Source organism: Lichenostomus cassidix, chromosome 5, assembly GCF_008360975.1.
Source record: "Lichenostomus cassidix isolate B80296 chromosome 5, HeHo_3.0, whole genome shotgun sequence".
In the NCBI taxonomy this organism is placed as follows: Eukaryota; Metazoa; Chordata; class Aves; order Passeriformes; family Meliphagidae; genus Lichenostomus; species Lichenostomus cassidix.
Genome location: NC_139486.1, coordinates 11,775,882 through 11,989,039, shown reverse-complemented (window position 1 = coordinate 11,989,039; position 213,158 = coordinate 11,775,882). Strand labels below are relative to the sequence as shown.

Genomic DNA, 213,158 nt, shown 5'->3' with positions numbered 1-213,158 from the left:
GAAAATAAACTCATAATAAATGTGTAACACATATGGTCTTCTGACAGGATGTTCCAAGCCATGCAGTGATTTTATAGTCCATATGCACTGTACAGTAGTTCTTTGGTCTCAGAGTAGGAGACAGAAATATTATGTCATCATGAACTCTATTCTTTGTCTTTGAGAGGCAGTCAGTGCGTTAATATTAAAATATAAAATACACTTTGGCAAGCTGTGTTTAACAGCAAAATAGCACCATCTGCATGGGAGTAGATCTTACTAGCTGAAAACATCACACATGATATGGCTATGAGATGTGTTGTATGTGGAGTAACTATTTTCCTGGGGTGTGCTATGAGGAACATTCCTTTAAGGTAAGGAAATTGTCATCAGCAATTTTATTTTATTTGGGCAAGGGAGTACCATTCTGAATGGGAGGAGTATCTTCACAGAGAAGACTGTGACCTGGGCTGCCTAGGGCCACACGGTGTAAAGCCTACACCAGAGCTCTCCTTTCCAGCCTCAAAGATGAATCTAATCAGTCTCATCCCGGCATGAGATTGACCAAGGATGCAGAAACACTGCTGTATTGAAGTTAGGTTTTCTTGTTATTGAGTATGTCCATCAGCCACATAAACTCCGAGTGCTGTATTCTGTCGTGTTTGGGTCATACAAAAGCCACAGCCTCAGAACCGAGCCCAGCAGCCATCACTCGAGGAGCCGGTGGAAGGAATTATCTCCCCGTTCGATCCATTCCGGTGCTGTACGCTCCGCTCTGGCGCTGTGCGACGCCCTGTGCCGGCCGTCCAGCCAAGCACCTGCCCGGCTGCAGGCGGACTCAAACAAACTCGCCAGTCCAAAGGCACCACCGAGCCACGCGTGCGGCCAGCGGCGCCGCGACCCCGAGTGCTCCGTGCCGTGCCGTGCCGTGCCGTGCCGTGCCGTGCCGTGCCGTGCCGTGCCGTGCCGTGCCGTGCCGTGCCGTGCCGTGCCGTGCCGTGCCGTGCCGCCCGTCCGGGCGCTGCCAGCCCTCGGGCGGCCTCTCCCCGCGCTCCCGGGCGGCGGGCGGAGCGGAGCCCGGCGGGGCAGCGCCCACCCCGCCGCGGTGCCCCGAGCGGAGCCATGCGGGACCCCCGGGCTGCCCTGGCGCTGCTGCTGGCGGCGGCTCTCGCCCCTGGGCCGGCGCGGCCGCACCCGCAGTGCCTGGACTTCAAGCCGCCGTTCCGGCCGCCGCGGGGCCTCGCCTTCTGCCGCCGCTACGCCGACTTCGGCTGCTGCGACCCGCGCCGCGACCGCGCCCTGCTGCAGCGCTTCTACCGCCTCAGCGCCGGCCTCGACGAGCGCACCTACGCCGCCTGCGCCGGGCACCTGCAGGACCTGCTCTGCCAGGTGAGACCCCCGGAGCTCCTGCCGCACAGCGCGGACCCCGCCGCGCAGGGCTCAGCCGCGCAGGGCGCTTCCAACGCGCGGGGCGCATCAGCGGCCGCCCAGGGGTACTCCGCCCCGGCACGGAGCTCCGGCGTAGGCAGGGATGCTTCTGCCCCATCACAGCGCTTTGGCACAGGGGTGTGCATCTACTCGTGCAGGGCTGCATCAAGCCCAGGTATGGATGCTTGCTTTGGCCCAGACGTGGGTGCGTTGATCCTATGCACTGCTCCAGGCACAGGTACTTTGGACAGTCCAGGGGAGTGTAAGACATGACATTAATTCCCAAGCCCAGACTGGAGTACCAACCCACAGGTGCATCAACCATGGCATTAGTGCCTGGGCACAGGCAGGGGTACATCACCCCACATATGGGTGTATCAGAGATAGCACAGCAGCCTAGGCATGTGTTCCCAGGCACTGGCAGGAGTGACCATCCATCATCAAGTATCCCAGTGGACTTTTTGTCCTTTGGCAGTTGCCTAAAAGAGGAACAGGGATGTTGCTCTTCTTTAATTTAGGGAGAGCAGTGCTCTGAGATAGGTATGTGGGCAGTTACAGTTTGCAGACTTCCTTCACTCTCCCGGGGTTAGGATGCCAGACCTGGTAGAGACACCTAGAGGGGACCTGCCTGCACAAGTCATGCTCCTTGTTATGCCCAATTGATGGGGTCAGGTGGCTTTTTTTGTGTTGGATTATAGCACCTTGAGATGCTTTTAGCGTGTGCCAGGTGCTAACAGCCCTGGTGATGGGTGCAGAGTAATGCCTGCGGGTGTAGCCAGGAAACCTCTGTGGTGGTCATCCTTCACAGTGGGGAATTTCCACTCAGGGTTGATGTTCTGTGGGCAGATTTGATAATGGGATGATCACAGCCTGCACAGAGAAAAGTGTCTGACCCTGTCATCAGTGGAGGCCTCGAGTGTATGAAAATGCCCCTGAGACAGAGCAGTGCAGGCTCAACACTGTTCAAGTGTAAACCCTAAATTAATTCAGACAGTGGAGTCTTGCTTGTTGTGCTCAGATGGGATCAAAGTGGCTTTTCAGAAATCCTGCTCTTAGCATTTTGCCTGTACCTCTTGAGTTCTTTAAACCATGAAGAGAAAGACCCTTTTCCATACCAGGTTCTAGAGAATTGACTTCTATTTCCTCTCACATTGTACTGGAAGCAAAACCCATTTGAATGTATTTCTGAAACAAGCAGTGTCTAAAAGTCCATTTGCAGATAGGAGACCCAGTAGCAGTGTGTGCTAAGCACTCTTGCTTCTGGAAGTGATAACTAAGTCTCCTGTGTTTGTCAGAAACCCAACAACTGAAAATTTCTTCAGAAAGAGAGAAATATTTCAGTGTGGGAGCAATGATTCACTGAAATGTTCTGATGAGCTCAGTGCATCACCAGCCCAGATGTGGCTACAAACCACTGCCTCTGCTTGTATAAGCACATAAAGGAAATTCAGGCATTGCAAACACTCTAGAACATTCTGCTTCCATTCATTCATTATATATACAGTTTATATCCTAGACCTGAATTAATGTGTGTTTCTGTGACTTATTCAGCATGCTTCTGTCTCTTTCTACTCATAATTCAAGATTTCTCTAAAATGTGATCAAATTATTTTGACAACTGTCTCAACTTGTACTTGTGGATTCCTGCCTTTTCTTGAATTCATAGAATAATAGAATTGTTTGAGTTGGAAGGAATCTAGTCCAGCCTCCCCCTGCAATCAGCAGGGACAGCTTCAACTAGCTAAGGTTGCTCAGAACCCTGTCCAGCTTATCCTTGAATGTTGCCAGGGATAGGGCATCTATCACCTCTCTTGGCAACCTGTTACACGATTTCACCACCTCCATTATAAGCAACTTCTTTCATATATCTAATCTACAGTGACCGTTTTTCAGTTTATAGCCATTGCCTCTTGTCCTATCACTACAGTGCCTTGTAAAAAGTCCCTCTCCAGTTCTCTTGTGCTCCTTTAGTTACTGGAAGGTGCCATAAGGTTATATTGGAGCCTTCTCCACCAAAGTGCAAGACAGCAGATGCCTCACTCTGCTTCTCAGGGAACAGCTTGCTTAAAGGCTTAAATTTCCAGATGGAGGTGGACAAGGAATGTCAGGGATAATGTGGAAGCTAAATGCTTTTCTGAAGAGTCCTGTTGCTTCCTCCAGGCTGATAGCAGCAGTAAATAAGACATTGTTTGATGTGGGTGTTCCTTCAGATCAGACTGTTGTAATTCCTCAGATAAGTAGCTGCCACTGAATTCTTGGAACAGATAGGATGCATTTGGCTAGCCTGTCTTAATGTGATTTGTTTTGTTTCCTGATGAGTTATGTTCATAGTACAAACTTGTTCCAGCCCTACTGCAGTAACTGATCATCTGCCCATTAGTTTCCTTGGTCTTTGGACAACAACATAGTATAAAATTAATGAACAGGCAGCATTATTAGGAAATGAGAATTTAGATCTAATATTGATCCTTGGCTCTGACTGAGGGTACAGCTTCTTGGTATTTTGAGTTAAGTGAACATGACAGGATGATGTGAAGACTAAAGGGCCACAACATTTGCTTCAGAAGCAGAGAGAGATTCAGTATAAGGTATCAGGGTCCATCTCTCATGGAATAAAGGATGGAAAATATTTCACATGTGTCTTGAAAATACCCTGGGTGCATGCTTGGGTACTTTGTGGCTAGTGATAGATCTTTGAATATCACTGCCAGTGTAATGCTGCTCTAATTAGCTACATGCCACCAGGAATGTGGCAAGGAGGGAAGAAGTTGCTCACTACTGCTATTCAGACACACCTGATGCGGGTGTGAACATCCAGCAACAGGAAAAGGACAGGGAAACCGTATCTCTGGGCTATTTTTAATTCTGGTGCTGAAGCCAGGGCATTGCTTTATAATGCATAAGATCACTGCTAGCTTTGAGAGAGGCTTTCAGAGAATGAGGTACACCCGAGTATTCAAGTGAGGGGTTTTCTCTCTCTGAATGGGAAACCTCCATAGGCAACAACAGACTGAGCTCCCACTCAGCCCTCCCATCGAATTTCCCTTCTGTCTCATTTCAATTCGTTTTCCAAGGCCAATTTTTCAGTCATTACAAGTGAATGGACAAATGCTCTGTCTCTTTCTGTCCCTGGCACACCTCGTGTAACCAAGCCGAGTGTGTTACCCAATCTGCCTGTGTAATTTCAGTGTTTTGTGTCACAAGCAATCTTCTTTTTACCACATTAATTGCTGCTCATTTGAGGGCATAATAACCTTCATTTTGCCATGAATAGCTTGACATTCCAGGAGGAAAGCTTATTGTGCACTAATGATCTGTTATATGGCCTCTCAGTTTATTATGGTATGTAATGGAAAATAAAATAAAAATTAAATATTGTGTGTGCTTACCAGCTAATTCAAACAGTTTGATATCTCAGATGTTATATCTTTTCAGCTATTGAATAATGTTGTAATCTGCATTAAGAAGTAGCTCCCTATATATTTAGAAACAGCTTTTTTTGTTTTTTTACCAGGCTGGTTTTGCTTACTCAAAAAAGAAGAAATATCATCTAGGAATTAAAAAATACAGAATTTATTTAAGTAGTAGTTTCTCTTCTGGCCTTTCTTGCCTCAGTTATTTATTGAAGTATAACTTTGAAAATAACTGAGCCTCCACAGAGTCATGTTGCATTATTTGAAGAGCACTTTTAAGGTGCTTATTGGAAAGATGCATTACAACTGGTAAATATTATGTTTGTTACAGGAAAAACCCTGGCAAACCAGAACTGAGTCACTTTGGTCAGTTTGTAACTTACAGAGAGTTTTACAGGGCTGCAGCTTTTTTGTAAGGAAAATGTGAAAGGAGCTCTCATCATGGAGATTACAATGAACTGTGTAAACTTGATCCAGTCTTTAAGCAGATTCCCAAGGCTGCACCTTCCATAATCAAGGGTTGAGCTGCAGCTGCTGTGAGTGGACCTTGCCTGGATTGTGGCTATTTGGTGCTGTCTAAAATCCTGTGACCTCACCATCCCTCGCAGGACTTGGTGACCCATGTCATGTTCATGAGATACCTTTCACCACTCCTGGCTGAGGATATAAACTCTCTGTAGGCAAAGATCCTCCAGCAAAGGCAGCTGTACCCAACCTAGGGTGGTGTCCTCCCCTCCTCCGCCACTTTCTCATCCCGCTCTTCCAAGCTGTAAATCACACCTGTGTTTGAGGTGCATGTCTGGATTATCAGATGATGAGGTGTGAATGTCCCAGACTTTGATGCTGATGACCTTTCCCATTTCCTCATCAGTGTGGAGATGCAGGGCCTGAATCTTCTCAGCTAACTTTGGTTTCGCTTCTGTTCTGTGATGAATCTTCTAATTATTTCATAGATAAAGTCAGAGCATCCAAGAAAGAAAAGTCTCTTTTTCCCCAGTACAGACTGCTAGGGTTATGTAGCAAGATAGCTACTATTGCAGGTTTTTTTGAAAAGTGCTGTGGTTGGAATAAATGAGTAACAGCTTGAGGAAGTCAGCTTTCACCAGGAATATTGAAGATAAGTTCCATGAGTGCTGAGACAAACCCCATTTCTAAGATCTTTCCCTCTGTTAATATATCCTCAGAATAAAACACAACATACCTCGTAATTAAGATGAAGTATCTCCAATTAGCATCACCGCTCAGCTGTTTCAAATCCGGTCCAAGAAATGACTCGAGGCGTTTTCTCTCTCTGTCTAGGAATGCTCTCCATATGCAGCTCACTTGTACGATGCTGAAGATCCCTCCACCCCCGTGAGGACCATACCAGGTCTCTGCCAGGACTATTGCATGCAGGTGTGGCGAAGCTGCCGCTCCATTTTTCGCTCTCTCTCCGCAGACCCAGAGTTAATCGCCCTGGAAAACAACATGGTAAAGTTCTGCCGCTACGTGTCCTTGGAGGACACTGACTACTGCTTCCCACACCTGCTGACCAACCAGAACCTCAACCAGAACCTGGGGCTGGTCACGGCTGACGCCGAGGGCTGTCTCCAGCTCTGCCTGGTGGAGGTGGCCAATGGGCTGCGCAATCCCGTAGCCATGGTGCACGCCAATGACGGCACCCACAGGTTCTTCATCGCTGAGCAGGTTGGGCTGGTGTGGACCTACCTGCCTGATGGATCCAGGCTTGAAAAGCCATTTCTGAATGTCAGCGAAGCCGTGCTTACCTCGCCTTGGGAAGGAGATGAGAGAGGGTTTCTGGGTATTGTCTTCCATCCTAAATTCAAATTCAATGGTAAAGTGTATGTCTACTATTCAGTTGAAGTTCATTATGAAGAGAGAATCCGAATCAGTGAGTTCAGAATTTCTCCTGCTGACATGAATGCCTTGGACCATGGTTCTGAAAGGTATTGTACACGTTTCTCTCTTAAGATATGACCTGTGCATTTTTAAAGACCATTAATGAATGAGATTTATTTAGTTTAATATTGTTTTTGCATTCCAGAGTACTAGCGTGTTAGTTCAAGTCCGTGTCTAGTGTACTGAGATACAGAATGTGTGTGTCCTGCAAATGTTCAGGGATAAAAATGTACAATTCTCAGTTCTGGAATGTGAGAGGATTTAACTGAACATGGATTAAGCATTATTTATAGTTAGTATTTGGGGTTTTTTTGTTGGGTGGGGCTTGGAGGTTTGTTTGTTTGTTTTGTACTTCTGTGATTACTCTTTAAAATAGACTTCTGCAAAGCATGAGTGAAATTAATTCCAAAGCCAAAGGTTTCCAAAATTAGTATAAACAAAGTGATACCAGACCAAAGATGGATTTGGTCCCATATTTCTCTATCTCGACAACAACTCAACCCTGTGATATAACAAATTTATTATCAAATTAAATAAAATGCAAATCTCTATGTTATTACTGAGTGCATTTTGATTGGAAATGTCATTTGTTTGAGTCTGGTCTTACAGTTGTTCCACACTAATATGTCCAGATGAGAAGAGACTTGTTTGTGGAGTCAGCATATAAATTTATAAACTGTTGCAGAACTATGTGATAGAACCACTGTTTTAAGAGACCCTAGAATATTAATAATGCTAAGATTTTTGCTTTGTTATTTGGATTTTATTAGGGGTTTTCCAAATACTCAGCTGTGGATGATTCTAGCTCAAAAATGCACATAGCCTAATGATAGAGAGGGGATAGTGGTTTATAAAGCAATTACAGCAATCCAGTGTAAGGAGCACTGTAGATGACAGGTAAGGGAATTACAACATGACACTCGGGAAAGCAAATCAGAAACCTGCAGATATTGACAGCCCATGAGTCTTGCTTTAAATCCTCAGGCTCTGTGTTTGTAACATTTTCTTTGCTTACTTAGCTTATGGTTAGTACGGCAAAAGCTTAAGAAAACAAAATTGTGGTCCTATTGTGCTTGTATAGGCACAGGTCCCACTGACTTCATCCTGAGCTGCTGCCCAAGAAGGAGCTCAGGCTGACATGTGGTGTGCATTGTCTCAGCACAGAGGTGTGTGTCTGTTTACCCTCAGCTATTTGCTCAATGTGTTTTGGTTTTTTCCATCTTCTTTGGGAGGCTGAGGAAGATTCACCTTTGTGTCCAAACAGGATCCTCCCTCACCCCTTCTGCCTGCTGGAGCTGTGCACTCTTGTGCAGTTACCTTATCACAGACACGCTGACATTTAACAGGAGGTGGCAATAACTCCATAGTTGGGTTCCTTCCCACAACTCACAATAACGATCAACATTTCAGAAGGGAAAAAACCTCTAAAAATGGGAGACTAAAAATGAGGTGGTGTAAGTAAATATTATAGTTTGATTTCTTAGCTATTAAGATGCACTGCCAGCATGAAATCTGGACTTCCTTAGAAGCTGGAGTAAAATAAACTTCAGTTGTTTTACCTGGGAACCTCCACTGCATGTATTTGTGGCTTTATCATTCTATAAAATGATACTTTAGATGTATCACCCTTTCTTGCTATGGAAAGGATACCAGGTGCATAAAATAAACAAATAAAATAGAGAGTTTGGGGTTAAAATTAAAGTAAATCTTGTTGGTACTGCTTTGAATAACCTTTGTCAAAACATCAGTTTGTTGGTGGTGCTGCTTTTAACTGCTCTTTAAACCTACAAGGTCCTGAGTGTGCAATTATCATTTAAGGATTCTTCTCTCTTTAAGAATTTAACTATTCCTTAATGTTTGAAAAGTTTTATGTTCACCTTGAAAGCGCCTGTCAGGTTTGTTACAAAAGCTGTGCAGATGCACAGAGGGACTGGAGTCCTTTCTCTTTCAGTTTCCAATTGGATATAAGCTCAGATGCCTTTTCTTTAATAAAGTATAAAGAAACATTAAAAAGAAGTTTAACAAGGAGGAAGAAAGAATCAGAGGAAAAGTTCAAGTAATTAAAAGTATATTTTGCCATGTGATTTCCCAGACTTTCCATATTACACAATTTGGTGTTTCTGTAATCCGGAAAATATGTTGAAACTATTTAAGGTTAGAAAAGCAGCTATGCCCAAGAAAAATTCAGTAATATGGATATGGAGGAATTTGTGTCAAAACCAATCTGTAGCTGCTTCCATCTGTCAAGAACAACATTGGCATGACCTTGCTTTGCTCTTTGCTTATTGCTTGTACAGTAGGTAATTGCTTTCTCCCTTTTTTCACTTAGGATAATCCTGGAAATAGAAGAACCTGCTTCCAATCATAATGGAGGAGAGCTGCTCTTTGGAGATGATGAATATCTCTATATCTTTACTGGAGATGGAGGCATGGCTGGGGATCCTTTTGGCACCTTTGGAAATGCCCAGAACAAGTAAGAGTTGATCCATCCCTGTGGCAGCTCCAGGCTCCCAATATGTGTCTGCAGGGCAGCACAGTGTGGGAAGTGTATTAGTTTGAAAACAAACCAGTGGGAGATTGTAAGTCAAGATTAAAATTTAATAGGAATTTTTTTTTTTTAAAGTGCAATAATACAAGGAAAAGTAATGATAAAATCAGATACAACCTGACACCCTGTTAGGGTGGTAGTAGCAGTCCAAGTGAAGCAGCTAGGTTGAAGCAGTGATCCTGTGGAAGATCTGGTCTCCACCTGAAAGTCCAGTGGTAGCTCTTATCCTCTGGGAATCCAGTAGACAGCTGACTTGGGCAGTTCCAAGGCCAGGTTATATCCAGGTGGGAATGCTTGGCTCCTCCCTCCTGGGTGGAGCATCTCACAGTAGGATAATTCCATGAGTCATGTGATTGGTTCTTGATGGCCCATTGTCTGTTATCAGGGATGAGTGATAGCAGGTGATAACAGCTAATGCCCCACAGCTGGTGGTAATAGAATACTAAACACATCTATATTGTAACCTAGGACAGAAGTTAATGCCAGCCACCTGAAGGCTGTTCAGAGGCAATAGAAATTATCTTGAAATGTTTCTTTTTTCAGATATATTCAAGGACTTGTCTTTTCCAAAACAGAAAGAATGAAACCCTAGACTTTCCAAACCCCCCATCTCCGATTTCTTACCAAGGTCTAGTCTTATTTCTTGATCTTTTTTCTCTTTCCTTTCTCCTCCCCATACAGATCAGCCCTGCTGGGCAAAGTGCTGCGGATCGATGTGAACAACAATGACCGTGGGCCTCTGTACCGAATCCCTCCTGACAACCCTTTTGTCAGAGACCCCACAGCTCGCCCCGAGGTCTATGCATACGGAGTGAGAAACATGTGGCGCTGCTCCTTTGATCGGGGAGACCCTCAGACCAAGGAGGGGAGAGGGCGGCTCTTCTGTGGAGATGTGGGGCAGAATAAATACGAAGAAATCGACATCGTGGAGAAGGGGAAGAACTACGGCTGGAGGGCGAGGGAAGGGTTCAGCTGTTATGATAAGAAACTTTGCACCAATTCTTCATTGGGTAAATAGATGTGCTCTCATTTTTAATGCCTTCGAAGCCTGGCTGCTTGGTGGTAAACACACCTTTTTGAGATGTGAATCTCTGCTGTCTCAGTCTAGAAGGGAACTGGCTTGGGCATAAATACTGAAAGTCCAAATGTTACCATTTCTGAGTCAGGAGGAAAGTGAAACATGCTAGCTGTTGTTTTTCTAGGTGTTGTAATGAGATTACTTGGTGATTCTGTGGTTTAGGGGGACAATTTTATCTTTGCCACATCAAATAAGCTTTTGTGCGGGAACAAGAAAAATTTAGAGGAATTGTATTTTTCTCCATAACTCACAAGTGGTGTCCTTATTTAAAAAAAAAAAAGAGAGAAAAACATAAACTCATCAACCCTTATGCATGCTGCGTGCCTTGCAGGTAACTGAATGCATGGTGTATTTTTGTTTCTTTTAGCTATGTCAAAAAGGAAAAGCTCATTTTATTTTCATTTCTTTAAACTGGTCAAAACTGGATTGAGGGTATTTGCTAGCTGGCTAAATTCCAGTGCACATGTGAAGTCAGAACATATAAAATTGCAAGGCCTGATGTGGACCATGTCTTGTATTGGAATCTCTTCCCAGAGATCCAGGGGGGCAGTGGAGTGGGCTGGCACTGATTTGCATTAGCTGAGATTCTGATTATTTTCTCTTCTGTGTGCTGTGTGTTGCTGTTTAATTTTCTTCCTATTATTAACTCAGTTTAAATTCCTTCCTTTTATTGATTTAGTTATGAGTACAATGAGAGTGATTAAGTATTTTTTTATAAAAATGGCGAGAGCAAGGAGCATATTTTTTGCACTCCCTTTGCTGAAGCAGTTGTTCAGAGAGCTCATTTAGTGCTCTCCTGTGTGACAGAACCCATATCAGCATTCAATGCAGACACTTTACTGAGGTCTCGAGGGACTCAAAGCAATTTTTGATGACTTTAGAGACCCTTTCATTAGAACAGTGAAATGTCACAGCCCCTTTAGAATTAAAAGTACAGCTGAAGTGTAGAAAACACCTGCTTTAGATGAAATTCCCCTGGCGCAAATTCATCTCCGGCAGAGCTGCTGGATTTGCTACTTGCTACAGGGGCAGGGAGAAAGGCTGTGAGGATGAGGAGGAGAGGGTACCATGAGGTACCTGTGAGCCAGGAGTTTCAAAAGAAAAAGGAAGAAGCACCTAATGGAAACCTTCAAAATCAGGACAGCTCTCTCCGATTTACATTTGTCTTATGTTTTAACTTATATTTTACAATTAATATGCCAGTACTACATCATTCATCCCTGTGCCATCCCATAAATATTTGATGGTCCTTTCAAGTTCCTTCTCCATCTCAGAGGAACAGAACCTATTTGTGCTGACATCTGACATATCTTTTCATCAGTGCCAGCAGTCGGGAGTTACCCATCTCTTTTTTGCCTTTTACCACCTAAACAAAGCTTCACTGGGCAAACATTTCCTGCATGGGTGCAGTGTCCCTAGGAGTGACCTGTGAATTCCTAGCTAAACCAGACAGGCTCTATAGAAATGTGCTAGAAGTGGCACCTACAGAGATGGATTGTAATGGGAGGAGAAGGGCTCAGGAGAGTGCTGAAGTGTCTTGGTGAGGGGCAGGGCTATCAAATGTGGTTCTGAAAAGGTGAAAATTAATCCAAATACAACTCCATTGGCACTTCATTTAAATAGAAGATGCTCCAGTGAACCTGATTGTACTCTGCCATTCTCAGAACAATCTAGATAAAGAGCTATTCTGCAGCATGTGCAAAACAAGTCACAGATCTTTTCTGCCCTGCAGATGATGTGCTTCCAATTTATGCATATCCACACAAAATGGGGAAATCTGTCACAGGAGGCTATGTCTATCGAGGGTGCGAGTATCCAAACCTGAATGGCCTCTACATATTTGGTGATTTTATGAGCGGGTAAGTAAATGCTTAGGACACTCAGTAAGTTGTACCTCCAGCCAAAATCCCCCACAAATAGCCTGACAGTCCTTCAACCCTCCTCTCTTGTGTTTTTCATACACTTGTGCTGCCCTTGAAAGACAAGAGGTTGCAGGGTGTGTAATACATTTGGGCTAATATTAACAATCCACTTTTCAGAGAAGCTGCAGTTCCGTTGCTAGTGTGGGTAGGAAGCATTGAATATCCTTTCAAGTGTCCATGTTAATATTCATAAATCATCTAGGTCAGGTTGTGGAAGTGTTCTTTTGCCTTGCAGACGCCTGATGTCTTTGAAGGAGGATCGTGCTACTGGAGAGTGGCAGTACAGTGAAATCTGCATGGGGACAGGACAAACGTGCATGTTCCCTGGGCTTATCAATAACTATTACCAATACATCATCTCCTTCGCTGAAGATGAAGCAGGTAGTTGTTTAGCTTTATGTCACACTAACTGGCATGTTTGGGGTTTCTCTTCAAACTAAAAAACGAGAGAAGGGATCAGAGAGGGCTCCTGGGAGGCAGCTAGTAGGGGCGAGGCAGAGGATGGGTCTGTCAGTCTTTAAAATGCCAGTGGGTGAGATTCCCAGCATCTCCCAAATATCAAACCAAAGTTAAAATGCTAATTTTGAGGTCTGCGTGCCACAGAGTGTCTGCAGTGGGAATTGGAGAGTCAGTTCCCTTGGGACTGAGTCTGGGTGCCCTGGACATGCTGCTGCCCTCACACCTTCCCTCTGGAGAACAGGGAGCAAGTAGAATAAAACAAAGCTTGGAAAAGAAACCTCATTCTTCACAGTGCCATGCCGTGGGGAATGCAGGCCCTGGGGGCCTGAGGAGCTGATACATGAGGGACAGCAAGTCAATGTTTTTGTCTAGTCAAGAAGGCTGTGGGCATTATTAATGGATACAGGGAGGCAGATGTCATGAACAGCGATTATGTATCTGCTCACCCTGGGCTGGGGCATTTGTACCTCTCAAGGTGAAGCAGAACAGAAGCCTGTGTTATGTCTTGAGTGAGGTGTCAGCAAAAGGCTGCTGAAGTTCATATTTTATTAGTGCCAGCCAGGATTTTGCCCTGCATAGGACTGAAGGATACAGTCTCAGTGGAGCTTTGCTATGTTTTCATGAGTGGACACATTTTGCTTTCTAGAAGGGAGCTGCTGTGATCTGAAGAGGAGGAAATAAAGAGTTCTGGGGTGAAAGCTGGTGGTGTCTCCTATGCAGCACCTGGCTGAGGGTGGGGAGAGGATGAGCCCCATGATTCAGCACCATTGCTAAGGAGCTTCATGTGTGACCCAGCAATGCAGGAGCTGTGCTCTGCCCTCTTCCAGGGAGGTCCTGGCTTGTGGTCACAAGCACCTGCTTGCAGAATGCCCCACCTTTTAAACATCTGTTTTTTCCTGCAGATTATGTCAACTTTGGATGTTGCACAAATCATAAAAATGCAAATTTTATCATGTAAATGCAAATCCTCCAAGTTAAGTATTATTTTGAAAGTTTGACCTTTTTTTTGGAGTTAAATTCAATTTTCTTTATGGTTAATATTCATGGAATTTAGAGCTATTTCACAGGGCTGTAGTGAGGAGGATATCTTACCCTAAAATCAAATAACTTAGTTCAAATCTGCTTTATGCCAAGTGCAATATCAAGCTGTTGATTGCAGCCCTTGCTCATGCACATGATGAGGATCTCCTTCATCCTGTGCTTGTCAACAGTCTGGAAAAAGGAAGGGGTGACACACTGCCACCTTTTTCCCCTGTGCTGAGCTTTGCATAAATATGATAGAGCTGAGTGGAGATTTGGGCTGGAGTCTCTTCTCAGAGGTAGTTAATTGCCTTGTGTTTGCTTTATAGCAATGGAAAGAAATCTGTTGATAACAGTGTAGTGAGACTGCTTTATCAGCAGTGAACAGTCTTCTCTTGCACCTTTTTTGTGTTCTGGGAATCTCACTTTTTTACCAGTTTGCCATGCACTTTATTTTAACAAGGTCTTCATCACAGAAGTATTTAAGTTTTGTGGTTGTTGCTCTGATGAATGTTAATTTAACTGGTGCAGTGGATGGGTTTATGTTGTGAGGAGAGCTCTATTTTTGGCTCATTGCACAGTCACTGTAAAGCCATCAGCCCCATCCCTGGCCAGTGGAACATGTCAGGGACACACCAGGCACTGTGTGGTGTCTGTGGGTCACATGTGTGCAGCCTGTGTGCTTCATGGCCTGAGCATCCATCCTCCTGCCTGATAACTTCCAGGAAAGAGGGGCAGGATGTAAACACACATCACCACAAAACTCAGTGCCAGGTGTTTCCCATCCCTGTTTGGACCAAGGCTGCCTCCGGCCTGTCATTAATGAAGATCAGCAGAAAAAGGATATCAGCAGCTAGGGATAGCCAAAGGTTTCTGCCCTGGGATTATCTAAGTGAGCTCAGCCCAGGGCAGCACAGGAGGGCAGGTAGGAGAGCACAGCCACAGCTGCCACTAACTGCCCATACACTCCTTTGCTCTGACCTCTCTGTTCCTTCCCCTCTTCCCCTTGGGGTACCCATAGGACACCCAAAAATAGCTGCCTTACTCGCTAAGCAAGTCTGTATTGCCTCTTTTTCTATTTTTTTTAATATTGCAAATGTATTATTTCTCTCTGATCCTTTTTGTTTTGATTCTCAAGCACTTGAGCTGTCAAAAGAGAAGAGTGCCAGAAGGACTGTTTATCACAGTCTCCCCTGCACAACAGGAGAAGGATAGAAATGCAGTTAAGAGAAATAAGTCAAATAAATGGTGATGGACATTGTTTGGCTGAAGGTCGAGCCCTGTCCATGTGACCTGACAGAGCTGTGATGAATCAAATGCCTTTTGTGTGAGATATGTCCCACTCTGTGAGTGTGCTAGAGAAAGTGAAAGCAAAATCTTGTTCTCCTGTAATTCATCCCAAAGGAGTGCTTCATCCAAATGAGCAGAAGACAGTGAACTTCCTTAATTTCCTTTCATTTCATTTCAACAGAGGTGATTCAGGGTTTGACTGACTTGCATTAGAGAAGTCAAAGGACACAGATCATAATGAGATTACAAGGAAAATCTGGGCAGGTGAACCTGCAGTAAAAATTTATCCAAATAGCATTCCATGACAATTTGGAAAAGCTCCCACTTACTGAGAGTATTTTATGCCAGTGGCCTGCAGATGAACTCTCACTACAACCCCAAAATTAAACCTACCTTATTTCCTCCAATAATCAGATGCCCATGCTGGTCTGCATTTCCTGATGCTCTCTGACCTGTGATGCAGAGTTAACACCTTTATGATGTACAGGACAGAACCTCCATGGACAGTTTTCATGGCTGTGGCTGTTTTTTTTCCCCAGGGGAATTGTACTTCCTGTCTACTGGTGTGCCAAGTGCCACAGCTCCCAATGGAGTGGTGTACAAAGTGGTGGACACCTCCAGGTATGAGATGTTCTTGTTGCAAAGCCTGGTGATGGTGCAGTGAGTGCTGATGTGGATGTGATGAGTGATGCTGGCTGACTAATTAACTCTTCTCCCATGCTGGGCCCTTCTGGGGAGGTTGATCAAGGCACATCTGGAGCAGCCCACTGTGGGTCTGCTTTGCTCCTGCTGTCGTGGGAATCTACAATAACTGGTGCCAACTTGTTATGGGGTCTGTTGGTTTTAGGTGGGTTAGGAGATTTCCTGAATGCTAAAGGAGTATTTTATGGATGGCTTATCTTTTTTTCGGTAAGGTTTCTCTAGATTCCCACCCAAAAGGAGGCACTTTTTCTCAGGATGTTTATTCCCAGTTCCTCTCCATCCCATTTTTCATCTTCCACAAGAGCGCTGTGCCCCCAGGCCACTGCAGCCAAAGCTGGACCAGCATGTGCTGCAGAGCTTTCTTGGGCAAACCAGAAATGAATGTCAAAAAATACATTCTTCTTAGTGTTTCAAAAATATATATGGATTGGACTAGAAAATAGGACCATCCTTACACCTCCTGGTTTCCATGTGCCTGTATCTGAGACTGGGCAAGGCAGGGAATAGCTGTGTTTTACGGGAAGACTTACAGCTGTTCTTTCCATCTTCCTGTTTTTTTATGTGTTACTATTATTGGCTAAACACCAAGGTATTTCAGCCAGAAATGGACAGTGAGGTTTTTGTAGCAGGTTTTTGGGTTTTTTTATGGATTAAATTTACAGCTTTAGCTATCTGAGCATTTTGAACCTAACCACTTGTCTAGTTTTATGCTGAAACCAGTCCCCAAAGTTAAAGACATCCCAGATCTGTCATGTGTTTCCTCCAAGTCTCCTCTCTCAGGACCATTTTCCATTATCTAATGTAACAGAAGAGTTCCTGTAAACTATGTATTAAGAAGCTGGTATTACGTAACCTTTGCAAAAAAAAAAAGCAGAAGTCAAACACAAGTAGTAAGTTTAAGTTGAAAAAGAAGTTTTGTTCGTGTTCAGAGTACAGAAGAAAGTAGCTGGAAAATTCATAAAAATAGGGAACATCCTTGTGTAGACAGTTGAGGGAGAAGTTCTCTGCCTTCCACAGAAATGCAAACAATCCTAATTGCACAGGAGTTATACCCTCCAAATGCAAACATCATGCATTTTTGAACCAATTTGAAAACCTCTGAAGAAGTCCAAGGATTAACAGGACAGCAGTCATAGGAAAAAGTGGTGATCAAATGGATGTAACTTTTTAGAAGTGAGGTATACCTCTATGCAAATAAATTTGTGTCAAAATAATGCACCATACTAAGAGAGAGCCTGTGGAGGAGAAACTTAGAGTTCTTTTCTGAAACAAATACATTTTTGGCACTACATTTTTTTGGTCTTTATGAATAGTAGTGTGTTATTTTGCTTCTGTGAAAACAGTCTGAAATATTGCGTACTCATGACCTTTGTGTCAGATGTTCAACATATACTGTCTAGTTTTGTAATTTTATTTTCATTTTGGTAAATCTCTTTCTGTAGTGCTTGAACCTGCCAATGTTTTATTTCCTTCATGGCTTCAATAGTGGCGACTGAAAACACAGCCAGAGGACTCCACTGCCTTGAGAATATTTGGACTTTCATCAATGGAAATCTGTGATTGTTTAGTTATGTTTTCTACCGTAAGAGATTACTTACATCATTTAAACAGACATCTATTTTTTTCCAATTAGCATTATATTCTTAGAAAAACAATGGGAAGCAAAGGGTTGCTATGCCAGAGGAAAGGAATTAATTGTGCAGTGTATGTGTCCCTTTTTTTCAAGGAGAGCACCACCAGGAAAATGCCGAGTTGAGCCTTCGCCAGTGAGAGTCAGAAGCAAGCGCATCCCGTTTGTGCCAAAGGAGAGTGAGTGTAACTCTTGCTGTCTATTGTTGGTCCATGTTAGCTGGCAGTAGATACAAACTCCAGATTTGCACTATCTCTCCACATGTGTGGAGACCACCCAGAACTTCACTCTTCAGAGTATCCTCAAAATTAAATCTTTCCAGCTGTTCTGGATCTGAAGAGTTCGTTCAAATAAGTCATAAAATATTTCCCCTTTCCTGGCCATGTGAAATTTGCTTTGTAGTTTCTGAGCCTGTACATTTTCCCTTTTTCATGCTACATCGTACACATTTCATAACCACCAACTTGGTTTCCCTGTAACTGCTCCTGTACAGAGACCCTGTGCTCAATGGTGCTTTTCACTGACAAGTGATTTTTTGCAGTAGCTTCAGGTATTGGGGAAGATATGATGGGTAAAGGGTTGGGAAGTAGCTCCTTGAGCAAGATGAGGGCTGAGTCATTGTTAGCTGAAAGTGAGAAAATATGGGATGAGAAAGTGCTCCCAAAAGAATCAGTGATCTGGCAGAGGTGAACTTTTGGCTTACCCAAACCCTCCAGGGCTTTTTGATTGCTTCACTCTGCATGAAGTATTGTACTGCTAAAGCTGGAGTAGTCAGTGATGGAGCTGAATCTGCAGCAAGCCAAGCACTATTTGTGTGAGGTGCAAAAACCTAAATACAATATTAGGATCTCAAAAATAGATTAGGCAGTATCACTGTTCTTTTCCCCTGTGCATTTAATTTGCACATGTAAGTACCTAGGCAGCTCTCTAACAACTTCCCTTCCAACTCAGCACAGACTATGAACTTTGTCATAAAGTCAATGGTACTGTAGGAACTCCAAAGTCAGGATATTTTCTTTAATTTTTAATTACATTAATCACGTTTCATTGCATTTGAGTCACTAACAGTTCCTACAGCTTTGGCTTCCGGGAATAATGAGGGCATTTAGCACCTTGCAGTGCTGAGTCTTAAGGGTGGAAAAAACTCTGAAGCTAATTATTGACTGCTGACATGCCTAAGCACTCAGCATATCTTCAGAGATGTTCTCTTTTCAAACTGTGCAAGCAGTTTCCAACCATTAGTAACTTGGCTCACTCTAAGCCATTTTTGTCTCTGTTTCTGCTTATGAATTATTTTCTATGCAAGTCCAAAGTTCATATTTTTAGACCATACATATAACTAAATCTTTAGAACTTGTTTACAAGGTAGTTGTCATCACGAATTAAAACTTAGAAATGGTGGGAGAGATTCTACCATGTGTTTCAAGAACTACACTCACATTTTGGTGAAAAACAAACACAACCATTTTGATTCAGAAGCATGCAAACAAGGATGTGTAGCTGTAAATATTTATTGTTTTGGTTAGTATTTAGTCTGAATGTAACAGAATCACCAAGGCATGTGCCTCATACTAGCTATGAGTGCATTTTTTTGAAGAGTATTTAATAGTTTAACAAAGAGTGTCATATAATGACAATTGGATCCAGTGAGGTGAAAAGCACTCCCAGGTGACCATTAGCTTTCATACAGTCCTACACAGCATTCTATGACTCCCAGGGTTTTAAACTGCTTTACCAGATCAGGCTCCAGCAAATGAGCTGTGCACAGGTAAGGCCTTTGAATATGTTTCTTGCCTTTAGAACCTCAGCTTCCAAAGAAAGGAAATATTTTCATGTCATGAATACAATTCCTTTTCAAAGAGTGTTGTTTGAAAAAAAGCATGGACGACTGCAAGGGTTTGTCTTTTGGGGGCAATAGATATTCAGCACAAATAAGACAGTGGTATTTTTCCTCCTCTCTGCACTACAAAGCAAATGATGAATGAGAATGGATAAATCTGGGATATAATTCAAAAAGTCATGATGTCTTTGCAAATGTCTGTGACACTCTCACAGCTCTGTTGAATGTTATTCCATGAAATTCTGAATTGCTTCCTTCTGGCAAACTAAAACTTATTTTTAAGCTAAAAATAAAGCACATGTGAATAAGCAAGTCCGGTAATGCCTGGAAACTGTGACAGCAAAGAATTTTCATCTCGTGAGAGTTCAAGGCTCTTTTATTTTTTTTTATTTTTTTTTAATAAGAACAAACCCAACCCCAAATCCTGTTTTATGTGTTGTCCTGGCAACTTTGTTCCTCTTGCACATTCCAGTTGCCAGAGAGAATTGATTTTGAATGTTCCTGATTTCAGCTCCTCTGAATAAAGCATCTGGCCCAGTGGGGAGGCCACGCTCTCCTCTGGTAATGATCCAATCCTTAGTAATGAAGAGAAGAGCAGAAATAGTGCCTGTCTGTAAAATGCTTTCAACAGGAGAGAAGGATATGGTGAAGAGCTCCTCTTCTGCCTGTGAAACTCCAGGAGCTACCCTTTAAGGGCCAGGCTGACATTTGCCTATAAACCGCTTGGAGCTTCTTTTTTGGGAGAGGCTCAGGAGCTGGCATTCACCCCTGCAGTCCTCTCTGCTAACCAACAGCAGCCGACATTTTCACTGAGGAAATACTGGGTCACTGGGAGCATTGGTGCTCCTCTACAGGATCAAGCAGGCAAAATCCAAGAAATCAGTTAAATAAGTCAAAAATCAGCACCAGTTTCGTATTGCCCAGAGGGCGACAGACTAATGGTTTTCTGACTTTTCCCCCGACAGAGTTTATCATGAGAACACCAACACCACATCCCCTGCTGAAGACCACGACCGAGGCCCCGTGGGGAGGCACCCCAGCGCCCAGAACCCCCCGCCCGCCGGCAGTGGATGGGGTGGGCAGAGCCCCACGGCCGCCAGGCAGCCGAACCGGGGCTGCCACCACCCCAGCGCCCAGCGGCTCGGCCCCCAAGCCCGGCAAGGCGGGAGAGAAGGGCGGGCAGCGCAGGAAGAAGCGGCCCGGCAATGGCACCGTGCGGCTGATGCGGCAGGGCCGGCGGGGCCGGGGCAGGGGCAGGGTGGAGGTTTTCATCGACGGCGAGTGGGGCACGGTGTGCGACGATGGCTGGAGCTTGCCCGCCGCCGCCGTGGTGTGCCGCCAGCTCGGCTTCCCCTACGTGGTGCGGGCCACCAAGAAGGCGGAATTCGGGGAAGGGACCTCCCTCCGCATCCTTCTGGATGATGTGCAGTGCTCCGGGCAGGAGAGGACGCTGCTGGAGTGCTCCCATGCCGCTGTCGGCACGCACGACTGCACCCACGAGGAGGATGCCGGTGTGGTGTGCAGCCGGGAGGAGGTGACACACCGGTGACAGAAGAGATGGGGAAGGCAGCTGAGGGACTTGGAGCACATCCCTTTCTTGTCCAACCCTCAATACCAGCTGCAGTACTGAGGAGGATGCGCCCTGCCTTGAGGATGCTGCGTCTGTTCAAAGTAATCTTATGTTTTCTTCGTGTTTGTCCCCTTGCATCTGCCTCAGAGGGAAAAAAAAAAAAGTGAAATGAAGCAGTGAATTGAGCATTGTGGGCAGGGACTGCATTTCTATGGGTTTTTTGTAGGAAAAAACCCCAAACATCAGCCTTTATAGATTAGAAAAGAGAGGCATCCTGTTGCCCTTTCCCATTTCAAAATACAGCATTCCTCAGCTGTGCTTCACACTGTTTTGCCAAAAAATAAATTCCCAAATGACCATGTTTCACTCTTAAGGAAGCATTTGCATTGTTTGCCTTGCTTTGCCACCTGCAGCTCTGAGCTGAGGTTTCTAAGGATGTGTCTTTCTAAATCTGTGCCTTTTTTTTGCAAATTACAAAATGGTTGGGGTTTTTTTAACTTTCCACTCACTAGTTCAAAGGAAAATTATTTTTCTGTAATGCTTTTTATTGGTATAAAACTATTGGTCATCACGGATAAGCAAAATCAGATAATTTAGAAGAAATCATAGCATACTCCATGAAAAATATTTCTGCAGTTTACATTAGCCTAACTGAAAAGAAAATCTGACCCCTTTTACATGAACAGGATTGAAAATCTGTATCTTTTTACATGAACAGAATCATTATCCAGTTTAACTATGAAGATACTTTGTACATGTTTCTCCACTTCCCCAAACTTTATGAAGGCACATGTTTTTTCATTCAGTTTCACAGGTGGGAATGACTAGACATGAAGTATTGCAGCGGGGCAAAATCCTGTAATATTTATCCCTTTTTAGAGGATATTAAAAAAAGCAAACAAAAGCAACCTTATTTTGTCTGAAATGTGTTTTTCACCTGAGTGGTGATTGGAGACACATGTTCTCTTATGAAAGCATTTTGCCTGGTTATTTGTTTTCCCTGGTATAATCAGGATAGGTTTTGTCTTGCTACTCACACAATAACATAAGAAAGACAAAAAACCCCCAAAAAACCCCTCAAATGTAAAACAACTAGTGTGTCCTGAAAAGATCACAAGCAAAACCTTCATCTAAAGCTCTTTCTGTGGATATTTATTTTAATTCCCCAATTTCAAATTGACAGTGTCTTCTTAAGCCTAAAACATATATAAGGTAAATTGTTTTAAATATTTTCCCTGAACTTTCTGATAAACTCATTACATTCTTTTTTATATTAAAGAACACCTTCAATACACAAAACCAGATGATCCAAAAAAAGTATTTCCCCCCTACTTCTTATGAAGTAGAAAGGGGGAACAGATGTATCAAGTGCCTTTTGAGAAATATTACTCCCATTTCGTTAAAAACCTACAAATGCCATCAGGCACCAGGCTGTCCGTAGGCCTTTACCATTGCAGTGAAGCTGCAAACTCATTTGTTTCAAATGCAGAAATTCACTTCTGGCACATCAAAATGTTCAGGGAACTGGAGAGTCCTTTGTAAATTCTTCTATTAAAAAAGTTGGACGTATTGAGCTAATGGGACTAGAGGGCTGGAAGAAAATGGAAGGTGGAGATACAATCTTTCTTTTTCTAAATTCCTCTTCCGCTTCTTTTGGCTCCTTAGCCAAATTTCAGCTAGCTCTGTCTGGGAGATTTTAAGGAGAATCTTGATCATAGTTATACTTCAAAAATTCTGGGTAGAAAAAAAAGAGCTGCACAATAAAATTTACCCTAAAGGAATTGAGATGATTCCAGAATGTGTGCCATAGATGAATTAGGCAGGAATTTCACCATCATTTTCTAAGTATTAAATATTCTTTTTCTAATTTAACTCTTAGTTACCCTGGGAAAGTATTTCTGTCTGTTGTGGTCCCTTCCAAGCTTAAACTATATCAGTTCTAAATGCTGGTATCTGTCAGTCTAGTTCACTGGTATTTAAATTATGAGCCTGTACTGTTCAAAGCACACAAGTACAAATGCATTTAAATACCTGCTATCTCATCTGTTGTTTAATAGCATTCTTATTTATATCATTTTTCTTCATGTTAAAATGCACTTATATAGCAGGATGTCACACAAGTTAAGCATTAGATAAACCAGTAAGCCCTGATGCTACACTTGAACATGACAGTATACTTCCTGGATGCTAATTCAGGATAAATCTCAAAATAGCCCACAATGCAATCAGTCTTCTGCATGTACTATGTGGCAGTCCCAAACTTTTGTCTAGTAGCAATATTGTTTATTGCATTCTCTCCTGTTTCAATTCTGTGAGTGAGATTGGAGCACCTCCATTTTTCATTGCACATCTTCCCTTTCCTTAAATTAGCACAGCTGCATCACATAGAAGACCCAGTATATCTGTAAGAGAACAGTGTAGACTCAACCTTTCTATACCTTTTTTCTACCTCCAAGGCAGAGTAGGTCTGCCCAGAGCTCAGGATTTTTCACTTACATTGCTTGTGGTGCCCAGCAGCCAGGCTGAGTACTGCCACACTGTGTTGCATTCTGCAGTATGGACATTATCTTAATTTGAACTTAACATGGTCTTTCCCAGAAATCCAACACAAAAATCTTCCCAACATATCTAGGAAAAGTCTTTAGGGCTTGCTGCCCAAGCAGTGGAGGGCTAGAGAAATAAGTAGGGTGTTTATCAGGGGCTCTCACTCCAGTGCTGGCAAAACCCTCCTGGGTGCTGAGCCCTGGATGGAGCACACCATGAGGATATCCTCCCTGTCAGGGGAATTTGGGCTCGGCTCAGCCTCTCTGTCAGCCTGCAGGGTATGAACAGCGTGAGGCATATGTATCACATCAATAAGCACAGCAGTCTGTAATTAAATTTTCCTGAACACATAAGTTCAGAGAGCTCAGCGGTGGCACTGTGACACTGGCATTGGGTGCAAAGATGAGCATGGGGATCCAGCTTCACCGTCGTTCTTCTCTTGCCTTTATCTCTCCTATCACCCTCTCCCCCAGCTCTCACCAGTTAGACCTTTGTGCTGGGCTTTGTGATGGCCAAAGGGAGAACAGCAGCTCATGTACTCCTGCCCTGCCTCACACCCCAAAGCCAGCAAAACACTCCCGGGGACGTGCCCAGCTCAGCCTCCCTCTTCTTTCACGTGTTAGCATTGATATGTCTGTGGGTTGGACAGTCTCCAGCACAAATCCGTCCCTCTGCAGGAGAACTCAGCCTGTCGCTGTTTGGGTGTGGTCAACGTAGAAATGCAGAGGTGCAGCGGAGAAAAACAGTCACAATGTATCAATATCCAAGCCTGCTTTTCCTCTCGGAAACATGACAGTAGTCCTCTCTGAAAGGTCAGCTTGGCGTGTGAAATGCATTGCCCCCCTTACTTTCAGACATAAACACACATTTTTCTATATGAAAAGAGATGTAAGCATCTTTTGGTAACTACTAACTGCATTCCACATTTAAGCTTTAAGAAATCATTTTTTTTCCTCTGTAAACAAACAAGACATCAAACCCATTTGATGAGTGTTCATACCTTGCTGCCTTGTACATGACTTTCCCAAGGTTTGCATGTCTGGGGCACAGGTGTAGATACAGAGCTGCCTTGAGCAATGTTTCAACGTTGTCAGAAAAGCAGCTATGATGGAAACAGCGATTCTTTTACAAAAAATGTGGTCAATGTTATTTTTAACAACAACAACAAAAAAAGGCTGTAGTGTTCAGTCAGTTCTACAAGTATTACATTAAGCAGTTTGCTCCTCAGGGGCATTAGCTGTTGGCAATCACTAAAATCCTTAGACTGTTTTTGTTATTATTAACGTCTTGCCAATTATTTGTCCACTCCGTGCTGGAAAATTTTACTGACTGAGAATGATCAGGACCTCACTATATATGGGCTGGGGGACAACCAACTCAGGGTGAAAACCACTGCAAAAATCTGTATTTGGCAATGTTGGATAAGTAACATCTAACTCACTGAAGACTTTGTTTTGCAAAGTTTGACTCCTGTATCCAGCATAATCTGTGGCAAAGGATCCGGTTTTAGATGAGCTCTTTTATTATTATTAACTTTTTATGAGAGTTTTCCTGTCCCCATCTGCCATGGTAAATTCTGTGTGACCAAGATGCTCAACCTTCTGGCTATTCGTGTGCTGCTGAAGGCATTTACCAGCACAAGAGCTACCTATGTTGTGCCTTCTCCTTGCTGTCTTCACTTACTGTTTAAAAAATGCTGCACCTTCAGAGATAGACCAAAATATGTTTTCAAAACTAAATAGTCATGAAAAGCCAAGCAAAAGAGAGCAGGGTTTCGGATCAACCCTATGTCTCACCCACTTTTCAAACCCACCTTGGAACTTCACCAGTTCCCAGTTCTCTGCTCTTCTGTTCGGCTCCCAAATCTCTCTTGCTCCTCGTGTTTGCGGGAATGTGCAGGCTGGCAAAGTGTCCACGCGGTGGCAGTTCAGTCCCCGCAGCAAGGGGACACACGAGGAAGCTCAGCCCAGCCTTGCTCCTTCCTCCCAGCGCAGCACGTGGCTCCCGGGCAGATCGTAAACACAGGAGTGTCTTGGGATCATCAGCCTTCGCTCAAGGGTATAGAAACACGTTAGAACACAAACAAAACGTTGTATTAAAGTTTGTTGGAACACAAACAAAAGTTTTTTCAAAGTTCATCTTTAAAGCATGAAAAATCAAATAATTTCTGCAGTGTAGCCAGGCTGAACACTTAGCGGAGTTATCAGCTGTTAATTATATTTGCCTGAGAAGCTTAATTTTGAGAGCTTACCTGATTTACTGAGGGATTAGAACTGTACCACATGACCTCTCCCATCAAAATGTATAAAATACCAAATATTTTATCACCTCCTGGTGAGCTGCTCACAAACAGGGTACATGCAGGAATTTTTCACAGGAATTATTTTGAGACTGGTTCCAGATGAAAGAATACCTTACAGACAGTAACAATCTATTCTTGAAGTATGCTGAAAAAACATTGATGAAACTCACAAAATCAATGTTTCATCAGAAAGTTCATTGAATGTCTTTAAAGACATGGTTTCATCAGCTAGCTTTAGTTTTTAAGCACTTTGGGTGATGCTATTCTTGCTATCAGCTATATCTTTCCTAGTGATGGGTATTCATACCATGATATCATTATATGTACTGCCTAACTAGTGGGAAGGAATGGTAGCTTTTTTTTCTGAAAACAAATTGTTTTAAAACCACAGCAAGGGGGCGGAGGAAGTAGTTTCAAATTAAGATAAACAAAAATAATTGTTAGATAATAACCATGGCCTTTGAGAATATGTACTCAAAACAGAGAGGAAAATAATTCAGGGCTGTTAGGCAAGGCTTGGTCCCTTGTGTCCTGCAATCCTCATGCAATTCATGTCAGTGAGCTTTAGATTGCCTGCTTTAAATATCATCTCTCACTCCTGTGTCTGGATGAGGAATGAGTATGTTGTATAACATGGTGCCCAAAGCAGACTGCTCTAAAAAGGTATTCATTCCTACAGGCATCAACGGTATATTCCCTTATCTCTTCTAATTTAAACAGTTAAAAATCAACAAAAAAGCCTCCACCTTCCTTGTTCTGGGATGCTTGGTTTGTCTAGGAGCCCTCAGAGTCAAGCCTTGTTTAAAACATTTTTGTAAACAAAGGTAGGAAGGTGCAGCATCCTTCTGACCTCCTCATGCACTTGTGCAAGGCATCATCTCCACCCAGGAAAGCATATATTCATACATATACACACACACATACACACACACACACACACACACACACACACATGTATATATGATAGAATCATTGAATGGTTTGGGTTGGAAGGGACCAGGATGCTCAAAGCCCCATTCAACCTGGTCTTGAACACTTCTAGGGATGGGGCAGCCACAGCTTCTCTGGGCAACCTGTGCCTCACTATTCTCACCGTAAAGGACTTATTCCTAATATCTAATCTAGATCTACGCTCTTTAAATTCAAAGCCATTCACCCTTGTCATATCACCACATGCCCTTGTAAAAAGTCCCTCTGCAGCTCTCTTATAGCCTCTGCAATAAGGTCTCCCCGGAGCCTCCTATTCTCCGGGCTGAACAGCCCCGACTGTCCCAGCCTGGCTTCACAGGAGAGGAGCTCCAGCCGTCTGAGCATCTCCGCGGCCTCCTCTGGCCCGTATCCATGCACACACAGCTCGGCACAGGCCGTGCGGGTGTACCGGGCCCGCCCCGGGCTCTTTAAGCGGACCGGCCCCGCCCGCAGCCGGGGCTTCTCCGGCCCGCCCCGGCCGCCCTTTGCCCGCGGCGGGGGGAGGCGCTGCCAGCCGGCGGGATGGAGGCGCTGTGGGCGGCGGGATTGCTCCTGCCGGCCCTCTCCCTGCTGGCCTTCGTGCTGTACTGCTGCTACGTGAAGTACATCCACGTCAAGTACGACCACATCCCCGGCGCCCCGCGGGAGAGGTAAGGGGCAGGCCGGGCCGGCGGGGCGGCGCTCCGGGCCTGTGTCTGCCGAGCGCTGCTGCCAGGCTGGAGCTATGAGCGTCAGAGCAGGCAATAAATAAACCCTCCAGCTGCTGTCCTCGGGCCGGGCCTGGCAAGGGCAGCGGCGGGCGGTCCCTGAGGCTGGGCACGGCGCTATGTGTGCCCGCTTGCCGGGGAGCGCTGGCACCGCCCGGCGTCGCTGAGGTGCCGCCAGCCTGCCCGGCAGCACGGCCTGGCCGGGACTGCGTGTCCTGACCTACGTGTCCCGGCTGGCCACAGCGGCATGAAGGGGCGCTTTAGAGGCGCCCATCTGAGCTGTGTGTTTGCCCATGACCCTAAAGAGGGAGGTGACAGCAGCACCAGCCGGGCAGGAGGGACCAGCACTGCCAGCCGGCCCACGCTGCTCCAGGAGGCACATTGACACTAACTCCACCGGGCACCTTCCGTGCTCTCCTTCATAAGCCAGGTGTTTGGTTTCTGCCAAAAATAAATAAAAATGTCATAAGTGATAAGGGGCGGCGAGAAAGCTGCCAGCAAGGCGGTGGCAGCTCTGTCACAAGGAGTCACGGTTGTTGCAGGAGTGTGTGGGCTTCCCGTTTAACCTCACCTGCGGGTGCACATGCCCTCCCTGACATGCCACAGGAAGAGACACCAGCACTCGTACACAGCCTCGCAGGGACACCATGCTCTCCTGCCCACCTCCAGGCTTCAGCCCACTTGTGTAATCAGGGTCGGATACCAAGACTAGAGAGAGGATGATCTTGTCATACCTGAAACTGCTTGTCCTTAGGTTCATTTTGAGGTGTGAAGTAACATCGTAGAGTGATGGCAGCTTGAGGAGCTCTGTGGCTGCTTTTCTGTCTCTTCTTCAGGGCTTGAGGCTTGATACTAGTTACCAGCATAGGATCTGTCCCAGGAAGGTTTCTAGTACTGGTTTGTCTAGGTGGAAGCTTGTATGTCATGTGAGCCCTCAACACCTGGTAGCTTTTCAAATGCATAAATTGCCAGGGACAGTCCAAAACTCCCACTTCAGTTCCTGTTGCACAAACACTTGCACTCCTAAATGTCCAAGGTAAGAAAAATCAAATATTTCCACCTATGAAAAGTCATTCATAACAAAAAGGCAAAGCTGGGTGCTGCGTGCAGTGTTGGTGGTGGTCTCCCCAGTACACTGACAAACTGGGGCCAGTCCCGTGGAGGGCAGCTGGGATGCCCAGGATTCTGAGCTGGGCTGACTTTGGGTGGAGAAGCAGCTGCTGAGGGGCAGAGGGATCCAATGGCTCTTCTCAGGGCAGTGGCACAAGTTGTCTTAAGGCAAATTACATTTAAGTGTAAGGCAAAACACCTTCATCATGGGGGTACTCAAACACTGGCGCACATGGCTGGGTGAAACACTGAGCCATGGACCATAGCTCTGATGTTGACTGGCAGGTGACGGGACTGGTGGCCTCCAGATGTCCTTGCTATCCAGAATCCTCTGAAATGGGATTAATTCAAATCTAAACACTTGTCTTCTAATACTGTATCTGGTAAACTGGAGAAGAGCAGCACCAGAAGCAAAGGCTGGCTTCAGTCCGCCTTGCTGCCCACCAGATGCGCTCCCCAGCCAGCCAGTCCACAGCCTGGATCCTTTCAAGGTTTTATTCTGTCCCAGGTACATGACTTTCCCCTTGCCCTTGGCTCTTTTCCTTTGATAAAACCTTTAAAATGCCTTACTTTAGGTTGAAGTGCAGCTGGATCTTATAAGAGCCTCATCTAAAGTATTGTGGCTGCCTAATGACAAGATTACATTAACGCCCTTGATTTTCTAGGCTCATTTCTTTTATGAGAACTAGCAAAGCACATCTCTCAAGGAGACTCGTGCAGAACAGACTGGAAAAGTGAGTCCTAGTGGCTTGGTTTTGTTTTTACTGGATGAATGGCTCACCTGTGGAGGGGAGGTTGTCTCTTCAAAGGTTGGCTCCATATTAAAGATTGAATGACAAGAAATGAGAAAGAGGAATTTCTTTGCAAATACATGGCTTTGGTTGGTTGTGTCTCATAGTTATGTATCCCAAACCAAGACCATGCTTGTTTTTTTATAATGTGCAGTAAGCAATTGGGACTTCTTACTAGCGGTTTCCAGAGCTAACAAAGGACTTGTATTGTATTTGGGGCTTTCACATCTTTTTGGAGTCCAGTTACAATGGAGGAGTCAAACAAGTGGAGGATTAAAAGTTTCTGTAGATGTTGGGTAACTTTGTTCAGCACTTGTTATTTTAAGTGCCTCCTGGTTCCAACAGTAATAAAATAAGATCCTGTTTTTCCCCTACAGCTTATTTATACTGAAAAGGATGATAGCATGACTCTCTGTCTCTCAAATGGAAAACAGATCATGAGTGGAGTTTGCTTCATTTAGTGAGGACTAAATGAAGGAAGGAGGAGGAGCTTGGCCAAATCTTCCCTCAGATTTATGCAAAGGTGTTGGGACTTCACCATTTACAGTCAAAGGAAGGAACTGATCTCTAACTTTTTAATACAGCTATTGTATTTGAAGAGTTAACATTTTTATTAATTTCTTCAATTTCTATGTTAACCAGTGATTATCCTCTTCAGTATTTGAAATGACATGGCTTAGGACAGGAGATGATTCCTAATTTCCCTTGACAGAATTCCGTTGACAGAAATGAAGTTACCCTTACCAGGGATGAGTATGTATTAAAGAGTATTTAATGCAAATGTCTGTTTCGTGTACAGCAGCATAATGCTACCGTTGAGATTCAGTCAGCCAGGCAAAGAGCAAAGCCATTTGTGGGGGGTTCCCACCCAGACCCAAACATCTCCTATAATACAGCATTAAAAACAACCTCATCCTTCACCTCTGTACTGGTTTTCCTGGCTGCCCACAAGCGCCAGCCTGTCTTTGGTCCCCAGTTTGCCAGCTTGGTGAGAGCTGGGCATTGGCACAGCTCAGAGTTATTTTCATCTTCCCTTATGAGGAAAACATGAGCAACACTCACTGAGCAACAAGGATTGCAATTCATACAAAACCCTATGTTGGCATCCTCGTGACACTCTTAACCTTCATATTCTGCAGCTTTTTATTTGGACACCTGCCAATCCTATGGAGAATGCTGAAGAAAAAGGAGTTTACGCCAGATCTCTTCCTGCAGTGGTAAGTTGAGGCACATCAATAACATTGAGTTGGATATTCCTGTAGCACAAATGGAGCAATCAAGACACAGAGGCCCTAAATTACATAATTAGTGTAATTCAGACAGTTGGTAGAGGAACTGTTGAGATAGCATTGATCTTTCAGATTGGATTAGATACTAGAAAAAATTTTTTCACTGAAAGAATGGTTAGCCACTGGAATAAGCTGCCCAGGATGGTGGTGGAGTAACCATTCATGGAAATGTTTAAGAGGCATCTGGATGTGGCACTTGGGGTTATAGTTTAGGGGTCATTATGGTGGTGATGGCTTGACAGTTGGACCAGATGATCTTGAAAGTCTCTTCCAACCTTGATGATTCTGTCCTTCTGTGACTCTCTTGATGGCTTTATTTGCTAGGGACTGCAGTATTTCCCATTGCAGTGTACACTGGTCTTGCAAGGTTTTTAGGGTTGAACTGTTACATGTTGGTAGTTTGTACCATAATTCTCTTTTTAAAAATCTTCTCTTCTTACAGGGCAGAGAAATATGGACCTGTTGTACGATTTAATGCCTTTCACAGAGTCTCACTATTCGTTACGAGTCCTGAAGGAGTGAAGGTACTCAAAAGTAAAGCCAAATCAACAGTGGGATTGGCCCATCCCTCCACATAGAGAGAGCTGGTGCCTGATGATTAGAGCAGCACAGAGCAGCCAGTCTGTGCTTGGCTCTGGCTGGGTTAGGAGGATGGGGTGCTTTGCTCTCTGGGCTGTCCTGATTTATTTTTTAACTTGATCAGTTAATTTACTGTGTTACATTTATTTAAACAGCACATACACCAAACATTTACCATTTGTGAAAAGCAAGCTCTCTGCAAGAGCTTAATATCTCAAATAAATGCAGTACGAGAGACCAAATTTCTTCCTCTAAATCTTTGCAGTTACAAGAGAGTGAGATTTCAGGTCATTGGGCAAAAAAGTGCTAGAGGCATGCTAAGCAAGCTAGCAGCACAGGAACTGGGGAATCAGGGCACACCAAATAATTCATCTACTCTTCAGACTATTGCTGTAGAAGGAAGAGATTAAATGTGTATGAGTGAAATTTTGTGTTTTGTCTGGGAAACAGACTGTACTCAGTATTCACTGACCTGAGGTTTGATTTTAGGAGTTCTTGATGTCACCACAGCACCCAAAGGATCCGTTTGTGTATGGTACTCTCTTCAGGCTATTTGGTGAGAGGTAGGCAAAACCCATCTGAAGCCACTGTGATCTGAAAATAAGTGCAAGAATAATAATGTTGCAGGCATGACACTTATTTTGACTGAGACCGTTTACCTTAGTGTGCGGATCAATGTCTAATTCCAGACATATGTAAGCAGCATGTACCTGTTTATATATGTGTCAAGTCAAATGTCTTCCTAGTCAGGGAGGAAGATATGTTGGATTTTGTTTTACTTGGATCATGTTTCTTTTTTCCCCATCTGGGGATGTTCAATTAGTCTCAGAGCAGTCTGCTCAAGACCATCATTAAACTTTTCAGATTTTAGAGCACTCCATAATGCATGGCAGTTTGCAGCTTCCAAATTCAATTCCCAAAAAAGGAAAATTTTTCTTTATCAGTCTGAGGCTTTAAAAAATATAATAATCCAGTTATTTTATTAATTATTTGCATAACAGCTGTAACAGACCAGCATCTTATTGGACTCAGCAGTCCACACCTACCTGGCAAAAAATATCTGTGGTCAGTTGTTGGCCACAGTGATGCAATGCTTGCATACTCAAGGGCGCTCCCTACTCATGGGGAAAATAAAAGAAAGTAGATGTCAAAGACTTGCATTTGTGACTGCATGGGGTTCAGCTGGCTCCCTTGCATAAAACTGTTCCTTTCCTTGTTTTCCTGTGTGCTAGGTTTCTAGGGAATGGCTTGGTAACTGTTTGCAACCATGAGCATTGGCGCAAACAGCGGAGGATAATGGATCCAGCTTTCAGCCGAAGGTAAGACAAATATTGCTGGGATGATCTAACTGTTATTTCTACTGTATTTTCATGATTGTCCCTGTCATTATTTGATATTTAGAAGAAGGAAAAACCCGTTTAGTGCCGAAATCATGTTTAGATTAGAGTCCAGCACACCATTTCCATGCCAAGTATAATTTGACCAGACTTCCCATGGAACAGTGACAACCCTATGAGCTAAGCAATAGCAGAAAGGTCCCAAGGTGGTGTATTCCAGAGCATGGTTATGGCTGCCTTATCCTGTTGGAAAAGATAAGGCAGAGGGTTGGACTGGTTTCCTTGTGTGCCTTGATGAGTTGTATGTAGGGTCCAAAGTTAAAGTCCTTGTGCCTTGACGGGCATGGGGCACAGCCCTTTGGTTTGACAGACATTTATAATAAGGTAGGGCAGAGCAGGGCTTCTGTGAAGAAGAATGTAGCTCATTTTATCTGTTTGCTTTTTAATGTATTAAGGCAAATTAATTATAATTTTTTAAAAACTTTACGATTTTCTATGGAAAATAACAAAAGTTATTTTGCCTGAGTAAAGATGTCCTCTCCAGGGCCCCCATTACTCATCTTTCTTGATTGTTCAGCTACCTGATTGGTCTGATGGAAACTTTTAATGAAAAAGCAGAGGAGCTGATGGAGAAGCTAGAGGAAAAGGCAGATGGAAAAACAGAGTTTAGCATGCTGTCGATGATGGGCCGGGTGACTATGGATATCATTGGAAAGGTACCAGCTGTCCCTTTCTTGTTCCCTCTGCAACTGGCAGGAAGGAATGGAAGTAATGCCTACCAGCAGCAGCATGGGAGCAGGAGCTGGAGGCAGGGAAAAAGATCTCCACCCAGCACTGCCAGCAGACCTGGAGGACTAATTGTGCCACTTCCATTCAGGCTGAGCCATGGGAACGGGCAGTTAGGGAAGGGTCTGCATAGTCTAGGTGTGGCCTGCAGGATGGGGACCCTTTGCAAAAGTCCTTTCAGCCTCATGCTTCCCACCCCTCTGTGCCAAAAGGGGCACACCAGGGCTCTTTCATGGGTGGAGGTTGTATTATTGCCATTACATGCCAGCATGAAGTCTGCCTTATGCTGCCTTGTCCCTTTCTATGCAAACCAGTTGGGGATGAATGGAGAGTAGTAGTAAATTATTAATCCACCCAAATAAGGAGAAAACATAATGTAGATATTGCCCTCCCCTCACAGCCTCCTGCAAGGTAGGCTCTAGCCTGAGATATTTTTAGGGGAAAAGGTGGCAGTGTGAGGCTATCCTGCTCTTTCACCCCCACCCCAGCAAGTTGTCTTTTTCTCTGCTGCTCCTCAGGTAGCCTTTGGCTTGGAATTAAATGCACTGAGTGATGACCAGACACCTTTACCAAATGCTGTGACTAAGATTATGGAGGGACTGAACGCAGCACGCATCCCCCTCATACGGGTCTGTACTCTCCTCACTTCAGTCCCTTCTCCTCATATCCAGCTGCTCCTGCTTGAGTTCGTGGGCTGGAGCTGTGCAAGGTCCTTATATATTGGGGAAACAGTCATGTTTACAGGAAAAGCTGTAGATCTTTTCCTCCAATGTGCATCAAGATAAAATTCATTAGTGCTTAAAAACACTCACAAAATTAACATTAATATTTAATGCTTCTTTTTTGTCTTTTCTTCCTCCCTGCATGTGTCTCCTTCTGATATGGTTTTGCACTCTTATACCCATTAAAAACTGAGATTTTTGCCATTTGTCCAAGGACAGGAGCCTTCACTTAGGGTGGAAAAAATTTGAACATTCTTGCCATAAAAAAATTACATTTTCAACCTAAATTTATCTACAGGAAATAATGGATGTAATATGAAGAATTTAAGTAAAAAATCATTCCAGTGTCTCATGAAAGCTGTGGTTCAGGCTTTTAGAGCTCCTGTTTTCCTTTTGGAGACCACGGCTGAGATTCTGCATTACATACTGCAGTTTATTTCCATGGAGAGGTGAGGAATTTTGCTCACAGTGCCCAAAACATCAGCTCTGATGAGACAGGACGTCAGCATGCACAGATTGAAATATTTCTTACTTCAGCCCAAACCCTTCATCCTGCGGGCATTCAGTTTGTTCCATGGAGAGCAAATGTTTTTGTGACAAGTGTCATTTAGCAGAAAACAAGGTGCTCACTTGTAAAATAACACTGACATTATTTTTTACCAGAAAAAATAATAAAATTACTCAAGAAATTCTGTATTCAGTACATGCCAGGGAAACGGAAGCTGGTAAAGGATGCCAGGGAGAGCGTGAGGCTGTTGCGGCGTGTGGGGAAGGAGTGCATTGAGCGGAGGAGAGAAGCCATCCAGAATGGGAAAGAAGCCACACTGGACATTCTTACACAGATACTGAAAGGAGATGGTAAGGGACACGCTGGTTGGTGACTTTCTCTGTGGCATGTTTTGCCATGAAACTCAGGGAGGATTGTTTTGGGGATCTGAACTTGGAACATCTTTTAGTATTGTTTTCACACTGAAGATGGTGAGAGTTGCTTTTAAAATTCCCTGTTTCTTTGTGTTGGATCAAATACTGGTCACAAGTCACCACTGGAATGTGCACTCAGCATCCTCTCTTGATGCCACCTCAGCCAATATGTGCCAAACAAGGCAGAGCATTCTGTCTGGTCCAGCTGGGACATGAGGGCATTTTCTAATCCCATTTGTTTTTCTATCTTGACAGCTCTGGAGGAAACTAGAGATGATGAAAACATTCTGGATAACTTTATCACTTTCTTTGTGGCAGGTTGGTAGCTATTTTAATGCTTGAATGTCATGTGGGAAGGTGTACTCATTCTTGAGCTGTCTACAGGGTCATGATTAGCATCCTTGTTAATCATAATTAACATCATGATTAACATCATCACTCCATGTGACGCTGCTCTAACCAGGAGTCTCTTGGTTGGAAGACAGCAGTATTACACTGGCATAGGACCAGCTGGGTGAGGTCTGAAGAGAACTCTTAATTTTCTCATAGGCAAATGATATATTGTCCTCTTTCAGTGATACCAACACAGCAAATAATGCCAGGCCGATGTTTTCCAGCCACTGGCTTCCCACTCTGATTTCCAGCCTCTGTCTTTCCACTGCCCATGAGGCTACTCCTTATGGGATTTGGGGCCTTCCTTCCAGATCCCACTAAACCTCACCAAAAGCATCTCTTACATATTCCATGTGTCTTTTTGTCACCTCACCTAAATAATTACATGCCATTCTTGCCTGAAGAGCATTAGTCAACATTTGGTAGGAGAAGGCACTTTCAAGCCAATCAGAAAGGGTATAGGCTGAGTAATTACGTGAGATAAACGACATTTTGCAGATCAACAGTATTTAGGTTCATAAGAAGGTGAGGTCAAAATGCTGTTCTTTGGCTAGAAAGATATTATTGCAGCAGACATCCTTGCAGAAGTCTGTTTTCTGTAATGCTTTAAAATAGTACATATGCCTATCTATGAAGAAAAAAGATAAATGTTCACTTCACAGAGTCACAAAATGAGTAAGGTCAGAAAGGTCTTCTGGTCCAACCTCCCTGCTCAAGCAGGGTCATTTCAAAGAAAGAATGTAACAAGCTCTGTTTTCTCTCAAAACAAGTAAACCCTTCCGTTTTGGCAGAATTGTGTGTCCCATAATATGATAAATACTAGACCTCACTGGCCCTCCTGTTAGGGAGCTCATAACCAGTAGGTGCTGCATGCACCAGCTCATAACCAGTAGGTATTTGGGCAAGATGGGTCATCTCTTTACCAGCTATGGCCTTTTCTTGTCATTTTTGAAAAGCTCCTTATGTAGACTTAGCATCCCTTTTATTATTTCTTTTAACTTGTAGCATACTTGAAACAAAACATTGTTTAAGGTTTCCTATTCACAGTCACCCTAGCAGGACATCTTTGTGTCTTGTTATTATTTCGTACTACCCTTTAAACTGATTTTTGTTATCATTAGGTCATGAAACCAGTGCCAATCAGATGACATTTACAGTAATGGCACTGGGTCAGCATCCTGAAATTCTGGAAAGGTATGTGCACGCCAATTTGCAAACCCAGCTCAGTGTTAATTTCAGGGTGAACTTAATTATAAGGATTATTAAAAAGATAGGATCAGTTCCCAATAAATTCTAGCCTCCCTTCCAAAATAAACAGTTTCACAGTAGCAATGTATGCAAAATATATTTTTAAAAAAGGCTTAAGAGGGATTATTTCAGTTTTACCTAGGTGATTTTTTTCAAAGACTTTATACATACTGGTCCCAAATCCCACCTGGTTCAGCTGCCCTGTATGCACATTGCCTCACCCTGATATGAGGTACAAGTTCAGGAAGCCTGGTTGGGAGTTGGTAGGCATTTTGCCTGAGGATGGGTGTGTAAGTCCAACTCAGTGTCTGGAAAGTAAAATAATGTAATTTGTCAACTTGCCTAGCAAGCAACAGGCATCTGCAGCTAACATGTTTTAATTGAACTGCAGGGCTCAGGCTGAAGTGGATGAGGTTCTTGGTGCCAAGAGAGACGTAGACTATGAGGATCTTGGCAAACTCACCTACTTATCGCAGGTACTGTAGGAGTGAGGTAAGATACCAGGCAGAACTGTTTGGTAGCACCCCTGACATGTCATGGAGGAGCCCCACACTTTCAAAATTTTAAAAACAATGTCAGTATTTTATCCTGATAGTGTTTGTCCCCAGAGAGTCAGCAAGCAGGTAGCCTGAGACATTTGCAGCAGCCCAGCCTTATTGGGAGAGATTCTTCTCAAATTTACAGGATTCCTTCATTGCTTTCCTTAATTATTACCAATCTGAGAGCTAGAATGGAGTTGCATAATCCCTCCCTGTCTAAGGTGAAAAAATAGCTGTAATTTTAAGAAGGGTGTGCAACTTTGAGCCCAACGTGTGTGTGAATCCCACACTTTCCTAATTCACAGCTCTATTTTTGTTTGATTATTGTTAAAGCATTTCCAGCTATGATCTCACCAGATGCCATAAAGTGGGATTTCAGGATAGCCAAAAATAATGGCTGGGTTTTCTAAGGTCAGTTTTTCATTATTCAGTCTTGAAACCTTCTTCAGTCACTTGAGGGGGTGGCAGGGGAAAGAGTTTGGTACTAAAAGAGGTCTTGTGTATAGAAGTGCTGGTTGGTAATGAACTGCAAAGCCAGGGTTGGCTATTAGCCAGTGTTTGTGTTGCATTTCCTTTTTCACAAGATGGGGGACATCAGTAGCTCTCAGGAGAGGCTGAATCACAGTCCTGGCAGCTGTTCTGCCTAAATTGCCCTGTGATTTTCGTAGTCTGCCATGATCTTTTTTCTTTTAAACTGCCCTGCTGAGGTGAGCAACAGTGTTTTACCATTTGGCATATCCCATTCCACAAATTTCTGTGCTTTGATAGCAGACAGATTTCATAGGTCTATTTCTCATAAGGAAAAGGCAACTCTTTGTGATTACAGAAATCAGCAGGCTTCTTTAGGCTTCTCCAAACACCTCACAATTATACCACTCCAATTAGGATGAGGTATCTAAGCCTTTGAGTTTTAAGGCACGTCACATGAGAGCTTCTCAAAGCAGACCATTTATTTAACAGCACAAGTTTGCATCTGTACAACCAAAATCAGTCACCCTTGGTCAGAGCCAGTCCATCACTGGGGTATCAGAGACTATGGGACTCCTCTCCTGTTGTACAGGCCATTCTGAATCCTTTTGTCCAGGTTTCTTTTTCATTAGTCCACTCGTGCATGCATGTTGTTAATTGCATTTTCAGTGCGATGCTCATGTGCACTGTTAATTAGGTTTCACTTTGATGAAATAAGCCTTTCTTACAGCTCACTGACACCAAAAGAAATAGTCTCGTTCCATTTTTTTCTTAACATTCCCTATTCATTTTCCTTTACCAGGTTGTTTTTTGTCATTTTGGGGCTCTGACCTGGCTCAGCTCCTCAAGCACTGGAAGCAGGACAAAGGCAGGAGCTGGGAGTGGGAAGGAGGTGGGAGCAGTCACCCACCCTGATGGCAGCCAGTGCCCAGAACAGCTCATCAGGGGCAGGAGACTTCACTCTTAGATATTCCCTTTGAGTTTGCTTCCTAATACTTTTTTGCTTAGTTGTTGATCTGACTTGAGGTGTTAGATCTGTTCCGGGATCTCTTCTGGGTTTTGTGTCTTTTTCTCTGTATTTTACAAGCTGTATTTAGGCCTGAAGGAGCTGACTTAGCCATATATTTTGCCCACAGGAGTCCAAGGCAGATACACCAGCATCTGTTTCAAAAGTCAAAATCTCCCATTTAGCTAAAGTGAAAGGCCATAGGGAGGTAATTAATTTTATTTCTGCTTCCTACACTGTATGAACTGACTGACCTCTCATGCTTTTTGCTGACACAGGTTTTGAAGGAGTCGCTGCGGCTGTACCCGCCTGTCTCGGGGACACTCCGCAGGCTGGAGAAGGAGCACACCATCAGTGGCATCAGAATTCCTGCAGACACCACAATCTTTGTGAGTCCCATCCACCAGCAGCAGCTTTTAGCTGCCCCAGTTCATCCAAATGTAATGGACCTGTGGATGAGTGAGCCAAAGTCTTCCCTGAGCATATTTGTACTGGCCTCTCTAAAATTTTGACCAAAACTGGGGTATGAATTAAGACTCTGAGTTGAGCCTGGGGAGTGGAATGCATTTTATGGTTTTATACCTCTGACAGCAAAGAGGCATTTCCAGTGTGTTGCTCCCAACTAACAACAATAAACTCTTTCTTACCAGCTCAGCACTTATATAATGGGAAGGATGGAAAAGTTTTTCAAGGATCCACTTACTTTTGATCCAGATCGATTCAGCAAAGATGCACCTAAGTGAGCTTCTTTTTATTCCCATGTTATTAATTATGTATTAAGAAACCATTACAGGAAGAGATTTCAGGGGAAAGAAAAGTAGAATAAAACTATTTTTCCATTCCAGTATGAGTAACACTAAATCATCCAAATGTAAATAGAGAGCAATAATGCACAGCTTTTGTTCAAAAATTCTTTAGACCACGTTACCTTAAAAAGAAAGACCAATATTATTGTTATTTAATGTCTATATTGAGGTCAAAGCTTTGGGCCTAAACCAGGTTGAATATTTGCCTTAGTATGATACAAGCATTTAATGTGTGACAGCCCTGGTTCCAGGGTGCTTGAAATGTCTCCATATTACAGAGGGGAAAAGGGGCTGAGGGAGAGAAGATGCTTTTCAGCCATGTGGGCAGGCAGCCTAAGTCTAGTCAGTGGTCAGGAGTGCAACAGAAGGGATCAGTGACTAAAGAGATGCACAGTTCAGCACCAACTACTTCATGAGTCAGGAGTTTTCCTTCAGCCTGGAGTTAGTCTGGTCTCCTGAACCAAACGCCCCTTCACTCACATGGTTCAGAGCTGCCCAAAGGAGCAATAATTGGGTGGATTGTGACATCCTCATGACAGGCTGGAGAGCGTTTAGAGTGTGCTTGACATTCAGCTTTGAAATAAGGCTGGCAGGCATCAAAACATCTCCAGCAGCTGAACCATCAGTAAGCAGAGATGATGAGGAAATGTGCTGTGGAGCTGTATTGCTGCTCTGAAGAAAAAAAAGTAGTTGATTTGGAGACTGCTTTAACAAGTTAGATAGGCAAGGGGATATTTAGACCATTTCCTTGCTGCTGTAATGAAATATTTGCTTGTTTCTTTATAACCAAGTTGTCAGAATGACAATTTTGAATATTTTTCTTTGCAGGCCATATTATTGCTATTTTCCATTCTCTCTGGGACCCCGATCCTGCATTGGGCAGGTGTTTGCACAGGTGAGTAGAGGCCTGGAACAACACTTTGTTAGCAAGCACTGGGCCAGCTCAGGGTGTGCTGACCATGGCAGGTAGTGGGGACCAGAGGCCACACCAACACCCTGTGCACTGAGCCTCTTCTCTTCAGAGGGAAGATCTCCCCCCATGCCCATGGTGTGCATGTCTCTCAAATGCTATCACATGAGCAGACATCCATGCATCCCAGGTGTCTGCAGGGAGAGCAGCAGGCTGCACTCCCTCTGAACTGTACTGGGTCTGCCTACTTGAATCCAGGCCTCTTAATGGCAATCACAGTCAACATCCCTTTGCCAGCCACAGTCTGGATGTGCAGGGTATGTGCAGGGGGTCTTGGGGATTATCCCGTGGCTGCCACTGGCAGAATCAAGGTAGGGAGTACATCAGCTGGAGAAGGACAGAAACCAGAACTGGCACAGAGAAGGTGAGAAGGGGGCTGCATGGACAGAAGGAACAATTTAATGTGTATGAGCATGGCAGAGGGCGTTTCAGGACAGCTGAAGCCACTGCTTTTTGTCTGTGCTGTGAGCTCACCTAAGCACCAGTGCTCAAAGTCTTCTGTGCTTTAGTTTTGCAGTCTCATTTCCAAAATGGGGTTAATGCATTTTGGAAACATTTAATGCACACAAGGACTTAGTGCCTGTCAGTTGTCTTCAAATCCAGGAAGTCCCAGGTTTCCTGCCCAAACTCAACTGGCTGCATTTACAGTGTAACATTTCACTTTTAAATCTCTGTATTGACAAAGCACTGTAAGATAGTAGACCGACTTTAAGCAGCTGCTTAATGCTGCAGTCCAAGCTGTGTTTGCTGTCACTGACAATGAGTTTGCTTTTCTTCTTAACAGATGGAGGTAAAAGTGGTGATGGCAAAGCTGCTGCAGAGGTTTGAATTCCAGCTGGTACCAGGACAGAGTTTTAAACTCGTGGAGGCTGGAACCTTCAGGCCACTAGATGGAGTAATATGTAAATTAAAGCCAAGGAGCTCTGGAAGAGGCTGCCAGGCCTGACTGCTCAGGGAGGGGAACATGACATGCTACTGGTAGCATTTCTTCTCATTTTGAAGATCTTGATACTAATCAAAGGTTAGATATTTCAGACCCATTTAGAGGATTACTAGACTGAAGTTATTTCTAACCTTCTTCATAATTTACTGAAGAAAACCTTAGGAGACTCACTCTACTGAGCATCTTCAGTCTGGAAGCATACCTGGGATTGCCAAGGTTGTTATTTTCCTGGAGAACCATTTGATTCTGACCAGGTTTGGGACAGAACATCCTTTCACTGGAGTATCCCTGGTGCTCCTCACAAGCCTACACTCCAATCCCAGCTCATAGTTTCCACTAAGCTTACTTACAACATGGTCTAAGTAAGCCCTTGTTTGGGAGTTTCCTACTTACACAATGAAATCAGAAAGGAGTACAGCATAGATTTGGGCTGAATTTAGGAAGAGATATTTGGAGATAGAAAAATTGCTTTGACCAAGAGACTATCCCTGCTCCAAATGTGCAGAACAGTTGATCGGAACAATCTGAAAAAAATAATCAGTCTGAGGCCATTATTTCTCCTGTTGCTACTGCCTGATTTTTATTCAGTTTCTTCTGCTTTTCTTCTGATACTATTCAAAGCGTAGATTCCAAGTCCCCACTTGTAGAAAGGGACTCTCCTGCTTCCTCCTACCCTTCCACACAGCCTGTGCTCATTCTTCTGAGACTTTGTGGGGAAAGCCTTGTTGCATCTATTTTAACCTGGATTGTTTTCCCCATCTTGATTACCACAAAGCTACAGTAACGCTTGGGACAGATGGTCTAGTAGATACAGGAGGGCTGGAAATAAGTGCCTGGACTAAATGCTCTTTAAAATGGTGTTGCCACTGAAGAAACGTGTCTGCAGGTTGAGCCAGAGATGAGAGAAGGAAAGTCCTGCACCCCCTTCTTCTGCAGATGTGCCCGAATTGATCACTGTGTGTAGGCTTGCAGCCAGGTTCTGCTAGGGAAAAAACTATCATTTGAAAATGCTGCCATCCAGAAATATGTGGATACCTAATAGGAGTTTGGGCTGCCTCTGTCATGAACTACAGAGAATTAAAGATATTTGATGCTGCCACGTTTGTTTCTTATCTTTCTGAATTAAAAGAAGAGCACAGTCTGTACACTGTCAGGTTCCTGTGGTGGTTTCCACACCAGGAGGGTAACATCCCAGAGCTTTCCCTGACTCTGCTCCTATTGTGCACCATCATTCAGTGCAGCAGTGGAATAGCAGGCCCAGAAGGTTGATGCTGCTTTTGATAACACAATCAGCATCTTACAGTGTTGTAATATGACTGACACCCAGGGGTACCAATACCTGTATTGCAGGGAAGGTTTAGTCCATCTAGCACTAGACCAGCTCTTTGAGACATTGTGCTGGAAATCGTCCCAGACGTTAATAAAATCTCATTGGGAAGACTGAGGACTCTTCAGCTGGACATGTGTTCCCAGGAGCTGATGCAATAGGGAGTGGGATTTCCATGCCAGTCAGGCTGGATGTGCTGGTGGCATAACAAATGACTGAATCCTGAGAATATGTCAAAGGCAGGGCAGTATCTTGGTGCTGTGCGGAGTGCTGGGCGAAGCTGTGATGGGAGTGGCATATGCTGTGAACAGCACACAGCTTGATAGACACTGGCAAATTGTGCTGTGGAAATGTGAGATGCCACCATACCAGGGCTCTGCTCAGTGCTACCAATGCATGAGATTCATTAGTTACACAAACACCTTCTGCCTTCTGCTACCTCTGCAATGAGGTCAGGCACCTCCAAGGAGGGCTCAAGGGGGATGTTAGCATGGTAAAATCCTGCAGTGGAAAGTTCTGTCAGCCCTCATGTGCCCAAGACTGGAGCTTTCTGACTGCTTTGTGCTTACCCTCCTCAGAGGATACTCTTCCTGCTCTCTCTGCAAGCCCAAATGCCATCCAGCTCTTCAGGGACTGCTGTCACAGGCCTTTCTCCTTTTCCTAAAGCCAAGAGTGTCTCATGTCAGGCTGATTGCCTCCCAGCAGATGGCAAACGCTCATTGCTGATGCACCCAACAGCAGCAGCACTCCTCAACCTTGACAGCTCCTTCTCTTAAGAGACAGGCTGCCCTCATACTGCAGGAGGAGGTAGTGGCCTGTGGGGCCAAGCAAATGCCCTGCAGTGTTCTCATGGTTTCATCCTGCACCTCTAGCCAGGAGACAGCTGTGCCTGCAATGGTCTATAAGAACACCTGGGAGCTGCAGTTGTCTTGGACACCACAGAAAAAGACAGTTTTTCTTCATACTGGGGAAGACACACACATTATTTCAGTTCTAGGGCAATCATTATTGCACCAAGCCCTTGGCTAGGGTTCCTGGCTGGTTATGCAGAAAAGCAGAGCCAGGTCTGTCTCCCTAATCCACTTCCTTGTAGGAGGGTATCATTGCTGTAGCTAACTTTCTGCTTATCCTTTTCCTGGCTCTTGGGCAATACAAAGAGAAATCTGGAAATGGCTGGTGAGGTGATTTTTCCCTGGGTGTCACCCAGGCATGGCCCCACACAGGCCAGTGTTGTGTGCCTGGAGGTTGGATGCAAGAAGGTTTCTCAGTTGCCATGGAAGTGCAAAGCCAGGCTGCTCAGGACAGCTCCTGCCCCTGCACTCTGCAGGTAAATGCCTGCCCTCCAGCAGCTCCTCTGGCTTTCACCCTGCCCCAGATGTGCACACTTGCAGCTGGACAGGAACTATCTGGAAACAGCCAGAAGCTCAGCTGGCAGGAGTCAAAGTAACTGCTGCCCGCAAAGGCAAGGGCACCAGTGATGACAAGCATTCCCAAGAGTCTTTATTAGAGATGTCTAAGTCTTCCTCCTGTTCTGAAGTGGCTGCTGCAGGTTTCTTTGATCCCTCTCCCAGACCTATAAACTCCTGGCCTCCCTCTTCTGGACTGATGCCCAGGACTTTCATGTATGTGCTCGGAGTGAAAACTTTCCCCGCAGGATTTCTCCCCAGGTTTTTTATGCTAACCCAAGAGCTTGATCTTATCCCTTTTAGATCAGTGTCATAGACAAGACATAGGGAAATGCTGCTGCCTAGACCTCTTGGGATAGGAGGGAACCAGCTAGGAAAATTGCACCCAGAGGTGTCTGTCTTTCAGAAGGCAAACACTTCTAGTGCTCACATGGGAAAATGGGATACTTTCTCACCCCATCTAGTCTGGAGCACAGGAGACTCCCAGTTTTTCATCTACACTTCATGTACAGACTCATACATTTCGAGAGAGGAGCCCAGCTGGCATTAGTGCCAGAACTTCTTTTCATGAGAGGAATCTCATTCCAGCCCTTGCAGGAAGCCAGGAGAAGCTCGGAAGCATGGGATTCAATCACACTTGTTGAAATTATAGCACAGCCTGATATTTTCTGAACAGTGGACAGCCTTCTACTCCATCTACAGCCTATAAAGGAATGAATGTAGATAAGAAAGTGTAAGATACTGGTGGGCCTAGTGCAAGCACACAGGTTAACCATACATGCATTTGCACTTGGTGTGGTTGTATGAGGAGAGCTCACCAGGAGGCCTTCCCTGGATTTAAGCAGCCTCTGCTGTTGACACCATACAATCACAAAGCAGATATCTATAACATGTACCCATCTGCTCCACACCATGCTCACTTGCCATCAAAGGCAATAAAGGCAGGCAGAAACTTCCTTCTGCTGCACTGCAAGAAAGGGATGGGAAGGGAGGAGAGATGATGCACTCAATCAGGCAGTACTCTTACACCTCCTCTAAATTTTCCCACAAATTGCAACATTTTGTGTTCTGTGGGACTCAGGACAAAAGAAGCACTTGTAGAGGAAGAATGACAGTATCTCACTGAGGCAGTGGGAAATGCTCCTGCAGTTACAGCAGGGACAAGGGAGACACCAGTGGGGTGAGGGAACTACCCACATTTGCCACATCCTGACAGCCTCTCAGTAGGGTCATTGTAAGGTTTCTCTGTCTTGCTGCCCATGCCAGTGCATTGGTCTACTCTGCAGAACACATGACATTATTTGTAATTAATCTCTGCTTGTCTGCCTTGTGGTAAGATTTGGAGGCTGTACCTAGGTGACACTGAAGCTGAAGAGGGGGGGCCCTTTACTCTGTTTTACTCTCTGTGAGCCCAGCTTCTTGCTGTAGACTCACAGTCCCTGAGGTGCAGGTATTGTGAGTCAGGAAGGCTCAGGAAATGGAAAATAAAATGACATAAAGAGGTCAAAGCTAGCAAGCTCAGAAAACTTTCTAACAATGCATTCCCTTCTCTACGTGAAATGGTTGGTGGCAAGCCCTGCCCTGCTCATCATACCCACGTGTGCCCATGCAGGGGTCCTTGAGAGGTACCAAGTATTTTTTATCTGTCTCTGAATTGTCAGTGATGGGGATTGAACAAAATGAGAACTACCAACTTGGGTATTTGCCCTTCAGGCCCTGAAGCATCTCATGGCCTTGTCCTGCTCTGCTGTCTCAGCAGGCTCTGGGGTGGACAAAGTCAAAGCTGTCTGCCTTCCACTGCAGTGAAGCAGCTAGATTCCTCCCTCACAGGAGTTTGCTTTCTCTACATTCAGCACTTCTTTGCTCCCTCCCAGGGCCTGCAACATGCAAGAGCTCTGCTCTGTACTTCTCCAATGGTTTTGCACCCTCAGAACACAGCATCATCTGATCCTCCTTCTGGCTGACCCAGCAAAGATCCCCAGAACTCCTGGGAGTCAGACAGTGTTCAGGAGCATGACTTTCACCTCTTCTCAAGGACTGGTGAAGAGAGAGTTTCCCATTCTCTCTTCAAAGTACTTAGATGATATCTGTATTAACAAAAAAATCCCCATGGATCTTTCTCTAGCAATGAGGTCCAGCTGAGGGTTTTGGACTCTACCTCACTGGGCTGGTGTAGGAGCTGTTCCTCCAGCACAGACCCATTGCAAAAATACTGAAGAATTTCTTCATTCTTTTCCAAAGGACTTTATTTAATTAGGTCTTGCTCTCACCCCCTTTCCTCAGAAGATCACTGCTCTGTAAGCTACAAGGAGACACTGAAGCATCTCCAGTGCCTAAGGCACCAGCAGCATCCAGCAGGAGATTGTGCTGGATCCACCCTGAGATTCCAGCAGGGGATACTGGTATCAAGCACCAGGGAAGACTCTAGTTCTGTGGATTTTTTTCATCTCTTCTGTAAGGATTTTCTCACTGGGGCCTTCCATCTCTTCCCTCATTTCCTCCTCTCCCCTCTTTTGTCTGCACAAACCCTCCAAGGAACTAAAGAACTCTGACCAAATACTCCACTGCTACATCCTTTCTGCAGCACTTTGCTGTGTTTCCCATTTCAGGTGTCAGCTATGTCAGGCAAGGCCACCTCTTGTGCCATAGTCTGCAAAAAGCCTTGCACAGCAGAGCCATGATCTTGGCAGGAATCCTTAAGGGCTACTATAAAGCAAGTAAATAATCATTCATTGTTATTTTTATGTATCTGTGAGTCTTCTCTAATAGGTCTTGATACTATTACAGTGCTGAGGACAGGCTGAAATTAGATAATAGTACACACAGCTGGCATCTATTCCCTTGGAAACACAGGTGAAAATACATTTAATACCTCTCCAGTGACAATGAATATTCATTAATATGACACAGATGTATACTTGATTTGAAAATAAGAACAGTAATTAAAGAGCTATTAAGGTTAAAAAGCAACAAAGAAAATTCAGCTACTGAAAGAGCTGTTCTGGGATCAGCTTCTAACCTGTCTGTGCATGGGTAAGCACAGTCGATCTGAGATTTTCCACTTGATTATTTTACATATAGGCAGACCGTGGGTTTTGCCTCCCCTCCCCAAATTCTGCCATCTAAAAATGACCTGAATTCAGAGTTCATTTCTCCTGCTCCCTTACCAAGCAACTGTGCTCCACTGAGGTGCTTTACTCCATCTCATTGGCTGCTCCAGTGGTATTGAACCAACAAGAAGTGAAAGGGAAACTTTCTGCAGGCTTTTGGGAAGGAAGCTATTTAAAAGTGATCATTTGCATTATTTTTATTAAAATAGCCTTGAAGATCACCGGTCATGATAGCTGCCTTCCTGTAATCTCTGAAAATCTCCATCCCACTGGCTGTGACATAGAAGTTGAAATTTTTAGGGATGTTTCACAAAGGTTCCTTTGCAGGGGTGACTTGCGACCGTGACCCGAGCAGTGCTCGCACAGAGTGTGTTCTGAGTGAGTCAGGAGAGAGGTATTGGCACTGCTGTGCATGGAGGGGGGAAGATGGAGCAGATGTGTCCAAGGGCAGCGGCAGCACGGCAGGACCGAGCCGTCCCACTGCTTGATCGCAGCCAGGGCAAACCCTGTGCAATGTCACCCACTGTGTGCTGGTGGGTGACCTGCCAGTGTCCTCCTGGTGCCGGCAAAAGCTGCAGGCTCTCAGCAGAGCTGTGTCTCTCAGGAGGAGGGCAGCAGTTGGGAAATAGCAGCCACTCCAGCTAACAGCAGAAATGTGAGATGGGCATCCTCCAACCAACTGTGCCCTGCATAACCTGCTCCCTTTCTGGGGAGAGTCTAGTGGTTCGTTATGCCACTGAAAACATTTGGGCAGAAAATTAAGCAGACCAGGTGGAGAGGCAAACCATTATTTTAATTTCTGATCCAGTAGCATAAACATAAATAAAAAAGTGAATCAACCCATTTGGCTGGTGTTCCAGGCTGGAGAGTGAGGAGAGTTAACTGCATATTGCCTAACGTAGAAGCAGCCAAACTGCATCTGCCTTTGCCCTAAGCTAACCGGACCGACTTTCTGCTCAGCAGAGCCCTGTGCAGACACGTGTCTAAAACCAATGACAGAGCCGCGGCAGGCACCTGTCCTGCTTCTCGCAGCCGCGCCGGCTTTCTTCTCCTGGCAGGTACACATGTGCCCTGAGCTGTGTCACCACGCCGATCGATCTGATCTCCTCATAAACAAACGATAAATGTGTGTTTTCTGCCTGCATTGGCTGGTTTTTCTGGAGAACGGGTTTGGTTTGGTTTTTTCTCCCCTGGAAAAAAGTCCAATTCCGTGCTTAGGCAGTGTATTGCTGATTCAACCTAATAGGGTTTATCCCTCTAGTAAGAGAAGCCGACAGTGTTTGCTCTTCTTAGGAACTTAACCTGAGAGTTCTAAGCGGCAGAGAAACGTGATATCCCAGTTCTCACTGATTTTAACCTATTGTACCTCCCTCGGCTGTACTCTGCGGTACACTCCAGCAGGGCTGGCGAAATCCACGCCCGTGAAATCGGCGTGTTCTGCAGCAAACAGCCGCCGTTGGAGGGTGGGCGGGTGTCTGCGGGGATGTGCCGCTCGCACCCAGCAGCTCCGCTTGCTACCCCGGGCCACCTCCTCCAGAACCGCTTGGGCTGAGCTGCCACCGCCTCCCCTCCCTGGGCGGTCCGTGCCGCCGCTGTCCCGTGCGCCCGCGGGGCCGGGCCGGGCCGGGCCGGCGGGGTGGGGGCCCGGGAGCCCGACACGCCCCCTCGTAGGCGCTCGGCTTCCCCGGCGCGGCGGAGCGCGGGCGGCAGAGCGGCGGGACCCGGGCGGCGCAGCCCCGCTCCCCATGGCGGCGGCGGCGGGGCGGGCGCGGCGCGGAGCTCGGCTGAGCGCGGCCGCGCTGCTGGCGCTGCCGGCCCTGGCGCTGCTGGCGCTGCCGGCGCTGCCGCCCGGCCGCGGCGCTGGAGGCGAGGGGCAGCCGGGCTCCTCGCCGCCGCTCCTGCTGCCGCCGGGCTTGCGGGAGGAGCTGCGGCAGAGGCGGCGCGACCTGCGGCGGCTGGAGGCGGCGGCGGGCGGCGGGCAGGCGGCGGCGGGCGGGCTGGGCTGCGGCGACCTGAGCCGGGCGACGGCCGTCAGCGTGCTGGGCTGGGGCTTCACCAAGGTGGTGGCGCGGGCGGCGCTGGCGGGCGGAGGCGCCGTGGCGCTCAAGTCGGTGCACGGGGCGGGCCGGGAGGTGCGGCGCTGCGTGCAGCGGTACGGAGCGCCGGCCGGCTGCCGCCGCCTGGCCGCCTACAAGCTGCTCAAAGAGGTGACGCTGCTGCAGCGCCTGCAGCACCCCGGCATCGTCAAGGTACGGCGGAGGGTGCGAGAGGCGCTGCCTCGGCACGGCGGGGCAGGGGGGTATTGCCGCGGCTGAGCCGCTCCGCCCGTGGTGCCCACGCTGTCCCCGGGCGGCCGCGATCCGCTGGCACTGGCGGTGACATCGCCCCGACCGTGGCTTTTGCTCTCCCGCAGCTGCATGGTCAATGCTATGACAACAGCGGTGATGCCGAGCTACGGGTCACAGCCATGCTGGAGCTGGGATCCCCGCTGGAGATGATTCAGCTCCTGCAGACCCCCTGGGAGGAAAGATTTAAAGTAAGAAAACAAGGCAAAGGCGTTTTATCGGTCGCTTTTAGACCACAAACTGGGTAAACCGGCCAAGAGCCGGTGGTGACCGCTGGGGCAAACGGGATTCTCCTGCTGACACTCTGTTTGATCCCGCAAATTGTCTGTAAATCGTTTCCTTTTCATTCCTTTTAAATCACATTAACACAGCCCTAGCGTGGTGCCTCACAGTTAGTTTCCTTCTCTCTAGGGTATGTTAAAAGAACTTCATCTGGGAGGAGATAAGACACAAAACCGTGCTGAGTGCTGGGGCGGTGGTTAATACCTTGTATTACACTGTAACCTTAGCTTTGCCTTTACCTCTATATTGCATATATATGTATTTATATGCAGAAGGGCTTTAATCGGGAGAACCCCCAGTAACTCGAGTCTGACTTGGGAAAGCCATCTCACCATGCTCCAAGTCTATGGTTACCTGTGCTCGGCAACAAGCTGAGCAAGCTCTCCCTCACCATGTATTTGTATGGTGTTTCTGATCTTGGCCCTTTAGGACTTACTGTAGTGAAAACACTTCTAAACTGCTTTCCCTCTGCTGTAGATGCTAGGATTGCAGCCCTGCTACTGAGATCTGCATTGTCTCCTGGACATCCTGCACAGGGACTCATATGCTCCCCAGGAATATAAATTAATTGAGACATGGCACATTGGTTATAGCTGGTTTTACAGTTTGCCTCAAGGGCTTGGCTGGGGGTTCACTACTACTTCTTTGGGTGCCAGGAGGAAAAAAAGGCATCACACAGAAGCAAGGGTGTCTTAGTGTCAGCAAGAAATGCTTTGGGCAAAATAAAAGCACAACAAAAGTCCTAAAATAAAATCCCTGTCTGCATGTGGTCCTTAATGTCGAAGGGGAGCCTTGCCATCTGATCCAGAGGGGGAGTGTGGCAACTGTGCTCGCTCAGCTGTGGGATGTGAAGCTGGGATTCTTATGATTGCTTCACTAAACAAGTTAAAATAGCATCAGAACTTCCAGAGTAATTTCTCTTGGCCTGTGGGGTTTTACTTTTTACACTTCTGTAGTGGATTCTACATAGCTTTCCTAGCACCTCATCTTCTTCAATGTGCCAAAGTCTCCTGTAGAGCTAGAAACTCATGATGCTGGATTAGCTGGTGTTAAAGTTTGGTATGGTGGCATTAGAGATTTTAATAATCTCTTGACTGCAGAACACACTAATTCAGATTTTACAGTGGCACTGTACTAAAACTGTCTAGTCCTGTTTCCTAATTAGGGTGTCTAAACCTATGGGATTCCCCTGTGATGAGCCACATCAGATACCAGGGATTGTGTGAGCTGTTCCAAGGGAAAAAACCCTCGTGCCTGCACAGATCGCTATCGGCAGCGGCGAGGGGTGACGTGGGGCTGCCTGGCACACCTAGCTGAGGATACACTTTGTCTGATGCCAGGGCTCCTGATACTGAATGAAAACTGCTGCAAACAGCTACTTGAGCAAAGTGCTGGTGCATATAAATGCATTCCTCTAGCTCTAGTTAGGTTAAAAATAATTTACTGAGCTTTCTGCTGGGTCAGGTATTGTTTGGCCTTTCCCTCCTGCCAGAAAGTTGTGTTAAAAGCAAAAAAGCTGGCAATAAATACATTGCAAGCCTTGACTAATTCTTCAGAAGCATGATTCTGTGCCCAAATTCATATTGCTGAGTGATGCAGCAAGGCATGAATCTGGTATTAATGACCATGGAGCCTCAGTCTGTATTGAGCAGCATGGGGGAAGGGAGGGGAATCTATTAATTTTATGCCAGACTGGGAAAAACCCTTCTGATTTCAGCTAGCAAATCAATATAGCTCCTGAAGCATGAAGGCTGCTATTGTTTTCCTCACGGCTTTCTTCTCTAGTTCTTCTAACTGCAAATGTCTCTTTTTGTGTACATACATTTTTAAAAAATGTTGCTAAACTACTTACCAGTCAAATCCTGTGGCAATGTTGATAATAAATTTTGTAGCATACATATAATTACCTTTTAAGTTCCATATGCTTTTTTTCCCTTTTAATTTAATTGAATGCCCTCCCCTTTGTTCTACTTCCAATTTAATAGCTGTTTTTCATCTGGTTTTTTTCTATGCATATTCATCTTCTCTTTCTCAGATTTGCCTGAGCCTTGTGAAACTGTTGTTTTACTTGGCACATTCCCCCCTGGGTTCAATAGTCCTCTTGGATTTCCAGCCAAGGCAGTTTGTTATGGTGGATGGAAACCTAAAAGTGACAGACATGGATGATGCCAGTACCGAGGAGCTGTCTTGTGAGGAAGATAATGACTGCACACTCGACTTCCCTACGAAAAGCTTCCCTCTCAAATGCTCCGTGGGTGGGAAATGCGAAGGAATAAATGAAAAGAAGAATCTGTTCAATGCGTATCGGTATGTCCAGCTACATGGGGGAAGGTCTGGGGTGGTTGAGCTCACTCTCTGCCATGTAGCCTCTAGCACCCTGTGTTTCTTCCACGTGGTGATTCCCCTCACCTCTGTCAAAGGGTAGTTAAGGATCACTTTGAAGCAAGTTATTTTCCTTATAAAGCGGGAAAATAGTGTAGTTGTTGTCTGGTGAGAACGAAGGCATCTTTCTTCTGCTGCTCCCTTTCCCCAACGCCCTCTAAAAACTTGCCCCAGAGCTTGCACCTGTGAATTTGCTGTTTGCCAAACAAGCCCTGGTGCTTGACACCCATGGGCTGTGCTTGCTGAAAGCAGTGGCAGTGCAGGCTTCCTGCAAAAGCCCACCAGCTCTGAGTTCCTGTTGTTGGAAACAGGCTGGCTAAATTTCCCCTTCAACTCTGAATCTCCATATGGGCTCCAGTGGAAGAGCAATGGAGCAGGTAACAGTCAAGGGGCTAAGGCTGCTGTAGCACTTTGTGTAAGCCATCAGCTGAAAACACAGGGACTTTTGCTTACCACTGATGCTTGGCAGGTCAAGTCCTTGAAGGAAGCCTTGGCAGCTGGATATTTACACAGAAGGGCTTAGTAAGGGAGCCTGAATTTCCAGGATTCAGCGCTAAAGGGCAAACCCCTGCACAGATTATTGCAGCCTCACAGTTGCACTTGTCTCTTGTGCACTTGTTCCCTAGAGCAGGAATTTTGTGGAAGGGTCAGGAAGTGAGTCATCCTGACTTTCCAGGGGCAATAAGAATGGCAAACCTTTTCAGGGCAAGAGAAAGATCTTGTGTGAGTCTTCTTTTATACATTGCTTAGTATAAAAAAATGGCCCAGGGGAATGAGGGGAAGCCTTATTGCATGAACCTTTGCAAGGTAAATTTCATGCAGCATGCTGTGCTGCAAGGACCAGGCTTTCAGCCCAACTCAGGAACCATCTGAGGCACCAAGATGTGCTCAAACATAACTTTATAACCAAAGCAGACTTACTAGTTGCATATGGATAATCAAGTCACGGGAAAATGTAGACAACTTAATCACCAGGGAAATGAAGGCACTGTATTCTAATCAGCCTGTGGGATTTTTTGCAGGTATTTTTTCACCTATCTTTTGCCACACTCTGCACCACAAGCTTTGCGGCCCCTTTTGAGTGATATTCTGAATGCAACAGGTACCAGCTAATATTCATAAACTTCTTTATTAGAAGTCTCTAAATGGTATTTCATGGAAGTGCTTATATTTGTCATCTTTTTCCTTAAATGTAGGTGATTTGCGATACGGAATAAATGAAACCCTGAGAGCTTTTGAAAAGGTTTTACATCTGTACAAGTCTGGGCTCTATCTGCAGAAAAGACCTCTTCTTTTAAAAGGTAGTTGATTTTGAATGCTCTAAGTAACTACTGGGGGAGAGAGGCACTTGGTATCTGGTCAAATTCTGATCTCACATACATTCAGGCAGTGTATAGTAACTAGAAAAAGCACCAAAAGTGTCTTTGTTTGAGCAGGCTTTTGTTGTTTTTTTCCCTGGGACCTATACATGATTGTATGGCTTTGCAAAGTAAAAGCAGTGCAGAAAATCTGGCCTACAAATGGACATGTGTTTGCACTGCTTCTAAATACTCTTCTCATAATGAGCATCAGCGTTTCAAGTGAATGTATTTGGGATAGGAAGCTGAGTGTCTCCTGTCTCAGGATATTCTTATCCTGTGGACCAGTAGGTCAGTTTTCTGGGCTGATATTCAAACTTCCCATTTCACTGTGTGGCTGGTGTCTACTGAACACAGGTTATTATGGAAACAGAGAGTGGGGAGATGACAGCACTGAGATGAGTGTGGCTGGGTGACTGGGGCCTTGGTGCTCTCTAAGTTCCTTTTCTCTGAAGATCATTCTATTGGACCTGTGGATGGATAGTGCATTTCTCTGAAAAGTACCCATTCAGTGGTAGAGATGAGGATGATTTAAAAAAAGGCTTCAAAAGTCCAGTGGTTACTGTGACTTCCATTTTCCTGAGTGTTCACATGAGGTGGTGGGTGATGGTGGCTTGCAGAAGGAAATTTCTTTACATGTGAATGAACTAGAACTTGCACCGTTATGAACAAAGATATCTGGTCATTTGCATGGAAGGACCAGCAGCTTTAACAGGAATTACTGGTATTTTCCAACAGCACCTGTCTGTTGGCTTCACACTGTGCCAAAATGATCACCATCCTAGAGGTGTGGTGGGAAGATGGGGAAAGACTCTTAGCAGTCAGTGAACAGTGAACAGTGAACAGCACCTGCTCAGGCTTGTCAGGTCTCCTTGTCAGGAGCAGGATCTGGCCTCCCTTTCCTCCACTGTGGTTCCTCAATCTCCTGTTTCTGTGGGTGGCACCATGATGGGTGGGTCAGTCTGTGCCACATGTAGCTTGGTGCTGGATCTGCAATGAGCTTCTGCTGTTGAGGCTGGGGTGTAGGAGAGGCTGTTGTGAGGTTGGCTTCTCCAGGGAAAAAATGTAGGGCCTGTGGGTTTGCACAGCAGCTTCCTCCTCTTACCCCAGAGGAGGACAGGGGTGCTGTGACAGGCAGCACCCCTGTCCCTTCACCCTTGAGAGCTCTGACCCTTCTCCTGCATCTATGGGGGAATTGCTGTCCTGTGCTCCACAGAACAGAAAGATTTGGGTTTCTTTTAACTTTGCAGCTTTACCCCCACTCCATCTCGGCAGGCCAGTTTAATCTCACCACTGTTGCAATTCTTCCAAGAGTTTCCCTGATTAAGTGTGTAGCATAACATGTCTCTGAAAGTGCACCTGAAGTGTTTCCCTATTCACCCTCTTTCTGTCCCCAGACTACATCTCCCTGAAGGGTTTCCGAACAGTGGAAGGAGAGGACTACAAGTGCTGGCCCTCCTACAGCCACCTGGGCTGCCTGCTGTCCATTCACAGCCCCGAGGAAGCTGCTGCCATTTGTAACTCCCACTCACAGTGTCAGAGCTTCATCATCACCCAGCAGAGGACATGGACAGGTGAGCTTGGGCAAATATTGACAGGGTTCTGCCATGTGTAGTGCTGCTGCCTTCCTCCACGGTGCCTTGAGTCTACAGGAACATATAAAAGCTGCCTTCCTTATTTTCAAGATCAGACAGCCACCACTGTGGGCATCCAGAAATCCCCTGAATGTTTGTAAGGAGAAACAAGAGCAATTATATTCTCTCTCTGCACCTTTTTTCCTCTACAAATTTTGCCCAGGACTGCTAGGTATTGTTAAACACTTACTCATTTCTTGCAGAGGTGGCTTCGCTTTGGTGTTAGCTAAACAATACCTGTGGTGTGTATAGTTTGCAAAGCTGTGGGGTTTTTAGAGATGAAAGAAGCCGTGGAAAAGAAAGTGGTTACTATTGTTATAATTAAAAGAATCACAGCTTACAAGTTGTTATCCCCTTTATCAAAACTAAAGCCCCAAGCCAAGGGATTTCCAGAATGTCCCTGTAATTAGCTCTGATTATAGCCTCTTACAGTTAGCATGTTTTCAGAATTATTTTAAATTATCTCATTTAGCTGACACTTCAAGCGTGGGCTAAATTGTTTCTTGAAGTGAAACACTAAATGAGGTAAATGAGTGTTTTCACTCACAATGGTGCTGAAGAATCGTGTTTTGTCAGCTCACATGGCATTTAAAAAAAAACCCCTAAACTACAAAAAAATACAGCTTTTCTGTGGGCTTGTGTACATTTGGCATGTGGTGAACTAGTGACATAAGAGTGCTTACACGGATGCAACATAAATCTTTTCAAGCCACCAGGTTTCACACCCAGGAATGGATTGTGTGAGTTGTGCCTAACACATCACATCTGGCTTCCTCACGGGGCAGCTGTTAGCTGTGTGTGCAGTGCCTGCCTGGAAGGAATGCTGCTTGAAACCCCAGTGAGGATGCAGGAGAAGCACGTGGGACAAAGACCCTTTGTGCAGTGCCTTGCTTGGGTGCTGATCCCTGACATCCTGCACCATGCCTGAGGTCTTTAATGTTTCTCTTCCTGATATTTTTCTTTCTCACAGTTTCACAGCTCATCTTTGCAGCAAAAGATGCCAAGAGCATGTGGCTGAAATGCCAAGTGCCTTAGTTTGCCAGTTGGATTAATGGGAGCTGTGGGAACGTGCTGGTCTCTCTTAGAGCAGCTTGGTAAAGCAAAGCAAGATGTAAAAGCCTGTGGGGTTGGATGATGCATTCCTAGTGCACACTCTGTGAGCATCTGGAGTTTACTGGGAGTGTAAAACACATCTATGGCAGGGCAGAGTGACCCTCCATTGAGCAAGCAGCGTGTTCCTGTGTCTTTTGCAATAAATAGCATGGGTCAGGGTGAACCTATCTCCTCTGTTAAATTTGTGTTTTTATTTCCTTTCCAGGACGCCCACTCGCCTCATTTCAGAGTAGCTGGACTGATTTGATACCAGATACTAATGCTGTCGTCTATATTAAACGTTCAGCTTCCTCAGGGGAAAGACTTTAAAGACAATGAGATCACATAAAATGATCCTGGGAGGAACAAACCGCTGGGGAGAATTTCATCGGCTGGAAAGAATGACATATTTTATTTTGCTTTGGGATGGGATCTCCCTGCCAGCTCAGATAGAGTCAAAAGCTGCTGTCTCCTTGATCAAAGCTCAAATTTCTCCTTGCTGCTCTGCTAGCTTCTTTTCTGTTCCCACATTGCTGTTCCACATAAATGGTCTCAGTTTTAGTCAGATGTTGCTAGACTGTGCAATACTTAGCTTTGCTGCTTTGCCCAGCTTGTCAGCCAAGAAATAGAAATAGCTGCAAGGGAACCAGCTTGGGTAGGCTTAGTTATTTCAGTCACCTCCAAAAACCTACGGATAATGCACTTTGGAGAAGGCAGTGGCTCTTTCTGCAGCTACAAACTGGGTTTTCTTACTACTGCAAATGTAAAGGACTGTATTTCAGTGATGAGGCCGAGGTTGCAGGGTTGGGATCCAGAACCAGAGGTTGATGATGGGGGTGGTCCTCCAAGGAGGGTCCTGATTCAGTTCCTTCCAGTGCAGGAGAGGGAAGTGGTGAATAGGTCAGCCCTGGATCCAAATATCTGTGTTTGGATGCAGGATTTGGGTTTGATCCTATGTGATTTCTAATACCAGCTCCCACGTATCAACCTTGAAGGTTTTTCTCTGTTACTTTCCATGAAAGAGCGAGACATTCAAATTATTTATATGTAAGGTGTGACTTTTTATGATAAAGAATGACTGTTTATTCTAAGCATGCTGTGCAAAGTTGTTTTTTTTTCTTTAATTGCCTAAGTGTTTACTGTAGCCAAATTAGGAAATGCCAGTGTTTCCCACCTTCAGCTGACCTGGCATCATTAGCCACTCCTGAGGCCAACCTGTGAGTGCTCCAAGCAGTTCCTGAGCCCCTTGGACACTTAGGTCTTGAAGGACACTCTGTGGCTGTGCTTGCAGACTCCTACAGTCTGGTCCCAAGAGCCTCCTGCAAGTGCCCTTCACTAAAATTGTAGATGTGGCCTCTGAAAACGAGCTGGGGTTAGTATAATTTCAGACTGTAAGAGGTGACAGAGTAATGTGCCACTCCTGGGAGTACCTGCAGGCAGTGACCATACAGTGCCTCTTCTGCAGCACAGTCGAGAAAGCCCAAATCTCCACTGAGCTCACTCCTCCTAGAAGTCCTTGCCTTTGTGCAGGAGAGCCACATTTCAGCCTGAGTGTGATGCCACACTGTTTTCTCTTAGCCCACAGGAAATGACAGCTTTTGGGACACGGTGTGGCCATTTCCATGTGAGACCTTGCAGCAGCTGGGGCACCCTGGACTGAAGAGGCTTGGGCTCTTGCCTGGGGTCGTGCTGTGTTTTTGATGGTCTCTCCGTGTGTTTCCTGGTGCAGGGCCACACTTTTCAGCTCGTTAGTACTCAATTAACACAGGGCAATGCGATTGCATGGTGTCTTTCTCATGCACTGCAACCCCTGCTGCTTACTCTGGGGCTGGAGGACTCTCATGGGGATATCAATTAGTGAGAATTCCTAGTTAGCACAACAAGAAGGCTCTTAGTGATGGCCACATTGCTGCAGGCTTTGTGAAAGCAAGGCTTTTTAAATGGACAGCCACAGACCTCTCTCTCCATTACAGTGGTTCCCGAGGAAGTTGAAGGAAAGGTCCTGTCAGGGGTCTGCTATTGTTTTACATCGATCCCACTGAGCAGGGCTTCAGACATCTGCTGTGCTCTACATTAGCAAGAGGTAATGGGAGTTTATTCCGTATCTCTCAGCCTCCTGAGATACACATCAGAAGTACTTTCCCCAAAGCAAGGCCTTGCAAGGGCCAACCTGGGGTCATTTCAGAGAGGAAGGAACAGAATGTAAAAGTTGAAGTGGTTCCACTTTGTGTCAGAAAGATCCCATCTTAAAAATTCTCCTGGTGAGAAGAACATTGTGTGTTTTAGTTGTGTGATGCTTCTTTCTCGTGGCAGATTTTTCTGTCAGCTTCTCATTGTAGGGTTGCTGCCAGTTAGGTCCAGCCCCTCAGCAGATGGTGACATTGCAGGGAATGCCAGTGTCACTTGTATAAATGCAGCTTCCAGCATCAGACCTGCAGTTAGACCCTGGGAGCAGAGACCACACGATCCTGTCTTGAAAGTTGTCAGCACACAGTGCTTACCAAAGTAATAATAATAATATAAAAGTAAATAAAAGGGAAGCTAGGCTTCAAAGAATCACAGTTCTCGATCTGTTGTTGCCACAGTAAGTGGCTTTTGTGAGACATTTAGACCACCCTCTGCAACGGTTAAGTAAGCACATTCTTAGAGCCTGAACTCTCGTGAGCACATTCATCCAGCTGGCACAGAGAAGAAGCCAGGGCATGAGCATACTCTTTTGTCCAGTGCTGATCATGTGCTAGAAACTTAGAAGTTGCCACAAATATTCTGGTGTGTTCTCTTCCTACCCCTGTGCAGCTCCCCATGCCACTGGTGGCCACGCCAGCTTCAGTCTGATTTGGGGTGACATCCACTGCAGCCCAATGGTGCCCAGTGAATCCTGGGTGATGGAAAATGTTTTCTCACCCTGCCACTTGTAGAGCTGTAGTTTGACATGCATTTGAGGAAACAGGCACTGAGGAAAGCAGTTCTCACCTTGCTTTTTCCCAGCTTCTTGCTGGTTTTGTCTGCTGAGAAATTTTACCAATGGCTGTGCCAGTTTAAAAGCATGTAGGATGATTTCTCTGCTAGATTGCAGAGAGCAGCATGTGACCCCCCAGGTTTCAGGCAGCTCACAAGTGGCTCAGGTGCTGCTTCTGTGCCAGGTCTGTGTGAAGCACCCAAGCTGTTCTCAACCCTCAGGGGAGGCTACAGGAGGAAACATCTTCTCTACAGCTTTTGGACCCATGTGGTTGTTTTGTAGAGCACTATCTTTATGTCCCATCTCAGTCAGCCTTTATTCGTTCAATCCTTTTACTAAATTATAACTGGCTCAAGCAACTTTTGACTTTCAATGCCCCTGAAAATTTCAGTGCGTGCCTGAAAACTGTATTTCAGTAACTGTGGTACATACAAACTCAGACATAAACATTCGCTGCCCTTAAAACTCCTGGTTGCTGAAGTCAATTTGTCTCTGCTATTGCTGATCACTATTTCAGCCACCATTGTGGAATATGTAACAGAGGAAAGTGCGTGGAAGGAAAAAGCAGAGGATCAATTGCAATGCAAACCATGTGTGCTGGAGGAATAATATTTACCTAAATGTCTCTATCACATCTTCCCAAAGGATGATGCCTTTAGGAGAGAATGGATATGAAAATGTTGTCTCCATAGATAAAAGTCAGGGATATAATTTTTTTTAACACAGACTTTAATATTCTTAATTAATTCCGTATTGTAACAACAGAGATAAAGACACATCCATGAAGGATAATACCATGTACTCCAAAGATATAAACCACAGTTTAATAAATAGCAACAGATGCTGCATTACTCATATTCAGTATGTTTGCACAGACGTTTACATGACTGGTGACTGCATGACAGATTGAAAAGCAGAGTGAGGGAGACAGAGCCCAGTAATGGAAAAGCAACTGCTGGTGCATTAGACAGGGTTCAAGCAACAATTAGTGTCATACCTGTATTTTTACATGGCATATTCTGCAATCTTTGATGCTCTAATCAACACTCAAATAGATGAAATTTCAAATTCGTTTTGGGGAACAAAGGAGGAATTTGTTACAGCCAGCTGTAGGCCCAAATCACACATCAGTATTAACACTGATTTCTGTAAGGGCACCTGTAAATTAGTGTACCAAGCATTGAACTTCATTACTAGAAGTCAGAGCACTTTGGTTCTATTGGGTTGAAAGAGCTGGGTTTGGACTCCAGCTTTAGGAATCAGTGAAGTGTAACTCCAGTATTCAGAATGGCCCCTCATGATGGATTAGCAGGACTCCAGAGTGACCATTCCTGCTAACTGTAGTACTTGGAGCAATCTTTCCACTTGGTTCCATTGTCCCAGTGTACTCATGTGCCACACAAGCAAGTTGGAGATGGGAAAATTCACAGAAGAGAATGTTATGAGAGGTGACTCTGCCTCCTCTGCAGCATGTACTCAGTCCAGGATGGTGGATTTTCCCCAAATTATAGTTCTTGTTAGATCAAACAGGTTAGATCATGTTAGATCAAACAGGTCTGGGTGTACCAAGGATGGTTGATAGCTGGAAGGAGCAGCTGTCAGACTCCTGCTTGGAATTCAGCTCCTGCCTTTGCATGAATGCTCCAGGCAAGGGCTTGTGCTTTAGGGCCTTTGGACCCTCAGCCCACCGTGCTGCCCAGCCCAGGTGGCAAAAGCACTGGGTTTGCTGGTAGAGAAGACTTCTTGGCATAGTTGTGGAGGAGATGGAGATGCTGATAGTATTTTAAGAAATATGTATGGACTTTCTCAGCATGAAGTTACATCCCTTCAGTGCACTCACTGCCACTACTGCCTAATCCTCATCCACTCCCAAGGACCATAACCACCTTTGTCCCCCAGGCTCAAATCTATACCTGCTGCCTCACACTCAGGTCTCTCCCTCCTCTCATTTACCATTTGCCATCCCAGCACTCCTACTTGTTAACCCCTTGTAGACCCACACCCTCAACATCCACACATTGCCCCGCTGCCTCTTACCCTTGCAGTCAACACCTGGAATCACAGAATCAGGGAATCGTTGAAGCTGGAAAAGATCTCTAAGGTCATTGAGTCCAACCATTAACCCAGCACTGCCTGGTCCACCACTGAACCATGTCCCTAAGTGATCCACATGTTTTTTGAACACTTCCAGGGATGGTGATTCCACCACTTCCATGGGGAAGCAGTACCATGTAGGGCTGTGGAGTCCTTATTCCTATACTGTCAGAGGTGAAATAGCCCTGTGTGTAGCAGGAGGCCACATCTGAGAGGTGTAACCACAAGATCAGCCTGCCTTTGATTTGTAACCTCTCTTTTCATTTACCATCGATGCTTTCTAGATTAGCAAGTGTTAAACACAATGCAGTAATAGCTTCCTGAAAAACAACCAAGTTTAAAGCTGTGCATTAAAACCACATTGCCTCAACTACATTGTGTTAGTCACATGGTGCATCACACCTTCCAAATCCAAGTCTAGACAAGGCTTAGGAAAATGCAAATTCCTACATTATGTAACATTTATCAGCATTTATTCTCAAACCTCATAAAAATCAATAGGAGTCTCAAGTGGACTTTTTGGCTAAAATCTGTTGCCCTACTTATAGTACTGGAAATGTAAGATACAGCATCAAAATGAAGTTAAACACCAGCAACCCCCAAAATGACAAAATAAACACCCAAATTTTAAAACTCTTGTATCTGTAAGTTATATCTCCCACATAAGGTCTTTAGCAAATGAACTGTTTTTATTTGCTGGGAAAAACCCTGCTGCAAATTCCCTCACTACTTCAGATGACAGATCAGAGAGTTCAGGTTTAGATTAAAAGCTTGATAATGAGACCTAGGGACACAAGTTTATCATCACATTGGGTAGCCAGAGAGGTGGTTTATGAATGTTTTGGGAACACTGGAGTGCAAAGGAAATTCTCTTGGACCTTCAATGGAAAATGTCAAGAAATATTTTGGCATTGTTTCTGTGTTCTGTCCAGTGCTGCTCCTCATTTGCTTGGGGAGGGAATCATGTACTCCCACTCCTAATTAATCTTACCCTTGTTTGTTTGTTCTGATTCTTTAAATACACAAGAAACAAATCATGGTCCCTCCCAGTGGAGTTAATGCCATGGTTTGCATTTTTCTGGGCTTGACTCTTTCATTTAGTCTAGCAGAACCATTGTTACATAACTATATCAATTAACATTACCTCTGAAATAAAGCAGTGTCACCCTAAATTCACTTGTACCCTAGAGTTGTGTTAACCCCCAAAGTTTTACTAGCCCAGCTAAAAAGTAGTTCAAGGCATAATCTGGAAATTGCCTAATCATTGACATTGGTTTGTTTGCTTGCTTACTACATGAAAACAACAATTAAAGCCTCTATCAAAACCTTCATAAATCAGCAACTTATTCTTTGATTCACCCAGAGAACCTTCAGTGGAAGCTACTTTCAGCACAGAATAATTAACTTCACCTTTAAAAAAAGTAATAGTGTTTAAGAACTGTATCTCATTAGATAGTTTTCAGTTTTAACTGAGTGCTTCATCTTTGAAAGAAATCTGTGAATCAGTGTTATTTTAACAGTGCTTCCTCCATCTTACCAAGACAGCACAGCAGCATAAGGATTAGTCTCTCATCCTCACCTTCTGTTTTCCTGCTGATAGTGGCTGTCATTCCATGCTAATGGAAAAGCCCATGTGCACATGCCAGTGATGCCTCCAGGGAGAGTGAGGATGGTCTGCAAAGCCTCACTCTGAAGGACCCTGCAGGATGTCACCGAGGATGTCAAGGGAGCTGTCATCCATGGGCAGAGGAGATGGACACAGCATCCCCCTTGTCACAGAACCTCACAGCATTGCTCCACCGAGAGATAAGGCAGTGGCTGCAGCCTGTGCTCAAGCACTGCTGGGATGCATCTGTCCATGGGAGGAGGGTGGAGGCACCTCATGTCAGGAGATTGCACACCCATTGCTGTCTCTGGCAGCTCCTGCACCCCCAGGGCCAGACCAGGATCAGCTCCCCATGTTTTGACATCTTTTCAGCCCATGGTCTGCAGGATCACTGTCCTGGGGCTGAATCTGATGGTGCTAAGAAATGCAACAGCCAACGTGCACTGTAGCTCCTGTTTGAAATACAGATATCAGGAACTCTTTGTTTGGAGCCATTGTTTAGCAAAGGAGCTTCATTCCTGCCAGTCTGTAGATGAGCTATCTTGGGAAAGGGGAATTGTTCCCACGCCAGGAACCAAATCAAAGTTCTACCTTCATCCTTAGAAGTGCAGCTTTACCTTGCCTGACCCTCCCATCCTCCGGAGGACCCCACGCTGGAGAGGATAGGCTTTGCACGTTCATGCACAGGAAAAGAATAGGGAGAACAAACAAAGCACCCCACCCTCTTCCACTTATGTAAGATCAGAAAGAGAGTGTAGGCTAAGCCCAGAGGACTAGATTTATGGTTTCAGAAAAACCTAGTTATTAAAATGTTATGAAAGTTTTCCTCTCCTTTAAATGCATAAATATGCAGATGAAAGGAGCCATGTGATCTGGCCACTGGCCATGCTGCTGCAGGCTCAGTCTAATTATCAGCTGCCAGCTCTGCTGCATTTTAAGTGGTGAACATGATTAAAGATACACAGACAATTGAAGAAAGTTAGATCAGTTCTTCAGGCCTGCTTCTATTTTATAACCACATGGCAGCTTGGCCTTGAGACTAAATCTGCCCTTAGAAGCTGAGGGAGAAAAGTTCTGCTGATCAGACGGGTTTTTTCAACCACAAGCTCCACGTGCTCTTGAATTCAGCATTTTCACAGCGAGCTATTTGCCAAGCCAGACTGTTTCCCTTCCCCAGCCTGAGCAAAAAGGGGCTCTGAAGGGGGAAGAATGCAGGTAGGACCAGGTGTTTGTGGGAGTCAGGCACTCCCAAAAGCATGGCTGAAATAGTCAAACTCTCCCAAGCAGAGAGGTGCAAACCTGTTTCAAAACCAGCATTTGCTGGGGCTTCTTCTTTCTCTTGGGACAGGAAATATCATCAAGAAACCCAGATGGTCTCATGGTTTTGGGGGAGAGCCATAGTCCTGTGGGCAGGACAAGGAACTAGGACTTCTCTTCCAGAGCTGCCAAGTTTTTGAACCGAGTGTCATTGCCATTGCAGCGACAGCAAGGCCAAACAGTCTGGCAGCATCTGTCCTTTTGTCATCTGCATTCGCCAGGGGACAGAGCCTGGCTCTGTGAAGTGACAGACCCGTCAAGTCTCACACACTGGGTGTGAATCTCACGCTGTGGGGTTTTGCCTCAATGCTTCCCACAGCTATGGCTGGTCTTGTGCTGTCCCCAAGCCTCACCCCCATCACAGAGCTCAGCACGGTGGGTGCATCTGCTTGGCTCTGCCTGGGAGCTGCTGTCAAGCTGCACCATGCCTGGGGACTCAGAAAGTGTCAGGCTTCTGAGGAACTTGTTTCAGTGCTGTTTCATGGCTTTCCAGAAAGACATGTCTTTTCAAAAGACAAAGATTTGGCTGGTTTTTAGCACCAGCACCCAGTGTGGCACAGCTACCCATGTGGTCCTGGGAGTGAGTTGGTGTCTGCACAGCTGCCATGCCCATCCCAAGAGTGGCTGCAGCCTCTGCCTGCCTGCACATCCCTGGGGTGAGCACAGCAGCCTCGATCTGCTGGGACACTGCACAGCAGATCAGTGCCCATGCATTTGGCACCTCCAGAGCAGGCTGTTTCTTAAGCCAGGTAGCAGTTTGTGCTGGAAGGGTGCACCTTGCTCCAACCTGCTCAAGACATCTCCAGCCTGCTCAAAACAACATTTCATGCATGTTCTACTGTTGCTTCAGCACAGTGCCAGTTTCAGCTGGGATTTCAAGACACCTCAACTATGCACTGACTACCAGTGCAGGTTCCCTGAAGGGACACCCTGCTCCAAGGCACCATGTGCCTCCCAGCTCCCAGGCAGCCCCTGTGGCCTTCCCATGAGCCAGTTTGGCTGGGACAGTTGCCTGGGTGCCACCAAGCTGTGCCCCAGGGAGCACAGCTCTGTGAGGAAGCTGTGGGATTGTGGCAGCATCAAGCTGTGAGTGCTGTGCCCAAACACCTCTGCCACAGCAGGGACATCTCACCAGGGCTTTGTGGGCAGCTACAGCAGAGGCAGCAGGCTCAGGATTCTCTGTAATGAACAGAAGGAAACAGGCCCTTTAGGGGGCAATGCATTTGACCCCTATTAGCTATCTACTCCTGCACAGGGTGAATTACACCCTCAGAGCACCTATTGATCATAGAAGCAGTCCAGGGTGACTAGATCAGACACAGGCTTGTGAAATGAATCCTTCCCCAGGAGCCTGGTGCCAATTCTTGTCTGTATAAGCTAAGAGATATGGCTGGTGCACTCCCTGTGCTGCTGGAAATGTGACTCTACCCTTCTGCTGAGCCAAGGTCTTCATATGTCAGAGGCTGGGGAGAAGGGAGCCAGGCTGTCTCCTTGCCCCCCTGATTTATGAGCTAGATGCTAACAAAGTCACTCCATCCTTTGAAAAGGAGCAGCACACAAATGCATGTAGCTCTATCTTTCCAAGACTGGGGCCTCCTCCAGTTTCTTGCTGATTTAACTGTCACATATCCAGCCAATAAATCAAAGGAAGACAAAGCTGGAAGATAAAACTGATTATTATGTTTCATACCTGGGCAGCCCCAATGGCCCCCTGTCCTATAGCACAAGCTTTGGGTTTTTAGCTTCCTTGTGTTATGTTTGTCAAGGCATAACCCAGTCAACAAAATGAATCTCCTCTGTGCCAAAGCTATGCCTCAGGAAGCCCCACTGCAATTTTGTGTTCCCCTCAAAAGTTTTCTGTTTCACTGGTGGGACTGGAGCACCACTGTTCTCAGATAACCAAGGATCCCCAAAGACACAGTTTGTGATCACAGATTTGCTAAGGTGGAAATTTGCATTTTCCCTATTCTGCTTGCACTGCATTGCTTCCCAGATCACATTCTCTCTTTTAGGAATAAAGTAGTGTTGTGCTCTAACTTCTCTGTAAAGGTTATTTCAAAACATAATCTCTTTCACTGTTTGACAAAATAAACATGCCTCTTCCTGGAGATTATTCCATTGCAAAAGATAAGCAAAATGGACCAGTTATCAGTGCTAACTCTCCTATAAAGGCCATTCCATACTGATCCAATACATACAGTCAGGCCACAGAAGTCTGTTTTTCCTAGCACATCAATAATGCATAAACATGCTACTCTTTCTAGTCTCAGCCAGATGTCTCTGCATTATTAGCCTACTCTCACTAATATATTCTCTGGAAGAAGAAAAGAGGATTGATCACCATACAGAGAATGGCAGGAATATATATATTTTAATAATTCTCTGTTTTCTGTTCTCAGTATTTGTTTGCTTTTAAACATGAGGACAGGGTGGGAAGGGGCTGCCTGTGAGCATGCTGGCTCTTCCCTCTGCTCCTCCAGGGCTGCTCCTGAGCTACAGTACAGCCAGGGCTTCTGAGATCCTCTGCCCTTGGAGTCAAATGTTATCTGTGGATTTGCATCTCAGCCCAGCTATCAACTTACTGTTTATCCACAATCCAGTCATATAATAGCATTCTTTTTGGGCTAGTGAGCTGTTAAATGGGTCGGTTCAGAGGCTGGGGGGAAAAAAGTGAACTACATTTACAAGCCCAGTTCACATTTCACAAACTCCATTTTTATCAGTACAGGAGAGGAAAGAACACAAGTAATTAAACTGGAGAGTGAGAACAAACAGGAGCATCTTACTTTGGTCTGTCAAGCCAAAGCAGCACCTCATCACTGCCAAAAGGGTCTCACAAACTCCTTGTCTGCCCTTGCCTCTGTGCTTCTGCCAGCTACCTTGAGCTCCTGCTCCCTGAAAACCAATTTCACCCACTAAAATGGCAGAAAATTTTCTGAGCAAAGACATTAAAATACGTTCATGAGGTTAGTGAGAAAAAACTGGCTGGATAAATGCCAGTGGAAGGGGGAGGTTGCTGAAGAATTAGAATATATTGGTAAAGAAAGGCTGGAGAATGGTCGGGGGCATGGAAAAGACAGGAGAAAAGGCAGATCTGTGGCAGATTTGGCTGGAGGCACCACGGTACAGGAGCATTGCCCATGTGGTTTCGTGCTCTGCTAAAACAAATATGAATCTGTGTTTCTGGAAAAGCTTTACCACCACTTCCCCTGCACCATCCCCTGCAGCAGGGCTGATTTACAGCCAGAGAGATCAACAGGCATTAGGGAGACAGAAATGAACCTGGAACAGGTATTAGTGTTAAGCCAGGGAGCTCCCTGGTGTGAACATGTGGTTGCATGAGTGTGGTCTGGAGGCCAGGAAGGCAGTGGGAATGTGGATGCAAGAACCAGGGAACGGCAAAAAACCCACTTTTCCATCCATGGTGGGTGCAGACTGAGACTGACTCACCTTAAATAGGAAACTGCCCTCTGGCTCTCCTCCCTGGGCCTGGGCCTTCCACCCTGGCACTCCTGTGCTTACAGCTGCTTCTGAACTGTATTTAATGGGACACAGAATCATCACAGAATGGCTGACGTTGGAAGGGAGCACTGGAGGTTATCCTGTCCAACCTCCCTGCTGCAGCAGGGCCACCTGCAGCCAATTGCACAGGACTGTACCTAGGTGGTTTTTCATTATCTCCAAAGAGAGAGATTCCACAACCTCCCCAGACAGCCTACTTGCAAACACAGTGTGACCAACACAAGTGCACATGTCAGAACTCTTCTACGAGGATTTCAGGGGAGATCTCATATTTGAACATGTGAGACACTGCATTTCATCACCATACCTGGACTCCTGTGTCTAGATTCCCTTTGTGTGATAGGGCAACTGAGTCTGCTCTGCTACATCATTCTAAAATTACTTTGGTCAGTGCTGGCATGGTCCCCCTCTTGCCTAATGGAAATACCTCCCCAAATGGAGATACACCCTGAGAGGCACTCCCATCTCCCAGATACTGCAATGAGCCAGTGCAGGAGCTTACCTAGCAGAAAGCAGTTGTTTTTTTGCCAGGTCAGTTTTCTGCTGGTTTAGTTCCCTGAGCTGACTTCAGAAAAGCATCATGCCAGCAACTGGGTATACAGGAGGGACTGGAACAGCACACCAGGTGAAACACTTGGTTAGGGATGTTTAACTATTGTGCAACTACAGCTTGCATGGTTCATGTGACCAGCAGTAAAGCTCTTGGCCTCAGAATCCCCAAATCTCTAGATACATCACTGCACAAAGGGATTCTGCAGACCCACTAACTTGGATTTTGAAAGCACGGTGGGTAAGGCCAGGATGGCAGAAGTGCTGAGCATTTTACATGACCTATAAGAGGTTGCATGCATCTCCTTTGTATTGACTCTTGGCCTGATTACTGCTGGCTGCAATCTGCTCTCTCACAACAGCAGCAAAGACAGCCATGCCTTTCCTCAGCTTGCCAGCTGTTGGGGCTCTGCCAGGCTGAGATGATGGCTGTTGAAGAAGGGGTTGTCATGCACTTGGTGAAGCCCCAGAGAAGCTCCCATGTGCCCTTGAGTGCTTCATGCACTGATTATTGCACTGCTCCTTGTTGCTGAGAGCTTTCTTCTAAGGCAGGGCTGTGTTCCCCATGAGTCCATGTGCTTGGTGACAGAGCCAGGCATGCAGCTTCCATGATATCATGGAAACCATGATGCCATGGTTTCACCCCAGGCAGCCACTTGCTCAATTCCCCACCAGTGGGACTGGGGAGAGAATCAACAATGGAAAAGGTAAAAGGTAGAGAACTCATCAGTTGAAATAAACACAGTTCAATTGGGGAAGCGAAAGTTGTGCATACAAGCAAAGGGCAACAAGGAATTAATTCACTGCTTCCCATAGGCAGGAATGTGTTCAGCCACCTCCAGGAGAGCAGAGCCCCATCACATGTAATGGTGACTTGGGAAGACAAACACCATCACTCCAAATGTCCCCCCTTCCTCCTTCTTCCCTCTGCTTTATATACTGCACATGATGTCAAATGGTCTGGACATATGACATCATGTGCAGTACATCCCTTTGGTCAGTTTGGGTCACCTGTCCTGGCTGTGTCTCCTGCCAACCTTCCATGCACCTCCAACTTCCCTGCATGGCAGTACAGAAAGAAGAAAAGGCCTTGGCTCTGTGCAAGTCGTGCTCAGCAATAACAAAAACATCTCTATCACCAACCTTGTGTTCAGCACAAATCCAAAATAAAGCCCCATACCAACCACTGGGAAGAAAATTAACTCTACCCCAGCCAAAACTAGCACACATGACCATAAGCCTCTTTTTGGCTTCTTTCACCCCTTAGTCACCCTTGCTGGTGGCAGCTGGTGGGCAGCTTTGTCACTGTGGTGCATCTTCCTACAGCTGCTCCCAAACATGAGGCTCCCCAAGAACTGGCATGCTCAAAGTCACTCTCAGTGGGTTTCATTTCCTCACAAGACATTCATAATTTGGGTCTGTGTGACACACGGTACATTTGAAAGGGATAAAAGCATGATGGGTGTAAATCATTTTGATCACTCAGCCTTCTAACGGAGATGGATTCTTTTCCCCTTGTATGAGTCAGTAGAGGAGAATCCACAGCCATGACTCAAGCCCACAGCTAAAAACTGTGAAGGAAGTATTCAGCAAACAGTCAGAAGTCCAGGCTCCTCACTAATTTCTGAAAAACATAAGGGAAAATAAAAGAGAGGACTTGATCAGCAGGTGGTTCTGGGACAACTGTGGATTAACAGTGGTGTACCAGATAAGAGCTGGCTGGTATGGGAAAAGCACCTCAAAAAGTTGGAAAACTGAAAACAGCACTGTGCACAAATGAAAGTAATGGATGTTGTGATGCATAAATGGCAGAAAAGCCTGAGATTTAGGAGCAACATGCCTTCTGTGCCCTATTTTATAGCCCCCCCTTGCAGCAATGGCACCAGGCTTCCTTTTAATGTATCCTTTTTCTTAACAGAGGACACCTTTCAGAGAAGACTTGCTGGAATTTCCAAGTTCTCCTTCTGGCAGTGCTGGTGGAGGCAATGACCCCAAGCTGCATTGCTGCAGGCTCCCCTCTTTCCCAGCTGGCTCAGCCCCACCACAGCAGAGCTGGATGGAGCTACACTGCTCTGCTGTTTGCACAAGGAAAACAGTGCCTGCTACGAAATTATTTTAAGATGACTTAATTAAACTGATACCAATCTCTCTAATGTAAACACAAAACAAGAAAAAAATGTATTCTTGCTTTAAATCTCATGTAATGTAGCAAATGGATGGTAAACAGATGGTCAAAGGGAGAATGAGCTGGCTTGTGTGTGCAAAAATCTGGAGGCTGCACTTAGTGTTTGATGTAAAGGCAGGTAAGCTGCTGCCCAGCGTTGACAGAAGGTAGGACAGCAAAAAGGCAAATTTGCAACAGTGAAGCCATTCTTATTATTCCTGTTGAAACTGACAAAATTTCAATTGTCCATGGATGTTAGTGTGAAATTAGAAAGTTTCCCAGAAAAGGTGAAAGGAGAAAAGAAGATGGTGCCTGCACTGATTTAACTGCATTTGTCCTCGACCTGAGTAGCACAGGTAAGGCAGCATAGGAGAAAGTCTTTGGAGGAAGAGCTGCTGTGGAGGAAGAGATGGAGTTGAAAGGAGGCAGGAGAGGAAGGGGCAGGGCAGCACTGGCAATGCTTTGGGCAGAGGCTGAGCTGTCTGAGCTTAGGGGATGGCAGATTGCTGGCTGGAAGGATGTGGTGAGAATTGTCGTTGTAGATCCAGCCTTGCAAATGATCACATTCTTGGAAATGCTCACCTTGGTCTCAGGTGCTGGGCTGGGTATTTCAGCTATTCCCTCTCTGCAGCTGCCCTGAGACCTTGGGGACTCCTGTGAAAAATACATATGTAGAACTAGGAAGTAGACACTCACAGGCTTTCTGCTGCACTGTCTGGGATGAGGTATTGTGGGAAGCAACCACATCTTGTTCCTTAAAGACCATCTGCTGTGCTCTCCAGACAGGCACTTCATGCCAAATGTACCATATGGAAGTTTGATTCATCTACCAGGCATGCCAGGGAATGGGAGAACCGCAGGACAGGCTTCCCTGAGACTGAGGGAAGGACAGATTAGATTATGTGGGCTGTGCCACTGGTGTGGAAGTCAGAGGAGCACACAGGATGTGCTGAGAATGTTTGTCAGCAGGTTTCCTTGCCATTCATCCAAAGTGAACCCTCTCACAGTGCTCATTACTTCTCCAGGCACTGCTGCTGTTCTAGTGATGGGGTTGGTAGGTCCTGCATGCCATGTCTGCTGCAGCTCCAGAGGAGGAAGAGGATGTTCCAAGGGGCTACACTGCAGGCTCAAGTGCTCAAAATCTCCTTCCTGCTGACATGGTGACATGGTCCATTTCCTGGATGCATTATTAAGGCTTGAGGTGGAATTACAGTGTGTTATCCCTCTGATTCAGTGGACAATGTGGTGCTTCCTGTTCTCATTTTCAAGCCAGATTTGGCAGATACAGCTGTCACACTGCTATTAGCCCATGACATACCCACATGAAAATCCAGAATCAGAAATGAGCTTCTGCATAGTCTAGCCAATGAGAAACAGGGGTAATTTGGGGCAATTTCTTTATTTGCTCTAGTGAGTGAACTGAAAATTTACTCATTCAGATGATCCTAACTTGTCCATACAGGCAGTCACCTACCATCACCCTATGAGTTTGTAGCAGAGCTAGATATAAAACACTGGATGCCTCGAGGTGTTTTTGCTGGTATTTCCCAGACTGACTATGAAAAGTGTTTATTAACTTCAGCACAGAGCAGTGCTGGTGGTGGCTGCTCAGCTCCTGACTCAGAGCCACCTTGTATCTTTGCACCATGTAGCATGGAGAAAACAGGGCTGTCTACAAAAGATTGGACAGATGTGACAGATTTCTGGTCTTAAACCTTATCTGTGAATTTTAATTTTATCCCCATTGCAGGTGGGGTATTCAAAAGATCCTGATCCTGTTGGTAAACTGACACTTACTATAATAACTGGTTATAATAGAGAAGAATCACACTTTATCCTGCAGTAAAATGTGGAGAGAGCATCCTTCATGGGGAAGTCATATGCTTACTTAAAGTCTACATTGTAGCACATCAGAAGAGTCATACAATTAAATGATTTCACTCTTTCCACCTTCCATTTAGCAATCAATGAAAGTTCTCCCCTCAGGGAAAAACTTGATGGGGGGGAGCTCTCAGCTCATTGTTTTGCCTGGGGTGTCAAAAAGAAATACATCATGATTTATATGTTAATGAGGAATTCTCGTTGGGCAATGCATTCGGCAAGGTGTTGCAATGGGGGACTGGGAGGTTGATCCATCAGAGGAAGCTAATTCATCATCAAAGTGAGACAGGGAGCTCCCTGGTGAGAGCTGTAAATAGGGCACTGGGAGAGTGACAGAGCACTGGGTGGCATGTGTCCTCCCCCCATTAGCACTCCCACTGACAGCCCTGCCACTGCCAACTCCCAGGCTCCAGCTCATGCACATTATTTATAGAGCATTTCACATTCCTGGTTGGTATCCAGTCGATGTTGGTTTCAATTAGAATAAATGCTTATTGATTGAGGGGAGATGGGCCAGCTGATTAGCTCCTTGGGAAGCAGAGCATGCTTGGCTGAGGGCAGGCTGGGCTCCGCGCAGAATCAGGAGTGCATGGGGCTCTGAAAATCTGTCAGGGAGGAGAAGTCTTCTAGATTAAATCAATTCATTGAAGAGTCCATCTAATAAAGATAAACGGCTAACTTCATTAGGGAATTAATGATAGGCCTGATTAAAAACCCCTGTGGGAGCCCTGTTAACTTCAACAAGCTTCGGATCCAGCCCAATATTTGCCTTGAAGCCACAGTTCCCAAACTCTGGTTAAGCTACTGAACTCTGTATGCCCACAGCCAGGCACTGATCAGAGCAGGCACACCATGCCCTGCCTGAGCTACACATCTAGAAATGTCCGCCAAAACCAGACAAACAACCGTATGAACATTAAGGAGGGATTTTTTTTTTTTTTTTTCAGATGCAATGAAGAAGGATCTTAGCTGGTGGATAAAAGCTCCAGAAGCATGAAATCCCAGCACATCATCCCTCCCCCAGTGCGGTGTGCACTGACATGGGCACAGCGAGATCCTGACCCGTGGTTAGAGCATCTGGCACGTTTGGCTGGTAGAGAGCCCCACGCCACGCGTGACACACCCCGCGGGTGTGACTGCACACACTGCTCCCGCTCGGGGCACAGTGTCGGGCTGCCCGCATCTATTACCATCACTGGCACACGGTAAGGCTGGAGCATGGTCACCATCACTCCATCCTCCCTGCAGCGCCCTTCCCCGAGCCCCTGCCGGCGCCCAGCGCGCTGGTTTCCCGTCGGGCGGTACCGGCAGCGCTCCCGGTGCGTGCGGCAGCGCTCCCCTCCTGTGGCCGGCAGCGCTCGCTGCAGCCCGAGCGCGGCTGCGACTGCCCGGACAGCATGGGCATGGGCAGCTCCCAGCAGCTACACAGCACCGAGCGGAGATGGAGAGGGGGAAAAGCTACATTTTAAAACAGTTTACAACTTCACGTTTTCGTTTTTCCCACTTTCATGTGTACTTGTTATTTGAAGAGCGCACATCCCTTTGGGTTCACGGCCAGTCCGTGCTTGGATCAGTGCTAGGATTTGTGAGCTTGGGCGGGGATCCCGAAGTGGCTGAGCTTATGGGCTGCAAAACCCTCTCCTGGTGTGACTTTTCCCATCCTAGGGACAGCATGACCTTGCCAAACACAAAATGCTCAGTGGGATCAAAAGAGAAAGACCTCAACATGAGTCTCTAATACTGACGAATCCGCAGGAGCAGCTATTCTGTAAATGATTAATGAGTCCCTTCATTATTCATGCCTGTGTCAGGTGCTGCCAGGGAAAGTCCCATTGCAATTTGCCATTGCCCGGCTGCTGCTTCACCAGAGCTGCTGCTGCCACAGGTGCAGGTGCTCCAGGGATGCAATTTCTGGGCAGTTTCGCTTTGCGAATGTCACATGAAACATTTGTTTCATGATGCCACTCAGATGCCACTGCCTTTTTATGGGTCTTTTTTTGCCATTAGTGGATAGGTTTCAATGTTTGATAGACAGGATATTCCTCAGCAGCTTCTGTGGTACACCATGCAGCACACAGACTGAAGGACAGTAATGGTGTTTCTAGTGGTTAAAAATCTAACAAAAATCAAATCTAACAAAAATCTCATCTATTATTTTGTCTGCAGCCACAACAATAAGGGAGGAATTTCCCTTGGAGTCCACACACATAGGAGGAGTCAAATCATTTGAGCAGGACTTCCCCTCAGCTGCAGGATTTTCTCCTCTAGCCTAAGCCTTGGGAGGTGAGGCGAGGATGCTCTGCCCAGGAGGGACACTCACAGCTCACCACCGTAGCTCTCCTACTCTGCAGCTAGAGCTCTAATTACCCACATCATTATCTCGGCCTGCCCTGCTGGAAATGTTACCAGGAGTATGGGGATTCACTAGGAACACTCCTTCCAATGTAGGACAATGTAATTATTATTGCCATCAGAGAAGGGAATGACTAATAAGGACCTTCAGAGAGCATTTCGCTCATCCTTCACTCCATGGCTTCAAAGACAACTTTAAAAGGCATAATTAAGCAGCTCAAGTGCTAAAACTGCCTTGGCTCTTTTAGTTAATTTCTTTCCAATATCAAGACATAAAGTGGACAATAATTTCCCAGCAGGCCAACAGCTCCACCCTTAATGAGCTAATGGATCTTACAGCTGCCCACTCTCATGTTTTGCTCTTGCTGTGTATTTTTACCTGGTGTTCACTTTTTTTCCCTGCTGATTCCAGTGATATTGCCCAGAAGAGGTGGCTGGCCATTTTCATCTCACTCCAGCCCCTCTCTGCAGAGTAGCTCCTCACAGCTACAGCAGAATCCTGGGTTTTGATGACTATCTGCTTGAGAGATTAGCTTGATTAGGCAAGAGATTTGAACTAGCTGGTGTGTTTCACTCAGCACAGGTTTATTCAGCTGTTTTGTAGAGCATGGGATGTTCTTCAAGCCTTTCTGAACCTGTGGAGGTAAAAGCTGGACATAGCCTTGGTGACTATGGCTATTTCTCACGTTACCTTTACCAGCCATTCCTGATGTGATGAGCTGACACTGATACACAGTGGTCTTTGTTTAAAACATTCTACTTACAACATTTCCACATAGTGTAGAGTTGGGTTTTTGAGGTTTTTTTGTGTGTTTGTTTCTTTGTTTTTTTCCTGTAAGGATGACTAAACAAACCATGGAGACATCCTATGTGACTCATCCATTAGGCTCTCAGAGGATGACCATGGTGTCCCTTCCCAGCTCACCAAGGCTCACCCCATCAGCTGACACCAAGGAACTCTCCCAGAACAGCTATGATGTTGGTGGTAGCAGGGAAAAGGCTACATCTGCTCTCCCACCCCATGGGTTGCAGCATCCCTGCCTCTATTAATAGGAAAGAACAATTGCAGCTCACCCCTGCTTCTTTCAGTGAATTTGTCCTTGTGGAAGTCCCTGTAGTATCTATGCCAACCTTTAAAAAAACATGCATAAACTTAAGACACAGCCAGACCCCTAATTCTCATTGAATGAAGTGTTTCCTAGTATTAACTTCAAATTATGATGCTCTTTTCTGTTAAAGCAAATATATCTGCTTTAGGTTCTTTCTCCATTAAAATGCCTTAAAATTAATGATTTTAAATTAAAAAAAAAATTGAAGGGTAAAAAAAAAAAAAAAAGGTTTAAATAAACCCACACATGCTTTTCTGACCTTCCTACTTTGAAGTCAGCTTCCAAAAATAGCAAAGCTGATGCCTGGTGTTCCTTTATACCTCTGTGTGTCAAGGGAGGCTGTTAAAATTAATGGAGTAGCACCAACATAAAGGAGGGATAATGAATTTGATTGGTTTTATTGCTTCACCCTGTGCTAGTGAGAGGTGCCAATCTGTTTGCAGAAGATGTTGCAAGACACTTCCAGGTGCCAAAAGACCTCAACCAATGTAATACTAAATATAGGGCAAACCTAATGAGCCTCCTAAATGATTAATTACACATCCTCTTTCCCACGCTGGAGACAAATTAAGCATTTTAATACAGTAGTAAAAACTAGGCCAGATATTATGATGTGAGGTGTAAACCTGCCCTTTCTGCTCCACAGGTTTTTGGATGGGGCTTTGAGAAACCTGGTCTAGTTATAACTATAATGACCTGGTCACCTGCTTGTAAGGAACTCCTTAAAAGTGAATTTAAACAGAAACTACTGCAATCTTTTCCAAACAATAAGCATTTATAAAAACATGAAATTAGCTTTTTAAAAAAAACCCTTGTATTAATTACTTAATTCTTTACAGAGAGATAGATACTATGTATGATTTTGCTGAAACTGCTAAAAATAGATGGCAATTTTAAAAAGCACAATAAATCTGTGTGTATCCTTGATTTCTATTCAGTCATTACTATGATTAATGCAATGTATAGGTGAGAGAGGGAATGTAGCTAAGAGATGGGTGTACTTGCACCAGTTACTAAAATGTTTTTCAGTGAATCTAGTAAGTTGATAGTGTCAGTAGCTGTAAAAAGAGCAAGTGTACTTATGAACTGTTGCATGAAGAGGTAAATCAGTTATAACCATGCTCTTAGAATTGCAGAAAATTCACACATTTATGCCTTTGGTTGATACATATGTATGCCAGTGTATGTTACACATATAGCATATAGTTTATATTTATATGGTATATACATGGAATATATGTGTATGTGTTATATACATGTTCTACATGTGATATAACTAAAATAGCCAAAAATGTAATTTCTATAGGTCTAATGTTCAGTTGGTGAGAAGACTGCAATAGCAACTCCATCATGTTCCAGGAGAGGGCAGTCAGATATGTCCACAGGGTTTACAAGCAATTTGCAAACCTGGAGCATAGGCAGGGTAACCTAACAAATATGAACATTTATTTCTGCTTTCATGGCCTTACTGATTGCAGTTCAGACTAAAACACGGCCCTGAGCTTTCCAAACCACCAGTCTAGGATCCAAAAATACACTCCCTAGTGTAACAGTCAAAGTTTTCACTGACCTGAATGACATCTCTTCAAGCAGCTGACAAACTTTGAAGCATTGTATGAAGTCCAGTTTAAATACCGTGAAGCAGGTGGTCCGTGGGCATTTCTCCTTAGCATGGCTTCTTCAGGAAGTCTTGTGGTTGTGGAAGGACTGTGTTGCACCTTCCCTGCAGCTCAAGCATCCCCACAGCAAGTGGGTAACAGCCTAGAGAGCAACTACATCACTGGGAATCATCTGAAAGGTGCTATTTGTCTCTTCTGTTATGCTAATGAAGGGTGCAAATCAACACAAATATTAATTGCAAACCTGTTCAGTTAAAGTGCTCTGTGCCAAGCAGGCATGGTAATACAGCTGAGAGGCTTTGTGTTTTATATTAATTAACTCAACAAGAAAGGCAACTGAAACCAAATGTTTTCAGTTGTGTTTTCCAGTGCTAATCAGCTGCTCGTTATCTTTAATCACCCCGGCTTTGCTGCTCTTTTCCAGCAGGTGATAGAGGGACAGAGCAGGAGTGTGTGGTGGTGTATGACAAGGGTGGGGTGAGTGCAGCAGGGAGAGGATGAGTGGGAGAGAAACTCCTTGCCCAAGTGGAGAGAGCTGAGCCCTCTCTCCAGATCCACAGGCACCACCATTGGCACCCACCAGACAAGCAGATCCAGCTGATGTCCTGCAATTTCAGCAGCCTGTGCTGCAGCATCGTTGGGTGAATATGCTCCAGGAGGTCACATGGGGCCATGCTGCCACCAGGTATTTGTGTCCCAGCCCTCCCTCTCCCCTGTCATCCTCACAAGGCATTGGTGACTCTGCAGGTGACACTGCACTCACAGAGATGCTCAAATCCTCATGCATGGTTGCAAAATGATGCCTCACCCTCTAGGGGCCAGTCAAGGCAATAGGACCTGGTTTGGCAGGTTCTCCTTTCCAGCTTCCCCAGGCCTGCAGTGTGCAGCTTTCCTCAGGGTATGAGCCCCTCCAGTCCCCTCAGAAGCAGACACAGTGCCTAAATCCCTCCATGGTGCTGAGCCTGAGAAGGCAGTGGCAGTGACAGGGCTCTCTCAAGGCTCTGCCCCAGTCCTAGGGCACTCTCCCTCTGTGCACTGTGCAAGGGAGAACAAATATTGATGTGTCTGTCTCCTTTATGTGCTCTTCATCACTGAGTTAATAACCTGTGTCACCTCACCATGGAGTTTTATTAGTGCCCATGCTTTGAGAGCCATTTTGGAAATATCACATATCTGTATGAGGCTCAAAATTTCAAACTTTTATAGTTTCCCTCATTCTTGTGTGTTTTGTGTCTTGCAACATTTAATACTGACAAAATCAATGATGCTACTCAAAAGAACTATTTCTGGGGCTATAGATATGAGCTTGAAGCAGTATTTTGCAGTATTAAATTATACCGTAAGGGACATGTAGGTAGTGGATAACAAGGTGTGGATAAATTACCCAAAAGAATTAAATCCTTCTTTGGAAGATACAAAAGCCAAATTAAACCCAGATTCAATCTAGAAAGAGAGCCAGATAAAAAGCCAAGTGTTGGCTATGGCTTCATAAAATCTCATCCAATAGTTTGAGCTTGCAGAGGCATCCCATGTCTGAGATTTTATAGAATTATAGAGTGGTTAGAGTTGGAAGAGACCTTAAAGATCATCTGGTTCCAACCCCCCTGCCGTGGGCAAGGACACCTTTCACTAGACCAGATTGCTCAGGGCCCCATCCAACCTGGCAATGTATGCATATATCTGAATCACTGGTGAGAAGAGATAGCAGTGTTAGCTATTGCCAGATGCTAGATGAAATAGCTCAATACAATGCTAATGCAGATGATCAGCAGGATAAACCCCAGAGCCAGAACACCAAACATGAAATTCTACTTTTGGGCATTAAAAATGCTCAGGGGAAAGAACAGGATCTCTAACCAGGCTGTAAGTATTACACACTATTGGATATTGGCCTTGTACCCTGAGAGCTGGTGGCAAATCTCCCACTGAGCTCAGTTCTTCCTTGTCCAGGTGCTGGGTGGCTGCCCAGGCCCTGGCCAAGCAGGACAAGTCTGTGCAGACAGGCTGGGCTGAGCCTGGAAATGGTCCTTGCCATGATGGCACATGTCCCTCAGAGAGCTGCAGGGTAACACTGCAGCACCACACAGCTCCTCAGAGAAACCAGGGCGAGCAGCCTCAGCTTTTACGTGCCACAAAAATGAAGGGAAAAGAGAAACCTAAGTTCTTTCCTGCTCACAGCCTAAGATCCATAAATCAGTGTCTGAAAGCCCTTGGGATGCCATGGCTCATACCACCTCAGTTCTTCCCGTAGTTAATGTCAGTGCATCTCCATCCTGCTGCAGGCTGACTTGCGTTGTGATGGATTCAGTACACATTGTACAAGCATGTGTTACATCAGGCAGATCTTCCAGAAAGGTTACCACTTTTTATTCCCATTTTTTTTCCCCCATTTGAATTGGTTAGGAAAAATACAGCTTGTCCAATATCCGGTAGGTGCACAAACCTAATTGCTAATTTGTTCCTCATATTTTTGGAAAGCCTCTGCAAGGAAAGCCTTTGCAAAGGTAAATGACCACCATTGCTATGAAAAGCATGGGGTAAATGGCCATCAGAAATAGCTGTCAGGGCTGACAGTGCTCAAGAACTGAAAACTTGACATATGCACTGAGGCAGCAGCCACAGCCAGAACACCCCTGTTTGGATGCCTGTGATGTATTTCAGGTTTCTTGGCTGTACTGTTGGAGGCCACGTAACACTGGGGGTCAAGTTCACTCCTGGCTTAAGTTCAGTGAAATCAAATCATCTGCCTTTGGGTTACTGGTGCTGCACCAGGGACTAATTTGGCCCTTGGTGTTTCATTTCGATCGTATTCAGTTTGAATTAGCATTGATCATTTCACACAGCAGGCAGGCTTTACAAACAGGAGTTTTCTCTTCACCTCCTGCTGTGTGCATCCCTATGTGTCTTCTTCCATCTTTGAAAAATTATTCTATTTAGTCCTATTGTATCTGAGGGAAGTATTCATCAATGGAGAGAGAAATGTGGATTAGCCTCACATCTGCTTGCCTCCCTGCTACGGAGAGGGGTGAAGCTGAGGAGTTTTGCCAAGGGAAACAGTAGCAGAGAGCATTGTTGATGTAGATAGAAGTAAAAAGTCTGCCCTGAGGACAGCTTGTCAAATGAAGCCTCCCATGCCATTAATTACAGTTCCAAGGTGCAGATGAAATATGTATGTGATAGAAGAGGTTTGCTTTTTAATGTATTATTTGAGCAATTTTTTAAAGAGACAGCATCAAGCCAAATTCAGCTCGTATACAGAGGTTTTCTTTTCTTGTTGCTCATAGACTCTTGCCATTTCATTCCTACAACACAGAGAGTAGCTCTGGTTACACTTCCAAAGACTGACTTCTTCCTGGGAAACCTCCGGGAAGGGCTCTGAGACTGACTGACTGACTGTGGCCACATCAGCTCTCACATCAACATCCAGAATTGTCAAACTAATCCCAAAGTAATTTTATTTGTTAGAGAATTACAGCTAATTAAAAGGAACTGCATACAAAATAAAAAAAGCATAATGTGAAGAACTATAATTAAGCTCTAGTTACTATTTTTGTATTTCATATCGAAAGTGTAATAAGATGCTTAATGAAAACATACCATGGCTGTACTGATTTCAGACACCCCAAGATGTAATCCCCAGCCAGGGCAGGAGCTCCAGAGACAGGAGCACTTTGAACACATTGTATAAGCCAGCTCCCACCCCAGGCAGGTTATGAGAGGGAATTTTGCTGTCTACAGAGGGAAACTGAGGCAGGGAGAAATCTAATCTTTGATTAGCATTGGAGAGGTGATCCCTGGCAGAGCCAGGAACTAAACTTAGCCTGCTGAGTGCTGGCGGCAGCAGCCCTTTCCCTGGGACAGGCTGCATTCCTCCCCCGAATACCGCAGAGCAATAAATAGCAGCAAGCAGGGAAAATGGAAAGGAGAACAGCGAGAGCTCGGGGCTCTCCTCCGAGATTGGTGATGACCTGGCAAAGCAGTGAAATGGTCACGGAGGAGCATTCACAGCTGGGAAAGCTGTGCCTCCCTCCTCTGAGCAGTGCAGGAAGGGGACAGTGTAGGCAGGAAGGTGAAGATGATAAAGATGACTTCAAGAAACCGAGAGATGTGTTTTCAGCGTCCTCCTGAAAGGGCTGAGCCCTACAGGGCTTGAGGTCGAGCACAGCCCTGTGGGTGCAGGGCATCTGTGGGCAGTGGGCCCTGGCAGGCTGGCCAGGGATGGAACAGACCCTGAACCCCGCAGTGCTGATGAACACTGGCTGGCTTCTCCCTCTGTTTTTCGCTGGGATGATTCCTTTTTTACACCCCAAGTTCTCTCCCCAGCACACCAAGGCAGTCCTGCATGGCCCCTCCAGCCACCCCCACTGCAGTACTGCCTGACACTCCAGCCTCCCATTTGGGATCCCCTCTTCCTCCTGTGTCCGTGTCACCCTGCTGTGCTGCTGGCAGGGATGGGGTGGCACATGCAGGTGGCTCTGGGGCTCTGTGTGTGCTGCATGGCCACCCCAGCCACACACACTGACCATGGGTCACAGTGCCACCTGCCTCTTCCCAGGCACCCTGAACTGGTCCTGCCTCTCCCCTTTAAAGAGTCCCAGATGCTTTCTGGAAGCTGTAGGAATTCTAGCACGTTGTGAACCTCATTGTTGCTCAGAACTAGGCTGTGTGGTGAGGATTTATTACCAAAGGGACTGTGCAAATCTTGTTTCTTGAGGAAACAGCAATGAAAAGGAATATTTGAATGGCAAGAAAGCACTGGGACAAACTCTGCCTCTGGATGGGTGGATGGGAGTCTTGGTAATTTCAGTGCTAAGCACTGTGTGCCTTTCCAAGGGCTTAACTTTTATCTGGCAAAGGTGTGGCTGGCCTGGCTGTGCCACGGGGAGGAGCAGGGAAGGGAGCCATGACCTTTTAAAAATGAGCAGCCAGATTTCTGAATGCATGTGTGCTGAAAGGAAAAGCTCACTTTACTTTCTCTCCCTCCCCTTCCCCCCGCTGAAAAACTCAGCTCAAAGGAAAAAACTTCTCTGCAAATGGAAATACGATTGCCACATTGCCCTTTGCAAGAGAAACAACTTGACATTTGACCATACGTGGAATTTCCTCAGATGTGGGCTCTGCTGCAAGACAAATTTCTCTCAGGCTTCTGCTGCTTTCTAAATTAAAGGAAAAGAATATGAATGGTGTATAATTTTCAGCTCTGCAGCCTTTGGGCTTCTCTCGTCTATTCCATGCAAGTTTAACACCTTGTCATTAACAATGTTTTGGAACTTTTAAGTATAATATTATAATATAATGTATCTAACTATACACTGATACTGTACTTCAAGAAGGCCAGGATCCCTGATTAGTGCACATTAGCTGCTGCAGTGATGGCCTGGGGTTGGCCCTTCAGCACATCTGGATCTGCTCTGCACAACATAATGATGATTTTATGTGCCAGCCCTGTTGATTAGCTGTAAATCACATTTCCAGAGGCAAGCATTCACCTGCTACTTCTGATTCCTGCCATTTCTGTGGGTTAATAAAGTGATTGATGAGGAATGGATCTGGGATAAAGCAGAAATATTGGCTTGGGCTTGTGCTGAAGGGGAGTAAAGGCACAGTGTGGACAAGGCATCACTGAGAACTGCAAGAGGCAGCCCTGGGGAATGTCAAGAGGCAGAAACAACCCTGGCTCTGCCCTGAAATTAGAGTTCTTAGGGGGTGAGGCCAATCCCTGCATGTGAAAATGCTGGGATTGGCCTCACTGCTCCACTCCAGTGAGGAGTGTGCAGGAAAGGCAGAGCGGGAAATTCAGTCCTCACATTCTCCCTGGATGAGAATTGGAGAGGAAGAAGGAAAAAGCACCTCCATGCACCAAATTAGGAAATTGCAAGGAAGTTACAATTTTAAAACATAAAATGTTTGATCTGGACTTCCTGAATGCCTCCAGCACCCAGAGCAGGCTGGAACATTTACTTATATATTGAAAGAAGGACTTGCTGAACTGTTGAGCATCTCAAGAATTGTTGTAAGTTATTTCAGTGGCAGAAGTGATTGCAGCTTCCCAGAGAGCAGCCAGGTGGACACCAAGCAAATCACAAAGCTGCCACAGCTCTGTGGTGTTTCAGCAGCTGCAGCCAGGCTGGCAAGTGTCCAAAGGGCACCCCTGGATCAGCTGCAGCTCTATGGTACACTGAGGCAGAGGTTTTGGCTAAGTGAAAGATGTCATATACTTAAAGCCCCATTTCCAGCAGTCCTGCAGCAGCTGTATCTGTTTAAAAGCCCAAGACATCAGTGCCAGAACAGCCCATCCCACAAAAATAGTTATCCATACATTCAGATTTTAATAAGAAAGAAGAGTAAAGGTTCTTAGACTTTGCATGACCATGGAATGGAAACACAGATGTTTTTCTCTCTCTCTTTTTTTAATAACAATACACAAATTAGCATTATCCAGACTTCTTTCATGTTTGCAGGCAACACTCCAAGTTGACTGATTTAGTGAGTTCTTTCCTTTGCCCCTTGCCTCCTGTGCCCCCTACCATGATGCCACAGATTCACAGGATGACCCCAGGAAAGTCACATAACCAGGATTTTGCCATCTCCATGCTGTCAGGGGGATTCTGATTCCCTTCAGGAGCCTGCATGCCTGTCTCCCTACCCTGCCTGGCTCAGCTCCAAGGAGCTGCAGTCCCTGCTCTGCATCTTACCCCAGGCTTCCCACCCCACACCCAAGAGTCTGACCACACCAAGGCAGTCTTGAATTTCTTCATAAGACAGCTGGAGGTGCTTGTAGTGAAAAACATCAATATCAGAAAACCTAAACTAAATCTAATCCAGTTTTAAGGAGACCTGTCTGAAAAAACTACTTACGTGCCATTTGAGCAGTCACAAGCAAGCTTTCTTTTTACCCCAGCAACACGCCTCACCCACAACGTGACTTACAGAGGTTACTTAAGTGGTAATAATCTGCTTAATTCACTATTCCCAAGGAGTCTTGTCCTCTTTTCAGAGATTGCCAAGAAGGTCACCACTTCCGTTAATTGTGGCTGTGTTTATTATAAGATGGAGGCAGCTCCGAGTGACTAAGGATGGAAACTCCTCCCAGATCATTCCTGCTGTCAAACACTAGTGATGAATGTTTGCAGAAAAGCAAATGAAAGTGAGTTGTAAAGTGCACCATGTTACAAACTTCATAGACAGCCTCATGAATAATTTTCCTTGCTGTTCTCCTCTGATTCCATTATCAATTTCTTAATCAATTCTGTCTCCTAGCATGGCAGACTTTCACTCAGTGTTCTGGGGACAGCAGTTGCTTTGCTAGAGAAAATCAGCTAGATAGATGATCAGCTGGACAATTATCAGATCAGATCCTTCTGGTGCTCTCTTTCTGTTGCTGGTCATTCCCAAAAGCATAGTTTGCTCCTGTTCCAAGTTTGGGATGAAAGCCTGTTCTGTTTTCTACCTGTTGTGGCTAATCTTGGCCAGTGACAATTGTAACATTTTATTTTCAGCTTGGTGAAAGCATCTTGCTATGCTTGACATAGCACTGAGCAGGGAGAAAATCTTGGAGATGAGAATGGAAGTGAGATGTCATTTGTCTGAAGGAAGGACTGGTTTTGGCTGTTGTAAATATTCTGCCTTGGTTATGTGCTGTCTGGGCCTGCTTCTAATAAAGGCAGGTGAAGGTGTGGTCTCTCTCCGACCTGCAGTGGACAGAGGATGCTTTCACTCCCTCAAAAGAAATTTCAGAGTTCCCAGGATGAGCCAATAATTCAGTGTGGCTGACACCTCACCTTCCTGTATCACCAAGCTGATCTCCTTGATCACAGGTGGCTGCAATTAGTCCCCAGAGCACTGAGAGTACATGACAAACACTGTGGCTTTTGCCTTCCTGAAGGATGACACTGTGCCTCTGTAATTGCTCTCCAGATTTCCAGCTCTGAAGCCTTTGTCAGCTAACCTTGGCTATATGAGCTGTCTGGGGAAGTTATTGATTCCTCTTGTCTCCGCCTCCTCCCTGCCCAGTTAGACAGATTTATAGGAATTTTGGTAGGAACCACTAAAATCCTGGCAGGGCTCATTAATCTGTGAATCTTTTAAAGACTTCCCTCCTTGCAGAGACCATCTGTTTGCCTGAGTGCTATTTTTGCAGCTGCCAAATCAGGTTTGCAAGACTCTCACCTTCCCCTCAAACCCACCACATGATACTGTAATATTTACACTCAGGGCTCGACACTTTTTCCTACCAGATCTATGCAGAGCAAATGCAGCTTTGCTCATCTGTGCAAGACTCAAACCCAGTGAAATAAATAGCAATAGTGCCCTTAAAACCAAAAGCAGCAAGATCAGAGTGAATCACATAATTTCTCTTGGCTTTTTATGTTCACTGGGAGACTATTCAGTAACACCTGAAACATATGCAGAGGGAACTGCCAATAACTGTAATTACAGCATGAAAATCTACCATGTATTGATGGGAAAAGAGCTTTGGCCTGTGTCCCCTGTGCTGGGTGACTCCTGCAGAGCCAGGCAGCAAAAAGCCACTCGTGTTTGTCAGCAGATGCCAAAAGCTGGGCTCGTGCTGCTGTGGTCACCTTTTCTCCATCCCTGTGCAGATGCATCTCAAGTGCTATGGCAGGCTCATTTTGGCTCAGTGTGTCACAAGACATTGTCAGCAAAAACTGTAGCAGCTCAGAAGCCAGTTTTGTTTTTCAAATGTAGTTTTTTTGTTTCTTCGCATAATTGCAGTGGCCTCTCCTAACTCCCCCCCAGAAAATACAACCTTTTGTGAATAAGATGGGGTGAAAATGCCACAGAGATTCAGACTATCAATTAATTTCTTCTTCAAGAAAATCCTCTTCTGAATCTTTGATCTTCTTATTTTACTTACTGTATATTTGCACATTTGTATAAAATGTTTTCCCTGTGACCCAGCAATTATCACTGGTAAGGTTCATATTTCTGGAGATAGTTGGAATTTCTCGCCCATTTTCTTTCTGAATGTGCAAAATTATTTTCCCTGCTGCTGGATTGATGTCACCTGACATAGTTAATCTTCTAATCTTCTCTCTGGGGTGACATCAGAGGAGATGATGGAGACATTTCCTTTCTTGAATACAAAGCTCAGATTCATTTTTTTTTTTTACTTGTGAAAATCCTGGTAATAAAAAAAAATAGAGATAAACGCAAAATTATGACATACCTAGTTATTTTGTGGGCCTGCCATTACTTTGGTATTTGTTTCCTCCTAGAGGGCTGTTTTAGCTGTCAGCTGTATCTTGCCTATTTTTACTCACTTTTCCTTCCCTGGATGAACCCACATGAGATCTTGTCAGAACATCAGCTCCTCTTGAAGTTGCATTATTAGGCTCCCCATCCATCAAGTTGAAATGTGAAGAGAATGTGTCAGAAAACAATAATGAAATAAGATTCCAATTATTGGGACTTCCTGGGAGCTCTGCTTCTAGCTGAGCTGGTTGCTTTTCCTTCTGCTGATTGCTGCACAGAGGTTCAAGCCTGTCTGACCAGCAGCTCATTTCTCTGCTGCATATTCTGGTGGCAAATCATCCCACTGGCCCTGGGTTTGGCCTGCTGGTCCCATAGGTACATCTGGGACATCACCAAGGCCCCAGCAGTGACTCAGGAGATGTGGGGCTGACAGTGGGGTGGTAGTGGTCAGGCAGCACTGTCCCCTCTTGTTTCACTACATTTTAAATTAGTGCAGTTCAAAAGCCAGGGATAATTTTACCCGTTACATTGGAGAACAGAAAGGCACGTTTTATCCCCACAGCTGCAGGGCTTTTCAAGGGGGAAAAATATGTCTTAGCTAACAAATTCCTAACCTTTTGGGCTCTTCAGCGCTCTGAGAGAAGGTCATTCACATCCTGATGCCAACCTGCTTCTATCAGCCTGCAGTTTCTCTTCCAGCCCTGTCCTTCCCCTCCCCCCTACCCAGGCTGTGAATCCTCTGTACCCAACAGTCAGAAATCTCTTCACACGGCAGGAAAAGACCTAAGGGAATTTGCATAAATTAGAAGGGAGAAGCGCATTTCAGCCATTCTCTCTTTAAACTGCGTGGAAATCACGCTGATGGGAGATCTAAATGCCTGCCGAAGCGGGCAGTAAGGAGCTTGCCTCAATCTCACGGAAAATTGCAGATTTAATAATCAGATCTGACTTGGTTAGCTAAAGAAATAATTCTCGCTTCTCATCATTTCCCTCTGTCAGGAGGGAGAAAGGCAGAGGGAAGCAGAACAACTCACCCATGCTCCTACAGCAGTGCTGAGCTTAGAGAAGCCCTTCCACCAGTAATTTCAGCAGGCAGCCAGACTCTGGCAGTGTCTGAGAACCCACAGTGGGAAGCACAGCTCCCTGCTTTTCCTAGGAGGTTTGGATGAGGCTGGCTCTGTCCGTGGCTGAGTGAGAGGCAAGTCAGCAACAGCAAAAGCCCTGGTCCAGCTGGGAGCTTTCAGGTGGATCAGGCTCTCTTCATGGTCAGATGGCTGAGTAAGTCAGGTGGTGGGGAAAATCATGACTTCCCCATGGGGTTTAATATCTTAAAGTCCAGATTTTCCAGGGTATTTAAGCACTTAGATCAGGCTCAGATCAGATGTGTAAACATATAGGTTACAAACAAAGGTTACTGCATGTTTTACTCATGTAGCTGACAGGGTCTGGGCACTCAGGGGTCTTGTGCCATGGTAGGTGCCCTGCACCCAGGTTTCCCCAAATATGCCTTTTTTTCCAGGCACATCAGCTCAGGCCCAGGGTTTTTGTATCTCAAAAGCCCTTTGCACTGTTCAGACTGGCCTTGAACATGTCCAGGGATGGGACATATATATATATATATGACATTCCTGGAAATCTCCAGAGAGAGGTATGGACACCATAGCAACTGCTTAAGTATATCAGGAAAATGTAACTTTCTTCCACAGGAGACTAAATGGTCCAGGGAAATCTTCTTTAGGAAATATTCCAGTGAATTCCTTCCATATATTGCCTTTACTACCACACTCATGGTAATTGTCATGGATTTTGTGCAGATGGCTGTCTGTTAGGTAGTAGAATGAAGCAGACAGATTTATAACTGGTTCTCTCTGTGTGTTAAGGGATAAGCATCCTTCAGGTTCCTTGGAAAGCCCAGGTGAGAACAGCTATTGGCAAATACTTAGCCCATTTTGCATATTATTTTAATACCTGCTGAAATAATATGTGCTTTAATTCTCACCTTTTATTGTTTAGTTAAATTTTTGGCTAATGCATTTTTTGCCATGACAGACACCAGGCTTTTTCATAAATTCCCAAAACTTTCTCTGTCAGATTTAAATTTTCCAGGTTTGGCCTTTCTCCAGGAGCAAACATAGCTCTTCTCTTTTCTGGCTCTAAAACAGGAAGTTAAAAGAAATATGTAGTTTTAATCAAAGAAAAAAAAAAAGTCTTATAATTTATCAAAACCCAGCACTATAACTAAAGTATCCAGGGATCAAAGCTAATTTTTTGATTGAAGTATCCGCATCAAAAGAAGGTATTTGTTTGTGAGTATCATTGTAAGAATTAGGTCTGATTTGTTCAACTTTTGACCTGCTTTAGCATTTCCCTGCAGAGCTTTCCCAAGGCTAAATCCTAGCAAGGGCTCTGGCAGACGAGCTCTTGCCAACTTTGCTGTAATAGTTTGAGATGTACTTGTCCTCCCACCCCAATCTTCTGTCCTGGCTTCTCTGCCCATCTTCCAGAAGATGCTGATCACCTGCAGCAGGCTTGGCCATAGACAGCACCATGGGGGTTTCTGAGGCAGAGGTTTCTTATGTAACTCTCAGGACGAGATAGAGCTGAGACACCAGTGTGTGATTTGGCATGCCTTCCCCACCGGCACTTTTCCAGCTCTGCTGGAGGGCTCAAACCATCAGTGGGGGAGCACCAGCACACAGCTGTGAGAGGTAACTTCAAAACCAGCTGCAGCTGTTTGCTCCAAATACGAGGAGGAATGGTGAGCCCTTAATCCTGCAAATACTTATGCATGTGTTTATAACTGTGAGCAGTTCCAGGAACTTCAGCGGGGCTTGAAGTTTAATTGGCACGTAAATGCTTGCAGAACTGGGAGCCTGCGTTTTCACAGGGTCGAGCTAAGAAAGCTTTGATTCTCACACATTGGAGCAATATGTTTCTGCAGCCAGATGACACTGCAAGAAAAGTCCCCCAGTCTGGTTGAGACCTTCTTCCTTTCCCAGATGCATACCAAGACCAAGACCAGACACCTCCCTGACTGCCAGGACAGCAGAATGGTCACTCCTTGGGTCTGTGGGTGGCAGCAGGATGGAGAGGTTAAGCAGGTGCCCTGCACTTCTCCTCTTTGTACAGCTTAGGCAGACAGCACAGCCTGAGGCTGTTTCTCCTCAGAGCTGCCCTCCAGGTGGGCCTTACACCGCTGAATATCTCCATGTGTGCTGCCTGAGCGGAGCGAGGAGAAGGCACTGCCGAGGGTTGCCCTGGCAGAACTGTGCCAGCAGATCCTCATGCTGGCAAACCCCAGTGGCCACTGGACACTTCTGGCCCTGCTTGCCCAACCCTGCGTAGGCAACCCGAGGAATGGTTTTGGGAACATGTCACAATCTACTTTTGCAGCTATTTTAGCTTCTTAGTGGCCTGACATCCTGCATTGAATCCACGGCTAGCTGTGCTGCTGAGTCACCAGCAGAGTATAAAAAGTCTTCTTTTCAGGGAGAACTCAGGCAGAGCCAGCAGTGGCAGCCTTTGGGTGCTTAGAGTGAGGCATCTGAGTAAAAACAGCCCAATTTTTTCAGAGGTGCCGGGCACAGAGAGCTCCTAGTATAAATCATGTAAATTACTCTTTTTCTTCTTCCAGGCATTTTGAAGAAAGGTGTCCCTGATGGCTCATTTCCCCGAGGGGCTGTCTCTGGCCACACGGTCTGAAAGTGCTATATCCCTCCCCCATGGAGCCCCCTTGCCTCCTCCCAGCCCTCGGTCCGGCTCTGGGTCTGGACCCCCGACATTTGGGAAGGGCTGACACTAAAGGTCTGAGTCAGGCAATGCCCAGATTGTTCTGACTGTTCCCAGGAGAAAAAGTGGCAGGAATCTCCCCCCGCCCCGGGTGCTGAGGCTCCCACCAGGTCCTGCACATGTCCCTGCCAAGCCCAGCCTGGCTCTAACGCTGCCAGAGCCTTTGCTTGCACTTCATTAAGGTGCCTAATGAGCACGCCAGTGTGCAGGGGTACTCTCCACTGACTCTGCGAGTCTGGGAATCTCATACCAAGCAAATCCCACATAAACATTTCCAAAGATTAGAAAAACAAGTTGTAGGAGCAGCCACGGAACTGGCATTAAAGTGTTATGTTTTAAGCAAGAAAAGTCATGAAGTTACAGAGAATTCCGCACTCACAATATTATTATAAACCACAAACCAGCCTTTAGCAACAGTGTCACGAAACAATTTCTCAGATATTACAATATAAACAAAGCCCTTTTTTCCCCTTCCCCCTTAAAGAGATACAGCCTGGCTTCTGCCCCCTTTCCAGCAGTGAGTGTTTGTGCTCGGACCCTGCAGAACGAGAAGGCAGAGAGCAAGATGTCAAAGCCTATCCCCCTCTCCCCCCGGGAAGCAGGAGAGCCCTGCGGGGTGTCTCCCAGCGCCCACCGCACCGCACAGCAATTAGCTCTGTTCTCCCGCGCAGATTTGCGGCTCAGCTCTTAAAAGCCGTTTCATAAATATTCGATGGCCTTTCCGACGGGGTAATGTGCCTCTGTGACATTAAAGAGGAAACTCTGCGAAGGGGAGGGATGACAACAAATTTATCCACCAATAGCACACTCTTTTGGCACAAAAGCACATTCTTATCTTTACATCCCATAATGAGAAGGCAGGGACGGGACTGTTGCTACAGCTCTCTGGGTGGGTAGATGTACAGTGCAAGAGAAGGGTGGCTGTAAACTGTCAGATATTTTTCCCCCCTTGCCTTTGCAAAGAGAAGGACCCACGCTTGCGGTCCTGCAGTGGTTTTCCTAAGCCCCCGGTGAGGAGGACTTCTCGCACGATGTCAGACTGCGAGGGACTGCCTGTGGGTAAGCGCCAGATTTATATTTACCCCAGTGTCCTGCCGACTGGTTCACATTCTCAGATTGCAAAGTCACACGCGAAGCCTGCTTGCTTTCGAAGGGAGCCAGAGCCGCAGCGGGGAGAGCAGAAACTCCCCAAACCACTGCAGATCCTGGTGCGCTGCCTTCCGAGTCCGGGCTGGAGGGCTGGTGAGGGTGGCGATGCTGGATTTTCTCTGAAGGCACAGGGGCTGGGCAGGAGGAAGGGTTCTGTAATTGAGACAGATGGTCTGGAGTGTCGGTGTCTGGAGGGATGATGGTGTCGATGTGTGCAGTCCTGAGCTCACCAGGGAGAGTTTCTGGGGATGGGTGCTGCAGGACCAGGCGCTGTGTTTGGGTCCTGTTTGTTGCTTGATAAACCTTCCCACATGGTAACGGACCCAGCAAGGGCAGATAAATGTAATGTAAAGGCTTTATTTGCTGCAAGGAAAGAGAAATGTACCTTATTTTTAAAATAAGTGTGTTACACACTTTGCCTGTATCTGTGATGGAGTCCTTTACTAGCACTGAGGACTGTATCTGTCAAACTTCACTGAGCAGAAGAGCATGTCAGCAAGAAACATGTTTCTCAGCTGGGCTTTTAAAAAACTTTTATAGGAATTATAAACATTCTCTTGGCTGCTTGCATAAAAGGAAACTCTTGTCAAAATGATAGCCAAATTTTCTGCCAAGGCATTTTACTAATAAAGAGATGGACCATCAGAAACATATTTTATTTTTTCTTTTGCAGAGGCATGCATTTATCTTTTCACATAGGTATATATACACACAGGTACTGTGCAGCACTCAGGTTCCCCTGGTCTGTGAAGGCTGTGCATCAAAGATGAGGTTCTGGGATAAAAAGTGTGTCTAGAGAAGGCTGCTGCAGTGTTTTCCTTTCTTCCTTCTTTCTCTGCTTCCATTTTAAAAAGCAAATCCCAAGTCCAAAACTGCGCACTCATAACCAGAGCGGAAAAATATAAATTATGTATATGGCGCAGAGTGAGCAGCACCATGCACAATTCCCTGTGCTGTTGCTATCAGCTAAAGACAGGAGAGATGAAAATGAATATTTCCTGCTTACCTGCTCAAAGGGCTGTTGTGTTAACAAGCAAAGTTTCACTTTTTCAGGCTTTGATTTTAAATGCCTAGCCCCAGTTTGCTTATTAAGCACTCTGAGTTGGGGGTGGGATATTTCAGGGTGACAGTAGCAGTATCAGCTGGCATCTGATATTAATGATGAAACTGATATCGAGAGTGCATGGCATCTTGTGTGCAGAAGTTACTGATATCTCAATTACCTTTGCTGCTGAAAGCACCTAGCAGTTTTCTTCCAGAAAAACATTCGCATATGCATTGAGGGAAGGACACAATTTTCTATGGGCAGGAATGAAAAGTAAAGTGAGGTTTAGATGTGGATCAGAAATGTGCCAGCATACACAGAGGAAAGGTTTATTTCTCTCTGTTCCCACAATAATTCTCCCATGCCTCCCAGGCCTGCTCCCAGCAAGCAGGGCTCACCCTGCTACATCCCAGACAAACCAACCTGTCCCAAGGGACACCTGCTTCACAGACCCTGCACAATGTTCTGGTACCTGTACTTACAGATGTGTGGATGCATATATGCATACAAAAAAGATGCACAAAACCAGCAGTGGAGAGAGAAATGGTGGTACTCCATCAGAGTTATTAAGCAATCTTAGAGAAAGAGTTGTTGACAGCTTGCTTTTAATGTCAAGGAATTTTGAAATTATTCTCTTTGGGGCTATTGCTAACTGGCTAGGTAAAAGTTTAAATCTTTAGCAGTTTAAAACTTAAAATTTCCATTAAAAGAGTTGCAAAAAATCACCATCAAACTTTCTAATACACTGATTAGCATCCACTAGTGCAGAAATGCCCCTTCACTGAATCCAGTGAGCATAGCAAGGCTGGAATTCTACTTCTAAAATCCTCGGTTTTGCATGCAGCCAGATAATACAGCTACAAAAAGTTGGTGCAGTGACAGATATCATTAGCACTGCGATGTGGCTGCAATCCAGAGCCCTGCTTCTAACACAGACCATGCAGCCCTGTGCATGCACCCGTGTATACACATGCACTCAGCTATAAATAAGTTTAGCCAAAGCACAATAATAGTGTCAAGCATATGTATTGCTTCAGTAACCCCATTGCAAAGGGTATGCCTCACGAACAACCTGGAGAGCTGCACTTTGTAGTTACAGGAAATTAATGCCAGAGTTTTTAGACTGCTTTCAGCCTACACAAGAATGTAGCAGGAACAGCTGTGTAATTGTTCCCTCGGAAAAGCAAGTCGGGGGGAATGGCTGAATATAATCTTTGACTTACATAGCTGGATAAGAGCGGGTTGATACACCAATAATTTTTCAAGAGACTTTATTCAGTAAGAGTATCCTACTTCAATGCTGGCAATGGTTAGGCAATTTTTCATGATGAAAACATTGGGTGTTTTTAAATTTCTGGTTTGTGTTCAATTCCAGCATGGCTGCACCCTTTCGCTGTTGTGGAATGGAAAGTTAAACATGTGATGCAAACAAAGTTTTATTTTGTTGCTTGAATGTAGCACAGAAGACATTAAAAGAGTATTTTAAATGCCAGAATGCAGATTACATGTAAACAAGTGTACAGTCATTTTGGATTGAATTCATACAAATAAAAAGGCATTTGAAAGCCTTTTGACATTTGAAAGTGTACAGAATTCCAAAATTTACACTAATAATTTCCCATTGTAACACAGGGAGATAAAGAAGAAAGAAAGATCAGTCACTTCAGGACAAATGCACTGCTATTGCTTCCTCATTAGCAATTATTGACATACTGATGCTATCCATTAGTGCCAGCTACATAGATTTCTTGTCACTCCTACATGCAGATAAAAGAAAAGCACATCAATTATTTAAGTGCTTCCCCTTGTGTGTATTATTTTTCTCTTGTAAGGAGTCGTAGTTCAGTCTCTGAACAACTGAACAGCTTTCCACGCACCCAGCATTTTGATTAGGAATATGTGAGTCATGATGGTTCTGGTTCTTAGCACAAACCTTTTGACTTCAGAAAAATCTCTGAAGTCACGCAAAGGTTCTTAAAGTGCCTCTTTTCTTATTTTGCCCTTTCAGCCACAGACTGAGTTTGAATAGCATGGGTAACTTCTTGTGGATAACATCGCTGTTGAAATAACACAGAGTATTGAGCCATAACAGATGAAGATTATAATGCTGAAGAATACCAGGAGTCTCATATATGCATACTTTCTCTGTTATTTACTGCAACAGGGCTAAGAAGGGAAGTAACAGAATTGATGTAGCTTGTTCTGCAGCAGGTGGCATGTGCATCTAACTGAATTTCCTTAGAATTCCTCTCAAACTTTTATTGGCCTTGTTTCAGTAGAGGAGGAAGCAAGACTTTTCATCTGAAGTATGCTCCTGACTCTTTAGCTAAATACTTCCTTTCAAAGCTAAAATTACACATTTCAAACATGTCTTCAAGACAGACTGGAGCCAGTTGATAAAATTGGTGTTTTTAGAATTAGGATATCCCAGAAACCTATGGCAATTTAGATTTCTTGAAATTCAACCCATATTCTGCACTGTCGTGGGGAGTCCATTTATCTCAGCCAGAGAGGCTGTTAGTGAGTGACCTCCAGCTCCCACACTGGGCTGTCTCTAAAGAGCTACTGGGAATAAAATATGGCCCACATACATTTCTGTAACAAAAAATCATGATTCAGCACATGAATGAGCACTACTCCTGTCAAATAAAATTGCATCACTTTCACATATTCACTATAGGACTATGCTTGAAATTAACATTTCATTAGATCTGGTAAAAAATGTCTATTTTTTGCAGATAACCCTATGTCTCCCTAAGGACTGGAGCACCACTTTTGCACTACAGTTTGCAGGGTGGGACCCTCAGTAAAAGGCAACAGCCTGAAATCACCTTGCAGAGTTGCTGTGCAGACTGCAGTCAGTGCTCTGGGATAAGCAGGGAAGTGGGAAGGTTTTTCCAGCATATCAAGCCAGTTACCTGCTGCAGCTTAGGAATGAAATGGCATGACTTGAGCTCAAGAGAGAGGTCTGCAGGATGAACCATAGCTCCTGACTGCACTAAACCCCCCAGCACTGGCTTGCATGCTCACAGCTTCCCCCAAGAGCATCCTCCTGCCATGGGAAGGTGAGCCCAAGGTGCTGGGGTGATGAGAACCTGGCAAGCATCTGTATTATTTGTCAGGGTTTGTAACTGATAAACACTTCCCAGAAACTCTGATCTTGGTGTATGGGCTCCTTGGCAAGCTCATTTCCTTTTGCATTTGGGAAGTCAGTTTAGGAGATTAATGTTAGCTATTAGAAGCAGTCACACATTTTCTAGGCTAAAAGTTTGCAACCTCTGGAATTAGGAAAATTACAAATTCTGCTGTGAGCCCTGTTTTTCTCCTCCAACATGGGTATCCTGTCCCTGAGGCTCGGTGGTGGTTCTGTGGGAGCTGACTATGTTCCAGGGGTGTTCTGAACATAGACACTGGGTTAGTCTTCATCTCCAGCCTCTGCATTTCAAGTAGCAGGTGAAGTTTCTTTCTGTGGACCAGGCTGACCCTTCAGATGGCAGGCAGGGGCTGTGCCTGTGCTTTTCTGAAGCAGAATGTGAATACATGTGTTATCTGCTACAGGGGCTACAAGTGGGGGTATTTTACCTAGAAGAGATATTAACACCCATTTTCAGAAAAAAAAAAAAGTTTGTTTGTTTGTTTTTCTTTGAGGAGGGGTGCTGAAGGAGGAGAGCTCTTTGAGGCAGTCAATAAAGGCAGTAGAAGTTTGCACAAACATTTGCTGCTTGGATGCTGGTTAAGGATCTACCTGGAAATAGAGAAGATGCTACATGTTTCCCAAGTGCTCCTCCCCTCCTCCCCCTATGGGAGGATTTTCCTTATCTGCCAAAATACTTGGAAGCTGTAGTTTGTCCCAGGGTCTGTGAGCAAGAGCATTTGCACAGTACAGCACATTTCTGAACAGTCTTATTCCATGGTGTTTACAGTAACTTGAGGAATGCTAAAAACGAGTGTGTTTTTTTCTCCTCCTCTCCTCCATCCCTCATAACATCTGCAGTATTTCCAACATATTCTGTGTTAAGCCATCAGTATTTAGAAGCCATAATTGCATTTAACAATATCTGGAACCTTCTATTGCTACAGACCTGTTATACGGGCAGTAATTTAGAGGGTGGGGCTCCCTTCCTTTCTTTTGCCGTTCAGACTACAAACTGAGTGCTCAGTGTGCCCTCCCAAAAACCTGGCAAGTGCCCAGTCTCTCATCATCATATTCAGTTGCTTCTCTGTCCCTGTTATTTCTTTCCTTACAGACTGTGATCAGCTCCCTCACCACACAACTAGTGGTTTCCACGACTAAATTTGCAACATTAGGATTACCTTACATCTCAGACCTCCTCTAAAAGACACATAAAAGACTGGCAAGATCCCCCAAATTCTTTCTTTCTTGTGGCAAAGAAACTCTGGGGCAGAGGAATGGGCTCCTGACAAATGCCAGGTGCTGGGCATGGACATGTTAATAGTGCCCAGGATAGTTCCCCGAAGGAGTCCTGGGTTTCACGGAGCAGCTGAAGTCACCCTTGAGTCAGCAGGGCACACAGGGACTGGTCATAGCTGCTCTTTGGTTCTGCACACGGTCTGTCAATCACACCAATTGCTTTTGGAAGAAAAGCCTGTCTCAGCAAGCCCTTGCTGGGATGGTTCCAAACCGGGCTCGTAAAATGGCTGTGGCCCTTGAGGAACCACAACAAATTCCAAGGAGACTTTGGGAAGTTCAATGCTGTCTCCATCACAAAAAGTAGGGAGCATTTCAGAGAGGTGCCAATGGCTGATTTATCTCAGGCAGCTTTTCCACCCTGCCCAGGCAGGAAACCCCCAGCACCACTGCTCTCAGCACTGTTTGTATGGCTCAAGTTTCCACCACTTCAGTGCTCCTTGGGAGAAAACAGACTCATCCCCACCAGGTATTCTGAGGTCATGAAATTAGGAGTTTGGAAAGATGTTTGAAAGGTTTAGGTCCAAAATCCCCTCATAAATCCATCAGCACTACTTGAAAAGTTGGCATTTCATGTGGTTCTCACCTATCTTGCAGCTAAATATACATGTGCACACTTATCACACTTATCCTTTGTGGAGCTGCAGGATAAGCTCTGACTTTGCCAGTACCCCTCAATCACACAGTGCACCCAGAACACTTCCCCGTGACTAACATAGTTACTGTGAAAATGGTAAAATCCTTGCTGTTGAACCAGAAGGTGAAAACTCCTGTTGCCAGAAAACTTGCCTGAGGAGGTCTGCTGATGCAATAATGAAATAAAAGCACACATGCAAAAAAAAAAAAAAAAAAAAAGACCTGTGTGAAACATCTGAACACCTGAGTAATTTTTCACAGAGACTCTAAAATCTAAAAAGGTTACAGCAAGCTGAGTGTCTCAGGTTGTGCTTGATCATATGATAATGAAGGACTTGACTTCAGGTTAAACTTATAATTAGCACATCTCCCAGTCATGCTTTGGGAGCATGATCCAGACTCTTTGGAGAGTCAAGAGGAGCCTTTCCATTCAGTCCAATGAATTAGGATCACAACTCTCAAAAATCTTAGAACTATGTTTATCACCCTGACACAAATTGTACAAATTTTGGCTGGATCAGTTCAGTTCTACTCCTTAGAGCAGTAACCTGAGCCCTGTGCTGTGTGGCTGGTGGGGTTTGCTGGGTGAGGCCCTGCCAGCAGGAATTTGTGGTGGATGGGAAGCACCAGACATTAGTCATACTGTATCCCAGCACAATTGCTCAGAGAAATGTATTTATATTTGCACTAATTAAAACGTAGTGAACGTTTTGTATTTCCCCTACTGAAACATTGCTAGATATGACTCAGCAATAAGTCACACAAAGAGCCATGTGTGCAGTACTAGTCAGAGTTTATGTGTGAGAGACTGAGGCACATCAAGATTAAGCCCAAACCAGTTCCCAGTGCTGTGGATGTGTGATCGGGGATGCCAAGGAGCTCTTCTTTCAGAGCACCCAGCACACCCCTTTATTTCACATATTCAAACTACACTGGCAGCTGTGAGCACTGGACATGTCCATAAATCAGATCTGTGCTCTCTGGTCCGGTGTGAGGAGATGAGGATCATGTCATTAGTGACCATTTGGGAAAACCTGGGCTCCCACAGTTGCTCCATGGACCAACTCTTCTCGCTTCAAGAGCTGCTCAGCAGCTGAAGCACAGATGTACTCCAGTTCCCAGCAGAACTTTTCAAGCTAAGTTAACCTGAAATTGTCCTTGATCTTCCTGGAATGGTATTCTTTACCATGTTCAATATCTTCAACGGGTGAAGCTGTGATATTATGATAAACAACATATCGGAAACACATATGTCATAAAATACCACATACTCTAACACCTCATAACTAGATCTCCAGCAATAAGTATACTTGTTATAATAATAACAACTTGATACTTCACCAATTGCTTGGAAATGCTCCTCAGTGTCAATAGCTTCACACACAAGCACCTCTGATACAGGCAGCTTGTCCCTGGGACAGAAAGTCTGTCATTTCTTACACCTCTTTATCCCAAATCAGAGGCTCCCAGGCTCATCCTGTTGCTATGACAGTCAGCTGGCCTTCTGACACCCATCTGACTCAGGCATGTGATCACAATCTCTGTGCTGCAGGCATATAGACCACATGTGGAAAGGATTTTGAGAAGGAAACTATTATTTCCTGCATCTATCATAAATTCCAAATGGTATATTCAGGCATAACTATTCAAAACCAGGCAGTGCATTGATGAAATGGAAGCAATTTCTCTGGGAAATCTCATCTAAACTGTTTGATTTTTCTTAGTGCTGCCAACCCTTTGATGTTTATCATGAGCTTCATAAGACTTGTTCTAATTTTTTTTTTCTAAAGCCAGGTTTCCTGGGTCATGAGTTTTTGGTGGCTGTCAAAATGCCTATGCACTGTCCGTTTTCACCCAGTTAGCAACATATGGAGCTTGTTATGCCACTGGAGAATGGAGATATTTTTTCAAAGATCTTTTGGTCAGGTATTTAAACATGTAAGTCTTAGGGAGAAGCATCACGTGGGAAAGTGCAAGAGACTTTGCAGTGTCTGGAACAGATATGGCAGGCTGAGGCATACAGTACTCACACATGTAGGATGGAGAATAATATTTCTCTAACAAAAGCAGTCTTTTTAAACACCAACCACATTTCTGTATGTTTTCATTTTGAGTCATTTAATGAAAAAAATTGGAAAACTCCAGGGAAAGCATTCAATCTGCTCACAGTTTTTCACAGGAGGAGTATTTGTTTTCTCAGCAAACTCCTCTTCAATGATTATTTGGTTTCTCCAGATCTTTGGGGAGCATCCTAGCTCACAAAGGAGCTGAAGAGTCTTTTTGCTGTCCATTACTAATCCCTACCTGCTATGATGTCCTATAAATGGGGAGGAGTAAGAAGACAGTTCTTCACTCTTCTCCCACTGCACTGGGAGGACAAAATTACTGAAAAGTGACCAGATGACACATTTTTGCTGAGGCATGGTGAGTCTCACTCCCTGCTGTAGGAGCTTCCCTGCTCAGGCCAATCAAAACATAACCAACACCGGCAAGGATTCAGCACCATTTTGGGCTTTGGGGATGCAGAGAGATCATCAGACCTGGAGCAAGAGCATCTCCTTGCTTCACTCTGCCATTGGGATTTCAGCAGGACAAAGCCAGTTTCTGGGGCAGCACATGTGCTCCTGTGCCATTCCCAAGGTCAGGTGTCCCTGCAGAGGAGAGGAGGCAGAGGAGCACCCCAAGATGCATGAGAAAACTCACTACTCTCTGGATATGTGACAAAGGCAGCCAGGACCTGAACATCTCCACTTTGTCCAAGGGGATGATACAGGATTGTAAAATACTAAACCAATTTTATTTTCTCCCGCAGAAATGTGCCTCAGAGTTGAGCATGTGCATTTGCTTCCTTTTCCTAATGAAGCTCAGCAGCTGGGTTATCCTAGATAATGGTGCCAAATCTTTAAAGATGTCCTCGTTCCGAGATGATTGCTCAATTGACAATCTGCCTTGTTAATTAAGCTGCCTTGAGGGACAGTGGAGAACTGGAGACAACTGGGTGTTTTAATGAGTCACACAAAGAGTGAGACAAGGCTGGAGCAGGAGTCCATCCCAGCACAGCCCCAAGCCCACCCAAACAGCTGGTCTTTGCCACCCGGAGTGCCTGTGCTCTCGGAACGATCCCGAATGGAGCTGACTGTAGTGAAGAGCCAGCACAGAGAGTGCTGTAGTGAAGAGCCAGGACAGAGAGATCAAATTTATTTTCCTCTGCTTGACACAGAGCCTTGCCACAAGCCAATCTGCTCACAAGTCAGAGTCCTGGAGAATGCTGAGGAGTGAATGCAGTTGGGCAGGCACTGCCCAGTACAGCTTCTGGCCTTGTTCTCCTGTGCAAAATCACTTGTTACTTGCAATGAGTCCCAGACCTGTCCTCTCATAGCATCTCATAGCGGTTCATAGCATCTGATGAGCCCATGTACTCGAATTTCTGTGTTGGTCCAATATCAAATATCTATAAAAGGTGTGAAAAATCAGCAGGAATGCTAATTACTCACTGAGCTCAGACTGTGGTCAGAGATAGCCCTAGGCTCCTGCCCAGAGATGGAGGTTAACTTTAGTTCAGTAAGAGATTATTTGATCCCTGTTTCTCCTTCCATTATTTCACCAAAACCACTCAGCAGAACTGAGTTATCTTCCTTGTCTAAATTCTCTGGCTACTGGTGATGCTCGGCTGCCTTGTCTGTACTTGCAAGGCCTTATGCTAAATTTAGACAAGGAGGAGATGCTTCTCCTCTGGACCTTCATTTTGTGGGTTACTCATTGAATGCTGTGGGCACAATGTGAGCTAGAATCCTTTTATGCTGCACAGCCAGGTGGGTTTGGGCTAGAAAACAGATTTCTTGTTGCTACCTACTGGACCTCCACACGCCCTTCATGTGAAGGGACGCTGCTGTGGGTTTCCAAAGACTCAGAATCAACTCTTTCTTTTTCACATGTTACCTAAGGAAAGCACTTACTAAAAATTGTGTCTGTTCAACTATGCATGAGGATCTCAAGAGATCCTAAATAAGTGATGTCTGTGCCACAGTGCGGTGCTCCCTGGAGATACTTACTCTGACACCTCTCTGGCCTTTCCTCAGTTCTTTGAGTCCTGCCCATCTGCTGCTGACTTCCCTGTTCTGCCCACCAGCAAGTCTTGGGAAAATACCTTGATTTTATCCAGAAAGGAAATATGAAGCATCAAAATACCTGGTGTGAGAATTTATGGAAGTTTTTGCACCTGAATACTCATGAAGTAGAGATGCAAAGTAATTTTCTGTTTGCAGTGAAAATAGTGAGAAAATTCTTTGTAGTTTTTACAGAAAAGCATCTTCTACTCTTGTCACATATTTAATAAAGGTGTTTCTCCAATTCTCGTGTGATAAACTTGGAATTCTACCAAGTATCTGATGATGACACAAACTACAATAGTGAAATATGAGCCACTTGCTCGTGTCACTGAAATCTCAGAAGGGAATTACAGCCTTTAGCAGGGTTCATTTGAGGTATACTACTTAAGGTAATAGGGCTGGACAATCTCATTAAGATTTATTTCCACCCCATTTAAACACGGGTTCAAAAGTACAGCTGGAGCTCTACTGGCTTTATCTGTGGCTTACAGAAGAGATTGGAAAAAGAAGTAAACAGAAAACACACTCAGTTGCTCAATCAGCCAGGAGATTGCAGTATAGAGCAGACACAGGCTTGTGCCCAGGCTTGGAGGCTGAGGAAATCGGAACAAACTTTCATCCTCATTATATTGCATAGGCTTTTTTTCTTCTTTTTTCCCCCACCCGTGGAATTTAGGAGGTATTGCATCATTCCATGAGGGAGAGAAAGGCACAAAACAATTGTCTCTGCTCTTTGTTAATGGTAATTCACGATGTTCACTGGGTTTCTTCCATCCCTGAATTTGTCCGTACTCATTTGGGAAATGTATGGGTTAGGAAAAATACATTTTCAAACATTTCAGCTTGTGTTGCAGATTCCCTAAGTAGTCTGAGATGTTTACAAAGCTCCCAGCACATCAGGCTTTTCCTCCTGCAGACTGTGATATGTGAGGACAGTAATCCTTCTATCACACTCCAAGTGCTTGTTCTTGCTTCTGTTGAAGCCATCCACACTGTGAGTTGTTTGGAAGCATTTATTTTCTCTTCTTCTTCAGTATAAAAGAAGCAGAGGGTATTTCCTCCTGGGAGAGAAGAATTTGCTAGGTAGCAAATACAGAAGCCCACTGTATCTGCTGCACTGTCTTTCTGGTGAGGGTGAATAGATGCACCCAGATGCACCAACCATTCGAGGCTGGCTGCTGCTACCCAAACAGACTCATGGTGATCATGCCCTGAAGGCCAGGAGCTTTTGGATCAGACACCCTGTAATCCACAGGCAAAGCTCAAGCTGCCAGCACAGTCCAGCTTTTCCTACTGCAGGCAGCAGCTTCAGGCTCATCCTGGAGAGAGGCTGCACTGCAGGACTGCAGGGCCAGCACCAAGGGAAGCCTTCAGCAGGCAGATGATGCAAACAGCAGAGGACATGACCTCAAGCATGTCCTTGGTGTTGCTTCCACATGTAACATACCCGAGCCCTTCGGTCTGGGAGTGGATTTTCTTGTTCGGACATTGCACTCTCACTTCTCTCAGATTTGGACCATCCTTTGTGGTTTACCATAATCTACAGTAAATTAGTACATCCAGAGGCCCCTGGAGAATACCAGGGCAGGGAAAGGCATTTGGACCTCTCCAACATTTTCTATGAGAGAGTCAGCTGAGAAGTAAATCCAGCATTGCTATTCTTGAAGTTTGATTTCCTTGGCACTTGTTTGATGCATAGAAATGTACAATCAACACTGCCATGTAGACAGGACTAAAATCTGAATGTTTGGAAGAAAAATAAGGGATTGAATAGAAAGAAAAATGGAGTCGGCAGTTCTAAGAACCCATCACCATAGTATCAAGCCACTATTTACAAAACCTCTTTGTGAAAAAGTTTCCACGTGCTCTTTCTTTCAATTTCAGTTAAACTCAACACAGTCACTGCTTTGGATTTAAACTGTGCCCTGAAAGGCCTGTAATCTAAACATGGAAACATTTAAGTCATGTGCTAAAAGAAGAAAATGAAGCTGTTTCCAGTGCTGTGTGAGGACCCTGGGCTGATCCTGGTGACCTGCAATGGCTCCCTTAACACCCAGGGAAAAACCTCTTGCAAGCCCCAGAGCTGTTATGCTGGGAAGAAAACCCAGACATACCATTGTTCATTGGGGAAACTCTCCTGCAAGCCCCAAATCTGTTGTCCCTAAGTGGAAACCCCCCTGCAAGCCCCGTGGTTGCCATCCTGGGGTGGAAATCCTCCTGCAAGCCCCAGAGCTGCTGTCTTGGGGTGACAGCCCTCATGCAAGCCCCAGAGCTGCTATCTTGGAAGTCCAAGGCTGGGCCAAAGGTAATGAGAGCTGCCCAGGCAGCCTGCTGAGCTGGGACAGACCATGGCCCCTGTGGATCTCTGCAGCTGCATCTCCAACTCTGCCTGGCACATCCCTGCACTGTCCTCTCTTGTGAGATCTAGGTGTGCTCCAGCCTGAGAGCAGCAGAATAAAGCCCCATCTATTTTCAGTGGCTGAGTTGTGTGCAATACAATTCAGACTCTGGCACGAAGAGTGGAAAATTATTTGGGTAGTCAAACTTCATTTTGTTTAATTTGGAATTATTAAGAACATTTATATTTTTAAACACAATGTTTAACCTGACAGTGTCCCATTAAAATGCTTAATATAAACTCATTAGGAGCTTCTGTGCAGTATCGTGTTTATTGTAATTAGCAAATATTAGTGGCTCAGACACACAGCAAGGTATTTTTCTGCCCTGCCCTTATTTTGTTCCTCTATCTCTTGCCTCCCATAACCTAAGCCTAGCCTAGATTAGATCCTTTCACATATCAGCCTTTCTGTCTGACAAGTCTTAAAGAAGGAGAAATTAAAAAAAAAAGGAAAATTAATAGGAAATTAACCATTAGGAGCCTCTGAGAAATCAAATGAGCCTTTTAGATTAAGTCTCTCACTAGTGACAAGGCTAGTATCAGTGCCAGTGACATTAGTGGCACTAAGTTAGTTAATTCCAGTATGATTCAAAATAATTTGTAGCTATGAGCTTATCCAAAGTAAATCCTCATCCTCCCAGGTCTTTTATTTGCCATCTCTTGACAACCTAGGTTACATATAAATGAGATCATAAAACCTGTGAAGGAGGAATATATTTTCAATTGTATTGAAGTTTCATGCACGCAAATTCTACTGCACTAATACTAGTAATGAATAGAATTAGTAGTTAATGAACTCAAGCCTTATTTGGGCTTTGTTTTGGGGCTTTTGTGCCCTTACTCAGATATGAAATATGTGAAATGAAAGGAAGATTTCCCCAAAGAAGGACAGAGGCCAATTTTAAGAGATACTTAGACTTTGCTCCAGTCAGTGGCAAAAGCTGGCCCAGCTGGCCTGTGTTCCAGCCAGGATGGATCTCACAGGATAGCTGGAATTTAGCCTCTGTGGTCTTTCCTGGTTTATGAGCAAATCACAGGCTGCTAAGCCACTTTAAGCCCACAGACTGTTCAGGATTGCAGTGAGGAGCAAAGGTTTGGGTACCTGAGTCTCAAATCCTACTACATGTGTCAGAACTCTGATATAAGTGCTAGTTCAGACCTTTCAGCCCAACCTGACACTTCTGTGTGTACACACTAATGCTGAGTCTCGACACTGATGAGCAGAGAAGCATTGGCTCTTATCCTGCAGCCTCTCTCTCATGAGGGCAGAGGGCATGGTGACTGATTGGGCTGGGCTGCTGTGCACAGTGAGGAGATGCACTTAGGAAGCAGGGGAGAAACCAGTGCAAGACACTCCACCACTGACCTTGACCTTTTCCCTGGCAATGCCGTGTTGCTGTGCTGGGAAGGACTGCTGGTCCCCTGTCAAGCTCCAGCCCTACTTGACTGGTGAACAGCATGAGATGCTAGTGCTCCTTCTGCCCTGTGTGCTGGCCTGCACTCTCTGTGAGTGATGGTAGCTGGAAAAAAGCCCCACTTTTTTTAGGCTGTTAGAAGTTTTTTTACTTTTTCCGGAACAGGAGAAAATAAAGGTGTTCATGAAGCTCACTTACTCACTTAACAGTTAGGTAAAAATGCATCCAATCCTTATCTTCTTGATTTGAATAGAACTAACTGAAAAGTGCCAGATATGTGGAGCAGCAATCAGTAAAATGATTTTTCATTTACTGCAAACATTTAAAAAAATTTAAAAACTCTCTCCTGAGGTTCAGAGATCAGTTTAGAGAGTTCATTTTGTGGGCTTGGGCAGTGAAGGCCCAGGTTTAAAGTTCTATTCTTCAGCTATTAATTATCTAGATTTTAGGACCCAATTCACAGATATATTCTAATTATATTCTTTTCCATTGGAGTTGCTTGGGTCACTGCTTCTACTCCCAGCTGCTGCTGCTGCTGCATTTTCCTCCTAATGCCCTGCAGTGGGACAGCCTGCTACTTCACCACTTGGGAATCAATCCCAGAGTGTCTCTTGCAGGAGATGTGCTCCAAGTGCTCATCACTGGATAAGCATAACCCCCAAAGGCCATTTGGAGTGCTGTGTGTCATTGCTACAAGTAGAAATTATCAGTTGCAAGATGTCTGGAGGTGGTTTGCATTCCCATCTGGAAATATTCATGCTGAGTTTTTCTCATTTCCTCATGTTTTCACTGATTTCAGTGAGGTCAGCTTGGACCTACTGTTTGGGTTGAACTTATGGTCCCAAAATCTCAAGATCTCATGTATTATTTTTCTTGGAAATTTTTTGATCCAAAAGTGGATCAACTGACAAGTGTATCTTTGTCTTGTTGTGTCTCATACAAATGTAATCTCTGCAGCATATACTGGTTGAACTGAAAAATATCCCTGATACCTACATCCATTGCCTTTTCAGGAATTGATTTAGGACACATTCTCAAAATTAATGCCTTGGCTGATGGTGAGGAGCATTAGGAGTGGGACCAAGATAGGGTCAGATTACATAAAAGGAGAAACACTAGCTGCAAAATCCACGACTAGACAGGAGAGCAGAATATCTCATGGATTAATTTATCAATATTTCAAAGCTGCTCTGCTGGAGATGGAGCCAGCTACAGCACTACAAACTAGAGCCTGTATTCCAGTTGTTTACTGTGATCTTGCACTAGTTGGTTTGCAGAAAATTTAAAGAGAAGGACAAATATTTCCTATAAGACCTGTTGCCAAAGAAAATGTAAGATATTATTTTCAGCTGCTTACTCATTAAGAGGGAGCTGCAGCACTTGAGTTTTGCTTTGCTTTTTGGCTGCTGGGAGCCAACAGTTTTCTTCTTTGAGTGTGGAAGTGTGCACACCCAGCTGTTGAAGGAAAACAGGGATAAATCACAAGTTTTCCGAAGTTACTTCGTTAAAATAGTATTATAGTCTAAGCATGTGCAATCATAAACATGCTGTTGGAAGGGAAAATGTTTGGGGAAACTTTTACAAATTGGAAGACAAATATGCTGGTATCTCTAGTTGTGCTCCAGTAAGGACATGTAGTATTATGTGCAGATTGCCTGAAGACATCACTGCCTTCGTCAGTGGTAACAGTGTTTTCTAACAAAGACAGATTGTGCCTACAGGGGAAAATAAAAGAGGTGACTGCCAAATAATATCAGTGAATGTATCAGGAAAATACTATTTAGCTACAAAAAAAACCCAACAAAAACAAAAAAACACCCATAAAAATCTGGTTACATGTGTTGTCTAAACTGAAGAGACTAAATAGTTGGTAAATAATATTCCTTCCAATCCAAACCTATGGTTCTACGAACTAAGTATAACTGCCCAAAGGATTGATCTATTATCCCAGTTATCCTACTGCAGCTTTAACACCTCACAAAATGGTCCTTAGCAGCAACAATTAAAAAGAGCTATATTTTATTAACTACCAGTGAGTGTAGCAACATTAAAAGATACTGTGAAAGAAAGAGAAAAAGAGAGAAAGAGAGAAAGGGAGAAAGGGAGAAAGGGAGAAAGAAGGGAGAAAGGGAGAAAGGGAGAAAGGGAGAAAGGGAGAAAGGGAGGAGAAAGGGAGAAAGGGAGGAGAAAGGGAGAAAGGGAGGAGAAAGGGAGAAAGGGAGAAAGGGAGAAAGGGAGGAGAAAGGGAGAAAAGGAGAAAGGGAGAAAAGGAGAAAGGGAGAAAGGGAGAAAGGGAGAGGAGAGGAGATGAGAGGAGAGGAGACGAGAGGAGAGGAGAGGAGAAAAAGAAAGAAGGGAAAGAAAGGGAAAGAATTCCAGGAAAGGCCTGACCCCACCATGCACAGCTGCAGGGATGCTCTGGAGGCTTTGGCTCCTCTGTGTTTGGGGTTCACATGAGTAACATCAACATTGCCCTGCCCTCTCAGCTAAACACCTCTGATTTACCTGCCCTTCACATTGGAGCAGACATAAAGAAGACCAGTGGGCAAATAAAGAACCATCTTGTTCCATCATTCTTCCTAGGGTTGTTAGTGGTGGGTAGAGTTTGCATACGAAAAATAAAGGATATTTCCAGGAATATAGTGATATTGTAACAGATAATAAAAAATCCAACACAGCCCATTTCAGTTTCAAAATGCCTACCAATGAGCTCAGTTATACATTCATAAATCGTCACTTGAACTACAAGGATGTCACCAAAGAGCCCAATTTAATTTCCTCTCAATCCATGACAATTTACAGGACTGTGATTTAAAACCTGGTCATCACCCTAAGTGTGTGTGTTTGGGGGCTGGGTAGTTAAATCACATGAAGCTCTCTTTTTCACATGAAGCCTTCCTTAGCTGTACTTCTAAAAGTTATTCAATGCAATTAGTAATTACTTGCATAAATCAGAGCAATGCAAAGAGGTCTGCCACTGGAGTTGAGCAGCATATTCCTGTTTCTGTTATTATTCTAACATACCTATCCTAAGAAAGGGATGATTCCTTGGTTTTGTTTGTTGGGGCTTATTTTATTATTATTTTTATTTGGGGGGGAGGGTATTGTTTTCTTTATGATGTTATATGCTCCCAGGGAAATAGTAGGCAGTGATTTATTTATGAAATTCCTACAGCAGGAGGAAGTCATGCTTGAGTCTTGCTGCCATGGAGGGAGATAAATAAACTAACATATTTAGCTAAAGAATATATAACCCATAGGAAAACAGACTGAGCAAGACTGGAGAGACATATACAAGCTGGCACGGAAGATACTGAGACAGAGAACAGAATGTTTAGATAGAGGCACTTATGGGTACTCCCCACTAGCAAACGAATCATCAAGGGTATGACTGGTTATTTTTAGTAACAGTGTCTGTGTTACTTTTGCCTTTTACTTTGAGAAAACTGTGAAGCACTTGATAGGAGATACTAAAAATCCATACAGAGCAAAGCTGGGCTTCCTTGTAGGGATGGGCAGGACTCAGAGTGCCTTTGGCTTGGCTGTGCATTAGACCCTACAGGGATAGATTAGATAGATAGATAGATAGATAGATAGATAGATAGACAGACAGACAGATATGAGGGGAGGTGTCTCCATGGAGTAGTAGTTCACTCTTCCAACATACATCCTTACATGGTGGGTAGAATGGGAGTCCTCAGGAACCCTTAGTGCTGACAGCCTCCACTCCCATGCTTCCTGTCAGGTCCTCTGTGGGGATCAGGGAGATTGCGTCTTCTGATATCCTAATCATTGCTCTGGGCAAAATCCTTTGACTTCAGCTGTAAGGATCATGATTTAATCCAATAATTTAGCCCAATAATGGAAACCAGCTGTTAACACAATATTTGGTTTTGTCACTATATTCACCATTGGGAAGTAACTGGCTGCAAAGCCCCTTTGACTTGTGGCAGGGCATTCCATTAACGCATGGAAAAAAACAGCCAAGATTTCTCCATTGACAGCACTTAACAATTTTCTCTATTACTTTGATGACTATTCACTTTGAATAGAAAGTGCTTTTCCGCACCATTGAAGCACAGCTAGTACATAACCTTGGAGCACTCTGAAGTGCTGAGATGCTACAAGAAGTCACACTTAGGAGGGCACATCCCCTCTTTGTCACGCACCGCCCGGCGCCTGCAGCACGGCTGTGTCACCCGCAAACCAGGACGGAATGTGCCCTGTGGCGTTGAGGGGGAACTGAGCTATTTCATCTGCCTTCCCCTTTCGCATGATTACCAAGTCGATTTTGCCTTCAATTCCTTGTATGCAATTGATGGTAAAATCTATGCAGGTCTAAGCTTGCTCCCCAAGCTTTTATTGGATAGCAGAAACAGTGTGTACTTGTCTGGCGGTGGGGGATATAGAGGCTGTAAGTTGAGAGGCTGATGTTCAAATCCAGCAGATCAGCGTAAAGCCCTCAGGATATTGTTCTTGTTGCAATTACAAGTAACAGCTAAAGAAAGGGTACGAGAATCTCACATAGTGAATAGAAATGTTTTTCTTCAGTTGCTTGGATGAATACTGCGGACAAGGATAAATAGCTGTAACTGTAAAGCTCTCAGTGAAAAATTGATCCCTATTTGTGTCTCTAGCTGCCTCTAGCTTTTCCTTATGGGAGGCAATGGTGGGTCATCAGAGTGGTCCTTTTAAGCTTGGTACAAAATAAATCCTGATTCAAAAGTCTCCTTGTGTGACCTTTGCTTATATGCACAAGCATTTCTCATGCAAAGAGCCCCAGTGATGTTGATGCTAATAGGTAGATGGTAGAGACAATTTCACTGTGACTGTTAGAGACTGGAGATGAGGAACAAAAGCTCCTTTCTGAGAGCTGCCCATCCATCTTGAATGCTCTGACTCACTTCACCTCGTGCGGGACTGACTGCTTAGAAAAACCAACACTGCCATCTTTTTACCACGTGTGCAGGAGCACAGCCTTAGCATACACAAAGCATTACTCATTTCAGCTGATCCCATTAACGCTGAAGACACAGGCTTGCACTTAACTCTGGAGCAGCGGTAGAAAAGGCTTCTGTATGAGAGGATTATGACTACTGTTCAGATGCTCAACATTTCCTAGTTAAAATATTTCACTGTGAAGCAGTAGCATCATTAACAGTTTGCAGTGTATCAGCGTCTGCTTTATTTCTTCTGTTAAAGTCTTCCTAAAGTTTTTGAGTTTTGTAAGGCTGTGATGAAGATAAAAAGTAATTGTTGCTGTTCTTGATTTTTACAAAATTAGTTACTTAAGAAAGAGAGGGGAAAAAAATATCTCTGGCTCAATTGTACAATGTAATCAAACCATCAAAGCAAAATGTCAATGCAATGCCACATCAATGGAAGCATAGAGATGAGCAAATTTCTGGTTGCCCAACGTGCCTCTCTGAGCATGCTTGTATGCCAACACAGACTCAGTCTGGCATAAATTAGATGAACTATGTTATCTTGCATCAAAATATTTTCCCAGTTCTATGTGTTTCCAAATATATCTAATTTATGCATTTCTGAGTGTATAGTGTGTATTGCTCAGAGCTGAAGCAGGTGTAGCAACTCTTCTCCTGTTTAAATGAGAGATGCTGTTGCATATTTCCCTGGATAGAAAAAGTACTTCTCCAGGTGGTGCCAGGTTTGGAAAAAAAAAAATTAAGGAGGTTAACAAATTCACAGAAGGCATCCAACACAAGCCCTCCAAACTACAGTCTTCTACTGCAGGACATGTACTCTCCCTTTCCATGACCTTGCTATCCTAAGCATGTTCTTATGACATCACCTTAATGCTGTGGCTTAAAAACAGCTTAATTAAGTTAGTGTCTATGCATTGCTGTCTGCTGCCATTGTAACATCCACACAAATAAAAAGAAGGGAAGGCACTCAGCTGCCTCTCATGCAGAGCCCTTTGAGTCCAGGACATAACCCACCAGCTGCTCCAGGGGCATCGCTGAGGAACATGAAGTCCATCCCTGAGGAACCAGCCCAGGCTGACCACAGTGGAGCACCAGAGTTCTGTGCAGGTCATTTGTTTCTTCCATTACTTAATTCCACATTGCTGTTGAAATGATGATTGCCTTGTATTTTATAACAGCTGGGGATTTTAACTTAATTTACAAAGTAATTAATTTTCTTTAATTGCGACGGGGGTTTGGTGTTAAGTAGTAAGTAGACAGGGATGGCACAATGATGTTTTCTATGGTCTGGATACATTACTCTAAGATTGTGTCATTTCTGTATAGTCTGATTTTAAATACTGTACTACAGCAAGAAGAATTGTTCTGATCATATTTTCTTTATAAGTATTACCTGTTCATGGTGACTAGTTTAGTCTTAGTTTAGAACAGAAAATAGCTTTTCTTTACCTCCAGTACAGACTGGAAAGTAGACAGGTGGCAGTAAAAAAAAAGGACTACAAATCTAAAGCAAGCTATAATGCCATTAATGGTTTTAAGTTACTTTAATAAGAAAGGATTTGTTGCTTACTAGCTTGACATTATATATAACTACTTTCAGGCAGTAAGGAAAAAAATAACAAGATCAGCTATCAATAAAATTAATTTAAAATATATTTTGTTTTTCTGAGTAGTAGACTTGCAGATCTTTTTATGATATCCATTGACAAAAGTAATCCACATCCTGAAATCTAGCCAAGAAGATCCAAGATTGGAGTTCATGCAGAGACTAATCTATACAGATTACATTCGGCAGCATACCCCCAGACCAGATTTAAAACAGAAGAATGTGTTGTATTTCTAGCTCACCCCAGAAATACCTGTGCTGGTACAAGGACCTGTTGGGAAATGGCAGTGGTGGTCTGCAGGTGTGATCCTGGGAGGTGCTGTCAGCAGCTGCTGTATTCTGCTGGTGCCCTCAGCAGTTCCTCCCTTCCCAGCACTGGATTCCATAAAGCTCCCCGAGCCTGCACTGGGCACCACTGCAGCAAGGGGTGTTATCTGTGTTATGGACCAAAGCTGGACCCTGCACAGTGAGAATAGGTTCAACCTGCCCTTCTGACAGCCCCACTGCTGTACTTCTGCATGTGACTCATTAACTGTGAGCAGCTGAGACAGCCCAGGTAGAAAGATGCTTTTGGAGCAGGCTGATTTGCTCAGAGAGAGCTTCAGAAAAATGCTATGCTTGATCTTGTGGAATAGGCACACTGAGGATGGAGGAGATCCATTGAAGAGCTATTTTATCCTGGTATAACCCAAGCATAGTGCTCTCTCAGACATCCAGGAGCTATTGAAAGACAGAAGTACACTGAGATCTCTGCAGCTATCTGAAGCTATCCAGCTGGGATGTTGAATGCCAGGGTTTGTGGAAGAGCAGATTTTTTTCCTTTTTAACAAAAGTAGTTTATAATAGATGGTGTGACCAACCCATCCTCATGGATTCTTCTGTGCTCAGAATAAAGAGTTATCTGGATGTGGATAAATTATACTACTTTTATCATAGTGCTGGAATTCACATCACCCAGCATGTGTGGGATGGGAATCCTCAGCATGCAGGGGCCCCATGGAAGGTGGGGACAGTGGCTTTTGGAGGTACCACAGAGCTGTGCAGGGAATGGTCATGCTGGGTTGCCTCCTGCACATCTCATGGTGTTGACACTGAGCCATGCGTGCACCCAGGCACTTAGCTGGCTTTTATTGCATACTGATGCTCTCCTCCTGGCCGTGTCATCCTCAAGATGTTTTTCCATCTCCTCTAATCAGATTAACCAGCTGCTCATGCTTTAAGGACACTGTGGGATGTACTTCAGACCGTGGTCTGTCTCATCTTCCTATTTACTCTCTTGACAGCTGTGTGCCTCAAGTGAGGGGATTGTATCTCTCTTGACTTGCTGGGGCACCAAAATTCTGTTTTCTGCTTGCTGAGCACTATGTTCTATCCAAAACAGGGCTCAAGGTGATACCTTCCCCAGGGATGTATCAGGGACAGACCTGTTCTATCTGCTTCAGACTGGTATTATCTTCCAAGATATTTGAAGGGATGATTTCTTACATCCCTCAGGGTGACACTGGGTACTGTGGGATGGTAGCAAGTGATTGAGATGGTACCTCTGAAGGGAACAAGCTGCCACCACAGCTGAAGCTCCAGCTTCTCTGTAAGGACATGGTGAGGAGCTAATTTGCTGTTAATTTGCCGTAAATAGGAAGTAAGATGGGTATGTGAAAATGGCCATGAGGATTTTCCATACTTACATGGGGTCTGTTCTCTTACTCTGATTTTAAGATGACTCTGATTTTTACTCTGGTGATGTAAGCCAATCTTTTCATTCATTTTCACAATCCATAAATATAGCAGTAAATGTCTATGCAAGCTGAGGAATAAATGTTTCCATTGTTGTGCTTACAATCTGAAACAAAGACCCTGGTAATACTCTGAATAGTAACAAATATATCCAAACTAGAACATAGAAGACTTTTTCATAAATATATTCATTTCAGGGTGCCTGTAACTCTGTTCTTAAAACACACCCAGACTTAATTTGCCAGTGAAATCAGCAGTGGCTGTGCCAATCAGATGATCAGCAAAGAACTAACATATTGTTTACAGGACAAAGTCTGGGATCTGCTCTGCTCCACAGTGCTTAGAAGCAGTGGCCATCACTACTTTTTTTCTGCTATTCTCCAAGATCTTCCAGATTTACAACTGGACTTGGGAAGCAGTGGTTATTCTGAATATGCATATATCTTCCCTCATAAATTATTTCTGGAACACATGTTTTAAGTAGGGCAACAAAGATATATGAACTATTCTGTAATTGTTTATGTGCAGTTATTTTTTTATGAAGTAACTTGGGTTTGAATCACAGGTATTTTTACTGTGGTGTTCACTACAGCATTAAAGTATTGATTCTGTTCCCCTGGTCAATAAATACTGGTTTTAATATAAGTTTATTTGCATAGAGCTAACACCTGTGAGGCTGTGTTTGTTGTTATCTTGTTTCTACAACAAACATTAGCTGCAGAAGATAAGGTAGCTGTACCCAGCTCCTATCTCAGCCATACCAGAGCTGAAATCATGACCAGGTTTACATTGACTGCACTTCTTTTGCACAGTTTTACATTTACTGTCTGGCTTTACATGGTCTTGTGCTTATAGTACTGCAGACATATTTGTGCTGTCAGTATATTTGCCCTTTAGAAAGCTTGGATAAATGGTGAGGTGGTCATTACCCATTTGCCCTAATCACTATTGATAAAGCTGTCCTAAAATAAAAGAAAAACTAGCATTAAGCTAGCTAGTCTACTGAAATATAACTGTCTACATACACAATTTTCTTTCTGCCTCGAAATTAAAGTGTTAAATATACCAGCTACTTATGAAAAAAAAAATTATAATTTCTTCTTCTAATAATCACTGAATACAATTGTCAGAAACAAGCAGACAGAAATATTTTCATTTTATATTGTGAAAAGTCTTCTGGAAACGTACGCTTATGTTGAAGCATTTCTCAGAATAGTTCTTTATATCCATCTGTCAGAGGAAGATACTAAAACGGGCATTCTTTATCAGTTTATATATTATGGGCCTAAGTTGACAGCTTTTTCTGAAGCACATTTCCTGTTGTTTTCATTGCCCTTCTGAAACATAGATGATACCACATAGGAACATTCCCTAGTACATTTATTTACTCTTTTTGGCAGATTAAATTATCCACAACATGCTTTCTAAGCTTATGTGCACCAGTATTTAGCAGTACCAACTCCAAAGTGTAATCAGATTATCAGCACTGACTCAGAAACATTATCACCCCTGCCCCATCTTCTGTCCTCAAGTCTCCCTACCAAAATTCAGGATCTTTCATATTCTCATTAGGTGCTTGTACCTTGTCTCTTTTCAGCATTCTCTGTTCACAGATGGATGCAGCAGTGTGTCATTGCATTCCTAAAAAGTGCTCAGCTGGATGGGGTGGGGAAGAAGCTGGAAAGCTCTGCCCCACAAAGCTCTGCTTCTGTACCACTGTGCCAGGGAGCATCATGGTAAAGTCTCTCCAGAATGGAGCTGCACCATCAGCCCAAGCACATCACCTCATTTGAACTCCTGCAGTATATAGAATGACGAAAGAGGTTTTGTTTTATCCAAGAATATCCCCATGAAAGGAGTTTTAAGTCATTTCATTTCATCACCAGTTGTGAAATCTGTGCCATTAAACACTTACTCAGGCAGAACTATGGATGGGAATATCCCTATTACAGCTTGAATATTCTTTCTTGTAATAATAATGAAAAACCTGATACATATTATTACATTTTGAATGAAAGCTTCTATGCAGTGGGGTTTTAATGATCTCACTGTTGCCAAGTTTTGCTTTCAGCTTCCCAGTGGAACATTTTTACCAGGCCTATTAGGTAATGCACACAACTTTCAGGCACAAATTCTCTATCTCCTATTCAATGTCCTCATGCTAGACCTTGCCAATGTCACAGATGTTCTTTTTCCATGAATTCCATCAACCGTGGTCTGGAAGCTGTGGTTTTTGTTGTTCTGTTCATCTCTGCTTTGTGTTCATCTCTGAATTTGTTATAGCTGGTCATTACCCTTTCACAAAAACATTTCTGTCTATCTTCTTTTTAAAATAAAATTTCTGAGGCAAATTATAGGAAGGTCCTACTCTGCTGTGGGCCAAATTTGACCCTTTTGTAAGCATCAGAAATGTCTTCAGATTTTAAGATGAGAAAATGTGCATTGTCACAGACAGTGAACGAGGAGAATTTTTTCCCCCAAATCTCAGAACAAGTCAGTTATACAGATTTTGCATTGGTTGCTTCTTACTGGCTTCTTTCTAATGGGATAGTTCACATTTTGTCAGCTCAAAAGTGGAAGCTTTAAAATTTATGAATCTTTCAAGTGCTACTTTCCACAGGACATTAAACACTTGATATTTTCCAAAGAACTGAGGCTCCCAGGGCCATAGTAAATATATTTGACTCTATATCAGTTGCATGGAAGTCTTGCCCTAAGAAAATACATGAACCTAACCAGTGACTGAAGTCTGGGCTGACTCTCCAATCCTCAAATAAATGATTGCCCCAGAGCATCTCAGCTGAGATGGGAGCCTGAGGGCACATCAAGGCTGCTGTCACTATTTAAGGCTCCTGCTGCGAATCCTCTGCCAAGGAACAACCTATTCATCTATTATAGTGGATCCTTTGGTCATTCCTGTTTTATTGCCTTTCTTTCAGTATTGCTTAAGAAACAGTCCTTTACAAACCAGAAGATTAATGACATCACCTAATTGGTTTTGCTATCCTTAGAGATGATGGGCCAAATTAATCCCTGTTAGAGCTCCATTAATCTTTATGGATTTACACCCAAGATTAATTCATCCCCATGATACTAATCACTTTCTGTGTGGTCTGTGGAAAATCACTTAACTTTGCATGTTAGTTTTCCACCCCAGATGGAAAATGGGGGCAATAATTTTGAGCTCAGTGAAGAGAAATGCTCCAAACACTCCTAGGATTGGTTAAAATGTAGGACAGTTTTTAATAAAATGCACATTTTATTTCTGAATATTAGTTTCACTTCTTAGTGAACTTTGGATACAAACATTTCCCTGTGGGGTTATGGATGTGCCTCATATTTATACCAAGAAAAGTCTTGGTACTGTAGTGCTTGGTGAGAATTTACGTGCTGATTATCCCAGACCCAGAGTGTCACACTTCAGGTTTTACAGAAGTCACACACTCACACCCAGAGGCAGAATTTGGCCTTTCTCATTTCTGCTTCATTGAGGCCAATTTCTACAGCTGTTCCCCAGTGAGAATCTCACTGAAGATAGCAGGAATTTTGCTTAAGTAAGGATTACAGGATTAATCCCTCTATCTCCAGTCATGTTTATTTTGGCAGTCATTTAGCTCAGAGATCTCCAAAGCTCCCTAGCTTAGGTTCTCTCCATTGTGCTCACAGATATGCATCTAACTGCACCTCTCTTGGGTTAAAGAAGCAATTGCATTTACCAGGAGGCTTCTATATTTGCAGAAATGTTCTGGTAATGCCACCAATTAGATAAAATTGGGAGTTCTCACATACAATAGAAAAGAAACTACTGATAAGGGTTGCAGCAATTTATTTTAGCTGGGACCATGCTAGAGGTGAGTAACAAGCAATCCATCAGTCAGATGACAGAAAGTACACTTGAGTTTTACAACCCATTCCCTTTGAATAACCCCAGGCACTATTACTCAACCGGAAAATATCGGTGTTGAAATCTGTTATTCTCTATTTATGCATATTTAATGTGTTCAATTGCCTATATTAGCAAATATAGGCATATTATACCAAATAAATAGTATGATAAAGTAGTTAAAAGGTCAGTTTTTGCAGTCTTTTCTAGAAAGAAAGTATAGAGCAAGATTTAATAGTCTTTGGGAAAAAAAAAGGAGGTACAGTATGTTCAGTAAAGAAATAATTATAGGGTTTGGACATTTATTTGATAAAGCAGCTTTGAGCAATGTACAAATTGCTTTGTAAGTGCAAGTATTTTTCAGCCCTACATTTTATTTCACAGCCAGTATTACTCATTTCCTCTTAATTCTAGATATATGAAATTGTTCTACCACCTTACTGGAATGTGAATGGACATGCTAAACATACAGTGAAATCATTGTCAATTATTTATTTGAGTTGGCAAGGAAAAATATTTTTAAAGTTTAATGAAGCCAGCAGTGATACACAGTTGCATGTTGCTGAGCAACAGTACTGGTGGCCAGCATTTTTAAAGTATGGGAATACAGTATAATTATGTTGATGCCTCAGGACTCCAGTGTCCCTCCCACAGTAAAACTCAGGGGAGCAGGATCAAAGGGTGCCCAGGACTGCATCAGCTCACTGCGTTTCTCATGAAGCAGCAGCAGCTTGCAGGTCAGGAGGGGAAGCTGAGGGATAGTCCCCAGATTCCACGGGTGCAGAAGGAGGAAGCTCTCACCTCCTTCAGGGCAGAAACGATTGAAGGAGTTGAGTTAAATTGAAAGGGAAGCTTAAGAGGGATGTAGGAAAAAATTGAGTGCTACACAGAGAGTAGTTAATCTGGTGCTTCTTGGAATTCAAGGATAAAGAGTCATTAAACTAAGTAAAAGGCAGAACATAAATTTGATTAAAAGGAAGGCTTTTGCACAGTGCATAAGTGACCTGTGGGACTAACTATGTCAGAGTGCTACTGAGGCCAAAAGCATAAAGGATTCAGAGAATGACTAGTGTTAATACAGGCCATGAAATCATCATTAGCTGAGAGAGGTAGAAATTTTTTTAAAGTAAGGAAAAATTATGCATACAAATACATCTGCTTGAGATTGTGTGTATGAATAAATACACATATATGCTTCCTGGGACTAAATAACTAAAGAGGAAAAAAGTTGAGGAAATTCTCCTGAGGACAAGCTACTTTATAAACTCCTGTTGTGTGGCAAGCCAATGCCCATCTGGTACTGCGCCAGTCAGAGCACAGGTCTGGGTTAGCCTGGTAATTCTTGTTCATGCAATGCTCTGTAGGGATGTCTCCCCACAGGATAGCTCTTGCCTTGGGCTAGTATCTTTTTATTTGGGCCAAATCCCAATGTGGTGGGACCTAGGTGAGTGAGAGGAAACTTCACTCAGGGGCTTCCTGTGGCCTCCGTGGTTTCCCACGTGAAAGGAGAAGCCTTCCCACTTGTAAAGGCCATGGCAGTAGCACACTGACTTGACTGAGTCTGTCCAAACTTGTCCCTTACCAATAAATGCAGTTCCAGCCACATGGCAGCCCTGTGCAGAATGGTGCAGAACCCAAAGAAACAGAACAGAGTGCTGCTGTTTCCTTCACCACCAGCTTCTGTTTCCCTCTGATAATAGAGGGGCTGAAAATATGCAGCACTATGACTCCTTATTTATTAATTGCATTCCCCAATAAAAACACCAGTTCTAAGCAGCACCAAATTCTCTTTGATTTGTGTGTATTTTTGAAAAGTGTACTCTGTGCCTACTGGGAGTTATGTTTCTGAATGTTCCTTTTTCTGTACTCTCTGAGTCATATTCCCATCATTCCTATACCTCACAATATTTTCCCATTGCCATAGAGACAGCCTTTGAGGAAAGCACAGCCAAGTAACTTCAGGTTTTTTACTGAACCCAAAGTGCCTGCCAGACTGGACCTCTGCTTCAGTTTGTCTTACATCAAGAAGGTGACATGAAATAAATACTGCTTTTTCTTTTTAAGACGTTCATAGTTCCCTTTCAAAACAGAGGTGATATTGTCACCTGTCTGATCAAAAATCTTCTGAGCAGGTCTGAGGCTGTAAGCAGCAGTGGCTCCACACCTGAATTCTCAGAGAGCAGCTAAACGAATCTAATTGCGAGAGTAAAGCATGTATTGCTCACTTGCATTTGTGCATGTCCTCCTCTCCCCTTCTGTTGAATTCCTTAATCTTAGAAAGAGTTTGGACCCAATCCGTGTTTCTGAACACCTCCCTCTGTTGGACACAAATCTGAATGCCACAGCTTTCTTCAATGTCACACTGTGATACCCAAGCAGAATGGCAAACTCGAGTTTTGTAAGTGTGAAGACATAATTTTAAATGTTGTGGTTTAGGTTCAGAAATATATAAAATATTAGGTTTTTTTTTTTAATTTGTATCTTAGATAATGTAAAAGTTAAATTTCTCTCGTAGAATCTACTTCTGTTAGTACTGTGAAGGGTAAGTACAGGAAATAGATAGCCTAACCTTCGAGGTTAATGATAATTTTCAGTGCCTGTTTAGGAGATTGTGCCACTAAGAGATAAATCATATTAGATCATCACTCTTTATAAGGGAAAGGGAGGACAGAATACCATTATGTGTAGGTGTGTGTGAATGCAGACAAAAGAGAGGCATAAATGCCTTTCATCTCATACAAGGGAATAATATAAACACATCCAACATTCAAGACTGTTTCTAGAAGTACTTTGTGATATGAAGACAAATATATGCTGAACTCACTTTAAAATATTTTCAGATGTGCTGATTACAGATGCTCAGAATCTGTAATCAAATGCCATGACAGCTCTCCTTTCCATAGGTGTACATTTGCCTGCCAAACAGCAAAGAGTCACTTTTAACTGAAAATAAATTCTTCAGGCAGTGTGAATTGCCTTTCCTCTTCATCAGCTTGTCCATATAAGCATTTTAGCAGTGGATCCCAAAAAGGGAAGAGACTAGAAAAATGAAATCCTGGGCATCCCAGTGTACTGTTTGGGAAGCAGACAGGGAGGACACCTCAGTCCTAATGCCTGCTCAGACTTTTGGCATTTCACTCTTACAACTGTGATAGTGATTTTTTGCCAAGTTTTGACTCTGCTTTGTACCCACACCAGAGGGAAAGGTGCATTAGCTCATTTCATAACAAGCAGTAGTGGACTGTGGTTGTTTCATGTTGACCTGACCTGACACACACCAGTGACTGTGAGAAGAAAGGCTGATTCTCCATCACTAGCCCCCAGAATAGTAGGACCATGCATGAGTACTCAGTAAAGTGACTTATTCTTTGGTATATCAACTTTATTTTCTGGTGAGATGTTAACTAAAGCGTTTTCTTCATCACCTGCTTTTGAGGGTGGCAGTAATACATTACTAATTGCTCAAATGGGGAAAAATTTATCTTCTCAGAACATACACACACAAAAGAACAACATTGTAATTTATATTCCAGCTTCGTAGCAACTGAGAGAGATTTTTAAAAGTAAATTACTTGAGGCACACCAGTCAATTACTTGTGAACATCATGTGAGGAGAGCAACAACAAAGTGCCCATGGAAATGGCCCTGGAGCTACTTCTCCCCAGAAAGCTTAATGGTTAGGCAATAACTCTCAGGAAACCTAGGCTGAAAAAGACCTTGAGAGTTCATGTAGTCAATCTGACCCAAAGCAGGGTGAGCTATATCACACCAAACAGGACATACAGCTCTCTAAAATTATTTCATGGGTGCTCTGTTACTTTCCTAGGCAAATTACTCTAATGCTTTATTGCTCTTCCAATTGGAAAAGTTTTTTATTCTAATGTCTAACCTAAATGTGAATCTTTGTTGATACTGTTTCAGCTGAACTTTATGTTCCAGCTGAGGCACTATAAATGCTGAATAGGGTTGCCAGATTTCTTCATACATTTTCAGGATTATTTATCCATTGTGTTATATTGCTTGCCTTTTCCACTCTGCTTAACACAGTTCCATGTTTGGTTTGTGGTCCACCCTCAGTCAAGCTATTTCCTAACCAGCTATTACCCACCTTCCAGCAGATAATTCCTGTCTAAATGTAGTCCCTTGTACTGGTCCTTAGTACATTTTATCTTGCTTTTATAGAAAGTTCCTTCAAGCTGCCAAGATATTTTTAAAAAATTGATCTGCCTATTGACAAGTATACTTGCACAGCTCCCAAGCTGCAACCCCCACATTTACTGAATATGTCTTCTGCTTCCTTTTTCAGTCAATAATGGAAATGTGGACTGTAATGGGACTAAGGCAAAAGATGTGCAGACTCATATTTCATCCTCTTTCCATTTTTTGTCACTGTTTGGGTATGGTTGCCTCAACAGTCTTACACCTGTTTGAACAGGTATAGCAGCACCAGTAAGGCTGCTTTTCCTCATTTGCTCCTAAGAGTGTCATGAGTGTGCAGAAAGCCTTAGGGAAGTTGAGTTACATGACACCAACTCCCTTTCTCCTGTCCACAGCACAACAGAGGCATGGGAAGAACCAAGCTGGTTTGACAGACTTTGTTCATACAATGAAAACTGAATGCTACACACTTCCCTTTTATTATCAAGGCAAATATAATATGTATGTCTAAAAAATCCTAAATTTTGGGGCAGGAATTTAATTTAATCAACTGATCAATAACTTCCCACTCTTTTTTCCCCATCTTAAAGTACAGGCCACATGCTTTCCTGCTTCTGATACTCTGGCACATTAAACATCCAGTCACTCAGAGAGTGAACCAGTCTGCCCTTTTGCATCACAGAATGAAGTTAATATATGCAGCTAACTTGAAATAATACATCCGGTTGCAGTACAGCAAAGAGATGGATCAAACTGCATAACTAATTGATCTTAGTAACTGCCACCTCTTTGCTAGATTAATTTTCAGCTGGAGCAGTTCCCCATCCAGATCTCAGCACGCCCTTACAAATCACTGTGGCAGTGGGATGAAGGAAGGCAGTGAGGAGGTGGGAATGGAGTGAAGCAAGGAGGGTGTAACTACATTTTTCAGCAACAGCAATGTCTTAACACGTTTGTTGAAATACAGCTTTAATGAAGACAGATACAAAAAAGTCACCAATCACTTGTATGTTCCTCATGTCATCTGTCAATATTTGCCTTGCACCCCTGAGTGCTGGACCAGCACTCTCCTGGCCTTTTTCTATGCATTTGTAGCATGATATCTTGCATGATCTGCTGAGATCTTATTTTGTAGGTTTTTCTTGCTCATTTTACATTAATATAATTCTGCCATTCATATATACTTACCCTGAAGAATTCAATGCCTTTCAACAAACTTTCCTCTGGTCAGGTCAGGATGAAGGGCTTGTGATGAAGCCAGGAACTTTATTACTACATTTCCTCTCCTTCCTCTACACTGGCACAGCTTGAGTTTCTGAGTTCCAAGGGAAAACATACAGAGATGGAAAAACCCTGGGTTTCAGTCTTCATGTGCCATATTTCCTAATTTCACATGGAAGGAAATGGTGAATGAATGACAGAGCAAACACTCTTCATCAGACAAATGGAAAAAGTACAAAATGCTAACTCATATCAAGACTCTCCCTGAAATGTACTACTTGAATATGAGGTAACTCCAAGCAGGACATAGCTGATGGAGGACATGAGCAAAAGAGAAAATTACTTTTCTTTCTCCTGCCCTTTAGCAGTTCTGATCTGCTCAGCAGAGCTGAATGTAAACAGATATTTTGCTCTGCTTCTGGCCTCTAATTGCATCATTTTCCACAAATTCACATCTACAACAGCTGAAAATCATGAGTCACATGTATTCTTTTCCAGCATAAAGTATTATTTACTCCTTGCTCTTGGATGGTCCTCAAATGACATTTAATGTCATTTGTGAAGTTGGAAAAATGTCCCTTACCACAGTCTTAAGTGGGTTTTCTTTAAAACATCTTATTTATCTGAAATGAATGCCATCAGCTTCTTTGAAACATCTTTATTTTCTTAATTGGTCATACAACACTAAATTGCATCAATAGTGCAAAACTTTTCTTCCCCTGCTGAAATGACTGCCAAACAAAAAAAAAAAATCTGCTGCTATCTTGAAATAAAAGATGTTATAAATATAAGAATAATAAATAATTCAATAAAAGAATGGGAAGATACTATGGATGTTTAAATCTGACAAATCTGGATCCAGAGTTTTGACTTTGCCAAAAGACTATTTAGTTGAATGGAGTCTCTGATTAGCATTAAGCAGCTAGGGTATTCGTAATTATTTCTGTGTATAGTGCCACAAAGCTATATAACACTTCTTCTAATAAATAAAAAGGAATGAAACCAAGACTTCAGCTGAAGCTGATGGTGCTTTGCAAGGTTGCACATGAAGAGCTGGCCCTTGGCCTCTTCTACCCATGCCTTAGCTTAGGGAAACTCATTCACCTTAATATGGGAATCTTTGTCTGAAGGGATGGTTTGGGCAAAAGATGCAAAATTCTTCAGTGCAAGATGTCTCAGACATCTGTAAAATATACTACAAGATAGTTATGGCCAAAACATTCATTAAACAGTGATTGATATGCAAAAGAACTGTTTAAGAGGAAGAATGCAAAGGAAAAGGCAGCAGGCCCTTGCATAACAGGGCTGCAGGCTGATGTTTAGAGCAAGATCTTAGCTTGGACTGTGTGGTGGTCACAGAGTGTCCCTTGGCAACCCCCAGCCCTTCATCAGCCAGTGCTCACTGCAGGGGTTTTTATGTTCCTAATTCTCTCGCCCATGACTGCATCTGATTGTATAATTTATGGCACACAATACATATTTTTCTTTTGAGATTTATTCTATTCTTTATTCTAGCATTTATTCTCTCAGAAAATGGTGGCACAATGAGGGGTTATCTAGCATCAAAAAGTTGAAAAGAACTTGTCTTGTTGCCCTTTTTTTCTTGAATTATGACTGCTAATGACAAAATCCTTTTAGTTTCTCTTCTTTCACTTATCTGTAACTTTGGTTTTCTCTGGCTTCTTTGAAAGCTTGAGAGAGAAACGTCAGGTGGTGAAATACTTAAGAATTAAAGGACTGCATCAGGAAACGTTTTTAAAATTAGGTAACTTGGTATCTGAAACAAATGTACAATTGTTCTTCATGCTTGGATGGCTGGCAGCCAGGCAGCAGGGCCTCGGCTGTTTCTCAGGGCTTCATTCAGAGACTGTCATTATTGCCCCTATAACATTTTCCTCCGTCCAGGACTCTCTTGAATGCCACCACCAAAGAGAAGAATGCCACGCATGGCTTCCCCTGAGGAGGATTAGTAATCCTACACCTTGCACTGGCTGGCAGAGGTGTTTTAAGAACAACCAGAATTCTTTCCCCAAAAGCCAAATATTTTATTTCTGTATGGATCTGATCCTGCCATGCAAACCCTAATGCCTATTCATGTTTCTGGGCAATTCAGTGAAGGCTTCTTTGGCTCAACCACTTCCTTTCTTGCATTTTATTTCTTATATTTTATATGTTCAAAGGAGTTCAAAAGTGAAATTTATCTGAATTTCTGGATGCACTTGCTATGAACCTGCAAAAAAAACTACTTTGAAAAAACACATTTAACACAATTTTGCTTTGATCACATTGTGGGCCTTGGGTGATTGCACAGACCAGAACGAAAAAAAAGTTTCTTCCAAGGCGAATTCTGCTCCAAAGTAAATAAAAAGTTTAATTCAAAACTATAGTTACCCACAAAAATAAAACCTACAGCCCATGCTGGAAATCAGCATATAGTAATGTTGAAAACTGTAGGAAAGGATTATTTCCTATTGCTTTTTACTCCAGCCAGCCAAGTTTAGATTAGCTGATGATTTAACTGTTTCCTTCCATCCCCAGGTTGTGTCTTGGGATCTTGAACTGGGAAGGCAGAAATAAGCTGAGGCAGCAAAAGCAGTGGAGGGATGAAGGTCTCAATGTAGGTGGTCTTGGGCTCTGTAAGATACCAAAGGAATCTGCAAGTGTAGTGGACTGAAATTCCTGCCTAGCCCTTGTAGGTCATTCTGCAATCCACTCTCCTGTTCCTCCACCCACTCAAGGAAAGCTCATGGAAATTCAATGAGTTTGAACCACTGGAGCTGGTAGTGTCCCCTGCAGAAATAACCCACAGCATACCAATGAAATACTATCTTCTTACTTCCCCTACCTCTTTTGGCCTAATTAATATTGTATTTGGTAGAAGATACAGGGGATGGAAAAGCAAAACTTGAAGTTAAATTAGTTGAGGTGGCAAATGGTCTTATGTGATGACAGGAGTTAAGATTACAGGTAAACTCTCTGCAGCTATTTCCTATGACTAATAGCACAAATTAGTTTTTCCAATAAATCACTCACTAAAAGCAAGCATAACATATGAAACCACTAAAAGAAATACAGTATTTTTTCCAGCTATCTCTCAGAAGCTATTTGCTATCCTTCATTTTCTGTATCTAGGAAAATTTCCATTAATATAACTGCAAATGTGGGAAGTGCCATAAATGAGATTGTGTATTCCCTTCTAACATTAATATATTGAACCAACATGGTGCTTTGTCTTACCCACACGTTTTTATGTGTGCTTTGTTATTTACGTGGCTGACAGTAAATTCTTCTGGCACACATCAATTCCCATGAGATGCCCTCAGTTGTGCTGGATCCCAGAAACAGTGAAACAGTGGCATGGGAAGGTGGGAAATTAGGAATATCAGTTCTGGCAAAGCACAAGTTTAAACTAACATACTACTGACCAGAGAATGTAAAGTATAGTGCAGAGATCCATCCCTCTCATCATAGGCACTGGGGGTATCTGTTTGAGGAAGAGACAGACTTCTTTCTCACAGTGTATCCTGATGTATCCTTTGGACATATATCCTGTTTTGTACTTCTGGGTTTTACGCATTCCTGTGAATTGCTACAGTCCAATTAAAATGCTCATTCTAAAAAGTGAAAAGAATGAGTACTGTAGTACCACTTTATTAAAAAATGGCAATTTTTGTGTACACTTTAAATTATCAACTTGCTATGCTGTTATTTACATGTAATTTAAAAGAAATATATCTACATTATAGCTTACTCTAGGCTCATTTTTCTCTCATATAATTCAAAAGGTGTAGATTTATGTAACTGTGGCTTTGTATAACCGAGATACTAAATTTAAACAAAATATTATTTAAATATATGCATAAAATAGATCACTGGAATATACACTGTTGCAGTAACATCTTCATAGCATAGAAATTAAAACCAAACCAGTGATCTCAGCCATGTGCAGAAGGGTGTCAGTGTGGTGCAAGCCACAGAAAAGCATCACATTTTCATACTTGCTGAAAGCATTTCCTAATACCTATATTTTGGGGGCTCCCTGAGGTTTCAGTGGGTGCAGGAAAGGTCCTTCTGCTGGGAGGGAATTCCCCTTGGGAAGAGACACAGACCTGTAGAGATGATCCTCCTGTGCCCTGAATGGTGAACTGGTGAACTTGTGCCAAAGCTATTGTACCTGAAACCAGAGATGTCCCTCTCACAGGAGGCAGGATTCATGCCCCTGGGCACACAGATCTCAAAGAGGCTTTCAGCCTCTGTTGAGGGCTGAAGCCACCAAAAATAGGGTTGCAGAACTGAGTTAGATTTGAAAACTTCTACGGAGTAATTTTGAAGGGTGGATGGATCATTTTGTGTGATGCCATCCATTACTGCGCCTCTTCACATCAATCTCGCAGATTATTAATATCTCAGAAATGCTGTTCCCATCTGCAGATTGCAATGGAATATGGAACAGGAGTTGCATTCCTGTGTATCTGTAATATATTTTGCTTCTCATGAGCTTCAAATCACAGTGTCACAGCTGCGGATATAGTAAGTCTGCACTTGGCCATTATATACAGTGACATGCATTGAACTTAACGTGTTAAGGAACCTTGCAAAAATAAGAGTGTTTGTACTGCAAGCACTGTGCTTGAAAGAATTTCATAACAAACCATACAAATAGTATCTTCAGTGTTTACAGGCAGGGTATTCTCAGTAGACTCATATTGCAGTTAGTGCAATAACTGGTAGTTATTCTGGTTTGATTCTCTCACAGACTTCCCAGCATGACTTTGGCTGTGTCATGTTTTTCTTCCTATTTTCCAAATAAGTAATATAAAGCCAATATTTAGTTCAAAAAGGTGGTGCAAGTCTGAAGGCATCAGTGTTTGCTGAGCAGCCTCCAGTCTTTGAATAGGAAGAGTCATAGATGTGGAAAGCCTTATTCTTTTAATCTTCAAAGTCTTCTCTTTGTATGTATAAATTAACCAATCTGCAAAACAATATATTTTTCCTGGGCAGTATGATTAAAACTATTCGTATTAATTATAGGGTAACTTCCATAATTCAAATATTTGTAATTCAAAACAACATGATACATGCAGACAGACTGAGACATATTTTCATTTGGATTGTTAAACCTGCATACCTTTGATGGTTTCATCCCACATTTGTTATATTGTATTTTTAATGTGCTCAGACTGCGCTGGTATAATGGTGATCCTCCTCTTATACCACATCTTTCCCACATGCATGAAGTCTGCTTTGTAGTGACATTCATGAAGCTCCCTGCTGTGGCTGAAACACTGGAGTCCTGCTATATAGAATGAATGATTATTCCAGTGGTTGAAGTGTTTTCACAAAGGAGACTGGGCAGCAAGGCACTTCTTCCTTTCCTACACCACACTAGGAGAGGAAATCCTTATTTGAGCCTATGATGGGATCCTGACAGTCAATACCTGACGATAGTCTTAGCAATGAGAAAAAGACACTTCTGAAGAATGGAGACAATTTATTCACTGCCTGAAATTCTCTTAAAAAACGCAAACATTCCTGTTGCTTTCTGAATAGAAAGGGCAAAGAAATAAATTGACAAAAAAATCGGTAAAAATCAGGATTTGATCATATTTTAGGAAGCTAAATCCTAAACTTAACCCCAGAGCCTCTCTCTGCTAAGTGATGATGTCATCCTGCTAGTGCCTGAACCAGGCATTGGCTCTTCCTTCCCCAGGGCTCCTGCTGTGTGCAGCTTGCTCCTGCTGCTCCTGCTGCTGTTGCTGCTGCTGGGCATTGTGCTGCTCAGCTCTGGCCCCCAGCTTCTGTCAAAGCACTGTGTCCTCCAACACTGAGGCAGGGCACTGTGCCTGTGCTAGGATGCCAGTTTTCAGACCATCTAATTCACAGTGCTGGTGATGAACAGCTGGAAAAGATGCCCATTTCTTCTGTTTTGAATGAGATGATTCAAGGAGAAGCCCGTGCGTGGTACCTTGTGTTTTGGATTGCAGTCTGGGGCCAGGCACCTAGTGTTGCAATGCTTCAGCCTTTTAATGGATGAAATTTCTGACTCAGAGAGGGAAAGCAAAACTTGAACAAACACACAATTTAAAAGCTTCCAGGCTCAAGCAGAGACCGACTGCTGCATTAAGTAAGACTGTGAATGGTGAAATGGACTCTTACAATGTTAAATGGAAACACAGTGAGCTACAGAAATGAACTCAGCTCCCTTTAATCACGCTGCAGTTAATGTGACCTATCAAATGATTGCTAAAGAGCTTGAGGGGATCTTCAAAAGTTAGTCATGGTAAAATAGATGCTATAATTATATCCACTGATAAATTTTAGCAAAACCAGCACATTTTCTGATGGTGCTAGATGCTTTGACTGATGAAGATTTCTCTAGTTACAATGTATGCTTAGTGTGAGCAGCATCCAGCCAAGCTTCCCTGATCTGTTCAGCAGACAGACATTGCACTGACCTGAAAGAAGAACCCCCCAGTCTCTGTGGTGAACTGAGCCTTCACCTCCTGTAAACTCTGCAGAGAAGGGCTCACTGCACCTGATGCCATCAGCAGCTCTGCACAGCGGGCTCTGCCACTGACAGCCAAATCCCAGCATCCTTCCCTTACCAAGTGCCATCACCTCACCCCCCCCACAAGCCCGCTGGAAGCAGTGGCATTTCAGCACAGAGCCAGGGGGCACCCATGAAGGGCAGGCTGTCTAAGCTACCACCACATGGTGAAAGCAGCCTGACTCTGTTTTCAGGGATACTTGAAACATAAAAATTATCAGGAGCTGAACACTGATAAACCTAGTAAACCCCTCCCAACTCAGAATATTCTGTGATTCTGTGATATTTGACTACAGCCTGTTAGCAGGGAGTGAAAGCAAGTCTTCTTTGTCCTAACATTGGAGTATATTAACTAGTGAAAATTCAGCTAGGGATGGGTGAAAGCTCCTTTGTTCTCACTTAGCTAATAGTAATTCACATTGCACTACTCAAGACAAGCAAAACTTAAATAATTAGCTATAAAATACAGCTTTCAAAAATGTAACATTGCACAGTTTCTGACTCTGCCAGCAGCCAGTGTGCACAAACGAACAGCAACAAATCCTCTCCAGATATACCAGCCCCACTGTACTGCTCAGGATGCTACATTCCCACCTATATGGTTTTACACTTACCAAAGAAGTAGCTTTGAACTGTACAAATGATGAAGGCTACAGTATACTGAAAAATGGACAATTAAAAGTGTTTTTTTGTTGTTTTACCATACCAGTAGAATTCTCAGAGACACATTAGTGCATCCTTCTAATCCATTGTCCCATTGTTCCCACAGCCAGACAGAATTTCTTTTTCATTTTGTGCCTTGTGGTGCAGTTTAGTATAATGAGATTGTAACAGGTCTCAAAATCATTAAATTGTGAAAGTGTTTCCCTTTTCTAACCCTTGCCCTTAGAGTATAATGGCATCATAACAGCATCTGGAGACTGGAGCTGAGACCATTTTCTGTCACATCTCTGAGCTGATTTGCAGCACTCTGAGCTGAAAGGCTTCACAGACACCTTCTGCACTAATTTCAGTGGATAATCTATTGCAAGGTTTTACATGCTGTATCTCTCTTGAAGAATGGATTAGATTTGAGTTTCTAAGTGACATTTAATTTCTACTCCCTCAAATGGAGCTGCATTGCCTCTTTCTGGCCTTTCTCCTACTTTGGCAAATCTGATAAAAGTTACTGAGCATTTATTTCCCTAATCTTTGTAGAACTCTCACTGACAACACAGTTTTTACTACAAACAGAATACTTTTAGGTAGCATAGATTTCATGTATTTATTTTCCAAATCTTGCACATCTAAAGGAGGTATAGGTTAAAGTAACATCAACATCTTATGGCGAGCACACTTCTTGAGATGGTGGAAAATGAGCATATAAAACACTTCTCAACCTCACAAAAGATAACCTAATGATGGCAATAATGTTTTCAAATGAAGGAAATTCTTAGTTAAAATTTTTACTGAAAATTAGCTTCATTTTTTTATTGTTGCAACTTCTCTGCCAAAAATCCCATATATATCTTTCTGTGTGTACAGTGTTTTAGAATAATGTAGCATCTTCGAAATGTTTCATGAGAAAACCTAAGGGCTCTGTGTTAATTTTAAAGATGAGAAAGAATCATGACTCATTTAAAACACTAAGAAAATATATTTGCTTTTGTATTTTAAAGTAATTTTCCATTCTTTTTTGATCTTTGGGTTTTGGGGTTTTTCATATATAATTAAACTACCACAATTTTCTGTTATTTATAGCCCACAGCTATAAAATGCAGTTGTTTTTGTCCGATACAAGTAAAGCACATCAGGCTGGGTAAGTACTTGTGCTGGAGATGACTTCAACTCTACTGGTATTGGCACTGGCAATTCAGGAGGGAGCACTTTTCACTCCACTTTAACATGGAACTGATATCTCTGCCTAATTTTATAGCATACTTTTGTGTTAGCACTGCCATGGTTTAGTGGTTGGTGAAAAGACTCACATATACCAAACCCACGCCTGTAAATGGATCCACATGATGGAACTGCCCTGCAAAAAGCTCCTGAAAGGACTGAGGCCTGAAGACATGATGTGCTAAGTGCTTCGGCATTTTTCAAGATGAAAGGTGCTATAGATATGCAATGTGCTCTTTCCCTTGTTTGCCTTGAGGAGCTTGAAATAAAAATGTCTTTCAGTCACTGGACACTTCAGCATCCCTTAGCACAGAAATTGAAGCCCAAAATGTATCAAATATTTTTACAATATTATTAGACACCAGTTTTGGACCACCACCTTCATCTCATCATGAATGGACATTATGAACATACCTAGATAAAAATATATTAAACAGTTAAAGCTATTTTAGTGTCCTGTATTGGGAAAGTGAACCACTTTTCCAACTACATACTTTAAACTGTATGAAATGGCATAAGGAATTACAGGGTGTATACTTTTTTGTTGTTATTTTGTAAGAGAGTATCAATAACAATGTTATCGTGACAGCTCCATCCTGTAGCCAGGAGAATCGCCACTGCAATCACTGGAGGGCATAAGGTGCAATTACAGGCAGGCTGTTGCTTCAGTGGAAGAAACGAGAGGAGCCCCGGATAAGGCAGCCGAGTGCCGCTGCAGCAGGGAGGGATGCTGAGGCTGTGAACGCTGAGCTCCCCGGCAGCCACCGCGAACCCCTGCCGGCAATCAGGGCGCTCCGGCCCCAACAGTGTCCGTGGCCGTACTTCGGGTTACCCGGGCTACCAGCGGGCACCTCCCGCCGCCGGGCCGGGCGCTGTCTGTGCTCCACCTCGGCCCGATCGGACACCCGGTCCCGCCGGGCCCCGGGGTCAGGAGGCGGCAGAGCTCCGGGCGCGGCAGGGGAACCGCGGCTCGCCTTTCCCTCAGATGCGGCCCGGAGCCGGCGGCCCGCCGAGGAGAGATGGCCAAAAGCCGCGGCTCCTCGCTCGCCCTCCCGGCCCGGGGTCCCCCCCGCCTCCCGGGCCGCGCTGTGACGGCGGCCGCCCCGCCCCGGCCCGCCCCGGCCCGCCCCGCGGGTCTCCCCCCGCGCCTCGGCGGCGGAGCGGAGCGGAGCGGCCGCCGCCCCAGCCGCGGCGGAGTGAATGGGTTGCCATGGCAACTGAGTGAGGCAGGCAGCGAGGCCGTCGCGGCCCCAGCCGCCTCCGCTCCGCAGCGTGTGGGCGAGCAGGCAGCGGGCGGCCGCCGGGACAGCCGAGGGGACGCCGGGAGCGCAGCGGCAGGATGGAGGACGGCTTCTCCAGCTACAGCAGCCTCTACGATACCTCCTCGCTGCTCCAGTTCTGCAACGGTAAGGGCGGGGGCCGCCCCCGGCGAGCAGCGGGGTCCCGGCGCTCCGGCGGGGCGGAGGCGGAGGCCGGCGCGGGGAAGGCAGCGCCGGGAGCGGGCCTGGTCCAGCCTGCCGGCGGCGTCTCCGCCGCCCAGGGCCGCCCGGCTCCGCGGCGCAACTCGGGGAGAGGAGGAGGAGGAGGGAGGAAACTTCACCCCTTCAGCCTCCCCCGTTATACGGCGGAAAACCTGCCAGCCCTCGGGGCGCCTCTGCGAGCAACTTCTGCACCTCCTTCATGGGAATATGCGGAGATACGTGTGCGTATGTGGATGGTATAGATGTCTGTGTGCATCTTTCCCAGAGGCAGATCTGGTAGCTCAAGCGATCACCCACCGCTGCGTGTCTCCGTTGCGCGTATGCCAATGTGCACACACACATATATATATACATATACATTTAAATTCATATTTATTAATAAATACACATACATATCTGTATAAGACATGTATTTCTATACATGTGCAGGGCCGAGCTGTCGGTGACCCCGGGGGCGCAGTGGGACGCCGCAGAGGGTGCAGGTGTCCTTCAGCCCCCTGCCCGCTCCCGGAGCCCACCGCCGCTCTCTGCGCAGCCAAGGGCGGTGGGGAGGTGTGGGATGCCCGTGAGGAGTTACGGGAGTTGGCCTGCAGTTAGTGATTTTTCCTTCTGCTGTTTTTTAAGGTGCGGGTTATTGGGGTGGTGGCGTCACCTGGGTGGCAGCGCGGCAGGGGAGCTGCCAGGCTGCAGTGACGGGTCGTAAAAAAGGAAGGAGGTGAGGAACTGCAAGTATCCTCACTGGCAGTATTGGAGATTGGTCTGCATAGTTCTTGGGATTATTCAACTAGCTGATGTTTTCCTTGGGGGGAAATAAATCAGCTATTCTAAATGTTACAGAGAGTTCTTAATGGTAACCTATAATCTCAAAATACCTTTTTTGATTCGAGTTATTGCTTTCTAGAAGTAAAATATTGAGCATTCATATTATCGTATTTCATATTTGTGGATCTCTTATTCCTCCACATTTTAGCAGTGGTCTTGCTTTCTACTGCTGTCTGAACAGCTGGATTCAAGTTCATATGAAATTGCATCATGACAGCAACTGCATCAGACATAGCTGCCTCTTCCCTTGGTAGATATGAAGATGATAAATTTCACATTATTTTCTTTGTGGTGTGGTGCAAGAAAGGGACAAGTTTGCAGAAAACTTTAGTATGTGTAGATCTGGAGATTGTGGGAGCAGCTTTTTCAGGACATCAGGAGTTGTGTGTGGGCTGTGCATTGTGCAGTGACGCTGTATTTTTGGAGCTCTTCAGGAGAGAAAACTTTGACTGTGTATGGGGGTTGTACGCTAATAGCAGATGCCTGTTTTGCCTAAACTTAATAAATATTTCATTGTAAGTGTCTTTAATAAGGAAACATACAGCAATGTATTTAAAGTTTATACTCTAATCCATTTATAAGCAAGCTGTCTTCCTACCAAAATCCCTGGGCTTTGCTTTTACAGTGATCATGATAGTAGCCTGCATGTGGGAGCAGAAGGAGTAGCATCACTTTCTGAATAGTTTGAAAAAGTAGAATAGCTTATTCCTGAGCACTGTCCCTCATGTTGATTTGGTAACTCTGAGCACCTAATTTATTCGATGGAAATAAGCCATGTGTATTTTTTACTGTACATAGGTTTTAAAATCTTGGTTAATCCTTAAGTATTGTGTTCTAAAATGTGTTTCTGATGAAATCACTTGCTTAACTGTTGTCTCATTGTAGATAGTGAGCTCAAGGGTTGTTGTAAGTTTGTATTGTTCTGTGCTTACAAAAGAAAGTGGTTGAATTCAGAAGCCCTTCATTTTATAAGCTAGCCTTTAGTGAGACTATTAAATGAGATGAGGAATTAAAGATAATCAGGCCTTTGAGTACAGCCTTGAGGTGACCAGATATTTCACACATGACCCATGAGGAAGAAAATACAAATAGAGGATGCCACTAAGGGTTTTAAGGTTGAAAAGTGGCAAAGAAAATTGCTTTACAGGAAAGTGGAAAGCTCTTGAAAGTATAATGGGCAGTATGAAAAATTATGTGAAGTTGGAGTGGGGCAGACATATAGAAGAAACCAAACGAAGCTAGCAAGTGTAGAGATTTGAAAGACAATATGATTTTAGTATATGGTAAAGTGAAATACAGAAATGGCTGGTAAGCACTCAAAGTGATCATTGTTGTTTGCTGTAAGTGTTTCTGTTCTGAACAGGATTAATTTTAGTTGTACAAGAAAAGACATGATTGAAATTTCCAGTGCTCTCAAACAGAAGAAATGATAAAGAGACTGCATGCATGTATTGTTTCAAAAGATCAGGATACAAAGGCTGTGCTCCTGTAAAGATATCTGTGGATCACCTGTGGGGTAGCAATTAAAGTCTAGCCTGGGCCAAGGATGGCTGCAGCTTCTCCCACTTCTCAATACATTCTCCTGGATTGGAGTGGGTGGGAGCCCAAGAGGGGATTGGGGGCAGGGAGGGAGGAGTAGTGGGCAGGAGGCTGTGATGGGAATGAGGGAGCAAGATACCAGTTGGTGGAGGACCTGGTCAGGCAGAAAAAAAGTTAATATGAGAGCAAACTTGCCCCAAACTTGCCCCTTTCTTTCTAGAAAGGGCTCTGGGTTCAGGAGAATGTGGGTCTTCACTCAGGCAGATTTAGGTTGCATGATTATTTAGTAATGTGTTTTTACGGCTTGCAGTGTGTAAAAAATAAGGTAAATGGAGAAGGAAGGGAGAGAAGAAAGAGGTGAGGAAGATATGTTAGTTTTGAGCTGCTTGTCTAAAATCTAGGGCAGATATTTAGCACAGCTAGTTCAAAGACACCTACTTTCTTCAAACTCGTTCTACAGAACAGTAAAGGTACAGCTAGCATTTGAGAAACATTGTGTTAATGAACACAAGTGTCAGTCTGAGACAACATCAAAGCAAGAAATACAAACTTCCGATGTGATTTTAGGCAAGTTTTCATTCTTGATGCCTTAGTTTCCTTAGTTGTAAACTCAGCAGAAAGTACGTGCCTGGTTTGGAGGAGTTTATCGTATTTATTGATTTGTTTGGTGTCTCCCTATGCAGTTTCAGAGGACAGTTTTCAGATACACAAACTGTTTTGCTAGTTGCTCTGCCTGTTCTGTTTGTTTGTTTGTTGTTAAGAAAGACACTAAAATAACTCCTCTTAATGCCCAAGAACAATTCTCGACTTACATCTCACTTTCTAGGTAATGAAAAACTCTATTGGTTTATTTTGCACGTTGTAAAGTAAAGCTTAGATAACTGTGCCTGGTTATAGATACCTTCCTTGGTATTGAAGTTACTTTTAGATAGAAAGGCAGCATGTTTATCTGCAGTTAATCAGGTTGTTAGTCATGTGTTATTTAAGCTGAAGGTAAAAGTGGAAGGATACTGATAAGGCAAGATAGTGTTGAGGTTTTTAGCATCTGCTTAAAAACTCTTGGAGAGAACCATGCTGGACATGAAGCACTACCAAACAAGACACATACTGGAATCAGAGACAGTGCTCATCTCATCTCCAGCTGATTTACTAAGCTGCAGGTGTGATCAGTAGTGATTATAGACAGGTTGGGAAGACATGTAGGGTATGGGCAGAGTTTTGTGGATCTTCTGACCACAAATCCCTATCTATCTGTTCTCTATTTACTCAGTCTTTGCCACAGTAATTGCTGTGGGCAGGATTATTTCATATGTGAAATGTAAAGGGTGAAATCTGGGATTCCTGCAAAATGCCTCTGTAGACCTAAAGATGGAAGTGAAAATTTATCTATGATTTCTTTGGAGCTTTTAACATGTTCTAAATGTCCTTCATGTGGCTGGTGGGAAAATCATAGCTGTCAAATGGCCATTCCTGCAACCACAGATGCCTTGTTTGACAGAAACTTCAACTTTAGAGTATCTGGGTAAAGCAGTAAAAAAAAGTGTGAAACATTACTTCTTAATGAAATTGATATATTTGGCAAGGGATTCAATAATATTAATTACAGTTCTTTTTAACAGATTACCTGAAGTGTAACTGTTAGTAAAAAAATTTAGAGTTTGAGAAAAATTGAAATTGGTATAAACTATGTTATAATTTATTTTAAAAAAATTAAATCAGAATCACAGAATGTGCAGATCATCCAACTCTTAGCCCTGCACAGGACCATCCCCAAGAGTCACACCATGTGCCAAGAGCATTGTCCAGATGCTTCTTAAACTCTGTCAAGCTTGGGGCTGTGATCACTTCCTGGGGAGCCTGTTCCAGTGCCCAATTCCCCTCTGGGTGAAGAACCTTTTTTCTAATATCCAACCTAAACTTCCCTAGATACAAATTCTGGCTATGCCCTCTGGTCACTGCAGTGGCTGCCCCTCGTCTTCCCCTCACAAGGAAGGTGTAGACTGTGATGAGGTCTCCTCCATTCTCAGCCTGTTCTTCAGGCTGAACAGACTAATAATAATAATAATAATAATAATAAAAAAATCTTAAAAAGTAATGGTTCCTTTTTTTCTCTCCCCCCACAATCACTAAATCATATTATTAAGATTCTTGACAGGTAATAGCTTTGATAACTGTCAGTCACTCAAGTCACGAAAAGTAGATTGTGTGACTCAGTTTTTGTCAGTCTATTTAGTTTGAATCTTCTGCTTGTGAAATTCTCCACAATTTCTCAAAATAAATTGAATATATGTACCTCTTCTCTCCAACTCCTGTATCTACAAGTGGAGCAGTGCCCTATGGGTGAGGAAGTGAACGCCACAAACAGGAAATCTATATGGACAGTATTATTCTGGCAGTTGTCTCTTCTTTCCCATTTGACTCTCGCACTTCCTCTCCTTAACCTTCCTAAACACAGCCAATTACCCTCTTCCTACAGCTGGACCAGAATCACACAATATGGAATGGGTTAGGGAAGGAACAATGGTAAGTTGAGCCTTGTAGCTTTCAGGGCACTAGTTCAAATCTGTCAAGCGCTGGAAGAGACTGTAATTTGTTTCACCGTGATCACTTCCTAGCAGTAATGCAAAAGAAAATTGGATTTAATTTGGTTCTCACTGAGCAGATTCATGCACTGTGTGTCAGAAAAGGTGTTGCAAGCATGTTCAAAAAGATGTTGCAAACATGTTAATAGCATTACTCATGTTGTTTTTCTCAGAAGTCCATAACAACACAGTCAGAGAGACAAATCAGGCTTTGTCATGTTTCATCTCTAGACCTCTTTCCTCCAGAACAGCAGCATGTTTTGAACTCAGGAGTGGAGGACATACCCCACTTGAAGGTCCTACCAGTTTTGTTGGACAGAAGATTTTATTACCTTAGACAGCATTGCTTAGACAGCGTTTTGTTAATTTTTCCTTCAGTGAGATTTGTCTGGCTCTTACAGTCAAACTCTTAAATGAAATGCTGAATTGGACTCTACATGAAGTGTCAGTTTTATGCATTTTGGAGCTATACAGAGTATAAGTTGATTATATTTTTTCACTAATGGAGCAAAGGGGAGGGGTGGCATACAGAAACACTTTTTTTTTGATTGCTATGTGCAGTAATTGAATGCAGAATAAATCAGTATGCTATGAATTAAAAATAACTTGCTGCAATGGACACTTGCACAATACATATTGTTAGCCTATTAGAACTCAAACTATTATTACTAATAAAATACTATATAAGTAAACTGAATTTGTTGCCCTTTAATTAGCTATTTATTTCCAAAACATGAATTATTAACACTTTTTTTAGTCATGAATGGTGTTAATTATAGTTACTGGAATTTAATTTTTTTTCCTTTTTTCCTTTTTTAACTAAGCTTCTAAAAACAAATGAAAATGTAGACCAGTCATGAGAGAATCCTCTAGTGATAATCAAACCTCAACAGAGAATCTGTGTCAGTGTTAGCAATATGGAGAGAAACTACAAGTATCAAGTATTTCATCATGAATAAAACAACATACAGAATCGCAAATTAAAACATTGGGCTCTCAGCAGAAAAACGTGCTTTATCTGATCTTCAAGGAGTTTCTAAAAAATTTAATAGTACTTTACAGAGCTGATAAAGTATATGTTTTAAGTTCTAATTAAGAATAGCAAATCTGAAATTCGGTGCAAACCATTCAAATAAGGATTAAAAGTATATTAAAAGTACTTTATTAAAAAGTGAATATATGTGAGGAGACAGTGAGGGAGTACACGAGTCAGTGACATACATTTTAATAGGTTTTATTCTGACTTCCCTCTTGTTTCTCCTTTCCTTAGAAATTTAAGATGAAGATTTTTAAGTTGATGCTGCAGTTCTTTTGTCAAGAGAAGTTTTGTGAAGCTGTAGTGAAGAATCTGTCTTTTGATCTCTAAAATCTTGGGGATGATGTGAGAGAATAAGTAGGAAGGTTGCATGAACAGTGTAATGACTACATTTTTTGTTGGGTGCTTGCTGTTTGCAAATTACACTAATTGGGCAACCATAAGGAATTTTGAAAGCTTAGAGGGAGTGCAAAAGGAGCTGTGGATGATGCTCTTCTTCCATGAAACACAAGTTAAAATGCTCATCCATTACATAATTAAAATGTGGAAGTAGCTCCCTGAGGTTTTTTAGGGAGATGGGATGGGGATAATGATATGTTAACATGATTTCACTAAATTAATTCTTTGGAAAGTAATTAAGTGAGATTGTCCACACTCCATTACTTCCAAAGGGTAAAATCTGACATGGTCCGTCATATTCTCATCTTGCTTTGAAATGACTGATTATTGAATAAATATATTCATTTGCAAACTAGCATTGGAGATCTCTAGCACTGTTTTTAGGTATTGTGGAATGTAGAAACTAATCGTCTTTTTGGATTTAAAATCTGAAATAAACACTTCATTGTGATAAAAGCAGTTTGCATTTCTTAATAGCGTAGACCCTGTATTTGATTAGAAACTTACATCGGGTTTCTGCAAACAAGAAAGATGAAATGTTTTCTGGTTCAAGTATAACTTCTATAATCTGTTGCAGACCAATACATGAAGCATTGCTACAGTCATCTAGGAATTGAGAGTGAACAGGAGCCTAAGCTGAGCTTTGAAATGTGAGGTTCCTGAGATACAGAATAGATTAACACATTTCAATATGTAAATAGGGAAACAGTCTTTGTTTCAAGCTAGTAAAGGCAAATATTTTCAAATGAAAACTTTGTAAAGAACCTTGTATTTAAGGAAAACTAGATCTTTCTGTTTCTGACAGCTGTATTGAAAAACACAGTAGACTGAAACAGCCTTTGATGTTTCCCAGTGCAGCTCCTGTATACCCAAGTGGGGCTGACTGGGCACTGGTGTCTAGAATTTCCTTGAGGCTGTTGAAGGTTTTTGTACCCTGAAATCAGCAACACTATGAACAGCTCTTATTTTATCCTTTTCCTTTGGTGAAAAAAAATCCCTCTTAAACCTGAGAAAGATCCTGACAGACTCATATTTGTGTTTACTAAAACCAATTACCATTTTGTTGCTTCCTTTTCCCCTTCCCTATCCAGCATTTCACAAGCTGGTTTACACAGACCTGTTGACTGCCTAGAAAGCACCCTTCCATCTCCTACATGGAGATGCTGCTTTAAAGAGCTTGTAGGAGTGGCAGGTGGGTCCTTCTCCTGCCCCTGAAGTAGGTGTGGCAGGGTTCATGCGTTACCCAGCATGGTCCCAGTGTCTGATGAATGGCATGGTGCCGCACGGTGGCTTCTTGGAGGTGACCGAGGTCTGTGGCTACATGGGTGGTCCAGCAAGGCTGGCTGGGCCACAGGGGGCAACGAGGTCTTTATCTAAACTGATAAAAACCTTACAGACATTAGCATATCCTGGGGCTCAGGACAGTCTTTATTCAAACCAGTGTCTGCGTTGCTGCCTTTGTGCTTTTCAACTTCCGAATATAGGCCAAAATTATAGGGCAGTGACAGCCAAGACTATGCTTAAATGATGTGAAAATTCAGGCCATTATTTTTAGGTTCCTAACTGGGAACCTAAACATTGAAATTTGAATTAAATTTTAAAATTGAATTTAGGGAGTTTCTGTCCATGTATTATATGAGGCGCTGTTATAAAGTATATGTATAATACCTCAGTGTAGCACAGTAAATAATTACTGGTGTGATTTGGGGTAAGAAGCAAAATCCAGACACTGTGCAAGTGATAGAAATTTAATTGTGGACTTCAGTAGGACTGCAGTTTGAAACTTTGGAAATGCTCATAGCAAAGTCTAGTTGAATCTAAAAAATTGAAGATACTTAGAAATTTTGGTGCTCTTAGTAAAATGTATATACTATTGTGATTTAGTGAACTCTGTATAATGCCATGCAGGGAAGGAAGTGTGAGGGTAGGTTTTTTCTTTTTCTCCCTTTTATGCTAGACAATGTGAGAAGTCCTTGTGGTAGCTGCATTTCAGTTTGGAAATAAGTGATTTCCTCTGTTTTCAGAAGTCTTAATGGGCTAATTAGGGGTTCTTTTGGGACCAAGTTTTTTATACATACAATTTTTAAGTTAAGCATGTGTATGTTTTGCAAGGCTTGAGGCCTTTCTCTACTGAGAAGTGACAGAAAATCAATTTTTAAATTTTGGTGCTCTGGTGTGTGGTCTGGCTGGGGTCAGCTACTGGTGGTATACAGATAAGCCTTTTCTTTACTGGGGTAGTTCAGGATCTTGCAGCTGAAGGGCTGAATACTTCAGAGAGGTATATATAAGATGCACTAGGTTTGTGATGCTGTACTTTAGTGCTATGTCCACATTAGCAGGAACTGTGGGACAAGTGGAAGAAATCTGGAAAAAGAAATAGTTTATGGTGAGGGCTGGGGTATCCATGTGTCTCTGCATTTACTGTGGGCTAGCTCTAACCTAATGCTGTGTACCAAACACACTTCAGCACTGGAGCACTCCTGGTGTGCTACTGGAGTGCACTTCCAAGACTTGGCCTCTCTGTGAACCAAAGAGGGCTGATGGGTGATGACCACTGCATAAGCATCCTTTGGGTCCAAACTGAAATACTTATAGGGAGCTGTGGTAGCTAAAGCTGGGGCAGCTGTACTGTTGTTATCTTTGAGAGATGTTTTCTCTCAGTCTCTAGTCTTTAACTGTTGTTCATTCTGACTTGGGAAATAACATGGTCAATACACCAACAGAGAAGTTGCTTACTTGATATTCTGCTCTGGTTTCCTTGAGAGGAGTTTCTTAATATCATGAACAAGGGACCACAGGACTTGTGTTGGGCTGGAGCACTTCTGTAGGCCTGAAGATTTTTGTAACAGTTTCTTTATCAGAGAAGTCATTATGAGTGTTGATCATGTTCAGAACAAAAAACTTAAAACTGTGGACTTCTTTCTTTTGAGCGAGTTTTAATGGCTCAGGCAGAAATAAAATCAAGGCTTTACATTTACAACAGTTCTGCTTTACTGAAAGGCCTAAGCCCAGTCATTTTTAAAGCAGAGGGAGGGGAGGGAATATGGGTGTAGCAGTCTACCTGCCCTTTTTATTATTTAATACTATGATGTTTCCACCTCTGTTTTTAAAGCTGAATAAAGAGAATACAACTAGTAAGGGCTTTGGTTATGGGATTCCCTCCCACCACTATTATTGATTATTGTGTGGTGGGTTTTGCTTAGATTGCTTATGCTGCATTGGACAATCTGTTATTTGAAAGCCTTAGGATAAGCATATTATCTGTGCAAGCCTGAAAAAAACTGATTCTGACTATCACAACAGTAGTCTTTCAGAACAAATTTATAGCTGAATTACATCGTTAGTTATTTGAATGGTATTTCAGCTTTCTTTTATGACCTGGATGCTTTGTTTTGGCTTTAGGAAAGAGTTAAGTGACTGAGTCGTGGGATTAAATGTTCAGCTGTGGAGTTGAAAAATGGTTGTTGTTGTTTTAAGTGAATGCTTTATAACTAAAATTCGTGGAAGCTGAAAAACACATTTGTTGGTATGGTCTCCCGAGAGCAATATATTTGTATCTACTCACTGGGAGAGTGAGTAGATATTTTTTATGGAGCGCAGGGTTTTAGGTATTAAGGTGAAACTTTGCAGCAGTGAACAGAGTAGTGTGGTTTATTCCAGCATGGCCTTGTGTAAGTTATTTGAGAGGTTCTGTTCTGTAGCTGTCAGTCCTTGATAAGATACTCTTGCTGTGATCACAGCTTCTTCTGTGAAAGCATACCCCGGGGTGATTGATATGCTTATTTCTAAATTTTGTTTAAATAGGGGGAGTCTATACCAGGCAAACCTACCAGTTCTGACCCTCCCATAGGACCAAGATGAATCAAAAGAACTCTTTCTCCTTTCATCTGCCCTTTCAAAATAAAATTTACCTTGTTTCTGACACATACTGATGTAATACAATCATTTTTCTAACTTTGAAGATGAGCGACTCTATGTGATAATGTTTCAACTGTTTCAATGAAATGAAAGAATACAAAGTAACATAGGTGGGGAGACAAAGGAATGTTAAAGATGACAGGCTCAGTCCTTCAGATGTTATGTGATAAGAGGGTGTATAGGGTTTCTTAGGAGTAAAGGTTAATAAACCTGAGAGCTGTGGGAGCTGGAAGATAGTAGTGTAAAATTCAGAAGACTGAGGTTAAGTGGATTCTGGTCTTGAGGGCAAACCTGATGTCCCTGCCCCACTGTCATTTCCATTTTCAGCGTGGGCTGATAAACCACCCCTCACAGTGCAGCTGCTTGGGAGGAAGGTCTTACTACCCCTTCCTTCACTTACTGTCTGTGGCTTTACCCACTTGACAGACTTAAATTGTCAGGAGTCAGTTTAACATGCTAACCTAGCAGAAAAAAGAATGCAGTATCTGTGTGTGGTATTTTAGTTTTGCTTTTGCTGGGTTAGTTTTCTGCCAAGCTGGAGAATTAAATCAGCTTCCAGAGGCAGCAGAAGATAAATTGTAGGAGAAGCGGGTGCTGCAAGCAGACTGGGGGCTTCTAGAATGGCCATTGTGTCTTGTGGAACTGGACCCTTGCTTTTGTCATTGCAGCTGCTTGTGGCACCATGTGTTACACAGCATCAATAAATTAATCCAAGTTAGAAGGGTTGCCCATCTGTTATGTGTTGTAGCAGGTAGAAGTGATCCCCTTTTTTCTCTCTTGTGCCAGGCATAGTGGTGGTAGGCAAACTTTTAAAACACTGTATAAGGCAGTACAAGGGAGAGACATGCAGCTGCTGGAAGGCTGTAATAAAGAGGGAAACTACTTTTTGACTGCTACAAATGTGATTGAAAATTGAATTAAAGGTTCGTAGAGGTGGAAAATTACCTACGCATCATAAATTTAATTTCCAGTCCACTTACCCATTCTAAACAGAGTGAACTAACATAAGTTTTTTACCATTGAGATTCCTGTCTTTCTTTGGTGAATGTTTAGTTTTTGTGGTTGCTTTTCCTGTGTGTCTGTGTATGTTTTGCTTTTTTTCCTCCCTGGAAACTGTGAATCTCGATCTTTTTTGTAATTCTTTTTATGTGCTTTTCAGAATATGACATCACATTCAATTAAAAAAAAAAATCATAGCCCCAGGCACACAGGTGTACTCAATATTTTTTTAAACAGAAATTTTAATTAGTAATTGAATATCACCTACCTTTTTTTCTTGCACTTTAGAAATTTGTAACAATGTATTTCTTGAAATTTTCCTTTAGACTTTTGAGATATAAGTAAAATTTCTATCAAAAGAACAAAGATGTCTTCTTTCTTACATTACTTTACATAGTGATTTCAAGGGCATGTTGATCAAATTATTTCATAACTTTTCAGGAAAAGACATACCCTAAAACCAGAATTAATAAATAAAAAAGATCATCAATGTGATGCTGCTGCTCTGTTCTCAGAATCAAGTCTGGCTGACTGCAACTGAAGCATTCTTTTGATTACAGTAGACTCATTGCAAGGAGAAGAGGAAGGTCCACAAGATCTCTGTGCATTGAGGAACTTAAACACAAATACACTTGCAGGAGCTAGTAATCATCTTCAGTTGTTCCATATAGGAAGGCCTGGATTAAAAACTTCACTTGAGAGCAGTTGTGTCCTGTTTGTTACTCTTCTTTGCTTCCAAAAAGATTAAATAAGCCTAAAGCAGCTCCAGTGATTCCTGCAGGCTCTGTAGGATGCTGTGAATCCCAGAAACCATTTGGTTGATGCTGGGTTATTAACCTTGGTATTTGTGACTCAGAAGGTTATGAGAGATTTGTGTGCATATTGTTCCAGGAGGGGGTAACTTCAGGGCTTTTCCTCCTTTCTAGTTTTTATATTTGAGTTTTTAATTTAAAAAAATGTTTAGCCTCAGGGAGCCCTCTAAATCTAAGCCTTTTACTGCCTCCTGAATTTGGCAGTTGCTCTTCTTGGTTTAAGTCTCTAGGCATGTGTGATATGAAGCTTTGAAGTAGCTGTTGCCTGGCTGAAACCTCTCTGGAGGCAAGGAGAAGGAAAATAAAGTTTTGACATTTTCTTTCTTTCCATCATGTAGATATTTTAACACAAGTGAAACAGCAGATTTTTAGTAAAAACCCTAAAATTACAGAATTGCTAAGACTCTCTCTTTTGTGGTTTGGTTTTGATTTAGAACAGTTGCTAAAATCAGTGGTGTGGAAAGCCACATACATTTTGTCAGTGTTTTAATATCTGGCATTAGGAACTGGTTAATCCATTTAAGAAGTGGAACAAGAGATTCAAGAGGGGGGTGTTGCAGCCCAGTTTTCTTCAATGTTGCCCAGTGGACCACTGACAAATACCAGAAAAGGCAAAGAAAGCTATTTGGGCGGGGGAAGAAACCCCAGCAAAAGTTTGTGGCTCTTTGTAATTCTGGTTCTACATAGTATCTACCCGTCCCATGCTCAGCAAGCAGACGATTGCCAAGTCCATCCATGGCAGTCTGTATCCCAAACAGCAAGCACCTTAATTCCACCTTTCCAAGCAAGCCTCTGTCTCAGCACTGCTCGTGTACTTCCCCCAAGAACAAAATAGATACAGGCCACCTTTTCTTGGCTATTCCTAACTTTTTCCAGCCTGGCTCCCTTAAAATAAGTGGCTTGTTGTAGTGAATCAGAAGTAGGACAAATAGATCAGGGAGGAAAATAAGATATTTCAAACATCTTGATTATGACATGGTGAAAGTCTTTCTGTTTGGGTGTTTCCAGCTGTGGCATAGAGCATTTCTGACGCTATATTGGTTTGTATTAACTTGGTTTACCAGATTTAGTAATGGCTAAAATACATAAAGTGATTTTAAAACAGTTGGTGTCATGCAGCCATTGCTCAGTTTACCAAGCTGTGTTCTGTGCTGCAGACTGTGCACTGTGGAAGCTTTATCTTTACTGTAAATGTAGTAGTAAGATTTTTTGTAGAAGCTTAATTTATCTTAAAAAGTGTAAATTATCTGGTTTTACATGCAGTTTATTGTAGTAATTTTTGTTCTGCTGCATGGATAAGTAGACCTGCATAAAAATTTAAAGTCACTTTGTGCTGCAAACAGCAGTTCTGTTACTCTGCTGACAAGTCAACAACTTGCACAATCGTGAAATCTTTCCTCTTTTTTCCAGTTATGACTGGGAAGAATTGACATGTTGTTGCTCTTACAAGTCCATGTTACCTGTCCTTTAGCAAGCTGTGGTTGAGCGTTGCATACTAAATGTCAGTTATCATACAGTGCAATCTGTATGAGCAGAATTCCCACTTCCACAGCTGTGGGAATAGAAATGGGAAGCAATCAAATAAGCTCAGTCCCTCAAGGCTTCTCCCAAGGTGACTGGTGCAGAGTGCAGTGAGGTCCAGGGAATTCTTCTGACCTTTTGTAGGCACAAACCTTGGGAAACAAACCAGCATTGTTAAAGTGATGACATCTTTCAGATGATAAAAGTAGGAGCTTAAAAAAAAAAAGCTTTTGACGCTTTTGACAGGCTTGCACATGATAATTAGATAGTAAAAAGAAGGTGTGGGTTGGCAAGGCATTAGATATGAATGATATGCACTTTCGTATCCATTTTTCTTTAAGCAATGTTGCGCTGAAGATGAAGCCCTCTGAACAGTTGTGTAAAGCAGAGGTTTTTAAAGTGAAAATGGACTGTATCCATTTGAAATAATTCAAAAGAAGCTAGTGAAAGCTTCTGGCATTTCTTTTGCATCCTTTGCCTCAGTAAGAAGTTCTTAATACAGCATATTGTGGGTAGAATCTTAGAACTGTGTGCATCAGCTTACCTGGTGTCTTATTTATTCACTTTCAAATTAACTTTCAGGAATAATAAGCTTTTTCTTGCACTGTATGTTCTGAACATTACCCTTCCTGCCTTCACAACTTGTTGAGCATGCAGGAAAACAGCTGAAGGAGAGGATGATTTTTGTAATTTGTTTTGAGATGGAGGAGGAGGAAGAATGGGAAGAGGAAGTGAAGATGAAGCAGGGCCTTGACCTACCTATGAATTTTATCAATAGTCCACAGGAAAATGAATTATGGGGAGATATGCATAAGGTGGAAGACAATACATGGCATTTAGTATTCCTGGGGAATTTGGGGATCTTCAGCTTAATTTGGCAGGTTATCATCAGCAGGCCAAATGTACTGGTGGCAGCAGAATTGGGTTCAGGTAGAGGCAACTGCCCCTTTCCTATTGCCATGTTTCTGGTTGCTTGCATTGGGTTTTGTCCATGTTCTGCGTGTTGTGCCATCTGAGAGCCTGATTCCATACTTTCCACCTGCACACTGGATCCCAGCTCTTTGCCACAACAGAGACCACTCTTACCTGCTGAAGCGCTCCGAGCTTCCAGCCTGGCAGCACTGCCTGCTCTCTCCAGTACCTACTGGTGGCAGTCACTCGCCCTGGGACCACGACTCTGGAATGCAGCTCAGAGGTGAAGGTATCCCTGCATGTACTGACTTGAGATATGGGGCAATCTCTTCCATGAAGTTGGGAGCAGCAACAGCTGCCTGTATTGCAGGGACTTGTCTGTGGGCAGTCGAGAGGCAATTGTGAGGGCCTGGTCTGTGCTGACAGTTTTTAGATATTATTTTCTTTACAAATTTTTTGTACCATTTTGATTTCCTGAGAGAAGGTCAGGCTGAGTTCTGGAGGACCCAGCACTGTTGGGGGGACCCTTTTCACACCACACCACTGCCCTGTCCTGTTTGCCAGGCTCCAAAAGTCTTTCAGAAATCAGATGGGAGCTGCCAAAATAGCAGATGTTTCTGCTGAGTGTGCTGTAATCTCTCGCAGCACTGATGCTGATCAGACTTTGGGTACAGGTCTCAGCAGAATGTCCTCCAGCCTTTGCTGTGCCTGACTGGGTAGTCTTTAGCCTCACAGAACAGCCCTGACTGAGGGCTGCAGGGGTAGGGCTGGGCAGATTTTATTGATGATGGACATAGGGGACACCTTCTACTAAATCAGGTTTCTCAAAGCCCCATTCAACCTGACCTTGAATGTTTCTTAAAATGGGGAATCTGTAGCTTCTCTGGGCACCCTGTTCTGGTGCCTCACCAGACACTGAGCAGGTTGAAAATCAGAAGACTTCAGAACCTGCACCATGACAGGGTCATCTTTGCAGAGTTGGTGGGGAAATGCATTGAAAATTCTTGGGACTTGTCTTTTCTCTGCTGTAAGCAGTTGTGCATGAAATAAAATGTTTTGTTTTTTTTTAAACATCTGGTACAGATCCATAGATGTCAGTGCACTCTCCTTGCTGTCAGTTGTTTTGTGGATGAAGTGGCAAACAGATGGAAAGTTCCAGCACCTCTGGAAAAATGAAAAAAATTATTAAGCTTTCCTTTTTAATCTTTGGGAAGTAAGAAAGTGCTAGAACTAACGGTGCATAATGAAGCTTAAAACAAAACTGTTTTATTCATGTGTTATAAGATTTTTTAATTACTTTATCATTCCCTATAATTTTAATAGGAATTAGGCCTCATTCATTTCAGAAGACAGACTTTTCTGGAGTCAAATAAATCCAATAAATGTATTTAATGTAATTTTGAAATGCAGTAAACATAAAACAAGTGAATTTGATGTCCAGTTCAAAAGCCTCTTTTTCATGCAAGGGGAGGTAGTAGGGCATTGAACTGCTTTGCAATACAGTAGGAAGAAAAGATATTTTTCTTTTTTAATGAAGAAGGAAGCAGGAAATATCACACTCTGTGAATGACCGCTCAAAATGTGGTTTTCTGTTAAATATTTGAGTTTATTCTTATGTGGATTTTTTGAGGAGCAAGTTGTTTGTTTCTTTGCTTTGGTTTTGTTTTGGTTTTTTGTTGTTTGTTTTTTTTACTTGATGGTGTGCCTATGAAGCTGTCTTGTTTCCATCTAAAAGGAAGAAAAGGAGAGGTGTGGATAGATTTGCTTGAGAGTGTAACCCCTTTGTCTTTGTGGCACTCACCACTACAGCAGTTGCTTGTTGGCTTAAGTGTAACAGGATTCCTGATCAGACGGATAATTTTTCCTTTCTTTTCAACTTTTGGCTTTGCAAATACTGAATGCTTGCTTTTGGTGAAGAATCAACATTTGGAAACTGTTACAAATAAGACCATTGAGGGTAAGGAGTTGGGTCACTGGCCCAGGGAAGTTGTAGCTCGGGGGGTCAGATTTCTTTGCAGTGGAAAGAGCCTGACTTCTGGGGAGTTTCCTAAGTGGTCATGTTAAATATTGGCAAGATGACCATCTGATCTTTGTATCCTACCGTAAGCCTTTGTATTAAGTTTGTGGTTTTTATGTAACTAAGTATTTTTTTGATGAAGCTTTACTCTACTAGGTTTTCGTCTTGACTGTCTTCTTCCCAAATGAAAGACGTTTTGAAAAAGGTATCTCCAGCTTGTCATGGCTGACTTAAAAAATTGATGTGCTGTGAGCAGCTACTGTTTTTGAACTATTTCTTCAGTGCAGTTGAGAGAAATGTTTTCCAAAAAGTTTAAACTTCTTTTCTATCTCTTGTAAACCTAGTCATTCTCAAGTTCAGTGTGGTGCCCAGCTTACTGCCCATAGAAATCACTGCTCTGTGCTGTGTTGAGGAAGTTTACTGTTACCTGGATCTTGTTTTGAGCAAATCTTATCACTGCAATAATCTTTACGTACTTGTAGACCACTAATCTGTGTTCAGGACTGCTTTTAAAAATGTTCCTTCTTGAATTGTAAGTAAAGATTGTTCTGTAAACAGTCCCTTTAGAATATTAAATTAACTTAGTTCAAGTGGTTGTACTTGACCTAACTTGTGTCTGTACACCTGCATACAGAAGTCTGACTTACGTGAGGTCCACCCACATCCAGAGCTAAGAGAGCATAAGAGAACTTTTCCCCTGAAGCTGAATGGCTGTATTAGCCTTAAAGGTTTGTCTTTGCTGATAGGCTCCACCTTATCATGAAGGTTGAAGCTCAGATTCCCAGTAATCACAGGGCTACAAGAGCCTTATCAGCCAGGCTTTCTGCAGGGTTTGTTCACACTAGTCCTTCAGCACAGTGCTATTAGGAGATGGCTTTTGGAAAAGGATTTGCTCTGCACAGCCTTCACCCATCTAATCTCTCAAGTGAAAACTCATATGGGAGAAGTACTGACTGCCGCCAGAAGGAAATCAGTCTCACAAAGTCCTTGAAGGAGAGGAATGGTCGTGAGCCAGGCTCTGCTTGGACCTTGGCCTGGGGCTTGTTCCCAGCCAAGGGCAGACGAGACATCTGCTGACTCTGTTGCTTTTTCGGAGGGCTCTCAGTAGCCCTGGGGAGATACAGTATTGCATTCGTTGATCAAAGAGTATCTGTAAACGTTTTTCACCCAACATGAAAGCTATAAAATAGTTTATCTCTGTCTCTTCCTCCATCTCCTCCTCCATAAAAGCCTCAGTTTCTTTTAAAAATAGGCAGCATGCATGTTGTGGCATTGCCAAGTGCTGCGGAGGATGGGGCAAGCCTTGGAGTACAACTCACTTGCTCTCTCAGGGCGGCAGGACCACACTTGCACAGTGTGCTGGGAATGGCATCACAGCTGGGTGAAATTTGTGACAATGCTGTGCACCCTATTGTGGTAAAATCAGAATATGATCTCATGCCAGGGAACCCAATTAAAAATAAAAAGAATGCAAATTGTCTTCAATTAGAACAGTCACATTTTTAACCAAATAATTTTTCAGATTATGTGTGTTTCTCTGTTTCCTGAAATAAACTTGAATTCATGTTTTATTTTAGGATAGGAAATAAAGGGATTTTTTTCTTCCTTCTCCTAAAAACCTTTAAAGTCGTCATCTTCCTGGTTATTACCAGGACATCAAACACTGTATCAAATGTGGTATCTCTGGCTGCCTTTGAGTCCTTGGCAAGGGCAGTTTATTCTTTCTGCATTAATGTCAGCAAAGATTTTTTTGCTGGTGAGTAGGAATATGTGATCGGAAGATTTTACAGTAAGAAATTATATTACTAATAATTATATTGTTATTTGTATTCCATTTGTCAGAATTAAATGAAGGGAAGACTTAACCCTAACTGAAGATGAAGATGGGCAGTGTAGGTAAAAGTCCAGTCCACTATGAGTATTCTGTATGCTTCTTTGCCTCTGCCATACAAGCAAGGCAATCACTAGTTAATTCAAGTACTTCTCATGAGCACTACATGAACTGTCCATAGTGAAAAGAATTGTACATTACTGTGAGAGACAGTACTGAACAAGACAGGTTTGAAAAGAAGACTTAAAATAGTTTTCCAATTTGAAATAATTTTTCTTTTAAATATTTAGATTGTAATTTGTCTTTGTGACAACCTGTAATGAAGTCTAATACTGCATTAATTTCAGAAACTAAAATATTCACGAGGTGCAGAGTTCTAAAGAAGAGTCAGACCACTGCTGGAGGTAAAGCCATTAGCTGAGAGCAAGTACCCAGAGTTTGCAAAAGTGATAAATCTGCTTTAGACATCAATGGCCCCTTCTGCAGGTGCAGGAGGACTGTTCTATTCTCTTTGTATTATTTCTCTTAGTTGGAGTCTACAGAAAACAGTTAATAAAGATGATAAGCCTTTAAGAAATGTAAATGCAGAATGTTTGGGAGTGGTATTTATTTTACAAATAAATGCTGTTGATTAGAGGCTGAGATTTTCCAATTCTTATTTCTCAGAGGATACACTGACAGAACATAAAGTATTTCAAATTGATAACCATGGATTACTTGCTATTTATGTAGTCTCAGTTTGGTAAATTTGTAATTTCTTAAATGGAAAAGTGTTTAATTGCTTAAGTATGTCTGAAGTTTAATAATGTCTTCAATTTGTTTTTTACAAGCTGTATACATAGATGATTATAATTTTCCTTAAAAGGTACATTATAAAAAATGCAGGTAAAAAGCTAGTGGTCCAAGTAAATTTGGGTATCAGTTGCCATTTTAATATTGAATATGGAAATCAGGAAAATGACAAAATGTATGCAGAGCTAAGTAGTTTCTTGAGTCCTTCTATGGTCCTGTCTCTAATGTAACATAAAGGCTGCATTTAACTGCAGATCAGCTACTGGCCCTAATTATCCTACTGGTCCCTTCATTTGCAAGTTCTTGTTAGGCTGTGTCTTCAGCTTCTTAACTCCAGGCAGGTGCCACAGAGTCACTTTTTTCCCAAACTACTATCCTTGCATTAATATTATGCTGTGGAAGGTTGTCTTTACTCTCATGGTTTCTGTTTGCTATGCTGGGGTTTGGGATTTATTTTTCAATGGTAAGGGTTGATCCCAGCATAATGTAGAGGAATGATAACTGGCTAAAACATTTTCTATTGATTTCTGTGTTCAACAGAGCCAGCACAGTAGCTCTGAACTGTAAAGCATTTATGTTGATAGACCTCTTCTGGGTAAAATTCCTGTTATTTATTGATGTGTCAAAAATTTCTTCCATCTTCCTCTTAAGTACTATTGGGGGAGGTAATTTTTAACTGGTTGATTTCAAAGTAGAAGCTCATCTACCATCTGCTTGGGAAAAAATAGTAAGCTGCTGGCTATAGCTCGACAGCTACAGGCAGGTCAAGGGCACATGCTTATAATTTTGCTGCAGTGATTCCTAACTAATTAGCCACGAGGAACTTTCTGAGAATGTTCTGTTAAGATCATTTTATTCTCTCCCATTTTGTTAATGAATGTAGTGCTCCCAGCTGTGAGGCTCTGAGTGATGATTGCTATTATGGATTTATCCTTTCAGATTCTGTCTCTAATTTTAGGAAATTATATTCCCTGTCTTTAAGTTTCTAGTGGTAAAACTGTAAAAGGACAAGTTATTCCTCAGTGAATGTTGGGAAATACAGTAATCAGCTTTTATAAATACTGGATTGCAATAGCTAGCTGTATTAGAGGAGGAAAAATACCGTTCACAAAATAACCATCTGTAGTCCATATTAGTTGATGAAAAAATATTTGTACTACTTTTTTTTTATTAGAATGGTTTAGAAGTGATCTGTTCTCACAAAATTATGCTTTACTTCACTGTTACTGTGGTTCCCAGTACATCCAGAGTAGGGCATTAGGCAGATGTGTAGGATAGAGTTTTCTTCCCATTTCCTCCTACACATACATACCTTGTGAGGACATGGAAAAACTAATCTGGTCTGTTCAGATTACTTAATGTGAGATGTACCTGATTGTACCCAACTAGGGCATCTCCTTGCCTTGCTAATCGCTCTTATCTTAAGAGCATGCATTAGAATACAGAATGAACTGAAAAGTTGTCCTACCTGTTCAAAAATGGTATGTGTGTATACATACATAAGCTTATAGATAGGCATGGCATTGTTCCTGTAGCTATTTGGTTTAAATGTTAGATATGATTTCTTATTCCTTATAATCAAAACTTTCCATCTCAAAAAGTATTTATGATGCTTGTGCCTTTATCCTATTATATATACATTTATAGCAAATACAGTTAGAGGGATTAGACATTCAGCTGGCAACCAGTTTTGATTTCCAAAACTTCAGCTAAAGCAACAGTATTTACAGTTTTACCTGTAGTTAAAAAATTCTGTCTGTTTTTATTCCCTAACCACACAAAGTAACAAGATTAAGTAGGATAACATTATTTTGGGCTTTAAATCCACTTGCTTCTCGCAGTGGAAAGCTCTAATCTGGCAGACGAGTCCAGTGTGTACCAGACTTTATGATAAGCTGTTGCCCATATGTGTTGTCATTGTCCCCAGGAGACAAGCCTGGAGGGCTGCTGCTGTGTTTCAGGTATGGTACAGTGTTTTGCATTAGAAAAGTGAACAGAGGAAAGATATTTAGTCTGTGAAATACTGTGACACTAATCTTTTAAACAAAAGAGCTTGGCATGGAGTTGTCAAAGGAAACGAAATTTGCTGGTTTGTTTTCCCATTGTTCCCTTAGCACAGAGACTCTGGTCTGCAAATGACCGCTGACATTATGCCACAGAAATTTCTACAAGGAGAATACTTGGTACTTTCCAATCTTGCTTCGAAGCCTGGCAACAGTGTTGTGGCTGCATTCCCCTGTTCCTGTGCTACAGTGAATTGCTTGTGTTCATTTTGGGAGAAGTCATGGTTGTCTCTCTTCCCAGTTTTTTTTCCTCTCTGTTGCTGTCAATTCAGACAAACTGTATCTATCAAATAGCTTGTCTGTCTGACTTCTGTGCCTCAGACTCAAAAGTGCATGAAATGAACCAAAAAGGGAGGGCAGGATTTTGAAGATGTAGGAGGTGCCTGCCACAGAGGGATGTTTTTCTGCTCTCTTAGAATTTCAAGGTAAACATGGTATCAAGAGAGGTGAAGCAGAGAGGTCATTTGAAAGTTAGTGGTAGTATTACTCCCAGGATGCTTGAAGGAAATAGTTGAAGTATCTCAGCTACTTGCATGAGATCTCAGTGATGATGTGGGCCTGAGAAAGGGAACTTGCCAAATGTGTGCTGAGTGAAATGTGCCACATCTGACAGTTTTGCAGCTAGTGGAGTCCAAAAACCATGGGCCTTTATGGGTGGAAAGATTTTTCTGTAAGTGTAGTATTTTCAGTGTTCTTAATTGCTTGCTAGTATACTGGGTAAAATTCAGTCTATGGATCTCCCAGTCTGCAGGATTGTGCTTTGTTTGCTTATTTTTTCAGAAATACTATTTTAACTTTCTCTCCTTTGGTGGCATGGCTTTCTCAGCAGCTGCTGTGCTCTGCCACAGAGTTAGCTGCATGGAGAATTCCTTTCTGTCCATGTGCAGTTTCATAAGGCTCTAGTAGTGGCCCTGAAGTTCACAGCTATTTCCAGGGAATGTAAATACTTGTACCAACTGATTTCAGGAGAAGTGCAGAACGTGATACACTTAATGAAATCTCTCAGTGATGGAAAGTATTCCTGCCAGTTGAGCTCAATTCAGGCTTGTTGGCACAATCTGTGTTTTTATGCTCGAAGAAGAGCTCCTCTGTGTGCGGGTGATGCTGCCTTTTCACTGCTATCCCTCGCCATGTTTTCCGTCATGTGGGTTATCTTTAGTTTTTGCCAAAGACCACCACTAGAATTTGCTGTCCTCAGAAGGCTTGCATTTTCTTTCCTGATGTCCTGCAGAGTGTCTAAACACAAGGACAACTCTGCAAAGACTTTGAGATGCTGCTTTTAAAATGTATTATAGAAGTGTCTAGCAACCACTTTGGAAGTACTTCATGTACAGTTTTAATTGATGCTCCAAAGAGGCCATGTAGAATGAATAAACTCAGATTTGTTTGCCAGTCTTTCGCGAATCAGTATTTAATATTTCCACTGTATGGTCAGCTGCTGTGGTCTGAGCTGGACAAGATAGCCTCAAAACTAATGTCTGCATAATGCAAAGGTGGAGTATGTTTAATGAAATAGTTCTTCTGTGGGGCAAATCCCAAGTCTATTTCAGTTATTTCACACACATTAATGTACAGTTAAGATTTAGGTTTTCCAGAAGATAGAAATTAATAGAAAATAGTATGCATCTAATAGGCTTCCTTCTAACTAATGTAAGTGTGTAATTTAGCTTTAGCCTACATGCAATGAAATAGTATTGAAATCACTCTTGTAAACAGCATACACGTCCTGTTGTTGGCTTTGCTTCAGCTGTTTCTTCACATTTGGCTAAGCTCAAGTAATAAATTGCTGTAAAACTGGAATACACTCTGGAAGCAGATTAATCATCTGACTCAGTATTGTCTTTTAGTTTGCCATGAGAAATCTTTCCAATCTATGAGATCATGGATTAGCTGGTTGGACAATTTAGAGAGGCATGTAGTACATTCCCCTTTTTTGCTGCCTTCCCTTTGAAACATGTTGAATCTCAGCAAAGCAAAAATGACAAATGACTCCTTTTTCTAAGTTCTACCACAAATATGTATAGCGATGAAAAATCAGACATCTGAATTGATACCTCCTTGTTTTATCTAATTTTGGACATTGTAGGTGGTATTTATCTCAGGAGATGTAGATTAACTCTCTGCCCATTGCAGGTGGGCAGGAATCTTTAAGGTCCCTTCCAACCCAAACCATTCTGTGATTTACATGTTTGAGACAATGATTTAGACTTGCCTTAAGATCTGTGAAAAGAAATGAACATTGTAGAAAGTGTCTCACTTCAGGTTTCTAAAACATGTTGCATAAATTCCACTGTAAAGTCCTTTTTCTTACCATTGATGAAAAAAGTAATGTTTTATTCTGTTGTGCTATTGATGCTCCCCGTGTAGGTGATACGATGTCTTGTCTGTCCATCCATGGACAAGGGGTGGTAGTGACTGATAAGGAGATCTAACACTTCAAGGCAATTTGTCTGGATGTACAGTCTCCTTCTAATGCCTTTCCAAATTTCATTACAAATGTGTGCTGAAATATTCCTAGCAAATGTCCTTTGCTTTGCGTGGTGAATAAGTGGTGCACTGCAGAGGCAGGTCACAAATTAGGCTAATAATACCATTCTTGCTTGTGTGGGCAGAGTAGGTGACATCTGTTGTGACATTTCTGTTGTTGTATTGTTAGTTTATAGTGTTGGTTTTTTCTCTTCTGATACCGTACCACTTTGCTCATTTGGCTGTGTGGAAGTTGCAACTTTATTGCTCAACATACTGGGATGTAATGATCTCAATGGCAAGAACATTCTATCCTCAACTTGCATAACAAACAGGTTATGCTTATTTTATAATTGAACTTTGCATTCTTAATGAAATGTAGTTTTATTGTATTCTGTGTCTCTTTTCTAGCTTACTTGTACATGCATGCAAAGAGGAGGTAAAGTGAAGTGGTACTGGACTGTAAGCAATCTTGTCTCCAGTTGCAATCTTACTGAAAGCTGTTACAAATTTTACTCTTTTCTGCATCCTTGGAAGGGAACTGCACCCAGTAAGGTAACCACCTTAGAAACTGAACATCCTGTTGGTTACAACAAGGATGAAGGTTATGTTGCTAAAAACCTACAAGAATTATGATAGTGGATGATATGGATGTGTGTGTCCAAGAAAGGGTTTGCTGGTGCCTGTTGGTCAGTGAGGGGAGCAGTCACAGTGGCAGGTTGGGGAAGGGGAAGAAAGGAGAGAGCTGCACATCTTAACAGTTATTAGTGGGAGTGATTTCTTACAGGACTGTACCAGTGCCACTGATTACCACTTGAAGATTAATGTCTGGGCAAAATTACTGTTTCTACACACTTAAAAATTAGTGAAATGGATTCTTCAATGAGGTTGTTTTCTTTTGTAGAAAGCGCTAGATCATTTCAACACCAACTGATTTTCCCCTGGGTTTCCTTTACTGCCCTGGTTTTGGGATTTGGCTATTTCTTGTTGGCTGAATTCAGAGGAAAGCTATTCCTGATCATATTCAGTTTGGCACAATAGCTGAAGTTTGAATTTGGCTTGTATTGGTTAAATCAAGCTTTTGATTTGGTTGCCTATTGTCCAGTATGCTAATCCATGTTATTTCCAGCTGAGTTAAAGTGTAAAGTCATTAGAGCAGTGTGGGGCTTTTGTTAGTAGAGGAAAGGTTAAGTTCTGCAGGCAGCTCATACTGCTGCCAGCATAGCTGCTAATCTGAGTTTGGGGACTAATTACCTGTAATAGCTACAGGACAGAGTCCTGTGTTGAGCAGAAGTCTGATTAGGCCAAAGTTTGGAAAGCTTTGTCATGGGGAAAGTTTTTTAACATTTTTCAGGAACTTGAGTTCTGATTTAGTTCATTCAGAACCAGATACTTACCTTACCACTATATTCAGTCTAATAATATCCTAATGCTGGTATTTTAAATAAAGTCTGAAAACCCTACAACAGAATTAACAAGCATTTTAGCCTGTAGGTATTTAGGGACTGTCAATATTGTTTTATTGTTTCTGAATTGTTTCTAATTCAGCTTTTGGTAACCACAGATAGCTTATTGGGGTGTGAGGGATGAGGAAGCCAAAACTGATCTAATGAACAAATTAAAACCCAATCTGTCCTGGAGTGGTTTGGAGATTATTAGATTTAAAAAAAAAAAAAAATTTAATGCAATTTTCTCCTAGACCCTTATGATTAAAAGTTTTATGCATTAACATTTTTGGATATGCTCTTAGGTGTACTCAGAAACAATTGTTTTCCTTTTTTAAACACTTAACTTTGTTTTAAAATTCAACAGGAGTTATTATTATTATACACAAACCATTTAACTTTTGTTTTATGCCCTTGTACAAAAGAAGTGGAAAGCTCTGGTTTGGAAAGGAGGAGAATTAAGAACAGAAGAAGCAAAAACAAATACCACCTTCTTCGCAAAGAGAGCTCAGCTTTAACAGAAGTGCAGGCTGCAGACTTGCCTTGGGAATGAGGGAGAAGTCAATTATGATTGCAGATAGTGGCATAAACATCCATTTTTGCTATAGTATAACTTATTAAATCCTGAGATGAAAGCTATGATCCTTGACTAACATTACTTAAGATCATCCAGTAAGTTAGTACCTAACTTACTTTTTTAAGTTTCAAAGCCTAGTTAAATAAAACTTTGCAATTATCTTTAAAAACTTCACATTATTTCCCTAGTTGATACTGACTTTGATGTCTTTGGTGTTGCTTTCTTATTTCTCCAAACTTAATATTGTAATAAGTTACTGTGTTTTTATGTGGTAGGAACAAAAGTGCTCATTTAGGAAAAATATTCTTGTTGCTAGTTTTGAGTGGGAAGAACGTGTAGTCCTTGTCATGGATTTGTAGACTTGAAGCTTCTACAGGTTATTTCCAAATAATGGGTGAATTGTATGCAAAGTAATGACCCTTTTAAGAATTTGCAGGCTTAGAGTATAATTACTGAGTAATTCCAAATTTATTTGGGGTTTTATTTCAGTCAGAGGAAGTGTTCTGGAAGCTGCTGGTATAAACTAGGGGTCAGCAGAGGGGGTCAATACCTGTTCTTCAGTCTTTGTGCAGTAGCTTGAAAAAGTGTAATCCTGTTACTTACATATGGATAATTTCTATCACCTATATGAGAAAGAAAAATCTGGAAGGTTGTGTAGCATATCAGAAAATGTAGCTCTCTACCTGAATGCCCAGCAGTATCAGAATGTTGTGTTGAGCAGAACAGTGAAGGGTGATGATTGATCACTGCAGTTCAGACATGTAGATAATCGGTAGTGAAACCCAATTAACAACTGACCCTGAAGCCAACCTCGTCATCACATCTTACTTAAATACTCTTTATTTATTTATTTATTTATTTATTTCTATTTTCACCTCTTCTTTTTGATTGCATAAAAACTTTCTTCCTCAAGAAGTCATCAGGTCTGAGAAAAGCCTTGTTTTTACCTGGAGCCAATTGCATGAGGTATTTCTGGATGGCTATCCGTTATTGATAATGTCTATTTTTTTCTGCTGTTCTGTTTAGATGACAGTGCCTCTGCTGCAAGCAGTATGGAGGTAACAGATCGCATTGCCTCTCTGGAGCAGCGTGTCCAGATGCAGGAAGATGACATCCAGCTGCTCAAATCTGCCCTTGCTGATGTGGTCCGACGCTTGAATATTACGGAGGAGCAGCAGGCCATGCAGAACAAGAAAGGACCTACCAAAGGTTGGCATTTCAGATAGATGTAAAATAGATAGTGCAGTTCAATGTGTTTCATATGTATTAAAATAGGTTATTCATTAGATCTTGAAATACTCAAAATCAACAAATCAAACTCTAGATAAAATACATTTGAAATTCAGCCTGTTAAAAGGAATTAATAAAAATCCATATGGTTAAATCTGTGAGCCTTCTACAGTTTACATGAACCAGCAAAGCATCTGCATGTTCTTAGTGCTTAATCCACAATCTACATTTAACTATTGCTACCACTTCCTTACTTCAGATCAAGATTAGTTTATAAACTCTTTAGGGAAGGCATTGTCTTATTTGAATGGAACTCCTAATAGGTTTGGGGGATTTTTTTATCAAAAAAATGAAGTAAACTGAAGTAAAATGTAATTAAAATTTAATTTAAAATGTCTTAAGTGTCCACGGATGCCACAGACATAAGGCAGAGCTCTAAGCTAGCACAGAGAAGACATGCCTAAGGAGATGGTACAACACCAGCTGCTCAGCCACAGAAGAAAGGTAGAGCTGTGGTTGTTGCCTGACCATGTTCCAGAGCAGTAGATCCAGAGGCAGCAAGGTGCCAGGTGTGACAGATGTTGCTGCTTGGCAGAATTCTGTGCTGTGCCCATGTGCCACAGCATGTTCTCTCATGGCTCCTGCTCTGCGGAAATGGGTTTGTCTGTGCACAGCCCAGAAAAGCTGGACCCTGAACATCCAGCACTTTGCAGTAGTAAAAGCTAATTAGAACCCAAGCAGTGTGATTTATTGTAGTGCATGAGGCTGCAAAGGCCTGGGAGGCTTCCTAGGTGCATCTTAGAGAAACACAAAAGGTATTTTAGGGTAGTTTTAGGAGTAAGAGTGGTGGCAACCTAGATGTGAAGAGAAAGTATGGCTGACTTCACAGGCTCTCTGTTGTCTAACAACTTAAGAAGTTGTTTCTTTAGGGATCCCGATATGTATTAATATTAAAACCTTATTTTCCATCAGAATTATGTTGTGTATTTATGGATTCATAATTTTCTCCTCTTAAAGTTAGGGCTTCCTTTAATCTTGGTTATATATTTGTGACTTTGCAACAGATATTTAGTTCTAGACATTGATTTAACAGACTGACTAGGAATTACTTAATTTGCTGAACTGAGATGTCATGTTTGTTAAAAAGTTATGTGTCAGAAGATGAGGAAAGCTGAAAGGGACAGAATTACAGAGCCAAATTGTGAGTTGGTTGTATCTCATGCTAGCTGTCAAAGAGAATATGCAGTAAATATCTGCAATCTTGTCTTCATGTTCTCTTCCCTTTCTGTTGTAATCTCCTTATTCTGTCTTTGTTTTATTGAAAAAAAATTTAAAATATCAGATAAGTTAAATGTTACTAAAGATAGCCTCCACTGTGATAAAAGGTTCCATTAAATCTGGTTGTACAAGGGATTAAGAGGCTTCGTGTTGCCTGTAAAATAGATATTATCTGATGTGTGGAGGAAATAAAGTCAAGTAATTATTACTGAGTTGTAACCAAATCTGTTCTTCTTGCCTGCTGGCTTTACTTAGCAAAATACAGACCAGATTTTCATGGATTCTGTGAGCAGAGTTGAACTCTAAATCAGGAGAGGTTTTCTTGGTCATGGCAGACTGTTGGAGCCATAGTTCAATGTACATTGAAGAAAAGATGCTGTAAGCCTGTCCCCCTGTCTTCTATGGTTGGTTTTAAGGGTGTTTGTTTGTGGGATTTCTTGTGTGTGTTGGGGTTTTTTGTTTAATGTATATATGACCGGCATGGTTCGTAACGTGTGTGTGAAATTATAGTGTAAGAAGTTTTACTGTAATAATGCAAATGCAAGACTATAAATGTCAATTGCTCTTCTATTGCAAATAACCAGTATGAGCCCTGGTACTTGCCAACAAAACCACCTAATTTCTGGAGAAGATTGCTACTGTGACCATTTATGTAAAGAACTTTCAGTTTGCTGTACATCATCTGTATCATTTAGTGTATGGTCAACCTTATTAAACATGAATGATAAACATGAAAGAGAATCTGAAGTATTCTGATCACTTGTTTCTTTCAGCTGTATGGTCAAATATGATACATTTCACATGATGGCCTATTGTTCCTATAGTAGACACAACAGCTTTATAAGAAATTGTATGCAATCACTTAGCATAAGACTAATTCCAGTATTTTAGTTTGGGATGGCATTACAGAGGCTCCTGTTGCAGACTGTTAGGAGAGGGGCTTGTTTATACATGGGAAGAGCTGGAGTGGTGGCTTCTTATGCTTTACCCCTTGATCTGCATGGACTGAATCAGTTTATTTTCCCTATGTTGTTTAATGACTAATTCCACATTTGGAATTTTAAAAAGTAGAATCTGATCCCACTGAATGTCACAGAAATTGTGTCAATGCAAACTGGGGCTTGAAGCATACTGTATGCTGCTGTTTTCGTTTGATCTATAGATGAAGTAGATCAGGATTAAGTTTGGGTGTTGGGTGTCTGTGCCTTTGGAGAAACAGGATCCTCACTGTACCTTGTAAAGTCTGAAACAATCTTCATGGGACAAATGACTTCATTTTTCTGCATACTTCAGATTTAAAATTAATTTAAAGATTTCAAGTTTCAGACTTTCAAATCTATAATGGAAAAATCTTGAGCTTATTTTCAGCCTTTGTGTGTGTTCTTGTTCTAAACTTGAGCTAAGCAGCTTAAAAGCAGCATACATCATGGAAAGGGAGCGGCTTATCTTGTCCATTTGTGGAGCTCCTTCCCTAATGGTGTTTTGAGTTTTTGTTTAGTTGTTTGGGTTTTTTTCCCTTTCCTTATTTAATTCAGCTACTTGGTGGAATTTCAGTATGGCTTCCTGCCTTTGTTTTACTTGAGTTTGTTGTTCTTTCCTTTTGCAATTATTGGTTTGTTTGTAAACTTAACAGCCCTATTAATCCATAGATCAGAGTATGATTAAAAAAGCTGCTGCTGAGGCTGATAAACATGTCAGTCCTGCTACCACAGGTAAGACCTTGAAGCACCAGAACTTCCAAAATAAACATTACTGACAAAGCAGTAATAGCAGTGTGTTACTGACTTCTAACAGCAATGACATGTTTGGGATTGTGTGACTGTGGTGCCAGATACCACTAGTGTGAACTAGCTGTTGTAAATAAAACTAAATAGCTCCAGAGTAAACAGTGTAGTAATTGAGTAATGCACAGTTTTTCTGTGTGTTGTGTAAGAGTTTCATGGTGTTGCTTTCTACACTAGCTGACCATTTAAATCTCCAGTTCCAGAAGTGTGAGTTGTGGGTTGGTGCTGGATTTGAAGCAAAACTTCTGTTAAAGGTTAAAGGGTTTTTTCCTGGCTGCTGCTAGTTTCGATTTCATAAGGTTAGGAGAGTAAACAGACTCCAGCTACTTTTTAATAGGCATTCTTTTTAAATAACTATAAATAAGGAAAATAATTATGTACTTATTTAACTTTAATTGCTGTTCTAATTTGTCATCTCAAAGCTCATTAAAGTTTTGTGAGCTATGGAAGGCTTGCCAGGAGTCAAGTCCACAATGATTTAACTGTAGCTACGTGTGATTCTGTAGTATGCAACAGAATCAGTTTTATATGTATGGATTAATTACAGCAGTGCATCAGTTAGTCAGGAAACAAGCAACAGAGTTTCCAGCATGAAACGGTAAAAAGAATTTAATATTAAAAAATTAATAAAGTAGAAGTAAATAGAATTAATAAAAAATAGACAGAGACATGAGAAGCCAAGTAAACTTCAGGTGTTTTGTATAAGCTCTAAAGACAGCATTAGTCAGTTAAAACAGATCATGGAAGGCAGGGCTGGAAGGCTTCCTCAAAAGAAAATTTTCTTCTTTTTTCTTCTTCATTGACTTTTTTTTCTGTCATCCTTCACTCTTCTAAGCCAGATAAGCCTAATTCCTTCAGTATTTCCCTTGCAGGTTATTTTCTAAATTTCTCTCCTCTGAACAAATAAATGACAAATACATAGAAGCAAGTATGTATTCTAACAAAGTTTCAAGAGAAAGTTTGTCTTGCAAGTTGCATTCTCTAGCAGACTGTATTTACTGGCTTAATCTTCTGAAGGCACAGTCTTTCACATCTTTTTATTCAATATATGAAAACTTGGGGTGAATAAGTCAATAAATGCTTGCTGTCAGTGCTGCAATAAGATGTTACAACATGACCTATAACTGTATACAATTTGTACTGTTTCAGTTTAGCCTTTTAGATCTTTTATCCTTGACAGTCTTTTTGGAAGAACATTTCATAGATATTCTCTGTGCCATCCTCTCCAAGTTCAATGAAATTTTATTTGATGTTCCTAAAGTGACTTGTGACTGCTGCCTTCTCACAGGTGGTGTTTCTCTGATGCTTTTGGCATCTTTACAATGGCTTGTAATACAAAGTCCTCTCAAATTTCAAGTGATTCAAGCTTTCTTCCCTGCTGTAGAGAGAGCACTAGTCATGTTTGTGTCTGTGTTTTGAGGCTATGATCCACAGAAGTTTTCATGTTGGTACTTACTGCTTACACTTTTAAACACTGTTTGTTTTTGCATCTAACTCCTAACTACTTGAATGGGATTTTGCTGTTATTCTAATATTAATTACAGCTGTGACACGTAGATAGTTTTTTGAGCCAACATTGGATCAGAAGAATGTAGGTAGATAATGCCAGCTTATTACCTCCACTCTTCTGCTGATTTCAGTTGCTTTTTCTGAATAAAGGATACAATTCCTTACTGTCAAACATAAGCCCACATTCTTTGAAAAAAGACCTTCTTGAGGGAGTAGGGATTTCTTAATACATAATTTGCTTGTAGAAAACCTTCAAGAAAGCTGAGGGGTGAAGAGCAGGGGTTTCTGGGATGACAACCTGCCTTCATTTCTAGCACTCCTCTGGATGCAATCCAGGTGGGCAAGGGACTGATGCTCTTTTGAGAAAGCAGGATTGTTTTTGAGGGCAACAACTACTTTTGCATTTACCACTAAGCTCCTTGATCTAGGACAGAGTTTTACAGATAAGAGAGGTTATAGAGGTGTGTGCTTAAGCCATATGCTATGATTTACTTGATAGGATTATTATTATTATTATTAGTGGTGGTAGTATTAATAATAGTAACAAAAAATTCCTCAATGTTAAAACCCTCATTTGTGATGAATTTGGCAATAGTGACACAAAAATGGCACACTACATGGATAATGTAAAATATTCTAGGATTTTTTGCTGAGAAAAAAACCCGTAAAAGTAAACGAAGACAATAATTTCATGTTATGCTTGTTTTACAGCAAGACCACTGGTACAAACCCTGCCTTTAAGGACTACAGTTAACAATGGAACTGTGTTACCAAAGAAACCAAGTGGCTCTTTACCTTCTCCATCAGGAACCAGAAAGGAGACTGTATCACCAGCAGCAAAAAGGTAGGCATCTATGAGAAACCGTATAACCATGGAATTGAAAACATGAAACACTTCTCTTTTAACCTTCTAGATATGTAGTTTTTCTTACTTGCAAAGCAGCAGTCTAAATATTTAGTTCGGAAAGAAAAGGAGATGGATTTCATTCTAAGAAGGTTTAAATTTATTCATTCTAATTACAATTAAGGTTATTACCATGAGTATTGAAAGAATGCACAATGCTTAGTCTTACTGGTTTGTGTTCTTTTCTTGCCTTTAAGAGTTTAGCATAGAGAGAATAAAGCATTTCTACTGTACTGTTGCCAAACATGATGTGAAAAGGAGTGCAAGAATTCTTTGAGCAGCTAGTAGAAAATACATAGTCTGCACAGAAACAGTGTTACCATTGCAAATCAGTATGTTATCTTTGGTGGTTTTCTCTCACTAACAAAATTATCATATAAACTGCATGCACAGTGTTAGCAGCATCTCAGGGAGGAGGAAAATTCTACGCCTACCACATATTTATGCAAATGAAAGCATCCATCTTTAGATATCTTACCATTAGCATGTATTTAAGCCGTTTTAAAAATTACTGCTCTGTCCCAATTTGCTTTGTAGCTGTTTTTAAATAGGCTAAATGTTTTATACATCTGGAATGGATTGGGTGAAGCAAGTTCAAGTTCTACATGGCAGTTACTGTGGTGCTAATCTGCTGTGTGGTTTGTCTGTAAAAGATAATAGTTTGGAGTGTGGGGTTGGTGGTGTTGTTGGGGCTTTTTTTTTTGGACATTTCTTTTGTATGTCTCCTCATCTTTTTGTAGTGATGATGCTGTCAGCTCTAAGAAGGGTAAGCTGTAGAGATGAGAGCATTAACCTGCTAAGATCTGAGGTCTCTCTTGTAAAGACAATTTTTCCTCAAAGGGGAGATGGTGACTAAGGATATGCCAGTTTTTGTTACTGTGTTGAAGAGGACTGACTTTCAAGAAACTCCAGGTTTTATTATTGTAGAGGATAGAGAAGTTATGCTGTGCACAATTAAAATTGGAAAATACCATATTTGTTTATGTCACAGAAATTAGCTCCTGTGAGCTCTTGTGAACTGGACCTCACTGCAGCTGTAGGCTTTGGCAGATTGGTCTGAATCAGCCCTTAAGATAAGAACAGGAAAGCAAATACTGTCTAAACTGTTCCATTATTAGAATTATATTATCATTAGCTTGAAAATGGGGGAAAGAACTTTCCTTTTAGAAAAGGAAATGAGCTAGCATTTGAAAAGGAGTACTATATACTACGTGCTGAATTTTAAAACACATTTGCTCTTTGTAAATTATTTTTTCTTAAAATTCTCATAATTTCATTCTTCCTAATTAAGTTTCAACTAGTAGTTATAAAATATATAAGAACACAGGCATTGGCAGGCTTCACCTCTGTGCAGAGGGTGTGATTCCTAAGCATCTATGCTCTGTGACTAATGTTCAGCATAGGACTTTTTGCCCCAGAGTAGGGTGGATGAAGAGCAGGTCAGGATCATAATCATGCTTTCTCTATTCTTGGAGGCCTTTATGTAGTCCAGGTGTTCCATCTGGTATTGCCTGCAGCCTGTAGGCATTATCCTAGCTTAAGATCCCTGTAGATAAGTGGCACCTTGTATCCCTTCCACCTGACCCATGTGCAGCCTGGATACCCAGAATGCCAGTTCGAAAGTCCTTAGAGAGCATCATTAGGGAGTATTTTTAGACTGTCTTGGTTCCTTTATGAGAAATTTTTCCACAGGGCAAGCATTGAATGTCCTTTTATTATGTTTTGTCCCTTCTCATTGCTGAAGAAGCTAGGCTGAAGGTGTTTTAAATATGCTCCATGAAAATGTATATTCATTTTTGGAAAAAGAAAAATACACATAAACAGTTTCATTGAAATAGGTGAACACTTACTAAGAGTGCTTAGGAGAGTGGGGTTGCTGGACGTCCTGAAAAAAGCAGTTGTAAATTCAGGTGCTGTAAAATTACTGTTCCTTTCAAATGCTCTAAAATTCTCTATCAGTGTCTTTAACATGCAAATGTTCTTTAATGTTACCTTTATTAAACTATATTAAAGCATATTTCTATGCCTTTCCTATAAATATACTTCAAGATGAATAAAGTGGAATGGTAAGGACCTCATCAATTAATTACTGTACAAAACATTTTTGGGTAAATTATTCTGTAATCATGTAATAGTGAACCTTGAAATAACTGGTGGGATTTCAGGGTTTTATAGTAAATGGTGTTCCACATATTTGGTATTCAAAGATGATACAGTAAGTGCTCCAAATATTTCTCTTGCATACAGTCAAGTAGAATAATTAATTATGTATCCTTAAGATGAATTCAATCACTTTATATTTATACTGAACCCTTCTACCTTCAGGAACTGTACATGTTTATGCATAAAACAGTAATGGAAATACATCAGTAAGATGAAATACCTTTCTTTTTCAAGGGGTAGGACTTGTTTATTTGTGTTAGAAGCTTATCTCAGTGTTACACAGTTGACAGATTGTGTGAAATTTTGAGTTATTTTTTTAGTTCTAATTTCTGCTAAGCAGTGCTCTTATGAACTGGTACCAGAGCTGCAGCTAACTTGTAGTGTAGGTATTCTTCAGTGCAAAATATAGTCATGTGACACGGCAGCTCTAAATGGTATTAAGTGTTTATAGATGTTTTAAAACTTAATTTCTGTTTGAATGCTTTTAATAGTTTTTCTATACAACACAGGTGCAGAATTGAAAAGGTAGAATTTGAAAAGTGAAAGTAAAGTTAAAAACTACTGTAGAAAGGGAAAAATATTTTTTGCTGAGTCATCTTCTAAACTTTTGACTTGCTGTTGAGATTGACAAATACCTGCTAGGATTGCAATAGTAAAAAGTATCATCTTCCGTTTTTTTCTTACCTGTGACCATATATTCAAGAGAAGGTGCAGGTGAATGGAGTCCTTCCCAAATGTATTACTGAACTGCCTTATGAAAAGAGGGCTTACAATCAAATAATTTCTGATTCCTCTGTTCTGCTATACATAGCACCATTCAGGTTAAGACTGTATGATGTCCAATTGAAATGACATCAATCTGTCCCTTGAAACAGTTTGTTGTGCATTATTTATGTAAATATATGCAAATAGTCTGTGTGGGGACTTAGCATCTATCCATACATCCCCTTGCTTAGAAATAGATGTATTTACTGGTATGTCTGCAGACACAATCTCATTTCATACAATAGCTGCATTAAATGTGCTGGTTAACTCATTTGAACCCACAGGTTGGTATACGGCTTATCTGCCTTGCTGGATTACCAAGGAGATGTGGTTCAGAGTTCACTACATTTTCTGATTTCCCATTTAATATTTGAAATGGAAATGACTTCTTCTGCCAGGAATATAAAATTGGAGGAAATAAAAAAGGCTTGAGGCTGAAAGGGTGGAACTAGCAGGCTTTTATTTGAGTTCTGCCATATATTCTCTCAGTGACCTTATGCAAATCATTTAACCTCTATGCATATTGCTTTTCCATATGTAAAACGTGTATCTCTGGATATCAGTAGGTTGTTATAGGGCCTAATGTGATAATTAGATCCAGATCTTGCAAAGCGTTGAGTAACCTCAACTGACTCTGGCTTCAATTAGAATTGAGGGCACCAAACCTCGCTTCAGCATTCAGATCTCGTATAGTCAATACCCAATTATCCAAGTTAAGGAAGGACTGAAATAACCTGAATAGAGCAAAAGCACAAATCCAAAACATGGATCAACTGGATTGTAAAAGTATATGGTGATAATACAGTGCACGATAGAAAACCTGGTGATGCTGGTGGTAATGGGACCAAAAATCATGGTCAAGCACCAAGAGGAGCTGCTGCACTCGGGTTCTGGGGGCCATGTGAACACAGCTGGGAGGCTCTGGGTGCCAGCCAGCTAACAGAGAGCTGGAGTGATTCTGAGATGGGCTGAACAGTCACCTGACACAGACAGACAATCAAGAATTGCCTGACTTTGTAAAGTGGTTCCACATCATCTTCACAAGAAACCTTTGATCAGAGGAGTTGATATTAATTTTAGTGTATTTACTAATTCTATGATTCAGAAGTGTATAAGCTATTTTGAGTACCAGCTTCTTGAATGCTGCCATAGTTTTATTCTGAACTTTGTGCTTAGAATCATTATTTGAAATTTTCATTCCAAATAAGATAAGTTTAGTGTATCATGAGCAGAACTTTCCCTTCCCCCTGCACTCTTTCTTTGGCATGTAATGTGGCTTGAAGTTTGCTGCTTAACACTAAATTTGTCTTTGGAATTTGGCCAGTGTGTAGTAGTTATGTTTTGTGTTCCCTATTAAAATCTAAGGTTTTGTGACTCATCTAGGGTAGCTTTGTTTCCAGGAGTTGAGGGAGAAAAAGGGGAAAAAAAAAAAGTAAGAGAGGAGAATGCAGGCAGTACCTTTCCCAGTAGGGATGCTGCTGCAGGCTGCAGGCTAGCACATACTTTGCCTTTCAAAAGGAGACAATCAGTCATTCTTTCTCCCCCAGCAGATTGCAAAGTATTACAATGGTGCAAAACTCTGACAATGGAGATCAAAAGGAAGAAGCAGGAACAAAGAAAACATAAAGAGCTTTGTTTGCAGGGAGAATAAAATACTTTAATATGATAAATTCCTGTTTTTCTAAACTCTAAACACATGGCCCCTAGGAAATTGTTCAGTCGCCTGGAATTAATGTTGTGCGTTCTGTTGGGGGGCAGTGATGGTTTGTGACTGGCACAAACACAAACTCTGTATCAAGCCTTCAATTAAGTGCTCTGTGTAACACAGACTCTCAAAGAAAATGGTTTAAAATATTTAGAATATAAATTAAAAAATAAATCCCTCTCCATTGAACTTAGTGTGGAAAACTATTATACCACTTCACAATATCTCTAACAATTAAAGTTATTAGTGCATTTTGCTCAAAGGCATAATGAAATTAAAGTCATATGTTATTCTTGAATTCATTCTAATTGATTTAAATGAGGGTCAGAATGAGTGCTAGACAAAATATTAATACCATCAGTTACTCTCTTAAGAGCATTGTGTGCTAGTTTTTAATTTCTTTTATTAAAAAGCTTTTATATTTTCCCAAATAATTTCAGTAATAAAGTATGTATCTTTTTAATTTTGGCCAGATTTGCTCACCACAATTCAGTAATGCAACTACCTGAAACATTCATGCTATGCAGTGGTATATGTATGTATATATGAGGATTTATTTTCTTGTCTTTGTTGTTGCTTTTTTAATAGTCTTTGTTTTTTAGCTGGATCATCTGTCGTGTTCCTTCAGACAGCCTCTTTGATTTATTTTATTTTATTTTTGAGTCGCTTTACAAATGGTTAGTCTATTGGGGCACTGCTGAGATTTTGTCATTCAAAGATACATTGGTGTTCTTAAATGTATGGTTTGAAATGATCAAACATCTGAGTCAATAAGCACTTTGTTGTTTACTCTTGCACGTGACTTCATATCTTGAAAGCATGCAATTTTGTCTTTTAATGTAAGTCTTGTAAATGTCTTGTTTCCACATTTTATTGTTGCATTCACCTTTTATTCTGCTTTGTTTACGCACCTCTCAATCTGGATTAAGCAGGTCTGTGAATCTTCTCAATGCATGCAAACTGAAAAAGCCTGCTCTAAGGTGAGGGATCCTTAATAGCTTTGTAGTGTTGAAGTTCAGTTGTTTTTCCTTTCCATTTCAATTCAACACATAGAAAGTGGCTGTTTTAGTAAAAGTATTAACATGATAGAACTGTAATTATTATTGCCATTTTTAACATTTTCAGAAGTACATGTCTAAAGCTTTCTCATCATTGATAAATGCATCATACAACTTAGAAAATAATGATTTCAGTGATGGTATCTGCATTATTTCATACTAACATAATTTTTATTATAGAGGTGTTAGATCACATTGCTGTCTTAAACAAATTAAAAATTGTGTTATCTTCTTAAATAATTGCACATGCTCTCTTTTCATATCACTAATGTGGAAGCCAAATTCTGGAATCCAGTTACACTCTTGCAAAGCTGTAAGTTAAATTAATATTCTCTGTCATTTTAAATTCCTCTTCAGGTGACAGTGTATCTGACAGCCATGGATATAATCACTGGTGTTTTACAGCATAGCTAACAAAATGTGTATAATGCCAAAACTGAGTTAATGTAATGGAGTTATAATCCTTTTTTCCAACCACCAGCTAATATTTCTCATTGGGCTTTTGTTGTTGTTGAAAATTTAAAATAAATTTTGTCAGAAGATTGCATTTCTAATTAGTTTAAGCAGTGATGGACATAAATCATAAGAGTTTAAAAGAATTTTATAGAGATATGAGACTTCATTATTCAGAAAGTAGTTAGAATTAAACTTTTAAATTTTAGTCCCACCCTTTTGTTTCTTATCCTCTAGTTCATATTTTGAATGTTGACAGCTATAAAAATAAAGCCCCAATCAACATTAAAATTAGTTTCAAATTGTTTCTGTAACTTAATTTTTTTCTAAGAATAGTATAATTTGATAATGTCCTTAATTAAATTTCAGTGTAGGTTGATGTTGATGGCTCTTATCCTTAACGAAGAAAATATGTGTCAACATCAGCCTACACTGAAATTTTCTTAACCAGGAAAAGATGCCAAAATAAAGATTTGATCCTGACAAATGACATAGGATGTTTTTGTAATTAATGTATATAATAGTGGAAGGAACATGCTAATAAAGCTATTTTATGTGGAATAAACATTTTCAGTATCAAGGTTTTATTTTTTAACTGGAGTAGTATTGAATTGGATGATGTTATGAGATGCAGGGAGAATAGTTAAATATGAACAGTATATTCTTTCATTTACTAGAGAAGGTTTTTTTCATGCATTTGACATTGAGATGACTTGGATAATGTTAGTCTAGCGTAGGAAGTACGCTTCTGAAATTAAGCCACAATTAAATTCTTGCTGCTGCCTTTTCTCTTCCCTTATGAATGTATTTTGTTCTGTGTCTGTGTGCAATTTTGCATTCTGCTTGCTCTCTTACATTGCTTTCTCCACAGAAACACTATTTTTGTAATTTCAGCTTAATCATTTGAAGCTTATTTTTATTACAAGAATGCAGCACTCAACATCTGTCCTACCATCGCATGTTCCAGAAGGTTTTTTTGTCAAGCTGCCTGAGATGCACCTTAACATGCATCACCTGGCTCTGCAGATCTGCCCCTGAGATGGGGGCTGCCTTCTTTTCAGGAGGGCAATTGCTTCCAGAAAGACTCTGGTTCAGGTGTTCCCATTGTTTCTGTAACTGAGTCCCAGCTGAGGTGTTGAAACTTTCCCCTCCTTGCTGGTAGAAAGACATGGAGGAGCAGAAATAAGTTTGGGGGTTTTTTAAGCAGGAAGTGTATCAATGGTGATGTGCAGTTGCTGAACTGAGCATTTTTTGACCAGACAAAAAAGTCTTATCTTGTTTCCTCTAGTTTTGAAGAGCCAATTTATACCACACATAAAGTGGGGCAGAGCCAGAGGAGCTGACTGAGATACCAGGGTAGAGATAGCTGCTAGAGACTGATGGGGAGGTTTTTAGTAGTCCTCAAGAATGCATGAGATGAGTATTCTGGTAAGCAGAGCATCTCTGGGGGTGTGTGGAGGCCAAGGGGGAGGTGGCTGGGGATGATAAAAGGTATGTCTATGATGAGAGTGGCTTTAAGGGAGCAAGTACTGAAAGAACTGAAGTTTTCACTGTGGGATGGAGTTTGTGGTTGGGATTTGGGTAGAGAGATGTGAGCTTGAAAGCAATCATTGGTGTCCATGTTTTCTGGGCTTCAGAGCTGCTGAAGGTGGTTATTTAGTATGGGGATTATATAGGTAAATGGAATATTTTCATCCTACCTTCTGCAGGGGAGAAAGGAGTACAGGACTGAAATGGGGGGAAATGAGACCCTGACACTGAGTCCTGTTGTTCAGCTGCTGCCATGGGGGTGATTGCTGCCTCAGGCTGGGTACCACTGCCTGAGCCTCTCTGCTGCAAAGGGCCTGCAGCAACGTGGAAAGCATTACCTGCTTTGGGGCCTCACCCTTAGCTGCTCCCTCACTTGCTAGGAAGCACTGCTTTAGGGAAAAGTATTTTGGTCAATAAATTGTCACCTATGAGGTATATGTTCTGACTGAGCTTCTCTTAATTTATTAAGTAACACTGCTTGTGTTTTGGCTCACATTTTTCCATTGGAGAGAGCTGGATGTCTAAGGGGTACCATAAAGCCACATGAGAACTCCCTGATATCTATCTTGGCAGGAAGGATGGTTGAAGAGTCAGAGGGTAGGGCAAGCTTGAAGCCTTTGAGAAACCTCCTGTCAGGACAGGGGAATCTAATCTATTCATACATGTAACTAGGAAGCATACATTTTTGTCAACAATCAAAAAAATGCAGGCTAGCTCGCCATTAATTGCAGTTTGGAGTATGTTAGAACTAGCTTTGAACTGCAGAGTAATTGATACTGAATGAAGACCCAGAGTTAGCATGCTTGTGTTCAAATTTTGGCCTACTTTTGTCATTCTCCATAGTCTGGCTGGAAGTGTCAGGTAATACACTTTTTCTTTAAATCTTTCACTTCTTCATAAGAGAATCCAAAAGTTCAGTGGTAGTCAGAGATTTGAAATGCGGCCCAGAAAAAAGATTGCAACTACTCTATGAAATTGGTTTAGCCTATCTTCTATTTTATGATTAAGGAAAAAGCAGTATGTTTGTCTCTGTTGCACCAGGTACTCAGCAAAATTCTTACATAGGCTCTTTATCAAATCAATTTAAGATTTAAAAAATTCTAGGGTTTTTTTTTTTTAGGGTCAGTATTCTACTTGATACATTTCTCAAAAATATTTATTGTAGAATATATACTTTTACGAGTGCCACTGTGAAACTTACTCCTTGTTTTATTAGCACCATTAAGAGAACCAGTTCAGCTGAGCGTGTGTCCCCAGGAGGTCGGAGGGAAAGCTATGGAGATTCCAAAGGCAGTCGCAACCGCACTGGTTCCACCAGCAGTTCATCTAGTGGTAAAAAGAACAGTGAAAGGTAATGTTATCTAAGTATCTCTCCCCTTTCTCTGCCCCCTGTTCTAATAATGAAATTAGTTTCTTTAGCGAACTTAGTTTTTCTTATTTAACAAATATTGGAAGCTTTCTTTTTTTTGCAAAGCTCCAACTGTTGGACCAAAGTATAAATCAAAACATTTGAAATAAAACAGGTTTTCATATTCAGATTAAATTTATTTGCCTTATTTCCAAACTATAAACAGTGTGAGGACCTAGAGTTTCCCAGGAAAGTTTGTAATTATTAAACATGCTTTTTCTAATATCTTAGTGGTTTCCCTTGGTCTTTGTATTCCTGACAAATACTTCTTTGAGTTTCTGGTTGTGGTGCATTGACCTCAGCTGGCATCAAAGTACCACACAGCCATTTACTTCCTCTCTTCCAGTGGGATGAGGGGAAGAAAACAGAAAGAGCAAAAGAGAAGAAACTCATAAATCAACATAAAGGTAGTTTAAGAAGTGAAGGAAGGAGGAAGAAAACCCAAAACAATTGCTGGGAAGCATTCACTCACCACATCCCCTATGTAGACTGATATCCAGCCAGTCTCTGAACCGTGACTGCCTCAGTGTGAGAGTCAGATTTAAGATAAATAAAGGGAGAGGATTACATGAAAGTGCTGTCCAATGAAGCAGAATGAAGTGATGCCTATCTCTGTGTATCTCTGATCATACTTCTCTGTATTCCTGACAGCACAAAGAAGAAAGAATATCTTGTCCAAGGGCTTCAGACTTAGGATGGCCTTGAACAAATAGCTGTTTTGTTGAGGTTCATCAGTATTGTCAGTATAGGTCAAGCAGTTCTTTCCTTTATTTCCTAGTCAGATTTTAGTTTCGGCCATTTCACTTGACCAAAAATTGCAATATTCTATTGCAATTTCCTATCCAAGAAACGATGTTGATGGTACTGTTTCACTGTCTCACAGATGATGTGACCATAAAAACATATTGTTAAAGAAGATCACATAATAAGCTAATTTACCTGCTCTGTGTGGGCATCAATGCCATTTTAGGAGTCATTTGTCAGTGGTGTGGCACAAAATGCTCCTTCCTTTTTATCCCTTCAGCATATTTGCTTGAGTAAGGAGTGACTGAGCTGGTTGTGTACTATTTTACAGGCCAAATATGGGTGATTACATTATTAATAGCTTAGTTTCTGGCTTATGTTTTCAGCTATGAAGCAAGACGGCAAGTGTGCAAACTATGGAACTTATTCTAACTTACAGGTTGGGCTAAAAGAGCAGACTAGTAGGGGTGACTCTGTGGATGTTTGCTACAAGCTGCCTGAACAAGAAGAAATGCATGGGCCTTTTACTGGCAGCTTGAAGCTCTTCAGTCACAGGCTCTGGCTCTTGTGGGAGACTTTAACTACCCTGGTATCTGCTGGAGAAGCAACACAGCAAAGCACAAATCGTCCAGGAGGTTCCAAGAAAGCATTGATGACAACTTCCTGTCACAGGTAGTGGATGATGCCACAAGGAATGGTGTGTTGCTTCACCTTACTCTAACAGGGAAGGCCTTGTTGGAGATGTGAAGGTTGGAGGCAGCTTTGGCTGTCATGACCATGAGGTGAAGTTCAGTACCAGGAGGGGATGAAGCAGGACAGCAGGTAGGATTGTAACCATGGACTTCAGAAGAGTTAATTTTAGCCTGTTCAGGAATCTTCTTGGAAAAATCCTGTGGGAATAGCCCTGCAGGGAAGAGGGATCCAAGAGAGTTGGTTGATATTCAAGGATCACTTCCTCTAGCCTCAAGAACAATGCATCTGGATAAGCAAAAAATCAGGAAAAGTGGACAAAAGCCCTGCATGGATGGATAAAGGAGAGGATCATGGGGGTACTAGTGGACAACAAGCTGTCCATGAGCCAGCAGTGCACCCTTGTGGCCAAGAAGGCAGGTGGAGTCCTGGGGTGCATTAGGAAGAGCACTGCCAGCCGGTCGAGGGAGGTGATCTTATATAGAATCATAGAATTGTCAAGGTTGGAAGAGACCTTTAAGATCATCAAGTCCAACCGTCCAATCCTGCCCCTCCACTCAGCACTGGTGAGGTCACATCTGGAGTGCTGTGTCCAATTCTGGGCTGCTCAGCACAAGAGGGATATGGAGATTCTGGAGTGAGTCCAGTGGAGAGCTACAGAATTGATCAAAGAGCTGAAGCATATCTCTTACAAGGAAAGATTGAGGGAACTGGGCCTGTTCAGCCTTGAGAAGAGACAATTGAGAGGAGAACTCATCAATGTCTCTAAGTATCTGATGGGAGGGTGGCAAGAGAATTGAGCCAGGCTCTTCTTGATGTTGCCAAGCAATAGGACAAGAGGCAATGGGCAGAAACTGATGCACAGGAAGTTCCACCTGAACGTGAGGAAGAGCTTCTTTACCCTGTGGGTGATCAAGCACTGGAACAGATTGTCCAGAGAGATTGTGGAGTGTCCCTCAGTGGAGGTATCCCAGAACTGTCTGGACATATGCTCTGGTATAATCCTGCTTGAGCAGGGAGGTTGAAACAGATGAACGACTGTGGTCCCTTTCAACCTGACCTGTTCTGTGACCCTGTGAAAGGCTTAGCAAATTAAAGGAATAATGAAAAATAGTTAAATACTATCAGAGAAATTATTATAAAATTGTAACCAAGGAAGATGTAATAATTACACAAATTAAAGTCTTGTTTGCATTCTGCATGTATGCATGTGAATGAAGTTTTGATAAGCCAACAGAATTCCACAGGAATGGGCCTTCTGGTACTTATGGAAATTTGACTTTGTCTTAGCACCTGAATTTTCTTCCCTTAAATTTTTTTGTAAAATAATTAGAAACAACTAATAGATGTGCGTTGTATTTTGTTTCTAAGATTTTTGTACTTCAAGATTTTTAAAAGACAAATATAACTGAAAATATTTACCGTAGCAGTACGTAATGTCCATGAATAAACATTACTTTTGAGAAGAAAAGCAATCCATTATTAGTTTACTTAGGAGCCAAGTGTCTTTCTGTATATGCAGATTTGAATAAAATCTTTTCTCAGACCTTTGTAGTACAGAGAATGTATACCTGCACACATCTAAATCAGCAAACCAAGCATCAGCACTGTTAGGGACAAGTGAGCCTGAAAGGTTTGAAAGGCAAAACCAAGCATAACCCACAATGACCAGTGAAGGGACAGCTGAAAAAACAGCTCACTCTTAATTTAAACTGCAAATTCTGTGAAGTGTTGCAATGGTGCATATCTTCATGCAGCTACTTTGCCTTAGTGAAGTCATTTACATGGAGCTGCTATTTTCTGTATAGATGTCTTGAAATTGTTGGATTTTTTTTTCCCTGAGGTTTTGATTTTTATTTTGCATTTATGTGTAACTTCCTACTCTATCACACATACCAAGTTACATCATCTGCCATTACGTGGTGACCTCATTGATTAAAATAACCTTATGTTCTAAAAAAACCAAATGTCTTATGGATTGTTTTCATTAAAAAACTAAGTTTCTATACTTAGATGGGTAGACTTGTTTCTGGAATATAAGCAGGAATTATTTCGCCCACTAATGGTGAATCTCATTGCTCTTCCAATTTGCTGTAGTAATTTACTGTAGTTTTTGAAAACATTTTAACAAACATGATCCTACAGTGCCCTTGCTCTGTGTATTTTATCTTATATAAAAATTTCATTAAATCTAGTGCCCAAAAGATTAATTCTGTGTGTTGTGCAGTTGGAAGATCTACATGTCAAAATCGAAATACAATACAGTGCTTTGCAAAGTCCATTTTATGGATGTGTCTCTGATCCTGCTACCTGTTTGAGGTGACGATTATCTGAAATTAGATATATGTTAAAACTACTAAACAGATAAGATGAGACTAATAGGTTGTTCACTTAAGGAAAGCTACGACTTCCACCAGCTATATAGATGTACTGTGCACTTGAAAATTGATTCCAAAATAGCTGAGAAATAAAACCATTATAACAAAATAATGGTTATCTCCAAAATCGTTTTGTTCCTGCTCTAAGGTTGACCACAAGACTTGAGATACAGTTTAATTTTTTTCATACTGTTTGACAGAAAATCTGTGGTTATGTCATTTGGCAGTTGTTAGGCCACAAAGGGTTGAGCAACAGTGTTAATCAGAAATCACTCACTTAGGACTTGGAGAGGAGGTCCAGCATACAAGGGATGCAATGTTTAAGTAAAGTGCAAGTATTCCAATGAGCTAATCGAGAGCATGTGTTAGAATGCCTTAACTGGAGCTGGTGATGTTGGTACCACTGTGAAAACAATCATTGTATGGTTAGAGACTTTTCCCCTCATTTCTGTCCCATGCAGCCTGTTCAGCACCCCAGCTTTCACCTCCTTGAAGAGTGAGTGTCCTTATCCTGTGGAACAGGCTCGCTAAAGACTTGCCTCATGCTTCCTCTTGAAACTGGGCCACCATGCAAAATACAAAGCAAGAGTCATGGTACTAGAAGGAAAATGATGATTCTGTACACTGGGACTAAGACTGTCCCCTGAAAGCTGACTGGATGTGTAAAAGAGTGAGGAAGAGTGTGTTAACCTAAATATCTACTCACAATCGTACTGTTTGTATCCTTGACCCCTTTGTATCCCTTCCAGCTTGAGATATTCTGTGACACTTTGTTTTACAAAGTATGTGGAGTTGTAGACTGTTATGCAAAGCAAGAATGCTATAGAAAGCTCTTTTAAGAAGCTTTAAGCATAAGGAGATGACCATAATCTCCCATGCTACTGTGAAGTGTCCCAACTCCTGTAGCTATCAACCAGGAGTAAGCCTTCCTGAGGGTTAGTTAAGTAGGATGTGACTCAAGTTCAGGAAAAAGGGTAGCCAGAGCTCTGAGCTGTGTGTGGGTAGGGTTTGTGTAATTAGAAAATACACATGATTTGCTTTATTACTTTCACATTAGCTTGATTAGCTTGAATAAGTCAGCATGGTCTGTTCAGAGCTAGGGGACTGTTTTGTCTCTAATATGGCAGCGTTTCTGACTAGTGCTCCATCCCATTAAGTTTTTTTATTTTCTAAAAATATCTTCATTCATAAGAGAAAATGTTAATCTTGGTGTTAACAATGGCAACACATCATGCTATTTATATAGATGACATTGGCTGTGTATGCCAGCTTGAAGCATGTATTTTGATGCATGATTAATATGAAGGCTGATATTACGGGAAGTTGCTAAATCTGGAGTAGAATCAGAATTAATTTGGTTTGATTTGGGTTTATCATTAAGTACTCTTTTCAATAGTACTTAAACCAAAGCAAAGGGAAAATACTATAGAATTAATTGCTACAGCTTTCATTGTAGTGAGAGAGAACCTTTTATGCTTAGAAAAAAACCTGCGTACAAAAATCCAACACAGTTTTGCTTCTTTTTTTGATTTCTCCTTATGTGCCCACTGCAGTCTAGGAGAGGATGTTGAGATGACATCAAGCTCCAGGAATACTTTATGCTTTAGTATTTCTCCATCAGAATGATGGAGGGTCCAACCCTTTTGGGGTGAACATTTAGGGTTCAACCCTAAGAAACGTACAGCAGTTATCTGATACTTCAGAAGTTTTATTGGATTAAAAAAGAGGGAACTGGGAGGAAAAATAATTGGATAATATAACTTTGTGTAGCTTCCATTGTTCATCAGAAACAACATCCTCAAGCTCAATTTAGAGGGGCAAAGGACAAAGAAAACAAATGATTAGCATTTCTTAACAAAGATTCCTTCCTTTTGGCCAGGGTAGTACTATCTAGAGAGCTTCTCAACGTACTTTATGTATTTTCCCCTCAAATTTTCCCAAATATTCTCTCCCGACAAAAAGAAAAACCCATATCCAGTTGTCTTCCAGGAAGCAGTGCAGCGACAAAGAGAAGACGTTTTTATCATGGTTATGTGCTCTCTGTGTTTTACCAAGTACTGTCATTCACCGAGAAACAACTGGGCAGTTCCATGTTTTATGTAAACTCTTTAGAAAAGGCAGAATTCAAACTTTGGTTTGCTCCTTAAATCCAGAGAGAGCAAAGCCATGAAGAAAGTGAACACCAATAGGTACAATGACACAATAGCTCCCCCGCTCCTTGTTCCACATATACGGAGAGATGTTGTAGCAAACAATATATTCTTGTCTTTTTATTGTAGACTGCTTTAGGGTAACGAATCTCACTGACTGGAAACCAAAAATGATGCAGCTGGTCATGGCCACCTCTGTTCTCCTGCAACTAACTTTGTTGAAGAAGAGAATTTGGTAGTTAGTGGAGGAAAATCTCTGATTTTGAGGATGGAATGAGAATTGAATGTAAAAGTGCCATCAAGGATGTTTATTGGTTTTAACTGTGCTTGCCTGGGGGTTTACTTTGTAAATAGATTGAAAAAGTATTTTTATACATATATACACTTTAGTTTTATATTGTATTGATGCATACATATGTGCAGACTGTATGTGCATGCTTTTAAAATAGTAATTTCTTCATTATTTTCACAGCAAACCCAAGGAACCAATGTTCAGTGCAGGTAGGAACTTTTAAAATTCTTAAGCAGTTAATAAATGTGATAACATATTTGGGTTTCCTCACCAGCCCCCTTTCCTCTGTGGCTGCCTATAAACTGGTATTGGGAATCTAAAACGATACTTACGGGCTGCTGTTGATATCTTTTAAAAAGTTCGTCAGTTTGCTCTAGATCTTATTGATGCAAAAGATTTATTTTACAGTTGGGATTCCTAGTAAGAAGACAAGGACAAAAAAGACCATGTCTTCTTACTTCACATATGTCTTCTCTTTCAAAGCAATATTAAGGTTTTGGTAATTAAAGTAATGCCAAGTTCCAGCTATGATGCTATCATGTTAATTTAATCATATAATGGTGCCCTCTACAACTGTTAAAGATTGTCACATCTGTCCTAAAGCCTTGTAATGTGATTTGTCAAATTACAAATAAAAAGGTGGTTTGTTACTACTATTTTGGTAATCTATCTTTAATTTGAAAAGCATTTAAATGTTTTCCAACTTAGGTATTACCCCTGCTGAAAGATTTTGAAAGTGAAATAATAGGTGTAAGTGAAAGCAAGACTTTGTCATTAGACAGTTAAAAATTATAAACAGTCTCAATAAAAATATGAAGCTGAGTAGTGTATATAACAGTTATTTTTGTTCTGAAAAGTCAAAGACAACTAAAATAAAGATTTATTTTAAAAAATAAGGGAGGGAAAAATCCCTGATGATTTATCAGATGTATTGTATTATTTTTATGCATAGTTCTGTGACAGTAATCATACATTAAGCTGAAAAAGTTGGATATCTTTTGTTTACTGCATGGATTGATCAGCATCCAACAAAGCTCTTAAACCGTATTTCAAAGATCAGTGTATCCGATTTTGAAGTCAATAATACATGAAACTAAATAAGCACTTATGTCTCTTGTGACAGTATAATCATGGTTCATGTCCCTTCCATGAAAACTGTTGGTTTAGAAAAAGAAAACTTCTGATTTGCACAGAATATGCTTTCTGTGCCTAACTTTTCTCCTTCCCTTATACCACAAAAGCAAAGGTGTTTCTAATATTTTTTTCTTCCACCACTTTTTTCATCTATAAAATTCAATAATTAAACAGGTGTGACACTACACTGGTGTCCTTCTCACCTAGACAAAATTCCTACTGAAATGAATGTGTTTGCTATGAAGGTTATACTTGGTACTTTACTTAAGTATATGGTTGCATAATGGAGTTTAAGCTAGTGTTTTAATGGGAGAACTAAAGAGAGCCCCCTAACTAAGGAAAGCAGTTTAGAAGGTGATTACCCAACGTATGGCTCAATGTTTTGTCAAGCCCCAGGTTAGCCTGCAGCAGAATAAGAGTGGCCAGCCTGTAGAGCAGGTATTTAGAGAGTTTATTGTATTCAAACACATCTTTATCTAGCCCTTCTGTCTCTGTCTCTGTAATCACAAGGGAAGCGCCGTGTGACACACTGCAAAGGTAGGCTTCACTTCCAAAACCTCATAGCTCTCGAAGCAAAATGACGGTGGTGGGATAAAAGCTCAATGGATATACAGCTGTTTTCTAACTTGTGCGCATTTTCCAATCTTAAAACTTTTCCAGTTCTTTTGAGTGAAACAAAAATATTATACCATTTATTATATGATCTACTGAATTATAACCCTCAGGTACACTTTAATCATAATAACGGGTTATAATTTACATTCCTGTGGACTTATTCCTAAGAATTTGAATTAGAAAAAAAAATGTTGAGAGAGCTATATGGCAACATGTGGATGTTCACTGTGTTTGAAATGGCATTCTGCACTTTTGCTGAAATTCGTATAGAATTTGCCCCTTTGTTGGCTGTTTTGCTATTAGCCTAACATGATCATAGAAGCCTTTGTTTTTCCCTTCCTTTTTCTTACTGAGTAGATTGTAGAGTTTTCTTAATGGTAAATAAACAGACCTAGGCCTCCGACTAATTTCTCTGTGCTTTTTGCTCAGTGTCATAAAGCAGAGTTACACTTAGTAAACATACCATATTGGTTTTTAAAGCTTTAGTTAAGTTGTAGTGTAAATATGCACATTTTGGATGCATGTTTATATCTGTGATCTAATCACAGATTTATCTGCTTTTTAGAGATAGCTATATCCTAACAGTTTTTCTACTAACCAGCATCTTTCAGCTTTGCAATAAATGTGAATTTCACAAAGCAAAAGCTGTTTGTTCTCAAGGCAAAGTCTTTTAGAGAGTCTCTACCTCTGTGTATTCTTTGTACAAATTTATACCTGCAGTCAGTGGGGGTCTCCTTTGCAGGTCCCACTGGCATTGATGTGTCTTCTTACTCAGTTCGTTAACTGTTAATTTATGCAACAACAATATCAAATTTACAAAACTGCAGATGTAAAAGATACATTTGTCTAAAAGTTTCACTGTTGGTCTGTCTTTGTAGTTTGATGATTGTCTGTCTTTACATCTTTGTCTTTACATTTAGCACTCTACTGTCCTATAAACTTAAGAAAAGGATGGAGATTGAGTGTGTAGATAATGTATTTGGATTAGAAACAAAAGTTAGTAGCGATAGAATTAATATTTCCAAAAGTTGGAAGTAAATACACAGTATGACTTCTATGCCTGACCTAATGAGCTTAAATTCTTGTTTGTAGTTAGGAGAGAGACACACACACATTCAGAAGGCATAATTTTTATACGTGTTACAATATACTTGGTATAGTTTATTGTACTGGTTGGTATATATGTGCTATTGCCTAGTCTTGAGTGACTAGGACAGATTCTTCCACTGTAGGTGGCTAAATGCAAGTTTTTTGAGTCCCATAAGCTTCAGGTGAGAAAAGCAGCTCAGTAAATTAAACTTTGGTTCATTCACAGCCTTTGACAAGTACAGCCAGTAGTTGTCATTGCTGAAAATCTGTTGACTTGCAGTGCATCAGCAGTATTGGCTCGTGTCTGACGCTCGTTAAATAGATGCTGCATGCGCATACAAATAGTGCTGTAATGCTTTGCTATTTAATGCTCTACCCTCTATTTTATTTTCCAATACTGATCTATTGGAGTAGATTTTTAAAAACAATTCCAATATTCTATCATTTTAATGGGCATCTTGAAGTTCCAACCTTCTGTCACCATTATTTCATCATTATTATCTCTTCTTTTTAGCATTATGTTTTCTGTTGCTTTCATTTTATGTATGCATTCTGTAAATGAAGTTAAAGAGACCTAGCTGTAACTTTACTGTGACAGATCAGGTAGATCTCTTTCCCATATGACTTAGTCTAAAGGCAAAATACACACCTAGTTAGGTAATACAGCATAGCTATGATGTTTATTTGTTCAATCAATAATTTTTATTAATTTAGTCAGGATTTTTAGCATATGCATATTTCCAATTAAAATAAAGCCTTAGCTTGCAAATTAAACAAAAATAGTGGTATATTTGTAATGATACTTAACAATTCATAGCATAATTTTAACAGTCCTAAATTGTATAAATTTTTTTTCATTTACATGATTTTTGTTACTTTTGCCCTTCCGTTTCCTCTGTGCCCACGATTATTCTGTCTAGTAACTCTACAGATGTCACTGACTCCAAAACTGCTTGATTCGCATGCGAACAAGGCTGAACCCCTTGATCTGCCGATGGAGCAGCAAGAGCCAGCACGTTCTGAATCTGGACAAACTTCATCAGAAGTTCACAGGACACCCACTTTGGCCTTGCCACTTCCCAAAAGTCCTAGTCAGACCTTCATGGCATTTCCCAGATCTCCTAGTTTTATAAGCCCCATGAAGTCCCCAAGTCAGTACTTCCAGATCTGTTATTAATCTCTGCTTCTCTCCCCCAAAAATATTTATTACCAATTCAACACATTACTTTTAGTATTTTCTTCTAGAAATGTTTACTTCTGTCAGCCAATTGAGTTTTTGTAGCTTCTCTCCTGTATGTCATTTTCCTTTCTTTTAATGTGCTGTCAATGTTGTCATTCTTTTATCAATGTTTAGTAATTCTTAAAGCACATATATTTTCTGCATGTACATCAGCATGATTCCTCTTACTAATTGTTTGTGTTCCTTATTTCGAATGTATCTCTAACACTGTATCAAGTGTAAAGCATATCTTTACACTGGGATGCAAAGAATGCAACTGAGTGTTGGAAAATAATTTAGATGCTGATGCTCAACTGTAAACATTGATTAAAAAATAAAATTAATTTTAAGTGGCATTTCTGCGTTAATTGTAATCTTTGATGTATTCTTCTCCATTGATAATATTTAAAAACTGTAATATTGTAACATTTTAAAGAAAGTTTCAATTTCAGATCTTTCTGTTTTGTAGTTCTTCATGACATTGTTTAGTTCTAATTCTGCTACTCAAAATATAGAAGAAAAAGGGACTTTGTATGTTCTTAAAAAAATCTGCCTAGCGATTATGATTTAGGAAAAATCCTCAACCTGTTAAAGTTTGAAGTTTGAGATTGCATGTCATTCTGTAATTGTAATGCACCAAACTGTTATGTGGGAAGGGATGGAGGAGCACTGGAATTCTCCCCTGATGTTTTTTTTGTGTAACATTAAACATTTCTGACCTTTTGTAGAGGAAGGATACGTAAAAATGTTTCTTCGTGGACGTCCTGTTACCATGTACATGCCCAAAGAGCAAGTGGAATCTTACAATTTGGAAGCAAAAGTAGAACTACCAGCCAAGAGGCTTAAACTGGAATGGGTGTATCCTTTCTGTGCTGGAGGACTACTGGAAATCAATCATTCCTTAATGATTTGGGTTAAATAAGTTTTAGAGCTAAAGTATAGCAGGATTAAGATCATAGGGTTCATTTAATTGGTGAAGTGACATTCCATTGAAAATAGGTGTTTCCTGAGGCTTTTGTTCTTCACCTTGTAAAGTACAGGGTGGCAGCTTATGAAAGATTTTGCTTAAATGTTGCCTGAAGGTTAAGTCTGAAGCATGCTAATTAGCCAAAGATTAAACTAGGCATATCATAAGAATGTAGTGAGCTGGGATTATTAATTATAGGATGCATGAGACAAGCTCAGTTTTTTTTTCTGATTCTTAGCAGTAATCTATCATTTTAAACTGTTTTATAAAATGTACACCTTTGTCCTCAAGAGGATGGTGCATTCAACTTCCACACTTAAATAAGCCCTGAATTGAGTAGTGCTGTAGTGCTGTGCTAAGCATAGTGATACATGCTTAGCCATAAAATTTATAAAATTATCATCTATAAAGTAATATTTGAATTTATATCTTAAGGGGGCTTAAACACCATAAATACTGAACAACCAGATGCTTCCACTGACTTCTATGAGTGGACATAATTGCAGAAATCTGACTTGAAAGAAATCACTGTTTCATTACATACAAAAGTTTTCATATTTCACTTTTACGTGTAATGATAAAATATATTCTTTATTTTTAAAAAGACATTTCATTTTTGTATAGTTTTATTACATATAATAGATGATTCTATTATTCTATTATTCTATAAGATATAAACACGACAAGATCTCAGTCTATGTGGAATATCCATTATCTTTCAAGAGATGACATCTTCGTAAGGTTTTTCATTTTAAGAAAAAGACAATTTTTTGGTCGCAAACAGTGAAAGTAGGAAATTACTTTGTCTTCATAAAAAAGACAGACTGCATATAGTCTTTTTCAAAGTTGTATAAATAGAACTGCATGTGGTTTCAGAATGTTCAGAGAGTTTCCAAAAGTCCTTTTCTATTCACAAGAGATTAATGACAGATTTAGTAACCATTCTTATTATTCCTATTGCAGCTGAGCCTCTAGGTTCCATCCCATTCTGCTGGAACTGCATAGATAATGCATGCATAAATAACTGAAGATGAGTTAAAAAGACAAAAAATCCATAAAATTAATAAAACAGGTGAGATTAGAGTGATAAGTGCTACTTGCAGCATTTTACCATCTAATTGTACAGATTCTCGCCATGTATCACAACAGAATTGAATGATCTCTTTTGCAGTTATAAGGAGCTCCTTGCTTAGGGAGATGATACAGAAGCAAGGATGATACAGGAGAAAGTGTTAGAAAGCTTGCTGAAACAACAGAACACCCAAATGTGAAACAAAGCTGAATGTCATTAGCATCATGTAGGTGGAACTTGACGTCAATATTTCAGTCTATTATAAGGCATGATAATTAGAGTAGGTCATGATTTCAGTCTCATTAGTTTCTCACTTAAGCTTATTTAAATGACTGAATATTTGCCAGATGGACTATTATTTTTAGTTTGAATATTCATATGTCCTTCCAGGTGTGTGTCCATATACCCAGCAGAATCCTATCTATTAAGGTTGTCTATGAATAGAAGAGGTGTGAATTAATAAAAAGATCTAACATCCCTAAATGGTTATTGAGGAGGAGGTAGTTTTTTCCAAAAATACTGTGCTAACTTAGTCAGTTTCTAATGTCTTTGCAGTTAAATCCAATCATGATATCCACACTTAATACTTATAGCAATGGCTAGGTATATGGAAAGTTTGAAAAAATAATTTTTAAATGATTTAGAAAAAACAAAGAGCAGGTAATGCCCACTTTGCAGACTATGACAAGAAGAAAAGCTGTGAGCAGGAGCATAAGATAATTTAAGAAGAAAGACAAAGGCAGCAGAAAACCAAGCAATATTGGAGACATTCATTCCAGTTGAGTTGGCGAAGCTGCACTGTTTGATTGGGGGGTAACAGAACTGGAGTAGGAAAAAACATCTCTGTTGCAGGCAAATGAGTCTGGCTGTGGGAGTACAGCCAGAAATGCTCTATAATGTAAGAATGGGGATAAGGAAACAAGATATTGGAGGTGGTATGGACAAATGGAAGGGAAAGCAGACTATGATGAGAAACAGAAGGAAGAAAATCTAATGTGTATAGATTTCAGGGTACACCAGAACCATAAAGGGGTATTATGGGTATTACCCATTATATCTGTCTGGGTAAGCTGAAAAAGGTTCACACCTTTGATATAATATTATTAGGACATGAAGAAACAAAAATACTGAGTGATGAAGTGTGAGGGGGGCTGGAGCAGAGGTGGAAAATCTGAGTGAGAAAGCAGCACTAGGGACATCAGGGCGGGAGCAGTGGCCTGCCCAGATCCATTTGAGAGCAACTCACTTGGCATGCAGGAGGTTGAAACAAAAACTGCAGGCCAAATGAAAAGAAAAGGTCAAGGTAACATTCCCTGAAGTGCCAGCTCACCAAATCCAAGTCAAAGCCACCAAATCCGAGTGTGGGAAACAGTGAGGAGAAGGAGGGATCAACCCCAGGAGTTTGCATCTGAGAAAAAAGGCTGATAGAAAGAAATTGAGTGTTTGACAACAGCAGTCATGTGAAGGATTGAATGCAGCATTGTTCCCCACAGGAAGAATAGTAAAGAAAGGAGATTTTCCCTAAAGAATGTAATCTTTCGCATTTAATGGCTATTTTTGTGCACTGAGATTTGTTCCTTATGAACATCTATGTAATGTTCTTCACTTTTTTTAGAAGTTTAATTCCTTACACTAACTACAGCTCCTCGTTCACTATAAATTTCGTTATATGTTGTTGAACTAGGGAAATACTATGTTGGCTTCAATTCGTAATGGTATCTGGCCTTAAGAGAAAATGAAATTTAAACAAATAAAGCATTGTCCAGCAATCTAGAGTAGTAACACCAACTGTCACAGACAGATTGAAATTGATAGTAAGTTCTTTGTAATTGAAGATATTGATTGTTTCAATGTCATCACATTTTAGTGTCTCAAACTTGAAGAAACTTTGGCTGAGATGTTTCTGTTTATGAGACTTAAAGGTCTATTTCTGAATTCACACTTTGATAATTGGATATGCAGCACTAATTCTATTGAATTTATAAGTAAAAATCAGCAAGATGTTTCTTCTAAAATAGGAATTTAAATGGGATAACTGTTGACCTTGTTATTTCAACAACATTAACATGACTGTTTTACTTTGAGTGGCTTATCACTGACCATACAGAGTAGTGCACAAGTATCTTGTTTAGATCGTGTGATTGGGATTTCATTATATCTCCATATATGTTTCACAGCCAGTTTCTCCATATTGGCTGCATTAGAATGCACTTCTCTTTTGCCAAGATTCTGCTAATGCTGTTTCTTTCTGTTCCCATAAAAAAAGCCAAAATAGTTATAGTCCCTAATGACTCTTCAGAAGATTAAAACTAGAAAATTTGGCTGAATCAACATTCAGTCTAAATGAAATTATTATTCCAGTCATTTAATTGAATTAATTTTAGGTTCGTGTTGATATGACTAGCATCAGAATCTGGGCCACTGCCTTTTTACTACTACAAAAATAAATTGGAATGGATGATGTAACCTTTTTATGGTTTGTATCCATCTGGCTGGTCGTGTCCAGATTAATGAAATCAATCAACCTGCGCACAGGATAATGCAATCAATCCTCGTGTAATGCGGGGAGATGTGCTAGATGACTTATTAGTGTTTCTATCAACTCTAATTTTTTATTTTAATTAGTCAAGCAGTGTAAATAGTAAATACACCTGGGACAAAATTAGTATTGCCTTAGTCTGGTATTTAGCAAATTCTAGACAATGCTAAAGGAATAGCACATCTGCAAATTTCTATATTCTTTGCTATGGATTTTTTTTAGGATATGTAGGTTTTAAAGTCTGCAAAGTGCTGCAGCTCTCTACTGTAGTAAGGGAAAGACTTCTGAAGGTTGTCAAGGAGTGAAGCCCTGCTCAAGCCAAGAGATGCAGACTACAAGGACAGAGAATCCATCTTTTTTTTTTTTTTTTTTCTTATTTTTAACATTCTTCATTGGTAGATAATGTTATTGCAGCTTGACCAACACTCTAGCTATGGATATAGAGGTCGAGACTGTCGCAGTAATCTCTATCTCCTGCCAACGGGCGAGACCGTGTATTTCATCGCGTCTGTAGTTGTGTTATTCAATGTCGAAGAGCAACTTCAGAGACATTACACTGGTCATAATGATGATGTGAAGTGGTAAGTCATCTAATAACCATTCTCTTTTTTACTTCATAAAACAGTATTTGGGATAGATCTGCTCATTTGCATTACTCTTCTCTTAGGATGGTTGAACATTATCTTCTTTAGAAGATATCTAATCTTCTCCTTCCCCTTTTTGAGTACAGTTGATTTATTGCCCTTTACCAGGGCCTGGGTGCCCAGTACAGGTTCTTTAGGTTCAACCTAACCAGCAAAATAGTTTTAATCTCACCTGTGGTCGCCTGTGCCTGATAGTCTTCAGGCATGCTGACACCATGGCAGGTAGCCTGTAAACTAGACCTGGTTTGTCTGCTGCTATGCACACAGGCCAGCTTGGGCTTCAAAGTGATTTAAGTGTGTTGAAGCTCAGAGGTATTAGATATCAGCAAATATCAGAATCATTAACTGAAATCTAAATAAACATGGTTTATCAGCCTTCCGCAGAGTGTAGGTGAAAAAGAGCACCTGGATTATCTGGTAGGCCCTAATGTATGAAATGAGTTTGGCATCTCTTCTTTAGGTTAGGCAATATGAAGTACCCATTGTCCCTCAAAGCCAAAGATGGGCCTGATAACCAAATTTGCTTGAATTGTGAGCATGTTTCATAAATTGAATTATTTGTATAATCTAGTTGTTTTACAAGGAGATTTTTACCTTGGACCTGTTCCATCTCATTTCCTTCTTTCAAATTTTCTGTCTCTAGATATTTCAGAGCTTTCAGGTTTATTGGAAAGAGGATACTTTTCTAGATTGTAAAGCTAAATTAATTATTGCCACAGCTCCTTTTTAAGGGTATTTGGCCTCTAGAACTGCATGCAAAGCAGCTGCAGTGAAAAAATAATTCAGAGGATTTTAGGGAAAAAATACACTGTATTTTTCAGGCTTTATTACAAATTTTAGGTTTCTTTTCCTAGAGGCATCAGTAAACATTGATCACAGTTTTTAAAAGCTCAGTGTTAATTTTAGAATCAAAATTTCCAATTTCTGTATTCTTTCTTACTGAAGGACTTTTTTTACCTTTTGAAAAGCATTAGAGGAAGTTGGTATCTCCCTATAAATGCCACTGAATATCTGGTCATACAGTCTGACAAACATTGTTAGAGTGGATACATCTGTTTGCTCTGGGGGACTCTCACTAGACAGCTCTGATGGGACTGACCAGATCTCTGCAGCCTCTGATTTGAGATAGCTAAAGTTCAGTAACTTGCTCAAAGTGAAACCTCCTTGTACACTGCACTCCTTTAAACCTAGGTGAGGTGAATCCCACACGAGTGAGACTGAGGCTTGTTTGATACATGCTTTGAGGTATTGGGACAAGTAAATTATTGCCTTCTTCATATGGGAAGAAGAGCTTTCTGAATACAAGAGTATGACAGTTGTTTTGTCTGTTCTGGTTTTATATCATTAAGAAGTTTACATGTATGCTGTGTGCTTTATATGACTGAAATAGGGCTATTTATTACACGCTTGAGTAATAGTTTGATGAAATAGGTAGCCAATAAGTTTGGCCTCTTCTTTTGTTTTCTAGCCTGGCTGTTCATCCTGATAGAATCACTATAGCAACAGGTCAAGTTGCAGGGACATCCAAGGATGGGAAAGTAAGTGATTGCTTTACTGATGTATAGTTTATATTTTGTTAGAATATGTTATCAAGAAGATACACACTATATTCTTTTCCTGCTGTAGTTAAATCAGTCTTTCATTTTTGGACTGAACAGAAGCAAAATTTAATTTGAGAGTGCCAATTGCACTCTATCAACAGTTACCCAGTTCCATTATCGAGATTGGTCAATGGTTTCTGGTCCATGACTTAGACAGATTGAAGGTAAATTTGAATCTGGTCTCTGAGAGGCATGGAGGGATAAGACTGCAAAGGACACCTGAAGTGGGGAAAAGGAGGACATTAAATTGTACAGTATGCAACTTCATTTCTGATCACAGCTACCAAAACCAAACTACAAAGAATGGGTTTGGGTTGTTTGTCTAAAAAAAAACCAACTTTTACTCTTGCCATTATCCAGGCAACAATATTTTTCTCTCTATTTCTACCTGTATTATCTTTTCCTTAGTAGCAGGCTAGGACTTTATTTGACCAGAGTAAGATGAACATTGCTCCAAAGAGCTACCAGAAATGAGAAAAAATGGGAACAAGCAGAGGCAGTAAAAACCATGAGGAAAAAGTAACTCGGCAGAGTATGCAGCTGTTGTCACAACCAAACTATTGCAAAAATTTTGGCAGATGCTAAAGAAGAATTTTAGGATGAAAACTGGATTATCAATATGCTGACTTCTTAGAGTGTCATGATTTAACCCGAGTCAGCAATTAAGTACCACACAGCCACTCATCCACCCCCCATACCCCTCAGTGGGATGGGGAGGAGGACTGAAAAAGTATAAACTTTTTCAGTGGTTTGCAATAATAACAGTTGTTATTATTATTGCATTTTAATTAAATAATAATAGCAACAATAAAAACAACAAAAGGAGATAAATAAGACCCAGGAAGAAGTGATGTACAATACAATGTCTCATCACCCATGCCAAGCTCATCCCACAGCAGCAACTGACCTTTCCAGGCCAACTCCATGGTTTATGTACTGGGCGTGATGTTCTGTGGTACAGAATATCCCTTTGGCCAGTTTGGATCAGCTGTCCTGGCCATGCTCCTTCCTTGCTTCATGTGCTGCTCCTCACTGTCAGAGCATGGGAAACTGAAAAGTCCTTGACTTAGGGTAAGCACTACTCAGCAACAGCCAAAACATCTGTGTTATCCACGTTATTCTCATACTGAATCCAAAACACAGCACTGCACCAGCTACTTGAAAGAAAATTAACTCTATCCCAGTCAAAACGAGGACAGTGAAAAAGTAATGAAATCCCAGTTATGCAACAGAAGTTTTATATAATGGTAACTTAGTTGAGTAATATATACTATTATTTTTTTTCTTCGTAACCACAATTATTTACCATTGGATTTGTGAAATAAAATCTAAATGTTTGAAGTCTGTTCTTGAGAAGAATGAGGTATATAGGTATATAAAAGCCATTTATGTAACTGAGGTACTCTTGTGGCCTTGGAGTTTTTTTATATATTTGTTAATGTTAAAGGACACTTTCGTTACTGTCGAGCTAGAAAGACTCCACCGCAAGTGCTTCCCGGGGCTGCCCCCTGGTGGCTCGGGGCGGTATGGCGGGGCTCCCGGAGCCAAAGGCAGAGGGGAGGGGTGGACGGAAGGAACACCATGGAGCTCTCAGCTCTCCACGGAGTTGATCTGGGGCCAGGATATATATCTGGAATTTTATTTACAAAAAGCAATGTCATTCTGATTACGGTTGTAAAGAAGAGTTTGAAGATAACGTTCTTTTCCCCAGCCATTTTTATGATGTTGAAATGAATTATATATTAGAAGTTCCTAAGCTCCTTTTCACACTTGCTGTTTTCTGTTTATCAGAGTTATCTTAGTACAGTTTAAACTGTTCCTGGGCCTACCAGTAAGTCCCATGTCACAAAGTTACCAACAGTTATCACTTCATGACCAGTATCTCAGTGGCCATGAACTTCAGTGAACAGAGATCAGTGAGACCTGAAGTGCTGTACACTCTGGATAGTCAGCTCCAGATATTGGTCCTAGGCACAGTGACCAGCAAACTATCTGTAGTGTATCTTACATGGGCGACTCCAGAGAAGTTCTGATAATTTTCATACCTTCAGTTGTGGTAATTCTTTTTTTCAGATGCATTCTCTTTTTTTTTAAATCCTGATGGGTTTTTGCCATCATTGTTTGAGTTGATTTTTTCTGTGTCTGCATTACAGCAATTGCCACCACACGTGCGTGTCTGGGATTCTGTAACTCTGAATACGCTGCATGTCATCGGAATGGGCTTCTTTGACCGAGCTGTCACTTGCATTGCTTTTTCTAAATCTGTAAGTAAAGTAAATTAATAGACCTGTAAAGGCTGTTTGTTGAAAAGGGCTTTGAAATCTTTCAAATGTAGGTGACCAAAACAAACTTCCAAACTGTTTCTTCTCCATCTTTATAGGAGGAAAACTTGCAGCCTAATTGTTTCCAGCAGTTTAGGTTGCTGTTGAAGTTAACAATATCTCATCCATCTCAGACATCTACCATATGCTTAAAATAAACTGCAATTAATTTCTTCAGCAGTTGCAAAAATACTTATGTACTTGAAATTTCAGCATCCCTATTTTTCTTGAGTCATCCTATTCTGTTTCTCCCTGCATAAGAAATTTACTCTCTCTGCATCTTTTAACCTTCTCACTGTGTCTAAAATGATTGACAAAAGACTTTTAAAAAATGGCACAGTTGTTTCTGTGGTTGTGTCTGACACGTATTGTGGGCCTGATTCATCAGGAAAACAACCAAAAGAATCAAAATCTTTTGCCTAAAAGCAGCTAAGGCATATGGATAAAGGATTGTAAAAAAGTAGAATCCTGCTGTTTGCCTCTTGGCACCATGCGCTGAGCTCTAATCGGTCAGAGAGATAAAGAAAAAATATATATATGCTGATATAGGCAGCATCTAAGTTCCATATAAAATTTGAGTCTGTGACCTGACTCATGCAAGTCTCAAAGCCCTCTGTGTACAGCAGAATCTATAAGAAGTGTATGTGGTGGTGTCTGGTTTTCTTGACAGCATTTTTAGATAGGAGAGGACTAAATGCGGTATTCCCTAGGCAAAATGTACTTCAGTGAAAGTTTCTGCAAAGACTTGAAATCCATTGATGACTGTGTTTATAGAAAGTAGAAAAGAGGGGAGTGTATTGGGAGGTCTAGTTAAGAATTCAAAGGCAAAAGCTAACACAGTTCAACATCACCTTTGAAGGATAAATGAAAAGGAATAGCAAACAAATGCTGTGTAAATAGCCCCCTGGGCAGGGTGCATAGTAACAGAGGAGCACTATTGAAATTTGCCAGAAAAAAGCAAGTATTGAATATGCTTGCTTTGTGATTTTGGTCACAATTTGGCCTGTTCTGAACATCACTTCCCATTCTGTAGCAGTACTTCTCTCACTTCAGACAGCCCTCTCTTCAGGTTTCTTAGTCCTGTCTCTGCCCCACCTCGTGGGTTGCCTTGGCACAGTCGTTTCTGTAGTTGTGTCTGACGTGTATTGTCAGCCTGATTCATCAGGAAAACAACCAACTTCACCTGTAAAAAGACACATCAGAAAAATGGGTACCAATGGAGAAGGTCTAGGAAATATGATGCATGAAGAAAGACTAAAAGCACTAGGGTAATTAAGATTAGAAAGGGTGATAAAAGTCATAACTCTAAAAGAGACACCTGTCAGGAATAATTTGTTTTCTAATTCTTTACTACGTTCTCTGATTTTGATCCGTTATACCAACGTGAAGAATAAAATTGTTTCCTGTGTCAACAGATATCTGAGAAGAAATAATTAGTTTGAATTGCAAAGAAAGAAATCCAGTATAATTATCAAAAGAAGCTTTATTAAGAAAGTAGATAATGATGTGTAGATAATTTTCCATTGTAATTTCCACCACTGAATATTTCTAAAGAGATACCTACCACATTCCTGACATTTGTCTGCAGCTTGCAAAAGTTCCTCTTCTAGATCCCTTTTTAACCTTTCTTTTCAATGACCCTATAAATTATTATATTTTATGGAGATCTAACTAGAAGTATAGCAGTTGTAATGTAAGTATGTATAAATATTCCCACTTACACATAAATATTTAATTTTTTTCGATGTGTATTTATATGTTCCTCAATTTTGTTTGGGTGATGCATTAGTATTTCCCATGTTTTGCCTCAGAATGGAGGAAGTAGCCTGTGCTCTGTGGATGACTCCAACGACCACGTGCTTTCAGTGTGGGACTGGCAGAAAGAAGAAAAGCTGGCAGATGTCAAGGTGTTGCAATAAGATATTTTGTACTACTTGCTCGTATGTAGATCTGGTTTCTTGTAATAAAATGTCTTTCTGTATTTAACTTTTTGTGCCTTTTTAACGCTTTCACTGTATAAAAGGCAAGGAACATGGAAGAAAGGGAATGTTGTCTCTCTGTTGAGATTGTCCAAATCTGGATTTTTAAAAATTTTGCTATTATTTTCATTCAAGAATTGATTGGAAAATTCTAGGCAACAATGATAGGAGAGTGTGCAGGAAAAATGTCCTAAACTAATCTTTTGTGCATAACTTCTCATTATCTGCATGGTTTTGAAGGATACATTTTGATACTATCTTAAAAAGGCATAAAATCTTTTGACTTCAAAGTATTCCAGGCAATACTAGTAAATTAATAGCTCAGAATTTTTCTTATGTCAGAAGTATCAGTTTATCTAACCAGAGAACCATGTAATATTGTTTTCTTTCCTTTACATTTTAGATTTTGATACAATGTTTTTCTTTTTCCTTCCAAGTGCTCTAATGAGGCTGTATTTGCTGCAGATTTTCACCCTACTGATACAAATATAATAGTCACTTGTGGAAAATCACACCTTTATTTTTGGACACTAGAAGGGAATTCCCTTATTAAAAAGCAAGGATTATTTGAGGTAAAATAAAATATTTCTCTAATTTTATGTTTGTAATAGTGGTACAGTCATACTGGGTTAATAAGGTTTGAGTAAATCAAAACAAGTGATTATTATTAAACTTGAAATGTTGCAGAAGCTCAGTTGGCATTCATGGTATGACACAGAGAACTTTTCCATGGATAAAACTTCCCCATTGAAGTTCTGAAATGCAATTACCATATTGTTCCTTGTGTTCTCTTGCCTATATTCCTTTTGATACATACATCCACCCTCCCACCCCATGACCTGTCCAAAATAAAATTACCTTAAAACTCTCTATGATTACCTCAGGTTAAAAAAAAACAAAACCAAAACAAAACAGAGAAAGTGATGGAGGAGATATTTATTTTGTCAGAGGAGAGACCCCATAAAAATACATCTGTATGAATTTTCTTCTCTTTTCCTCTGTTCTGCTCAGACACATGTACATATGTTGTTCAGATACAGATTGAGCTGGCCACTGCTTGGTAAATACAATTTTCATTTCAAGGTTTTGTTTTGGTTTTGTTCTTGAATATAGACTAAGTTGTACAGCAGTTGTATGCACGACTGAGGGATGTTTGCTGTGACTGCTGATAACTCCAGTAGGCCCTAGTTAACTGCTTGTGGAGTCGTGGCCCCCAAGTAGAGTTAAAACAACTGTTTGCAGTGCCAGTTAATATACTTTGTGGGAAATAGGAGGCAATGCTGAGAGAATGCATTTAAATTTTGTTACATTTTATTTCTCATGTATTTTTAATGGATTTTTCTCTAAGTTCTGGCTCTGTTGGTCTTGATGATTTTTGGAGCTGGAAAAGGGTGGTGGCCCTAGTTGAGAGCAGCTCTTATTTTGGGGGAGAAAGAGGTCATACACATAGGTTGTCAACAGGGAATGTATAATGTCATTAAAAGCTACCTGTGAATTTTTTGTTCCCTTATACATTTAATTGTTTTGTTGCAGTCAGTGTCTTAAGTGCAGGGGTTTCATTACTGAACCTTGGGCTTCTTTCAAGGGATGATTCCTTAATTCTTACGCTATGGCCAAACTCTCTAATAATATTTTTTTTTCTCCTAGAAACTTTGGCTTTAAAAATTATAATAATAAAGCTTGTTTGAAACTTTGGCCATTTCTAAATACTCAAAGTCCTTGGCATTCTGCAGTAGTTGGGGGATTTGGTTTATCTCAGAACATTCCTGGTCATGTGTTATGTGTTGGCAGACCTTCTTACTCACTCTGTCCCCACTTTGCAATTAAAGGGTGCAGGATTGGGCCACAAACCTCAGCTGATGCATCTTCTGCCCTTGCACAGATTATTCTGTTTAGACTGTAGGAATATGTTTAACTCTTGTGTAGATATTTAAGTAACAATAGATTTGTAAAAGACTAAACTAAATTACTCAAATGCATAAAGTTAAAATCAATGGGTTGTGTGTCGCTGTGAGTGTATATTTTTCATAACCATGCAGAAACAAGAGAAGCCAAAGTTTGTCCTGTGTGTGACCTTTTCTGAAAATGGTGATACTATTACAGGAGACTCAAGTGGAAACATTTTGGTTTGGGGGAAAGGTAAGATAAAATTTCACTATTAACATCAATCTTTAATATTAAAGACTGTGTGTGTAGACTTGAGTGTAGACCTTCATTTTAAGAAGAATAAATTTTGTTTTATCTTGAGCTCTTTCCCAAGACCAATCCAGCAGATTGTGCCTAGATTATTTTCTACAAGAAGCTAAAGACTATCTGTATCTAACTGCTAGACCACAAAACTCTATTGAATGTGTTCCCTATGGTCATATACTGAATCACAGAGCTATGCCAGTATGAGGGGCTTTTACTGATTTAAGAGATGCCAGGAAAAGTTCTTTCTTTAATCATTGGGCTAGAAAGAAACATTGTTAATGTAATTGATGATTTCCAGTCTCCTATACTGTCCCTCTCTACTGTTTGCAGAAATTATGCCTCTTGACACACGCTTTTAAAAAGACAACAAATAGCAATATTTGTTTTCCTAAGAAGTCAAGCTAAAATGTATTCATATCTAATTGAATTCCTCAGCTTTATTTCAGAGGAACAGATGGATAGGAGTAACTTCTTAGAAAGCATTTTCTAGTAAGAAGAGACTTTTTTTTAAGCAGCAGAAGGCAATGCCTGCCGGAGGGCAAACAGCAGCAACATCCTAAACGTTTACTTAGTGCCTGAGATGCCATGCATAGGAATAAGGAGAATCCCTTGAAGGAGGCCTTATTAGTAAAGGAAGAAGGGATGTGGATGACAGCTTTTCCTAATTTACTCAGTGCTTTCTCCCAAAGTACTCAAAGGGATAAGACCCCAAAAAGAACACCGTGAATCTGTTACACAGTTGAGCCTTACTGAGCTGTATTTACAGACTTCTTTTTCAACCAAGGACTGTCAGCTAATTATCTCCTTGTGCTTTTGACCACTACACTGCTGTTGAGGACAGGGGTAGATATGGTGTTTGTAACTTGGCTTCTCATTTATTTTCCTTTCCTTTTTCCTATGGTAATTTAAGCAAGACACTACAACACTTTCCCTTCTACACTGACTTTAGAAATTCCATAGTCCCATGTCCCTGTTCTTCGTTGTTATTTTGGACTGCCAACAGACAAGGGAGACAGTGGCAGCTGCTGGCATGGCAGTGGCAGTGCACTGCTCAGGGGCCAGTTTGCCATTATGCTGGTAGACTAATTTCTGCCTTGACTGCAAGCAGCCTCTTCTGCCCTTTTCTCCCAGAAATAAAGGCGAATTCTCAGTGTGGTCAAGATCTCCTCACCTTCTGCCAGCTCTTTAGGGTTGGACAAAAATGTTTTTCTTGTTTTTCTATCTCAGTTCAGTGTGCTTTGTATGTCTTCACTACTTTTGACTCAGAGCTCTATGTGCAAGAGGGGGCTGCTTCCCCCAGGTCAGAGAACCCTTAGCAAAAACTTGTCTTAATGGAAATCAGTTGTACCTGATACATTATATCCATAGATGTGGATGAAGTGAAAGGCAATTGTTTTTCCAACTTGCATCAGCCCCTCACTTTCGCTAAATATCATGTTTGTCAAGCTTTCATGCAAGGTGCACATTTCAGTAATAGAACCACTAGTAATCATTTATTTTTATTTCATAATAGTAATGGTTCATCTTATTAGAGATACTTAATCTAATGTAGTTGGTTTGAAGGCGTTGAGTCTAAGGAGGTACTTGAACAAGCCAAGTTCATCAATAAAGAAGTACAGGCTCCTTTGCAGAGTGATCAGCACATTCTGCCAGATATATGAGGACCTCTAGCTTAGTCAGATTTTGGTACAAGTTCAGTGACTGGAGGCTGTGGAATATCTTTGGAGGACAAAAGTGACTGAGTTATGGTTTCTTTGCTGATAAGTTATGTAGTGCTACTGCAGGTCAAATGTGATGTCAAATTATTTTGCTTAAACCCCCATGAAAGGTTTAAATGAACCTATTTTACTTTGTCCTTGACTTGGACCGAAAATAAAATATTTTTGTTTTTGAGATGGGGGGAATATCTTGCAAGATGTACTAATTCAGCTGCTTCTGTGGGTCTGTATTTTGGTCCAGCACTCCTTGCCCACTGTTACTATTGTTTAGATGCAATCCTTGACAGACAGTAGAGAAATGGAGAGAAAAATGGGGGGAAAGAAGCTATGAAGCTGAATACTTCAGTAGTAATGTCTTTCTCCTTCTCTTCAGGTACCAACAGAATAAGCCATGCAGTTCAAGGAGCACACGAGGGTGGAATATTTGCACTGTGTATGCTGAGAGATGGCACATTGGTATCAGGAGGTGGGAAAGATCGAAAGCTAATATCTTGGAATGGAAATTACCAAAAAATCCACAAAACTGAGGTGATATGACCTATCTTGAAATTATGCTGCTACTTAAAATGAAATTCTGTTGTCTTCTGAGCACAGCTTTTTTCATGAATTTTTTTTCATATGAATGTGTATTCTGTGGCAATGCAAAGCAATGGTAAAATACAGTATTTTCGTATGCTGAGTTGGAAGGCACCCATCAGGATCATTGAATCCAACTCCTGGCCCTGCAAAGGACACCTCAATTTTGAGTTACCAGGTCATTTCTGGGATTCACTATTCATTAACATAATACTTCCTTTATAAGTTCTATGGTAACTGGAAAACAAATTTTGTGTTCATCTCTTTCCATATTATTTCTTCCTTTCTTTGCATTTAATAATGTGAGGTAATGTTTAACTTCAGAATATTACAGTCTTAAAATGGTTTTCCTCTTTCCCAAAATGATGTGAGGATTTTTTGAGGGTTTTAATACTTAAAGTTTTTCATTAATTTCTTGGCTGGTGTTGTTTTTTGAATATAATTTAAACAAAAATTGAAAATTAATCCAGTTGCTATGTAGGAATTTAGAAGATTAAAGCAGAATTTGGACAGAACTACTATGACTGCACGCTGAATGTAAAAGAATAAGCATAAAATTCTGAGGAAAGGCTTCAACTCTACTATATAATACCAAACTGTATATTATATTATATTATAATAATATTAAATGTTGTTAATATATATGCAACTGGAATGGCATATCTGTTTTCGTAATTCAGTTTTTAACACAGCACAAGGGACATGCTTGCTGTGCTGTTTCTAACTGTGGTGTCCTTCTTTTTCTCTTATTTGTTCATACTCTAGTATTCCTTGTTATTTTACATCTTCCCTTGAACTTTATTTTGGAGATTTGCACTGGCTTTTTCAGAACCTAGGCTGCAGCTAAAGAAACACTCATTGCAAGAAAGTGCTCTGAGTAGAAATGCTTAGTCTGATATGCCAGCTGCAATTAAATACTATTGAATTAACACAGCATGAAAGAACCTTTTGTGTTTCTTGAAATATTTGGTTTATCTGAGTATTCTGTAGATAAGGATGTTTTGTCTTGCAGTGTTATAGAAGTTACTGAGCAGATGCAAGTTGTTACAAAGTTTTGCAAGTCAGGCACATATATTAATTTGTTTCATTTCTTCACTGTGAAATGTTTATTAAAACACATTTACTAGGACACATGTCTTTAAAAATGTCAGTACCTGACAAACTGTCTGATTTATCTGTCCTTTTGTCTGTTATCACCACAGATTCCAGAGCAGTTTGGTCCAATAAGAACAGTAGCTGAGGGAAAAGGGGATGTTGTATTAATAGGAACCACCAGAAACTTCGTCCTACAGGGCACACTGTCAGGAGATTTTTTTCCAATTACCCAGGTGAGCTGGGTTTCCTTACAAGAACACTTTCTAAGTGTGTAATAGCAGTAAGGTACTGCTGAAAGTTGTTTCATAAATATGCATCTATTTGATTTATTATTACAATACTTTTGGCAATAAGAATCATTATAAATATGTATCTATCTGGAGCTAACATATTTTTCGAATGTTTGAATATATAATTTGGTCATTTTAATGCTGTTTAAACATGTTTGGTTTTGATGGCCTGTCCTTTTTGTCAAAAACCATCTCTGCTTGTGTAGGGTCACACTGATGAGCTTTGGGGACTTGCAGTCCATTCCTCTAAGCCTCAGTTCTTCACATGTGGACATGACAAACACATTACGCTCTGGGATGCAACCACTCACCATCCCATCTGGGACAAGATTATAGAGGTATAAATTTACTAAACACAACTCTTCTGTTATAGAAATTCTCTAGTCATTTTGGTTTTTGTTAAGATTATTGACTAAAAATATCTTGAAGTATTAACTTCAGGGGAAAAAAAATTCATGTTAACTTACTTTTGTCATAGAGATCGATGTAAAAGCTTTTTAATGTAGCTATTCTGAGTACAAGTTAGATTACAAGTTAGATTACTGTTGGAACCTCTGGTTTATTCAGTGGAATATCTTAGCACTTGCTCTGAAATTATACTTTAAAAAATTAGCAAATTTTCCTTTCTGGAGTACTGTAGTGTCTTAGAACACATGCACAGAAATCCTGGATCTCAACAATTCTCTTAAATTTCCTTTAGGGTTAGTAATTCTTTTAAATGAGTCATCTGCTTATAATTAAGAATATCCTTTTCACATAGCCTCTAGGGCTAGTAATTACCAATTACTAAAAATGTCAGCAGGTTTACTAAAACAGCTACAATGTGATGTTGTTTTAAAATACAGAAAACTAGGGATACAAGCATATCCATGAGATAGATCACCAAACTGGATTTTTTGCTTACATTTTAAAATTATATTTTAATGGTTTCAGGAAAAAAAAAAGAAGCTATTTATATTGGTATTTTCTGCCATAATCTGAAGAGTTCTGGAGCTCATTCTTTGTAACTGGACAAGTATTAGAACAAAAATGCTTACCTTCTTTTTTAGCCATATGTTTAAATTGCAAGAAAAACACTAGAATTTTACAGAGTAAAATGTTTTAAACTTGCATATCCAAGTAAGAAGCTCAGTGCATGCCTTTAATTTCCCACTGAGCTTCAGCTTGGCAGGTGCTGGAAAAAGGTGTTGGTGTGTGTGGGAGTTAGGCTTTACCACTCCTGCAAAGTGCCACATACCTTTGTTGAATAAGGTACTTGCTTGTCCTTTAGACTGTAGGTTAACTGCAGCTTTGATGTTTAATTCTGAGGTCAGCTCTGGTTTAAGAAGTTATTTTTATCTCTTCTTTCTTTGTGATTTGTTGAGAAGCTGCCATTGCCAATGTTACTGTTATGAAGTCTCTTGCCAAGTTATTTTTAGATAGTAAAGAAAAGAAGACAGTGGCCTTGTATAGAGGGAAAAAAAGTTAATTGGATAATATTTCAGTCAGTTAAAAATTCTTTTTTACCCCTCAAGTTTGTATTGAAAGAGAAAAAACAACCCAAAAAAATCAACAAGAGAGTTTTATTACATTCAAGAGGCAGACAGTTGAATTGTATTACAACTTGCAACTTGGACTGATAAAAAAGTGTACTTCTTTCTGAAACATTTCAGGATCCAGCACAGTCTTCAGGTTTTCATCCTTCAGCATCTGTTGTTGCAGTAGGGACACTGACTGGAAGGTAAGATGTGCAGAGCTACACCTTGGCCATCAACAAACACTGATTTTTCCAGCTCACATCCAAGTTCATGTTCTGGCTTTGCAGATGTATGCATGACACATCTGTGTTCCCTATTGATTTCTATTGAATGTCAGAGTGAACTTGATTTGTATTGCCTTAGTGCCTAGAAGCCCTAGGCTTGGGCCAGCACCCTGTGTTTGCTGAGTGTGCATGAAGAAAGAGATGGTTTCAGCCCTGTGAGAGTGACAGTCTGAGATCAGTGGGAGGAGGACATTTAGAGAGGACAGGAAGTCTAGGTTAGCTGTGAGACCAGGCGTGGGAGGTACTGTCACCACACCAGTGACCTAAATGTTAAGTCTTTGTGTCCACTGGGAAAAAGGAGAGGCTAAAGGAGGAGCCTGAGATAGTGAGTTCACTTTGTAGATGTGGAGAGAGATTTCCTCCGAGGTCTTTAGGGCTGCATGGAGGAAATCACATAGAAAAATTTTGTGTGTTGGAAAATGTAGCAAGTGGTTCATGATCCCTAATGCAGTGACAACAAGAGGCTCTAAAAAAATTTGGCAAATGTTCCCCTGTGCTAGACATAGTGTAAAAAGGCACAGTAAGAGACTTGTTCTGCTTGAAGAGTGTGAGGGGTAAACAAGGCAGAGGAAACTGAGGTGCAGGAGAGTATTTTACAGAGCAGGTTGAGCCCTTGGTCACATCAGTGGCAGCTGCTGGGTTTATCTGTGGTGTCTCTCATAGGAGGGACTGCCATTGCTTAACTTCATCCTCTCTGCTAATGTCACTTGAGGGCAGACTTGGCTGTTAGTAATGAAAACAGTTTCATTTCACTGAGAACATATAGGAAGCTTGTAGGTTATGAGGCAAGCTTATTTCAGGTTGTATATCAGTCCTAAATAAAGGATTTCCTTTTGTTACTGAATGTACTTTATTTACTAAATAAAGTAAAACAAAAGGAGAAGCTTTGAGAGGAATCTTTTCTTTGTCTTTAGTAATCTGATGGAAGTATTGAAATGCAAATTTTGTCTTTGTCCTTTCTATGTGTTTCCACAAATTATTATTTTGTTAATTTAAATTAATTATTAAACAACCAAAAATAATAAATTAATTCACTTTAAAGTTAATTAATTAATCTCTTTCTTTTATCAGAAGAGAAGGGTCCTGATTGTTCCTTGTATTTTTCCTTGCTTTAGGATTTAATGCAGGCATAAATTTAAACATCAACACAGTGTAGAGTAAGGTCATTAAAGATGAAAGGACATTACAAATAATGTTTACTTTATTCTAATGCATGACACATATTAAAACACACTAAAATCTGAAGATTGATATGGGAGTCAATGCCTGATCCTTTTTATGGTTAAAAAAGAAGGGAAAGAAACTATCCTTTTGTTAAAGGAAAAATAGACAAGACTGAGTAGCAGTTGCTGTTTTTCTCTTCTTGGTATAAAACTTATGCTATTTTGACAGAAGAAAAGTTGGTCAAGATTACAGTAGATTTAAATTCCTTATGGAATGATTTATTGGCCTCTCTCTGTGTTTACAACAGGTGGTTTGTGTTTGACACAGAAACAAAAGACTTGGTCACTGTACACACAGATGGAAACGAACAGCTGTCTGTAATGCGTTACTCACCAGGTTTGAGAGCATTTATTTGCTGGGGGACAAAAAAGGCGTTGAATTTTTTTATTGAATTAGGGGTTGGCTTGTTTTAAAATAATTCCCAGCTTGCCATACTGAAGTTGAAAATAAGTGTGCCATCAAACATTGGCAGGACTGTATGGGTGGTGTCTTAAACTCTGGTTTTCTTTTCCCTCTCTCTCCACTATGTTCAATATGGTTTCACTGTGAAGGAAGGAAAAAAAAAAGACTTAGCTCTGCAGGTTGTTGCAACTGGGTTAGCCCTAAATGGACTATAGCTGCTTCCGTAAATGTTATGTGTTTTTAACAGTAATATTTGCTTATATAAATTGTTATTTTGTAGTCTTGAAAGATATATCAATATGCTACTGAAAAATTAAAAATGGAATTTAATTTTTTCATTTTTCGGTTTCAAAGCCTTTAAGAACAGTTCCTCTTGTCTGTGACATACAAATGTTTCAAAATTAGCCTAAGTTGTTTCTTAAAGGAATAATTGCAGTTCACTTTTGTGTTTATAGATGGAAACTTCTTGGCAATAGGTTCCCATGACAACTGTATTTATATATATGGTGTAAGTGAAAATGGAAGAAAGTACACCAGAATTGGCAAATGTTCAGTAAGTAATCTTTTTTGCTCCTTGTTCAGTATTAACACCTTAAGTGTATTTTGTAGCACTGTGTTAATACTGTCACGCTGAGACATACTGTTAGTGCAGTTAATACAATATTTTTTCTCTTTGTAGGGTCATTCCAGCTTCATTACTCACCTGGATTGGTCTGTTAATTCACAGTATCTCGTGTCTAATTCAGGAGACTATGAAATCTTATACTGTGAGTAAGAATTATATTTAGTCCTTTTGTGCAAAGTTCAGGCAGTCTAACACAGATTTAAAATTTAAATGAGACCATATAACTGCCAAGATCAACCATATGTTTTAATTCATCTGGTGTAATCAGAAATCTATACAATTTGAGAATGAAAAATGTTGTTATGTGTTGGTTTTTTTTTCTTTTGTAGGGATCCCCTCTGCTTGTAAACAAGTTGTGAGTGTTGAAACAACTAGAGATATAGAATGGGCCACTTACACCTGTACTTTAGGATTCCATGTTTTTGGTAAGTGTATTTCCTCTTACAAGCTCTTACCATTCTTATTAACAAACACTTGGAATGCCAACTTTTGCTTATGAAACATGACTATTCATAATTCAGGGGAAAATACAGAACTTCTGTTATGCCATTTTTATTACAATCTGTCTTCTTATTTCAATCCAGAAAGACTCTGATTTAATATTCTTGCTAGCTTCAAGTACAAATATCAAATTACAGCATAAGTGGGAGATAAGGAAAAAATCACACACTGCCCTTTCTGTCACAGTAGAGCAGCTTCTCATCATTTTTAATTTAAAGTACCAGCTCTGTGGAATTGTCATATATTTAGGCAGCTAGTGGGTCAAATCCCCTTACCAGAACTGATTTCATTTGCTCTAGTTACTGTGCAAACACAAAATGGGTGATAGTCTCCCTCATTAAGAACTTACCATGTATTTTGATACAATCTGTAGCAATTAAATTGAGTGAAAGGAATTAAAGAAAAACATAACAAAATCGAATGGTTTGTTTCCATGGGACTTCTCTTTTGCCAGTTTTAAAGGTTCCACTTTTTCCAGTGTAGTCTGAAGCTTTGTACTCATTCTACAACGTGTGCAGAACTAGACAGATGGTTACAAACACTGAGTAAAAGAAGCTTCAAGTTTCTGAGTCTTCAAGAGAAAATAGGAGGCCAGAGCAGAGGTTCAGAGAAGAGTCTAGTATAGGATAAGTGGTAAACAAGGAAGATTTGCACCTGTGTTTCAAGTAGAATAGATGCAGTGATGTGTTTGAAGGCAGCCAGAAAGGCCATGTTTTCATTGCCTGAAGATGCTATGGCAGTAGCAGTATGCTGGCAAAACACATTCAAATTTTCTATTATTTAACTGACAAGCAGTGCTTGGATATCACTTGGATATCACAGCATGCAGATTCAGTAAGAGGAGGGAATCCTGGAAGATTGGCTGCATGTTGACATAATCTATTTTTTATTTAAGGGATGGAGGTCCTTATGGAACTATTAATGTGTTTCTGGTGTTTGACTACACCTGACATATAGCTACAGAGCTACAATGTCTTTGCGTTTAGCGTCACAGGTTCAGATACTCTGAGATACTAAATACTTCATGTGAGGTTTTCTTACTTTTAATTCAGTGTTGTTAGAATCTGGAGATGCTTTTGGTGCATAGAGAGTCAGAGGAGAGAGGCATGTCACACCTGAAAGGGATTTTCCCCATACCTTGCAACAGTTCAGCTTTTGGAGCCAGACCATAGGACAAAATAATCTACTGAGGGGTGAGGAGAAATGACACTGCTAAAGCTAAAGTGTTACAAAACCAAACACTTTTTAAAATATTTCTTTAAAACTTACTACAGCCTGATGAAAGCAGCAATTGCAGCATCCAGGATGTGAAGCTTCTAGTATATTGATTTTTCAGTAGCAACTGGCTGACTGAATCTAGGGATATTTTCTCCCTCTGGTAGAACTACATAAAAATCACAAACTATGCATAGCACCCACAGATCAGCATAACCAATGCAGGGAGAAAAAGAAACACTGGTTCATTAAACACCTGTCTTTGAGCATGGAACAGATTAGTCAGTCTGGAAGTGTTTAGAGATGATTCACTGAAAGTCAATAGCATGTAAAGAAGTGTGCTTGAGGGAGGATATTTTAGTGACACAAACATATAAATGTGAAGGAGCAAAGACTTTAAAACACTGATCTTCTCTTTCAAGAGCCATCTGCTGCTGGATACACATCCAAGGTATCAGTTCATAGCACATGCCCAGTTTTGAAAAAAAATAGTGTTTGAGGTGAAGGACAGGAACAGAAGAAATTGAAGATACTGTACAAAGCCTGACAACATTGAAAGCAAAGCAGAGCTTAGGCTGGTTGGGTTAAAAACTGACTAGAACACCGTAAATTGAATATTATGTTTGTTTGAATATATTTATTAATAGCATACATGATAAATCAGCATGTAAAGTTTGTAGGTGGCGTGAAGCTGCAGAATTAGAAAGTTTTCTTGAGAAATAGAGAAGTGACATGAAAAAAGGAAGGAATTCAACAGAGCCAAAAGAAGAGGCTCCATACTAGAATGGCAGGACCCACTTGTAGAAATGCAGAACAGATGAGAGCAGATCTGTACAGAAAGATCAGATTACTCTTGCATACAAACTGAACATGAGTCAACAGCATTATGCTGTTGTAGGAAAGGCAGACACATTAGTGGGATGTGTAATGAAAAGGATGCCATGGAAAATGTGAAGCAATCATTCATTTATCAGTATTTGCTTCAGTCACAGCTGGAATGGCTGCTTCCGGTTTTTGCACATTGGACCAACAGATAATGTGCTGACTAGCAAGAATAATTAATTATCCATCTAAATATTGTTCTGGGAGAAGAGATGTAATGAATGAATTTTAGAGAAGAGGAGAGAAAAAAAGCACGACATCAATCTTCAAACGAGAGAAAGGAAATGGTCTTTCACATGTTTGCAGAGGGTGGCAAAAAATAAGGACTACTTTTTCAGCAAGGGGATTCAATTTGCTTATTCATAAAAACTGATAGTGAGGCACTGGGATAAATTTTGAAAGAACAGAAAGATTCAAAGAAAACTTTGCTATTATCCTTTCCCCATTTCAAAATGGCAGTCTTGCTTCTTTAACCATTTCCTTCACAGGTTATTTCCAGCTTGTCATAGTGACCTCTTGGGAAGCTTCCTGCCTCTTTTCAGCTAGCATTTGATATTCATATAGCCTCCTTTTTGTCAAAGCAGATATTTAAAACAGCTTTTCTGTGTCTCTTTGTTCTGCACATTCATAATTCCACAAGTAGCAATGAAATTATCGTGTTTCTTCTTTGCAGTTTCTGTTTCTTTGGGCCTCTTTTACTATCCCTGATCTAGCAAAGAGGTGTTTCCACACACATCAGGAAAGTTAAGAGCAGTCTACAAATCAGACTTTGTATTTTATATACAGCAATTTGTAATTCCTTATAAAGACATGTAATCACCTCCTTGTAGTGAATTGCTGTGCAAAGATGCAAAGGCTGTATTTGGGAGGAATCACAGTGATTGAAGGACAGCTGTTCCCACAGTGCATGGCAAATGCCCACTGTGGTGTTAAAAGTATCCCAAAGAAGGAGGAACTAGAATGTGCCTGCAGGGAATTCTTTGGGGAGTAGCAGTTCTCACCCTGACCTGCAGCAGCACTGGAGGAGCAGCTGCACCCAAGTGAGCAGGGCTGCAGGGAGGTGCAGAGGGTGACAGGGACAGGCAGTGAAAATCACAGCATCAAGACAGGGCAGGGGTTTTGCCAAGTCATCATGGCTGAAGATGTCAGTGGTCTCTGAAAGCTTGGTGCCCTTTATGTTGAGTAGGGATTAGATAAAATCTAAATTAGAAAATCGTAACCAAAAAAAAGCCCACAGTACTGCATGTGGAGTCCTGAAATTTCAATAGCTGGGTGGATTTTAGTAAAATTGCAATTTATTACAGGCAAGTATTCGGAGGCTTTAAAGATGTGGTGCACAGATTTGGTCTTTGCACTGTTGACCTTGCAGTTTAATTTTAGAACCCACTCCATGCAAGAACAGCTAAGAGTATACAGTATGTGGGGAGAGAGGTACTTACAGTAGAACAAAAGCGTTTAAAAATTTATAGTAGGTTCAGTTTTTTTTTCAAGGGCTCTATCAATTAATAAATAATAATTTGAACTATATGATGTCTTGTTTCATAGGTTTTAGACTTTAGTAATATAAAGAAATGGCTTTTGGATCATACTATAGTCTAAAAAACATACCCACAAAGAAAGTGTGTTAGCTCATGCATAAGGAGAGGGGAAACTAAAAGCAGTAACTGTTACTTTTCCACATAACCATATGAAAATTCTTTCAGGCTCAGACACATGACTGCAATTCAGCAGAGTGCTTTTTTCAGAGTAAAAGCACTTTGCTGACTAGAGGGAATAAAGCATTTTTTAATGTGCTTGATTACCTATTAGGATCTGGACTTTAGCTACTATAGAAGTACACATTCTAACTCAGATGCAGTTATTTTTATTGTTTTTTTTTTCCTTAAACAAGTCATCCTTTATTAATATTTTAACAGAAACTTGGGCTGTCACTTTTATTTCCACGATAAACCCCTTTAATTAGTCCCTCTGTGTTTCAGGTGTATGGCCTGAAGGTTCAGATGGTACAGATATCAACGCTGTCTGTCGATCACATGGGAGAAAACTGCTATCAACAGGAGATGACTTTGGCAAAGTACATCTCTTCTCATATCCGTGCTCACAGTTTAGGGTAAGGTGTTTCCCAAAAATTTACTCTTGTAATTTGCACAAATGTGTTAAATGTTGTTTTCCTATGAACAAAAAAAAACCCCAAACACATCAAAACAGGAAGAATGGGAGTATTTATATATCTAAGGGATTTATTTAAGGTTGATTGAGATAGCAATTAAATTTAGAAGTTGATTTACTATTAAAATAAGAGAATGATGTGATGCCTTGGTTTCATTGTTGTATGAATGTTCTAACAAGATGCTTTTATAACAGCTGCTATTCTCACTAATATGGTGTTTTCTAGGCTCCAAGCCATGTGTACGGTGGACATAGTAGTCATGTAACTAATGTAGATTTTCTCTGTGAAGACACCCATCTCATCTCCACAGGAGGAAAGGACACAAGCATTATGCAGTGGCGAGTCATTTAAAGGAAACATCAGCATGAACACACACAGTTGAGTCGACCATGCACAGAACTTATGTATAAACTGTATATTTAAAACTTAACAGTATGTTTGCAGTTTAGCCTGGTCACTGTGATTTTTGTTTAAAAAATTCTTACAAACCTCAGGAAAATTAAGCCCTGTGCTGGTTACCTTACTCAGTCTAGTAATTTTTTTTTTCATTGTGTCACACCTTAAGAATGATCATTCTCTGTTGTACAATATACAATGCAGTACAAGTTTAATATAAGAAATGTGGCTTGACAGTTTGCAATACAGTGGTATCAGCAGAATGTGACTATCTTAAATGTTTTCTATAAACACTGCTAAACTGGTCACAAAAATGCCTTTCAAAGACTGTATATATGTGCTTATTTGTTTCACTATCTACACTTTGTACTGTATATCTACTTATTTAGAAAAATCTATGACAGTGTCAAGGTACTGAACTGTTTCTGCTGGAGGCTGTTGAATAGATACAAAAAGTATAAACTGCGATGTAAGATGCAAAAATTAATGTTCTAGACCTGAAAATGTGAATGCTGGTAAATTTGCATTCTCTTGGGAACAGCACACCATGGGTGTCACCCATGAGGAGTTGTGTTCCTTTTCCAGTGAATCAGCAGGCTTTGTCCCAGTTTGACCTGAATTTCTCAGCAGAGCTTACAGATGTCTGTGTGGTTCAGGTAGTCCATATGAGTTTAAATTAAAAATCTTTTTACTTGTATATGAACAGTTTCTTTTTGAAAACAAAACAATAAAGCTTGGCCACATCCCCCATCATTGGTTCATATATTTAACTAATATGTATATTAATCAGCATGATGCTATATTGTACATGTATAAGATTTTAGCAGTTCATAACAAATGGTAAGGCCATCTAGCTTTACTTTTTTATGCTTATGGATATTGTATATTTGTATTTTAAGACCAAGTAGACCAAGTCTAAAGATATCTTTTTAAGTGTACCATAAACCTGCAGAGGGTAAAGGAAGACTTGGAAGCCTACATGAAATATTAATGTGTAACTTCTGACCCCTGTGTTTTGTGCATGGATGGGTATTTATAGTATGAAATAAGATTGTGTTTTGCAATGAAGTAACAGTGGAGGTGGTATAAAATGGTTAAGAAGGCCTTATCAATGTTGATTGTGACACAGATTGAAATGTATTGTTTACTATGAGGAATGTATCTGAAGAATTTTAAAAGAGGAGTTCTAAGTGGACTCGAAAAAGGTAATATTAAAATTTTGCTTGTAACAGACAGTAAATGTTAAATCTCTGAACTCTAAAGCACTGGTTGTTTAGAGTGATTTAAATGAAATTAAATCAATAAATTTTGAAACTTTTTTATTACATCTCCAACCTCCTACACTGAAAGTGCAGGACACCAATAAACATGTATTAAAGTGAATTCTCAGTGCATTCTTCCTGTTTACTAAGGTATCTTTGTTTAATCATGATAGAGACAGTTTTTTACTTAACAGACATTTGTGATTTCTCGAGTAGAGAGGCATTTGGAAACATTCAGCAGTAAAATCTAGATTTTGGGGTACACAATTTAATGTGTGGCCATGAACCTGGGAACATAATAACATACCTAGACCTTGAAACTTCAGTTTTGCAGCAGGGAAGGATGCACCACATGTTGTCACCTACAAACTGCCTTGGTCATGCCTCCCAGTACACATCTCCTGTTTCTAGGTACTCAGCTGGTGGAATGTCATTCCACTGCTCAGAGTTATGCTCCTGGGAAGAGCTCCTGACAATTTCTGAGTTAGGAACTTGTCCTTAGGCATGACCTTTGAAGGCCACAGTTTCAGGGTGATTTTAACCTGATGTCACCTGGTACTGTCACTGAAGGCAGAGGTCTTGACCCCAGCTGGTTTCTCTGATCCCATGCAGCACCACAAGAGTTATTATGGCCATAAGGAGAACCTAGCCGGGACACAAATAATTCAGACAAAAAAACTGTTTCCTCAGTTTCCTCATCTGATCTAGCTGTGCAGCTGTGTGAGTTCTTGTACTGAGTTTATACAGAGAAAGGAGCAATGTGGAAAAATAAATGGCCAGAGGAGCACTGGAACAACTTCTTTTAAGAGTGATGTTAATCTTCCTCTGCTAGAAGTATGTGAACCTGTGGCAAAATACCCTTACCCTTTATTGGTTAATCTAGTCATAAGAGTTCTTAAC

General features: G+C 41.8%; 4 protein-coding genes and 3 long non-coding RNA genes across 18 annotated transcripts; 5 read left to right on the top strand and 2 right to left on the bottom strand.

Moving 5' to 3' along the window:
- The first annotated feature begins 701 nt into the window (after window positions 1–701).
- Window positions 702–21,686, top strand: HHIPL1 (HHIP like 1). The gene is made up of 9 exons (XM_085061407.1): window positions 702–1,368; window positions 6,120–6,766; window positions 9,049–9,192; window positions 9,949–10,277; window positions 12,078–12,204; window positions 12,503–12,648; window positions 15,576–15,657; window positions 17,465–17,547; window positions 20,174–21,686. The coding sequence occupies exons 1-9, from the start codon at window positions 1,102–1,104 to the stop codon at window positions 20,755–20,757; spliced, it is 2,409 nt and encodes an 802-aa protein (XP_084917533.1). The 5' UTR covers window positions 702–1,101; the 3' UTR covers window positions 20,758–21,686.
- On the bottom strand, window positions 19,583–26,543 carry LOC146435964 (uncharacterized). The gene is made up of 3 exons (XR_014852464.1): window positions 25,136–26,543; window positions 24,323–24,424; window positions 19,583–22,512 (listed from the first exon to the last, which is right to left on the bottom strand). It is a non-coding gene; the product is annotated as an uncharacterized LOC146435964 (long non-coding RNA).
- A 383-nt stretch (window positions 26,544–26,926) lies between these two features.
- Window positions 26,927–42,307, top strand: CYP46A1 (cytochrome P450 family 46 subfamily A member 1). The gene is made up of 15 exons (XM_085061408.1): window positions 26,927–27,243; window positions 30,341–30,418; window positions 30,933–31,014; window positions 31,559–31,632; window positions 32,302–32,388; window positions 32,984–33,122; window positions 33,711–33,821; window positions 34,616–34,772; window positions 35,091–35,153; window positions 36,350–36,422; window positions 36,868–36,952; window positions 38,768–38,878; window positions 39,140–39,228; window positions 40,124–40,190; window positions 41,050–42,307. Exons 1-15 carry the CDS (start codon window positions 27,116–27,118, stop codon window positions 41,209–41,211), a joined length of 1,506 nt encoding a protein of 501 aa, XP_084917534.1. The 5' UTR covers window positions 26,927–27,115; the 3' UTR covers window positions 41,212–42,307.
- A 6,479-nt stretch (window positions 42,308–48,786) lies between these two features.
- On the top strand, window positions 48,787–58,365 carry LOC146435962 (extracellular tyrosine-protein kinase PKDCC-like). Of its 3 annotated transcripts, none has more exons than XM_085061404.1 (7): window positions 48,787–49,300; window positions 49,465–49,587; window positions 51,714–51,985; window positions 53,083–53,162; window positions 53,257–53,361; window positions 54,816–54,992; window positions 56,371–58,365. In XM_085061404.1, exons 1-7 carry the CDS (start codon window positions 48,797–48,799, stop codon window positions 56,472–56,474), a joined length of 1,365 nt encoding a protein of 454 aa, XP_084917530.1. In that variant the 5' UTR covers window positions 48,787–48,796; the 3' UTR covers window positions 56,475–58,365. The 3 variants fall into 3 exon arrangements, with proteins under 3 accessions (XP_084917530.1, XP_084917531.1, XP_084917532.1); XM_085061405.1 differs by having other exon boundaries at window positions 56,023–58,365; XM_085061406.1 differs by lacking the exon at window positions 49,465–49,587.
- A 19,400-nt stretch (window positions 58,366–77,765) lies between these two features.
- Window positions 77,766–82,825, top strand: LOC146435961 (uncharacterized). The gene is made up of 2 exons (XR_014852862.1): window positions 77,766–77,957; window positions 82,325–82,825. It is a non-coding gene; the product is annotated as an uncharacterized LOC146435961 (long non-coding RNA).
- A 7,811-nt stretch (window positions 82,826–90,636) lies between these two features.
- LOC146435960 (uncharacterized) lies at window positions 90,637–92,556 on the bottom strand. The gene is made up of 3 exons (XR_014852463.1): window positions 92,477–92,556; window positions 91,404–91,833; window positions 90,637–91,083 (listed from the first exon to the last, which is right to left on the bottom strand). It is a non-coding gene; the product is annotated as an uncharacterized LOC146435960 (long non-coding RNA).
- On the top strand, window positions 91,165–212,379 carry EML1 (EMAP like 1). 10 transcript variants are annotated; one of them, XM_085061402.1, is made up of 26 exons: window positions 132,597–132,881; window positions 159,714–159,896; window positions 162,845–162,907; window positions 165,200–165,332; window positions 170,958–171,005; window positions 174,283–174,417; window positions 180,909–180,937; window positions 182,373–182,399; window positions 184,487–184,717; window positions 185,514–185,643; window positions 189,795–189,944; window positions 191,476–191,545; window positions 193,762–193,872; window positions 195,741–195,836; window positions 196,346–196,480; window positions 197,948–198,047; window positions 200,193–200,347; window positions 201,598–201,723; window positions 201,987–202,118; window positions 203,433–203,500; window positions 205,053–205,141; window positions 205,663–205,760; window positions 205,887–205,974; window positions 206,162–206,257; window positions 210,410–210,540; window positions 210,826–212,379. In XM_085061402.1, the coding sequence occupies exons 1-26, from the start codon at window positions 132,815–132,817 to the stop codon at window positions 210,949–210,951; spliced, it is 2,817 nt and encodes a 938-aa protein (XP_084917528.1). In that variant the 5' UTR covers window positions 132,597–132,814; the 3' UTR covers window positions 210,952–212,379. The 10 variants fall into 10 exon arrangements, with proteins under 10 accessions (XP_084917521.1, XP_084917528.1, XP_084917519.1 ...); XM_085061395.1 differs by lacking the exons at window positions 132,597–132,881; window positions 184,487–184,717 and adding an exon at window positions 91,165–91,380; XM_085061393.1 differs by lacking the exon at window positions 184,487–184,717 and having other exon boundaries at window positions 132,607–132,881.
- The last annotated feature ends 779 nt before the right edge of the window (window positions 212,380–213,158 follow it).

Excerpts from the sequence above, each read along its gene's own strand:
- HHIPL1 (XM_085061407.1), top strand. The coding sequence starts at position 1,102 with ATGCGGGACCCCCGGGCTGCCCTGGCGCTGCTGCTGGCGGCGGCTCTC. Across the intron at positions 12,205-12,502 it reads TTTGGTGATTTTATGAGCGG|ACGCCTGATGTCTTTGAAGG; the intron begins GTAAGTAAATGC and ends TTTGCCTTGCAG. Across the intron at positions 12,649-15,575 it reads CTTCGCTGAAGATGAAGCAG|GGGAATTGTACTTCCTGTCT; the intron begins GTAGTTGTTTAG and ends TTTTTTCCCCAG.
- CYP46A1 (XM_085061408.1), top strand. The coding sequence starts at position 27,116 with ATGGAGGCGCTGTGGGCGGCGGGATTGCTCCTGCCGGCCCTCTCCCTG. Across the intron at positions 31,015-31,558 it reads CGAGTCCTGAAGGAGTGAAG|GAGTTCTTGATGTCACCACA; the intron begins GTACTCAAAAGT and ends GTTTGATTTTAG. Across the intron at positions 35,154-36,349 it reads TATCACTTTCTTTGTGGCAG|GTCATGAAACCAGTGCCAAT; the intron begins GTTGGTAGCTAT and ends TGTTATCATTAG.
- LOC146435962 (XM_085061404.1), top strand. The coding sequence starts at position 48,797 with ATGGCGGCGGCGGCGGGGCGGGCGCGGCGCGGAGCTCGGCTGAGCGCG. Across the intron at positions 49,301-49,464 it reads AGCACCCCGGCATCGTCAAG|CTGCATGGTCAATGCTATGA; the intron begins GTACGGCGGAGG and ends GCTCTCCCGCAG. Across the intron at positions 53,362-54,815 it reads AAGACCTCTTCTTTTAAAAG|ACTACATCTCCCTGAAGGGT; the intron begins GTAGTTGATTTT and ends TTCTGTCCCCAG.
- EML1 (XM_085061402.1), top strand. The coding sequence starts at position 132,815 with ATGGAGGACGGCTTCTCCAGCTACAGCAGCCTCTACGATACCTCCTCG. Across the intron at positions 180,938-182,372 it reads GGAACCAATGTTCAGTGCAG|GGAAGCGCCGTGTGACACAC; the intron begins GTAGGAACTTTT and ends TGTAATCACAAG. Across the intron at positions 189,945-191,475 it reads CATAATGATGATGTGAAGTG|CCTGGCTGTTCATCCTGATA; the intron begins GTAAGTCATCTA and ends TTTGTTTTCTAG.